The sequence below is a fragment of the Rutilus rutilus genome (genome assembly GCF_951802725.1).
Source record: "Rutilus rutilus genome assembly, chromosome: 16".
Lineage (NCBI taxonomy): Eukaryota > Metazoa > Chordata > Actinopteri > Cypriniformes > Leuciscidae > Rutilus > Rutilus rutilus.
Genome location: NC_140224.1, coordinates 18,605,723 through 18,847,801, shown reverse-complemented (window position 1 = coordinate 18,847,801; position 242,079 = coordinate 18,605,723). Strand labels below are relative to the sequence as shown.

At 38.8% G+C, this 242,079-nt stretch overlaps 6 protein-coding genes and 1 long non-coding RNA gene across 16 annotated transcripts; 3 read left to right on the top strand and 4 right to left on the bottom strand.

Annotated features, from left to right (window-relative positions):
• Positions 1-11,685: 11,685 nt before the first annotated feature.
• On the top strand, positions 11,686-13,232 carry LOC311306266 (uncharacterized protein; the record flags this gene model as incomplete). The annotated part of the gene is made up of 2 exons (XM_084434587.1): positions 11,686-11,972; positions 12,335-13,232. The coding sequence occupies 2 exons, from the start codon at positions 11,686-11,688 to the stop codon at positions 13,230-13,232; spliced, it is 1,185 nt and encodes a 394-aa protein (XP_084290713.1).
• Positions 13,233-17,661: 4,429 nt separating this feature from the next.
• Positions 17,662-21,037, bottom strand: LOC311306704. Of its 3 annotated transcripts, XR_014630209.1 has the most exons (8): positions 20,934-21,037; positions 20,577-20,726; positions 19,332-19,435; positions 19,006-19,113; positions 18,414-18,718; positions 18,126-18,319; positions 17,882-18,046; positions 17,662-17,788 (listed from the first exon to the last, which is right to left on the bottom strand). It is a non-coding gene; the product is annotated as an uncharacterized lncRNA (long non-coding RNA). The 3 variants fall into 3 exon arrangements; XR_014630210.1 differs by lacking the exon at positions 20,577-20,726; XR_014630211.1 differs by lacking the exons at positions 20,577-20,726; positions 20,934-21,037 and adding an exon at positions 19,902-20,374.
• A 6,500-nt stretch (positions 21,038-27,537) lies between these two features.
• Positions 27,538-160,265, bottom strand: lrp2b (low density lipoprotein receptor-related protein 2b; the record flags this gene model as incomplete). Its single annotated transcript, XM_084434586.1, has 79 exons — positions 27,538-27,823; positions 29,013-29,075; positions 30,322-30,435; positions 31,268-31,399; positions 32,145-32,214; positions 33,086-33,233; positions 33,362-33,426; positions 33,532-33,619; positions 33,832-33,951; positions 34,140-34,322; positions 36,906-37,126; positions 37,375-37,503; positions 39,481-39,646; positions 40,028-40,171; positions 40,246-40,371; positions 40,517-40,648; positions 40,738-40,866; positions 41,693-41,815; positions 42,016-42,153; positions 42,252-42,368; positions 42,701-42,817; positions 42,912-43,031; positions 43,586-43,714; positions 43,812-44,057; positions 112,247-112,443; positions 112,567-112,744; positions 112,830-113,053; positions 113,313-113,483; positions 113,569-113,721; positions 113,817-114,333; positions 115,298-115,593; positions 115,693-115,894; positions 115,979-116,110; positions 116,190-116,309; positions 116,456-116,581; positions 117,958-118,200; positions 118,273-118,476; positions 118,987-119,276; positions 119,376-119,534; positions 120,448-120,613; positions 120,708-121,628; positions 121,734-121,922; positions 122,454-122,690; positions 123,028-123,241; positions 123,337-123,514; positions 123,602-123,711; positions 124,230-124,373; positions 124,541-124,707; positions 124,805-124,933; positions 125,026-125,203; positions 125,320-125,548; positions 127,891-128,075; positions 128,205-128,413; positions 128,740-128,988; positions 129,093-129,470; positions 130,012-130,128; positions 131,959-132,081; positions 132,274-132,513; positions 132,599-132,877; positions 134,702-134,839; positions 134,988-135,118; positions 135,282-135,407; positions 135,564-135,759; positions 136,099-136,308; positions 136,434-136,574; positions 136,661-136,863; positions 137,717-137,923; positions 138,022-138,245; positions 138,341-138,510; positions 138,858-138,986; positions 139,699-139,815; positions 155,864-156,007; positions 156,127-156,243; positions 156,540-156,653; positions 156,761-156,871; positions 158,207-158,323; positions 158,419-158,541; positions 158,684-158,794; positions 160,199-160,265. 79 exons carry the CDS (start codon positions 160,263-160,265, stop codon positions 27,782-27,784), a joined length of 13,812 nt encoding a protein of 4,603 aa, XP_084290712.1. The 3' UTR covers positions 27,538-27,781.
• On the top strand, positions 145,299-153,737 carry LOC311306551 (uncharacterized protein). The gene is made up of 13 exons (XM_084435033.1): positions 145,299-145,339; positions 148,586-148,712; positions 148,892-149,084; positions 151,474-151,608; positions 151,687-151,770; positions 151,849-151,937; positions 152,023-152,125; positions 152,208-152,344; positions 152,430-152,490; positions 152,559-152,777; positions 152,873-153,039; positions 153,130-153,227; positions 153,312-153,737. Exons 2-11 carry the CDS (start codon positions 148,588-148,590, stop codon positions 152,966-152,968), a joined length of 1,242 nt encoding a protein of 413 aa, XP_084291159.1. The 5' UTR covers positions 145,299-145,339; positions 148,586-148,587; the 3' UTR covers positions 152,969-153,039; positions 153,130-153,227; positions 153,312-153,737.
• A 3,346-nt stretch (positions 160,266-163,611) lies between the features above and the next one.
• On the bottom strand, positions 163,612-174,305 carry muc13b (mucin 13b, cell surface associated). 2 transcript variants are annotated; one of them, XM_084435013.1, is made up of 13 exons: positions 174,083-174,305; positions 171,756-171,971; positions 170,689-170,802; positions 166,698-166,814; positions 166,329-166,435; positions 166,100-166,158; positions 165,733-165,860; positions 165,477-165,608; positions 165,342-165,384; positions 164,895-164,932; positions 164,697-164,784; positions 164,360-164,555; positions 163,612-164,261 (listed from the first exon to the last, which is right to left on the bottom strand). In XM_084435013.1, exons 1-13 carry the CDS (start codon positions 174,144-174,146, stop codon positions 164,121-164,123), a joined length of 1,443 nt encoding a protein of 480 aa, XP_084291139.1. In that variant the 5' UTR covers positions 174,147-174,305; the 3' UTR covers positions 163,612-164,120. The 2 variants fall into 2 exon arrangements, with proteins under 2 accessions (XP_084291139.1, XP_084291140.1); XM_084435014.1 differs by lacking the exon at positions 166,698-166,814 and having other exon boundaries at positions 163,696-164,261; positions 174,083-174,279.
• Positions 174,306-179,743: 5,438 nt separating this feature from the next.
• Positions 179,744-189,304, bottom strand: znf281b (zinc finger protein 281b). Of its 2 annotated transcripts, none has more exons than XM_084434785.1 (7): positions 189,174-189,304; positions 186,804-187,216; positions 186,580-186,696; positions 184,174-184,297; positions 183,948-184,031; positions 183,740-183,858; positions 179,744-182,325 (listed from the first exon to the last, which is right to left on the bottom strand). In XM_084434785.1, exons 2-7 carry the CDS (start codon positions 187,173-187,175, stop codon positions 180,622-180,624), a joined length of 2,520 nt encoding a protein of 839 aa, XP_084290911.1. In that variant the 5' UTR covers positions 187,176-187,216; positions 189,174-189,304; the 3' UTR covers positions 179,744-180,621. The 2 variants fall into 2 exon arrangements, with proteins under 2 accessions (XP_084290911.1, XP_084290912.1); XM_084434786.1 differs by having other exon boundaries at positions 179,961-182,325; positions 186,580-186,693.
• Positions 189,305-192,952: 3,648 nt separating this feature from the next.
• Positions 192,953-218,547, top strand: kcnj19b (potassium inwardly rectifying channel subfamily J member 19b; the record flags this gene model as incomplete). 6 transcript variants are annotated; one of them, XR_014630180.1, is made up of 3 exons in its annotated part: positions 192,953-194,403; positions 200,041-200,242; positions 200,697-202,430. XR_014630180.1 is itself a non-coding variant. In XM_084435028.1 (3 exons), the coding sequence occupies exons 1-3, from the start codon at positions 193,738-193,740 to the stop codon at positions 217,924-217,926; spliced, it is 1,521 nt and encodes a 506-aa protein (XP_084291154.1). In that variant the 5' UTR covers positions 192,953-193,737. The 6 variants fall into 6 exon arrangements, 5 of the variants coding, with proteins under 5 accessions (XP_084291154.1, XP_084291155.1, XP_084291156.1 ...); XM_084435028.1 differs by lacking the exons at positions 200,041-200,242; positions 200,697-202,430 and adding exons at positions 216,235-216,451; positions 217,289-218,547; XM_084435032.1 differs by lacking the exons at positions 192,953-194,403; positions 200,041-200,242; positions 200,697-202,430 and adding exons at positions 212,525-215,338; positions 216,235-216,451; positions 217,289-218,547.
• Positions 218,548-242,079: the final 23,532 nt, after the last annotated feature.

Sequence of the window (242,079 nt, the reverse complement as noted above, 5' to 3'; positions counted from 1 at the left end):
CGTTGCCTTGGATTAATCTTCATCGTGTTTTCCTGGATTGTGCTGAAAATGAAGTTCCTGTACAAAGGCCCAAAACGAAGACCAGCAGCATCGGGTACAGACTTGACGCACCCACAGTATGACGAGTGGATAATGCCTTTTCTAAGTCTACACTGAAGAAGGCGAAGGAGCAGTCTACCCTTCCGTCGCCATCAGTCCGTGTCTATTTTTGTATGGAATTGATAGAGACGTCAGACGACAGACCGGCGGCGACGTCACGGCGACGTCACAGTAGTAACGTATACCTTACGGCGACGTGGCGACGGCGTACGTGAGAAATGTATAAAAAATCATAATGTCTGAACCAGGCACGTCGCCTAATAAGACGCCTGATACACACGTCGTCCCTCAGTACGTCGCCTAATAAGACGCCTGATACACACGTCGTCCCTCAGTACGTCGCCTAATAAGACGCCTGATACACACGTCGTCCCAATATAATAATGTTATTTTACCCATGTTGATAATGAAAAGTGAATAGCTTGAGTAAGATTGGATTTGCAATAGGCTATATCGGGAGACATGATTTTGATGACTTAATAAGTTTTGTTTTGCAGGAAGCCTTTCTTTAAAGTGAATTTTGTTTAATTGTATCTTAATTTTAAGCAATTTGTCATCAACCAATTGCATGGATTTAATCAAAAAGAAGCGAATATTCCATAAACAGGCTCTAACTTGTTGGTCTTTCTACAGCAGTGTTTCAATAAATGGTCTATCTTTTCTAGACAGAAAAGTTAACAAAGTAGGCTAATAAAAAATCTTTTATGTGCAAAATCTATCCCTGCCTCCAGATACAAATGGTCCCCCTTGTATGAAAATATTAATTGGAATAGAGCATGGAGTAACCCACATACATTTTTAATCACAAACAAAGTAAAAGAAATATCATTTAAAATTCTTTACCATTATTACCCCTGTAACAAGATTATCTCTAAATTTATCCCGTAGACGAAAAATGCAGCTTTTGCTTTATGGAAACGGAAACGTTAGACCATTTATTCTATAGTTGTTCACATAGCTCTTCTCTGTGGAATGATATACAATGTTTCATTAATGGACAACTTGCTCAAACATAGGCTACATTTATCTAATTTTGATCTGACTCAAACTTCTCTGTACAATATAGTCAACTTAATAATTTTGCTTGGAAAATTCTTTATTCATAAATCGAAGTTTATGAAAAACTACGGTGACGCATTGCTGCCACATACATATTATTTTTTCCACTCAATTATGTCGTAATAACGAGCTCTTATGTCGTTTTAAAGACATCTTTTTCTCGTAATAACGAGATCTTATGTCGTAAAACGACATTTTTTCTTGGCCTTATAAGGACATGTGTAGTCATGTACAAAATACCTTTATCCACATAAAATTGATAGCCAATCATGTCTTTATCATACGTTCAAAAAGATGAAGAAATAGCACAGCAGCCCCCAACGGACATTCATGTTAAAAGATCAAATTCTGTACACACCTTATTAATAGGAGATGAGCCCAGAATACGAACATTGTGTTTAATTGCATATTAGGCTAAGCGTTTTCCTCCCATAGAAAACCCTTATAATAAAGAAAAAACTTAATGTGGCTTAATAGGCTAGGCTACTTCAGTGATAAAGATCAAATGCTGTACACACCTTATTAATAAACCATACTATCCTACAGAAAAGCAGATGAGCCCAGAATATGAACGCAATGCATTTAATTATACGTTAAGCGTTTTCCGATAGAAACCCTTTATTATAAAGAAAATAAAGGTGGCTCTTAACGTGTCTTTCTATGGGAGGATGGCATTGCGGTGCACAGCAAATCCTTTAAATCAAATGGTATTCAATGCAAAACAAAAATCAAAAATAAAAGTAGCCAATAAAATAAACAAATTATTGTGGCATTAATTTGCCCACAAACAATATTTATTTTAAAGACTAAACGAATTTGTTTAAAGAAAAACACCAGCGTTGGGCGTTTATCTGTATAGGCGTTTCAGCCGTCCTTTTCAAACTGGCGCAAGAAAATGCAACAGAATTTGATTTGTTAAACATGAAGAGGACTTATCAGTCTGGCATGGCCGCTCGCTCTAACGTTAACCTAGATAAATGTTCGCTATTATTAAGCGCATATCCGAGTGTTTGTGCGGAGTGTGGAGCGCGCACTGCATGACATGGACGCGCCGGTGCCATCACTCGCATTTTCCAATCAACAGTGGAAACAACTTAAAATACTCCATCATTTCTGGTCATACAGAAAAGAATAATACATTAGTCGCAACTACTTTTATTAGTGTAAGCTCTCAACAACAAGAAAACGTTGTGCTTTTGTAAAATAAAAGAAAACGAACAGGGCGCGCTTTCATGATCTCTGTGAATTGGAGCGCGCCTCAAAAATGAACTGAAAAACAGTGTATAGACAAGCCTCACAGACTGAGAAATATAACTATATAAAGTTTATAAATAAAAAAATGTCCACCAACGAAAAAAAATCCAATCGAAAGCAAATACGGTAGGCTATCTGATTATGTAGCTTAATCCTGTCCATATGAAAGGCGCATCTCTAGAGGCTAAATTACAGCGGAGATGTAGATATGTTTGCAGGCAGCCTACACTGATTTAGAAAAGACTATTTCATTAATAAACAATTAAAATGCTTCATTATTTTTTTCAGACACATTTATTATATCATTAGCCTACTTTTGCCGGTGCTTTGCGGCAAGTTTTATGCATGCGCTTGAGCGCGGAATATGCTATAGCCATATATACACCCAGTGACCCAGGGTTGAATATAAAAGTGCGATTAGTCCTAATTGCTTAAATGAATGACTACTAGTCTAGAAAAATCCTTTAGTCTATGGCAACTCTAATCAATAGCCTACATTTAATATTTGACATTATTTAATTAGTAATTAGTATCCAGCTCTTTACATTAAATTAGTTGAGTTAGCATAATTAGTTAATGAACAAATAAAATAATACAATAAAGTTTAAATTAAGATACCGGTAACCATATATTTCTATATTTGCTTATTCCACCACACAAAGGACTGTTTATAAGGTGACACTCCGTTATAGGCTACATGTGAAGATTGTATATGGCTGTATCTTGAAGATTTTTGTATTGTATCTTCTGTTATAAAGATGAAGATTGACATTTCGTTAATTAAACAAAATAAGAACACAATGTTGTAAAAAATAAACAACTTATAGGCTATGTTCTGTTAGATGTGTTTTGACTACTTTTTGTTTAATTATATCTCTAGGTAATGAAGATATAGCCTATTAACAAAAATAAATCTTAGGCTATATATAATATATTATATAAAAAAGGGCCTCATTGATTCATTTTGCCTGATTGGGGGCTGCTACTATTTGCTTAAGCTTTTTGAACGTAGAAGTGTGATAAAGGCGCGATAGGCTGTCAATTTTATGTGGATAAAGGCATATTTTGTACATGACTACACATGTCCTTATAAAGGCAAAAAAAAAAAAAAAAAAAAAGATGTCGTTTTAACGATCTCGTTATTACGAGAAAAATTATATGTCGTTTTAACGACATAAGATCACGTTATTACGAGAAAATATGTCGTTTTAACGACATAAGATCTCGTTATTACGAGAAAAGATGACGTTAAAACGACATAAGATCTCGTTATTACGACATAACTGAGGGGGGGGGGGGGGGGGGAATAATATGTATGTGGCAGTAATGCGTCACCGTAGGACTGCTCTTGATGTAAAGTGTAACAATTATCGTCAGCCCTCTTGCGCCCTCTGTTGGCATTTGTACATAATATACATATGTTTATTGTTTATATATTTCTTCATGTATTTTAATAGTGTTGTTAAATAAAATAAAATAATTAATTAATTTTAATAGCCTACTTTATTTGAACCAATTATATTGCCTCATTTGTAATATGTATTTAAGTCATACTAAAGGCTATTGTTCACTTCAGATCGATCTTTATGACCAAAAAATATATAAATAAAATAGTCGACACTTACAGCCCTAGTTTTGAACATTTGAACATGAACCTACATTGTTTTGCATTTTGTGACTAAAAGACTATTTCCCTGTCTTATATTTTTTCATTGTTGATTTCTTGAAAATAATAGGCTATTAAAATACTTTCTTGTCACCTTCTCCTGTAAACAATATTGTGAGTTTCATTTTGTGTATTCGCCCATTATGGTCAACTGTGTAAATTAAAATTATTACCACCTTCAAAAGTAAAAACTCAGAATGACACATTCCAGAATATTATGTTTATAGATTACAATTAATGAATTTATCTGTTCAACTTTAAAGTTGTTGTTAATAATTGTGCAAAAAGTTGTGACTTTGATGGTGTATAATTTGCATAGTCCTCATATCCAGTAGAAAGTGAGTGAATTATTTAAAAAAAAAAAATACTATGTTCGTAAACCATTCAGAGATGACATTAATGACATACACAACTTTGTATACAATACAAAATGTGTATCAATGATATTTTCAATGTCATCAGAACACAAGAAAAGAATGATTGATTAGAAAGATAACAAAGGAAAGATAAGAAAAGCTAGGGGGAAAAATAGATATTATTTTATTGTGATGCGATGTTGGAGTCACACGTTGGTGTCACACGTCTGTGGTGCGACGTGCTGTGGTGCGACGTTGGAGTCACACGTTGGTGTCACGCGTCTGTGGTGCGGCGTACCCCTTCTGTCACGTAAAAGTACACGACTGTCGACTTCGGTAAGTTATCCGTGGCATTATGCACCCGCCATACCCACAGTAGGCTACATGCACAAGCCCACAACACACACACACAATTAATCGAACTTTTTCCTGGACTGTCGGAGAGTATAAAAAGAGGGTGAATCGAAACTAAGTTGTGAATTCATCAGTTGATGGGTTGCTTGGACATAGACTTTCCTTTACCTCTTATATTGTGACTGTCTGAGAAAGTTCATAAAATTTGCCAGTGTCAACATCATTGCCCTTTCGTGCAAATCATGTGTTTTCCAAAATGTGCAAAAATGTATATTTCTTTATAGTTTATACTGATCGTTTTTTTTTTTTTTTCATAGAAGTGTGTTACTGTCACAACAGTGATGTTGGAATGTTTTTTGCTTTGTGTGGAATTTAATTGGGGTTGGATTCCTAAAATAAATGGTTAAACGAATCTGTTGGTTTCTACAAGTTTGATTTGAGTTTCCCTTTTTCAATATCTTCATATGTAGCTGGTGGGTTGTGAGAATTTATTTATTGCCAGGATTACATGCCTGGCTGGCGCCCGAACAAACCAAATTAAATATAAAAGTAAACATAAATGTTTATTAATGGGCCACCATCGCTACAGTACAGTAACATTACATTTACTCAGATACTTGGTACAGGTACACCACTGCTCATAACTTTTCAATAGCATGTGCTCACATGGACAAAAGGATACAATAGCAACAAAAACAAACATTTAGCATGTTCTTCCTGACATGGGAAGTCAAGAGGATTATTTGTTAGACTCATGGGGATCTGGGTCGTAACTTTCTTTCTCAATCTTTTTATTAGATCATATCTGGCATCTAGATATGGATAACAGCAAAGCCATTTTTGTAAGAAATGTTCAGCGAGGACAATTTGCTAATTTGATTAAAAGTGACAGTACAGGCTTTTACATTGTTAATTTTTATAGTTCTGTTTAATGCTGTTCTTTTGAACTTTCTATTCATCAATTAATCCTGAAAAAAGATGCATCACTGTTTACACAAGTATTATAAAGTACAACTGTTTTCAACATGGATAATAACGAGATATTTCTTGACCACCAATTCAACGTACAGTATGGAATTTTTCACCGCTAGGGGTCGCTAACCTCTTACAATAACAAAGGCGTAGTTTGATGACGCAACATTTGCTAAGAATTATGGATCTTGTCGTCAATGTCAAGCCGACCGATCTAATAATGTTTATGGATGAGTGAACAGTGTTGGGTAAGTTACTTTAAAAAAGTAATTAGTTATAGTTACCAGTTAATTCTCACAAAAAGTAACTGCGTTAGTAACTGAATTACATCATTACAAAAGTAACTAATTACCAGGGAAAGTAACTATTGCATTACTTAAAAAAAAAAAAAAAAAAAAGTTTAAATATAAGAAATTTCTTGGATACCCCCAATATGAAATGTTAAATGAATGAAATGGACACTAAATATAACATCTTATTATTATAAAACATTGTACACTAATCTACACTAGTTTAATGTTGCTGTGGGACAATGTGAGAGACACCTATTAACTTAAATATTAAAATAGTATCATTATTATAGTGGAACAACAAAACACAATAGATGGTTTAAAACGTTTAATATTTATTGCACAGACCACAACTGGCCAACAAATAAGTCTAAAAATAAATTATGCTTAAGAAATGTACCAAGAATAAATAAACAGAAATAAAAAATATACATACACATACACTAGTGCATATAATTAAAATGATAAAACTCACACACCTTTACAACTGGTAGACGTATAGCCTACTTGAAGTATTTTCTTCCTCACAACAGTAAGTTTAACACATAGTGCTCTCAATATAATACTGAACAATGTACCAACATAAATAATAATAATAAAATATTGAATCTTTTGGGGGTTTATTTTTATAACCTACAGAGAACGTCATCATCAGAGGTTATTTTAGCCAAATTCTAGTCGTGTTTCCCGCACGTGTTCACAACCGGTCAAACAAAGATGTTTTCTTTGAACGTTCCCTGCAGGTTATTTTGGAGTTTTATTTTATAACCATGTTATATAAACTAATTAAAACATTGCATATGATACCAATATGCTACAGAGATTATTATAATGCTGAAATGTGTAATTTATTTATAAATAAAGTATTTATGCTCGGACACATTCGGTCTCTCTCGCGCACTGTCGAGCGTGTTCTCGGACTCTCTCGCGCACTGTCGAGCGCGCTCGCGGCGTTCGCCTCGCTTTTGTCCAGTCCGGCGCCTCATAAACACACACACCAGAGAAAACACTTTGCAGCTCCTATGGCTGAGAGAGAGCCTACTCGGATGAAAAACTGCTTCAGTGAGTTAAATTATAGTAACGCCGCATTTTATTGACAGTAACGGTAACGGCGTTGTAACGGAGGAAACAGTAATTAGTTTGATTACTCTGAAATAAAGTTAGTAATTTATAATGCCGTTATTCCCATCACTGTGAGTGAATACATCGATGTTTTTTATCATGCTTGTGATATGAAGCAGGTCGGGATTGCTAAGAGACAGCTATCAGCTCCACGTCCACACGCGACGCGAGTCCCGCGGATATAAAAGGAATAAGGACATGTCATTCTACCGAACTACACGCAAGTGCAGAATTACAACTCACAGGTCAGTTTATTAGACAAATTTAACTTTTGAGGTAACGCAGCGCTGTTTCACTTGGTCTAACATTACACTAGCACACTAAACTGCATTTGAATGTGTTAAAATATGTGTTAGTTTGTCTGTATGAGACTAGCAGTAAGCTAGATCAACATTAGAATAACATACAGATCATATTCTAACATTTTATCATTGTTGAACTATATAACATTGATTAGTTTTATGTAAATGTGCTCACCTGTTTAATAAAGTAGGCATGCAGGAGCGGTCGAAGTCTCGGACGTGGAGCTCTCGTTTACTATGGGAGCTCTAAGATAGGCATCTCGAAAACACCGCGCTGATATTGATTCTCGTTTTAGTTCTCCTTTTTTATCCAAAGTCTGCTTGCCATTAGTAATGGTCCATAATGTTTGAACGAAACAACAACAGCGTGCAAATAGTAGCTTGCGAGATCCCGAAGCGCAGATGTTTCGAAAAACTGATCCGAAGCGTGAATCAAAACACCCATGTCACGTGACTATGGTCAAACGAAGCCTCGAAGTGAAACACTAAAGGCTTGTTCGACTTGAACCGGCGCTGCACAGACCGATCGGTGAATGACATCAAAGTACCGCGAGAGCGAATAGAAAGTAGATGGCTCCTATATGCTTTTGAATTGCTCTCGCGGTACTTTGATGTCATAAACCGATCGGTCTGTGCAGCGCCGGTGTGGTGAAGTATACGGTAACTCTGAAGTGATGGGTCCGGGTTGAGGACCCAAGCAATCCGATTGGTTCAAAGCACGTTTTATGGGTAATCGCTTTAGTGCCTGCCCAGCTAACACAGTTACGTTGTGAAGACGTAACCGGACCGGACCATATTCGTCGTAGCGACATACCACATAACGTTCCAGCGACGTAACTTTGTGATTCCCATAATCGTCGTGGCGACGTTATAGTGGTACGTCGCAAGAACGTGATGAGGACGTCTCAATGACCAAACTGGCATGTTGCGAGGACGTAACATCATAGGACCATATTCGTCGTAGCGACGTACCACATAACGTTCCAGCAACGTAACTTTGTGATTCCTATAATCGTCGTGGCGACGTTATAACTGCACGTCGCTAGAACGTGACGAGTACGTCTCGATGACCAAACTGGCATGTTACGAGGACGTTTCCTCAAAGGACCACATTAGTCACAGCGACGTGCCAAATAATGTTCCAGCGACGTAACTTTGTGATTCCTGTATTCGTCGTGGCGACGTTATAGTGGTACGTCGCTGGAACGTGGCTGGTACTTCCTAACGACCAAAATACAACGTCCACATTTATTTTTAATATACTTCTCACCTTTAGTCCTGGGAATTAAGATGTGCTTGATCCATAATCTCGAAATCCACATAGAACTTATAAACTCAAACATTTCATTCTCTGCTGTAAAACCTTATAAATTCTAATAGGGAATTGTGTACTATCGTTTCCAGTTAATACATTTAGGGATCAATACATATATGTAATGGAAACAAATACAAACCCCTATTAAATTCTAAATAGAAAATGGCCCAAAAAACACACTGTATTCATTTATAATCAGAATTTATTCAGTGCTACTTTGTACAATTGCTAAGCCAATACATTTTGAACATTAACGATTTTTAACCATGTAAAGTGTTAACAAGTTATGAGTGCAGAAATGTAACATCAATTAATTAATCAAAAAACATAATCAATGAATAATGTAACCAACTATTAAAACGTATTCTTTTTATTGAAAAAAGTGTTGTATCATCAGGGGTGTAGTTAAATAATAATCAATACTCTTATTGATACTACTCTTTATAATTTGGTGGAAAAACAATAAAGACCTAAAAAAAAAAAAAAGATTCAGCAGTTTCTTTATTATTAATTTTATTTGCAGAAATAGGTTAAATTGTTTCCTGAGTGTCCTGTGAGGCTCCTGCTACAAATGTCTGGTGGTAATGTGCTTCATTGCTTCACTACCAGTAGCTAAACCTGAACAATGCGAATATTACCAAAGATCTATAGAGAGATCTTCTCTGAAGCTAACAAATAAAAAAAATATTGTTAGTAAAGAGTAAAGATATGTAAAAAATTTAAATAATTCTCTCCAGTATTATTTCACCCACCCAAATATACATCAAGAGTTTTTTGTTCAAGAAAATGAGCATGATGACTTTCTCAGAGAGAATCTGAGACCTCTCATTCCTGACTGTGTCCCAGCTCGGCCAGCTGTGGTAAACGCTCCTTCAGACAGTGTTGAGGAGGCAGAGGGAGATGATGGAGAGCTGTGGGAGAAGAGGAAGAGTGTCTTTCTTACCCCACCAGCAGAGGGCAGGGTCTTCTGAGGCACGGATAGGAGGAGGGTCTCGCTCTATATATTCACTGGAAGCTGAAAAATAAATTGTACCATGCTATTGTAGTCAGGTTTATACACTCTAAAAACTGCTGGGTTGTGTTAACCCAACTTTGGGTCAAATATGGACTAACCCAACGTTGGGTTAAAAAATGCACTTTAAAAATGGACAAATTGCATTTTGGACAAAATCAAAAATGGACAAAAATGCAATTTAAAAATGGACAAATTGCATTGGTTACATTAAAAATGTAAACCAACGGCTGGGTTTGTCCATTTTTAAATTGAATTTTTAACCCAACGTTGGGTTAGTCCATATTTGACCCAACATTGGGTTAACACAACCCAGCATTTTTTAGAGTGTAGCTTTTTGTTAGAAAGGTATAAGAAAATTGTCTAACTTACGTGTTCCTCCTCCTCCTCCTCCTCTTCCTTATCCCGGGCTGCACTGTCACCTCATCGTCCTTCTAGGCAGCTAAAACAGAGGAGAACTTTATTAATGTTGCTAATCTACAGCTTTTAATGCTTTTGAAAGTCATTTATGCTCACCAAGGCTGCATTTATTTGAGCGAAAATACAGTAAAAACTGTAATATTGTGACCTTTTATTACAATTTAAATAACTGTTTTCTATTATGTTAAAATGTAATTTATTCCTTGTGATCAAAGCTACATTTTCAGCATAATTGTGTGAATATATAGTGAAGATCAGTCTTCAATGTCACATGATCCTTCAGAAATCATTCTAATATGATGATTTGATGCTCAAAAAAACATTTATATTACATTCTAACATTTCTAATACTATCCAGAGCTCTGATACTATCCAGTCAAGTAAGTGACGTCATCGATTAACAGCAAATACATTTATCAGTTGGTTAAATTAATTAGCCAACTTCCAATCACCCATTCAACTGCCAGCAAATCCTTTACAAAACTAACAAAAAATCTCACCTACACATAAAGATGTGATTAAAAGCCCAAACTTTTATAAACAAGAGCTTAGGTTAGCCTGACAGTTAACGTTAGCGCTAACAGTAACAGTTAACGTTACCTCTTCAGAACACGGTTGAGATGCTAACGGAGTTTTTCGAAGACACTAAACTATTTCTATGAAGTAACGTAAAATTTTCAATAGATGTGTGTCAATAACACGTAAGAAAAATGTCAGGAACAGTAGTGTTTATTATTTGTGTGATTTTAGATTAAACTCACCTGAAAGTAGTGAAAACAACAGCGAGAGATGGATTTCTGCTTTTTGTCAGTTGCAGTGGTCCTGCGCCGTTTCCATGGCAACCGCTCCAGTGTTTGAAAGCGACTCGCATGTTCAACGCGCACGCCCATATCACTGTACGTTCACACCGCCGCCGGCGAGAGCGGTAAAATTCGCTCTCGCCGCCCTGCCACCGACGCCGGAGAAAGAGTCGGGGACGCTCTGACGCTCTGACGCCGATTAGAATGCGTGTTTTTTTTAAACTTTAATTAAAGGGGCCGCAAATCAAATACGAACTGAACATAAATCAGTATATTTTGTGCAGAGTGGCCTCACGTGGGGTTAAGTTAACCTAATGAAATCTTTTAAATGTGAAAGTAACAAAATGACAGATGGAAAGACCTTAACAATTATAGTTATTTTGCTAACGAAAATAAAATAAAATAATAAATCCGTTTGTGTGTTCTGGCTTTTGTGTTCATGAGTCTAATTTCAACATTAAGATAATGTTTAATAGACTTGGTATTTAATTAACATTGATTTGTGTGCAATCTACATTACAATAACTGTCCTGGTTGCTGCAATTGGTCAATATCATTATTATTTTGAGCAAATGATTACATTCCCGCTGAAAAAAGTTCTAGCGCGAAAATGTTGCCTATAAATAGTGTTGCGCGGCTTTTTTCTAATCAAACTGACAACACTATGGATGAGCAAGTTATTGCATTTGGTGTGGCATTGCTCTACCTGCGGAGAAGACGTCGGAGATCAGTGTGGGTGCATGATATTCTCCAAGCCCGTCAGCAGCTTGGAGAATATCACCGGCTGGTGCAGGAGCTGCGGTTGGACGACGGTAGATTCCAGCAATATTTCAGACTGGACAGGGTCCAGTTTGACAACCTGCTGTCAAAAGTTGGGCCGCGAATTGGAAGGCAAGATACTAACTATCGGCGTGCTATTAATGCGGCTGAGCGCCTCGCAATCTGTCTACGGTGAGTTCGAGATTTTTGTTCTTTATGGTTTAATTTGTTTCTTTATATTTTGTAAGTGGGTTGGATATTGGATATTATTTTCATTGGTTCTTAAATGCTATTTTCCAGTTGTGGACAAAGTAATATTTAGATCCTTTACTTATTAATAATAATAATTAATTATTATTATTTACTTAATAAAGTAAAAAGTAAATAAGTTATACCACACTGTAAAAATTCTCTGATACACGTTAAAGTCCTGCGTTAAAAATTATATTAATTAAAAATAAGTAAATGTATTTAGCTTCTTTTCACCACATATTTTTTTTGTTTGTTTGATCATTTTGCCTAAGTAATTATTATTATTATTTTTATTATTTCAGATTCTTGGCCACTGGAGACTCCTACCGCACAATAGCTTTTAGCTATCGTGTGGGAGTGAGCACCGTGGCAGGTATTGTTGGAGAGGTCGCAAGGGCAATATGGGATGCTTTGGTGCAGGAGGTCATGCCAGTCCCCACCACTGAGGACTGGCAAAGCATCGCCAATGACTTCCTCCGTCGGTGGAACTTTCCAAACTGCCTTGGGTCCATCGATGGGAAACATGTTGTAGTCAGGGCCCCTGACAACTCAGGGTCGCTGTTCTTTAATTATAAGGGGACCTACTCTGTTGTTCTCCTGGCAGTGGTGGACGCACACTACTGCTTCCGGGTAGTGGATGTTGGCAGCTACGGGAGGACAAGCGATGGTGGTGTGCTGGCTAACTCCACCTTCGGCCAGGCACTGCGAGATGGGACCCTTGGCCTGCCACAAGATGCTCTGCTGCCAGGTGCAGATCATTTGGGGCCACAGCCACATGTTTTTGTGGCTGATGAGGCCTTTCCCCTCCGCCGGGACCTCATGCGGCCTTTCCCAGGACACAATCTCTCCGGCAGGCAAAGGGTATTCAACTACAGGCTGTCACGGGCAAGGCTGATAGTGGAGAATACCTTTGGCATTCTCACAGCCCAGTGGCGGATGTACAGGCGAGTTATTGCGATCAGCCCTGCCAATGTGGATGCCTGTGTGAAGGCTACATGTGTCCTGCACAACTTCCTGAGGAGGTCCACTAACATCACCAGGACACCCATACCATCTGCTGGAGACAGAGAAGCTGCTGGCCTACAGGAGGTCAGCCGAGTGGGCAGCAATAATGCCACACGGGAGTCCATCCGTGTGCGGGAGAAATTCATGGCCTATTTCTCCACAGAGGGAGCTGTCCCCTGGCAACCTGTGGCATAAGCCATGCCTTTAAACGGCTCTTTTAAGAGCCACCAATTAAAAACAAATTTAAGTTCATATTCATGGTGTCTAAATTTTTTTTAAAAAAACACATTTTAGTTCATATTCATGGTGTTTCGATATTTTAAAAACACATCTCGGTTCATAAACATGGTTTCTCCATATTTTAAAAACATTTTAGTTCATATTAATAGACTGAGCAACACTTATGGAAGTGTACTTTTAATCTCACCTGGGTTCCCTACACATTTTCAATATATGGTAGAATATGAAAGATTTGTAATAATATAAAACACACATAACCAGAAATCTTGACAATATTTTATTGCCTTTTTTACTAATAACGTATATATAAAAAAGAGATAAACATGAATAACTTAAAGTTTTAAACACTGTTAGAACTAATACTTTCCTACAATAGAACTAATACTTTCATACAATACTTTCATACAATACTTTCATACAATACTTTCATACAATACTTTCATACAGAACTGTTTTGTACTTTACAAGAACTAATACTTTCATACAATACTTTCATACAGAACAGTTTTGTACTTTTGAACTAATACTTTCAGAACACTGAACACTTTTTTTAACACTGTTAGAACAAGGGAGAAAGCACAAGGTGCAGCTGACAAGACTGCGAGGGAAATAAGCTTACAATCACCCCTCACAGACTTGTCAGCTGCCCCCCGTTGCTCTCACCCCAGTGTTCTTCAACTTCAGCCTCCAGACATCTAGCCTCATACACAAGCCTGTGTATTTTAAACTTCAGGTCCTGTCTGGTCCTCACAGACAGCGACCTGAAGTCTTCCACGAGGCTTTGAAAAAAAAGGCTGTCACTGTCCTCGTTGGTGCTCGCTCTTCTACTAACAGCTTCCAAAGCTGTTAGCATGCGCTCATCGAAGTTGGAGCTGTGGTGTGGTCTCTTTCTCCTCAGTGAGGAGGGCTGAAGGCTGGGCTGGCCCTGGCTTCCACCTGCCTGTCCCTGGCTTCCACCTGCCTGTCCCTGAAGGTTGGCCTGGCTCTGGCTTCCACCTTCCTGTCCCTGGCTTATACCTGCCTGGCTCTGGCTTCCACCTGCCTGTCCAAGAAGGCTGGACTGGCTCTGGCTTTCATCTAGCTGTCCCTGAATGCTGGACTCACACTGATGACTGTGTGTGCCCGTCTCCTCTACCTGACTGTGCCCGGCCATGGCATATTCTCTTTCCTCTGGGGTCAGGTTTTCCCCAACCCCCCCTACCATATTACTGCACGTTAACCTATCTTCTAGGAATGGGTTGAGGAAGCCCATGACCCCACTGTAGCGCCATGACCGGACACTGCTTGCACCTGCTCCACTCCTATTCCTATCTGCCTCCTTCCTCTTCTCCTTTCTGAAGGTGTCTCTAAGAGACTTCCATCTTTTCCTGCACTCATCCGCTAGTAAAAAGACAATATGAAACTTTATTAAATATGTGACTGATGACATTTTTTATTTATTCAATATGTGACTGTAATGACATTTATCATTATTTTCTCCAGCTAAACAATTTGTAGATAAATACCACAAGGGGAACAGGTATATTACACTTTTGTTTTTCCTTGCAGAATTATTTTTAATTAAAAAAAAAGGCAGAAGTGACTGCTTTCATTTTAAAATATGTAAGAAATATGTTGTACTTCAAAATTAGATAACTAACAGCTGATAATTACATCTAATGAAATTTGGCGGGATAAAGTAGGCTATGTTAGGCTATTGTACAGCATCAGTAAATTGCCATATCACAGTTGCACATTTAATTATGTAGAGACAAAAACTGATCTTGCAAAAATCGTAAAATTAACTTTACTGACTGATTTGCATAAACAACTGTTTTGCGTGATATGGCGCTAAAGTTATCATGCAATTCCCGCTTTTTTATAGAAAATATATAACGTTAATGCCCATCAGCAACTTACCAGAAACACCAACAATTTCAGACACCTTGTTCCATGCGTCGTTCTTTTTATTAATGTCCCTGTATGTAAACAGGGACAAGTCGTACAATAACGGGAAACCCGCAACAGAAATGATTAATTTTTCCTCCATTTTGCTTAGGAACTAATGTGGTCGGAACCAATGTTTACAGGAATGTGTTCTCTTGTATCCTCTCAGGCGGAGGACTTCTACATTCCGATTGGTTGCCGCTGGTTGCCGCCGAACCGCGTCATAGCTTATTACCAGAGAATGTCTAATATGGCGAGAAGTTTCACTCTCACTACACTTCCGGCTTCTGAACTGGTTGCAGTTCCACTCTGATTCCATATGAGGGCGCTCATAGGACGAGTGCAGAATGAATGGAGGTCAATGGCGGTATACCCCTCAAAATCCACTTTTCTCAGGATATAATTTTTTGTCTAGTAATTTGAATGTTGTATTCGAAAGGAGATGCAAAGAAATTACACATTGCTGGGTGTTAGATTTTTTAGAGTCACTTATTTGCTTTAAAAAAGTCTTTCAAAATGTCAATGACGTCAGAATGCTGACGTCATTAGCAGAATGCTAGCGTGTTATGGGCAACAACAACTCAACCTGTAAGAAATCAAAACGACATAAGTACTCATTCATTCAACTTTCGACCTAAAACCCATGTTGAACTTGCAAAATCTACAATCACATCTGAGATTTCTCAACGGCAATCGGGTGAAAGAGACTAATTTAGCCGTCTAGCCCCATTGACTCCCATTCATTTTGCACTCATGGCGAGCGCCCCCAGTGGAACTCTGGTGGTACTACAACCAAAATTCGGTACAATAGGGCTTAATAGGGAGTGGACAGGCTCTCCGTAGACGGGCTCTGTTATTACCATAAAGTTGACTTGATTTCAACTCTTCTCGCCGCTCTCGCCGTTCAAGACGCGCCGCGCCGCCCTCGCCGCAGCTCGCCGCCGGCTCTCATTGAAAATGAATGGCTTCCGGCCACTTTGACGCTCTCGCCGCCGGCGGTGTGAACGCACAGTCAGCCAAGCAGCATTTACATAAATAAACATCTAACACATTAGGCTACATTAATAAAAATCTCATTAATTTAAAACTCATTTTGAAGCTCGACCCGCTCATATGTGCAAAATGCCGCCACTCCACGTGAAGTGTCACTTTTATTTAAGATTTTGTATTGTTGTTTTTACTAACACTCAACCTCCTTAATAATAATTAAAAAAATACATATAATATTTATATATATATATATATATATATATATATATATATATATAACGTTGTATAACTACTACGATTACTTAATGCAATTTTCTGGAAAGTTATCTGCGGACCAGATGGGAAAAAATGGAACTTTACCACGACGTCCTCACAACGTTCTCCATGGGATAAACTAGCGACGTCTTTTGAGGACGTGCCCACAACGTTTCTGGAACGTTAGCCAAGATTCTAAAAAATGGAACTTTACCACGACGTCCTCACAACGTTCTCCATGGGATAAACTAGCGACGTCTTTTGAGGACGTGTCCACAACGTTTCTGGAACGTTAGCCAAGATTCTAAAAAATGGAACTTTACCACGACGTCCTCACAACGTTCTCCATGGGATAAACTAGCGACGTCTTTTGAGGACGTGCCCACAACGTTTCTGGAACGTTAGCCAAGATTCTAAAAAATGGAACTTTACCACGACGTCCTCACAACGTTGTCATAAAGTAATGTCACGCTGACCAAATGACGACTAACTGACGACGTCGTCACAACGTACTGTGTTAGCTGGGTGGTTACAAATCATACAAAATCACTTTATTATTGAAGACTTTTGTACTACGTTATAACGAGTCATTAATGTATTTAATGTATTTTAAATTAAACGTTTCATATACTAGTATTTAACCGAAGCTATAGATTGTGAAATTAAACATTTCTCGTTGTTAGTGTGTTTTTTAGTTAGCTTAGATAGTAGCATAGCATATAGCTAACGTTATCCGATGATCGTGCTATGAGCTTTACCTGAGCTTATACTGCACTGAAACTGCCTTACCGTATTCACAGCAATTCGTAGTGTAATTATAATTGTGTCATTATTTTTTATCGCAATAATCAGTGCAATATGTTACAGGTACACTTCTATTTATTAAAAGAGACATAAAATAATGTTTATTTGTGTATATTACTATTTTTCGTATTAACAGTTTAGACATTTAAATAAATTACAAAATGCTAGCTATGTTTTGTGGGTATAAATATTAATTGGTTGTCAAAACTTGATCAAAGAACAGTATAATAAAATTATAGAATCACAAATCTTAATGTAATCAAACTACTTAATTCATATACTAATCTTTTATTTTAAAGAAATACCATTTTTAAGTATGTATAGGCCACAGCAACCCCTTTTCCGGTAATGTCTTCAACCACAAAAGGGCCTGTCCAGTTCCCCTCTAAACGTCCACCTTTGTGTCCCTCTTTTATTTTGTTTGCTTTGAGTACCTCCTCTCCTTCGTGGATGTGAAATGATTTCACATTTTTTCTTTTCCGGGACTCGTACTCCGCCTTTTGCTTCCCCTGTGCTTTTTCAATGTGACCCCGCACCTTATGAAAATAATGTATAATAAACAGATTTAATAGAATACCTTAAATAATGTGAATTATTGCTTAATTATAGTTCATACTACAGACAATTACCTTTGCCTGTACTGCTGTCACCTCTACTATCCTTGTGGGCATTACAATATTCGGATCCTCTCCTACAAAGCAATCTGTCTCAGATACTACCTTTGTGTTTAGAAGCTCTGGCGTGATTGGGTGCCGGTGAAACATCAAAAAGAATGGTGTATACTTTGTAGAGCCCTAAAAAAAGTGTTTCAACAAATTACATTTACATAATCAATTGCATATAATCATTTCTTTTTAAAGCAGTTCCAATCACCTGCTTTGAGGTGTTGATGGCATGCACCATATCCTCCAGTTTTTCGTCCCAGTCATTCTGCATGTCATTGCAGTACTTTGACAATGACCTCTTTATAGTCTGATTTGTCCTCTCATCCTGTCCATTTGACTGAGGTGGTAAGCTGACGTGACACACTGCTTCACACCCAATTCCTTAAATATGTCCGCATTTAGCTGTTATCAAAAAGGTATCAAAGACATGGTAGATTCTTATAACATATAACCCAAACATTTTATAATAAAATCTTCTTAACTAAATAATAATAACCTGGTTCACAAACTCCCTCCCCTGGTCTGTGATTATTCTTTCAACCAGTCCATATGCATTAAATGCTTGTAAGACCCCTGTAGCCACCTCAACTGCGGTCTTACACTTCAGGGATTTGGCGAAAACCCATTTGGTGAAGAGGTCAGTCATTGTGAGGACATAAATGTTCCCCTGAGGACTGGTTGGAAATGGTCCCATCAAATCCATTCCTATTACATTCCAGGCTTTAGTGACCTTGATAGGGTGCAACACTGGAGCCACTGTTTTAATAGTATCATTACGCTGACACTGTGGACATTGGGCATCTAAAAAAAAAATGTTAGGTTTTTGTAGGATTTTGAGGACACGACTTAACACCATTAAGTATTTAATAGAATATGATCTTGTGGCCTCAATATAATATGTCGTGGCCTCTACATAACGTACCAATGAGTTAATTATTTACACTTGAGTGGCTGTATGAAACTATCTTGTGGTTCGGGAATTTGAGTCTACAATTATCTTACCCACTTCGTGACGTCCGGAAAGATGCCTTGTCGATAGTATGCGCTTGCAATCTTATTGCATGTCCTTGTTCTCCCCTGATGCCCACCTGTAGCTGGGCTGTCATGGCAGTCCCGAAGGACTCGTTCCTTCTGTTGCTCATCCATGACAACTAGACGGTTTGATCCGTCTGCAGTCTTGTAATAAAGATGTCCACCTGTGTTAGAGACATAAAGAGGTAATGTGAGGGAACGCAACACACAGTAAATCACGTTATTTATTGAAGAAAATATTACGTAAAATTAGTTGTTTTATCATAAGCAAACGTAGCGGATACTGTAAATTACATAATACATAACACATTAAAAGGCAATTATATTTTTTCTACTTCCCCTGCACAATGAACTTCTTAGCAGAACGCCTGACAATTCTCACCAGTACTTCTCGGGTAAGACGAGTTGTGTCTTGTCTCTACCACAGGAACTTTTGGTGACTCGGTACAGAAGTTGACTCTTTATCTTTAACTTGTCTCCCTGCCGCTGTAACAGAGCAATGGTAGCATCAGAACTTTTTTTTTCATCACTTTAAGGGCTTTTAAGACAAACTCATTAAGAAGTTTTCTCTCATTTACAACTCTTCTCAATTATAACTCATTTACAAGCAAAGTAATACATTACAAGTAACATGCATTACATAATCAGATCACTTTTTGATGTTATGAGTAAATAAATGCAATAAAATCACATACATTATGTAAGCACGTTACATTCTAATAATACAAATACATTTATTTACATGAATGTCACTGCAGATTAAGTATTTTCAAAAACACTATTCACAGTATAAGTATGAATTGTAGCTGAAATATAGCCATTGATGCATGAGGTCCACTACAGTGGACAGATAATTAATCAGATTTTTCTCCCAATCTAAAATCAAAACTTGGAAATTTTAACTGTGATATGACTCATTAGATATTGTTTGATGCTGCAAATCTTTTTTTACCTACAAGAGTCTCCTAGGAAAGAAGGAATGGTTGAATATTCCGGAGCAACTTGGCATTTCTGACTGACCATTGACCATCTTGGTTTGGAGGGGAAAAAAATCGAAACACAACGGCTTGCCACTTGGTTGCAATGTATAGGATGATGCACCCGGGTCCAATAAAGAGGCTGATGTGCAACTATGCCATCAAAACCCGTGCAAATTTAAGCAAATGTTTTTTTAATAGCTGTCCACTGTAGTGACCACTATTCATGAAAGGGTTAATCCATATAAAACAGCGCTTAATCTTGCAAAGTATGTTTTGGTGCTACTGCTATCATTACGTTAGTAATTCATTAAGTTAACTATAAAGTGTCGCTATGTTGTAGATTGTTTTCATAGTTATGTGTGAACTTGTGTGTATGTGTGGTTGCATTAGTTGCAGCCTATAATTTCAGTTTTATTGATCAATAATAGCCATTATAAAAGCAGCCTAAAAGGTATAATAAGCTATACAAGTCAAGAAATAAATTAAGTAAAACGATTCAGTCAAACATAAGTCAGCAGGCTACAACGTTAAAGATAAATAGCCTAAATAATTTAACGTTATATAAAATTATGAAACTAAAACTTTGCCCTCAGCCAAAACGATTTGCCAGGGAACAAATTATAGATTAATGATATCAAAGATCGTACACGATCGATACACAAGACCAGCGGCAGACTTCAGCATCTCTAGCCGAGGTATGGTTGTTCCAAGCGGGATACATGAGCGCTGAGCACCCGGTGATCCCTTCGATCTCACATCTCCGAAAACGTCAGATCAAATTTTTAAATAGGCGCTATCTGTATAAACAAACAACATATTTGAGATTGAAACAACTACATTATCGACTGAAAAACTCTTAAAACTACATTTCGTGACACATTAACAGTAGTATTTTTAAATTTCGCGGTCTTTCTCCTGCTATTGACGCCAACTTGAGATTTTAAATATTAGCTATAGAATATACACAATTTACATATACAATATACAATTTAATTTAATCTTACCTTGCATATAGCAGCGGGATTTAGCATTCTACATAAAGCTACCACATAATAACACTAAAACAGCTCACGTTAGCTACAAGTTATCGCGAGAACAGATTTAGATCAGGCATACTAGTGGCATACTAATGGGGTCCTACGCCCGGACCCATCACTTCAGAGTTACCGTATACTTCACCACACCTGTGCAAGTCGAACAAGCCTTAAAGGAGTCATAATGTTGTGTTACCTTGGATACCCAATGCTCTATTATAGTCTTTCAGGCACTTCTAAAAAAGAAAAGTGGAAAAAAAATCAACACAGAGCCCCTCAGACCCTTATTTCTAAAGGCATTATTGTCTCGCGAGATCTGATGCGATGTTTTGGCTGTCGTGGACGGTCATTATAATAATGCAAATGAGGGGCGCGTTGATTGGTCGTAGAAAAAATACACCATTTCCAGATACATTCTTACAGAAGCCCCACTAACTGAAAGCTATTTTCAAACTGCATGTTTTGCATGAGTTTGGCTAATAATGTTTAGTGGTATATTGTTTTCATACTTGCATTTAAACAGTTTTAGCCACTGAGCATGGACTCCTGTACCGTCACTACTGTAGCTGCTAGTGTAAAACAAAGTGGAAAGATGTGGCTAGCATTCGTAGAGTCCATTCCCCGTGTTTACCTCGAAGGTAACGTTACATACAATAGCCGCATTAGCAGTTAGCTGCTATTTGTTAACCACAGTAGAGCAATAAAAACACAGTCTTACCTTTTCAATTTCTGGCAAGTCCCTGATGGTTGGGATGGCACCTTTTCCCAAACGGAGCTTCGAGGCCAAGTTCGCCTGATATTGCCCCAAATTTGTAAATGATTCCGGTGTAAAATGTTTAGCGCACACACCTAACGATACGCCACTTGAAAGAGTTGTTGGGACAGCGTCATTAAAAATGAATTTCCTCCACTGTTCCCTGATAGTTTCGTCCGTTTTTGGTAGATAAAACACATTTGCATGTTGTTTGTGGCAGTCAACCACAGAGCATCTCAGGTGTGCACTCGGTTTCTCCATCTTTCTCGAGTCGACTAAACTGAATCTGAGGGGGAGAGGGGGAGAGGGGCGGGCTTCCCGCGGCATAGGTTTGCGGTGTCCATATTTGGTATATCCTCCCCCGTCTTGACGTCAAGAGGGGGAAGAAATCAAAATCTCGTTTTTTTCGTGCGCGTGCACGTGGCCTTTTTTACAAACCCTGAGGTAAACAAACGCTTCACTTTTAAATATCGGCTTCCCGGCCAGTGTACAATCATTATGCAATCATAACATACATTGATTCTTGTGGAAAAGTGAAATTTCTACATTATGACTCCTTTAAGTGTTTCATCAGGTGTGGTCCGCCGAATCAGCGTTTGATTGACACGGTCGGGAACAGACCACACAATCGCACATCTGTATAAAAGTGAAATCAACGCATACTGACCTCGTGGGTTTTTGTGAGAGGAGTTTGATTTTGAGATAGCGGATTTTTGGTGATATAGTGACATAGTGCGATTTGATTATTTATAGGCTATTTAGGCTTACATTACACAACACATTGACTGATAGGCTAGAGACAGACAGAGTATACAGTGATACATTAATAGATACATAGATATAAATATATATAGACAGCTAGATTAATAGATAGATAGCCTACATATATAGATAGATTATAGATACATATATAAATACATAGATAGATTATAAATACATATATAGATACATAGATTATAGATAGATTATATCTAGGTACATATCTAGATACATATCTAGATATCTAGGTACATATCTAGATACATATCTAGATCATAGACTAGATTATAGATACATATCTAGATACATAGATAGATGTAGGCCTACATCTGTACACGTACATCTGTGGTGTGGGAGCATTTCCGTTTGGAAACCCCAAATAAAGTGAGATGTGTGTATTGTGATATTGTGTCAACATCAGACCCATCATCATCATCACCAGCACCATCAACATCAACACCAGTAGAGACACAGGACAGTTTATGGGAACTTTTTGATACTCGTATCCATCAAACCCAGATTATACACAATGCCACAGCTGATGTCACAGTGGAAGTGAAAAAATACATCAACGATGCGTATTTGCTGAACTCATGATCCCCTAACTTACTGGAAAGAGAGAGCAGTAATCTTTCCTCATTTGTATGTATAGCTAAAAAAATATCTTTGCATGCCAGCAACAAGTGTCCCTTGTGAGAGGATTTTTTCAAAGGCTGGAGAAATTATCTGTAAAAAAAGAAGTAGGCTAAGTCCTTCCACAGCAGAGAAATTCATATTTTTGAATAAAAATCTCTAAAAAAGTGAGACATTGTGGCTTGATTTCTTTTATTAATATTCATTTTGCAGGACCAAAATAACCTTATGCACAGTTACCCCTTTTCCACCAAGGCAGAGCTGGTGCTGGTTCGGAGCCAGAGCCTAGTTTCAAATCGGTTCTTTGTTTTTCCACCGCCAAAGCACCAGCTCCGAACCAGAAAAACTGGTTCTTAAGTAGCACCAAATCATTGCAGGGTCTAGAACAGAGCCAAGAAAGAACCGCTTTCGTCAGAGGCTGAGGGCGGGGTTACCGTGGCCAACAAGACTGAAGGGAAACTTGTGACCGCCATTTTTAAATAGCAGCTAGTCGCGCTAATAGCAGCTCGATTATAATATCCGTCTATGTAAGTTACGGCGAGCTGCACGAACGCGTTGGATTCGCCGTGTTTGGATGCCGATTTATTTTCGCAAACCCATGAGCATCCATAGTAACGCAACGTCTATTATTGTTGATGCCTTGTTCGAGATGCATCGGAGCAGCGTGGACCGATCAGAGCTGCGGGAGTGTTTGGAGATCATACGACTCCTTGTGCTTTTTGATCGCTTTCGCAGTGCTTTGATTTCATGTGCTGGTCGTTCTGCGAGAAGCCGATGCATCTCGAACAAGTCTGGTGTGTTTGTGTTTGGCGCTGCCGGACTAGCGTTGCTGGGCAACATGATACGTATGCAGTGACGTAATATATAGCTCTGTTGTGGCTCTCTGGCCGGTGGAAACGCAAACCGGTTCTTAGTAAGCTCGTCAGTCGAACCAACTCCGAACTGGCAATAGCTCTAGCTCTGAACCAGCACCCGGTTCTTGTTGGTGGAAAAGGGGTAAGTGAGGAGCCTATAGGTTACAAGCTTCACATATTAGAAAAATACAATAATAAAAAAAAAACAATTTTTTTTTAATGGCTCGTCAAGGTTGTTTCAGATCAACACCTGCAAGTGACCACTAGGTGTCACCGTTGAGACGGGTGTCGGATTGATTCGAAGCCTCGAAACAATATGGCCCATTTGGTTCAACTGTTTCATTGCTTCACGAAGCCTCGATCTGCCCACCACTAGCAAATAGACATTGCGAACTACACAGTTGTCCACGTCAGTCGCCTTGGTTACTATCAGAGGGCTCTGGTTGCTATGGCAGTACGAGCGGAAACCAGGTGTTACGGATCAACTGGGGATCATGTTAACTGGGGAACGCGCGTGCACGCAGATAGTTTTACCTGGATTTCCAGCAGATGTTAGACGGCTACAGATTCGTCGCAGCCATTTTTCACGGATCCATGATTAAAAACGTATGTTTCACCAGTTGTATACACACTGGTATGCATAATAAAGCGATTTGTTTTTGAAGTGTGTATTCCTGCGTATTTGACGCAATTTCAAATAAGTTTAACATACTTAAGTGTCAAGCTCAGAAACCACGCCTATGTTAACATGGGGCATTCGGTTTCATTGGATGAACAGACTTGTCAGTGCACTTCAGAAGACGTGTAAGAATCTTCTTAACATTAGTGTATCATATTTTCTGTAGTGTGTTGTCATGAGTTCTAATCACAAATAACAACAGACAGTAGATAAATTAAAGTAGCTAGGCTACCTAAAAGAAACATAAATTTCAAAGTCATTTACATTTTTTTCAAGTTGCATTTATTGATCTGCATATAGCCTAATTTTATAATGGATCTATTATTTTTTATTTAAAAACACTTATCAGCTTATTTTACTCTGCTGATTATATTAAGATCTCTTTTCTGTACAACCAGCTCTGACGCCTCTGTATCCTTTTCCCTGGACATAAAGCAGCTATGCTTATACACGTAGGGTCATGAAGTTAATTATCTCATGACCTTGTAACATTTTCAACAGATTTATAAAATAAAAAAATAAAAACGAATTTTGACTCTTCTTTCAGAACAATTCTTTATAGCAAATATATAGTTAGCGCGTTGGTGCTTACAACGCCAAAGTCATGGGTTCGATTCCCAGGAAAAGCAAGAACTGATAAATGTGAAGGTGTACTTTGAAACGCGATGTAAGTCACTTTGGATAGAAGTGTCTGCCAAATGTATAAATGTACATTATGCTCAGGAGCATGAACTTGAATGTTGTGTATATGTCTTGTATTGGACATGTAGAAAACACTTTGTCTTTAGTGATTAAAGTCCACCTTAAAGGCAACCACAAATTGTATTACTGAAATAAGCAAAATATATGATATAGTGATAATGAATTATTACAAATATATACTGATAGTCTCTATGGCTAATATTCTTATAGGCCTACTGTCACCAACCTCTTAATCATTTGTCACCTCACACGAATAGCTTGACCCTCTCTAAAACAATAGGAAATGCTTTATTGTTTACTTTTTTGCTGACCTCTTTAACAAAAGAAATATGACACAATCTTTTTATGTAATATAAATTTAAATTATGCCAGTTCTCTTCATTTGACTGGTACCATGAATCTCATTAACATATTCTCTTTACTTGTTATTCATCACATCATGTGCTTTCATTATTGTTGTCTGCTAACCATTAGGAACAGATTAAAAGGTCTATAAATGAAGTGTCATTGTTGTTAGGCCATATACTGCCACAGCAAATGGATGCAATTAAAGTTAGACAAATCAAAAACTTTGCAGGATAACCAATATCCCGATCGCTGCTCAAGAAAGGAGCGTGATTATATAAAGAGGAGATGTGAAAATTTCACAATGAAGGGTGATGATGTGTTAAATTGTTCTTAAAAAGATAATACAACTGTGACATTTATTTACTAATATAACATGATTACATTAGATGGAGAGCAGAATAGGTATGAAGGCCAAACTGGCCAATGGGTAAGACAAATGTATACATATACATTGCAAAACAAGTAACTGTTCTTCATTAACATGTAACTTAAGTCTATAGTTTGTTCTCCCTTCTTTAGATTGAATGTTCAGAATGTGGAAGGTGGGACTGTGTGGTCAGATCTTCCACTGTTGGCAAATACAGCTGTCCTGCATGCATGCACATTTGCCTATTTTTTTCCTTTTTTTTTTTTCTTTTTTACTTTAATACCTGTTAGCTAATGAATATGTTTGTTGAACATTCCCCTGAATAAATGCTGTGGGTAATTCACTGGATCCATAAACTATGGCTTCTCAATTTTCAACACTCTTTAGGAACATTTATGGAGTGTAAGCCTACTGTATGCTTTATGCTTTAACTCATTCCTCCTCAGTAACATTAAAATAAATAATAAATAAATGCTTGACATCCCTTTTACCACAGCAGTATTGCTGCTCAATTTAAATTAAGCCACAAATTGGCATCATAACAATAATCTGTGAATATATATGCACTGCAAAGACACAATGTCAATAGCATAATTTATTTAATGTACTAACAGTTGTCATCAGATATTCAATTTCATTGAAACGAGTAACAAAATAATGTGGGCGTGGTCTGTGTCGTGAAATTAATACACATTAAAACTTCCCTTAAATGCGTCTGAAACATTCAGCAGAGCAGCGACAGAGTAAACAACAGTGTCCTAATATGATACAAACATTTACCAATAACGTGGAAAGCTTTTAAATCTGCTCAGTGAAAGATTCGCTGTGACGAATCTGTCACCGTTCAACATCTGCTGGAAATCCAGGTAAAACTATCTGCGTGCACGCGCGCGTCCCCAGTTAACATGATCCCCAGTTGATCCGTAACACCAGGGACAACGCGGATATGACGCCATTGATGGCGACAAAACGGAAATAAAGAAACGGGACGTGTCTTCGAATTAAATTACCAATTTCTCCTGGTTTGAAAGTTGTTGAAAACAGTCGGGATAATGTAAGTACACAACTAAAAAATATATGTAACATAGATTTAGTGATTTTTGCTATTTTTAAAGCAAAAAAGTTACATATTGTGCCTTTCAGTATATTAGAATGATTTCTGAATGACACTAAAGACTGGAGTAATGGCATTGATCTTTGCTGTCAGGAATAAATGGCACTTTAAATTATATTCAAATATTTCACAATATCATTGTTTTTACAGTATTTTTGATCAAATAAATGCAGCCTTGGTGAGAATAAGAGACATATACATCTTACCAACCCCTAACTTTTGAATGGCACAGTGTAATTGCCAGGCACAATTAGATTTTTTTAATGATTATTTTTGGATTAAATTTAGGAGTAAATAAAAACTCACCCAAATCCATTTTGCAAGACATAATTACACTTTATTATTAAAGTGAGAACAAGCAGCATAACAATTGATCATACACACACTGAAAACTACATGAAACCATTCAAAGAGTATTTAAATTAAAGAGAATCACTGCACCAATTTACAGAAATCTGTAGTATACTTAAAAGAACAATCAACAAAACTATTCACAGTTTACGGCATGTTGATGGATGGATAGTACACCGCAGCATGATTTACCAGCCATACTTCTTAGCTGCTGAAGTGACTGAGAGCCGATCCTGTAAGATGATCTCAAATTGTCTTCAGATTGTAGATTCTCCCTGAATGTGTGTGTGTGTTGCATCCTGCCAAAACACAAGAAATTAGGTGCCTTTCTTCAAATTTAGACAATTTTGGTCAATTTGTCCTGCACATTTAGAAGAGGTAGTCTCCATTTATACTTGAATCACTATATATTATTATCTACCAAGCCATTAGGTGCCTTTCGTTTCTGCTGAGGTGGGGAAATTATGTCAAGGTAGATGAAGGGAATGATAAGTGAGTGGGAACTGAGCATAAAGAAAATTAATCTGCATTTACAGAAATCAGTCTCCTTGCAGGCCTCGATGGAGCAAATCAGAGCTAGATCTATGTCACAGCCATATTTTAAGCATCTGAGAGGCAGGCCAGGACCTTTCATTAGTCTATTTCAAATGACGTATTTTGAGCTAATTTGAGATGAGATAATGACAGTCCATGCCTCACTCGCTAAATGGTGCAGTATATTCACACTTAAATACAAGAATGAGAATGCTTTGACACCGGTTAAAATATGACCCAAAAGTATCATATTTAGATAAATAATTAATTAATTTACTAATATGTTTTTTAATTACATTTTTTGTAATACATATATATTTATACCATATACAAAATATATATGATATTACGATTATGTAATAATATCATATATGGTATAAATATAAAATATGTATTAATTACACAAAATTATATTTATTATTATATATTTAATACAATATTACAATTATAATAATTTTAATATAATATTCTAATATACAACATTTATACTATATATGCACATACATAATTTCAGATTATTAAATGCAATATGTCCTATTATGCTCTATTCAGGAAAGATAATTTCCTTTATGCCTACAGTGTGCCTAAGCACAGAATAGAAGATTGCCTCTCTCTCAATCACTCAGTCATTTCAAAAAGGAGACTTTCAAGGTCTTTCTCTTCCTTTATTTGCTGTCTTCACCAGTGAGGGAAATTCTTCTTCCCCAAGAGGCCTTGACATGCCTTCACAAGCTGTTAAAATGAGCCCCTCCCCACTGTTATAGCTTTCACTGTATTACAACGTTCAGCTTCCTGCTTTTAGCAGCATAAGGAGAGAGAAGATGTCAACAGGGCCGTGTGCCTCCATCAGTGAGCCAGAACCACATTACACCTAGTCATAGTATTTACCTCCAACCCGTACACATTCCCTCATTGAACACATTCAATCTTTAGCTCTCTTTACATTTATCTCACCATATACAAGGGGTTGTCGAACATATCCATATCCACCTCGTGCTGTAACTGTGAATTATTAGCCTGTGTAAAGGAGGAACAAGAAATAAAGACACAGCTTAAATGACAGACACGCTCAGAACTGACTGCAATAACAGTTTCGACCAAAACACAGATCTATCTGCGCTAGCATGCTGTGAGGTATGAAGGTCGCCTGTGGGTTTGTGCTGATTTTTATTGATGTCTCTCTAACTCCTCTGTGTCCTCTTCTCCCACATACTCTTTATCTTTCTTCCTGTCACATCTTCAGAATAACTCCTGGTGTGTGGGTGTGTTTAGGGCATTTTTTTTGCTACAGTGTTTGCACGGCAGCACTACATTGATATTCCTCAAACATTTTGGATAGAGTTTGTTTTAAACCCCAAGAATTCCCCCCCTTAACAAGGCTGAAACCAAATCTTCTTAAAACTTTTTCACCATTTATTTTTGGGGTGTAACGGTACACATATTTATACCAAAAATGTTTTATTGCTTATATTGATATACTTTGTATACAATTTTATTCCATATATCGGTATACTTTGATGTTGCAAACGCAACTTAAAAAGACACTGTCCTAAACATGAGACATGCTTTATATTAAGAGCTTCAAACTAACTCTAAACTAAAGTGGCTTGTCCGTTTGTCAGTTGTGTGTTTTTTAATACATTTGAGACCTTTTTTCCTTACATATTGCGGTTATATCTGTAAATGTTAGAAATTCAAGCATTTCCATTTTGCATAAAGGCTCATCCTTCACTCAATGAGTGCCGGAACGCGCATGCGTATTAATTCTGACTAAAATATGCATTTTTCTAAAATGTATTGCATCTAAAAGTGGAAGGACTTAAAATGTCTTCCACCATTTACAACAGCACCATAAACTGCAGTAAGAAGTGTGTATTGCAGCCATTAGACACAGTACCAACAGACAGTTTTTATTTTAAGACATAGTTTGTTGGAAAAGCCATAGGTTGTTTGGAAAAAAAATAAAGAATTTTGTTGTTTTGTTTTTATCGCTGCTGAACCGAAGTATGACTTTAAAACTGAGGTACATACCAAACAACCAGTTTGTGTACCATTACAACCCTAATTTATTTGCTGCCCTTGTAAAACCTGCTATTTCCTTCAGCAAAAAAAGTTTTCCACCATATTTAGGCTGGGGTGGTAGGGTTTACTCGAGCGAAATGAGTGCAGGAGCTCTGGATTCTCAAAGGTCAGAGTAAATCACACAACCAAACAAAGCTAGATCATTTCCATGCATCATGTGGTTACTGTGACCATGGCTAACCTTATCAGGCTCAGTGCTGACTGGTGTGGTATCTGCACTGACAGGTGTTGCAGCATCATTTGGCTGGGTCACAACGCTCATCTCAGCAGCATAGAGTGGGTTTTCAACACTCTCCTGAAACTCAGAATTAAAAAAGGAAAATGAGCCTAAAAAGCATCTGAATTATTCAATTCACAATTTCAGTCAACATTTGAGGGATAGTTCACCCGGAAGTCTGGGTGAAAAGGGGACAGTTAATAAAAAATATCTGTAAAAAAAAAGAAGAAGAGCCGTGTAAATGCTCCTTTTATATTCCACAAAACAAAATTAGTGTGAGTAAGTGTGCTCTGCCCTGCAGAGTTTGTCAAACCCTGATCAATACGGTGGTCTAGAGAGAGCTCAACGTGCTGCAACTGAAGAAAACACATGCAAATAGAAAAAATCTTAATCAGTTTGACAACACATGTGGTGTAAATACTCACAACACACCCAAATACAGAAACAAATTCTACAAATTCTCACAACGCACATACAATCATGATGTTAAAATAAACAAAAACCTCACCTTTCTGGTCATCAACAACACCGCTGACAAGTAGACATTGAACAATAAGAGGTCCCAGTCAGGTTTGTCACTTTTTGGGGTGCCCTTGAAATATTTCCGTGCTATTTGCAGTGCATTTCTGTATTTGGTAGTGGTATGAGTATTTGCAACACATACACATGTTGCCAAACTGATGACGTATTCTTAATTTGCTGGGTTTTTTTCTATTTAGATCTCTCTGCCACCATTGATCAAACTCACCTACATGTGATTTTCTAGTGATCCTGAAGACCTTGATTATAGCTTGCTCAGGTGTCTTTGATGAGGGTGGGAGCTAAACTCTGCAGGGCATTAGCCTTTGAGGAACCCTGCTCTAAATACAGATAGCATGCAGTAATCTGCTTTAGCCAGAAGAGGTCATACTTTGGCAGGCTCATTCATGACTGCAGTGGCTACAGCTTTAGGGGCAGCAGGAGAACCCTGTGTGTCATCACTGTATGCTGGGTTTTCAAAACTCCTTCCTGTTCCCTCCACTTCTACTGATGTGCTGGATTCCTGGTGACAAAGGCAAAAGTAGAGATATTAACAAAGCAAACAAACCTAGTATACTCAAACTAGCATAAACCCATTTGATTGTCAATTTTTATTTCCATTTTTTTATATTTCAATTATAGTTATCACAATATTTTTTTTTAATCTGTTTCAACCACAACATATAATACATGTAATATAAACCTAAAAATACACTACCGTTCAAAAGTTGGTAGGATTTTATGTTATTCAAATAAGTCTCCTAAACCAAGGCTGCATTTATTTGATAAAAAATATAGCAAAATACAGCAATATTCTGAAATACTATTGCAATTTAAAATAACTGTTTTCTATTTTAATATTATTTTAAAATAAATTTAAATATTTTTAATTATTAAAATTCTCAGCAGGCATACTGTATGCACATTTAGTGCTCAAAAATAATGTATTATTATTATCAAAGTTGAAAACAGTTGTGCTGCTTAATATTTCTGTGTAAACTGTGATCGACTTTTTTTTTTTCAGGAATCTTTGATGAATAGAAATCTCAAAATAATATAATTTATTTGAAGAAAAAAAAATTGTAACATTATAAATGTCTTTACTCTCACTTTTGATCAATTTAAAGCATCCTTGCTGAATAAAAGTATTAATAAAAAAAATCTTACTGACCCCAAACTTTTGAATGTTAGTGTATATACATATATACACATATAATAATAAACTATACATGCTTTGGATATGTTTAAAATACATGGTGAGTACAAACCTCTTTAGGAAAGTTACTGCTGTCATTTTCATTTTCCGGTTGGTTGTTAAAATGTTCAGAGTTACCACCCCTAATTATGTGAAGTAAAACCAAACCAAAGGTTTAATGTGTTAAATACTGCAACTTTATTTAACTGAATTAAGTTTGTATTAAGTGCCCCTATTATGCTATTTTAAAAGTTCCTAATTTTTACATGCATCCAAAGGTCAAAAAACACCTTTCTCATGATACATACATTGCACATCACCTCATTTCTCAAAGAGTCTGAAAAGGGTTCATTCAAAGATTTGGTCACTCTAAACCCCTCCTTTCCTCAAGACTATGCTTTGATTGGTCAGACGGCCCAGTCTGTTTTTGATTGGTCTACTGCTTACAGCGCATGAAAAAAACTAAACGCCTATTACCATACCAGAATTTCAGCTCTGGAGGCTTCCTCAGAGCTTGATACGCAGTAATACAAACAATAACGATACCATTGCTTTTTCCATATCAATTCCAGCGCAGTGTATTTCCTTATCATTTGGAAGTGCATGCAAAGTTAACTGTGTCTTCTCAACATGTTGTTAACACGAACCAAACTATTTAGGGCCTCGGGTACAACTACAGTGTTTGAGAGCGGGTCAAAGTAGACGTTGTTCACAGAGGACCAATGAAGACTATAGGCTGGCATTATGCAAATTTGTTATATTATTATTATTATGTAGGTAAGACTGGAATTGCTGACGGCTCATTCTGGCAGTTCAGGATCAATTCTTTCTTTTAAGAGACAATAACTTTATCAGTTTTGAACATTGATCTTTAACATTTTGCAGACCTTTTACATTCACAAACAGCTATATTACACACGTCATGAAAAGTAATATTCGAAAAAGAATAATAGGGGCACTTTAAATATGTAATATCTGCATTAATTATCTTTAGACACTTTTTTTCATCCTCACCAGAAGCTGGGCCTACTGAAGTTGGATACACTAATAGACAGATTAATGTTATGCAGCGTGTTCATTATTTTCTCCTTCTTTTTTGCAGAATATATCAAGCAACCCAGGAAAAGAGCCACAACAGCTGTAACTCCAAGAGCAATAGCAACTGTGGATGGACAGAGAGAGACAGAAAGGATGTGGGTCATTGTGGTTTGTTTGCATATAAGAGGACAGCTTGAATTGTTGTTGCACAATAACTTCAACGCTGATATCATGTACTGCCATAAATTTTACCTGAGGTTGTGACTACACCATAAATACTGGTCTCACATAAATCTCCTTTCCATTCAGAGGGGCAACTGTGTGGGGCAAATTAACAGTCAGGATTAGCCCATCCATAAGTTTATTAATCCCTGCTTTTATATCTATGAAAGATTTGTGTCATTATTAGATCACAAACTTACATGCAGAGCGCTTTATTGTCATCAAAATAACAGGTTCCGCCATTCTTGCACTGGCATGGAGGGGGCATGGTGGGTTCAGGCTCAACCCCTAACAAATCACACAAAAAAATAAAAACAATCGGATGTGAGGGAATGACATATTTAAAGTGAAGTGCCCTTTTATATACTTTATTATTACTGGAAACCAGAGACTGACGTCAGCACTGTTGGTTTCAACACAGTGTTCGGCTACAATGAGTTAATTTATGGTCACATCATTAAGGTGACTATAAAGACAGAGATAAAGAGTATAAAAGGCACCTGCGTCACAGTCAGTACTGCTGCCAGGGAAGAAGCTAGTGCCCTCTGGACAGGCGCAGGTGTAGCCTCCCGGCCGCAGCAGACACAGGTGACTGCATGTGCCCTTACAAGGGTTCTTCACTGTGGACGTGAGACAGTTTACACACATTCAACCCTCTCTATATCTATAACATCACTTTAAGTGACTTCCAACAAAATTACCATTATAACATATTTTATCAGCGCAATAAAAGTTAGCTAAAGTTTAACCACAGACTGGATTTATAAATAGATCATCATGCAAATCTCACTTTACTGAGGTTACTTACGGGTTATAGAGTTGTATTTCTGCTGCTGGTAGACATTGACCTGGGTGAGCCAAGGTCCCGCTATTAGGAGTCTGGTTTTAGTGCCTTTGCCAAACTTGTCCTGTCGGAACACTTCACCCTTCTCCTGTGTGCTCCAGTACACATGGTCCTCAAACACATTCACACTGAAAGGGTTTCTTACATCTGAGAGGAAAGAAACGTGGTAGGAGACATGAATGTCCCTTGTAAAAAAGAAGTACACAATAGCATACTTTTAAAAAGAGTACTTATTACAGAAATAATATACTTTAAATAATATACTCAACTGAAATTAATGTTTTCTGACACTTAATTGCATGTTAATTAATAAAAGTGCAATTAAATTAAAATATAGTTTGAAATTATATTAAAAGCAAATTTAGAGTTTTTTTTCCACCCACTTAAGTATATCATTATATGTAATTTCATAATTACTTCTATTGTCTTAAAGGGTAACTAACCCTAAACCCACTTTTTTTATTTAATGATCTGTAAGAATGAGGCTTTATTAGTGCTGTTCATTGATTCGAGTAACTTTTTTGACATTTGGGTATAAAGTGTTTTAATTTTACAATATATGGTGTAAAAACGTCTGAGTGCTGCCCTCTTAAGGTTGAACGGTGGCTACTGCAGTTTAATTTTCCTATTGGATGTTGCGGTGGCAAGTGACGTAAAAGGTGGCAGGTGACGTAAGCAGGTTCCAGCTCTACCACGCCCCTGGTACGAGCTCACCACGCCCTTGGTATGAGCTAGCGTAGATTTATCTGTGTACAGTGGTCAGGAGGGTACGTAGGTGTAGTGTTGCTGGTTGCAACCAAGGGGGCAGGGATTTGTATTATTTTGAAGCACCCCCGGACGCCGCCATTGGCTAACGGAACCCCACCTGCAGTTAGCATCCCATTGACTCCCATTCATTTTTGCGTCACTTTGACAGCGAATAACTTCACATCTGAGGCGTTTAAAGACTCCATTTGTCCATTATTTATTTCTAAAGAAACACGAAAATGTATAAAAGGCTCCATTACCTTGTAGCTTACGTTATGGCCCTGTAGAAGCAGTTTTTGTAAAAGTAGGCTAACGATTGCGTCACAGCCACGCGACTCTCTGTCGCACAGTAGGAAATTACCGTATGGACAGGAAGAGAAGCTCGCGGGCAATCGGGAGGACGTCGAGGCAAAATGACAAAGTAATTAATCAGAACACCTACAAAAAGTTTCTCCTGCTCCAAGATCATGGACAGCTCCTACTCACGCTCTCCGTCTCTGCGAGTTTCGGAAGGTAATGATTCAGATTGATCTTGGCACAGCCACTAGAAGACAGACGGTTTGCTCACGTCACATCTACGTCGTCGAGCTCAGTTTGAGTCTGCGCAGTACGCTGGACCCCCAGGAAGTAAAAGTTTCTAATGGGCTTCACTTTGTCTCCGTTGAATCCAATGGGGTCGCTGTGTCCATTTCTTTTACTGTCTATGGTTGCAACAGCACTGCTGGACTGCATAGCTTTCCAGCAGACTTGGAAAATAGGCGCCAGTGTTTGCATGCACTTGGCCTGGAAGACCGTGAGTGTGAAACCTGCATTTTCGCGGGATTGCTTCTCCAACGCAATAGAGGTGGAAATGGGCTTCTCCTCCACACAGCTCGCGCTGAAAAGCGACAGTGCAAAATGCTGCTGATTATGGACTCCACCACCGCAGCGGCGTCTTGATGTGAGTGATCATATATATATATTTTAATCACAATTTATGGTTAGGCTAAAGTTAATCCTCTGGGGTCGACAAACGCGTCGGCGCATTTTGCTGGATTTTTTCACATAGCGGCAAAATATGAATATGCCTATAGAGAGAGCGCGCTATTGACATAAACTCGATAAAACCAGAGAATGACGGGCTCTGATAAAACTCATCAGATGCACTTTACGTCGTCTTTCGACTCTGTGAGCAAACTCCATTTTAGAGTCTGACAGCAGGTCTCAGGTGCACGCCCCCCCCCCCCCCGCTCACGGTTCGTCCCCCCCCCCCCGCTCACGGTTCGTCCCCTCTATCTCCGCTGGGGTCTGCCCACTTTTCTAGCATTTTTCAAATATTGACAGTGGGTGGAGTCAGGCTCTGACCAGGGGTTTAGTTACCCTTTAAATGGTAAAAGTGTACTGCTGAATGTACTGACAGTCATTTATGGTTGTAAATAAACCATTAAACCATTTATGGTTGTAAATTAAAATGACATGAAATGTAAATTACAAATTACATGACATGTAAGTTTCAATAGAAATTACATTTATTTTAATATATTTATAATTACACATTTGTAATGATGAAAGTGCAGTTGATTACATTTAAAATATATTCACTTTAAATGTAAAATCGATTACAGCTAAAATTATTTTAGTGAAAGTACTTTAGTAAGTCAGTCAGCACATCAAAATAAGTGTAAAGCATGAAAAAAAATCATTAAAACAATCATTTAAAATGTACTTTTAATTTGACATCACAAAGTGCTCTTTTTAAAATTGTACTTAAGTGTGGTAAGAAACAGTTATGAAAGTGTACTCTCTTCAAGTACACTTGAGTGTCCTTGTATTTGAATAATATTATCTGCAAGTACAGTTTTTTAAAATGTACTTTTAAGATTTGAGGTATGCTACAAGTGCACATTTAAGACAATTAAGTGTACTTTTATTTCACAAGGAGTTTATTAATATCTAGCGGTTTCTACTCATGACAATTGATTGTTGAATCAGTCAAACCCTTACCTATGAAAACCGAAGTTTGTCTGTTCTGTCCATCTGGCAGGATGGACTCAATGCGACTCTCCTTTGCATCTGACCAATAGATTCTGTCACTGTTTGTGAAGTCGATAGACAGGCCTGTAGGCCAACCCAAAGCACTATCCACCAGAACCCTTCTCTGTTGACCATCCAACCAGGAGCCTTCGATACGGGCTGTGTTGCCATTGTCAATCCAGTAAAGCATGCTGCACCACAGCATGACAAAACAAAATTCAAACATTGGCATTTAAATGGCGAGCTTGAAGAAATAGTAGTTAAGTAGTTTTGGAGATTTAACAAGAATAAAATAAAGCAGAGAAAAAATAACAGCATGTGGACTTACATGAGGTTAACATGAATAACATGAGGGTGAGTAAATGATAACAGAATATTTTTACTGTGGGGGTTACTGTCCCTTTAAACAGACCACAAGCAAACAGGAGGCAAATCTCACCCCAAACGAGGGTTCACGGCCACAGAAGTGGGTTCTTCCAGGTCAGTCTTAATCAGATGCTTCCTGTAACGCCCATCCAACATGACCACCTCTAGACGTTTGAGCTGTGCATCAGCCCAATACAAATTCCTACAAGAATTTTAAAAGCTCATGAGCTGTTACAGACTGATTCATCAACTGGTGTTGCCCAAACTATTAGTTATTGTTCAATTTCATTCAGCTTCAGGGCAGAGTTTGAATATTTAGAATATTTTAACAAATATTATTGTAAAGAACATTTAAATTAATAATTTGATACAATGCACTTATTATGTATATAAATGTTTTTATATTGTACTTAAATTATTCTAATTATCTGTTATCAATTTGGCAATGTCACTTTGTAAAGAAAGAATATGCGCCTGCGCACATATGCATTCGCGCATGCCTATAGACTAAACACGTAATATGCATGTGCATGCCGTCACTGTTTTCACAGATGCACGTTTTTGAAGTTTACACGTAAATGATAACGGTATCATTTTCACAACTCGTTTTCAAAAACTTGCACTTTGAAACCTATTTCAACCTATTTGGCCTTATTAATTTTAAGGCCAGACAAGTAGTATGTTGAGGGTTGATTTGTAGGGAAGGACTACACGCCTGCGCACATATATTCAAACGCACATACCTATAGACTGAACTCGTAATACGCATGTGCACGCCATCGGCGTTCTCACTGGTTCGCGTTTTTGAAGTTTGCGCAGAAAGAACTTAAAGGGTTAGTTCACCCAAAAATGAAAGTTCTGTCAGTAATTACTCACCCTCATGTTGTTCCAACCGCGTAAGACCTTCGTTCATCTTCGGAACACAAATTAAGATATTTTTGATGAAATCTGAGCCATGTCTCACTCTTCCATAGGCTTCTATGTGACCGAAACTTGCTGGCCCAGAAAAGTTATTAAAGAGATCGATAATATAGTCCAAGTGACTCCAGTGGCTCAATCTTAAGTATATCAAGCGACGAGAATACTTTTTGTGCGCAAAAACAAACAAAAATAACGACTTTATTCCACTTTTCATTTCCTTCTCTCTGGGCCTCGTAGTGTTTTTGCGCTGCGCGTCTGTGTTGCACGTCATCACGCATCACACACATGACCGGCGTCGGCCAATAGTGAGCCTACGTGGTGACGTGTAACACAGACGCGCTGCGCAAAAACACTACGCGAACCAACTAGAGGTCCAGAGAGAAGGAAATGAATAGTGGAATAAAGTCGTTATTTTTGTTTGTTTTTGCGCACAAAAAGTATTCTCGTCGCTTGATATACTTAAGATTGAGCCACTGGAGTCACTTGGACTATATTAACGATCTCTTTAATAACTTTTCTGGGCCAGCAAGTTTCGGTCACATAGAAGCCTATGGAAGAGTGAGACATGGCTCAGATTTCATCAAAAATAGCTTAATTTGTGTTCCGAAGATGAACGAAGGTCTTACGCGGTTGGAACAACATGAGGGTGAGTAATTACTGACAGAATTTTAATTTTTGGGTGAACTAACCCTTTAAGAGTTTTCTGTTAAAACGGTGGTGTGTTAGCATTAGTTATTAAGTTAATAACTAATGATCGTTGCGACGGAAGTGAATCAATCCAACTAACTTTAGCTGGACAATAACTTTATTCTAGAGCTGCTATAAAGCCAAAACACTTTACTTTAATTTCCTATTATCAATGTAAAGCTGCTTTGGAACAATCTACATTGTTAAAAGTGCTATATAAATGAAGATGACTTGACTTGACTTCAAAGTTTGATCCTCAGGCCACCAGAACACCATTGTCATGTAAATGAATGGCCAGAACACATTAAAAGTGTTCTGTTTTCAGTTGTAAACGTAAGCGGCCCCTTAGTTAATAATTAGTGATTTTTACAACGGAAATCAATCAATCAAAAAACTTACTTAAACTGGACAATGATTTTTTTATAGAGCTGCTGTACAGCCAAAACAATCTTTGTTGCATTAATTTCCTATTATCACTGTAAAGCTGCTTTAAAACAATCTGTATTATAAAAAGTGCTATATAACTGAAGGTGACTTGACTTGACCGTAAAATGTAATGTGAGTGCTTTACCTGCCGACCCAGTCTACTGCAATTCCATAAGGCTTGGTGATGTACTTTATGTCCAGGTCGATGGCAGCAGCAATGTTATTATTATGATCATCCACAGCTGGCAGATAAGCTCTTTTAATAGCACCAGGCACTGCACCACTCCCTTCTACTGTAAAGTACACCATACCTAAAATACACAAGAGAGCCACTAACCATTAATGCATTATTGTATCTCTGAAAGTAATAAAATATGATTAGAAAGATAAAGATAAATAAATAATGATAAAGGAAGCCCAATTGAAAGCCCATTTCCGCCACAAAGGAACTTTGGTAACATACTTTGGTAAACCATAATAAATTATGACCTAAAAAGTAAAAAAAAAAAAGTCTTTTTATATCATAATTATGACAATTTCGAAATTTCGACGTGTCATAATTATAACTTTTTGTCTCATTATGAATTATCAAAGCATTATTGTTTTTCTTATGCGGCGGAAATGGGCTAGAGAATACACCATGGGCGTAGTGTAATTTTTGAGGGGCTGAAGCACTCGAATTGAGTACATACTAAGTTTGGTGTTGTTGTGGTCCCAGTCGTAGTCCAGCGCCACAATGCGCTCCTCTTCCTGCAAGAAGTCATGGTACTCCTCTGTCTGGAGGTTGTAGCGACGGATGCGGATGTTCTCCGGAAGCAGGAGCAGCGGTTCAGGGCCTAAGAAGGAGAAGCTTTAAGATTCTACACATGCTTAGAAATTCCTGTCTTGTTCCTTCCGATTTCTGTCCTACCTTCAGCCTCACACTGATTGCCAGTGCCCACTTTCCTGTAGCCCTGGACACACTCACAGTCATAGCTTCCTTTAGTGTTCTTGCAGGCCTGCGGGCACGTGCCATACTCTAAACACTCGTCTATATCTGCAGGGAGCAAGAGACACAGACTTAAAGTCAAATGAGGCACTTAAAAACAGCAAGGCAAGTGTGGCAGCATACACAGGTAAAACTTTCTATTTACTGACTCTGATATTCATTTCGAAAAGTTAGTATGTGTTTTTGTGTGTACCATTGCAGCGGAAGGTGTTATCCGGATCTACGGCATAGCCGCTTCTACAAGAGCAGATGAAGCCAGTGCCGTTCAGGTTTGTACACTCATGCTGGCATAACTTCTCATCACAGTTGCGGTCATGGCCAAAATCTAAAAAGAGTCACTCGTCATCAATTACCTAATCTTACAAAGTTCCATTATAAGTTACTGATCATATATGGTGATATTTGTTGACTTACTGCAGCCCAGTTCATCAGTAAGGTCTCCACAGTTGTCGTTGTGGTCACACACGTAAGGCAGAGCCACACAGTGGCCATTGGTGCATTTAAACTCATTGGGCGTGCAGGGTGCGAGAGTGGGTTCCTGACCTAATTGAAAAACACAATTCTTACCCTCATCACTGATCGTTTTCTTAATCAGTTTTTTTTCTTAATCACAAATTTGTTTTGTTTTCCAGTAAAAATATACTTATACTTCAGGAGCCAAATAAACTACCTAATATAAAGTTTATTTTATTAAAAATGTGGTAACATTTGTAAACATTAGTTAACTACATTGTCTAACATGAACTAACAATTAAAAATGTAATAACAACATATACTAATATATTATTCAAATCAAAAGCTGTACTTGTGGCCCAGAGTTGAAATGAACTAACAATGATCATTTGTATTTTTATTAAATAATGTTAACTAATATTAATAAATATTGTAACAAATGTATTGCTAGCTCTTAGTTAATGTTAGTTCATGCATTAACTAACGTTAACTAGTTACTAAAACGTCTCTTTATTGGCAAATTGTATTTTATCTTGTTGAGAAAAAAAATAAACATTTAGGTTTATGCTTAAAACAAGGGACAAAAAGACAGCAGAGTAGTGAAAAAAATAAACTTTATTCTAGATATTATTTAATATACTATCTCACATAATAATAATAATAATTAATAATAATAATAATAAATGCTTCTTGAGCACCAAATCAGCCTACTAGAATGATTTCTAAAGGATCATGTGGCACTGAAGACTGGAGTAATGGCTGCTGAAAATTCAGCTTTGCCATCACAGGAATAATACAAAATTATATTTGTATATTTATATTCTATGAATAGAAAACAGTTATTATGTGTATAAATATTTGTGGAAAAAAGAGTTTGACTTAAGTTGTATTGAAAAGATATGGGTGAATCTCTTACAGTGGTCCTCCTTTTCGTCACTGCCATCCCCACAGTCGTCTTTTTTGTTGCACATGAGACCACTATAAACGCAGTATCCATTGTCACACCGAAACTTGGCAGGCATTTCACATGTAATGTTCCCTGATCACAAAACAATTGTGACAGTAAGACAGAGTTATCATATTCCTGCTGAAATAACCATCTTAAGCCAACATGAATTTCCAGGTTTAAGTTGTAAGACCTAAGGGCTGGTAATGTACCATAAAGAGACAAATGTATAACTGTAATGGTAAAAGTTATCTGTAAAAATAGTATAATTTCAGTTTCCTATAATGTCTTACAGCAGAGACTGAGTTGCTCATCTGAGCGGTCTCCACAGTCGTTGAAGCCGTCACACACCCATTGCTGGTTCACACACAGCTTGTTGTTGCACTGGAACTGGTGTGATGGACACCAGCGTCCTCCAGGATATCGAGTTGCTGTTGGGAAAACAAAAAGTACATAACTATTTCAATATTTCCAATATATGGAATAAGAAGACTTAAAGGTCCATATATTTCTAGCCCAGCATACTCACGGCAGGTGGACTCATCAGAGAAGTCCAGGCAGTCGGCATAACCATCACATTTCAGAGCTTCTGGGATGCAGTGTCCAGATCTACACTGGAATGTCCCAGGACGACAGGTCCGCAGCTCTATGAAGAAAAAAAATACTTTCCCATAAATCCCACTGTAATCTAAAAAAGATGTGAAGGGGAATGTATCTTAGCATTTTGTAAGCAAATTTTCTTTATATGAAGTATTTACTTATTTCATATTTCAGAGCGAAACTTTATATTCAATAAGAAGAAGAAAAATGGCAAGAGGGACTTCATGTTATCTATCAAGAATTGTTTGGATCATGAAAAGTGGTCTGGACATGTGGTTGGAGGGGAGGGGCTGAAAAATGGGTGCCAGTTTCGACAGTCAATAAAGAGATAAGAGCTAAGAGAGTAAAGTGGGTTAATTTTTTTTTACTTCAACTTACCACAGTCCCGCTCGTCAGAATTGTCCCCACAGTCATTGTCATGGTCACAAACCCAAGATCCTGGAATGCACTGCTGGTTGTCACAGCGATACTCACTCTCAGAGCAAGGTCTGGGTTCTGTGAGCACATAAATAAAAACTGTGAGCTACAAAGACAACGTTAAGGTGACCTACATGTGTAGAAGTAAATGGATGGCCAATGCATTACTCACCACAATTTCTCTCATCAGATCCATCTCCGCAGTCATTGTTCCCATCACAGCGCCAGCGAATTGGCACACAGCGGTGATTATCACAGCGGAAATCTCCCACAGGGTCACAGGTCAGCTCATCTGCATGAAGCAAAATGTGGCAGTTAATTTTCATTAATTTCATATAATTTTTTTTATTATAATCCCTTTTATGTAATTCATCAAAATAAATATTGTTTATTTGTTGAATCATGATAAAGGAACTTTGACAAAAGAGTACAGGCTCTGATATTAGCCTGTTTGGTTATTGTTTATATTTCAAATCTGATATTTAAGATCTTATGCAAAAATCATATATATTAATAATGAGGCATTTATATAGCGCTTTACTAAGAACTACTGTACACCCAAAGTGCTTTATAATCATATCAGGGGGTCTACACACCAGCTATGTGGAGAGGAGAGAGAGCCGGTTGAAAAAGCAAGGAGATTATTATTAGGAGGCCATGATTGATAAAGGCCAATAGAGAGAATTTGGCCTGGACACCGGGGTTACAGGATGTGAAGAGAGTTTCAACCAGTATAACAAAAAGTGTTTATAAAACAAATAGCCTACCCTACCTTTAAAAGAATATGTTTTTGTTTTGAGCCAGCCTGTCTCATGAAAATATTTTAAATCATTATATGGGACTTACGGCAGCCCTGCTCATCACTGTTGTCTATACAGTCATTGGCACCATCACACACAGCCCACAGAGGTATACAGCGATAGTTTGTCTTGCAGGAAAACTCAGTGTCTGCATCACACTTGTGATCAGGACCCACTACAAAAAGAGATGCAATGTCAAATAGACAAAATGTCAAAGGTCAGTTAACACCAAGCTGTTAAAGAAAAGCCAATTTTCCCAAAGGGACACTCACTGCACTCATCATACGGCTCATCTGAGTTATCTCCGCAGTCATTCTGTGCATCACACACGTAGCTTGGTGGTATGCAGCGTCCGTTTTTGCATGGAAACTGTCCAGGTTTGCAGGTCTTCTCTGTACAACTGTCGGCTTCCTCATCGCTACCATCTGCACAGTCCTGCATGCCATCACAGTGCCAGGATATTGGGATACAGTGCTTATTTTTACACTGGAACTGGTTCTCGGAGCAACGGTGGTCACCTGGGTTACAAAGAGGATTTAAAAAAAAAAAAAAATCAACTGGGATGTCAAACATGAATGTAAAAATTATAAACAGGAATCAGCTATGCAGTTCAATTCCCAGATACAATAGTCAACCAAAAACTGCTCTTTTGAGACCAACAATAAGAAAACTTAATTTTATTGTTCTATTATAACAATAGCCCCTTTCACACATGCAGTCTTTACTAGTAAATTACTGGTAAATTACCATTTAGAGATCGTACTTGAATCAGGATCATTGCACGGCTCCGTCCCCCTCTGTCTACCATTGCAGCTAAAACACTCATCCATGCCCTCATCACCTCCAGACTAGACTATTGCAACAGCATTCTTTACTGTCCACTCGGCTGCCCGCCTTCTCACCTCCACCCGCCACCGCGATCATATCATCCCTGTCCTCTACAACCTCCATTGGCTCCCAGTCAAACACAGGATCAACTTCAAAATACTTCTCCTCACATTCAAAGCACTTAATAACCTTGCCCCTCCATACCTCTCCGTCCTACTAACCCGCCACACTCACGCCGCCTCCTCAGGTCCGTTGGTGCTGACAAACTCAAGACCATCAGGACTAAGCGCCGGACCTGGGACGACAGAGCCTTCTCAGCTGCTGCACCAACCCTCTGGAACGCCCTCCCCGACCACATCAAACAGTCAAGCACCTTAACATCCTTCAAATAGGCCCTCAAAACTCACCTCTTTTAGCTTGCGTTTTCCTGTTAACAGACTTTCCCAGTTCTTCATCCCTTTCATCACCCCTGTCTTGCTTTGCCTATGCTTCTCCATGTATTTATGTGTTTTCATTTCTTGTGCTGGTTATGTAACCCTGTCTATATACCTTGTTTGTTTGTTTTATCGATGTAAACCAATAACTGTAAAGCATCTTTGAGTGTCTAGAAAAGTGCTATAAAAAATAAATGTATTATTAGGGGCCAAGCACCGAAGGTGCGTAGGCACCTATTGTATCCGTTCCCGTTCCTATTATTAGGGGCCAAGCACCGAAGGTGCGTAGGCACCTATTGTATCTGTTCCCGTTCTTATTAGGGGCCAAGCACCGAAGGTGCGTAGGCACCTATTGTATCTGTTCCCGTTCCTATTATTAGGGGCCAAGCACCGAAGGTGCGTAGGCACCTATTGTTTTCGTTCCCGTTCTTATTATTATTATTAGGGGCCAAGCACCGAAGGTGCGGAGGCACCTATTGTTTTTGTTCCGGTTCTTATTATTATTAGGGGCCAAGCACCGAAGGTGCGTAGGCACCTATTGTATCTGTTCCCGTTCTTATTAGGGGCCAAGCACCGAAGGTGCGTAGGCACCTATTGTATCTGTTCCCGTTCTTATTATTATTAGGGGCCAAGCACCGAAGGTGCGGAGGCACCTATTGTGTTTGTTCCGGTTCTTATTATTAGGGGCCAAGCACCGAAGGTGCAGAGGCACCTATTGTTTTTGTTCGCGTTCTTATTAGGGGCCAAGCACCGAAGGTGCGGAGGCACCTATTGTTTTTGTTCGCGTTCTTATTATTATTAGGGGCCAAGCACCGAAGGTGCGGAGGCACCTATTGTTTTCGTTCCCGTTCTTATTATTATTATTATTATTAGGGGCCAAGCACCGAAGGTGCGGAGGCACCTATTGTTTTCGTTCCCGTTCTTATTAGGGGCCAAGCACCGAAGGTGCGGAGGCACCTATTGTATCTGTTCCCGTTCTTATTATTCTTCTTCTTCCGCCATGGGAGTCTATGGCAGCCCATAGAACCGATTGCGGGAAAGTTGTTTTGGTTTGACATTCTGATAGAGGACAGTCCCAACATTAAGTACACCAATTTTTGTGTTTCTAAGTCATTCCCTCTAGCGCCACCACCTGTCCAAAGTTTCACTTTTACTTTGCTAATAACTTTTGAACCGTAGGGCCAATCAGCAAAATCCTTTTTTCCTCTGATTCCTGAGCTCATGACGATTCGATTGCACCCTATATCGTCATTTTCCGTCATAAAAACATGGCCGCCATTTTGAATTTTCCTAAAAAGGTACTTTTTCGAACTCGTCCTAGACGGTTTGTCCGATTTGCACGAAAATTGAATCGGATCATCTTCAGGCAGGGGTGACAAAAAGTTATTAAAATCTTGTTGATTCGTCAAACCGTTTTCGATAAACGCTCGAACAAATTTTACGTAGCGCTTGCAAAAACAGTCGTAAGGCCGTATCTCCGCAACGGTTTATCGTATTCAGACCAAACTTGGTACATGTACTCACAAGCATGACCTGAGGCTACATGCTGCGTTTCGGCACAGCGCCACCTACAGGTCCGGAGATATGAAAAATGGCTATTTTTGCTTATAACTTCTGAACAGTTTGTCCAAAAATCATAAAATTGGTCTTGATAGATTCAGGGCGTCATGCCGAGTCGACTGATATCCAATTTTGCCATGTCGGCCAATTTGACTGTCGGCCATTTTGAAATTTGTGCTAAAATGCTGTATTTTAACAACGCATGAACTGATTGTTACGAAACTTGGTATGGGTCATCAGCACGATGTCCTGAAGGAGTGTGAGAAGTTTCGAAACAGCGCCACCTAGTGGTGAATTATTTTTTTCAAATGCTTATAACTTTGGGTGTGATCGACTTATTTTCACGAAACTCATCTTTTTAGACTCCTGAATCGTTGCCGAGTCCTACGATACCAAACATGCTAGGTTTCGCCTTACGGTTTGTGTAGCGTTGTGATTTAGCGCTTAAAAAACATTTGGCTATATCTTTGAAACCGCTAGTCCGATCGAGACGAAACCACCGTCAGAAGTTTGGAAACATAGGTCGATAGCTATACGCCAATGCCCAAATGCGAAAATATTGATGTTTAGGGGTACTAATTTCCAATCAAAGTCATGTGTCAGTCATTTTTTTCGTGTTTTTTCATATAAATGTCTATAACTCCGAAGTGAATTGAGATATTTTCACCAAAATTGAGACACATATGTATGGGCTCACTCTGAGGACACGTAAAAAAAATTGTGGGACTGAGCCTCTTGGTGGCGCTATAATTGAACAAAACATGAAATTCCCATTGACTTCAATACAGTTTTGTGAAATAAAATGCTATACTAAACAAATGCATTGGTGTAATATTACGAAACTCAGATTGTGTCATCAGCACCATCCCCTGAAGGCAACCAAAATATTTCAAGACAGCGCCACCTAGTGGTCAAAAGTTATAACAAAATTTCCAAAAAGGCTAATAACTTTTGAATAAATCTGGCTATTGAAATGCCACGGGTCTTAATAGATTCCTTGGGTCAAGCCGAGAACATAGATACCAAGTTTTCCTTATTTGGCCAAACTTCCTGTCCGCCATCTTGATTTTCAGTCAAAACCTACTTTTTCGAACTCCTCCTAGACCGTTAGTCCGATTTTCACCAAAATCGAATAGTATCATCTCCAGACCGTGCCGACTAAAAGTTATGGATTTCGTGTCGATAGACGAAACCGTTTTCGTATAGCGCAGCAGCAAAGTTGAGGCATGATGCTAATAGCAATAATTAAGGCTTTATCTCTGCAATGCCTTGATATATTGACACCAATCTTTGTATGTGTCATTGTCACTTCACTCTGACCACATCACATCAGTTTTGTAACTGCGCCACCTATTGGTCGAAAGTGATAATCCATCAAATCATATTTTTAATTATTGTTTCTATGATTTTTCAGGCATTTTGCCTAAAATCCTCTTTAAATGTCTTTAATTGCTCATTGTTGCAGTTGGTCTGACACTTTCAGACATGTTGGCATGTCTTGTCGTCTTATTCTGCTTGGCCCCGGTAATGGCTGCTTGCAGCTATATTTATTAGGGGCCAAGCACCGAAGGTGCGGAGGCACCTATTGTGTTTGTTCCGGTTCTTATTATTAGGGGTTCAAGCATGAAATGCTGAAACCCTATTGTAATTGTAAGGATTCGTAAAACGCATCGTGCAGGACAAACCGTAAGGCCTAGAGACTTGAAACCTGGCCAGATGGTAGGCCTCAATTTGGGGACAACCTATCAGAGTATGACCCCGAATGGCCCATAGGTGGCGCTACAGCAACCAAAAGTTCAAAATCGCTCATAACTCTTAGACCGCTTGTCCCAGGATCAAGTGTCTTATATCGTTGGAATCCTTGGCTCAAGGCGGACAAAATGGCTATCTCCGATTTGGATGTAGGCAGGGGAAATTTTCTGCTATGTCGGATTTTGTCCAAAACCTACTTTTGCGAACTAGTCCCTGGTTTTTCGCCCGGTCGGAACCAAACCAGTCTAGGACAATTCTCTGGACTCTCTAGATCAATAATTATCGAAAAAAAGTTGAACTTTTGCATTTGGGTGGCTGTAACGGGGTCATTTAGAAAAGGGGCGTGGCAAAATACACTAAAAAGCCTATAAATCCCAAATGAAAACTCAGAACTTCACCAAAATTGATGAGCATATGTGTCAGAACATGGTGAGGAAGCATGCAGAGTTTCATGGAGATCGGACCACAGGTGGCGCTATAACTGGCAAAAAGCCTTCATTCTTATTAGGGGTTCAAGCATGAAATGCTGAAACCCTATTGTAATTGTAAGGATTCGTAAAACGCATCGTGCAGGACAAACCGTAAGGCCTAGAGACTTGAAACCTGGCCAGATGGTAGGCCTCAATTTGGGGACAACCTATCAGAGTATGACCCCGAATGGCCCATAGGTGGCGCTACAGCAACCAAAAGTTCAAAATCGCTCATAACTCTTAGACCGCTTGTCCCAGGATCAAGTGTCTTATATCGTTGGAATCCTTGGCTCAAGGCGGACAAAATGGCTATCTCCGATTTGGATGTAGGCAGGGGAAATTTTCTGCTATGTCGGATTTTGTCCAAAACCTACTTTTGCGAACTAGTCCCTGGTTTTTCGCCCGGTCGGAACCAAACCAGTCTAGGACAATTCTCTGGACTCTCTAGATCAATAATTATCGAAAAAAAGTTGAACTTTTGCATTTGGGTGGCTGTAACGGGGTCATTTAGAAAAGGGGCGTGGCAAAATACACTAAAAAGCCTATAAATCCCAAATGAAAACTCAGAACTTCACCAAAATTGATGAGCATATGTGTCAGAACATGGTGAGGAAGCATGCAGAGTTTCATGGAGATCGGACCACAGGTGGCGCTATAACTGGCAAAAAGCCTTCATTCTTATTAGGGGTTCAAGCATGAAATGCTGAAACCCTATTGTAATTGTAAGGATTCGTAAAACGCATCGTGCAGGACAAACCGTAAGGCCTAGAGACTTGAAACCTGGCCAGATGGTAGGCCTCAATTTGGGGACAACCTATCAGAGTATGACCCCGAATGGCCCATAGGTGGCGCTACAGCAACCAAAAGTTCAAAATCGCTCATAACTCTTAGACCGCTTGTCCCAGGATCAAGTGTCTTATATCGTTGGAATCCTTGGCTCAAGGCGGACAAAATGGCTATCTCCGATTTGGATGTAGGCAGGGGAAATTTTCTGCTATGTCGGATTTTGTCCAAAACCTACTTTTGCGAACTAGTCCCTGGTTTTTCGCCCGGTCGGAACCAAACCAGTCTAGGACAATTCTCTGGACTCTCTAGATCAATAATTATCGAAAAAAAGTTGAACTTTTGCATTTGGGTGGCTGTAACGGGGTCATTTAGAAAAGGGGCGTGGCAAAATACACTAAAAAGCCTATAAATCCCAAATGAAAACTCAGAACTTCACCAAAATTGATGAGCATATGTGTCAGAACATGGTGAGGAAGCATGCAGAGTTTCATGGAGATCGGACCACAGGTGGCGCTATAACTGGCAAAAAGCCTTCATTCTTATTAGGGGTTCAAGCATGAAATGCTGAAACCCTATTGTAATTGTAAGGATTCGTAAAACGCATCGTGCAGGACAAACCGTAAGGCCTAGAGACTTGAAACCTGGCCAGATGGTAGGCCTCAATTTGGGGACAACCTATCAGAGTATGACCCCGAATGGCCCATAGGTGGCGCTACAGCAACCAAAAGTTCAAAATCGCTCATAACTCTTAGACCGCTTGTCCCAGGATCAAGTGTCTTATATCGTTGGAATCCTTGGCTCAAGGCGGACAAAATGGCTATCTCCGATTTGGATGTAGGCAGGGGAAATTTTCTGCTATGTCGGATTTTGTCCAAAACCTACTTTTGCGAACTAGTCCCTGGTTTTTCGCCCGGTCGGAACCAAACCAGTCTAGGACAATTCTCTGGACTCTCTAGATCAATAATTATCGAAAAAAAGTTGAACTTTTGCATTTGGGTGGCTGTAACGGGGTCATTTAGAAAAGGGGCGTGGCAAAATACACTAAAAAGCCTATAAATCCCAAATGAAAACTCAGAACTTCACCAAAATTGATGAGCATATGTGTCAGAACATGGTGAGGAAGCATGCAGAGTTTCATGGAGATCGGACCACAGGTGGCGCTATAACTGGCAAAAAGCCTTCATTCTTATTAGGGGTTCAAGCATGAAATGCTGAAACCCTATTGTAATTGTAAGGATTCGTAAAACGCATCGTGCAGGACAAACCGTAAGGCCTAGAGACTTGAAACCTGGCCAGATGGTAGGCCTCAATTTGGGGACAACCTATCAGAGTATGACCCCGAATGGCCCATAGGTGGCGCTACAGCAACCAAAAGTTCAAAATCGCTCATAACTCTTAGACCGCTTGTCCCAGGATCAAGTGTCTTATATCGTTGGAATCCTTGGCTCAAGGCGGACAAAATGGCTATCTCCGATTTGGATGTAGGCAGGGGAAATTTTCTGCTATGTCGGATTTTGTCCAAAACCTACTTTTGCGAACTAGTCCCTGGTTTTTCGCCCGGTCGGAACCAAACCAGTCTAGGACAATTCTCTGGACTCTCTAGATCAATAATTATCGAAAAAAAGTTGAACTTTTGCATTTGGGTGGCTGTAACGGGGTCATTTAGAAAAGGGGCGTGGCAAAATACACTAAAAAGCCTATAAATCCCAAATGAAAACTCAGAACTTCACCAAAATTGATGAGCATATGTGTCAGAACATGGTGAGGAAGCATGCAGAGTTTCATGGAGATCGGACCACAGGTGGCGCTATAACTGGCAAAAAGCCTTCATTCTTATTAGGGGTTCAAGCATGAAATGCTGAAACCCTATTGTAATTGTAAGGATTCGTAAAACGCATCGTGCAGGACAAACCGTAAGGCCTAGAGACTTGAAACCTGGCCAGATGGTAGGCCTCAATTTGGGGACAACCTATCAGAGTATGACCCCGAATGGCCCATAGGTGGCGCTACAGCAACCAAAAGTTCAAAATCGCTCATAACTCTTAGACCGCTTGTCCCAGGATCAAGTGTCTTATATCGTTGGAATCCTTGGCTCAAGGCGGACAAAATGGCTATCTCCGATTTGGATGTAGGCAGGGGAAATTTTCTGCTATGTCGGATTTTGTCCAAAACCTACTTTTGCGAACTAGTCCCTGGTTTTTCGCCCGGTCGGAACCAAACCAGTCTAGGACAATTCTCTGGACTCTCTAGATCAATAATTATCGAAAAAAAGTTGAACTTTTGCATTTGGGTGGCTGTAACGGGGTCATTTAGAAAAGGGGCGTGGCAAAATACACTAAAAAGCCTATAAATCCCAAATGAAAACTCAGAACTTCACCAAAATTGATGAGCATATGTGTCAGAACATGGTGAGGAAGCATGCAGAGTTTCATGGAGATCGGACCACAGGTGGCGCTATAACTGGCAAAAAGCCTTCATTCTTATTAGGGGTTCAAGCATGAAATGCTGAAACCCTATTGTAATTGTAAGGATTCGTAAAACGCATCGTGCAGGACAAACCGTAAGGCCTAGAGACTTGAAACCTGGCCAGATGGTAGGCCTCAATTTGGGGACAACCTATCAGAGTATGACCCCGAATGGCCCATAGGTGGCGCTACAGCAACCAAAAGTTCAAAATCGCTCATAACTCTTAGACCGCTTGTCCCAGGATCAAGTGTCTTATATCGTTGGAATCCTTGGCTCAAGGCGGACAAAATGGCTATCTCCGATTTGGATGTAGGCAGGGGAAATTTTCTGCTATGTCGGATTTTGTCCAAAACCTACTTTTGCGAACTAGTCCCTGGTTTTTCGCCCGGTCGGAACCAAACCAGTCTAGGACAATTCTCTGGACTCTCTAGATCAATAATTATCGAAAAAAAGTTGAACTTTTGCATTTGGGTGGCTGTAACGGGGTCATTTAGAAAAGGGGCGTGGCAAAATACACTAAAAAGCCTATAAATCCCAAATGAAAACTCAGAACTTCACCAAAATTGATGAGCATATGTGTCAGAACATGGTGAGGAAGCATGCAGAGTTTCATGGAGATCGGACCACAGGTGGCGCTATAACTGGCAAAAAGCCTTCATTCTTATTAGGGGTTCAAGCATGAAATGCTGAAACCCTATTGTAATTGTAAGGATTCGTAAAACGCATCGTGCAGGACAAACCGTAAGGCCTAGAGACTTGAAACCTGGCCAGATGGTAGGCCTCAATTTGGGGACAACCTATCAGAGTATGACCCCGAATGGCCCATAGGTGGCGCTACAGCAACCAAAAGTTCAAAATCGCTCATAACTCTTAGACCGCTTGTCCCAGGATCAAGTGTCTTATATCGTTGGAATCCTTGGCTCAAGGCGGACAAAATGGCTATCTCCGATTTGGATGTAGGCAGGGGAAATTTTCTGCTATGTCGGATTTTGTCCAAAACCTACTTTTGCGAACTAGTCCCTGGTTTTTCGCCCGGTCGGAACCAAACCAGTCTAGGACAATTCTCTGGACTCTCTAGATCAATAATTATCGAAAAAAAGTTGAACTTTTGCATTTGGGTGGCTGTAACGGGGTCATTTAGAAAAGGGGCGTGGCAAAATACACTAAAAAGCCTATAAATCCCAAATGAAAACTCAGAACTTCACCAAAATTGATGAGCATATGTGTCAGAACATGGTGAGGAAGCATGCAGAGTTTCATGGAGATCGGACCACAGGTGGCGCTATAACTGGCAAAAAGCCTTCATTCTTATTAGGGGTTCAAGCATGAAATGCTGAAACCCTATTGTAATTGTAAGGATTCGTAAAACGCATCGTGCAGGACAAACCGTAAGGCCTAGAGACTTGAAACCTGGCCAGATGGTAGGCCTCAATTTGGGGACAACCTATCAGAGTATGACCCCGAATGGCCCATAGGTGGCGCTACAGCAACCAAAAGTTCAAAATCGCTCATAACTCTTAGACCGCTTGTCCCAGGATCAAGTGTCTTATATCGTTGGAATCCTTGGCTCAAGGCGGACAAAATGGCTATCTCCGATTTGGATGTAGGCAGGGGAAATTTTCTGCTATGTCGGATTTTGTCCAAAACCTACTTTTGCGAACTAGTCCCTGGTTTTTCGCCCGGTCGGAACCAAACCAGTCTAGGACAATTCTCTGGACTCTCTAGATCAATAATTATCGAAAAAAAGTTGAACTTTTGCATTTGGGTGGCTGTAACGGGGTCATTTAGAAAAGGGGCGTGGCAAAATACACTAAAAAGCCTATAAATCCCAAATGAAAACTCAGAACTTCACCAAAATTGATGAGCATATGTGTCAGAACATGGTGAGGAAGCATGCAGAGTTTCATGGAGATCGGACCACAGGTGGCGCTATAACTGGCAAAAAGCCTTCATTCTTATTAGGGGTTCAAGCATGAAATGCTGAAACCCTATTGTAATTGTAAGGATTCGTAAAACGCATCGTGCAGGACAAACCGTAAGGCCTAGAGACTTGAAACCTGGCCAGATGGTAGGCCTCAATTTGGGGACAACCTATCAGAGTATGACCCCGAATGGCCCATAGGTGGCGCTACAGCAACCAAAAGTTCAAAATCGCTCATAACTCTTAGACCGCTTGTCCCAGGATCAAGTGTCTTATATCGTTGGAATCCTTGGCTCAAGGCGGACAAAATGGCTATCTCCGATTTGGATGTAGGCAGGGGAAATTTTCTGCTATGTCGGATTTTGTCCAAAACCTACTTTTGCGAACTAGTCCCTGGTTTTTCGCCCGGTCGGAACCAAACCAGTCTAGGACAATTCTCTGGACTCTCTAGATCAATAATTATCGAAAAAAAGTTGAACTTTTGCATTTGGGTGGCTGTAACGGGGTCATTTAGAAAAGGGGCGTGGCAAAATACACTAAAAAGCCTATAAATCCCAAATGAAAACTCAGAACTTCACCAAAATTGATGAGCATATGTGTCAGAACATGGTGAGGAAGCATGCAGAGTTTCATGGAGATCGGACCACAGGTGGCGCTATAACTGGCAAAAAGCCTTCATTCTTATTAGGGGTTCAAGCATGAAATGCTGAAACCCTATTGTAATTGTAAGGATTCGTAAAACGCATCGTGCAGGACAAACCGTAAGGCCTAGAGACTTGAAACCTGGCCAGATGGTAGGCCTCAATTTGGGGACAACCTATCAGAGTATGACCCCGAATGGCCCATAGGTGGCGCTACAGCAACCAAAAGTTCAAAATCGCTCATAACTCTTAGACCGCTTGTCCCAGGATCAAGTGTCTTATATCGTTGGAATCCTTGGCTCAAGGCGGACAAAATGGCTATCTCCGATTTGGATGTAGGCAGGGGAAATTTTCTGCTATGTCGGATTTTGTCCAAAACCTACTTTTGCGAACTAGTCCCTGGTTTTTCGCCCGGTCGGAACCAAACCAGTCTAGGACAATTCTCTGGACTCTCTAGATCAATAATTATCGAAAAAAAGTTGAACTTTTGCATTTGGGTGGCTGTAACGGGGTCATTTAGAAAAGGGGCGTGGCAAAATACACTAAAAAGCCTATAAATCCCAAATGAAAACTCAGAACTTCACCAAAATTGATGAGCATATGTGTCAGAACATGGTGAGGAAGCATGCAGAGTTTCATGGAGATCGGACCACAGGTGGCGCTATAACTGGCAAAAAGCCTTCATTCTTATTAGGGGTTCAAGCATGAAATGCTGAAACCCTATTGTAATTGTAAGGATTCGTAAAACGCATCGTGCAGGACAAACCGTAAGGCCTAGAGACTTGAAACCTGGCCAGATGGTAGGCCTCAATTTGGGGACAACCTATCAGAGTATGACCCCGAATGGCCCATAGGTGGCGCTACAGCAACCAAAAGTTCAAAATCGCTCATAACTCTTAGACCGCTTGTCCCAGGATCAAGTGTCTTATATCGTTGGAATCCTTGGCTCAAGGCGGACAAAATGGCTATCTCCGATTTGGATGTAGGCAGGGGAAATTTTCTGCTATGTCGGATTTTGTCCAAAACCTACTTTTGCGAACTAGTCCCTGGTTTTTCGCCCGGTCGGAACCAAACCAGTCTAGGACAATTCTCTGGACTCTCTAGATCAATAATTATCGAAAAAAAGTTGAACTTTTGCATTTGGGTGGCTGTAACGGGGTCATTTAGAAAAGGGGCGTGGCAAAATACACTAAAAAGCCTATAAATCCCAAATGAAAACTCAGAACTTCACCAAAATTGATGAGCATATGTGTCAGAACATGGTGAGGAAGCATGCAGAGTTTCATGGAGATCGGACCACAGGTGGCGCTATAACTGGCAAAAAGCCTTCATTCTTATTAGGGGTTCAAGCATGAAATGCTGAAACCCTATTGTAATTGTAAGGATTCGTAAAACGCATCGTGCAGGACAAACCGTAAGGCCTAGAGACTTGAAACCTGGCCAGATGGTAGGCCTCAATTTGGGGACAACCTATCAGAGTATGACCCCGAATGGCCCATAGGTGGCGCTACAGCAACCAAAAGTTCAAAATCGCTCATAACTCTTAGACCGCTTGTCCCAGGATCAAGTGTCTTATATCGTTGGAATCCTTGGCTCAAGGCGGACAAAATGGCTATCTCCGATTTGCTCGCCGTTCAGGCGCCAATTTTGAGTAAATTGCATTTTTTTGAAAAACCTATTTTTGCTAACTTCTCCTAGGTTTTTAGCCCGATCGGAACCAAACCACTGCAAGAATATTCTCTGGAGTCTGACAATCAATAATCATCCAAAAAATTCAAAATTTCAATTAACGGTCGATAAGGGGAACCAAAATATTTGATGGCACCAGGGCCACTTTTACTGAAACGGTTATAAATTGTGAACGGAAAGAGATTTTTTTGCTGAACTTGGGATACATCTTCCTGAGCTCAATCTGAGATCACTTGAAAAAAATCGCAACAATTGGCCACTTGGTGGCACTATAAAATGGTTATAACTTGTGAACGGAAAGAGATATTTTCACAAAACTTGGGACACATGTTCATGAGCTCATTCTGAGGTCATGTGAAAAAAAATCATGACAATTGGCCACTTGGTGGCACTATAAAATGGTTATAACTTGTGAGCGGAAAGAGACATTTTCGCTAAACTTGGGACACATGTTCATAAGCTCAATCTGAGTTGACATGAAAAAAATCGTGACAATTGGCCACTTGGTGGCGCTATAACAGTGAAAAAAATCATAAAAATAGCTATAAGCGCACCCAACTGTTAGTCAACTGAAAATTGGCACGCAGTGTCTTTGTCCAGGGTGCCATGATAGTCTATGAGAACATTGGTGTATCTCAAAAAACTCAGTATACGTCATTGGCACAATGCCTTGAAGGAGCCTTAGAAGTTTCAAGCCAGTGTTTTTTCACAGGTGTGACCTCCTAAGTCTCCTGAATCCTTGCCGAGTCCAACAATACCAAACATGCCAGGTTTCACCTTATGGTTTTTGTAAGTGTCATTTAGAGCTTTAAAAATTTGTGTTTATCTTCAAAGCCGTTAGTCCGATCGAGACAACAACAAAAAAACAAAGGAAATTTGAAAACATAGGTAAATAGCTAAACAATAATGCCAAAATGTTAAAATTATGATAGGAACTGACAAAAAAATTAATTAAATCCAACCAATTTCACCCATGGATCATTTTGATGCTCTCACATGTTTGAAACGAACAATGATGGGTTGTGGTAAAATTTGTTTTGAATTGGGACTGGCGAATCCCCGTCCATACTGTCAATGACCATTCGCAAAGACCCGCCCACTTTAGTTACTATTGCTATGTCTGACAAGCGACGCCACTCTCACACCACACCAAGTTCTCACGCAGTGAAAAATACATGGAAATACATGCGGATCAGAGAGGAGACTGTGCGCTGTCAGACAAGTACTTTTGATATGAAACAAATGGCGCTTTTCCACTACACAGTACCAGCTCGCCTCGACTCGACTCGACTTTGTTTGGTTTTCCACTGTGTAAAAGTTGTACCTGTACCTGCTTCCAGGTACTTTTTTTCGTACCACCTCCGGCGAGGTTCTAAGCGAGTTGAGACGATACTAAAATGTGACGTGAAAACACGGCAGACTGCTGATTGGTCAGAGATAATCATCACTATTCACTGCGTCATCATTGCACACGCCAGACGGAGTATCCTGAATAAAAAACAGCAAAAACAAAAACATCCAAAAACAGCATACACTCGATTTCCTCCATTGTCCTGTGTGTGTGGCAGCGGATGTATCTCGCTTAGAAGATTAAGTCACGGCAGTTTCCTGTGGCGTCACTATGACGATCAGGTACTATTGTGGAGGTACTATCTGCAATGGAAAACGGAGCGAAAAGCGAGCCGAGTCGAGTCGAGTTGAGCTGGTACTGGTAATGGAAAAGCACCAAAAGTCTCACCTTTCAAATGTAGTCATTTTTTAGAGATATTTAAACAATAAAAACCGTTTTGTGACTCTTTAATGTGTCTGACAGATCGCTGTAGACTCGACCCATACACAAAAGAAATGTATTTGAAATATATTTTCTGAATATATTTTTGGAATATATGCAAATATTTGAAATTGGCCCAATAAATATATTTTAGTTAAATATATGTAAATATATTTAGAAATTTTAAAAGTCAACATTTTCACAAACAAACAACACATTTTCAATTTATTTTTTAGATAGACCACTTCAGCCATGGATGTGGGCATGGGAGAGCAGTGCTCAACTTCACCCACCCACATTATTCCTACTGGTCGGTGATCGAACCGGCAACCCTTCGATTATAAGCTCAAAGCCCTAACCAGTAGGCCACAGCTGCCCCTTTACTGACTTTATTGGCCTAAAATGACAATTTTATGTAGGAAACAACACACAGAATGCAGAGGGTTTTTTTTACCTATTTTTACAGAATTGAATACAGATATTTAATAGTGTGTGCATGCAGTGTTAGACACTGAGTTCTATCTATTGTTTAAGTGCACTTCACTGTTGGAGTATCATTGTTATACTTGCATCATAAATATTGTGCATATTTTCAATATTTAAATGACTTCAGGAAAGATGTCAATAAAACAACAATAAATCTAATAATTGCAGTTAGTTTTAGGTACGTGCCACCTAATATGGCCTAATATTCCTAGGAAAGCAACTATCTGTCATTTTACATTGCAGTCATTTAAAAGTAAGTACAGTATTTATTATAGCTGTGTGTCATAATACAGTAGTGAAATATGGTAGCCTACTGTTGTGTATTGGGGAAAAGGTAGAGGAATTACTATGATCAAAATACATTTTCGACCCTTCTTTAGCAAGCTAAACATTTTATGACCATATATTTTGTCATATATTTTACATTACATGTTATAAATGTAAATATATTTCACACTTAACATCATATATTTTTGTTATATTTCAGAATATATTTCAAAATGATAAATATAAGTGGACAACGTCAATGTATTTGGAATATATGCCACATATATTTTTGACACTTTAAAATATATTTACATTTATTTCTTTTGTGTATGGGGAGGCTCAGTTAAAGCTGCTCGTGAACCGATCATCTCTTCCTTCTAGTTAATTTATAGCATTAAAATAAACATGAATGAACATAAAAGGAATGTTGTTTTAAAGTGCTAAGACGTCAGCACACTTTGGTTTTCAAATTTAAATCCTCCAATGTTAATCTACTAACTCTCCTGACTGCTTTGTGGGACAAAATGGCGGATTATGATTAGTCAGATCGCCTGTCAATCAAACTCCCTGCGAAGGGTCAATTGAGAATGCCCGTGCGCACAATCCTGATCTAATCGACAACTTTGCAGTTGCACATAGGAAAGCCCGGAAAATCCCGCTATAATGTAAGAGAGCATCTTTTTTATGTATTTGGACCTAGGCCTAACAATGTGTTATGGTGCGCTGTCACCAGTGGGTTTTTTTGGGGGGTTTTTTTGGTGAGCGTAGGCTCCTCCTGATTTTGTTAATCATCTCATCTCTTATATGCTGTGTATGATCATATCCTGTCCTATTCATGGTAGACTACTCGCGGACATTGCGTCATCAAGGGGCCCGCCTTGATAATCCTACTTAAGGGCCCAGTGTTGGCTAGTTACGCCACTGAATATAATTGTCTAAACTCCTAATCAAAATTACATATTTACAACAAATTTGACACATATATATGGGCACACTTTGAGTACTACTAATAAAAGTGGTGGAGATCAGGCAAGACTATAAGAAAACTCAGGCAAAAGGTGCTATAACTGTAAAAACGCTTTAAAACCATATATTTCCTATGGTAAACTGCCTGTATTGGCTGTAAATTGACTTTTTCATCTATTACGGCAGTTGTTAAATGTTTGCTAAATAAAACGTAATGTCTTTTGATGCTTATGTGCTTCAAGGCCTTAAAGGCCTTAACTGCTTGAACCCCGATAAATGCTGCTTGCAGCTTTAATTATTATTATTATTATTATTATTATTTTCCCCTAAAACGCATCGTGCAGCCCAAACCGTAAGAGCTGGAACCTTGAAACTTGGCCAAATGGTAGTCCTCAATTTGGGGAGAACCTATCAAAGTATGACCCAGATTGGCCCATAGGTGGCGCTATAATGACCACATTTACTAAATTGCTCATAACTCCTAGACAGTTTGTCCTAGAATCTCAATTTTAGCATCACTGTGATCCCTGGCTCCAGACGGACAAAATGGCTATCTCCAAATTCCCCTACGAGCAAAAAAAAATTTATATGGGCAAATTTGTCCAAAACCTACTTTGGCCAACTAGTCCCTGGTTTTTGACCCAATCGGAACCAGACCAGTCTAGGACAATTCTCTGGACTCTCTAGATCAATAACTATTGAAAAAAAGTTGAACTTTTGCATTGGCCTGGCTGTAACAGGGTCATTTAGGAAAGGGGTGGGACATAAAAACACTCAAAAGCCTATACAACCTAAGGGAAAACCCCAAACTTCACAAAAATCGATGAGCAGATGTATCAGAACATGGTGAAGAAGCATGCCAAGTTTCGTGAAGATCGGACAATAGGTGGCGCTATAACTGTCCAAAACGTCTCTTCTTATTAGGGGTTCAAGCACGAAGTGCTGAAACCCTATTGTAATCGTCCTGATTTTTAGGGGTTCAAGCATGAAATGCTGAAACCCTATTGTAATTGTGCTGATTTTTAGGGGTTCAAGCACGAAGTGCTGAAACCCTATTGTAATTGTGCTGATTTTTATTAGGGGTTCAAGCACGAAGTGCTGAAACCCTATTGTAATTGTGCTGATTTTTATTATTAGGGGTTCAAGCATGAAATGCTGAAACCCTATTGTAATTGTAAGGATTCGTAAAACGCATCGTGCAGGACAAACCGTAAGGCCTAGAGACTTGAAACCTGGCCAGATGGTAGGCCTCAATTTGGGGACAACCTATCAGAGTATGACCCCGAATGGCCCATAGGTGGCGCTACAGCAACCAAAAGTTCAAAATCACTCATAACTCTTAGACCGCTTGTCCCAGGATCAAGTGTCTTATATCGTTGGAATCCTTGGCTCAAGGCGGACAAAATGGCTATCTCCGATTTGGATGTAGGCAGGGGAAATTTTCTGCTATGTCGGATTTTGTCCAAAACCTACTTTTGCGAACTAGTCCCTGGTTTTTCGCCCGATCGGAACCAAACCAGTCTAGGACAATTCTCTGGACTCTCTAGATCAATAATTATCGAAAAAAAGTTGAACTTTTGCATTTGGGTGGCTGTAACAGGGTCATTTAGAAAAGGGGCGTGGCAAAATACACTAAAAAGCCTATACATCCCAAATGAAAACTCAGAACTTCACCAAAATTGATGAGCATATGTGTCAGAACATGGTGAGGAAGCATGCAGAGTTTCATGGAGATCGGACCACAGGTGGCGCTATAACTGGCAAAAAGCCTTCATTCTTATTAGGGGTTCAAGCATGAAATGCTGAAACCCTATTGTAATTGTAAGGATTTGTAAAACGCATCGTGCAGGACAAACCGTAAGGCCTAGAGACTTGAAACCTGGCCAGATGGTAGGCCTCAATTTGGGGACAACCTATCAGAGTATGACCCCGAATGGCCCATAGGTGGCGCTACAGCAACCAAAAGTTCAAAATCACTCATAACTCTTAGACCGCTTGTCCCAGGATCAAGTGTCTTATATCGTTGGAATCCTTGGCTCAAGGCGGACAAAATGGCTATCTCCGATTTGGATGTAGGCAGGGGAAATTTTCTGCTATGTCGGATTTTGTCCAAAACCTACTTTTGCGAACTAGTCCCTGGTTTTTCGCCCGATCGGAACCAAACCAGTCTAGGACAATTCTCTGGACTCTCTAGATCAATAATTATCGAAAAAAAGTTGAACTTTTGCATTTGGGTGGCTGTAACAGGGTCATTTAGAAAAGGGGCGTGGCAAAATACACTAAAAAGCCTATACATCCCAAATGAAAACTCAGAACTTCACCAAAATTGATGAGCATATGTGTCAGAACATGGTGAGGAAGCATGCAGAGTTTCATGGAGATCGGACCACAGGTGGCGCTATAACTGGCAAAAAGCCTTCATTCTTATTAGGGGTTCAAGCATGAAATGCTGAAACCCTATTGTAATTGTAAGGATTCGTAAAACGCATCGTGCAGGACAAACCGTAAGGCCTAGAGACTTGAAACCTGGCCAGATGGTAGGCCTCAATTTGGGGACAACCTATCAGAGTATGACCCCGAATGGCCCATAGGTGGCGCTACAGCAACCAAAAGTTCAAAATCACTCATAACTCTTAGACCGCTTGTCCCAGGATCAAGTGTCTTATATCGTTGGAATCCTTGGCTCAAGGCGGACAAAATGGCTATCTCCGATTTGGATGTAGGCAGGGGAAATTTTCTGCTATGTCGGATTTTGTCCAAAACCTACTTTTGCGAACTAGTCCCTGGTTTTTCGCCCGATCGGAACCAAACCAGTCTAGGACAATTCTCTGGACTCTCTAGATCAATAATTATCGAAAAAAAGTTGAACTTTTGCATTTGGGTGGCTGTAACAGGGTCATTTAGAAAAGGGGCGTGGCAAAATACACTAAAAAGCCTATACATCCCAAATGAAAACTCAGAACTTCACCAAAATTGATGAGCATATGTGTCAGAACATGGTGAGGAAGCATGCAGAGTTTCATGGAGATCGGACCACAGGTGGCGCTATAACTGGCAAAAAGCCTTCATTCTTATTAGGGGTTCAAGCATGAAATGCTGAAACCCTATTGTAATTGTAAGGATTCGTAAAACGCATCGTGCAGGACAAACCGTAAGGCCTAGAGACTTGAAACCTGGCCAGATGGTAGGCCTCAATTTGGGGACAACCTATCAGAGTATGACCCCGAATGGCCCATAGGTGGCGCTACAGCAACCAAAAGTTCAAAATCACTCATAACTCTTAGACCGCTTGTCCCAGGATCAAGTGTCTTATATCGTTGGAATCCTTGGCTCAAGGCGGACAAAATGGCTATCTCCGATTTGGATGTAGGCAGGGGAAATTTTCTGCTATGTCGGATTTTGTCCAAAACCTACTTTTGCGAACTAGTCCCTGGTTTTTCGCCCGATCGGAACCAAACCAGTCTAGGACAATTCTCTGGACTCTCTAGATCAATAATTATCGAAAAAAAGTTGAACTTTTGCATTTGGGTGGCTGTAACAGGGTCATTTAGAAAAGGGGCGTGGCAAAATACACTAAAAAGCCTATACATCCCAAATGAAAACTCAGAACTTCACCAAAATTGATGAGCATATGTGTCAGAACATGGTGAGGAAGCATGCAGAGTTTCATGGAGATCGGACCACAGGTGGCGCTATAACTGGCAAAAAGCCTTCATTCTTATTAGGGGTTCAAGCATGAAATGCTGAAACCCTATTGTAATTGTAAGGATTCGTAAAACGCATCGTGCAGGACAAACCGTAAGGCCTAGAGACTTGAAACCTGGCCAGATGGTAGGCCTCAATTTGGGGACAACCTATCAGAGTATGACCCCGAATGGCCCATAGGTGGCGCTACAGCAACCAAAAGTTCAAAATCACTCATAACTCTTAGACCGCTTGTCCCAGGATCAAGTGTCTTATATCGTTGGAATCCTTGGCTCAAGGCGGACAAAATGGCTATCTCCGATTTGGATGTAGGCAGGGGAAATTTTCTGCTATGTCGGATTTTGTCCAAAACCTACTTTTGCGAACTAGTCCCTGGTTTTTCGCCCGATCGGAACCAAACCAGTCTAGGACAATTCTCTGGACTCTCTAGATCAATAATTATCGAAAAAAAGTTGAACTTTTGCATTTGGGTGGCTGTAACAGGGTCATTTAGAAAAGGGGCGTGGCAAAATACACTAAAAAGCCTATACATCCCAAATGAAAACTCAGAACTTCACCAAAATTGATGAGCATATGTGTCAGAACATGGTGAGGAAGCATGCAGAGTTTCATGGAGATCGGACCACAGGTGGCGCTATAACTGGCAAAAAGCCTTCATTCTTATTAGGGGTTCAAGCATGAAATGCTGAAACCCTATTGTAATTGTAAGGATTCGTAAAACGCATCGTGCAGGACAAACCGTAAGGCCTAGAGACTTGAAACCTGGCCAGATGGTAGGCCTCAATTTGGGGACAACCTATCAGAGTATGACCCCGAATGGCCCATAGGTGGCGCTACAGCAACCAAAAGTTCAAAATCACTCATAACTCTTAGACCGCTTGTCCCAGGATCAAGTGTCTTATATCGTTGGAATCCTTGGCTCAAGGCGGACAAAATGGCTATCTCCGATTTGGATGTAGGCAGGGGAAATTTTCTGCTATGTCGGATTTTGTCCAAAACCTACTTTTGCGAACTAGTCCCTGGTTTTTCGCCCGATCGGAACCAAACCAGTCTAGGACAATTCTCTGGACTCTCTAGATCAATAATTATCGAAAAAAAGTTGAACTTTTGCATTTGGGTGGCTGTAACAGGGTCATTTAGAAAAGGGGCGTGGCAAAATACACTAAAAAGCCTATACATCCCAAATGAAAACTCAGAACTTCACCAAAATTGATGAGCATATGTGTCAGAACATGGTGAGGAAGCATGCAGAGTTTCATGGAGATCGGACCACAGGTGGCGCTATAACTGGCAAAAAGCCTTCATTCTTATTAGGGGTTCAAGCATGAAATGCTGAAACCCTATTGTAATTGTAAGGATTCGTAAAACGCATCGTGCAGGACAAACCGTAAGGCCTAGAGACTTGAAACCTGGCCAGATGGTAGGCCTCAATTTGGGGACAACCTATCAGAGTATGACCCCGAATGGCCCATAGGTGGCGCTACAGCAACCAAAAGTTCAAAATCACTCATAACTCTTAGACCGCTTGTCCCAGGATCAAGTGTCTTATATCGTTGGAATCCTTGGCTCAAGGCGGACAAAATGGCTATCTCCGATTTGGATGTAGGCAGGGGAAATTTTCTGCTATGTCGGATTTTGTCCAAAACCTACTTTTGCGAACTAGTCCCTGGTTTTTCGCCCGATCGGAACCAAACCAGTCTAGGACAATTCTCTGGACTCTCTAGATCAATAATTATCGAAAAAAAGTTGAACTTTTGCATTTGGGTGGCTGTAACAGGGTCATTTAGAAAAGGGGCGTGGCAAAATACACTAAAAAGCCTATACATCCCAAATGAAAACTCAGAACTTCACCAAAATTGATGAGCATATGTGTCAGAACATGGTGAGGAAGCATGCAGAGTTTCATGGAGATCGGACCACAGGTGGCGCTATAACTGGCAAAAAGCCTTCATTCTTATTAGGGGTTCAAGCATGAAATGCTGAAACCCTATTGTAATTGTAAGGATTCGTAAAACGCATCGTGCAGGACAAACCGTAAGGCCTAGAGACTTGAAACCTGGCCAGATGGTAGGCCTCAATTTGGGGACAACCTATCAGAGTATGACCCCGAATGGCCCATAGGTGGCGCTACAGCAACCAAAAGTTCAAAATCACTCATAACTCTTAGACCGCTTGTCCCAGGATCAAGTGTCTTATATCGTTGGAATCCTTGGCTCAAGGCGGACAAAATGGCTATCTCCGATTTGGATGTAGGCAGGGGAAATTTTCTGCTATGTCGGATTTTGTCCAAAACCTACTTTTGCGAACTAGTCCCTGGTTTTTCGCCCGATCGGAACCAAACCAGTCTAGGACAATTCTCTGGACTCTCTAGATCAATAATTATCGAAAAAAAGTTGAACTTTTGCATTTGGGTGGCTGTAACAGGGTCATTTAGAAAAGGGGCGTGGCAAAATACACTAAAAAGCCTATACATCCCAAATGAAAACTCAGAACTTCACCAAAATTGATGAGCATATGTGTCAGAACATGGTGAGGAAGCATGCAGAGTTTCATGGAGATCGGACCACAGGTGGCGCTATAACTGGCAAAAAGCCTTCATTCTTATTAGGGGTTCAAGCATGAAATGCTGAAACCCTATTGTAATTGTAAGGATTCGTAAAACGCATCGTGCAGGACAAACCGTAAGGCCTAGAGACTTGAAACCTGGCCAGATGGTAGGCCTCAATTTGGGGACAACCTATCAGAGTATGACCCCGAATGGCCCATAGGTGGCGCTACAGCAACCAAAAGTTCAAAATCACTCATAACTCTTAGACCGCTTGTCCCAGGATCAAGTGTCTTATATCGTTGGAATCCTTGGCTCAAGGCGGACAAAATGGCTATCTCCGATTTGGATGTAGGCAGGGGAAATTTTCTGCTATGTCGGATTTTGTCCAAAACCTACTTTTGCGAACTAGTCCCTGGTTTTTCGCCCGATCGGAACCAAACCAGTCTAGGACAATTCTCTGGACTCTCTAGATCAATAATTATCGAAAAAAAGTTGAACTTTTGCATTTGGGTGGCTGTAACAGGGTCATTTAGAAAAGGGGCGTGGCAAAATACACTAAAAAGCCTATACATCCCAAATGAAAACTCAGAACTTCACCAAAATTGATGAGCATATGTGTCAGAACATGGTGAGGAAGCATGCAGAGTTTCATGGAGATCGGACCACAGGTGGCGCTATAACTGGCAAAAAGCCTTCATTCTTATTAGGGGTTCAAGCATGAAATGCTGAAACCCTATTGTAATTGTAAGGATTCGTAAAACGCATCGTGCAGGACAAACCGTAAGGCCTAGAGACTTGAAACCTGGCCAGATGGTAGGCCTCAATTTGGGGACAACCTATCAGAGTATGACCCCGAATGGCCCATAGGTGGCGCTACAGCAACCAAAAGTTCAAAATCACTCATAACTCTTAGACCGCTTGTCCCAGGATCAAGTGTCTTATATCGTTGGAATCCTTGGCTCAAGGCGGACAAAATGGCTATCTCCGATTTGGATGTAGGCAGGGGAAATTTTCTGCTATGTCGGATTTTGTCCAAAACCTACTTTTGCGAACTGGTCCCTGGTTTTTCGCCCGATCGGAACCAAACCAGTCTAGGACAATTCTCTGGACTCTCTAGATCAATAATTATCGAAAAAAAGTTGAACTTTTGCATTTGGGTGGCTGTAACAGGGTCATTTAGAAAAGGGGCGTGGCAAAATACACTAAAAAGCCTATACATCCCAAATGAAAACTCAGAACTTCACCAAAATTGATGAGCATATGTGTCAGAACATGGTGAGGAAGCATGCAGAGTTTCATGGAGATCGGACCACAGGTGGCGCTATAACTGGCAAAAAGCCTTCATTCTTATTAGGGGTTCAAGCATGAAATGCTGAAACCCTATTGTAATTGTAAGGATTCGTAAAACGCATCGTGCAGGACAAACCGTAAGGCCTAGAGACTTGAAACCTGGCCAGATGGTAGGCCTCAATTTGGGGACAACCTATCAGAGTATGACCCCGAATGGCCCATAGGTGGCGCTACAGCAACCAAAAGTTCAAAATCACTCATAACTCTTAGACCGCTTGTCCCAGGATCAAGTGTCTTATATCGTTGGAATCCTTGGCTCAAGGCGGACAAAATGGCTATCTCCGATTTGGATGTAGGCAGGGGAAATTTTCTGCTATGTCGGATTTTGTCCAAAACCTACTTTTGCGAACTAGTCCCTGGTTTTTCGCCCGATCGGAACCAAACCAGTCTAGGACAATTCTCTGGACTCTCTAGATCAATAATTATCGAAAAAAAGTTGAACTTTTGCATTTGGGTGGCTGTAACAGGGTCATTTAGAAAAGGGGCGTGGCAAAATACACTAAAAAGCCTATACATCCCAAATGAAAACTCAGAACTTCACCAAAATTGATGAGCATATGTGTCAGAACATGGTGAGGAAGCATGCAGAGTTTCATGGAGATCGGACCACAGGTGGCGCTATAACTGGCAAAAAGCCTTCATTCTTATTAGGGGTTCAAGCATGAAATGCTGAAACCCTATTGTAATTGTAAGGATTCGTAAAACGCATCGTGCAGGACAAACCGTAAGGCCTAGAGACTTGAAACCTGGCCAGATGGTAGGCCTCAATTTGGGGACAACCTATCAGAGTATGACCCCGAATGGCCCATAGGTGGCGCTACAGCAACCAAAAGTTCAAAATCACTCATAACTCTTAGACCGCTTGTCCCAGGATCAAGTGTCTTATATCGTTGGAATCCTTGGCTCAAGGCGGACAAAATGGCTATCTCCGATTTGGATGTAGGCAGGGGAAATTTTCTGCTATGTCGGATTTTGTCCAAAACCTACTTTTGCGAACTAGTCCCTGGTTTTTCGCCCGATCGGAACCAAACCAGTCTAGGACAATTCTCTGGACTCTCTAGATCAATAATTATCGAAAAAAAGTTGAACTTTTGCATTTGGGTGGCTGTAACAGGGTCATTTAGAAAAGGGGCGTGGCAAAATACACTAAAAAGCCTATACATCCCAAATGAAAACTCAGAACTTCACCAAAATTGATGAGCATATGTGTCAGAACATGGTGAGGAAGCATGCAGAGTTTCATGGAGATCGGACCACAGGTGGCGCTATAACTGGCAAAAAGCCTTCATTCTTATTAGGGGTTCAAGCATGAAATGCTGAAACCCTATTGTAATTGTAAGGATTCGTAAAACGCATCGTGCAGGACAAACCGTAAGGCCTAGAGACTTGAAACCTGGCCAGATGGTAGGCCTCAATTTGGGGACAACCTATCAGAGTATGACCCCGAATGGCCCATAGGTGGCGCTACAGCAACCAAAAGTTCAAAATCACTCATAACTCTTAGACCGCTTGTCCCAGGATCAAGTGTCTTATATCGTTGGAATCCTTGGCTCAAGGCGGACAAAATGGCTATCTCCGATTTGGATGTAGGCAGGGGAAATTTTCTGCTATGTCGGATTTTGTCCAAAACCTACTTTTGCGAACTAGTCCCTGGTTTTTCGCCCGATCGGAACCAAACCAGTCTAGGACAATTCTCTGGACTCTCTAGATCAATAATTATCGAAAAAAAGTTGAACTTTTGCATTTGGGTGGCTGTAACAGGGTCATTTAGAAAAGGGGCGTGGCAAAATACACTAAAAAGCCTATACATCCCAAATGAAAACTCAGAACTTCACCAAAATTGATGAGCATATGTGTCAGAACATGGTGAGGAAGCATGCAGAGTTTCATGGAGATCGGACCACAGGTGGCGCTATAACTGGCAAAAAGCCTTCATTCTTATTAGGGGTTCAAGCATGAAATGCTGAAACCCTATTGTAATTGTAAGGATTCGTAAAACGCATCGTGCAGGACAAACCGTAAGGCCTAGAGACTTGAAACCTGGCCAGATGGTAGGCCTCAATTTGGGGACAACCTATCAGAGTATGACCCCGAATGGCCCATAGGTGGCGCTACAGCAACCAAAAGTTCAAAATCACTCATAACTCTTAGACCGCTTGTCCCAGGATCAAGTGTCTTATATCGTTGGAATCCTTGGCTCAAGGCGGACAAAATGGCTATCTCCGATTTGGATGTAGGCAGGGGAAATTTTCTGCTATGTCGGATTTTGTCCAAAACCTACTTTTGCGAACTAGTCCCTGGTTTTTCGCCCGATCGGAACCAAACCAGTCTAGGACAATTCTCTGGACTCTCTAGATCAATAATTATCGGAAAAAAGTTGAACTTTTGCATTTGGGTGGCTGTAACAGGGTCATTTAGAAAAGGGGCGTGGCAAAATACACTAAAAAGCCTATACATCCCAAATGAAAACTCAGAACTTCACCAAAATTGATGAGCATATGTGTCAGAACATGGTGAGGAAGCATGCAGAGTTTCATGGAGATCGGACCACAGGTGGCGCTATAACTGGCAAAAAGCCTTCATTCTTATTAGGGGTTCAAGCATGAAATGCTGAAACCCTATTGTAATTGTAAGGATTCGTAAAACGCATCGTGCAGGACAAACCGTAAGGCCTAGAGACTTGAAACCTGGCCAGATGGTAGGCCTCAATTTGGGGACAACCTATCAGAGTATGACCCCGAATGGCCCATAGGTGGCGCTACAGCAACCAAAAGTTCAAAATCACTCATAACTCTTAGACCGCTTGTCCCAGGATCAAGTGTCTTATATCGTTGGAATCCTTGGCTCAAGGCGGACAAAATGGCTATCTCCGATTTGGATGTAGGCAGGGGAAATTTTCTGCTATGTCGGATTTTGTCCAAAACCTACTTTTGCGAACTAGTCCCTGGTTTTTCGCCCGATCGGAACCAAACCAGTCTAGGACAATTCTCTGGACTCTCTAGATCAATAATTATCGAAAAAAAGTTGAACTTTTGCATTTGGGTGGCTGTAACAGGGTCATTTAGAAAAGGGGCGTGGCAAAATACACTAAAAAGCCTATACATCCCAAATGAAAACTCAGAACTTCACCAAAATTGATGAGCATATGTGTCAGAACATGGTGAGGAAGCATGCAGAGTTTCATGGAGATCGGACCACAGGTGGCGCTATAACTGGCAAAAAGCCTTCATTCTTATTAGGGGTTCAAGCATGAAATGCTGAAACCCTATTGTAATTGTAAGGATTCGTAAAACGCATCGTGCAGGACAAACCGTAAGGCCTAGAGACTTGAAACCTGGCCAGATGGTAGGCCTCAATTTGGGGACAACCTATCAGAGTATGACCCCGAATGGCCCATAGGTGGCGCTACAGCAACCAAAAGTTCAAAATCACTCATAACTCTTAGACCGCTTGTCCCAGGATCAAGTGTCTTATATCGTTGGAATCCTTGGCTCAAGGCGGACAAAATGGCTATCTCCGATTTGCTCGCCCTTCAGGCGCCAATTTTGAGTAAATTGCATTTTTTTGAAAAACCTATTTTTGCTAACTTCTCCGAGGTTTTTAGCCCGATCGGAACCAAACCACTGCAAGAATATTCTCTGGAGTCTGACAATCAATAATCATCCAAAAAATTCAAAATTTCAATTAACGGTCGATAAGGGGAACCAAAATATTTGATGGCACCAGGGCCACTTTTACTGAAACGGTTATAAATTGTGAACGGAAAGAGATTTTTTTGCTGAACTTGGGATACATCTTCCTGAGCTCAATCTGAGATCACTTGAAAAAAATCGCAACAATTGGCCACTTGGTGGCACTATAAAATGGTTATAACTTGTGAACTGAAAGAGATATTTTCACAAAACTTGGGACACATGTTCATGAGCTCATTCTGAGGTCATGTGAAAAAAAATCATGACAATTGGCCACTTGGTGGCACTATAAAATGGTTATAACTTGTGAGCGGAAAGAGACATTTTCGCTAAACTTGGGACACATGTTCATAAGCTCAATCTGAGTTGACATGAAAAAAATCGTGACAATTGGCCACTTGGTGGCGCTATAACAGTGAAAAAAATCATAAAAATAGCTATAAGCGCACCCAACTGTTAGTCAACTGAAAATTGGCACGCAGTGTCTTTGTCCAGGGTGCCATGATAGTCTATGAGAACATTGGTGTATCTCAAAAAAACTCAGTATACGTCATTGGCACAATGCCTTGAAGGAGCCTTAGAAGTTTCAAGCCAGTGTTTTTTCACAGGTGTGACCTCCTAAGTCTCCTGAATCCTTGCCGAGTCCAACAATACCAAACATGCCAGGTTTCACCTTATGGTTTTTGTAAGTGTCATTTAGAGCTTTAAAAATTTGTGTTTATCTTCAAAGCCGTTAGTCCGATCGAGACAACAACAAAAAAACAAAGGAAATTTGAAAACATAGGTAAATAGCTAAACAATAATGCCAAAATGTTAAAATTATGATAGGAACTGACAAAAAAATTAATTAAATCCAACCAATTTCACCCATGGATCATTTTGATGCTCTCACATGTTTGAAACGAACAATGATGGGTTGTGGTAAAATTTGTTTTGAATTGGGACTGGCGAATCCCCGTCCATACTGTCAATGACCATTCGCAAAGACCCGCCCACTTTAGTTACTGTTGCTATGTCTGACAAGCGACGCCACTCTCACACCACACCAAGTTCTCACGCAGTGAAAAATACATGGAAATACATGCGGATCAGAGAGGAGACTGCGCGCTGTCAGACAAGTACTTATGAAACAAATGGCGCTTTTCCACTACACAGTACCAGCTCGCCTCGCCTCGACTCGACTTTGTTTGGTTTTCCACTGTGTAAAAGTTGTACCTGTACCTGCTTCCAGGTACTTTTTTTCGTACCACCTCCGGCGAGGTTCTAAGCGAGTTGAGACGATACTAAAATGTGACGTGAAAACACGGCAGACTGCTGATTGGTCAGAGATAATCATCACTATTCACTGCGTCATCATTGCACACGCCAGACGGAGTATCCTGAATAAAAAACAGCAAAAACAAAAACATCCAAAAACAGCATACACTCGATTTCCTCCATTGTCCTGTGTGTGTGGCAGCGGATGTATCTCGCTTAGAAGATTAAGTCACGGCAGTTTCCTGCGGCGTCACTATGACGATCAGGTACTATTGTGGAGGTACTATCTGCAATGGAAAACGGAGCGAAAAGCGAGCCGAGTCGAGTCGAGTTGAGCTGGTACTGGTAATGGAAAAGCACCAAAAGTCTCACCTTTCAAATGTAGTCATTTTTTAGAGACATTTAAACAATAAAAACCGTTTTGTGACTCTTTAATGTGTCTGACAGATCGCTGTAGACTCGACCCATACACAAAAGAAATGTATTTGAAATATATTTTCTGAATATATTTTTGGAATATATGCAAATATTTGAAATTGGCCCAATAAATATATTTTAGTTAAATATATGTAAATATATTTAGAAATTTTAAAAGTCAACATTTTCACAAACAAACAACACATTTTCAATTTATTTTTTAGATAGACCACTTCAGCCATGGATGTGGGCATGGGAGAGCAGTGCTCAACTTCACCCACCCACATTATTCCTACTGGTCGGTGATCGAACCGGCAACCCTTCGATTATAAGCCCAAAGCCCTAACCAGTAGGCCACAGCTGCCCCTTTACTGACTTTATTGGCCTAAAATGACAATTTTATGTAGGAAACAACACACAGAATGCAGAGGGTTTTTTTTACCTATTTTTACAGAATTGAATACAGATATTTAATAGTGTGTGCATGCAGTGTTAGACACTGAGTTCTATCTATTGTTTAAGTGCACTTCACTGTTGGAGTATCATTGTTATACTTGCATCATAAATATTGTGCATATTTTCAATATTTAAATGACTTCAGGAAAGATGTCAATAAAACAACAATAAATCTAATAATTGCAGTTAGTTTTAGGTACGTGCCACCTAATATGGCCTAATAGTCCTAGGAAAGCAACTATCTGTCATTTTACATTGCAGTCATTTAAAAGTAAGTACAGTATTTATTATAGCTGTGTGTCATAATACAGTAGTGAAATATGGTAGCCTACTGTTGTGTATTGGGGAAAAGGTAGAGGAATTACTATGATCAAAATACATTTTCGACCCTTCTTTAGCAAGCTAAACATTTTATGACCATATATTTTGTCATATATTTTACATTACATGTTATAAATGTAAATATATTTCACACTTAACATCATATATTTTTGTTATATTTCAGAATATATTTCAAAATGATAAATATAAGTGGACAACGTCAATGTATTTGGAATATATGCCACATATATTTTTGACACTTTAAAATATATTTACATTTATTTCTTTTGTGTATGGGGAGGCTCAGTTAAAGCTGCTCGTGAACCGATCATCTCTTCCTTCTAGTTAATTTATAGCATTAAAATAAACATGAATGAACATAAAAGGAATGTTGTTTTAAAGTGCTAAGACGTCAGCACACTTTGGTTTTCAAATTTAAATCCTCCAATGTTAATCTACTAACTCTCCTGACTGCTTTGTGGGACAAAATGGCGGATTATGATTAGTCAGATCGCCTGTCAATCAAACTCCCTGCGAAGGGTCAATTGAGAATGCCCGTGCGCACAATCCTGATCTAATCGACAACTTTGCAGTTGCACATAGGAAAGCCCGGAAAATCCCGCTATAATGTAAGAGAGCATCTTTTTTATGTATTTGGACCTAGGCCTAACAATGTGTTATGGTGCGCTGTCACCACTGGGTTTTTTTGGGGGGTTTTTTTGGTGAGCGTAGGCTCCTCCTGATTTTGTTAATCATCTCATCTTTTATATGCTGTGTATGATCATATCCTGTCCTATTCATGGTAGACTACTCGCGGACATTGCGTCATCAAGGGGCCCGCCTTGATAATCCTACTTAAGGGCCCAGTGTTGGCTAGTTACGCCACTGAATATAATTGTCTAAACTCCTAATCAAAATGACATATTTACAACAAATTTGACACATATATATATGCACACTTTGAGTACTACTAATAAAAGTGGTGGAGATCAGGCAAGACTATAAGAAGACTCAGGCAAAAGGTGCTATAACTGTAAAAACGCTTTAAAACCATATATTTCCTATGGTAAACTGCCTGTATTGGCTGTAAATTGACTTTTTCATCTATTACGGCAGTTGTTAAATGTTTGCTAAATAAAACGTAATGTCTTTTGATGCTTATGTGCTTCAAGGCCTTAAAGGCCTTAACTGCTTGAACCCCGATAAATGCTGCTTGCAGCTTTAATTATTATTATTATTATTCCGCCGTAAAACGCATCGTGCAGCCCAAACCGTAAGAGCTGGAACTTTGAAACTTTGACAGATGGTAGTACAAAAATCGAGGAAAGGTTCAGAGATTATGACCCCGATTGGCCCATAGGTGGCGCTATAGCAACCAAAAGCGCGAAACTGTTCATAACTCCTAGACCGTATGTCGTAGACTCAAGTGTCTTATATCATTTGAAAGCTGGATGCCTGACGAACAAAACGTATATCTCCGATTTCATTTCCGCCATGATAGATTTTCCGCCATTTTGAATTTTGTCAAAAACCTACTTTTGCGAACTAGTCCCTGGTTTTTTGCCCGATTGGAACCAAACCAGTGCAGAAATGTTCTCTGGAGTCTGAATATCAATAATTATCGAAAAAACGTGGAAATTTCGATTCACGGTCGCTAAGGGGCGCCAAAACGTACGTTGTGGGAGGGGCCTATTTTACTAAAATGGCTATAACTCCCGAAGTAAATGAGGTATCTTCACCAAACTTGGTACACATGTGTATGAGTTCAATCTGGGGTCACAGTAAAAAAATCGCGACGATTGGCCTCATGGTGGCGCTATAAAATGAAAAAAACATAAAACAGGCTATAACCACCTGACCGTTAGTCCGATTGACTTGAAAATTGGTATGCAGTGTCTTGGTCCAAGGTGCCATGTATGTGTATGAGGACATTGGCGTATCTCAAAAAACATGGCCGCCATCGGCCAATGAAGTTTGAGCACCTATTAGACAAGGTTAACGGAGGCCGATCGGAACGAAACTCAATGGGCATGTTCGGCTCATGGCCCTAGAGGTCTGTAAGAATTTTGAAAGAAATCGGCCACTAGTTGGCGCTAATGAGTTTTATGGCTCTGTAATCACGTGTTGTTACACTTATCATCACAAAATGCATATCATTTGATAGATCTGCTTATGCTGAACAACTTTGCCTCTAGAACCATTGCTGTCAATCAAACCGTTCATTAAATATTCGCGAACATGTTAAAAACCTACTTTTGCGAACTAGTCCCTGGTTTTTCGCCCGATCGGAACCAAACCAGTCTAGGACAATTCTTTGGACTCTCTAGATCAATAATTATCGAAAAAAAGTTGAACTTTTGCATTTGAATGGCTGTAATAGGGTCATTTATAAAATGGGCGTGGCAAAATACACTAAAAAGTCTATAAATCCTAAATAAAAACTCAGAACTTCACAAAAATTGGTGAGCATATGTGACATAACATCCTTAACAAGCATGCAACATTTCATGGAGATCGGACAATAGGTGGCGCTATAACTGTTAAAACGCTTTAAAATCATATATTATATGGTAAATTGCCCGTATTGGCTGTAAATGGTATTTTCATATAATCATATAATGTTCATATAATAATGTTCAAAACCAGTGCAGTGCAATTCTCTGGACTCTCTAGAACAATAATTATCAGAAAAAGTATAACTTCTTCATTTGGATGGCTATAATAGTGTCACTTCAATATGTAGCCTTGACCAAGTGTCTCCAAAAGCCTATATCTCTTTAATAAAAACAAGTCAGAACATGTGACTCTTAAGAAGTATGAAAAATTTCAGACAGATCGGACAAAATTTGCCTCTATAACAGTTAAAAATGTAAAAAAATATATAACATGGCATATTAAGCCAATAAGTGGTATTGTACTGCCCCCTGCTGTCATTTCATCATACTACTCCCTAATATTGCTATATAATTCATATTTAGACTTTATAAAATCATTATTTTAACATTTACAATCACATTTTGTCAAAACTCATCTATTGAAGTATTACTATTGACAATTGTGTCACATTAATGAATGGAATCCAGAAACGAAAGTAAAAACGGAGGCCGCCATTTAGGCCACGCCCCCCCAGTACAAATTCACTCATAACTCGAAAACGGAAAGTCGCTGCGCGTTCAAATTTTGATGGTAAGGACGTCTCCGGGCTCTTGATCGAAACGTATGGTCGCGGGCCTCGGGAGCGCCCCCCCCCCCCGCGGATCGTTAGTCCGCGGGACCCCGACTTTGAACGCCCGTAACTCCCGACCCAGACCACCCCGAACCTTGTGTGAGAGCTCGTTGGAAAGGGCGCGTCCTTGGCTAGCATCGATTCAAATGTGGTGTAATTTGCCCTGGGCATTCCAGAGATAAAAGCCCCAAAATAATATGCCTCATAACTCCCGGGCCCAATCGCCCAAAAACACTGCGATGGTCTCATTCAACAGGACTCCTCAAGCACTATCTATGCTCTGAGTTTCAGAATTTTTCGCCTTCTGGTTCCCGAGATATAAGTGAAAAACCAAATTCCCATTCATTCATTCAAACACTTCAACTGTAAGATGGAGACTGTAATTCCACTGTTGTCCACTAGAGGGAGCAGCAGGATTACGCATGATCTTTTAATTCGCTTTCAGTATTGGGAAATAAACAAATGCTTTAAGAAGCAATCTTTTTTTATTATGATGTTTTTTTTTTTATGATATTTGTATATATATATTTTTTTTTTTTTTTTATTATGATTATGAACGGTTTGATTGACATTAGTAATTCTTGAGTCAAAGTTATTCAGGATGAGGAGATGAAGATATTTTCACAATATCACATCCTAAAAACATTGAAAACATTTGTCTTTGTGTGTGTGGATGTGTTTGTGTCTGTGTGTGTGTCTGTGTGTGTAAGCATGCTTAATGGAAAGAACATGGAGAAACTGCTTTGTTTTACTGGTGGATAAAAAAGTCTTTCAAATGAAAGTGAGTCAATTAGTGGTCTTCTACTGCCCTCTGCAGGACATTCTACTTAATAAAATATTTTCATCTGTGCTTTTGCATTAAGTTTTGGACTATATAAAATTACTTGCATGAAAATCACCTATTATAACACAATCATGTTTTGTCAAAGTTTATCACTTCATTTGTACTGAGCTCTCAGTTTGAACAATTCTGCCTCTCAGTGATTAATTTGAAATCTGAAAATGGTGTTATACAGAGGAGATTTGCAATTATCATTTTGTTACCTATCTTTTATTTTAAATATCTACATCTACAACAAAATGTGTGTGCATGTGTGTGTTCAAGCATGGTTAGTGTATTAAGTATTATTGTTTAAGTATTATTGTTTTCATTTACATTTTAACCACCAGAAGAAGAACACTCATTGGTTCATTCTACCCACTAAAATATTATTATTATTTTTTTTTTACCATTTGAAATATTGTTTAAACTTAATAAAATCATTAAAATAACATTTCAAATCATATTTTGTCTGTTTATAAATCCCACAGACTCACATTGGCTGCAATACTAATGTTTTTGTAAAACACAGACCTGATAGTCTAAACTGTGTGTATTGTGCATATATTATTGATATTATTACTATTACAAATCATGTTATTGTAACTCATATCTTAATAGAATATTATTTGTAATTTTAATTCTTTATTTCTTAATTGTTTTTGTTTTTTATGATTACAGATATTATCACCAAAGATATCAACTACACCTTCACTTTTAGTATTGATAAGCTGCACACACAGCACAATCACACACTCACTAATGCATTCAAATAAATGTAATCTTACTGTGCTACTTTATTTGTACATGATTAGAATGAACAGAAATCTAAGAATATTTTTCTTCTTTTGTTAAAGCCATTTCAGACTGCAAGTAAGCATTACATTACTAATCATCTATTTTAAAGGTGCCATACAATTGAAAACTGTATTTATCTTGGCATAGTTGAATGATAAGAGTTCTGGACATGGAACTGACATACCGTGAGCCTCAAACACCATTGTTTTCTCCTTCATGTGTAAATCTCCTGTTTGCAAAAGACCGCTGAAAAATGAGTGAATCCCAGCATAACACTGACTGTGACGTTGGAGTCATATATGTCAGTGGTTAAATGCTTGCTAAATAAAACTTAATAACTTTTGATGCTTTTGTGCTTAAAGGTCTTAAAGACCTTAACTGCTTGAACCCCGATAAATGCTGCTTGCAGCTTTAATTATTATTATTATTATTATTAGGGGTTCAAGCACGAAGTGCTGAAACCCTATTGTAATTGTCCTGATTTTTATTATTATTATTTTTCCGCCATAAAACGCATCGTGCAGCCCAAACCGTAAGACCTAGAGACTTGAAACTTTGCCAGATGGTAGTACTATTGCTCGCTACTCAGATACACGGACTCAGCCCAATCGGCCCATAGGTGGCGCTATAGCAATCAAAAGCGCGAAACTGCTCAGAACTCCCAGACCGTAAGGCGTAGCTTCAAGTGTCTTATATCATTGAAATCCAGAGCTCCTGAAGAAAAAAACGTATATCTCCGATTTCATTTCCGCCATGATAGATTTTTCGCCATTTTGAATTTTGTCAAAAAACTACTTTTGCAAACTAGTCCCTGGTTTTTCGCCCGATCGGAACCAAACCAGTGCAGAATTGTTCTCTGGAGTCTGAAGATCAATAATTATTGAAAAAACGTTGAAATTTCGATTCATGGTACCTAGGGGGTGCAAAATTAACGTTGTGGGAGGAGCCTATTTTACTAAAATGGCTATAACTCAAGAAGTAATTAAGTAAACTTCACCAAACTTGGTACACATGTGTAAGAGGCCACTCTGAGGTCACAGTAAAAAAAAATTGCGTCAATTGGCCACATGGTGGCGCTATAAAAAAAAAAAAACGTATAGACACCTGACCGTTTTTCCGAATGACTTGAAATTTGGTATGCAGTGTCTTGGCCCAAGGGGCCATGTATGTGTAAATGGATATTGGCGTATCTCGAAAAACATGGCCGCCATTGGCCAATGAGGTTTGAGCACCGTTAACGAAGTCCGATCGGAGCGAAACTCGGTGGGCATGTTCGGCTCAAGCCCCTAGAGGTCTGTAACAATTTTGAAAGAAATCGGCCACTAGTTGGCGCTAACGAGTTTTAAGGCTCTGTAATCACGTGGTGTTACACTTATTGTCACAAAATGCATATCATTTGATAGATCTCCTCATGCTAAACAACTTTGCCTCAAGAACCATTGCTGTCAATCAAACCGTTCATTAAATATTCATGAATATGTTAAAAACCTACTTTTGCGAACTAGTCCCTGGTTTTTCGCCCGATCGGAACCAGACCAGTCTAGGACAATTCTCTGGACTCTCTAGATAAATAATTATCAAAAAAAAGTTGAACTTTTGCATTTGCCTGGCTGTAACAGGGTAATTTACAAAAGGGGCGTGGCAAAATACACTAAAATGCCTATAAATCATAAATGAAAACTCAGAACTTCACAAAAATTGGTGAGCATATATGACATAACATCATTAACAAGCATGCCAAATTTTATGGAGATCGGACCAAAGGTGGCGCTATAACTGTTAAAAAGCTTTAAAACCATATATTTCCCATGGTAAACTGCCTGTATTGGCTGTAAATGGTCTTTTCCGTCTATTATGTCAATTGTTAAATGCCTGCTAAATAAAACTTAATGTCTTTTGATGCTTGTGTGCTTAAAGGCCTTAAAGGCCTTAACTGCTTGAACCCCGATAAATGCTGCTTGCAGCTTTAATTATTATTATTATTATTATTATTATTCCGCCGTAAAACGCATCGTGCAGCCCAAACCGTAAGAGCTGGAACTTTGAAACTTTGACAGATGGTAGTACAAAAATCGAGGAAAGGTTCAGAGATTATGACCCCGATTGGCCCATAGGTGGCGCTATAACAACCAAAAGCGCGAAACTGCTCATAACTCCTAGACCGTATGTCGTAGACTCAAGTGTCTTATATCATTGGAAAGCTAGACGCCTGACGAACAAAACGTATATCTCCGATTTCATTTCCGCCATGATAGATTTTCCGCCATTTTGAATTTTGTCAAAAACCTACTTTTGCGAACTAGTCCCTGGTTTTTTGCCCGATTGGAACCAAACTAGTGCAGAAATGTTCTCTGGAGACTGAATATCAATAATTATCGAAAAAAAGTGGAAATTTCGATTCACGGTCGCTAAGGGGCGCCAAAACGTACGTTGTGGGAGGGGCCTATTTTACTAAAATGGCTATAACTCCCGATGTAAATGAGGTATCTTCACCAAGCTTGGTACACATGTGTATGAGTTTAATCTGGGGTCACAGTAAAAAAATCGCGACGATTGGCCTCATGGTGGCGCTATAAATTGAAAAAAACATAAAACAGGCTATAACCACCTGACCGTTAGTCCGATTGACTTGAAAATTGGTATGCAGTGTCTTGGTCCAAGGTGCCATGTATGTGTATGAGGACATTGGCGTATCTCAAAAAACATGGCCGCCATCGGCCAATGAAGTTTGAGCACCTATTAGACAAGGTTAACGGAGGCCGATCGGAACGAAACTCGATGAGCATGTTCGACTCATGGCCCTAAAGGTCTGTAAGAATTTTGAAAGAAATCGGCCACTAGTTGGCGCTAACGAGTTTTATGGCTCTGTAATCACGTGGTGTTACACTTATCGTCACAAAATGCATATCATTTGATAGATCTGCTCATCCTGAACAACTTTGCCTCTAGAACCATTGCTGTCAATTAAACCGTTCATTAAATATTCATGAATATGTTAAAAACCTACTTTTGCGAACTAGTCCCTGGTTTTTCGCCCGATCGGAACCACACCAGTCTAGGACAATTCTCTGGACTCTCTAGATCAATAATTATCAAAAAAAAGTTTAACTTTTGCATGAGTATGGCTGTAATAGGGTCATTTAGAAAAGGGGCGTGGTAAAATGCACTCAAAAGCCTATAAATCCTAAACGAAAACTCAGAACTTCACAAAAATTGATGAGCATATGTGTCATAACCTGCTAAAGAAGCATGGGAAATTTTATGGAGATCGGACCATAGTTGGCGCTATAACTGTTAAAACGCTTTAAAACCATATATTTCCTATGGTAAATTGCCTGTATTTGCTGTAAATGGTGTCTTCTATCATCATATAATGTTCATATCATAATGTTCAAAACCAGTGCAGCACAATTCTCTGAACTCTCTAGATCAATAATTATCAGAAAAAAAGTTTAACTTCTTCAAAAGGTGATTTTATATGAATATAATGACATATTAAGCCAATAAGTGGTATTTTACTGCCCCCTGCTGTCATTTCATCATACTACTCCCTAATATTGTTATAAAATTCATATTTAGACTTTATAAAATCATTATTTTAACATTTACAATCACATTTTGTCAAAACTCATCTATTGAGTATTACTATTGACAATTGTGTTACACTGAGATATGGAAATGGACGAAAGTAAATGAATGAAATGAAACGAAAGTATAACGGCATTTAAGCCACGCCCCCGAATACAAATTCATTCATAACTCGAAAACGGAAAGTCATTGCGCGCTCAAATTTTGATGGTGAGGACATCTCCGGGCTCTTGATCGAAACGTGTCGTCGCGGGCCTCGGGAGCGCGCCCCCCGCGCATCGCCAGTCCGCGGGACCCCCGATTTTGAACGACCATTACTCCCGACCCAGACCACCCCGAACATTGTGTGAGAGCTCGTTGGAAAGGTCCCGTCTTTGGCTAGCTTCGATTCAAATGTGGTGTTATTTGCCCTGGGCATTCCAGAGATAATAGCCCGAACAGATATGCCTTATAACAGCCATAACTCCCAGCCCCAATCGCCCAAAAACACCTTGATGGTCTCATTCAACAGGGCTCCTCAAGCACTATCTATGCTCTGAGTTTCAGAATTTTTCGCCTTTTGGTTCCTGAGATATAAGTAAAAAAACAAATTCCCATTCATTCATTCAAACACTTCAACTGTAAAATGTAAGCTATGATACCACTGTTGTCCACTAGAGGGAGCAGCAGGATTACGCATGATCTTTTAATTCGCTTTCAGTATTGGGAAATAAACAAATGCTTTAAGAAGCAATCTTTTTTATTATGATTTTTTTTTTTTATTATGATATTTGTATATATTTTATTTTTTTATTATGATTATGAACGGTTTGATTGACATTAGTGATTCTTGAGGCAAAGTTGTTCAAGATGAGGAGATGAAGATATTTTCACAATATCACATCCTAAAAACATTGAAAACATATTTGTCTTTGTGTGTGTGTGTGTGTGTGTGTGTGTGTGTGTGTGTGTGTGTGTGTGTGTGTGTGTGTGTGTGTGGATGTGTTTGTGTGTGTGTCTGTCTGTTTAAGCATGCTTAATGGAAAGAACATGGAGAAACTGCTTTGTTTTACTGGTGGATAAAAAAAGTCTTTCAAATGAAAGTGAGTCAATTAGTGGTCTTCTACTATGGAAGCAGGACATTCTACTTAATAAAATATTTTCATCTGTGCTTTTGCATAAGTTTTTGGACTATATAAAATTATTGCATGAAAATCACCTATTATAACACAGTCATGTTTTGTCAAAGTTTATCACTTCATTTTTACTGAGCTCTCAGTTTGAACAATTCTGCCTCTCAGTGATTAATTTGAAATCTGAAAATGGTGTTATACAGAGGAGATTTGCAATTATCATTTTGTTACCTATCTTTTATTTTAAATATCTACATCTACAACAAAATGTGTGTGCATGTGTGTGTTCAAGCATGGTTAGTGTATTAAGTATTATTGTTTAAGTATTATTGTTTTCATTTACATTTTAACCACCAGAAGAAGAACACTCATTGGTTCATTCTGCTCACTAAAATATTATTTTTCATTTTTTTTCCATTTGAAATATTGTTTAAACTTAATAAAATCATTAAAATAACATTTCAAATCATATTTTGTCTGTTTATAAATCCCACAGACTCACATTGGCTGCAATACTAATGTTTTTGTAAAACACAGACCTGATAGTCTAATCTGTGTGTATTGTGCATATATTATTGATATTATTACTATTGCAAATCATGTTATTATAACTCATATCTTAATAGAATATTATTTGTAATTTTAATTCTTTATTTCTTAATTGTTTTTTTATGATTACTACAGATATTATCACCAAAGATATCAACTACACCTTCACTTTTAGTATTGACATGCTGCACACACAGCACAATCACACACTCACTAATGCATTCAAATAAATGTAATCTTACTGTGCTACTTTATTTGTACATGATTAGAATGAACAGAAATCTAAGAATATTTTTCTTCTTTTGTTAAAGCCATTTCAGACTCCAAGTAAGCATTATATTACTAATCATCTATTTTAAAGGTGCCATACAATTGAAAACTGTATTTATCTTGGCATAGTTGAATGATAAGAGTTCTGGACATGGAACTGACATACCGTGAGCCTCAAACACCATTGTTTCCTCCTTCATGTGTAAATCTCCTGTTTGCAAAAGACCGCTGAAAAATGAGTGAATCCCACCATAACACCGACTGTGACGTTGGAGTCAGGATCATTAATATTTATACCCCCCAAATTTGCATTTCCCAGTCCATTTTCTAGGCCAGGCAGTGTTAATGTGGACCTGCACAGCCAAATCATCAGAAGATCTGCAGGTATTGTGAAGAAGCAAGCAAGGACAATAGTGAAAATGGCAGATCATGGATATAAATGTTATGTCTGAGGCTGTGCTGCGGATTTGAGAACTTTTCATTCCCTTCCCACAAAAGAGAACTGTCAACAGGCATGGTTGATGTTTACAACAGGATACCTCACCATTTTAATTCAAAGCTGTTAGTTTGCTCTTAACGGAGGCCGATCAGAACGAAACTCGGTGGGCATGTTCGACTCGTGGCCCTAGAGGTCTGTAAGAATTTTGAAAAATCAGCCACTAGTTGATGCTAACAGGTTTTACGGCTATGTAATCACGTGATGCATATCATTTGATAGATCTCCTCATACTGAACAACTTTGCCTCAAGAACTACTGCTGTCAATCAATTTGTTCATTAAATACTTGCGATTATGTTAAAAACCTACTTTTGCGAACTAGTCCTAGGTTTTTCGCCCGATCAGAAATATACCAGTGCAGTACAATTCTCTGGAAGCTCTAGATTATTAATTATATAAAAAACTTTAACTTTACCCATTGGGTAGCCATAACAGGATCATTTAGAAAATGGGTATGGCAAAAAACACTCAAAAGCCTGTAAATCCTAAACAAAAACTCACTAAACTGCCTTATGTGCTTAAAGACCCTAAATGCTTGAACCCCGCTAAATGCTGCTTGCAGCTTTAATTATTATTATTATTATTATTATTCTTCTTCCGACTGGGCGTCTATGGCAGCCCATAGAACCGATTGCGGGAAAGTTGTTTTGGTTTGACATTCTGATAGAGGACAGTCCCAACATTAAATACACCAATTTTTGTGTTTCTAAGTCATTCCCTCTAGCGCCACCACCTGTCCAAAGTTTCACTTTTATTTTGCTAATAACTTTTGAACCGTAAGGCCAATCAACAAAATTCTTTTTTCCTCTTATTTCTGAGCTCATGCCGATTCGATTGCACCCTATGATGTCATTTTCCGTCATATAAATATGGCCGCCATTTTTAATTTTCTGAAAAAGCTACTTTTTCGAACTCGTCCTAGACGGTTTGTCCGATTTGCACGAAAATTGAACCAGATCATCTTCAGGCAGTGTTGACCAAAAGTTATGGAATTCAAATTGATTCGTCAAACCGTTTTCGATAAACGCACGAATACATTTTACGTAGCTCTAGCAAAAACAGTCGTAAGGCTGTATCTCCGCAACGGTTTATCGTATTCAGACCAAACTTGGTACATGTCATCACAAGCATGACCTGAGGCTACATGCTGCGTTTCGGCGCAGCGCCACCTACTGGTCCGGAGATATGAAAAATGGCTATTTTTGCTTATAACTTCTGAACAGTTTGTCCAAAAATCATAAAATTGGTCTCGTTAGATTCAGGGCGACATGCCGAGTCGACTGATATCCAATTTTACCATATCGGCCATTTTGACTGTCGGCCATTTTGAATTATGTGCTAAAATGCTGTATTTTATGAACGCATGAACGGATTGTTACGAAACTTGGCATGGGTCATCAGCACGATGTCCTGAAGGAGTGTGAGAAGTTTCGAAACAGCGCCACCTAGTGGGGAATTTTTTTTTTCAAATGCTTATAACTTTGGGTGCGGTCGACTTATTTTCACGAGACTCATCTAATTAGACTCCTGAAACCTTGCCGAGTCCTACGATACCAAACATGCTAGGTTTCGCCTTACGGTTTGTGTAGCGTTGTGATTTAGCGCTTAAAAAACATTAGGCTATATCTTCGAAACCGCTTGTCCGATCGAGACGAAACCACCGTCAGAAGTTTGGAAACATAGGTCGATAGCTATATGCCAATGCCCAAATGCGAAAATATTGATGTTTAGGGGTAGTAAAATTCAAACAAAGTCATGTGTCAGTCATTTTTTACGTGTTTTTTCATATAAATGTTTATAACTCTAAAGCAAATTGAGATATTTTCACCAAAACTGACACACATATGTATGGGCTCACTCTGAGGACACGTAAAAAAAATTGTGGGACTGAGCCTCTTGGTGGCGCTATAATAGAACAAAACATGAAATTCCCATTGACTTCAATACAGTTTTGTGAGATAAAATGCTATTTTCATTCAAAACCTACTTTTTCGAACTCCTCCCACACCGTTTGTCCGATTTTCACCAAAATCGAATCGTATCATCCCCAGACTGTGCCGACTAAAAGTTATGGATTTCGTGTCAATTGACGAAACCGTTTTCGTATAGCGCAGCAGCAAATTTGAGGCATGATGCTAATAGCACTATTCAGGCTTTATCTCTGCAATGCCTTGACATATTGACACCAAACTTTGTATGTGTCATTGTCTCCTCACTCTGACCACATCACATCAGTTTTGTAACTGCGCCACCTATTTGTCGAAAGTGATAATCCATTAAATCATATTTTTAATTACTGTTTCTATGATTTTTCAGCCATTTCGTCTAAAATCCTCTTTAAATGTCTTTAATTGCTCATTGTTGCAGTTGGTCTGACACTTTCAGACATGTCGGCATGTCTTGTCGTCTTATTCTGCTTGGCCCCGGTAATTGCTGCTTGCAGCTATATTTATTATTATTATTATTCTTCCTTCTTCCGACTGGGAGTCTATGGCAGCCCATAGAACCGATCGCGGGAAAGTTGTAATGGTTTGACATTCTGATAGAGGACAGTCCCAACATTAAATACACCAATTTTGGTGTGTCTAAGTCATTCCCTCTAGCGCCACCAACTGTCCAAAGTTTCACTCATGTTTATGCTAATAACTTTTGAACCACAAGGGCTAGAAACAAAATTCTTTTTTCCTCTGATTTCTGAGCTCAGGGCGATTCGATTGCACCCTATGACGTCATTTTTCGTCATAATAATTTTTCCGCCATTTTGAATTTTCCGAAAAACCTACTTTTTCAAACTCCTCCTAGGCCGTTGCTCCAATTTCCACGAAAATTGAATCAGCTCATCTTCAGACCATGCCGACAAAAAGTTATGGAATTCGTGTTGATTCATCAAACCGTTCTCGAATACCGCGCAAACAAATTTTACGTAGCGCTTGCGAAAACAGACACAAGCCAGTATCTCCTCAACACTTTATCATATTAAGACCAAACTTGGTACATCTCATCACAAGCATGACCTGAGGCAACATGCTGCGTTTCGGCACAGTGCCACCTACTGGTCCGGAGATATGAAAAATGGCTATTTTTGCTTATAACTTCTGAATGGTTTGTCCAAAAATCATAAAAGTGGTCTCGTTAGATTCAGGGCATCATGCTGAGTCGACTGATATCCAATTTTCCCCGATCAGCCATTTTGGCTGTCGGCCATTTTGAATTATGTGCTAAAATGCTGTATTTTATGAACGCGTGAACGTATCGTTACAAAACTCGGAATGGATCATCAGCACGATGCCCTGAAGGAGCCTGAGAAGTTTCGAAACAGTGCCACCTAGTGGTGATTTTTTTTTCCCAAATGCTTCCAAATGCTTATAACTTTGGGTGTGGTCGACTTATTTTCACGAGACTCATCTCATTAGAGTCCTGAATCGTTGCCGAGTCCCACGATACCAAACATGCTAGGTTTTGCCTTACGGTTTGTGTAGCGTTGTGATTTAGCGCTTAAAAAACATTTGGCTATATCTTCGAAACCGCTAGTCCGATCGAGACGAAACCACCTTCAGAAGTTTGGAAACATAGGTCGATAGCTATACGCCAATGCCCAAATGCGAAAATATTGATGTTTAGGGGTAGTAAATTCCAATCAAAGTCATGTGTCAGTCATTTTTTACGTGTTTTTTCATATAAATGTCTATAACTCCGAAGTGAATTGAGATATTTTCACCAAAATCGACACACATATGTACGAGCTCACTCTGAGGACATGTAAAAAAAATGGTGGGACTCAGCCTCTTGGTAGCGCTATAATAGAACAAAACATGAAATTCCCATTGACTTCAATACAGTTTTGTGAAATAAAATGCTATACTAAACAAATGCATTGGTGTAATATTACGAAACTCAAAATGTGCCATCAGCACCATTCCCTGAAGGTACCCAAAATATTTCAAGACAGTGCCACCTAGTGGTCAAAAGTTATAACAACATTTCCATAAAGGCTAATAACTTTTGAATAAATCTGACTACTGAAATGTCACTGGTCTTAATAGATTCCTTGGGTCAAGCCGAGAACATAGATACCAAGTTTTCCTTATTTGGCCAAACTTCCTGTCCGCCATCTTGATTTTCATTCAAAACCTACTTTTTCGAACTCCTCCTAGACCGTTTGTCCGATTTTCACCAAAATCGAATCGTATCATCTCCAGACTGTGCTGACTAAAAGTTATGGATTTCGTGTCTATAGACGAAACCGTTTTCGTATAGCGTAGCAGCAAACTTGAGGCATGATGCTAAAAGCACTATTCAGGCTTTATCTCTGCAATGCCTTGACATATTGACACCAAACTTTGTATGTGTCATTGTCACTTCACTCTGACCACATCACATCACATTTGTAACTGCGCCACCTATTGGTCGAAAGTGATAATCCATTAAATCATATTTTGAATGACTTTTTATATGATTTTTCAGCCATTTCGCCTAAAATCCTCTTTAAATGTATTTAATTGCTCATTGTTGCAGATGGTCTGACACCTTCAGCCATGTTGGCATATCCTGTCATCTGCTTGCGCTTGGCCCCGATAATTGCTGCTTGCAGCTATATTTATTATTATTATTCTTCCTTCTTCCGACTGGGAGTCTATGGCAGCCCATAGAACCGATCGCGGGAAAGTTGTAATGGTTTGACATTCTGATAGAGGACAGTCCCAACATTAAATACACCAATTTTGGTGTGTCTAAGTCATTCCCTCTAGCGCCACCAACTGTCCAAAGTTTCACTCATGTTTATGCTAATAACTTTTGAACCACAAGGGCTAGAAACAAAATTCTTTTTTCCTCTGATTTCTGAGCTCAGGGCGATTCGATTGCACCCTATGACGTCATTTTTCGTCATAATAATTTTTCCGCCATTTTGAATTTTCCGAAAAACCTACTTTTTCAAACTCCTCCTAGGCCGTTGCTCCAATTTCCACGAAAATTGAATCAGATCATCTTCAGACCATGCCGACAAAAAGTTATGGAATTCGTGTTGATTCATCAAACCGTTCTCGAATACCGCGCAAACAAATTTTACGTAGCGCTTGCGAAAACAGACACAAGCCAGTATCTCCTCAACACTTTATCATATTAAGACCAAACTTGGTACATCTCATCACAAGCATGACCTGAGGCAACATGCTGCGTTTCGGCACAGTGCCACCTACTGGTCCGGAGATATGAAAAATGGCTATTTTTGCTTATAACTTCTGAATGGTTTGTCCAAAAATCATAAAAGTGGTCTCGTTAGATTCAGGGCATCATGCCGAGTCGACTGATATCCAATTTTCCCCGATCAGCCATTTTGGCTGTCGGCCATTTTGAATTATGTGCTAAAATGCTGTATTTTATGAACGCGTGAACGTATCGTTACAAAACTCGGAATGGATCATCAGCACGATGCCCTGAAGGAGCCTGAGAAGTTTCGAAACAGTGCCACCTAGTGGTGAATTTTTTTTCCCAAATGCTTCCAAATGCTTATAACTTTGGGTGTGGTCGACTTATTTTCACGAGACTCATCTCATTAGAGTCCTGAATCGTTGCCGAGTCCCACGATACCAAACATGCTAGGTTTTGCCTTACGGTTTGTGTAGCGTTGTGATTTAGCGCTTAAAAAACATTTGGCTATATCTTCGAAACCGCTAGTCCGATCGAGACGAAACCACCTTCAGAAGTTTGGAAACATAGGTCGATAGCTATATGCCAATGCCCAAATGCGAAAATATTGATGTTTAGGGGTAGTAAATTCCAATCAAAGTCATGTGTCAGTCATTTTTTACGTGTTTTTTCATATAAATGTCTATAACTCCGAAGCGAATTGATATATTTTCACCAAAATCGACACACATATGTACGAGCTCACTCTGAGGACATGTAAAAAAAATGGTGGGACTCAGCCTCTTGGTAGCGCTATAATAGAACAAAACATGAAATTCCCATTGACTTCAATACAGTTTTGTGAAATAAAATGCTATACTAAACAAATGCATTGGTGTAATATTACAAAACTCAAAATGTGCCATCAGCACCATTCCCTGAAGGTACCCAAAATATTTCAAGACAGTGCCACCTAGTGGTCAAAAGTTATAACAACATTTCCAAAAAGGCTAATAACTTTTGAATAAATCTGGCTACTGAAATGCCACTGGTCTTAATAGATTCCTTGGGTCAAGCCGAGAACATAGATACCAAGTTTTCCTTATTTGGCCAAACTTCCTGTCCGCCATCTTGATTTTCATTCAAAACCTACTTTTTCGAACTCCTCCTAGACCGTTTGTCCGATTTTCACCAAAATCGAATCGTATCATCTCCAGACTGTGCTGACTAAAAGTTATGGATTTCGTGTCTATAGACGAAACCGTTTTCGTATAGCGTAGCAGCAAACTTGAGGCATGATGCTAAAAGCACTATTCAGGCTTTATCTCTGCAATGCCTTGACATATTGACACCAAACTTTGTATGTGTCATTGTCACTTCACTCTGACCACATCACATCACATTTGTAACTGCGCCACCTATTGGTCGAAAGTGATAATCCATCAAATCATATTTTGAATGACTTTTTATATGATTTTTCAGCCATTTCGCCTAAAATCCTCTTTAAATGTATTTAATTGCTCATTGTTGCAGATGGTCTGACACCTTCAGCCATGTTGGCATATCCTGTCATCTGCTTGCGCTTGGCCCCGATAATTGCTGCTTGCAGCTATATTTATTATTAGGGGCCAAGCACCGAAGGTGCGGAGGCACCTATTGTGTTTGTTCCGGTTCTTATTATTATTATTCTTCTTCCGACTGGGCGTCTATGGCAGCCCATAGAACCGATTGCGGGAAAGTTGTTTTGGTTTGACATTCTGATAGAGGACAGTCCCAACATTAAATACACCAATTTTTGTGTTTCTAAGTCATTCCCTCTAGCGCCACCACCTGTCCAAAGTTTCACTTTTATTTTGCTAATAACTTTTGAACCGTAAGGCCAATCAACAAAATTCTTTTTTCCTCTTATTTCTGAGCTCATGCCGATTCGATTGCACCCTATGATGTCATTTTCCGTCATATAACTATGGCCGCCATTTTTAATTTTCTGAAAAAGCTACTTTTTCGAACTCGTCCTAGACGGTTTGTCCGATTTGCACGAAAATTGAACCAGATCATCTTCAGGCAGTGTTGACCAAAAGTTATGGAATTCAAATTGATTCGTCAAACCGTTTTCGATAAACGCACGAATACATTTTACGTAGCTCTAGCAAAAACAGTCGTAAGGCTGTATCTCCGCAACGGTTTATCGTATTCAGACCAAACTTGGTACATGTACTCACAAGCATGACCTGAGGCTACATGCTGCGTTTCGGCGCAGCGCCACCTACTGGTCCGGAGATATGAAAAATGGCTATTTTTGCTTATAACTTCTGAACAGTTTGTCCAAAAATCATAAAATTGGTATCGTTACATTCAGGGCAATATGCCGATTCGTATGATATCCAGTTTTACCATATCGGCCCTTTTGACTGTCGGCCATTTTGAATTTTGTGCTAAAATACTGTATTTTAAGAATGCATGAACGAATTGTTACGAAACTTGGTATGGGTCATCAGCACGTTGTCCTGAAGGAGCGTGAGAAGTTTCGAAACAGCGCCACCTAGTGGTGAATTTTTTTTTTCAAATGCTTATAACTTTGGGTGTGGTCAACTTATTTTCACGAGACTCTTCTAATTAGACTCCTGAAACCTTGCCGAGTCCTACGATACCAAACATGCTAGGTTTTGCCTTACGGTTTGTGTAGCGTTGTGATTTAGCGCTTAAAAAACATTTGGCTATATCTTCGAAACCGCTAGTCCGATCGAGACGAAACCACCGTCAGAAGTTTGGAAACATAGGTCGATAGCTATACGCCAATGCCCAAATGCGAAAATATTGATGTTTAGGGGTAGTAAATTCCAAACAAAGTCATGTGTCAGTCATTTTTTACGTGTTTTTTCATATAAATGCCTATAACTCTGAAGCAAATTGAGATTTTTTCACCAAAACTGACACACATATGTATGGGCTCACTCTGAGGACACGTAAAAAAAATTGTGAGACTGAGCCTCTTGGTGGCGCTATAATAGAACAAAACATAAAATTCCCATTGACTTCAATACAGTTTTGTGAAATAAAATGCTATTTTCATTAAAAACCTACTTTTTCGAACTCCTCCTACACCGTTTGTCCGATTTTCACCAAAATCGAATCATATCATCTCCAGACCGTGCCGACTGAAAGTTATGGATTTCGTGTCGATTGACGAAACCGTTTTCGTATAGCGCAGCAGCAAATTTGAGGCATGATGCTAAAAGCATTATTCAGGCTTTATGTCTGCAATGCCTTGACATATTGACACCAAACTTTGCATGTGTCATTGTCACTTCACTCTGACCACATCACATCAGTTTTGTAACTGCACCACCTATTGGTCGAAAGTGATAATCCATTACATCATATTTTTAATTATTGTTTCTATGATTTTTCAGCCATTTTGCCTAAAATCCTCTTTAAATGTCTTTAATTGCTCATTGTTGCAGTTGGTCTGACACTTTCAAACATGTCGAAATGTCTTGTCGTCTTATTCTGCTTGGCCCCGGTAATTGCTGCTTGCAGCTATATTTATTATTCTTCTTCTTCTTCTTCTTCTTCTTCCGCTCTTGGAGTCTATGGCAGCCCATAGAACCGATTGCGGGAAAGTTGTTTTGGTTTGACATTCTGATAGAGCACAGTCCCAACATTAAATACACCAATTTTGGTGTTTCTAAGTCATTCCCTCTAGCGCCACCACCTGTCCAAAGTTTCACTTTTATTTTGCTAATAACTTTTGAACTGTAAGGCCAATCAACAAAATTATTTTTTCCTCTGATTCCTGAGCTCATGCCGATTCGATTGCATCCTATGACTTCATTTTCTGTAATAAAAATATGGCCGCCATTTTGATTCATTCGAAAAATCTACTTTTTCGAACTCGTCCTAGACGGTTTGTCCGATTTGCACGAAAATTGAACCAGATCATCTTCAGGCAGTGCTGACCAAAAGTTATGGAATTCAAATTGATTCGTCAAACCGTTTTCAATAAACGCACGAACAAATTTTACGTAGCGCCTGCAAAAACAGTCGTAAGGCTGTATCTCTGCAACGGTTTATCGTATTCAGACCAAACTTGGTACATGTCATCACAAGCATGACCTGAGGCTACATGCTGCGTTTCGGCGCAGCGCCACCTACTGGTCCGGAGATATGAAAAATGGCTATTTTTGCTTATAACTTCTGAACAGTTTGTCCAAAAATCATAAAATTGGTCTCGTTAGATTCAGGGCGACATGCCGAGTCGACTGATATCCAATTTTACCATATCGGCCATTTTGACTGTCGGCCATTTTGAATTATGTGCTAAAATGCTGTATTTTATGAACGCATGAACGGATTGTTACGAAACTTGGCATGGGTCATCAGCACGATGTCCTGAAGGAGTGTGAGAAGTTTCGAAACAGCGCCACCTAGTGGGGAATTTTTTTTTTCAAATGCTTATAACTTTGGGTGCGGTCGACTTATTTTCACGAGACTCATCTAATTAGACTCCTGAAACCTTGCCGAGTCCTACGATACCAAACATGCTAGGTTTCGCCTTACGGTTTGTGTAGCGTTGTGATTTAGCGCTTAAAAAACATTAGGCTATATCTTCGAAACCGCTTGTCCGATCGAGACGAAACCACCGTCAGAAGTTTGGAAACATAGGTCGATAGCTACACGCCAATGCCCAAATGCGAAAATATTGATGTTTAGGGGTAGTAAAATTCAAACAAAGTCATGTGTCAGTCATTTTTTACGTGTTTTTTCATATAAATGTTTATAACTCTAAAGCAAATTGAGATATTTTCACCAAAACTGACACACATATGTATGGGCTCACTCTGAGGACACGTAAAAAAAATTGTGGGACTGAGCCTCTTGGTGGCGCTATAATAGAACAAAACATGAAATTCCCATTGACTTCAATACAGTTTTGTGAGATAAAATGCTATTTTCATTCAAAACCTACTTTTTCGAACTCCTCCCACACCGTTTGTCCGATTTTCACCAAAATCGAATCGTATCATCCCCAGACTGTGCCGACTAAAAGTTATGGATTTCGTGTCAATTGACGAAACCGTTTTCGTATAGCGCAGCAGCAAATTTGAGGCATGATGCTAATAGCACTATTCAGGCTTTATCTCTGCAATGCCTTGACATATTGACACCAAACTTTGTATGTGTCATTGTCTCCTCACTCTGACCACATCACATCAGTTTTGTAACTGCGCCACCTATTTGTCGAAAGTGATAATCCATTAAATCATATTTTTAATTACTGTTTCTATGATTTTTCAGCCATTTCGTCTAAAATCCTCTTTAAATGTCTTTAATTGCTCATTGTTGCAGTTGGTCTGACACTTTCAGACATGTCGGCATGTCTTGTCGTCTTATTCTGCTTGGCCCCGGTAATTGCTGCTTGCAGCTATATTTATTATTATTCTTCTTCCGCCATGGGAGTCTATGGCAGCCCATAGAACCGATTGCGGGAAAGTTATGAAATTTGGCACAATGATAGAGGACAGTCCAAAAAGTCACCATACCAAATTTGGTGTCTTAAAACCAATCCCTCTAGCGCCACCACCTGTCCAAAATTTCACTTTTATTTTGCTAATAACTTTTGAACCGTTTGGCCAATCAACAAAATTCTTTTTTCCTCTGATTCCCGAGCTCATGCCGATTCGATTGCACCCTATGACGTCATTTTCCGGCTTATAAATATGGCCGCCATTTTTAATGGGCTGAAAAAGCTACTTTTTCGAACTCGTCCTAGACGGTTTGTCCGATTTGCACGAAAATTGAACCAGATCATCTTCAGGCAGTGCTGACAAAAAGTTATGGAATTCAAATTGATTCGTCAAACCGTTTTCGAATAACGCTCGAACATATTTTACGTAGCGCTTGCGAAAACAGTCGTAGGGCTGTATCTCCGCAACGCTTTATCGGATTCAGACCAAAATTGGTACATGTCATCACAAGCATGACCTGAGGCTACATGCTGCGTTTCGGCGCAGCGCCACCTACTGGTCCGGAGATATGAAAAATGGCTATTTTTGCTTATAACTTCTGAACATTTTGTCCAAAAATCATAAAATTGGTCTCGTTAGATTCAGGGCAACATGCCGAGTCGACTGATATCAAATTTTACCATATCGGCCGTTTTGACTTTCGGCCATTTTGAATTTTGTGCTAAAATGCTGTATTTTAAGAACGCATGAACGGATTGTTACGAAACTCGGTATGGGTCATCAGCACGATGTTCTGAAGGAGCGTGAGAAGTTTTGAAACAGCGCCACCTAGTGGTGAATTTTATTTTTCAAATGCTTATAACTTTGGGTGTGGTCGACTTATTTTCACCAATCTCATCTCATTAGACTCCTGAATCCTTGCCGAGTCCAACGATACCAAATATGCTAGGTTTCGCCTTACGGTTTGTGTAGCGTTGTGATTTAGCCCTTAAAAAACATTAGGCGATATCTTCGAAACCGTTTGTCCGATCGAGACGAAACCACCGTCAGAAGTTTGGAATCATAGCTTGTTAACTAAACGTTAAAGCCCAAATGCGAAAATATTGATGTCTAGAGGTAGTAAATTCCAATTAAAGTCATGTGTCAGTCATTTTTTACGTGTTTTTTCATATAAATGTCTATAACTCCGAAGATAATTGAGATATTTTCACCAAAATCGACACACATATGTATGGGCTCACTCTGAGGACACATACAAAAAATGGTGGGACTGAGCCTCTTGGTGGCGCTATAATAGAACAAAACATGAAATTCCCATTGACTTCCATACAATTTTGTGAAATAAAATGCTATACTAAACAAATGCATTGGTTTAATATTACGAAACTCAGATTGTGTCATCAGCACCATCCCCTGAAGGTACCCAAAATATTTCGAGACAGCGCCACCTAGTGGTCAAAAGTTGTAACAAAATTTCCAAAAAGGCTAATAACTTTTGAATAAATCTGGCTATTGAAATGCTTAATAGATTCCTTGGGTCAAGCCGAGAACATAGATACCAAGTTTTCCTTATTTGGCCAAACTTCCTGTCCGCCATCTTGATTTTCAGTCAAAACCTACTTTTTCAAACTCCTCCTAGACCGTTTGTCCGATTTTCACCAAAATCTAATCGTATCATCTCCAGACCGTGCCGACTAAAAGTTATGGATTTCTTGTCGATAGACGAAACCATTTTCGTATAGCGCAGCAGCAAAGTTGAGGCATGATGCCAATAGCACTATTCAGGCTTTATCTCTGCAATGCCTTGACATATTGACAACAAACTTTGTATGTGACATTGTCACTTCACTCTGACCACATCAGTTTTGTAACTGCGCCACCTACTTGTCGAAAGTGATAATCAATTAAATTATATTTTTAATTACTGTTTCTATGATTTTTCAGCCGTTTCGTCTAAAATCCTCTTTAAATGTCTGTAATTGCTCATTGTTGCAGTTGATCTGACACCTTCAGCCATGTCTTGTCGTCTTATTCTGCTTGGCCCCGGTAATGGCTGCTTGCAGCTATATTTATTATTATTATTATTAGGGGCCAAGCACCGAAGGTGCGGAGGCACCTATTGTGTTTGTTCCGGTTCTTATTATTATTATTATTAGGGGCCAAGCACAGAATGTGCGTAGGCACCTATTGTATCTGTTGGCGTACCAAAAATAATTCTTCTTTTTCTTCCGCTCTGGGAGTCTATGGCAGCCCATAGAACCGCTTGCGGGAAAGTTATGAAATTTGGCACACTGATAGAGGGCAGACTGAACAGTCACCATAGCAAATTTGGAGTCTCCAACTCATTCCCTCTAGCGCCACCAGCTGTCCAAATTTGCACTCATGTTTATGCTAATAACTTTTGAACCACAAGGGCTAGAAACAAAATTCCCATTTCTTCTGATTCCCTAGCTCAAGACGATTCGATCGCACCCTATGACGTCATTTTCCGTCATGGAAATTTGTCCGCCATTTAGAATTTTTCGAAAAATCTACTTTTTCGAACTCCTCCTAGGCTGTTGCTCCGATTTTCACGAAAATTGAACCAGATCATCTACGGACCATGCCGACAAAAAGTTATGGAATTCAAGTTGATTCGCTTAGCAATTTTCGAAAAAACCCACAAACAAATTTTACGTAGCGCTTGCGAAAACAGACGTAAGGCTGTATCTCCGCAACGCTTTATTGGATTCAGACCAAACTTGGCACATGTCATCACAAGCATGACCTGAGGCTACATGCTGCGTTTCGGCGCAGCGCCACCTACTGGTCCGGAGATATGAAAAATGGCTATTTTTGCTTACAACTTCTGAATAGTTTGCCCAAAAATCATCAAATTGGTCTCGTTAGATTCAGGCCAACACGCTGAGTCGACTGATATCCAATTTTACCATATCGGCCATTTTGGCTGTCGGCCATTTTGAATTTTGTGCTAAAATGCTGTATTTTAAGAACGCATGAATGGATTGTTACGAAACATGGTGTGGCTCATCAGCACGATGCCCCGAAGGAGCGTGAGAAGTTTCGAAACAGCGCCACCTTGTGGTCAAAAGTTATAACAACATTTCCAAAAAGGCTAATAACCTTTGAATACATCTGCCTATTGAAATGCCACTGGTCTTAATAGATTCCCTGGGTCACGCTGAGAACATAGATACCAAGTTTGCCATATTTGGCCGAACTTCCTGTCCGCCATCTTGATTTTCAATCAAAACCTACTTTTTCGAACTCCTCCTAGACCGTTTGTCCTATTTTCACCAAAATCGAATCGTATCATCTCCACACTGTACCGACAAAAAGTTATGGAATTCGTGTTGATTCGTCAAACCGTTCTCGAATACCGCGCAAACAAATTTTACGTTGTGCCACAGCTACAGATTTAGTGCAAAAGTACTAGATCGCCCATAACTCCCAGACCATTTGTCCTAGACTCAAGTGTCTTACACCACTGTGATCCCTGACTCAAGGCGGACAAAATGGCTATCTCCGATTTTGATTTAGGCAGGGGGAATTTTTTGCTATGTCGAATTTTGTCCAAAACCTACCTTTGCGAACTAGTCCCTGGTTTTTCGCCCGATTGGAACCAAACCAGTCTAGGACAATTCTCTGGACTCTCTAGATCAATAATTATCGAAAAAAAGTTGAACTTTTGCATTTGGGTGGCTGTAACAGGGTCATTTAGAAAAGGGGCGTGGCAAAATACACTAAAAAGCCTATAAATCCCAATTGAAAACTCAGAACTTCACCAAAATTGATGAGCATATGTGTCAGAACATGGTGAGGAAGCATGCAGAGTTTGATGGAGATCGGACCATAGGTGGCGCTATAACTGGCAAAAAGCCTTCATTCTTATTAGGGGTTCAAGCATGAAATGCTGAAACCCTATTGTAATTGTAAGGATTTGTAAAACGCATCGTGCAGGCCAAACCGTAAGGCCTAGAGACGTGAAACCTGGCCAGATGGTAGGCCTCAATTTGGGGACAACCTATCAGAGTATGACCCCGAATGGCCCATAGGTGGCGCTACAGCAACCAAAAGTTCAAAATTGCTCATAACTCTTAGACCGTGTGTCCCAGGATCAAGTGTCTTATATCGTTGGAATCCTTGGCTCAAGGCGGACAGAATGGCTATCTCCGATTTTGATTTAGGCAGGGGAAATTTTTTGCTATGTCGAATTTTGTCCAAAACCTACCTTTGCGAACTAGTCCCTGGTTTTTCGCCCGATTGGAACCAAACCAGTCTAGGACAATTCTCTGGACTCTCTAGATCAATAATTGTCGAAAAAAAGTTGAACTTTTGCATTTGGGTGGCTGTAACAGGGTCATTTAGAAAAGGGGCGTGGCAAAATACACTAAAAAGCCTATAAATCCCAAATGAAAACTCAGAACATCACGAAAATCGCTGAGCATATGTGTCATGACATGGTGAACAAGCGTGCCGAGTTTCATGCAGATCGGACTATAGGTGGCGCTATAAATGGCAAAAAGGTTCCCTTATTATTAGGGGCCAAGCACAGAATGTGCGTAGGCACCTATTGTATCTGTTGGCGTACCAAAAATAATTCTTCTTTTTCTTCCGCTCTGGGAGTCTATGGCAGCCCATAGAACCGCTTGCGGGAAAGTTATGAAATTTGGCACACTGATAGAGGGCAGACTGAACAGTCACCATAGCAAATTTGGAGTCTCCAACTCATTCCCTCTAGCCCCACCAGCTGTCCAAATTTGCACTCATGTTTATGCTAATAACTTTTGAACCACAAGGGCTAGAAACAAAATTCCCATTTCTTCTGATTCCCTAGCTCAAGACGATTCGATCGCACCCTATGACGTCATTTTCCGTCATGGAAATTTGTCCGCCATTTAGAATTTTTCGAAAAATCTACTTTTTCGAACTCCTCCTAGGCCGTTGCTCCGATTTTCACGAAAATTGAACCAGATCATCTACGGACCATGCCGACAAAAAGTTATGGAATTCAAGTTGATTCGCTTAGCAATTTTCGAAAAAACCCACAAACAAATTTTACGTAGCGCTTGCGAAAACAGACGTAAGGCTGTATCTCCGCAACGCTTTATTGGATTCAGACCAAACTTGGCACATGTCATCACAAGCATGACCTGAGGCTACATGCTGCGTTTCGGCGCAGCGCCACCTACTGGTCCGGAGATATGAAAAATGGCTATTTTTGCTTACAACTTCTGAATAGTTTGCCCAAAAATCATCAAATTGGTCTCGTTAGATTCAGGCCAACACGCTGAGTCGACTGATATCCAATTTTACCATATCGGCCATTTTGGCTGTCGGCCATTTTGAATTTTGTGCTAAAATGCTGTATTTTAAGAATGCATGAATGGATTGTTACGAAACATGGTATGGCTCATCAGCACGATGCCCTGAAGGAGCGTGAGAAGTTTCGAAACAGCGCCACGTAGTGGTGAATTTTTTTCTTCAAATGCTTATAACTTTGGGTGTGATCGACTTATTTTCACGAAACTCATCTCTTTAGACTCCTGAATCCTTGCCGAGTCCAACGATACCAAACATGCTAGATTTCGCTTTATGGTTTGTGTAGCGTTGTTATTTAGCGCTTAAAAAACATTTGGCTATATCTTCGAAACCGCTAGTCCGATCGAGACGAAACCACCGTCAGAAGTTTGGAAACATAGGTCGATAGCTGAAAACCAATGCCCAAATGCGAAAATATTGATAGTAAGGGGTAGTAAAATTCAATCAAAGTCATGTGTCAGTCATTTTTTACGTGTTTTTTCATATAAATGTGTATAATTCCGAAGCGAATTGAGATATTTTCACCAAAATCGACACACATATGTATGGGCTCACTCTGAGGACACACAAAAAAAATGGTGGGACTCAGCCTTTTGGTGGCGCTATAAAAGAACAAAACATGAAATTCCCATTGACTTCAATACAGTTTTGTGAAATAAAATGCTATACTAAACAAATGCATTGGTGTAATATTACGAAACTCAGAATGTGCCATCAGCACCATCCCCTGAAAGTACTCAAAATATTTCGAGACAGCGTCACCTAGTGGTCAAAAGATATAACAAAATTTCCAAAACTGCTATTAACTTTTGAATACATTGGCCTATTGTAATGCAACTGGTCTTAATAGATTCCTTGGGTCAAGCTGAGAACAAAGATACCAAGTTTTCCTTATTTGGCCAAACTTCCTGTCCGCCATCTTGATTTTCATTCAAAACCTACTTTTTCGAACTCCTCCTAGACCGTTTGTCCGATTTTCACCAAAATCGAATCGTATCATCTCCAGACCGTGCCGACTCAAAGTTATGGATTTCGTGTCGATTGACAAAACCGTTTTCGTATACCGCAGCAGCAAAGTTTAGGCATGATGCCAAAAGGACTATTCAGGCTTTATCTCTGCAATGGCTTGACATATTAACACCAAACTTTGTTTGTCTCATTGTCACTTCACTCTGACCACATCACATCAGTTTTGTGACTGCGCCACCTATTGGTCAAAAGTGATAATCCATTAAATCATATTTTTAATTACTCTTTATATGATTTTTCAGCAATTTCACCTAAAATCTTCTTTAAATGTCTTTAATTGCTGATTGTTGCAGTTGATCTGACACTTTCAGCAATGTTGGCATGTCTTGTCGTCTTATTCTGCTTGGCCCCGGTAATGGCTGCTTGCAGCTATATTTATTATTATTCTTCTTCCGACTGGGCGTCTATGGCAGCCCATAGAACCGATTGCGGGAAAGTTGTTTTGGTTTGACATTCTGATAGAGGACAGTCCCAACATTAAATACACCAATTTTTGTGTTTCTAAGTCATTCCCTCTAGCGCCACCACCTGTCCAAAGTTTCACTTTTATTTTGCTAATAACTTTTGAACCGTAAGGCCAATCAACAAAATTCTTTTTTCCTGTTATTCCTGAGCTCATGCCGATTCGATTGCACCCTATGACGTCATTTTCCGGCTTAAAAATATGGCCGACATTTTGAATGTGCTGAAAAAGCTACTTTTTCGAACTCGTCCTAGACGGTTTGTCCGATTTGCACGAAAATTGAACCAGATCATCTTCAGGCAGTGCTGACAAAAAGTTATGGAATTCAAATTGATTCGTCAAACCGTTTTCAATAAGCGCACGAACAAATTTTACGTAGCGCTTGCGAAAACAGTCGTAGGGCTGTATCTCCGCAACGCTTTATCGGATTCAGACCAAACTTGGTACATGTCATCACAAGCATGACCTGAGGCAACATGCTGCGTTTCGGCGCAGCGCCACCTACTGGTCCGGAGATATGAAAAATGGCTATTTTTGCTTATAACTTCTGAACAGTTTGTCCAAAAATCATAAAATTGGTATCGTTACATTCAGGGCAATATGCCGATTCGTATGATATCCAGTTTTACCATATCGGCCCTTTTGACTGTCGGCCATTTTGAATTTTGTGCTAAAATACTGTATTTTAAGAATGCATGAACGAATTGTTACGAAACTTGGTATGGGTCATCAGCACGTTGTCCTGAAGGAGCGTGAGAAGTTTCGAAACAGCGCCACCTAGTGGTGAATTTTTTTTTTCAAATGCTTATAACTTTGGGTGTGGTCAACTTATTTTCACGAGACTCATCTAATTAGACTCCTGAAACCTTGCCGAGTCCTACGATACCAAACATGCTAGGTTTTGCCTTACGGTTTGTGTAGCGTTGTGATTTAGCGCTTAAAAAACATTTGGCTATATCTTCGAAACCGCTAGTCCGATCGAGACGAAACCACCGTCAGAAGTTTGGAAACATAGGTCGATAGCTAAACGCCAATGCCCAAATGCGAAAATATTGATGTTTAGGGGTAGTAAATTCCAAACAAAGTCATGTGTCAGTCATTTTTTACGTGTTTTTTCATATAAATGCCTATAACTCTGAAGCAAATTGAGATTTTTTCACCAAAACTGACACACATATGTATGGGCTCACTCTGAGGACACGTAAAAAAAATTGTGAGACTGAGCCTCTTGGTGGCGCTATAATAGAACAAAACATAAAATTCCCATTGACTTCAATACAGTTTTGTGAAATAAAATGCTATTTTCATTAAAAACCTACTTTTTCGAACTCCTCCTACACCGTTTGTCCGATTTTCACCAAAATCGAATCATATCATCTCCAGACCGTGCCGACTGAAAGTTATGGATTTCGTGTCGATTGACGAAACCGTTTTCGTATAGCGCAGCAGCAAATTTGAGGCATGATGCTAAAAGCATTATTCAGGCTTTATGTCTGCAATGCCTTGACATATTGACACCAAACTTTGCATGTGTCATTGTCACTTCACTCTGACCACATCACATCAGTTTTGTAACTGCACCACCTATTGGTCGAAAGTGATAATCCATTACATCATATTTTTAATTATTGTTTCTATGATTTTTCAGCCATTTTGCCTAAAATCCTCTTTAAATGTCTTTAATTGCTCATTGTTGCAGTTGGTCTGACACTTTCAAACATGTCGAAATGTCTTGTCGTCTTATTCTGCTTGGCCCCGGTAATTGCTGCTTGCAGCTATATTTATTATTATTCTTCTTCCGCCATGGGAGTCTATGGCAGCCCATAGAACCGATTGCGGGAAAGTTATGAAATTTGGCACAATGATAGAGGACAGTCCGAAAAGTCACCATACCAAATTTGGTGTCTTAAAACCAATCCCTCTAGCGCCACCACCTGTCCAAAATTTCACTTTTATTTTGCTAATAACTTTTGAACCGTTTGGCCAATCAACAAAATTCTTTTTTCCTCTGATTCCCGAGCTCATGCCGATTCGATTGCACCCTATGACGTCATTTTCCGGCTTATAAATATGGCCGCCAATTTTAATGGGCTGAAAAAGCTACTTTTTCGAACTCGTCCTAGACGGTTTGTCCAATTTGCACGAAAATTGAACCAGATCATCTTCAGGCAGTGCTGACAAAAAGTTATGGAATTCAAATTGATTCGTCAAACCGTTTTCGAATAACGCTCGAACACATTTTACGTAGCGCTTGCGAAAACAGTCGTAGGGCTGTATCTCCGCAACGCTTTATCGGATTCAGACCAAAATTGGTACATGTCATCACAAGCATGACCTGAGGCTACATGCTGCGTTTCGGCGCAGCGCCACCTACTGGTCCGGAGATATGAAAAATGGCTATTTTTGCTTATAACTTCTGAACATTTTGTCCAAAAATCATAAAATTGGTCTCGTTAGATTCAGGGCAACATGCCGAGTCGACTGATATAAAATTTTACCATATCGGCCATTTTGACTTTCGGCCATTTTGAATTTTGTGCTAAAATGCTGTATTTTAAGAACGCATGAACGGATTGTTACGAAACTCGGTATGGGTCATCAGCACGATGTTCTGAAGGAGCGTGAGAAGTTTCGAAACAGCGCCACCTAGTGGTGAATTTTATTTTTCAAATGCTTATAACTTTGGGTGTGGTCGACTTATTTTCACCAAACTCATCTCATTAGACTCCTGAATCCTTGCCGAGTCCAACGATACCAAATATGCTAGGTTTCGCCTTACGGTTTGTGTAGCGTTGTGATTTAGCACTTAAAAAACATTAGGCGATATCTTCGAAACCGTTTGTCCGATCGAGACGAAACCACCGTCAGAAGTTTGGAATCATAGCTTGTTAACTAAAAGTTAAACCCAAATGCGAAAATATTGATGTCTAGAGGTAGTAAATTCCAATTAAAGTCATGTGTCAGTCATTTTTTACGTGTTTTTTCATATAAATGTCTATAACTCCGAAGATAATTGAGATATTTTCACCAAAATCGACACACATATGTATGGGCTCACTCTGAGGACACATACAAAAAATGGTGGGACTGAGCCTCTTGGTGGCGCTATAATAGAACAAAACATGAAATTCCCATTGACTTCCATACAATTTTGTGAAATAAAATGCTATACTAAACAAATGCATTGGTTTAATATTACGAAACTCAGATTGTGTCATCAGCACCATCCCCTGAAGGTACCCAAAATATTTCGAGACAGCGCCACCTAGTGGTCAAAAGTTGTAACAAAATTTTCAAAAAGGCTAATCAATTTTGAATAAATCTGGCTATTGAAATGCTTAATAGATTCCTTGGGTCAAGCCGAGAACATAGATACCAAGTTTTCCTTATTTGGCCAAACTTCCTGTCCGCCATCTTGATTTTCAGTCAAAACCTACTTTTTCAAACTCCTCCTAGACCGTTTGTCCGATTTTCACCAAAATCTAATCGTATCATCTCCAGACTGTGCTGACTAAAAGTTATGGATTTCGTGTCGATAGACGAAACCATTTTCGGATAGCGCAGCAGCAAAGTTGAGGCATGATGCCAATAGCACCATTCAGGCTTTATCTCTGCAATGCCTTGACATATTGACAACAAACTTTGTATGTGACATTGTCACTTCACTCTGACCACATCAGTTTTGTAACTGCGGCACCTACTTGTCGAAAGTGATAATCAATTAAATTATATTTTTAATTACTGTTTCTATGATTTTTCAGCCATTTCGTCTAAAATCCTCTTTAAATGTCTGTAATTGCTCATTGTTGCAGTTGATCTGACACCTTCAGCCATGTCTTGTCGTCTTATTCTGCTTGGCCCCGGTAATGGCTGCTTGCAGCTATATTTATTATTATTATTATTATTCTTCTTCCGACTGGGCGTCTATGGCAGCCCATAGAACCGATTGCGGGAAAGTTGTTTTGGTTTGACATTCTGATAGAGGACAGTCCCAACATTAAATACACCAATTTTTGTGTTTCTAAGTCATTCCCTCTAGCGCCACCACCTGTCCAAAGTTTCACTTTTATTTTGCTAATAACTTTTGAACCGTAAGGCCAATCAACAAAATTCTTTTTTCCTGTTATTCCTGAGCTCATGCCGATTCGATTGCACCCTATGACGTCATTTTCCGGCTTAAAAATATGGCCGACATTTTGAATGTGCTGAAAAAGCTACTTTTTCGAACTCGTCCTAGACGGTTTGTCCGATTTGCACGAAAATTGAACCAGATCATCTTCAGGCAGTGCTGACAAAAAGTTATGGAATTCAAATTGATTCGTCAAACCGTTTTCAATAAGCGCACGAACAAATTTTACGTAGCGCTTGCGAAAACAGTCGTAGGGCTGTATCTCCGCAACGCTTTATCGGATTCAGACCAAACTTGGTACATGTCATCACAAGCATGACCTGAGGCAACATGCTGCGTTTCGGCACAGCGCCACCTACTGGTCCGGAGATATGAAAAATGGCTATTTTTGCTTATAACTTCTGAACAGTTTGTCCAAAAATCATAAAATTGGTATCGTTACATTCAGGGCAATATGCCGATTCGTATGATATCCAGTTTTACCATATCGGCCCTTTTGACTGTCGGCCATTTTGAATTTTGTGCTAAAATACTGTATTTTAAGAATGCATGAACGAATTGTTACGAAACTTGGTATGGGTCATCAGCACGTTGTCCTGAAGGAGCGTGAGAAGTTTCGAAACAGCGCCACCTAGTGGTGAATTTTTTTTTCAAATGCTTATAACTTTGGGTGTGGTCAACTTATTTTCACGAGACTCATCTAATTAGACTCCTGAAACCTTGCCGAGTCCTACGATACCAAACATGCTAGGTTTTGCCTTACGGTTTGTGTAGCGTTGTGATTTAGCGCTTAAAAAACATTTGGCTATATCTTCGAAACCGCTAGTCCGATCGAGACGAAACCACCGTCAGAAGTTTGGAAACATAGGTCGATAGCTATACGCCAATGCCCAAATGCGAAAATATTGATGTTTAGGGGTAGTAAATTCCAAACAAAGTCATGTGTCAGTCATTTTTTACGTGTTTTTTCATATAAATGCCTATAACTCTGAAGCAAATTGAGATTTTTTCACCAAAACTGACACACATATGTATGGGCTCACTCTGAGGACACGTAAAAAAAATTGTGAGACTGAGCCTCTTGGTGGCGCTATAATAGAACAAAACATAAAATTCCCATTGACTTCAATACAGTTTTGTGAAATAAAATGCTATTTTCATTAAAAACCTACTTTTTCGAACTCCTCCTACACCGTTTGTCCGATTTTCACCAAAATCGAATCATATCATCTCCAGACCGTGCCGACTGAAAGTTATGGATTTCGTGTCGATTGACGAAACCGTTTTCGTATAGCGCAGCAGCAAATTTGAGGCATGATGCTAAAAGCATTATTCAGGCTTTATGTCTGCAATGCCTTGACATATTGACACCAAACTTTGCATGTGTCATTGTCACTTCACTCTGACCACATCACATCAGTTTTGTAACTGCACCACCTATTGGTCGAAAGTGATAATCCATTACATCATATTTTTAATTATTGTTTCTATGATTTTTCAGCCATTTTGCCTAAAATCCTCTTTAAATGTCTTTAATTGCTCATTGTTGCAGTTGGTCTGACACTTTCAAACATGTCGAAATGTCTTGTCGTCTTATTCTGCTTGGCCCCGGTAATTGCTGCTTGCAGCTATATTTATTCTTCCGTTTCTTCCGACTGGGCGTCTATGGCAGCCCATAGAACCGATTGCGGGAAAGTTGTTTTGATTTGACATTCTGATAGAGGACAGTCCCAACATTAAATACACCAATTTTGGTGTTTCTAAGTCATTCCCTCTAGCGCCACCACCTGTCCAAAATTTCACTTTTATTTTGCTAATAACTTTTGAACAGTAAGGCCAATCAACAAAATTCTTTTTTCCTCTGATTCCTGAGCTCTTGTCGATTCGAGTGCACCCTATGATGTCATTTTCCGGCATATAAATATGGCCGCCATTTTGAATGACCTGAAAAAGCTACTTTTTCGAACTCGTCCTAGACGGTTTGTCCGATTTGCACGAAAATTGAACCAGATCATCTTCAGGTAGTGCTGATAAAAAGTTATGGAATTCAAATTGATTCGTCAAACCGTTTTCGAATAACGCTCGAACAAATTTTACGTAGCGCTTGCGAAAACAGTCGTAGGGCTGTATCTCCGCAACGCTTTATCGGATTCAGACCAAAATTGGTACATGTCATCACAAGCATGAACTGAGGCTACATGCTGTGTTTCGGCGCAGCGCCACCTACTGGTCCAGAGATATGAAAAATGGCTATTTTTGCTTATAACTTCTGAACAGTTTGTCCAAAAATCATAAAATTGGTCTTGTTAGATTCAGGGTAACATGCCGAGTCGACTGATATCCAATTTTACCATTTCGGCCATTTTGACTGTCGGCCATTTTGAATTATGTGCTAAAATGCTGTATTTTAAGAACGCATGAACGAATTGTTACGAAACTTGGTATGGGTCATCAGCACGATGTCCTGAAGAAGCGTGAGAAGTTTCGAAACAGCGCCACCTAGTGGTGACATTTTTTTTCCAAATGCTTATAACTTTGGTTGTGATCGACTTATTTTCACGAAACTCATCTCATTAGACTCCTGAATCATTGCCGAGTCCCAAGATACCAAACATGCTAGGTTTCGCCTTATGGTTTGTGTAGCATTGTGATTTAGCGCTTAAAAAACATTTGGCTATATCTTTGAAACCGCTTGTCCGATCGAGACGAAACCACCTTCAGAAGTTTGGAAACATAGGTCGATAGCTATACGCCAATGCCCAAATGCGAAAATATTGATGTTTAGGGGTAGTAAATTCCAAACAAAGTCATGTGTCAGTCATTTTTTACGTGTTTTTTCATATAAATGTCTATAACTCCGAAGCGAATTGAGATATTTTCACCAAAATTGACACAAATATGCATGGGCTCACTCTGAGGACACATTAAAAAAATGGTGTGACTGAGCCTCTTGGTGGCGCTATAACAGAACAAAACATGAAATTCCCATTGACTTCAATACAGTTTTGTGAAATAAAATGCTATACTAAACAAATGCATTGGTGTAATATTACGAAACTCAGAATGTGCCATCAGCTCCATCCCCTAAAGGTACCCAAAATATTTCGAGACAGCGCCACCTAGTGGTCAAAAGTTATAACAAAATTTCCAAAAAGGCTAATAACTTTTGAATAAATCTGGCTATTGAAATACCACTGGTCTTAATAGATTCCCTGGGTCAAGCTGAGAACATAGATACCAAGTTTTCCTTATTTGGCCAAACTTCCTGTCCGCCATCTTGATTTTCATTCAAAACCTACTTTTTCGAACTCCTCCTAGACTGTTTGTCCGATTTTCACCAAAATCGAATCGTATCATCTCCAGACTGTGCCGACTAAAAGTTATGGATTTCGTGTCGATAGACGAAACCGTTTTCGTATAGCGCAGCAGCAAAGTTGAGGCATGATGCCAAAAGCACTATTCAGGCTTTATCTCTGCAATCCCTTGAAATATTGACACCAAACTTTGTATGTGTCATTGTCACTTCACTCTGACCACATCACATCAGTTTTGTAACTGCTCCACCTATTGGTCGAAAGTGATAATCCATTAAATCATATTCTGAATTACTTTTTATATGATTTTTCAGCCATTTCGCCTAAAATCCTCTCTAAATGTCTTTAATTGCTCATTGTTGCAGTTGGTCTGACACCTTCAGCCATGTTGGCATATCCTGTCATCTGCTTGCGCTTGGCCCCGATAATTGCTGCTTGCAGCTATATTTATTATTATTCTTCCTTCTTCCAACTGGGAGTCTATGGCAGCCCATAGAACCGAATGCGGGAAAGTTGTTTTGGTTTGACATTCTGATAGAGGACAGTCCCAACATTAAATACACCAATTTTGGTGTGTCTAAGTCATTCCCTCTAGCGCCACCACCTGTCCAAAGTTTCACTTTTATTTTGCTAATAACTTTTGAACCGTAAGGCCAATCAACAAAATTATTTTTCTCTCTGATTCCTGAGCTCATGCCAATTCGATTGCACCCTATGACATAATTTCTGTCATAACAATATGGCCGCCATTTTGAATTTATCTAAAAAGCTACTTTTTCGAACTCGTCCTAGACGGTTTGTCCGATTTGCACGAAAATTGAGCCAGATCATCTACAGACCATGCTGACAAAAAGTTATGGAATTCAAGTTGATTCGCTTAACAGTTTTCGATAAACCCACGAATACATTTTACGTAGCGCTTGCGAAAACAGATGTAAGGCCGTATCTCCGCAAAGCTTTATCGGATTCAGACCAAACTTGGTACATGTCATCACAAGCATGACCTGAGGCTACATGCTGTGTTTCGGCGCAGCGCCACCTACTGGTCCGGATATATGAAAAATGGCTATTTTTGCTTATAACTTCTGAACAGTTTGTCCAAAAATCATAAAATTGGTCTCGTTAGATTCAGGGTAACATGCCGAGTCGACTGATATCCAATATTACCATATCGGCCATTTTGACTGTCGGCCATTTTGAATTTTGTGCTAAAATGCTGTATTTTAAGAACGCATGAACAGATTGTTACGAAACTTGGTATGGGTCATCAGCACGATGTCTTGAAGGAGCCTGAGAAGTTTCGGAACAGCGCCACCTAGTGGTGAATTTTTTTTTTCAAATGCTTATAACTTTGGGTGTGGTCGACTTATTTTCACGAGACTCATCTAATTAGACTCCTGAAACCTTGCCGAGTCCTACGATACCAAACATGCTAGGTTTCGCCTTACGGTTTGTATAGCGTTGTGATTTAGCGCTTAAAAAACATTTGGCTATATCTTTGAAACCGCTAGTCCGATCGAGACAAAACCACCGTCAGAAGTTTGGAAACATAGGTCGATAGCTACACGCCACTGCCCAAATGCAAAAATATTGATGTTTAGGGGTAGTAAATTCCAATCAAAGTCATGTGTCAGTCATTTTTTACGTGTTTTTTCATATAAATGTCTATAACTCCGAAGCGAATTGAGATATCGTCACCAAAATTGACACACATATGTATGGGCTCACTCTGAGGACACATAAAAAAAATGGTGTGACTGAGCCTCTTGGTGGCGCTATAACAGAACAAAACATGAAATTCCCATTGACTTCAATACAGTTTTGTGAAATAAAATGCTATACTAAACAAATGCATTGGTGTAATATTACGAAACTCAGAATGTGCCATCAGCACCATCCCCTGAAAGTACCCAAAATATTTCGAGACAGCGCCACCTATTGGTCAAAAGTTATAACAAAATTTAGAAAACTGATAATAACTTTTGAATAAATTGGCTTATTGTAATACAACTGGTCTTAATAGATTCCTTGGGTCAAACCGAGAACATAGATACCAAATTTACCTTATTTGGCCGAACTTCCTGTCCGCCATCTTGATTTTCATTCAAAACCTACTTTTTCGAACTCCTCCTAGACCGTTTGTCCGATTTTCACCAAAATCGAATCGTATCATCTCCAGACCGTGCCGACTAAAAGTTATGGATTTCGTGTCGATTGACGAAACTGTTTTCGTATACCGCAGCAGCAAAGTTGAGGCATGATGCCAAAAGGACTATTCAGGCTTTATCTCTGCAATGCCTTGACATATTGACACCAAACATTGTATGTCTTATTGTCACTTCACTCTGACCACATCACATCAGTTTTTTGACTGCGCCACCTATTGGTCAAAAGTGATAATCCATTAAATCATATTTTTAATTACTGTTTATATGATTTTTCAGGCATTTCGCCTAAAATCTTCTTTAAATGTCTTTAATTGTTGATTGTTGCAGTTGATCTGACACTTTCAGCAATGTTGGCATGTCTTGTCGTCTTATTCTGCTTGGCCCCGGTAATTGCTGCTTGCAGCTATATTTATTATTATTTCTAGTATTAATTACCATTATAATGCTTTGTGTGCACAAATAATATGATTACCTGTATGAGGGCAGGGAGTACTGATGCAATCATAATGCTCTATTGGAGCTATTTACATTAAGCTCAGCTGCTTTTAATTGTTTTTCTATGTAGACATGCTCCACGCACGTTGTGCTGTGTCTTGCGTTCGAGACCCTGCCTTCTTTTCCATTCATAAGCACTGCGGGCTCTGTAGTTACTTTTAAGTACTATAGTAATTGCAGTACTATAGTAACTGTTATGCATCTCATGTTTTTAAGAGCAAAACTGTGTTCCTTGTGATCTTTCGCTTACGCCATCCTGATGTTTACTGAAAAACTAAAGCGCTTCTCATCTACGTGGATAAAGAAAATGGTGCAGCATTTAAAGGTTATTTCGGATGATTGACCTCACAGAGTTTACTGGTATTTTTGTCCTTATGTGTGAATGGTATCTCACCGGTAAAAAGATGTGTGTGAACTGCACATTTGTGTATTTACCGGACCAAATCAATCTGGTTATTTGTATGGAAATTTATCAGGTTTAATGTGTGAAAGGGGCTAATGCGGACACAGCCATGGTTAAGATAAACTAGAATATAAGAGTTGCATACTGCAGAGTGCAGCATCTTCATCAGATCCATCAAGGCAATCATTGTGGCCATCACACAGGAAAAACGGATAGGTGCAGTTCCCATCCTGGCACTGGAACCGTCCAATTGGGCAGTAACGTGGAGGACATGTTTGAGGCTCATCGGAGCCGTCCCCACAGTCTGACTGACCATCACACTTCCACCATATGGGAATGCACCTGGAGACAAAAGGCAGACAGAAAAAAAAGTGAGAGAGGAAGAGCACAAGATCATCAGATTATCATCCTGTGTGCTGAAAAATCTGCATTAAAGTATCACCATTAGAGAACAGATTCACTTACCTCTCATTGTCTCCACAACGGAATTGAGTGCTGGAGCAGTCAGCCACACACTGGATCTTAAAGCCAACAGCCAGACCAATGAAGTGATCCGGACACTCACATCTGGCCGTTGTACCGCCCGGGCCAATCAGACACAGGTGACTACAGGTCAGGTGATGGTCATTGCAGGGATTGTCACCTAAGAAAATTTTAATAAAACTTTCAAAAAACCATCATGCAATTAAAGTGAATGGTGAAATGAATTATACTGTATATTGTCTTACCGCGTGGCTGTCTGTAAGGGTGATAGACGTGAATGTCATTAGGGCGGTGTGTGTTGTTGCCCATTACTACACGGTTAGCGCCAGTGTACTTGTGGGCTCTCTCTATGGTGTGGGTGTTCCAGTCAGTCCAGTACACCAAATCCTCAAACAGGGTCAGAGCGTAAGCATGGGGCATGGAACCTGTTATAACTCTATGTCTGTTTTGTCCATCCATATCGGCATAACTGTAGGAAAATAGACATTAGAAAGGTAGTTTTTAGTGATGCACAATATATTGGCTTGTCAGTGCATCCCTAATACTTTTGTTATTGTGTTTCAAAATACATCTGAGCGTGTGGTGAATGTTACTAAAACAACTTAAAATAAGTATTTTGCATGAAAATGACCAAAATCATAATATTGTAAGTGTTACATGAAGCAGGGCTATCTATTACTGCCTGGAGATCAGATTTGGTTTGGATACATTACAGGACAACAACTTACTCAAGGAAATTTAGATGAGCATCAGCAAAAAAGATTTTGTTGTTGGTGTAGTCGATGGTCAGGGCATGAGGCCACACAAGCTTGGTAGTGATGATAGCTGATGTGTTGGTTCCATCCATGCCAGCCCTGCCAATGAAAGCCGTCCGCCCCCAGTCTGTCCAATATAGCCATCTGACCAGGAACAGAAAAGGGAATGTTTACACACATAAAAATAGCAGATGTTCAACTAAACAAATAAAATAAATATTTAACTCACCCATATTTAGGGTTAACAGCGACAGCCCGAGGACTGGCAAAGCAGTACGTAGAGTTGGCATCAACACAACCCTTCAGGAGTTTTTTCCGGTAACGGCCATCAAGTTCAGAGACATGAATGGCTCCAATAGTCCCATCTGCCCAGTACAGCTTTCTGCAAGGAAAAATGCACCCATGGATTAACCTTGCCCAGTTGTTTTTAGAATATACTTCAAGTAAATGAGTGAATCAAGCTGCTCATTAACCTACCGGCCCACCCAGTCCACAGCCAGGCCTTCTGCTCCATCCAGGTCATTCTGCAATATGACCTCCCTTCCTGTCCCGTCTAAATACATCCTCTCAATGTGCAATGTCCCAACATCCACCCAGTATAAACGCTTCTCAATGGTATCAAAGTCTAGAGCCACAACGTTTGACAGGCCCTGCAGCACCACTGACAAGGAAGAACCATCCGCTGTCAGGTTACGGATGTAGTAGCGGTTGCTGTAGAGGAGGTACGGTGCGATTCCACTGTTCTGACGGCAGGTGCGTCCATCAGGCTCCCGCAGGTATCCCGGAGCACATTTGCAGTAGAAGGAGCCCACAGCATTCTCGCACACCTGACTGCACACTCCCGGTATTTCCTTGCACTCGTCTATGTCCTCGCAGGCCTTGCCGTCTGGCATGAGTTTGTAGCCGTCCCTGCAGGAACAGTAGTAACCCGTCAGTGTGTCTGTGCAGTTCTGAGCACACTGGTGAATGGCTGGGTTACTGCACTCATTTATGCCTGTGGAGGGACAGAAAGGCACATCATTACCTAATTCATCCAGTTAATTAGATTCATTGTAATTGTAAATGTGCTATTTACAAATTAATTGTAATTAATTTGTTTGTATATTTGCAATGACAATATGATCTGTATGTGCATGTGGGGGCGGAGCTTAAATCAGAAATGTGTCAGAACTAAATAAAAGTCTAGTCAACTGTTCTTTTTTACTTTCTATTCATTAAAGAATCCTGTAAAACGTGTATCATGGTTTCCACAAAAATATTAATCAGCACAACTGCTTTCAACATTGATAATCATAAATGTTTCCTGAGCACCAAAGTAATGGTGCTGAAAATTCAGCTTTTTCCATCACAGGAATAAATTACAATTTAAAATGTATTAAAATAAAAAACAGTTATTTTAAATTATAATAATATTTAAATTTTAATGTTTGACTGTGTGTAAAAAAATCTTTCCGACCACAGTTTTTTGAAAGGTATTGTATTTAAGTATATATATACACATTTCAATCATGACAACTCTCAAAATAGTTTTAGCATGTTATTGAATATGGCAATGTTAATGTAATTGGCTGCTGATGTTAATTATTGCTGCTGCTGCAGTGCAAATTTGGACTTGTTACTGCCAATAGATACACAGACACGCTGTTGTGAGCATGTAAGATATGCTGCTGCATAAATAGACATACTGTACATAAATACCATAGCAGATCTAGGCAGGTGGAGCTGGGGGAGTTGGAGGGTTTTCACATTTTAGACATATTGGCTTTAAAGACTCATCATTGCAATGTAATTTTAGATATACTCATTAACATTTTGCTTTAACCTTGTGTTTGTTGAATAATCAGTCAAACAAATTTTTTCTACTATTCAATAGAATTCATTATTCATAAATAATTTATTTGCTGTTTCAGGCACATCACTAAAATGAGCCTTTTCCCAAACACGAAGTGGTGTCTTACCGCAGCCCTTCTCATCACTGTTGTCAGAGCAGTCCCTCTGCTGGTTGCAGACATTGTGGATGTCGATGCACTCCCCAGAATTGCAGATGAATTGGCCAGGTGCACAGGTGGGTTCTGGGCTCCTGCACAAGCCCTCAAGTTCATCAGAGCCATCCTGGCAGTCTGTATAACCATCACATGCATACGTTGATGGGATACACACTCCATTCTGGCAGGTGAACTCCCGGCTGGAGCAAGTGCCATACACGCAGCCGATCTCATCACTGCTGTCCCCACAGTCATTCACACGGTCACAGCTGAGGAGTTTTACACACACAGTATATATTTTATAAATATTTTGAGTAGCATTTGATTTGATGTGCATTGTTGGGTATTGCCGGAGAGTAAAAACTCACTGGAAGGGCACCAGAATGCAGCGACCATTGGCGCAAGCAAACTCGTTCATGTGGCATGTGCGGTTGGGGCAGTTGTACAGCTCATCTGCAGCATCTGCACAGTCCTTCTCACCATCGCACACATAACTCAATGGAATACAGCGAGGAGAGCCTTGGTACCAAGTGGGGCATGTGAAATCACTCGGGTTGCAAGTCCTTGATCCTGAGATTCCAAATTCAAGTCAGACTAGCAAGTTACAAGTGCACTGACTTGCTGGTTTATTAAATCTTGAATGACAGGCCTTACCGCACTGTAGTTCCTGTGCCTCATCACTGTTGTCTCCACAGTCGTTGTTGCCATCACATACCCACTTTTCCAGAATGCAGTTTCCATTCACACAGCTGAACTGCTGAGGGTTACATGTATAAACCTGATCCTCTGTGTAAAGAGACAAAGAGAGTATTAGATAGTAATTCCAGGCTCTGCTTTGCAGACAGAAGAGGGATTCGACATGTACCGCAGGTGGGTGGCTCATCTGTGTCGTCCACACAATCTGGGATGCGGTCACACACCCATGACTGGGGAATACACTTCCCGTTATCACAGCGGAACTCGTCTGCAGAGCAGGTCCGGTCAGCTGTTGACCACAAGCGGTACAGGACATGACTTTGAGGACATGCAAGAGTATTTTTTATATTAAAGGGACATTTCACTCAAACATAAAACTTCTGTCATGAAGGGCATCTGCAGGCAACATCTAAAAGTTGAGACCCTGTAACTCACCACAGAAGAGTGGATTTTCATCACTGTTGTCCCCACAGTTGTTAAAACCATCACATAGGCTACTCGAAGAAATGCAGATGTTGGTGGTGTCACATTTTACTAAGCCAGGTGCACAGGTTCTGTCAGCTAATAAATCAAATAAATATGATTGTTCTTTGTTACCAGAAATTGCACACTTCACATTTAATATCATACCAGTTAAAGAGTAGCACGTGCAGGACTTAACATCAACAATTGTTTTAATTCAAAAGGGAAGAAAGGCAGACAACTATATGCAAATCTAGATGTTGGTGTCAATGACCCAGGGCCCTATCTTGCACCCAGCGCAATTGACTTTGTACACCGACGCATGTATCATTCCTATTTTGCATCCGCGCAAAGCGGACTTTTCCCTCCACAGATGCACGTCGGTTTACTAAAAAATACACTTGCGCTCCCCGGGGCGGTTCAGCGCAAAGAGGAGGCGTGTTCCGGCGCAAACGTTCCCTCATGGTATTTTACAGGTTTAGAAAACAATTGCGCCACTGACCGAAAAAAAACAGTTTAAAGTCAGTGGCGCGTTGCGCATGTTATTCATATGCTATTTTAAGGGCGCATGCTTGGCCTTAATCAATGTAGCGTGTGCACAACGCGCATACACTTTGATTCTCTCATCTACACACAGACGCAGCAGTTTTTGCAAATCATACATTATTACGATAGATAGATAGATAGATAGATAGATAGATAGATATTTTATTATAAAAGCATACATCTAGCTTACACATTTACCCAAATTATCATACGCCTGTTTAACCGAAGTTAATTTGGGTGTGTTTCTCCATCCCCAACGTCCCTGACGAGAACGTCGGTCTCCTCGGCCTTGAACCACTCCTGTCGTGCGCCTGGCAAATCCGCCGTTATAATAGGAATCCGCTTTAGAACAAGCGCGCCTGCTCTTAAAGGGAATGTGAGATGTCGCTCTGATTGGTTTATTTCACGTTACGCCCAAACCACACCTATGAATAATGAAGCTACTTCAGACCAACCCCTTTTAGATTTGCGCCAGGCGCAAGAGTCATTTATCCCGCCGGGAAAATAGCAACAGCGCCAAGACCCGCCCACAAAGTTACTTGCGCTTTGCGCTTTGACACTTGCGTTTCAGATCGTTAAAATAGGGCCCCCAGTGTTATTATTGTTAACTCAAACTAAATCTGCAACTATTAAAAATCATTTTCACAAAAAAATTACATAAATATTAGATGGCAAGTTTAAACTTGAAAAACGTAAATAAAATGAGTTTAGGTTGAATTTACTAAAATTACTAAAACTAAAATAAAAATAAATTAAAGCTAAAAAGACAAAAAAACTATGACAATTTTTTTTTACAAAAGCACATAACGGAATTACTAAAAATTAAAAATTAAAATTAAAACTGAAAATATAAAAATAAAACCTAATTCATAATATTAATAGATACTATAACAGTATATAAAAAAATACAAAAATAACAGCACACTCACGGCAGTTAACTTCATCCGTGGTGCCGTTGTCTCGGCAGTCATTGAATCCATCACACACAAAAGCCGCACTGATGCAGCGACCGTTAGCACAGGTGAACTCTGTGGTAGGGTTACAGGTTGGGAAGGGACAGCCATGCTCGTCACTGTTATCTCCACAGTCATTTGTGTAGTCGCACACATAGTACAGAGGCACACAGCCTCCATTATCACAGGTGAATTCCGTAGGTGAGCAGGTGTGGAAAGCTGTAGAATGTATAAAGAAAAAAATTTGACAAAAATAAAAAATATATGTATTTTTTTGCTACGGTCACTTACCACACACTCTCTCAAGCTCATCTGAGCCATCCAAGCAGTCTCTGTAGCCATTACACTTCCAGCGCTGGAACAAACAGCTTCCGTCCAGACAGGTGAACTGATCCGCATGGCACCGCTGCCCATTGTCGGGGATGCAGTCTTTCCCATCATTGGCCAGATACCAGTTACCAGTGCTGGGACACTGACACTCTGGACCAGATGGACCTGAGAAAGTGATAAACGAGAGACATGAGATGTATAAGCTTCTCAAAAAAGAGAAAAAAGAAAAATAAACAAACACACTAGAATTTGGGTCCAAAAGTCTGTGAGTACATTAAAATAGAACATGTTGCAATCATATATAGGTATTGTCTGACTGTATGAACAAAAATTAATGTCACAAATTTTCTTATTTGATTAGTGACATCTGAAAATTCATTTTCAGTTATAACATTTCATTGTTTCATTTTTTTTTTTAAATCCTAATCCTCTCTTTTATTTTCCAGGTTTCTATTTTAAGTTCTAATTTAATTTACATTAATAGAAACTATTTCCAGGTTTCTATTTTAAGTTCTAATTTAACTACTAATTTAATTTACATTAATTTAAAGGTTGCAATTTAAGTCTCTTTTGACGCCCACTGCATGTATGTTCAACAGTTTCTTGGAAGCCTTACAGATCGATGTGCACTGATTGGCTATAACATGCACACTTGGCATGGGACACCAGACCGACCTGGGACACAAACATGGCTGCATCCTCCGTTGAACAGCTGGCAAGGACTCAAGCAGTTCTCCTGCCTACTGGCCGAGAAGACGTGGATGTCATTGGGTCTATATTGGAGATCAGTGGCAATTATAGTCAGGCCAGAACCGTCGTCCTTGTTGGCGCGGTACACAATCCTTGTGTTCCAGTCAGTCCAGTAGATATCCTGTTGGAACACTGTAACAGCAAACGGGTACTGTGTCTGACTAAGAATGACCTCCCTGTTTTCTCCAGTCAAAGAGGCACGCTCAATCTTATCCCTGTGAGTGAGAGAGTGAAACAGTTTTATCAGTTGAATGTTTCTCATCTGTCTGTACTAAATATTATGTAAAATGACTAGTAGGTGAGTATAAACTCACAGTGTTGCATCAGCCCAGTACAGTAGTCGTTCCTCGTAATCCAAAGATAGAGCATTAGGCTGAGAAAGACTTGTGTTTACAATAGGGACCCGGAAGTTTCCACCAAGTGTGGCACGTTCAATTTTAGCAGGGGATCCCCAGTCAGTCCAGTACAGGTATCTGCGTGACGAAAATCAGTTTTCATTGAGGAATTTTAGATTTTTTAAAACTAATCTGGCTGGAACTATCTGAACCAGTCTTTTAACCCTGGGGGCTTTCACACTTGTCATTTTGAAAGGGGGTTAACACTGCGTTGTGGTTCCAAATGTTTAAGGTACAAACAACCAATTACATACTGAACTCATTAAATATTCATAAATATTCATGGACTGTTTTTCATTTCAGCATTTAAGGGCAAAATCTAAATTGTCAAAGTCATGGAAACCACAACATTTGAAGTAAAAAATGGGTTATTCCTACAGTTAAAGTACAAAATGTCTATTCAGGACAAGCTGGATCATATAAACCATATATTTAACCATATAACCATAAACCGAATATATAAACCAAATTAATGTGCAAGAGTGAGATGAGGAATTATAAAATTACAAATACAAATAAAACTGTCAACAAGTTTACAAATGTACAGTGTGAAACCATGAAAATTGAGTACAGGATTAAAGGCCAAAGTGTACTTTTTTACGTGTACACTAGGGTATGTGCACAGTGCATGTGACCTAAATTTCATCATCAGCCATGCACATGCCCGATACTCTCTATGCTGAAATCATACATGCAGAAGGTGACCAACACTACACTGGCCCGTTGTTTCACAGTTGAAAAATAAAGGAATGAGATGTAGCAACAATAACCTGGATATGGCAATAACAATAGATGCCTGTGATGATGAAAGCATGTGAGAGGCAATTAAGAGATACCTGAAACAAATTCATTGGTCATACCTTCTGAAGAGAAATAGCGAAGACACTGGCAAGAATGAGATGCATAATATGCTAAGCGTTTGCGTCAAAACTAAAGTATATTTTGGTTTAGATGACAATTTTAAATGTGAAAAGCCCTAAAGTGTTTTTACCCATAGCAAGGATCCACCACGATAGCTCTGGGGCGGTCGCCATGTGCGATGAAGGAGCGATTTTGGCCATCTATTCCCATAGACTGCACACTCCGATTGTAATAATCTGTAAAATAAAGACGCTTGTGGATCCAATCGTAGGCCAGACCTTCAGGATCATCCAGATCTAACAGATGAGAAGAAAGCAGAGAGCTCTTTAACATTGTTATTGGCTGGTTTCTGCTTATTCATTCTGAGAATGTTAAAGCATCAGACTGTACCACTGGCTATGGTGATCGGTGGGCTAGTGCTGCTGGTGGTTGTGATGTATCCTATTTTACTCCTGCCTAAACCCACATACTGGGTGAAGAACACTCTCTTGTCTTGGAAGTCAAACTCTGTGGCTAAAACACCGTATCCCAGGTTAAAGGTAGGAAATGGTGCGCTGTGGTCCTCTGGGTCCAGCCTCATGCTGTTCACGGTGTAATCCGTGGTGAAGATCAGGTACTCATCCAGGCCAAAGCCACACGAGACTCCATTGCTGAGCAAAGAGCCATGGGCACAGCCACATTTGGGCTGCTGCTGCTCAGGCATTGCAAAACAAAACTGTTGGCAGCGCCCATTGTCCTCATGGCATGGGTTGAAGCCCACCAGGTTGGCAGAAGTGGGCTGAACATGCAAGTCAAACACTCCAACATCTGTCAGATCCTCAATGCCATCTCGGATCACCTCAGGTGTGTCTGTATTCCCAGGAAGCTTGCTAGCCTGAAAGAGTTTGCCCAGCTTGCGATCGATCCACAGCATGTACTCACCAAAGATGGCGACACTGTATGGCGCTGGGTAGCGACTACCGTAGCGTACAATCTGCCGCTGAGAACCATCAGCCGCCATGCGAGATATCATATCCAGAGTATCGTCAACCCAGTACAGGAAGTCATTGGTGTAGTCGATCGTAAGGCCTCGTGGGGATGACAGGCTCTCAGAGGCAAGAACTGTCCGATTGGTACCATCCAAAAGCGCGCTCTCGATCTTAGGTGTCTGGCCAGCGTCAGTCCAGAAGAGGAGACGCAATTTGGGGCTGACGGCAAGATCTACGGGACGATCCACTGAACTCTTCAGCAGGATCAGTTGAACGCTTGTGTTCAGACGTAACACCTCAATGTATGTCTGAGAGGTGAATGCATTAGTGAAGTACAAGTTTCCTGACATAAAAAAAAAAAACAAGGATCAGCCCGATATATACAAACAAACACATAAAGCTATTTTCACAGTATACATGGTGTCACTTCATTTTCACAGTAATTTACCTGCGATCCAATCTACTGCCAAACCCTGAATCCTTCCAGTGCCCAACTGACTGATGACAGTAGAATAGCGTGAGCCATCTGTCTTAGTCCTGTAAATGCCTCTGTAGGATGAGTAGGTGCTGTTATCAGTCCAGTACAGGAACCCAGATGCGATGTGCATGTCCAGCTTGTCAATAATTGAGTAAGTACCTACAGAATAAAAGCACATTATATTTTGTAGTAAACAACACTACATCATAGGACTAACCTGTGGTGTAATTTGTATTAATATTTAAATATGAATTATTATTATATATTATTTATTCCATTTATTATTATTTATACAATACATTTTTTCAAAATATTTTTTTCTCTCAAACTTGAAATTTCTTTCAGTAAGCTTTAAGTATGTTTTTACAGTAAGACATAACAACCAAACTTTGTGAATAGTTTTATGAAAAAAGTTTATTTAGAAAGTTTTTCATTGCCACTCTCTGCCTATAGATATCTAGTATAAGTATAGATATCTTATAGAAAAATCTATTTTATAATTGTTAAAAAAAAAAAGTTAAATTGTTAAAAATCTATTTTAATAATTGTTATTTTATTTTTTTAATATTTTTTAACGAATAGATATTACCATTAACATTGCCATTAACCATTCAGTTATGTTGCCAGGGTTTTCAAAACTTCCTCTCTAACGAGAATCAAACTGCTTAGCATATTGTAACCAATACTCACCTGCTCCTACAGGAACCATGGCCTCAGAGTGGTCAGAGCTGTTGATGTGGAATCCTCTAATAAATTTGGAAGAGGACACTATAGCATAAGAGTCATACTGCTCGCATTGAGACCCATCCTGAGATGGGATAAAACCTGTGGTGCAGGCGCATGTCTTCTGTTCATTAGGTTTAGGCAGACACAGGTGGGGACAGCCTCCGTTGTTTGTACCGCAAGCATTGGTAGTGCCAGCAGAGTCTGGATATAATGGATTGTGGGTGAACAGAATATAATCAATGATTTTAAAAAAAGGAAAAAAATCCAGAGGATTACACTTTTGGCTGGTCTTATACTGCATTTTTAAATGTATTATTTTGTTTTTGAAAAGAATACTTGTTTCTCATTGGTTGATACTGGGATTTAGATGTTAAATATCTTTTAATAAATGCTAGACTGAATATTGGACCACTGCCCAATATTGCTACTTTCAATTATCTTGTATCACTCCGGGGTCGCTCTTTTTTCATACCAACAAAAGTTATTGTATTACTATCCTTTACTTCAAATAAAGAGCAAATTGCATTGCTTCACTCACTGTCTCTGGCATGCACTTTCAGTGCTCGCACCCCTGCCATGCCGCTCCTCATCACCACCATGTCTGCTCCTGTGCTCTTTTCAACTCTCTCAATGACCTCATAGTCAAGGTCAGTGTAGTAGAGGTAATTTTGGTAGACAGTGATGCCCCAGGGATGAGACAGGCCACTCACGGTAGTCACCCTGCTCGCACCATCCATGGTTCCACACTCAATCTGCCGATCACAGAGAAATACCAAAACCAGGAATATAATGCAAATGCATAATTAATTATTTCTGCATGTGGATTCATGAGCAAGTAATGTCTCACCATCCCAGTTTGAGGAACACCCCAGTAGATCTTCCTGGCCTCTATGTCAGCAGCGATGAACTCAACGTTGCCCAAGTTACCAGTGTAGAGGTTTCTGAGGTTCCCACCATCCATGTCTGCACTTGCCACCTTTGGTGGAACTCCACTGTCTGAACCTCTGTCTGTCCAGAACATTGTCCTGCATGGGTGAGAGGATGATGACAGTACATTAATAACTAAAGAATAAGTACAGGACAAATGTCTACTAGTCACAAAAAGTGTTTACCCCCTGGCCGGATCAAGAGCTATTCCTATTGGCTCTCCAGCTCCTTCTGGTTTCCCTGTGTTTGTGATGATAGTCTTCCTGTAATGTTGAGATCCATCAACCCTGATTACCTTTTGGGGCAAAAAAAAAACATTATAATAATAATAATACATAAAATAATTAAATAAATTACAAATTAAGGTCACACTTTATATTAGGTGTCCTTAACTACTATGTACTTACATAAAAAATAAGTACAATTAAGTTATTGTGTTGATGTTTTATTGCAAAACACTTGTGCTGCTATTGAGATGGAATATGGGTAAGGTTAGGACAGGTTTGGTGGTATGGGTAGGTTTAAGGGTCGGTTAAGGTGTTAATGGAAAGGTCAACAGAGAAATTATAGATGTAACTACAGAGATTAATTACAGCTGTAATTACATGCAGGTATTAAAAAAATATATAAATACATTGTAAAAATGTGTATGTACACAATATGTGCATTGTATCAAATTATTAATTAAAATGTTAGTACATAGTAGTTATAGACACCTAATATAAAGTGGGACACAATTTAATTCAATAAATTGATATGTATGATATAATATGCTGATGTGTGTCACTGATCTTAAGAAAATATGATGTTCACCTCAATGGCCTTAACGGAGGGATTAGTGTAGTACATGATTCGTGTAATCCAATCAAAGGCAAGACCAGAGGGGGAACCAATAATAGCAGCTGGTGCAAACTGAGTTCGATTTGCTCCATCTGTCTTGCTTCTATAAATTGAACCCTAGGGGAAAAATTCAACCTTAGTTTCAAGATAAACATTACGTCTTTTTTTTTCTTTTTTTTTTATAAATATTTCTATTTCAAAATATTGTTTAATAGTTAAAGTGTCAGTAATGTTATGAGTTAATTCCAAAACAATGTTATGGAATAGTCAAGATATTGACTGACAGTGCCTTGCACCCAGTAGACAAACTGCTCTTGGTCATCAAAATCAATATCTCGGCCCTGTGCGATGCCTGAAATTGGTGCCATGGCATTGTTGGACGTGTCATTGGGGTTGAGAGGGATTCCCATAATCACTGTATCTCTGACGACCATCAAGAATGGTGTGTCATCTAGGAAAAATAAGTATTACAGCATAATTAAGTCAAGTAAAAGGCCATAAGACCTCAAGAACTCAAATGGCACACAGTAATTTGGAAAGACTCTGACCTTTAGTACAAGTACGACCATCGCTGGCAAGGGTCCAGCCAGACTGGCAGTCACACATGTAGTATCGGGGTCTTAAGGTCGATAGAAGACACAGCTGACTGCATGGATGGTTCTCACAGGGGTTGAGTGCTGTATGGGAGCCAAAAGACTATGTTAGTCAAGTGAAAGAAAGAAAAAACAGCTAGATATCCTTTCATAAATAACCTGAATGAAAACCTAACCTAAAGGCTGCTTGACGGGGTGATCCATGACGATACCCATGCACTGGTACACACTGCTCAGAAGGGTGGTGATGTTTCCTCCATGAAATTTGTTAGTCCTCATGATTTGACTTGTGTAGCGATCACTCCAGTAGATGTTGTCTTCGAAGATGGTTATGCCATGTGGTTGCTGAAGAACCTGTAGATACAGAGATGTGTGATGAGTGAAAAATACGACACCAGATAAACTCAGACTGTGCCCTTATACTTCATGTAAAACATAGATGGATTTTGACCAGGCACTTTAACTCCTACCATGTCACTTGCAAAGACCTGATGCCTGTTTTTGCCGTCATAGTCACAGTAGTCAATATATTTCAGGTAGGCGTCAACGAAGTATAGTCTTCTAGTTGTGTAATCCAGGGTGAGTCCATTGGGCCAGTATACCTTGCTAGTCACAATTGCTCTTCTTCCGAGTCCATCCATACTAGCCTGTTCTATGCGAGGGTTCTGACCCCAATCTGACCAGAACATTAGATTGGTACTGAGAAGAAAACAGAAGGAATTATGATTTTATAAAAAAAGACTCCACTTTAAGTGATCTTAAAAGGACAGTTTACAAACAAATGAAAATTCTGTCATCATTTACTAATCCTCATGTCATTTCAAACCCATAATACTTTTGTTCATCTTCAAAACACAAATGAAGATATTATAAATAAAACCTGAGAAATTTCTGTCCCTCTATCGAAAGTTCATTCTTGACTCTTAAAAAAGTCCATAACGAGATCGTAAAGTAATCGTAATCCATATGAATCAAGCAGTTTACATGAAGAGACACAATCACTTTTTATGATAAACAGATTTAATTTAGGATTGTATTCACATACAAACATTGATTAAAGGGGACCTATTATGCAAAATTCACTTTTACATGGTGTTTGAACATAAATGTGTGTCAGCAGTATGTACACAACCACACTATAAATGTTAAAAATCCACCCACTCCTCTTTTTTAATACCCATAAGTCAAAAGCAGTGTCTCAGAACAAGACATTTGCAGATTCTAGCAATGTGGTGTCACATTGCCCAAGACTGCTGACGGACTCTGCTCTATTATGAATGAATGAATGAATGAATAAATGAATGAGGCACTTATATAGCGATTTTTATATGTACTACTGTACACCCAAAGCACTTTACAATCATATCAGGGATTCTCTCCTCAACCACCACCAGTGTGCAGCATCCACTTGGATGATGCGACGGCAGGCACAGTACAATGGCGCCAGTGTGCTCACTACACACCAGCTATAGGTGGAGAGGAGAGAGAGTGATAGAGCCAATTCAGTGGATGGGGATTATTAGGAGGCCATGATTGGCAAGGGCCAATGGGTGGAATGTGGCCAGGACACCGGGGTTACACCCCTACTCTTCACGAGAAGTGCCATGGGATTTTTAATGACCTCAGGTCAGTCAGACCTCAGTCAGGACCTCGGTTTTACGTCTCATCCAAAGGACGGTGCTCTTTGACATTATAGTGTCCCCATCACTGACTGGGGCGTTAGGACCCACACAGACCACAGAGTGAGCACCCCCTGCTGGCCTCACTAACACCTCTTCCAGCAGCAACCTGGTTTTCTCAGGAGGTCTCCCATCCAGGTACTAACCAGGCTCAGCCCTGCTTAGCTTCAGTGGGCAACCAGTCTTGGGCTACAGGGTGATATGGCTACTAATATGTCTATTAGCATAGACCTCGCCTCTAAATGAGCTGTACACAGTCCACCATGTTTATCTCCACGCCAGAGCATTTAACAGCAGCATTCAAGTAAGAAATGTATTCTTATTAAAGCTACTAAAGTAATTCAATCAAGAGCAGTTATTTTCTTGAGTGAATGAGCATTTTTTCTTTTGTTGTTTGATTCGTATTAACAACATATTTAGCAGTAGGTACTGTATTTTATGCTGCTTTCAATTTAATACACAGATCTAATATACACATGCACTTTCTTTTCCTGCGGTTTACGTTCACAGACATAACCGACTGTGTTTATGTGAACTTTGTGTGTTTTTTACATAGCCTTGCGTGTATTTGACAGTTTAAGTGCAATAAGATGTGAAAGAAAACTAGTTTCACACTAACGGGACGCGCTGTCTGACATCCAGCTTTCTGTGCACATGCTGTGCACATGCACTCAGAAAACCATTTATCAGAAGTTTAGACTGATATAGCTTAAAAAAACGCAAGCAGATAATAAACTTTCATGATGATAAAGAACTACAATGTCACGTGAGATTAACCGCAATAGAGATGATAATCAAAACCAAACAGATGTTTTAGTTTTTGGCAGAGTATGTGAGGCACAAGCTGTAAAGGCTCCGCCCTCTTCTGGAAAGCAGGGTGGCGAGCAGCAGCTCATTTGCATTTAAAGATACATGCAAAAAAACAGCATGTTTTTCCTTTGACTCAAAAATGGGCATGGTATAATAAATAATCTGTGGGGTATTTTGAGCTGAAACTTGAGCTGAAAAAAAAAAACACATTCTGGGGACACCCGAGACGTATATTACATCTTGTAAAAAGGGGCATAATAGGTCCCCTTTAACACAAATACATAGAGCACATCAAATATGGTTAACGGAATATCAAACGTGCTTGCCTAACATGAGAAAACTGAAGAGATTTGTTCTCGTGGGTCATGCAAGCACGTTGGAGCTTCCACAAGGACCAATGAGGTTTGTTCTCCTGCATCAAGCAATTTCTGTTTAAAAAATGTTTGGTTTGGAATGACATGGTGAGTAAATGATGCCAGAATTTTCCTTTTCAAGAGTCTCTCAAAATTCATTAAATAGCAACAAATTAGTAACTATGTCCAATATGCATACTGGCTGCGGGGGTCTAGAGCCAGTCCACGAGGGCTGGTGACATTCTTGGTAATCAGAATCTTCCGGAAGCGGCCATCCAGAGTGGCTACTTCAATGTTTTCCATGACGTAGTCGGTCCAGTAAATGTTTCTACCAACCCAATCCACTGCTATACTCTCAGGCACCATCAGGCCTGATGAGAACACCTAATATATCGACATCACCAAATTAATTAATCCTGAACTGTAATTGATTAACACAGATCCAATATATCCATACAATGAAATTCATAAGCCCTATAAGACAACAAATCTTTATTTCTTCTTAGTACTTACCTGTTTTTTGTCTGTGCCATTCTGGAATGAACTATAGATCATTTTCTCAGATGAATCACCCCAGTAGACTCTTTTATTGACATTATCAAAGTCTACAGCAACGATGCTCACGCCGCTGACTACGGGATTGACAAGGGGTGGTCTGAAGTAGATGCGGTTAGCGACAATCTGACTGCGCTTGGCCACCAGAAGTAAGGCATCACCTGGGGCTAGAGCAGATTACACATTTCCCACAGATTTCAGGTTTTACTATTATTATATTACTGTACAAACAATTTTTTAAACTACTTCACAAGAAATGTTTTGGATTTGGTGTTAGTTGGAGCAGTGTGAACTAGCCTTAAAGGGTTAGTTCACCCAAAAATGAAAATTTTGTCATTAATGAGTGAGTAATTAATGACAGAAATTTTATTTTGGGGTAAACTAACCCTTTAAAACCATTGAGTTCTTATCCATTTGACTAGAAATGCAATTCAGCTACATAAAGTCTTAGTTCAATCATGTTTGATGTATAAACGATCGAGATGTTACTTACAGATGGCTTTGCATGTACGTCCATCTGGCTCCAGCTGGTAGCCATCTTGGCAGTAGCATCGGAAGGAGCCGCGCTCATTGAAGCAGGTTTGACTGCAGAATCCAGGGATCAGACACTCATTTATGTCATCGCAGGTCTTTGAGTCGTTCAGCAGCTGGAATCCTGGGTCACAGGTACACTGAGCTCCAAATGGACCCTGAATACAACCATGACTGCAGCCCCCGTTATTTACCTGACAGTCATTTTCATCTAATAAGACCAATAATGAGAAAGAAAGAGACAGTCTGAGAAGTTCATCAACAACATATAGCAACATGTAACACCTGCTTTACTCGAGCAGCAGCAGAACTCACTGCAGAGGGGAGACTCGTCAGCTCCATTTGGGCAGTCTCTCTGGCCATCACACACCTGAGCCTCTGTGATGCACACCTGGTCTGTGGGACACAACCATTGACCTGATGGGCAGCTGAATGGTGGAGTGGGACAATTTGTTTCATCGCTCATATCCCTGCAATCATTTTCCCCATCACAAATCCAGCTCTGAGGCACACAGTTTCCATTAGCACATTGGAACTGTACAGAACTACAGGTACGGGGCGGGCAGCCATTGTGCTCATCAGAGCCATCCTCACAGTCTGGATGACCATCACATTCCCACACTTTCGGAATGCAAAATCCGTCGACCTGGCACTGGAACTCATCGTCATGGCACAGACCTGGCCCACGTGTGGCTGCACATAAAACACCAGCTATTAGTCATCACTAGCATTATTTTACACTGCTAGATACACATTTTGTAGCTTATATCCATATAAAGATGATGATGACACATATAGCACAATCCCATGTTTCTGTTATGAAAACTATTAGATATGTTAGATAAATTATTTTCAACAACAATTAAACATCAATTACAATAAATAAATATTTCTATACTTTATATGACAGAAATCAAGGTTTAAAATGTATTTAGATATTTGTGAAATTTGTAAACCTTGTGGAAAATTAATAGAGATTAAAATACTGGTTGACAAAAAAAATTATTATGAAAGAATTCCTTTCCATAAAAGACCTTTTATGTTGTGCCTTATATCAATTAAATTAAATATGTAAAAACTGATTCACTTCCAAGAACATCAGTCTAATGTGGGTTTTTTTTTCACAGACATGGATTCACAGTTAACAGCAAAAAAATCTTAAAATAACCAAATTTATGTCATATGATCCCCTAAAACCAAGCTGAAAGAGGACTTCTAAACACATATAACTTACGACAGCTGCTCTCATCTGAGTGATCCCTGCAGTCATAAACCCCATCACAGCGGTAGCTCTGACTCACACACTGATCTCCACTGGCACATGCAAACTCGAACGTCGAACAGGAGTACACTACCCAAAACACAAAACATCCATGTCATCCATGTTATTTAAAGTCACGATGAAACAGAACTAGTTACAGATCTTTTCTTTCGTATTGTGATGTACATCCGGGGGGACTTGGTTCTATGAATTGATTGTTGATTGGATTTTGAGATACGGTCATTGCTCTAAAAAGGCACAAGCTTGCAGGGGCGGGGGTTTAAGTGGATTATGACTTTTATTAAATATTACAAGGTGAAAAACTTTTTTAAAAATGAAACATACGCACGGATGAATTGTTCACAATAGAAAATAGATTTCCATTTCATGCCGACTTTAAGTGGATCCTTTGAGTGACCTTAAAAAAAGTGGTTCAACGTATCACAAAACTCACGGTGCGGATAATGATACATTTTTTCAGATCAGCAAGAAAAAAATATATTTGGGGTGGGGGGGGGGGGGGTGACTTTGCTTTCCATTTATTACTTAAAGGACACTTTAAGTACTCCGATACCACAGCAAAAACTACTTAACTAATAAAGTTCAAACATTTTAATAGGCAAGTGAACAGTTAGAAATAAAGTAAGGTCTAAATGTAGTATTTATTTCAGGTACAGAAATGTAATAATTAAATGTTCACTGTAGAAATTTAATGTAGATTGTGTTTTGTTGTTTGATTTACATTAATGAACTAGACAATGGCAGAAATGTATACTGCTGTCACTTTAAGACCTAATGAATCCAATATAATGATACACATTCAATATCTTTCTCAACTGTTTATGTTTACTTAAGACATAACCAAAGGTGTTTATGAGAATGATTGCTGAGATGGGTATTTTGACATAATTTTGTGTGTATTTGTCCATCCAAGTGCAAGGAGGAATCAAGGAGGAAAGAGGAATCAATTCTGAGAACTGAATTTGGAACTGAAACATGCCTCTCTGTGTGTGCATGCGCTTTGGGTCTGTGCTGCTGTGCGCACAGATAACAGCGTACGAGTACTGCATTAAATTCTTTTTTGCCTCTTCTAGCACTGGAATGGTTTAAAATCTATTGAATGTGTAAACTAGCAAGACAAAAAGCGTACGAATTATAAAATTTCACTCTATGGTAGTTAAACTTGCAATTAATCCACGAATTACATTCATGCCGAACCGTGGGGCCTGGTCTGTATGGATCACGGATAAACAATGATCCGTTTAACCCCCTACTTGGAGAGACACCCCAGGTGAATAGGGTCAAACTTTTCTTTTTTTTATATCACCATGCTTCACCAGTTGATTGATTACATTAATAATTGCAAAAAAAAAATGTATTACAAGTTTTCTGAAATTTTGTGTTTAAATATGCAAATGAGGCATTATCTAAATGTACTAATTTGCAATACATTTCTAGAACAAAAATCTGAACATTGGATAAAGTCAGGTTCAAAATTCTTGTTACATTTTTTTATATATTAGAGTCAAAGGTTTTACAGAGGGGATTTTGGATATCTCTATTTATCACATAAATAAATTTTCGCCATTTTTTTAAGAATAAAATGTTGTATAAAATCAGGAAACTTATATATGAACAAACCCCTCTGTAAAAACCGTCAGAATATAGATAAGACTAAAACTGTAAAGTAAGTTTGGTGTATGTAATGTAGATTTCTGGCTCAATGTAGGAGAAAAAACTCATTTTGAGAAAACGGCCTTTAAAGATATATACTGTAATTGAAATCTACAGACGCAAATAGATAAAGTGCTCTAAAAGACACAGTTAAAAGTGTATTTTGGATGTTTTCTGTCCACTAGTTTAAAAAAACACTCTTTTTGCCTGTAGTGACTCGCCTTAAAAATCAAATCACTGTCTTACCGCAGTCCTTCTCATCAGAGCCATCCAAACAGTCCTGGTCTCCATCACAGACATATGAGTTATAGATACAGCGGTGATCTGGACACAGAAAGAAGCCAGGCTGGCAGGTGGTGATAGTGGAATCTGGAAGAGGACAGAGGAGAATGACAGTGGTTATAATTAACTTAATGTATTGCTGTGTCAAATTAGTGTACATGGGCAGTGCTAGGGCTTTTCAGAGTGTATTTTTTTTATCAAAATGTCTTTGACAATAAACATTTATGCATATTCACTGACCCTACATTCACCCCTACATTGAAATTCTTCAATACTCACTGCACTGTCTCTCATCAGAACCATCGCCACAGTCGTTGAAAGCATCGCACACCCACGCTTTTGGGATGCAGTTTCCATTGGTGCAAGCGAATAGGTTGGATGGGCAGGTGGTTGGACCACGTGTGGGGCAGTTATCTTCGTCGGTACCATCACCACAATCATCATGTCCATCACAGCGCCATCTAGCAGGGATGCAGTGCTTGTTCCCACAGGTGAAGGCATATGGAGAGCAGGTTGTACCTGATTAAAAAGGTGAAATGAGATGTTCATAGACATGTCTAGGTCTTCAGGTGGTGCTCAAGCACACTCACATGTTCATACACACCTGGATCTGTGCAGTTGGCTTCATCTGTTTTGTCGACGCAGTCGTTCACACCATCACAACGGTAAGAATTTGGCACACATCGGCCCCCGTCACAGGGAAAAGCATAGCCTCCACAGTTATCATCTGGTGGGGGCACAGAGTCATCCTTCACACAGTCTCTCTGGTTGTCCTGCAGCTTCATGCCGTAGGGACATCTACACACACGGCTGGACGCAGGCGTAGGGAAACAGAAGTGGCTGCAGCGGCCGTTTGGAATCAGATTGCATCTGCTTTTGAATACTGTACACAGCAATGAGATTACAGTAGTTGATTATCACTTACTTTGCATGTGACAAATAATACTTTACATCTAACAAGTACAAGGATATTTTTTTTTGTCCAATCTATTTGTTTATTTTAAAAAACATGAATACACCTCTTCTATGATGGGAATGCATTTAAGTTCCGAATAAAAAACAAATTATAAATTTTCTTGGGGTGAAATTTTTTAAAATGTCAGGGTGGCCGAACATCCAGAGCCAGATTTATGCATAGGCATTCTAGGCACGTGCCTATGCTCGCATGTCCACGGGGGCCCAATTACAGTGAGGAAAAATTGTTTTCGTTTTTTTTTTATTATTATTATTATTATTATTATTATTATTTCACTCTAATGGTAAAACAATGTAAGACAATTAATTTCTAAATTAACAAAATTTTAAATATCGGGCAGAAACCTCGCATCTCCATATTTTGTCACTAAGGGTCACATTTTACGTCTGTCTGTAGGTTTTGTGACTTGTGACTAAATCTTGTATCTCTATTGGGTCCTCAAACTGTCAGTCAAACCTCATAACTACACCCGACTCTATCGTGAATGAAGTGCCACACGCAGTTTGGACCATCTCTGCATATTTGCAGCAGCAAGAAAAAAAAAAAAAAAAACCTGGTTGCTAGAATAAGTACAACGTTTTCTTTACTCAAGTAACTCTCTCTTTCTCTTTTTCTCTCTCTCTCTCTCTCTCTCTTTCTCTTTCTCTCTCTCTCTCTCTCTCTCTTTCTCTTTTTCTCTCTCTCTCTCTCTCTCTCTCTCTCTATATATATATATTTAGGGCTGTGAAAAGATTAATCGCGATTAATCGCATCCAAAATAAAAGTTTGTGTTTACATAATATATGTGTGTGTACTGTGTATAATTATTTTGTATGTATAAATACACACACTTGCATGTATATATTTAAGAAAAATGTGTTATTTATATATAAAATATTTATATTTATATATAATATAAATTATATATAAATATATACAGTATATACATGCAAATATTTCTTAAATAAATACATGCGTGTGTGTGTATTTATATATACAAAATAATTATACACAGTACACACACATATATTATGTAAACACAAACTTTTATTTTGGATGCGATTAATCGCGATGAATCTTTTCACAGCCCTAATATACGTATATATATATATATATATGTATATAATTTGTTTTTGTTTTTTTGTTTTTTTTACAAGTAAACCCTGGTCTTGTATATAGTTATTTGTACTTGCAATAAATAAATAAATAAATAATCACACAAAAAAAATAAACTCCATTTGAGTTTGATTTTGGTGGAATGTTAATAATATAATGGCACATGCAAGTGTCTGACCATATAAAGCCTCAATATCAATAATATCAACTGTGACAACACAGTGTTTAATTATTTTTGAAAATATATATAATAATAATTTCCTGAAAAGTAGTGGTTTTGGACATTTGAGGTTTACGCCAGACAGCGATGATATACTGTATGTATATAAGCTACCGGTTGTAAGGGTATTGGGGGGGACCCAAAAACTTATTTTGCCTGTCACAATATGAAGTGAACTCAGCACTGCAGACATCATAATGAAGAAAAAATACTTAATTAAAAGAATGATATTATGGAAAAAAGTACTTTTTTTTTTTTTCTCTTGATCTACTTTATTTCATGTTTGCTTTTATTATTCATTGACCCAAAGTCATCATCATCACATGTCTAAATTGTGCAGAAAAATGGATGAAATTCGAGTGAATTGCATAAACAGACAACAGTTTATTAAGCAAGAGCTTATCTGTGTCACTCACAGTCCTGGAGATCAGCTGAATAGGCCTTAACATTCATTATGCCTGAGATGCCCTTTCGGAGAACTATATTTTCCCCACCATCCCTCTTCCTCATTCGGAAAACAGAATTCGTCCTCCAGTCTGACACAAACAAATGATCTAACAAATGGAGGAGACAGATCAGTCAGTGACAAGTGGAACAAATCTAAAAAAAATGCTGGATAACAGTCTTTGTAGTTTAAAATCATCTCAACATCAACATCACAATGTGGCTTTGAGATGACTAAAGAAACACAGAAGTGACAACCTGTGTGTATCGTAAGTGAGAAAGGGTGAGTAATTTGTCCAATGCTGGAGAAGGCCTGTCGGTCAAGCCCATCAATGCTCACATGCTCAATCCGGTCCAGCTGCGCATCAACCCAGTATAGCCTATCCATCCTGTGGAGCACAACAAACATCTAAGACAGCCTTTAGCCCTCTTTTTTAATTGTCCAAACTGATCTTTGTGTCGGAATGAAATATGAATGGAAAGTGAATAAACCTATCTCATTTACAAACTATTTCAGAAATCAAATGGTTTATTTTAAGAGGACTTCCTTACAGGTAGTCCACAGCAAGTCCGTTAGGCCAGCCAAGTGTTGTGTTAATTAGAGGAACAGCATTGCTTCCATCTGTGTATGCTCTGGTGATCACAGCTGGACGATACCAATCCGACCAGAAGAGGTATCTAAAAATCGCAAAATAGAACTTTATTTGGATTATTACGATTATGTAATCTTATATGTAATTAAGTTATTCTGTATTTACACTACATTATAAAGATGTTTTATTTAGCAGAAAATGGTATTCTGAATTATGTATTCTTGCCCATGATGTCTCATACCCTGCACTGGGGTGCACAGCAATCCCCCGGGGGTATTTCAAGTTTTTAACAACAATGTCCCGTCTTGATCCATCTGTTACTTTAAAAGCTGAGACGGTGCGATAGGTGCTGGATATCCAGAAGAGGATCTTAGAGGTCCAGTCATATGCCATTGACTCCACAGAGCCCACTCTGTAACCTGTCAGGATCTCATGATCTGAGAAATAACCACAAAATAATGTTTATATTTTATTAAAATGGAAATGGAAATGGTGAAAATCCATTTTATAATTTTATATATGAATAAAAATAAATAATTTCATTAATTATTTTTTTATCAATATTTAAAATTAATTAAAAAAGTAATATATACTACATTTATGGAATTCTTTTTTTCCATGTTTTATTTATAATATCAGATTAATTTTAACATTGCTGTTTGGATTTAATCAAAGATGTTACTTCGCATAAAAAAAGTTTGAAAATCACTGAACAGTTTAGTATCCAATTGTTAAAAAACAACAACAAAAAAGCTGCGTGTTTTTCGGTGACTCACTGGTGCCATTGATGGGTGATTTGTAAATGAGCTGCCGCATTCTGTCATTGTAGAACACTGTCTCCAATGAGCCATCATACTCCACTCCAGAACCAGAGAAGGTTTCGGCCATGCCAGCGAGCGGCAGGGTGACATCCTCCTGAGAAGACACGTTAAGAGGAATCCCCCTGACCGCTTGTGCAGTAGCCACCAGTAAATAATCTTTAATCTCTGAAAGAGACAGACATGTTTGTTTCAGAGGATCTGGTGCAGTTGAACTAAAAATAAAGCCTGTGAACAAACAAAACAAACAGTGAGGTTCATGATTTGCAGGGCAGGCTCTGTCTGTCACTCACTAAAGCAAGTGTGGCGGTCATCCTGGAGGTCGTATCCTAGGCGACACTTGCAGCGGTAACCCAGTCCATCGTTGTCAGTGCGGTGACTCAGAAGACAGATTTGCTGACACCCGCCATTGTGTCTGCCACATGGGTTTATCACTGCAGTCAGAAAAGGCCAATTATGATGTATACTTAGCATTGGCCTATTTTATAGTTTGTATTATAAACATTCAACTTTGTCTTACCGAAGGGTTGAAGAGCTGGATGGGAAACCACAATTTGTCCAGGCCTGTTAGTAGAGCGGTAGAGAAAAGTCGGGTCACTGCCATTGAAGCGGTTGGTTCGAATCACACCCATCTTGACCCAGTCAGTGAAAAAGGCATGGTTCTCGAATACTGAAATCCCGAAAGGATGGGGGACCTGATGACCTCCATTCAGCACTGTTTTCCTGGAGGCACATTTGAGAGCACAAATATAAACATAAATTTAGCAATCAGTAAAAAAAAAAAAAAAAAAAAAAAGCACCATATCGGTGGTTCTCAACCCTTTTGTCTACAAAGACCCCCATTGTCGACAACAATGTTTAAAAGGCCCCATGACAGTCAATTTTTCGTAATTTACTCAATAAGGATTTTAAAAATCCTTGAATGATCCTATGATCGATTGATAAAATGTCCATAAGCACAAAAAATCTTCCTAAATGCATCCAACTTTATAAAGCGCATTTCATTTTAAATTCGAGCGCAATGTGAACAAGCACATCATCTCCACCTACAGAATGCCCACAAATAGGCCTACCACTTTATGGTTCAGAAGAAGTATCTCATCATCATGGTCATATGTATCCACCTTATTTTTTACTGACCTGATTGTCTATTTGTCTTTACATTTTAATAAACAATGTTGGATTATTCTAATTACTGGTATATAATGAGCACAAAAAGTTTGTACGCATGCTCTTCAGTTGGCGTACGCATAAGAACATCTTCAAATCAGTTTTTTTTTCTGTAAATCCCAATTTGTTCCTCACTTTTGACATAGGATAAAATCCACTGAATTTGACCAAATCCCATCAAAGTGTGTTTTATAAATATATAAAACTATTTTTGAGGAGATGCAATAAAATAAGAAATATCCTGATTTGTAAATTGTTTTGCCTTATTTTAAATAATTTTAGGTCATATTTAGGATATTGGATATTTGCTAAGGCCTCCTAGTGGGCTCTGGCCACCTGGTTGAGAACCACTCATTTACATGGTCCTAAAAGGTTTAAAATAGCGAGTTGCGGAGTATAATAATACCTGTCCAAGCCACTATATGTGACGGTCTCTACCAGGTTAAAATGGCTGTCTGTCCAGTAAACTCTCTTGGTAACCAAATCCAAGGTGATTCCAGTAGGGGAACCCAGTCTGGTCTTAACCAACTCAAACCGGTTACTACCATCCATGAAGGCCCGCTCCAATTTTACATTATCTGTGTTATAGCCAGTGTCTGTGAAGAACATGTATCTGTAGGAGACAGGATAGAGCAATCAGACAAGAAGGTAGATGAGTTAAAGTTTCCTTTACAACACACTGAATCAAATCCACACACAAACTGTACTTACCCCACAGTTGGGTCCAGAGCAAGCCCGTGAGGAGTCACCAAGTTTTCTGCGATCAGCGTGACACGGTTTCCCCCATCATAATCACATGCTTCAATTCTCTCCACACGTTCCTCAACCAGGTAGAGCTTGAAGTTGATCCAGTCCACAGCCACATTCTGGGCATTATGCACTGCTTCAGATAGCACCTCCGTCTTATCACTACCATCAAAATTTATGGAGTAAACCTGAAAGAAAATGTGTTGTTGTTTTTTGTGAACATAACTGTATTCACATTTACAGTAGGCTACATTGTAATTTCACACTATAAACCATGAAACACCTTCTGAGAATTGGTATCTGTCCAGAAGATCCTTTGAGTGAGCCAGTTGTAACCAACACCCACAGCGTAACCTTTACCATCTGATTGGACTAGAAGTCTGATAAACCGCCCATGTATATCTGCCATCTTGATATCACGCCCATCTGTGAAGATCAGCTGTGGTAAACCCCCTGTGAGGACCAAGAAGACAAGAGACATTACAACGTACTATCGAAAATGTAGATACAATTCTAAAATGCTGTGCGCAGCCTAAAAAGTGAAATAACTTTTGACTATAATACTATAACATTTGAATATATGAATATACCATTTCTATTTTTATCTGCATTATATTACTAAATTACATATTTATTGGATTCCTTGTACTGTGGGAAGGGCTGCTGTGATCCTGTATTCAAATTTCAAACTCAAACAGTTACATTAGAATTAAATTTAGAAATACCATTCATTAAGGCAAGCATTATGTTTGACACATTTTAGCATGTTAAAAGCATTTTCAGGTCTATTTTCCACTCACTTGAAATATTGGCCTTGCAGACATGACCCTGCTCCAGGAAATATCCATCAGCACAGCTGCAATGATGTGTGCCTGGGCGATCCTCACAGAAATGATCACAGATACCCCAAATTTTACAGTCATCATAGTCTGAGGATGAACCACATACATGGGTCAATGACGTGATTCATTTCTTTTGTCCAGATTTATTAAGTTAATCATAAATGCATTCATACATACGATGACTTGAATACATTTTACATTTCTGAATTAAAAGTAATTTTGATATTTTTGTTGGGATTAAAGTCATGTCTAGGTGGTGGAAAAGTCCAGAGATTGTATATAATTTCACTTTTAAAAAAGCAGTAAATCTGTCTAAAAATATGATTAATATTTTAACTTTTGTCCGTCAAATCAAAGTGCTGCAAAACCAAGCTGCAGAAATTATATTTTTGCCATTTTATTGTCATGTGACAAGAAGCCATTTTGTTGTCGTGTAAAATGAAAACTATAATACCTAAAATTCTTTCTTTTTTTAAAAACAACGATTATGTATTCTCACATGCATTTGAGTTGTAAGGTGTAACATTGTATTATTTTAACACCACTAAATATCTATCAAAAATGTACGAAAGCAATCTGAATACAAAAATTACATTTCTGAGAACTTGACACTTGCATTTTGAACTAGATTCTCCTTTTCATAATCTTAAAGTGCTAATCCAATAAATTAAGGGTTATTCTGAAAAACTGGATTGTATAAACTCACAGAGATTATTCTGTCTAGTATAATGTGGTATTATCCAGATTTAGATAGAAATATTATCTGTAATCAGATAATAAAGGGGTCTCATGCACTGACCCACACAGGTGCGGCTGTCATTGGCCACAGTGAAGCCATCGGGACAGTAGCAGGCTCCACCCTGCGGGCTGGGATGACAGCGGTACTCACAGCTCAGAGCAGAACACTGGTTTAAACCTACAGGACAGAGAGTGTTATCAGAGGTTGTTAGTTACTGTAAGTATCTGGGGCAGCTGAGTGATCACAGCCTGTCTGTCACATGCATAACATATGAAACACACATCAAAGAACATCTGGTCATCATGAGTATTATAATAAAATGTGACTTTAACCCAGACACATGTGACTGAAGTAAAAACTCAATACACATAAATACTCAATAAAATACTCTAAATTGTCCTGTAATCAGGGATCCCCCATCTCATACACCACTGAAAGATATTTATGTTATGACCTGTGTACATATGATCAGGAAAATAAAGTAAAATAATGATAATGTTATAATTAACTTGCTTTATCCATTAAATGTATTTTTTTTTAAAGTACTAAGAAGTGGAAGAAATGCCGCCTCAACGAAGTGATCCATGCCATGGTTTGGCGATGATCTATTGGATTTTACCTCTATTCGTATTTCCAACACACAACAATTAAATAGGTAATACAAACTTCGATGCACTTCAGTTATTTGTGAAGCGGTTTTCTGAAACTTATGCATGGCATAATTGGCTTAATTTGGCTGTTGGAATAATGTAAGTGTTTTATATTGGTCGCAAAATGCGCATCTTTAATGTTTTTCTAAAAAAATCTATATTTTTATCTAAGACGTGAACACCTAATTCTGAGTATCAGAATTTTTAAGTAGGCTAGTCCTATTTACTTCAAATATACTTTACTCTTTCCATTAACTGAATTTCCTGGCTATCCATGTTTTCACTGTTATACACGGTAGGGGGCGCTATTACGCATCTTCTGAAAGAGTACCGAATCCCCGGATCAAAACACAGGTGAAGAAAAGCAGAAAAAAGTGATAGAGGATTTCCCATAGACAGTAGCCTATATAAACCATAGATATAAACCTTATGCAGATGTAAAACCCCCAAGCGTGCCGCACAAGCCCTGAAAAGTGAAGCCAAAACGTCTCGATCGCCCCCCGGTGACTGGTCCTATGGCGGGTACTCCGTGCCAAAATCAAACATCCGAACGACCGACCGACCGATCGAACGTCTATCCGAACGTCTATCCGAACGTCTTGAACTTTCAAACGGGTGACCCACGTGACGACCTGACGTGACGTCAGCGTCTTCGAATTTGCAGCTTTTTAACCATACAAGTATACAAGCTGATGTGTAAAGGCTATAAATGGACATGATAGGCACTAAATATGCCTACAGATGTTATACCTAAAATAATACTCAACCATTTCCTGCACTTCCCTGAATAAGCCTACTAAGTGATGAACTGACCAAGTTGCCACCTGTAGGCTATATCATGACTTTCTGTGTATTTCATGACTCTAATGTTTCAAACACCAGACTCACCTATTGTAACTGTATAGGCTACAGTGGTATGCTTTTAATTAATGTTGTTGTATTTTTCCTTTTTTATTTTTTTATTTGTCAAACTGATTGTTTTACAAGTAAGAGTTAAAAGTTATAAGATAAAGGCTTTTTAATTTCAAAGTCTTCAATGCCATGGACCATGTTGTCATTAGTTGGCCATTGACTTTTCATGGTAATAACACATTGAGAAAGACACAGTTAAGATTATCCAATATAATATATTGCCTATAGGCTACTCTGTTCATTTTTACCATGATTTCATCTTCATTCTGAAATTTACTTTGCTGACTCTGCTGACTCTTGGGCTACAAGAGTTTTTGTATTGTTTTGTGAGGTGAATAAAATTTGTCATTTGTTAATAAGTGTTATGTTATGCTGAGAATAAGGGTTTCTGTTTTGGGGGTCACCTGTGAATGAATTGTAGAGCACCTCCTAGTGGTCCAATTACAGGATATTTCAGGGGGAAAGATCTACAATATTAATTATTGTTACTGAAAATGTTATAACATAAACAATAAAAAATACTTTTCTAACAAATGTGACAAGTTGAAAAAACTGTCATATTAAGAACCTTTTTTGTTGATACTTCAGGATTTAGCATTAAGCTTTGTATTATTAGAAAACCTGTAGACCTCCCTCATGTCCCCCTGAGACGAGAGACTTCATGAAATTAAGTCTGGGTTACATTACACTCTTAAGGGTATCATAAAGTAGACATATAGGCCGGCTTTGTATTTGAAATGCCAATATGTCTGATAAAAGGTAAGCATATTTTATGTAGCCTATATAATTCATTTCCTATTATTTTTATATTTAGGTAAAGCAGATGGGATACTGATTGCAGTTTTTGCTGCATTTGAATACGCTACAGCGTATTTCTATTCAATAAGATCTATTCCCGATTTAATGGGAGATGGAGAAAAATGATGTGGAATATCGTGTTTTTCCAAAATAACCATTTAAGCATGTCAGGTTTGTCAATAATATTTAGCCTTAATTTAACTTTATTTAACTTTAATAATACTACACCATACATAACTTTCTAAATCACTTTCTAAATCAGTCATTGATTGCAGTAATCAAATGTAGACTCTTAGAGGATACAATCGAAGAATAAGAAGTTAAACTAAGGTATATATAAAAAAACGTGTTACAACCACTGATCTATATAATGACTGGATAGCTCATGACGTTCTAAACTGCCACTAGGCAGTGAAGCCACCGGAAGTGTTCGAGCGGCCATCTTACGATTCCCTACCAGCAGAGGGATCCAACGCCCGTTATACAGAGATTGGTAGCTCCGACGGCACTTTTAAGATGACCCGATGTGCAGCATACAAGTGCAAGACGACGTTCACAAAGGGATGTAGAACAACTGCCCACAGGTTGTAATTCAAGCCCTATAAGTAGTAATTTATATGCAAAATTGTCGCTATGCCTGTGTTGTTTTCTCCGAGGCAAGAGCTGCTGCTTCTTCAAAAATCAACGATAAAACAGTCAACAGTAGCCTATAAGAAACCTCAGAGCAGCAATAATCACAATTAAGTGTCCAATAGCGACACCATTTGACAGCTTCAAAAGAGCTTCGTGCAGAGTCCGTTTACCGTTACATTAACCCATACAATTTGTATTAAGCATTTCCTGAACATGTAACTTGCTAATCAAACACTTTATATGAACAAACTACTAATCTATAAAACACAAATCGGTCTTCCGACCTTTTAATATTGTGTCAGTTGATGTTGATATGCGCGAGGGAGAGAGAGCAATTCAGCGCTCGGGTTGTTTGAAGGCGCTGAGAGTGCGCGCGCGCGGCCGGGGCTCTCTCTGCACTGATCTAAATAATTCGTTGTTACGACGACTTGTTCCCTCGTTTTAATAAATCGTGGACACGTTTAACTAATTCCCTCCCTCATTTTGATTTAACGAATTACAACGTGGCCACAATATAATAAAACGAGGGAACAAATTAGTATTGTGCTGAGGTATTATTAATTCGTACGTGGCTACGAAACAATATTCACATGAATATTCACCAATTCAAAAAAATATAGGTCTTTAGCATTCACTATTTAATTAATAGTATCAAACTGTTTTTCTTACCTGTGAAGATAGCTTTTCAGTGAAGGCCGACTAGTGTTCTCGTACAGCTTTTAATTCCTTTTGCAAAGAAATTGCCGTTTTTTAATAAGCAGGAAAAATTTCCGACTTTAAACAAATACCCATTTAAATGCTAAGAGTGTTTGCATTGTAAAAATGTGCAGGGAGACTTTAGATTTAAAAACGGTGTCTCGTTAGGCAATGTTTTTTCAGTCAAATCATAAAATTTCCTATTGATTCAATAGAACGCATGAGCTCACTAGGGAATACCAATATGGCGGCGCGGTGGCTTCACTGTTCATGACGTCATGAGCTATCCAGTCATTCTATATAGATCAGTGGTTACAACGTGTCTTCACACGCACGTTGGGAAGACGATCAGTTACTCGCGCTTCCGACCGGTCGCCATGGGAACGCGTTAACAACACGTAAGCACATGTAGGAACGTGTTACATATGATTTTATTTAAATCATCATTACATTTTTTTGGGCTCATTGTTTATAAGTTGCAGACATGAAAATCAAAGAACCTTAATTACAAAATAAGATATATTCAGCTGATCTTGTCTAAATGTAATATTATAACTATTATACATATGTTTTTAATAAACCTTTCCACTTTAACATTTATGATGATTATTTGTAAAAGATTATGATAATTTAGTAAGTGTTGAGATCTCTAAGTTCTTGAAACAAAAAATCATGCTTGATTAGATTTACTTTTTATTGGGCCTACTTTATTTGTTTGATATTATGTATAAAAAATAATGCATGTTTTTAATCTATAGGACAGTTTTCCTGAATTGCTAAAATACATTTCTTGGAACCATCACCCACTTTCTCAAAAATTTAAATACAAAACCAAATCTTCAAACTACATTCAGAGACCATCTGATGCTTTTCAAAATAAAGAAATTTACTCAAAACCATTTTATCTGTGCTCAAAATCAAACAATGCTTTCAGATCATACACAGCTCAATATCATAAACACTGCAGAGCATTCATTAGATCATTCAGTCCAAATATATAAATCTAATATGAAAACCTTCTGGATCAAAAAGTAAAAAATAAAATAATCGACTTTTGAGTGTTTTTAAGGACAGTGGGAACTTTGTACATTGGGCAATAAAATTAACAATAAAAACTAGTTAAAATGATTATATGGTCAAGACTATTGAATGTCTTTAGCTTATAGGCAGTATTTCTGCTCTTTGAAAGTAAAACACATAGCCGCACAAGCACAGAATTCAGGAAAGTTGTTTTTGGGGTACAATATTTATATGTATTGCCTATCATGTCCATTTATAGCCTTTACACATCAGCTTGTAAACTTGTATGGTTAAAAAGCTGCAAATTTCAAGACGCTGACGTCACGTCAGGTCGTCACATGGGTCACCCGTTTGAAAGTTCAAGACGTTCGGATAGACTTTCGATCGGTCGGTCGGTCGTTCGGATGTTTGATTTTGGCACGGAGTACCCGCCATAGGTCCTAGTATAGGTCATACACCCCGCCTCCCCGTGTTATTCAACGGGACGTGAGAGACCAACTAAACAATTAAATTACACTTCAAATATCTTTTTTCCAAATGTGGTTTATTTCATTTGCTGTCGTTTCTATCACGCTGATGTAAGTTCAAGTGTCTGTTTCAAAAATAAGTTGTTTTTTAGTTAGTTACGTGATGCGGTGGTGTTACGTCATGATTGACAGCTGTGATTGACAGGTTCTCTGAGCGAAGTAGTCACTGAAGCACCAACGGCATTTTTTTCGGGATCTTCGGAGGACTGAGTAAATATTGACTTTATTTTAACAAGCCTCTTGTAGTACTGCAATACATTTTTTAAAAAGTGCACTCAGGGAGAGTGCATTCTGCGAGAGCGAGGGCAGAGCCAGACATTCTCTGACAGAGCGTTGATTTTGCGGCTTTACTTCCTGCTCACTACTGCGCAGGTCTGGTCCTGAGATCGCTACTGCGCAGACTCAAGTTCCAAGATGTCAGCGCCATATCGGGACCTTACAGTCTATATGATCGGCACACCTGTGGTGAATAATACGGTTACTCGGTGTGAATCGTCCGGGCGTAGGACCCCATTAGTATGCCAGTAGTATGCCTGATCTAAATCTGTTCTCGCGATAACTTGTAGCTAACGTGAGCTGTTTTAGTGTTATTAGGCTTGTTTGAGATGAGCAAAATCTGCGCAGAATCGATCACCGGTGATCACCGCGAGATGCATGCCGGTTAGAAATGTGTCCGAGTGCGGTCCGCCTTGCTCTGATGTTATGCTGACGTATGTCAAAAATCTCTCGCGAGCGCACGTGTCGGATTCTGCAGTCGAGCGCAGTTGCTCTCCACCGACTGCGCTGATAATAAAGCATGATGGGAAACGACTTGCTGACGACACAGCTTAATGCTCATTGGTTTAAACAACTGTGATGTATTGTTGTCTTTTAAAATGTTTGATTTTAAAACTCTAATATCATGTTTTATGTGTATAGCCTATGTTATGTGTGAATATTCCCAAACTATCTGACAGTGCGATCTCTTTGGGTTATGCAATTTAATTTTTTATAAAAAAAATAAAAAAATAAAAACACATATGTCTGTATTAAAGAAAAAAATATTGAAAAACATGTATTTGGAATGGAATTAAATAACAAGTACTTTGGGTGTCTTGTTCATTTTATTTATTTTCATATCAAGCAACAGAACTTAAATTCCATCCAGTTTATTGGCAACACGAGCGTGAATCCCGTGAATCCCGCGATATCCATCTTTGATCTCACAGGTGTCAGATCCACTGCGTGAAGAGAGAACTGTCCGGCTTGCCTGCTCTTTTTTCACTCCTCCTCTCACTGCAGCCGCCTACTCTCGTCTACATTTCAGGCGAGGCAAGGCGCATCTCAAACAAGCCTATTATGTGGTAGCTTCATGTAGAATGCTAAATCCCGCTGCTATATGCAAGGTAAGATTAAATTAAATGTTATATTGTATATGTAAATTGTGTATATTCTATAGCTAATATTTAAAACCTCAAGTTGCGTCAATAGCAGGAGAAAGACCGCGAAATTTAAAAATACTACTGTTAATGTGTCACGAAATGTAGTTTTAAGAGTTGTTAAGAGTAGTGTAGTTGTTTCAATCTCAAATATGTTGTTTGTTTATACAGATAGTGCCTATTTAAAAATTTGATCTGACGGTTTCGGAGATGTGAGATCCAAGGGATCACCGGGTGCTCAGCGCTCATGTATCCCGCCTGGAACAGCCTTACCTCGGCTAGGTCTTCTGACGTCTGCTTAATGAATTACTAACGTAATGATAGCAGTAGCACCAAAACGTAGCCTACTTTGCAAGATTAAGCGCTGTTTTATATGGATTAACCCTTTCATGCATAGTGGTCACTACAGTGGACAGCTATTAAAAAAGCATTTTCTTAAATGTACATGGGTTTTGATGGCATAGTTGCACATCAGCCTCTTCATTGGACCCTGGTGCATCATCCTATACATTGCAACCAAGTGGCAAGCCGTTGTGTTTCGATTTTTTTCCCCTAAACCAAGATGGTCAATGGTCAGTCAGAAATGCCAAGTTGCTCCGGAATATCCAACCATTCCTTCTTTCCTATTAGACTCTTGTAGATAAAAAAATATTGCAGCATCAAGCAATATCTAATGAGTCATATCACAGTTACATTTTCCAAGTTTTGATTTTAGATTGGGAGAAAAATCTGATTAATCATCTGTCCACTGTAGTGGACCTCATGCATCAATGGCTATATTTCAGCTACAGTTCATACTTATACTGTGAATATTGTTTTTGAAAATACTTAATCTGCAGTAACATTTATGTAAATAAATGTATTTGTATTATTAGAATGTAACGTGCTTACATAATGTATGTGACTTGTATTGCATTCATTTTATTTTTCAAATAACAATGGGAACAGAGAAAATTACTCACTGCTCCTAACTAAAGAACTTTTGTAGCTTTAATAAGGATTCATTTATATCTAATTTATAAATTATGCAATGCAGAGTGTTTTACGCTTTATTCAATTTATTTTTATTTCCCATATTTATCAATACATCAGTAGCTGTATTAGTATCAGTGATACTGGCCTTCATAAAAAAATATGTCATTAAACAAGTATTTAAAATATAATGTCTTTATTTAGTTATTTTATGTTTTTCTACATTAATCTGGAGATTAAATGTGAAATGATTAAATGATAAAATATAGTAAAACCGTATAGAGACTTGGGTAACACTTCATAATAACGTTCAGTTGTAGGCCATTAATAAGTGGTTAGTTAATGATGAACTAATCATTTACATAACATGCATAAACATGCAAAATAACATTTTATGTATTTTTTGTAAATTCCGGTACAAGTGATTAGTAAATGATTAACTAATTATTTATGAAACATGACTATGCATTCATAAATGATTAATAAGTGATATACTAACATTTTATGTATGTTTTGTACATTTTTTCGTTTCAAGTCATTTACAATTGATTAGTTAATGATTAACTAATCATATACAAAATATGACTATGCGTCTCATAAATGTTCATTATGTTAATTTTTTTTGTATGTTTTGCTCACATCAGGTGCAGTGGTTAAAGATTCATGTGTTTCAGAGAAGACAGCTGTCTATACCCTCACCAGTCAGCACTTACACTGCAGTGCACACTACACTACACACGACACTACAGTGTTCAACACCTGTTATAGATGTGTAAACGCATGAATAAATAATTTACAACACTTTTTGCATCCCCTAATCTAAAGTGTAAACTATTTATTACTTGTAAATGTGTTACACTTACCTGTTACAAATGATCTGTATGTGTATTCAAGGCATTTACAACACTTTCTGCACCCTCTAATTGCTACATATATACAAAAAAATAACATTATTTATTAAACATGTATGAAACACATATTCATGTTTTATAAAAGATTAGTTAATCATTTACTAATCACTTGTAAATGACGTGTAACGGAATTTACAAAACATAGGCTACATAAAATGTTAGTATATCATTTGCTAATCATTTATGAATGTTCTGTAAATGATTAGTTCATCATTAACTAACCACTTATAAATGACTTACAACTGAACGTTATTATACAGTGTTACTGAAACTTGAGTGTTTATGATTGCGATCAATCGCAATTAATCAGAACAAAAGTGTAATTAATCTAGTTAATTTTTTAGATCGATTGACTGCACAATTAATACGTTTAATCAACCTAATATCATTACTTTTGTTTTGCATTAAAGTTATGTTACAGTTTGCGTTGCATGCTGAGGTGAAGGAGTACCTGGAGCGTGGAGTTTACCAAGGGAACGGCGACACCGGACGCAAGAGAATTGTCAGGCGTTCTGCTAAGAAGTTCATTGTGCAGGGGAAGTAGAAAAAATATCATTGCCTTTTAATGTGTTATGTATTATGTGATTTACAGTATCCGCTACGTTTGCTTATGATAAAACAACTAATTTTACATAATATTTTCTTCAATAAATAACATGATTTATATACTGTGTGTTGCGTTCCCTCACATTACCTCTTTATGTCTCTAACACAGGTGGACATGTTTATTACAAAACTGCAGACGGATCGAACCGTCTAGTTGTCATGGATGAGAAACAGAAGGAACAAGTCCTTCGGGACTGCCATGACAGCCCAGCTACAGGTGGGCATCAGGGGAGAACAAGGACATGCAATAAGATTGCAAGTGCATACTATCGACAAGGCATCTTTCCGGACGTCACGAAGTGGGTAAGATAATTGTAGACTCAAATTCCCGAACCACAAGATAGTTTCATACAGCCACTCAAGTGTAAATAATTAACTTATTGGTATGTTATGTAGAGGCCACGACATATTATTTTGAGGCCACAAGATCATATTATAATAAATACTTAATGGTGTTAAGTCGTGTCCTCAAGATCCTATGTTGAGTTTGAGACCCCTGATGTAGTTGTACAAAGTAATGTGTTTCTGTTGTTTGTAATGTTACAAACACCTACAAATTTCTTTTTAGATTGCCCAATGTCCACAGTGTCAGCGTAATGATACTATTAAAACAGTGGCCCCAGTGTTGCACCCTATCAAGAGCCGCTTTCCAACCGGAGGAACCTTTTCACAGTTCCTAGAACTATTCGCTAAAGTACCCGGATGTCGGCGTGTTCGCACCGCAGGAACTAGGAACGATTTTAGTTCTAGGAACTCCATTTGTAGGAACTAATTTAGGTCCTACTTCAGAGTAGGGTCTAAACCAGCACTATAGGAACTATCTGTGACGTTAGTGTACGCTGATTGACCGAACGCACGCGGAACACCAGCACCCGCCATTTTTAAAACAGCTATATGTAAACACACCAGGGACGTGCGGTCAGGGTAGGCAGGGTAGGCAGTGCCTCACCAAAGGAAATGTTGACATTACATTTATTAATTCCAAGAACTTTATTAATTCACCACATTATTAATTGCATTTATTTTATTCCAAATATTAATTTTTGTAACAAAAATTTTCAGGCATACACATATAATATACTCATTTTGCCATTGTTTGCTCCTAAAACCATTGTTTCATGCAGGAAATGCAAGGCCATGGCCATTGAGGCAGAGGTTAGCAGTGCCTCTTTGGTCCATAGAACGTAGTTTACGTAGGTTTGCGCATGCGCAGTCAGTTCTCATGCTGTCTTGAATTATCAACATTGAGGCAGAGACCGAGCTTGCTTCATGTCACGTGATCCACTCGCTCTCACTCAATCCGCGCTTCCCGATCTAGCGGCGCCTAGCGTTGGCTGTCAACAGGCCCGGGGTGGGTAATCGGTAGAATTCCCGGTGGGCCGCTTCACTTTTGGGCCGGTCGAGGATTTTCTTTTTTCACATTTGTCACGTTAGTTACATTAGGCTACACACGATCGGACGTTCCGCATTCTGACACCGCAGCGCGCAGCCTCTGCATGGGTTGTACCATGTGAGGGAGTTCTCCCCTCCCCTCCTATAGAGTTGGTTGGGTCCATAGCCCGTCTTTTCCAAAACGTTTTCTCAGGAGTAGGCTACCGCGGCACCGCCGGCGCCTACCGATAGCTGGGCCGGCCCTACCATAACGCGTCAGGGAGGATGGATGGGAGGAAGAGGCCAGGAGGTATGGAAGCTTGTTTCCGCCACAGAATAAAACATTTTAAAAGATAATTGCGACTTTTTATCTCACAATTGCGAGTTTACATCTCGCAATTCTATCATTATTTCTCAGAATTGCGTGAAATAAACTCGCAATTGCATGTTATAAAGTCAGAATTGCAAGATATAAAGTCAGAATTGTGTGAAATAAAGTCGCAATTGCTTCTTATAAAGTCTAAGTGAATTATTATTTAACCTTTACATTATTTGTTGAACCATGGCATTAATACTTGTAAACTACAATAGTGACTAGGCTGCTTGTCGGTTCGCTGACACCACGCCGCCTCCCTCTCTTAACGTTACTGTGTCCCGCACAAAACATTTGTTTGTTGTATAAGTCATAAGATAGATGTGTCCATTAATTTGATTATTAGATTTGATTGTGCATTAGCCTCACATATGACTGACTTTGCTGTATGCAGGCAGCGATGTGATGATGCCTGATATGAACTTGGGTTGCTACATTAACTGAATGAATATATAAACATATATGCCACATTGATAGGTCACAGCCTACCCATGACAAGATTTCACCGCACGTTACTGAAACACACAGATTATAGAATAAATGCTTTGTGGAATCTCCATATCTCAGCTCTGGAAGGCTCTAGAGCCTCCAATCATGCACTCCTGTCTGCGCCTCAGCACCCTCTATCCGAATCCAGAGTTTCAAGAAGATCAGATAAACTTTATTTTTCGACCCAAAAATATCTATAAGGGTATACATCTATAAACCTTATAGTTTTTTGGGGTCGAAAAATCAAGTTTCTCGGATATTCTCGAAACTGCGGATTCTGTTAGAGGGTGCTGAGACATAGACATGAATGCATGATTGGAGAAATTTTGGGACTCAAGCGAGCCCTCCATATGCGTCCAATGGCAGCTTATTTGTATGGTCGTTTGTACACGAACCTCCTATATGTATACTTCTTATATTATTCAACAACATTTTATTGAAATCTACTATTTCTTTTAGATTATTGACACAAGGATTGCACAGCTCTGTAAAGCACATGGTGGAACTGCTTTACAGGTGCACACGTTCGTGCTCTGGTGGCGATCCTTCACTATCAAGAAACATGTGGATGACAGTCACATTTATTGTCTGAAGGTAAATCAAAATCTATTAATTAAATTTCAGTGGCAGGGGACACATTTACTTACTTATTTACTTATAAATATTTTAAAGGACCTTGATGAGAATGACACAGTCCTTATTCCAAGAATTGTTGGTGGACAGAGCCCCGAAAAGGGAAATCACTTCATTTTGTGGGTATGTGTGGATTAAAAAATACATTTTTACTCAACAGTTGTTACTCTGGTTAAAGCGGTTTCTGTTTATGTTGTAAAGGTCTTGGATGGTTTGCTGAATCGTATTCGAGTTTACGACCCCAGTGGCAACTACAAGTCAATTTCTGCGATGGACCTGGCTATACTTTGGTATTATGTGCTTTGTAAATGTTAAAATTGTGATCTTTATTTATTTATGTACATTTATTAATTTCTTTTTTCTTTTGTACAAAAGCAATGCCTTCCGAAATACTTGGGACTTGGGAAAATGGACTGTTGAGTACCCAGAACAGTGGAGGCTGGCTGACTCTAACAACTGTGGGGTTTTGGTTTGTACAGTAAGTTAAATAAATGCTTTTATTTATTTATTTTATTTTATTTTTATCTACATTACTTTGACAACTGTATTTATTGCATTAGATGGCAGAAATGGAGGTGAGGGACAAATGGACCTCTATGAAAAACGAGGTGATACAGGGAGACGATCTGTGGCATCTGAGAAGATATCACGCGTCATCAATGGCAGCATATGCTGTTCAGCATATGACGTATAAAAGGTATGTGTAAAATGTGTGTCCTCATTCATATAAATCAACTTAAAAGTTTAATAAATCAAGTAGATCGATGATTTTGAAAATATAGGACAGTCGAGGAGGTGGAAAAAAAAGGAATTTGTTCTCTTGTCAGTGATACTGAAATTCAGGTACATATAAGACTTTACAAAATTTAAAATGGCTAGATATTGTTTGCTATACTAAATATTTTTTTCAGGAGTTGTTTCAAGGAATTGTGAAAGGCTCACTGAAACCCACGTGGAACAAATGGTGGCAAATGAAGACTGGGAAAATGGCAAAACCTAAGAGCTTTCATCCAGCCTTGTCAGCACATGTTGAGGAACTTCTGGGACACATCGACAACATTGTGTTTGAGCAAAAGAAGGACAAAAAGCTTGAACATATCGACCTTGTAATGTGTGAACTGATTCCTGAGGTAAGCATTGATGAGAAACTGATGGCTGATTTTTATATGTTTTGGTGAACTAACTCATTAAGTAATTATTTTTTTTTTAATCTTTTGTTGTACAGATCAGCCTTATAATACTGAGACGAACGGAAGGTTTCAGTCACTTTTGGGCTGATTTATCTTATCTTTTGGAGTGTGTCATTAAAATAGCCTTTTAATGTCACAACATCCCTGGTTCAACGAGCTAACTACGTTCTGCTGCGTTGCACCTTTGGGCTTGCATATCAAAGTAAAAAATTCTGATGTTCCATAGCACTAAAGACTTTGCAAGTGTACAGTTGCACATGACGTATTGCAGCATGTTTGTGTGTTTTTGCAGAGTTCCCTCAAGCCAGTCCATCCATGACCCCCAGGTTCAACGAGCTAACTACGTTCTGCTGCGTTGCACCTTTGGGCTTGCATATCAAAGTAAAAACAGTGAGTGATGTTCCATAGCACTAAAGACTTTGCAAGTGTACAGTTGCACATGACGTGTTGCAGCATGTTTGTGTGTTTTTGCAGAGTTCCCTCAAGTCAGTCCATGACACCTAGTCCAGCCTCCTCACCTACCAGGTCACAACCCAACCATCTAAAGGGGAACTTGACTGACTGCATCATCTAGGCCTTAGGATGGTTCCACAAAGAATTGACTGCACATACAACATGAATTTACTTCGTTCAAACCAAAGATTTGACTTTTCATACAGCAAAAGACACTGCATCAATTTGTGTCTCATTAGCTCTCAAAAAACTTTAACCTTACAGTTCATTAAATATTTTACACAGCTAACTCAACATTAATTGTTTTTAAATCTTCACAATGTATAGCCAGAGGACTATCACAAAAGTATTTAGAAAAGTAAAGACATAGCATGTCTGTTCAAAGCTTCTTTGTATTGTTGTGTATTTTAAAAAGCTCTATAAATGTCCTAAAACGATGTGCATTTTGCTTGTAGTTTTGTGTTAATAAAAATGTAATATATTACATCTAATAATTCAGTTGAATTCATTATGTATTGTATTGTGTAATTTAATTTAATTTTTATATAAGTTTTGGTTCTCTAATTTTATTACATTAAATGTTATTGTGTTGTATGATGTTCTGTATTAAGAATTAATTATGACATAAATCATATGCATTAGTACACAAATTACATGCTTGTAATAAAAAAAAGCATATTATGCCTATTGCTTAATAACAAATAACTGCGTCACAAAACATACTTATAAATGTTATTTCTTCAAAATAAAAGATTAGTATATGAATTAAGTAGTTTGATTACATTAAGATTTGTGATTCTATAATTTTATTATACTGTTCTTTGATCAAGTTTTGACAACCAATTAATATTTATACCCACAAAACATAGCTAGCATTTTGTGATTTATTTAAATGTCTAAACTGTTAATAAGAAAAACAGTAATATACACAAATAAACATCTTATGGCTCTTTTAATAAATAAAAGTGTACCTGTAACACATTGCGCTGATTATTGCGATAAAAAATAATGACATAATTATAATTGCATTACGAATGGCTGTGAATACGGTAAGGCAGTATCAGTGCAGTATAAGCTCACAGCACGATCATCGGATAACGTTAGCTGTATGCTATGCTACTATCTAGCTAACTAAAAAAACACACTAACAACGAGAAATGTTTAATTTCACAATCTAAAGCTTCGGTTAAATACTAGTATATGAAACGTATAATTTAAAATACATTAATGACTCGTTATAACGTAGTACAAACGTCTTCTATAATAAAATGATTTTGTATGATTTGTAACCAGGCACTAGAGCGATTACCCATAAACGGGCTTTGCGCCAATCAGATTGCTTGGGTCCTACGCCCGGACTATCTATTCACACCGGAGTAAGTTCTCACCAATGGAAGAGAGCGAAGGGGCGACGTCCATCTTTTTTTACAGTCTATGTGTAAAACAGTGCGATCATCAAACATTAAACAGCATTTAAACCAAAACTGTCTAACGTTATTGAATGAAATGACGAACAAAAGAACTGTGAAGCTTTGATGGACTCGATCTAACTTACAGCATGTGTTTTGATCATCACGATCTGGACGTAGTCTTTGATAAAAATGCGATTTTTTTTACTTTGCCTTTTTTTTATTATTAAACTTACCCACATTCAAGTGTTGATTAAAAAAGCATGCGTGAAACTATAATAAAATGTTTTTAAAATGCAAAGAGTTAAAGTAGGCTACAGTTAAAGGTATATTTCAAGTATAAAAAAAAACATCGTAGTATATAGTTTACTATTTATATATTATTTTTGCACTTTAAGTATGTGTTCACTTAAAGAAAACTTACAAGTATACTTGTGGTATAAAACTATTAAACTAGTAGTATTCACTTCAAAGTGTACTTTCATAAACTAAAAACTGTAGCCTACTACTAGTATACTTATAAGTTCACTAGTACAGATGCAGTACAAATGAGAAACGTAGTTGTGAACTAGTTGTGCACTTTAAGTTTACTTCTGTTACACTTTTAACATATACTTTTATTTACTAAAAAGTGTTCCAAGTATTGAAATAGTACACTTACAAGTATACTACTAGTACACTGATATTAGTATACTTACTATATTAACTATTATATTAAATTAAATATACTTATTATTATTAAAGGTGCTATAAGCGATCTCACGCGTTTTTTAGGCTAAAACATTTTTTTTCACATACCGCAAACATCTCCTCACTATCCGCTAGCTGCCTGTCCTCTGAACACACTGTAAAAACACACGGTCTCTGCAGACAGCCCACGCTCCACAAACTGCAGCAAAAACAAACTGAGCAACAAACAGAGCGACCCGCACCACGAAACATAACAAACTGTTCCAGCCAATAACCAACAAGAATGATGTGGGGGTGGGGTTCGGGGGTTAGTGCGCGGATGAGGAGGAGGGAGGGTCTAGCTAGCCTCCGTTTTGTTTGATAATAATTCAAACATCAACAAAAGGGTTACGCCAACTGAGATCGCTTATAGCACCTTTAATAATAATTGTGTAAAAACAAACAAATTTCATTTAATGTCTTTTAGGTATTTACCGCAGGTCAGATGTGCTGTAGTGTTGCTCTCATCTGTTCCACCAGGGCAGTCAGGGTGTTCGTCACACACTTTGTTTATGGGCACACACATCGAAGAGCCAGGACAGGGCCATTCACCAGGGTAACAGTCTCGGATACCTGGGTCTGAAGGTATGAAATCCTCAGCATTTAGGTTTAACTAATTAATCATATGTTTTTTACTATATAATAGATGTGATTGAATCTGTTGCATAATGACAGGAGAGAGGAGGTGTCAGTCTCACCACATCCATTTTCATCGCTAAAGTCTCCACAGTCGTTGATGCCATCACACACCCACTGCTGAGGCATACAGCGCCCATTACTGCAGGCGAACTCTGACCCAGCACAGGTCCGATACTCTGGCAAAGAAGACAACACAGCAGTGCTTTATGTGGCAGAAAAAAACTATAAGTTAGCTATGTACTATGGTACTTACATGGTAGTCAAAAGTACATGGAACTACCATGTCCAAAAATCAGGGTATTAGCACATACCAAAAACATTTTGGTACTTTTATTAATGACCTAATGTATATTTTGACTGATTACAATACATATTAAGAACCAAAAACCATCCGTATTCACTTCCTGATACATTAACTTTCTCTAATGCCAGTAGCTTTGGTAGAATAGGTGAGGTGTATTGTGGGACCCACCACAGTTTTGCTCATCACTGTTGTCGCCACAGTCATCCCAGTGATCACAGACGAAGGGCATCGGGATGCAGTATCCACTGGCACATTCAAACTGATGCGACTGACAACGCCGCGCTGTTTCAGGGAACAAAGACAAAGAATATGGAAGGATGGTCAAATGTTGAACATTCATCTGAACATGCTTTACTGGCATCTTTGATTGATAGTACACTCTCACTCACTGCAGTTGGACTCATCTGATCCATCTCGACAATCTAGTGTCCCATCACAGTGCTGAGTGTTGTTATAGCAAGCACCGTTGGCGCATGTCTTCTCTGTGCAGGTGGGGTAATCTGGATTCAACAAGAGGAAATGTGATGCATTTTATTGGCATTCCAAAACCTGATGATTTTTTTTTTCATTACCCACCACCAGCATACCATCTTAAAATGGTAACTGATTTATCTTGAGATTTAATGTGTATTGGACAATTAAAAGTGGTCATATGCCTTTTGTCTTGTAAAGATAACATTGCTAAAGACCTTTGTAACATTCATCAGAGGCCTGTTTGCAATAAATTTTAGTTTTTGAAGTTCATTCTGGATCAAATAATATCATTAACAAGTATATGTTATATATGTTAGATTATTTAAAAAAATATATATATATATATTGTCTATATATTGATCAGCAAGAGTCTGTACTGCTACTGAAGAATGGTAAATGGCAAATTTCTGTCATTGTACAGTAGAAAGAGATGTTCTTACTGCCACCATATTTATTTAAATGTTTTATAGGCCTAGGCTGCATTATTTTGTTTCCATGATGGAAGTGCTAAAATAAACATGCACATTTGTTACTAAACAGATGTTTGAGCCTCATTTCGTTTTTTTTATATTTGCATTTAATTTAATTTAGGACATATTGTGTTCAAAAGTTTACATACACCATGCAGAATCTGCAAAATGTTAATTACTTTAACAAAATAAGAGGGATCATTCAAAAAAAATGTATTTTATTTATTTAGTACTGTCCTGAATAAGATATTTTACATAAAGGATACTTACATATACTTTTTTACAACAAAAATGAACCATCACTGAACTGGACTTAAGCTGGACTATGACGCTATTTTCTTCTAGAAACAACTTTGTTGCATTATTTTCCTGTTATCACTGTAAAGCTGCTTTGAAACAATCTGTATTGTAAAATGTGCTATATAAATAAAGGTGACTTGACTTGACTTATATATAGTCCACAAGACAAAATGACCCTGTTCAAAAGTTATATGCATACCCTTGATTATTAAAACTGTGTGTCATTACCTCGATGAACCGCTGTTTTTTTGTTTTGTGATGGTTGTTTATGAGTCCCTTGTTTGTCCTGAGCAGTTAAACTGTCCAGTGTTCTTATGCATACAAGCATATACATATGAACAGGGTCATTTTTATAAATTCAGCTATAATTTTGTCTTGTGGACTATATTATGTAAACATATATTATATTATATATAGAATTGAGCATTTTTAATTAGCTTTTTTTGTATATAAATATTCTGAATGTGACAGATGACAGATTTTTCAAAATAACTATATAGCCTACTGATAAATAGGTGCCTGTTTAAAAAAAAAAAAAAAAAAAAAAAAAAAACTTTTTTTTATTTTTACAGTATAAAGAAACATTCTTACTGCAGTTGTTCTCATCCGAGTTGTCCACACAGTCTGATACATGGTCACATCTGTATTGTTTGGGAATGCACTGCCCTTCTCGACAAGTGAACTGGTTTGGGCTACATGTCTGACCACCTTAGAAAACAAACAGTAGGGTCATGTTAATACTCCCATTTTAATTGCTGAATTAACTGTATTATTTCAGTCATTTAAGGCACATGTAGACATACTGCAGGCTCTTTGCTCATCGGAGCCATCGGTGCAGTCCGGCTCTCCATCACATACAAACGCTTGAGGAATACACTCCCCTCCTGTCAGGCACTTGAACTCAACAGAGCTACAAGTTGATATAGCTGAAAATACAATGAGAAGATGTATGAAAATATTTCCTGTGCATAATAATAAAGTGCATTACATTTATGCATTTGGCAGATGCTTTGACATGACATGTCATGGGTCAATCCAACAAGTCAGTGTTCACCCAACGATACTCACGACAGTTCAGTTCATCAGAGTCGTCCGTGCAATCCTTTGTTCCATCACACCTCCAGTTTTGATTTATACATTGACCATTACTACACTGGAACTGACCGCTGGTGCACTGACCTGTTCAGAGAATTATGGGTTAATTTTCTATGACCAGCAATCTAATTTGACAAAACATCACTTGGCCCGTGTGCCAATTGGACATATGACAATCTACTATGTGTCCATATAGTCAAAAATTTAAATACATTTAAATAAATACAATTTTAAAAAGTGTTGTTGCTGGTTTAATAGTTGGGCGTCACTGCTCAGGTCCAACTTATTACAAATTAGCATAGATTTCTTGAGTCAGGAAAAATGCCAGACGCGAAACTACAGGTTGGTGTTAAATGAAATCTTAACGACCATGACCCTGACTTAAGTTTTTATGGCAATTTAGGATAAAAAAAAATTCACTTTTGCAACGAATAACTTTTCAATGAGTAACTCTGTTTATGGATTTAGGAGCTACTGTGTAGAACATCTGAACCTCATGCGATTGTCTTGTAAAATTTGCTATAGCCTAAGCCTACTCATTTTGTTGGTGGGGTTACAAACTAAAGTTGCAACGGTGCTAACTTTTTCAGTGGCCTAACAGTAGTATGATAATGTAGATCATCCAGTATAATACTGGATGCAGTATAATCCAGTTATACAGTATAATACTATAATACAGTAATACTTATATACTACGTACTTTATCCAACGAGAAGTGTTGTAGCGCGTACAAACGCTATATAGCTGTTTTTATTTTGGATAAAATATAATTATGCACTTACCTAAACTGTCTCACCTTTGTTGGCGTGGCAATTTAGATTTATTCTAGTGAATCGGTTCAGCCTAAACGTGCCCCCATACAGTCATTAGTGAATCGGTCCGTTCAAATGAGATTCCCAAAAATGATTCACCAATTTGAGCATCTGTTCTATGTACTATTTCGACTCGGATGCGGAATTTGTTTTTTTTTGTTTTTTTGTAAATTCACCGTTTCAAATGTGATACTGTCATCCTAATTATTCATTAATTCTTTTTTTAAATTTTTTTTACTTATTTTTTTATTTTTGGCCAACAATTAACTTTGAATTATAAATCCTATTGGATAGTTGGATATAGATCTAGATATAAATATATATATATATATATATATATATAAACATTGATCCCTTAAGCATTTAAATTAAGTTAGCTATACTTTTTGTTTGTAGAGTAGTTTTCCCTGAAATAATGTGGTTTCATCAGTTTAACTCAGGATGTTAATGTATCCCAGACAGCTAAATAGTTTCTGCCTAGAAAATAAGATATGTTATTACAGATTCTAGTGTTAAATATATTCTACAAAAGGATTACTGAAAAAAAAATCATCCAAACACACTCATATTTTCAAGTGCAAATACTGTACAGCAAATATATATATATTTTTTTTATACAGAATACAGCAATTATGAAAGCAAATATTTTAATATTTCAATATTGTATTAAACATACCTTGCACAATGGAGGGTCCATGGATTAAAAATACCACTGCTAAAACATAAAGACCTAATATGTCCATTATTGTTTTATTTGGTCAAAACTTTTGCAGAGTTGAGGATAGCAGGCCATAGAATGAGAAGAACTCTACACGTCTAGCTCCGTAACTGTCTCATCCATCCAAGGTGAGTTTGTCTCCAGACCACAAAGGTCCTTGATAAGCTTTTCTCTTAAAATAAGCAAAGACTGGATGAAGGAAACAAAGGTGCAGCCCTTTATGACCCTGACTCTGTATGACTTTAATCTAATATTAACTTTTTCCAGTTAAACATGTGAGCATCAGCAAAAAAATCTTCAATGTCATTTTTGTATAACAGGAGGATATACTGTCCTAACCAATAAAGGCATAAAAAAGGTCAAACAGTTAACTTAAAAAAATAAAAAAATTAAAAACATGTCATATCTTGTATTATTTGTCTATACTAATCCTCGTGGTTTGTGTTAGATTTTGTTGTTACTGTAAAATGCTTATTTAAACTTAAAGATAGCTGTAAGTTATTTTGGGCCACTTTTCCAGCACGTATTTTTCCACTATACTGTGTATATATTGCAGAGATATGTTTGTATAATATTTACTTCTTTGTCTATACAATTTGTATTTAATCTTGGGCAAAAAAAATTATAATGGAATTCTCAACTTATAAAATGAATATGTCCAAAATTAAGCTCGAAAGTCATTATATGAATTTCCTTTAATGGTTAAATGTCATTTTTCTTTGGGAGGTAAACACTTAAGCTTTTGGGATTCCTAAATTGATGATGTCACATATTGTGGCATCAGTTCACAACCATCTACGGGAAAAGCACATGCAAATCTAAAAAATAATGACAGAAATCTGAGATACATCTTGTTTGGGTATAAGTTACATAATTTATGATGTGAATTGTGCCAGAAAATAGAATGAAATTTATTTTTTCTTCTGTCCCACTTTCTCTGAGGCGTTTTTGCAAATATGACAGGGTGATGCTAAGTAAGTTATGAGATGAGTTTATCATTAACTTATATAGAATTAAAAATGACTAAATGGCAGTGCAGTGCGTAATATAGGCTAGTGTATTTACAAGTGACTTGTGAAGAGTATATTTACATTGATTGAAATGTATTCCAGAATCAAATAGCAAAAATTATGGCAGGAAGGAACATTTTTAATAGGAATGCTAGAAACAAGCAAAAGTTGTGGAAGCTTTTAGTGATCCTTGTATTTCTAGTTCCTATGTCTAATTCACATATTAATGTGCTTTGTAGAAATAGAGCAAAGTTTCATAGGAATATCTCATTATTATTTTTGTTTCCCTGTAAATCTAATATTTGAAGAGCTGTTAAAAGGGTGGACGATTATGATTTCACTTTTTTAACTTTAGTTAGTGTGTAATGTTGCTGTTTGAGCATAAACAACATCTGCAAAGTTACGACACTCAAAGTTCAAAGCAAAGGGAGATATTTTCTTTCACAGAAATCGCTTTTTAGGGACTACAACAAATGGCTGATAGGGACTACAATGCACTTCTTCACAGGTTAGTGACATCACTATCCCTAAAATTTACATAAACCTCGCCCCCGGGAACGCAATTTATAGATTGTCATGACAGTATGCTAATCAATAGAAGATAGTTGACTCCATATCAGCTACATAAATTCATCAACTAAGCATTCAGAAATGTCTTGTTGCACTCTACATGTTGTCACTTCTTCTTGAGTCTCTCCATCACTGTCAGACTCTGGTTTGAACATAAAAAGGCTAAACGTTTTTGAAATTTTCAGTGTCTGTGTGAGGTAATCGGAGCTGCTAACACTTGAAGCTCCGCCTTCTGTGTTCACCCTCAAAAAGTGACAATTTTAACATGCTATAAAAATATCTGTGGGGTATTTTGAGCTAAAACTTCACATACACACTGTTGTGTCAATTCATGGTTACGTCAATTCACTCCTCCGGTCAATTCATGGTTACAAGTTGTACTGAGCACTCCCAAACTGCAGGGGGCAACCATGCAACCAGAGTTGGTGGAACCAACTTCTAGGAAGTGCTCTTGGGACCATATTTACCTGCGCACCCACAGGGAGTGCATGGCATTTGAAATGTTTGGTAAGAGCTCTGTTGGCTCTCTCACCTGTTCCTGAAGAAAGATACTGTGACCACAGCTCCTGATCATCCAAAGACGTAACTGGTAGGATTGAATGTGTTGAGTTCATGCTTCTACAGTATATGACTTTTTGTGAATTGTGAGTATATGACTTGGTTGTAACGTGCAATTTAAATTAAATAGTGCAGACTGTATTATGTGAACGTAGAACTTGACAGAAGTAACGTTACTCTAAGCATGTGTATTGTTTAATTATTATATAAGTTTAATTATGGGATCATGTGTATTGTTTAATTATTATATTATATTATTATATAAGTTTAATTATGGGATTGGTATTTTAATTATTAACTATCCTAGGTTAATCTAAATTACTTTGTTTGGTTTGAGGATTCAGTACCATTTTTGTATTATTACTTTGAGAAAGTGTTATTGAGATTTATTTTGTAACTAATTCATGTTTTGTTTGTGTGTCTTAAAGGTTATCAACCTATTCTGTTTCATCCCAAATCTATCAAACCATCTTTAAGAAAATAAAAAATCATAAAGTGAACAGATTTGAGTTATCAGAGATAAAGCAGTTTTCAAGTTTGGGCAGAGCTGTGGTCAATCAGAAAACACACAAAACTTGACACACACTCTGGGGACAACAGAGACTTGTGAAAAGGGCATTATAGGACTTTAATGTCATAGAGAAAAAAATGGATGGAAAAAGAAGACACAAATACCTTTGAAAATTAATATTTTTTAAATCAAATGCTTTATTAATGTTATAAATATAAAAAATTATACCTTTTATTATATATATTATTTTTTTTAAAGTGAAAGTGACATGTGAAGGCCAAGTATAGTAACCCATACTGGAAATTTGTCCTCTGCATTTAACCCATCCAAGTTAGTGCACACATATTAGGAGCAGTGAGTAGTGAACACACACACACACTGCAAACCGTGGACAAAAACACCCGGAGCAGTGGGCATCCATTTTTGCTGTGGCACCCAGGGTGTGATTGGGAGTTAGGTGCCTTGCTCAAGGGCACCTCAGTCATTTCCTGCCGGTACTGAGAATCGAACCCGCAACCTTCAGGTTACCAGATTCTCTTACCATTAGGCCACCAACAAATATATATATATATATTTTAAATAATAATAAAATACATTGGCATATTCATGGCATAATACATCAAATCTTATAGTTACAGTTAGAACAGTTAATCATAATTTCTCTTTCTGAATAAATTGGGTGTATTACTGCTTGAATATCTCGATTTGTTTAGATTAATTTTGTATACCTGAGTTCCAGCCCAAGCATTAACAGCACTAAAACCAAATAAAACCACAAAATGTCAAAGACAAACATGAACATATCTGATTTAAAAGCATGGATATATTTTGAAAGAATGTTTTGTTGGAACCAACAACAACAATTTTTGTGAGATGGTAATTAAGAAAATGAAATGTAGAATAGGAGCTGCTGTAAAAGCTAAGGTCCCTGCAACACAGAAAAAAAACTTTTAAAGCAAAAGCTTAGATCAAGTGAAGCCCATGGGCTGAATTTCATTAGCTGCTAAAAGCATGGAATGTAAATACAAAGGATATCTGAATTATGTTCCTGTGGTTAAAGAAAGGGGTATATAAAAATTCAAAAACTGTTTGTAGTATTTGTATTTCATTTCATTAACCTTTGAATTTTAGTCAACACAGAAAAAAAGAAAAAAGAAAAAAAAAGAATTCAGTCCATATGAAGATGAAGGAAAATCCTCCAATTGCAGAGATTTGTCCTGATCAAGAGATGTTAATATCTGCGTGTTCTGTCATCATCTTGCCGAAAGTATGGGTTTTGGACACCATTTTCCACTCCTCTCCCACCGTGACCGGAGTACTCTGAGGGCACTTGTCCCCTATAGCTCACGTCCTCCTCGTAATCAGAGAAGTGCTATAAAAACACAAATAATGATTATAAACACTTGCAGATTATTATTAATAATAAAGGAGATTTTATCACTTAGATCAAACTGTTAGAAACGTTCTTACCTCTTTGCTCTCTGGGCGATCTCTGGCCACCAGTGCCTGATTGCTCCCACTATTGGTCATCTCCAGATTGTTAGACTTCCAGCTGGCATCAGGGTTGGCCCGAGGGATCCTGGGAACTGCTGTAGGTTTGTGTAATTCCGTATTGCCATAGTTTGAGCTAAAGTCTACCCTGGGTGAAGAGCTTTCCTTTTGATCCCTACAATCGTAAATGAACGTGTTGACAGACAAATGAACAAGGACAAATGAACACGAACACGAAACACAGACAAAAATGAACGTGTTGCACCTATAGAAAGTTCGCGTAAACAGACCCAGAAAATGTGTCCTTTACACTCACCTGCAGCTTACAACTATCAGGGTCACAATAAAGATGATCAGCAATGCACCCAATACAGTGGACACCACGACCACAACCAAAAGATATGCTGTAACGAGAATTTTCATTGCACAGAGATGCATAAATGTTCCTCAAAATAACTGAGCGTACCAGAGAAGATGCAGCTTGATTCTGATGATGGCGATTATGATTACTTACGATCATTGCAATTAAATCCAGAAAAGCCAAATGAGCACCTAAAATAAGCAAAACAGCTTTCAGTGATACTGTGCAACCACAACACCCATAATGACATATATTACATTACATTTATGTTTTGGCACTGTAAAATTTAAATACAAGCAGCTGTTTCTTTACGGAGCTATTTCTGTTTGATCTTAAAAATGACCTTTATCAGTGTAATCTCATGTATTCAGGTTGATTCAATCATAATTAATAATATTTGATTTGAATAAAACCAGTTACAGATCCATCACTTAAATTCAAAGGGCTTGAACATTTTCATGGGTGAGCCTAATGAGTATGTTATATTATAGAGGTCCTTAGTGGACCCTGGAAAAACTTTAATACAATTATTTATGAAATAATAATGAAATTTACATATAGAATCATGAAAATCTCTAATGAAATGATGCAAGTGCATACTTTTCACATTTGTTTTTCACTGCTTTTTCCCCATTCGGACAAGCTGTAAAAAGATGGGAGCACAATAGTAAAATTATCAGAACCAGTCTGAATGTTTCAAAGTTGTGCAAATAACAGTGAAACAAAAATACTTACATACGCAGGAATAGGGTGTGAATTGTGAGCTGATGTACTCTTCTTTGCAAGTACATGTTGCAGTACCAAGCCCTTCTTCAGTACAGATTGTGGTGGAGCCGTCACAAATGGCAAGCTTACACAGACTGTCCCCTGTGATTTGAGCAAATGAGTTATAGAAATTGACTAATGTATGCTTCATTCCTAATTTTTTAAATGGTTAAACGTTTCAATATTCTTGAAGGTAAACCAGTTAAAAGAAGCCGTAGAAACATACGATTGAATCCAACAGATTCGTTTATTTCGCTTTTCATTTCTGTCTCAATCAGTTTTTCAACGTCGTCAGATGTGGCATTGGATGACAAGTCATAGAAATTCTGCACAACTGCAATTATACTGCCAGGACTGAAAGAATGGGTACAATGAAATTATGATTTAAAAACACACATGCAACAAAACTTATTTTATATGAAATGTTTCCTGTGTGGGAAGCAAAATGCTGTTAAAAGTTTTAGATTTTATCTAGGGGTCAAATTAAAACCCTCTACTTTGAACAATGATTAAAAAACTAAAAGCTCAGCCTCAGTTAAATAACAATTATAAAAATGTTTAAAATAAAGGCTATTATAACAACTGGTACTCACCTTAGACTCAAAACGGTGGAATCAATGTAGCCGTTTCCATTTTTCAGAATGTTTCTGAGCTGTATTTTGGGTTAAAATTAGCTGTTACTTATTTACAACCATTTATTTGTATCACTCATCCTTTAAACAATAGGAAGAATGGAAAATCTTTAAGCTGACATGATGCTGCCATACAGTGTTGGTTAGGACTGAATCTCTCCTCAAATCAAAAGGAAATTCAGTCTCTTACCGCTTTCTCAATTTGATCTGCTTGCCCTCGAAACAGTTTAGATGTTTTGTCATTCATGTCTGGTTCAAATGTCTTGTTCAAAGATAAACGACCAGGGAACACCTTAGCTGCAATTGTTAAAAAAAAAAAGAGTATAGCATAAGTGAATATATTAATTGATAAATTGGTAAAAAAGCAAGGTATAATACTCAGTCGTGCCTGATGTTGTTGTGCTTGTATTGTTATATTCTCAGATCACAGGAAAGCAGATGATGGCAGTTTGATTCATAATTAAGCTTAATTTCTAAACAACAGGCTGATCGGTGGCTGTTTTATGCATATTTATGTGTTACACATCTGCATTTTTTGATGATTCAAAACTGAGCATACCTTGACTACACCCTGTTGTCAGATAAACCAGTCCAGGCCGGCAGATGCAAGCAAACGAGTCATTAAACCGTTTTTCACAGACACTGTATCCAACACAAGGACTTGATGCACAGGCATCTTAAACAAACAAACAAACAAACAAAAAAACATAATGCCATTTTTAACCTGCAGGAACTAGTAAATGATCTTCTCCATCAGAAGTTTAAAGATTATAGTAAATTATTTTCTGGAAATTATATAGTTATATTCTAAAATGACACTTCTCATTACATAAACTACAATGTACACTGCCTTAGTTAGACCTGATGACTGCAGACCAGGAGACTTGGTTGTATCTTCAGCATCACCCTCATGTCACCCTAGCTCGTAGAACCCTTGTTTTTACGTAACATAAAAGGAGAAATTCTGAAGTATTACACTGATTGCTCTTTTCCATGAAATTACAACAAACGGGACTGACGTTTTCAAGCTTTAAAAGAGGCTCAAAGCACCAGTATCATAAAAGTAGTCCATGTGGTATATTCCAAGTTTTACAAAGCTAAATGAACAGACCAGAAATTTAGGTTATTATTCACTGAAAATCTAGGCATCTGCCCTATAGTGTCACCTTGGCAAGTTCATTGTGTAGCAATGTCTTAAATGAATCAGTTGATCCAGTTAACAAATGATTGAGTAGTTCACAGCAGGCATATAGCAGTTTGAAAGCAGAGCGCTGACAAACTGCTCTACATCCCCTTGATCCATTTGAATTAGACACATAATTCCGTGTTAAACACTGGTATGATATAGAAACATTAAGGTTCTGTGCTGAAGCTAGCTGAAAACAGCCACCAAAATGACAAGGTAAATTGGAAGACTTTGTGCCATACACATAATTAAGCTTGTCAATCCAGAACCACCCTTATAATAATTTACATTGCAGTTACTATATCACTGTACAAATATGTTTTTTTTTTGCATATATATATATATATTATATATTAAATATATGGAATATACAGTGCGTGCAGAATTATTAGGCACGTTGATTTTCTGATCATATCTTTTTTCCAGGCACATTTTACCAATTCCAAACCACATTAATCGTAATAACTACTATTCATTTTGTGTTTAATCATTTATAAGTGATATATAATTGGTCATGAAAGCTGGAAATGAAAAACGCCTTATATTCAGGTGTGTATAATTATTAGGCACCTTTTCTTTTACAGATGAAATAAGCCAAAAAAAAGATTTAACTCGGGCTGAAAAGTCAAAAATTATTAAAACCCCATGAGAAGGATGCAATACTAATGCAATACTAGAAATTGCAGTTAAGGCATGACCATTGGAAAGTGAAATACTCATTGGGTCAGCAGGGTCAGACAAAAACAGGAGGAGAAGAAAAGACACATGTTAACTGCAAAATAATTAAGAATTAAGGTGAAGAATTAAGTGTGAAACCATCAGGAACCCTTAAGTCTCCAGCGCCACCATTTTCCAGAACTGCAACCTACCTGGAGTCTCCAGAAGTGCAAGTTGTCATGGTCTCAGAGACTTAGGTTAGGTAAAGAATCCTAAAAAATGACCCCCACTTAATAAGAATCACAAGCTGAAGTGTTGTGAAATACATGAAGACCACTTTTCATAAGCCAGTATCCCATTTTTTAATTACTTAGGTTTAATTATAATGAATTTTAATTTAGGTAAAATGTTAATTCAAAAAGTGCCTGATGAAAATTCAATATCAGTGTCTTACATACACTAAGAGTTAACTTGTAGAAATGTTATTGTTGTTAATAGCAGTAAATTTACGTTACTGCACTCTAGCTCAAAATGAATTTTACTGTCAAATGTGACAAAGAAATTCAATATTTTAATAACTGCATTTGCAATATTTTCAAAAGCCTAATATCTATTATTTTTTGTTTCTGTCCTATTTTATTTGTTAATTTATTTAAGGCCTTAACTCCAGCAAAACATTCATGGGGGAACCCATGGGCTGGATGGGCTGAATTTGTCCAGGGCCGAATTTTAGCCCCAGTCCAGCCCTGGTTCACAGATTGGTCTGATAGCTCTTGGGTTTAACTCTGACTTAAGGTCCCGATATACTTCTAGCGAAATTGAAGAACGAACTGATGTGACGTCATTTCGAGCAAAATGAGGCCAAAACGAACCTCATTTGGAGTTTGTTTTGGGAGTTTGAAACAGCTTGCCAAATTGAACTTTTCGGAACTTTCCACCTTCTTTCACATGGAAATCTTTTCTGGTTCATTTCTCCTGTAGAGTACTTCGAGGTCAGACGTCCGTGAGTGAAAACATGAACACACTAGAGAGCTGCTTTATAGTAAAAAATGAAGTTGTACTTCTGATGAAATGAGACGCTGACACTGTTTTTCATGTTTAATGGTAAAGCTGCTTGATTTTAAGCAATTTATTGTATAAAGTGCTATAATAATAAAAGAGACGTGACTTTACTAGAATGCCGAATTGCAAAGCTCGTCCAAACATATCCACGTTCCAATGATCAGACTACATCCTCTCCACACTGGTGCGGGTGATACAGCACAGCAGCGCGAGCGGTCTTTTTTCTCTCTCATTCTTTTCTTTTTGTTTTTGTTTTGACTGGCCATGCTTTCCCGGGCCTCCAACAGGATCGGGCTCGTGTGGAACCCTCCACCATGTCCCGAGCCCTCGATGATTGGTATCTCGGTGTGGCACGCGCTGGTTCTCAGCAACCCACCCCAGTGCCTTTCTTCCTGGAAGTGTACGAGGAGCTCTTGGGGACGTAGACGGCACCTTTTACTGCCAGAAACCGTTCCGGCGGCTCCTCCTCCCTCACCACCCTTGATGGCAGGGCGGCTAAGGGATACACGCGTATCCCGCCAGTGGAGTGGGCCGTTGCTATGCAGTTGTGCCCTAACTCCACTTGGCGTGGAGAACCGTGTCTCCCTTCCCGGGCCTGTAAGTACTCGTCGGATCTAACCGGCCAGGCTTACAAGGCCTATGGGGAAGCCGCCTCTGCCGTGCACGCCATGGCGTTGCTGCAGGTCCATCAGGATTGCTCGAGTCCAGCATCATGTGCTCGAGTCATCCTAGTGATGGAGGTTCGGGTTGAATAACTAGTTCTTCCAGTGTTTTATCATCGGACTCGCGCTCGGATTGATATGGTAAAATCAACGTCATTGTTTGTTACTGTCTTTAGTTTACGGTGTAGGAAGCCTCAGGACAGCAGACGTTGTTATGGCAATGGGCTTTTTTTTTTTTTACACGCTGTATGCAGTAAACCAATCACAACAGACTGAGCTGTCTGGCAAATCAGAGCAGAGTAGCTCGCGGAAAGGAGGGATTTAGAGAGTTTGATTCATCTCACAAGTCGTTTGAGAATCATTGAAAATGTGATGATGTGCAATGTATATTATGAGAAAATGAAACCTTTTTTTGACCTTTGATGCATGTAAACCTGTCGTAGGAGTCTCCAAAACAACATTAGGAAACTTTAAAATAGCATAATAGGGGCACTTTAAGAAATGTCTTACTGTTGCAGCTTGCAATGGCATTCGATGCTGAATCAAATTACTTTAGATGTGAAAAAAAGTTACAGTCAGTTTGTGGGTTCAGTAACAGTCTTTAAATGCATGCATCTTTAGCACGAATAACAGCACCATTTCAGTTGAAAAGTACTTACACTAGCAGTGGCATTACTAGACAGAGAAACATAATCACACACTAAATAATGATAAAGCGTTCAGATATTTTGTATTCTAGAAATAAGCCCAATGAAACACAATCTGTGACTGTCCAAATATATGAGCAACTAGAAAACACAAAGCCAAATTTGCTTATAATAAGCGGATGTGCAACTTTGAAAGAAAGTCATATGGATCCCTCTATGACACTTCTAGGATTTTTGTCCTTTTTGAAACTTAAAGGGATCACTTCTTATGATTAAAAGTTGCTATGTAGCCTTTGGGCCTGCTAGTGGGATTTTGGACTATGGAGGTGTGAGTACCTTGTGTTGTAGACATAGTAGTTGTGGGGGTAGCAGTTGTGATGGCAGGAGTATCATCTGTAGAATTGGATGTTGTGCCTGTGGTAAAAGTACCAATACTCGTCTCCGCAGGAGCTGTAGGGAAAGGTTTTATGTTAGGGGAGGTTGCTGAAAGACCACATTAAACTCCAACAGGGTGATCAGTCTTATATCACCCTGATGAAGTATGTTTAGTGATAATGACCAGATGACTGTAGGTACAATATCCCACATAATATACAGCTACTCATCAATAAATACATAGAAAATAAATATTGATTTGAGTTGAAATAATCATATACCTGTATTTTATTTTGCAGCTTTCGCTCAAACAAATAGTCAATTATAATGTACAAAACAACTGGCCTAGAACAAGAAGAAACACTACAACAATATTACAGTTATGTTAATACTGAAGTCCTCCAAAGTCATTTTCACTAGGCTTCATGCTGAAAGTCACATGAAAAAAAGGACAGTTCTCATCGCATCCGCTTGTCGCAGAAAGTATCAATGGCAGTATGAACTGATGGGGATATCTATGGACTTTTAAGGTAATCTGTAGCTAGTTATTGTTTTATTTAATTTCAATATCCAAATGTTAGTAAGAAAAAAAAGAAAAAAAACTTTTAGATATCAATCTGTATGCGATGGACATCGGTTATGCTCATCTTTAGTGGATTCTCTGAAGGCATCTTGAATAAAACAGCTCAAGATGTAACAAAGGATATACAGAAGACTTGGACTGAAAGCGATGCAACTTGTTTTACAGAATACGGAATTTTGTTCCACATAACCCGTATTGGTAACTGAGACGCAAGATGGCACCAGTTGCGTTTGTAAGTATAGCAAAAGAGATATATGCCGTTGCCATGAACGATGGTGAATATTAAGAAATATTCAAAAATATCAACCATCAACACAATAGTACAGAAAGACAGTAGGCCTACTTTCATTTTTGTGTGAACTATATCCTAAAAGGGGAACTATGGGGATTAAAAGTTACTATGTAGCCCTGCTGGTAGGGTTTCTGATTATGGATATGAGCGTACCTGCTGATGTGGTGGTTGGGATTGCAGCAGTTGTGCTGGTAGGAGCATTTGTGCTGGTAAGAGCTGTGCTGGAAGGAGCATTTGTGCTGGTAAGAGCTGTGCTGGAAGGAGCATTTGTGCTGGTAAGAGCTGTGCTGGTAGGAGCATTTGTGCTGGTAAGAGCTGTGCTGGTAGGAGCATTTGTGCTGGTAGGAGCATTTGTAGTGGCAGATGCGACTGGTGGAAGATTGAATATTATGGGAGGCAGCAGAAAGACCATGCATGTGCAAAGACAAAACAATATACCAGAACTACTGTCAAAAAAAGAAAGAAAACGTGTATATAGTCAAAAAGTATATGTACTGTAGAACAAGACACTGGAAGAAGAACATTACATACTTAAACCAGGAAACACAGTGAAAAACATTAGCATAATGCTCTTCTTCTCTCTACTCTTCAGTCACAGCTGGGAAAACTCCCACTGCCAAATCCACACACACAAAATATCAAACACTTCTTTGTTTTCCATAGTCCATTCTGCCTGATGAAACTATCACATGTTTTCCATTAAAAAAATACAAATAAAATAAAAAAATATATACAGTACTGTGCAAAAGTCTTAGGCATGTTAAAGGTTTCTTCAAGCATCTTGGAGACGTTCCCGCAGTTTTTCTGGATTTAGTTTGTCTCTGTTTTTTCGGTTTCTTCATGTAATCACAGACGGACTCGATGATGGTGAGATCAGATCATCCTGGCTGTTGTCAGATTCCTTGTGCATACAGAAATCTCACTGGATTATTACAATTAATGGCAAAATGTAAACTGCCTAACTTGGTATTAACATGCCTAAGACTTTTGCACAGTACTGTGTATATACAGTATATTTTTAATGATATTATGTGTATTTGACAGACATTACAGACCAGTGCTGGAATCTTAACAGTCAACACAAGTTACAACAGTGTCTCAAGAGGGAATACCATGAACCATGATCATGAGCTTCCCTTAAATGTGTAAATATGATTACATTTTAATTTTGTATCTATTAATAGGGAAAAAAGCATATTATTTTATCCATCCATATCATTTGGTGTGAGGGGGGATAAGCAGGCTGCTGTTAATGAGTCTTCAGCACAGCCCTTTCTGTTTATCCATAAAGACTAGTCTTTTTCATTATTTGTATTTTAGGTGAAATCCATCTTTGCTGTAGAATCTAGAAAATAGATTTCCTTGGATACAAAACCCCCAAAAGAAACAAATATATAATGGTTATTGAAGAAGTCAAATTGATAATCTGACTAGTTAGATATATATGCCTACCTCAGATATATATGCTGTTTTATTTATTGTATTGTAAACATTTATAAGGGTGGAAAAACATTATTATATATATTATGCTTGTAGTGAATGTGTAGTTTGGATTCTTTTTGATTGTTTTATTTGGGCAAAAGACATTCAACTAATTTGGAGCTCAAGGTTAACCTTGAGCTGGCACTTCCTTGATGGTAAATGGCAATGTGAACTTTGTTATCTTAATTCCTTATGAGGTCTGAGTAACTGCTGACATTTTATTGCTTTCAAAGTCCTGACCATTTTCTTATTGGCTTTTCAAAGATTATCTACTGAAATGACTAGATATGGTGTGACAAGACCCCCAACAACAAAAAAAAAACTTTACATACCACATCAACACCCTACCCCTCACTGATAACTTAGTTTAGTAAGGTTAGAAAAGTAAAGAATTACATTTTAAAACACACTGATCGAAAACTCTAATAAATGGTTTACCCAACTGCCCAGCCTATCTGCAGATAAATAACAGAAAATCCCAGTGTTGATTTAGGATTATTAATTACTTGCAATGACAAAAGTTTAAACTGTAATTCTATTACTATATTTGTAGATCACCTTTAAACAAAAACTTTCAAACAATCCACAACTGTGAATTATTTTTCTCAAAGTTGTCCGGTTATTAATAATTCCACTTAGATTAATATTTAACCTTAAATCTAAGATCAAAATCCTTGCACTGAAATGACAAATCTTCCATGTTAACACACATACAATAGTGAATTATTAAGTAATAAACTTAAGCCAAGAAGTCAAGGTAAAATTTACGTCCGATTCATAAATCATTAACAACAGGACAACATTTACAACAATAATCATCTTTTAAAACATGTGTAAACCAATTTGTAATCACGATTTAACAATCCAAAAATATAGATGTCCATAAAAAAAATTCTACATTAGCTTAAAGAAACTTTTATTCTTTTTTTTTAAACTAAATATGACATTCCTTTCAAATTTCTCTATTCCAATTTATTATAGGAAAGAAAAACACTCACCTTCTTGTGTAGACAGAGCAATCAGTAAGCCGGAGATCAGAAGTGTCTTGAGTTTTATATTCATTTTCAGATTTTAGTCCCAGCCACAGGCAGTGCAATAGCCTACGTATGATAAGAAATAGGACACCGTAAAGAATTAAGCAGATCTTCCTGTGACAGGTTGTCTGGTACTGCCCTCAGTTCAGTGATTAGAAGGTGTTGGGTAGCCCAGTTTAAACGCCGTGATCAAGGGGCAGCGATAAGATGAATAATGACGGTCGTTGACGTCGACGGGCAAAGCCACGCCTCCTGAAAGGGTAAGCAGTTACCCTTGTACCGCGAGAGCGACAAGAGAGCAGATGGCTCTCTATGCTTTTGAGTCCCTCTCGCGGTACTTTGATTTTGATGTCATACACTGATCGGTTTGCGCAGCCCAGCTTTAAATAGAACACACCTACTAAAGTTAGTTGACTGAAGATGTATAAATATTAATATTAAAATATATACTTAATTACATTTGCATGGTTTTTAAATAAAGCCCTGTTTAACACCTTTTATTAAAGGGTTTGTTCACCAAAAAATGAAAATTCTTTCATTATTTACTCACCCTCATGTCTGTCCAAACCCATAAGACCATTCATCTTCAGAACACAAATTAAGATATTTTTTGATAAATTCCGAGAGCTCTCTGACCCAGCCATTTAATTACAGACAAGAAGAAATGGTTGATTTAACTTGTTATTTTTGTTTGGGTTTTTTTGCGCTCAAAAAGTATTCTTGTCACTTCATAAAATTAAGGTTGAACCACAGTTGTCACATGGACTATTTTAACGATGCCATTACTACCTTTCTGGGCCTTGAAAGTGCCAAATAAATTGCTGTCTATGAGGGGTCAGAGAGCTATTTTACACCTGTATGTAGAGTCGTCCACTTGTGATCGGATCAATGAAAACGTTTTTTAATACCAGGTGTAAACAGGGCTTAAGCGTAAACAATACATTTTGATTATTGACACATACGAATTCTTTGGAAACAGTCCCTAAATTCCGAAGAGATATGCCTCAACGTAGACAAACTACAGTATATAATTAATTTCACTTTTCTTTACTTAACCAACTGCATCATTGCACTGATGACATGCAAACTTAGAACTTAAAACTTAAAAGTTACAACAACTTATTACTAGATCAGGCTTATGTCTGTAAGATATTTTTTAACCTAATGATTTATATACTCGATTAATTTTGGGACCTTTGACACCAAACTTTTGATAAGAAAATGAACAAAGGCTGATGCACAGTGAAATCTACCTATAAATATATATTAATGGTATAACCTTCTATTGAAAAAATATTGTGCCAATATTAGATACAGAATAATGAAGTGCATACACACAAAATAAGTACATAACACTTCCTGCAAAAACATCACTACTCAAATGCCATATGACAGTTTGTGACAAATGGTAGATCAGACTGAATCATAGTCATAGAAGATTAAAGTCCCATAATCAAGTGTTTGTAATTAAGTGTTTTATTAATCTAGAGCACCTAACGAACTTTGTCCCTCTTCTGAGATGTAATGTGCTAGTATCAGATCAGTCCAGCTAAATCACTATAAAAACTGTGACAGACAACTTCATATTTATTATTTAGCCTAACTTTTATATTACATTTTGGTAACGAGAGCTGAATCAGAGAGGCATTATAATGTTTTTAATGTAGTAACAGACTAAATATTGTTCGCTGTTGACGAAACCATTGGTCACATAATGAAAGGCTAAAAACATAATGAAATAGACTATTGTAAATTTTGACCAAAGTTCAAAGCATCATAACAGTGAAGTCTGACTTACTGGAAAATGAAATTGTCCTGTTGCTAAGTCACTGACTCACTTACCTGAAGTCCAACCCATTCTTTACCGATGGCAAATAAAGAACAAATTAAGTACAGCCATTATTCACCTGGTCTGTTTTGATTGAGATACATGGGCGACCTGGTTCAGACTATAATATACATTTGGTAGCTTCACAGAGGAAATGTACACACACACACAAAAAGAAAAATAATTATGTCCAATCAGTAAACTAAGTAAATTTCCGGTTCCCCACAGCATGAAATCTCCTTGTACAAGCTCATAAAACAAAGCCCTTTGTACTGTACTTTATGTTTGATAACTTTTTTCCACTAAGGATCATGAAAATATGAATAAAGTTTTATTTTTCTGTAGGTTTACCAGTATGGTCCTCTGTCCATTTTATACCAATAGTGTCATAACAGATACATTTACAAAAAAGATCTGACCCAAGTTGACCTAAACTGATATAAATGTCAAGTCAATTCACACACTCCCATCAATATTTATGGTCCCCAGTAAAGCCTTGCCCAGAAGACCTGATGTTTACTCATGTTAAAAATTCATCACATTTGACAACATCCAATAACAGGACATGGTTTTTCCCTGTCAGATAAATAAATTGTAAATCACTTGTTTTGGTCTGATACGCATACCTTTTTTGCTGCAACAAAAGAATTTGTGCCAAGGGGCCTTTATAAAAGACCTGCTATTTTGCTGCCTCCTAGTGGTACAGAACAGGTAAAGATTCAGTAAATATCCTTATGGCAAGGATGTTAAACAGTCTACCATGGTTTGTTGCATTGACAGCTACAGACGAAAATGTTTTGTTCTATATGTAGTATATTTTGGTAAACTCAAATATTTGTATTGTTATGCAACTGTATGTGAATTGCCATCGAAATTGAATTGAGTAAATGGTGTACATGAATTAAGAATAAAAGTTTGGCGAATGGTAACGCAACTATATTTTATACTATAATGTAGTATACAATAATGTAGTATACAATCTAATTCAAATTATTTGTTTTAATATTTAGATTTTAAGGAGAATTTAACTCTCCATAGCACTTCTAACAAGTTAATAATATATTTATTTTGTATAGCGCGTTTAAAAGTAGCTTTCTCAAAGCGCTTTACAGACAAGCATAACAGCAAAAGAATAACACAATGTAAATAAAAAATAAAATAAAAAAATAAACACAAAATTAAGATCATGTAAAAGCAATCCTAAAATAAAATGTTTTAAGAAGAGATTTAAAAGTCACTAATGTATTTGCTTCCCTGATGTCAGCCAGGAGAGAATTCCAGAGCTTAGGAGCATAGACAGAAAATGCTCGGTCACCCCACGTATGAAGCCGTGTCTTCGGAACAACCAAAAGACCACTCTGAGAGGAGCGCAGATTGCGACGTGGTGTGTAAGGGATTAATAAGTCAGTCAAATACTGAGGTGCCAGATTGTGCAGAGATTTATAGGCCAGCATAAGGATTTTAAAATCAATGCGGTACCTAACAGGTAGCCAGTGCAGGGACTCCAAGACCGGGGTTATATGGTCCCTGGCCCTGACCCCGACCCCAGACAGTACTCTAGCAGCTGAATTTTGAAGATATTGCAATTTATCCAATGATGATTTAGATACCCCAGCTAGAAGACCATTGCAGTAGTCAATGCGCGAAAAGACAAAAGAGTTTATCAACTTCTCAGCTACCGAAAAGGACAACATAGGACGAAGCCGGGCTATATTTCTGAGGTGATAAAATTATGTCTTAACTGTATTCTGGACAAAAGGCTCAAATGACAGTGTGGCGTCAAATATGACACCCAGATTTTTTTATTTGGTCTTAAACTCCAGTGCAACGCCATCAACAGACAGAGTAGGAGACCCAACCTTTCGCAGTTGATGTGGAGATCCGAGGAGCATAACTTCTGTTTTTGAGCCGTTTAGAGACAGAAAATTATTGGACATCCAAATCTTTATCTCAGCAATACAGTTAAAAAGATGCCCAACGTTCACTTGCTGACCCGGTCTAGTATGTATATAAATCTGTGTATCATCAGCATATAAGTGATAGTTAAGGTTGAGAGAATGTAGTAATTGACCAAGTGGATAGATGTACATACTAAAGAGTAGGGGACCCAAGACTGACCCTTGTGGAACACCCGTATGAACAGAACCAACTTTGGACCTATAACCACCCATAAAAACAAATTGACTGCGGTCAGTGAAATAGGACTTGAACCAGTCAAGAACAGTCTCTGAATGAAGTTGTCATCAGCTAATTATTATCCTAATTTCTTACCTTGATGTCATTTAATTTTTGGCCAACAGTGGTATAGAAAAATAGCTACATTAATATTCACTGTAGCACAAATATCTTTCTAATTAGCCTTATGCTTACACACCTTTTCCTCTATCTATAAGCTCAGTAAAAAAAAACCTGCACATTCTATTTTTCCACATTACTTAGAGCAGAGAAAACATCCCAGCATGAAAACACTCATTCCCATTTCCTGTCTTGACATCAGCTGCCCTGAAGTTACTTCACTAACCTTATCTGGACAAATATGATAAAAAGTTTTTTTTTTATAACAAAAAGTTTTTATTGGCTTACCTAATCATTTATAAAGTCATCTGACACGTACAGCCCTGTGACAAATGAGACTGAAGTCGGGGACATATATGCTACAAACATTTGGTGCAATAGTGATCAGAAGAAAGCCATAAAAACAACTTCATATCATGCATATCAGAAACAAAAAGAAAACAAAAACATTTTTAGTGTTTTTGTACATTATTGTAAACAAAGTCTCTCTAGAAATCATATCAGAAGAACACATGGCAAGTAACAAAAACAAGGGGGAAACAAGAGATTTCATGAAATTCTAGGGATTATTCTACAATGAAACACTGCTTGGCATCACCGCTTTAAAAAAAAAAAAAAAAAATACATTTGTATTCCAAGAAATCAGCTTTAACTGTAAACACAGGTGGCATTAAAGAATTATACACAATACAATATTTCCACTACATGAAACATGTCCCTGGTTTCTCATTTTTACAATGATATGAGGTATATTAAGGTCAATCCTATTCTTCACGCCACTCTTTTTTCCTTTTTTCATTTCATTCTATAAAAGCATGGAACGAGTTTGGAGTGCAGCATTCAGACTTTGTTCTTGATAGCATTGCACCCATGGCATTTCTCTGGGACAGGTTTACGTAAAAGGCAGGGAAACACGGCAAGACCACCGCCTCACGCGGGACACAGTCTTGCTGCATGGGCCAAAAACCAGGAAGACAAAGCAGCCCACCACTTTTTCAAAAGGACATCAAAAATTGCATTGGGAAGAAATCACCTCGTCTCAACATGAAGTCTTTTCCTAATTCACTGCTCATTTAAAAGCAAAAACACCACAGGTTTAGGTCCTTTACTTCCGATTCATTAGGTTCTTCTCCTCAAAATATTTAAAAGGGAAGCTTGCAATTGTATCAGGCAATAAATTCAAAACCACACTATAAGAGGTAGAACTCCAAATGATGCTGCTCAGCCCAAGTCAAATAGTCATGATACCTGAACACCTTCAGCACAAAAATGCTTCGGAGTAGCCCACAACTATAAAAAAGTGGCATTCATGTCCAATAACAGTGTTTTCAATTAAAGGAACAAAATATCACCTATACCCTCCAATGAATATTCAAAAATGCCCTTTGCCATAGCAAATATGCCATTCCCTCACCCACTTAAAAAAAAAAAAAAAAAAAAAAAAAATCACAGCTTTCTTCATCAAAAATAATAGTTTTATGTGTCCTGAATCTGAATTCTTGCTTTCAGTGGTTTATAAAAGTGCTTATTTGATTCCTTGAGAGATCAAAGTGATGTCAGCTGACAAAAAGTAAAGTTTAAAGAAGGGGATAAGAATCACTGCTCACCCTGAGACATTAGTTAAGCAAATTCCATGTAGCTACAAATAAATATCTACATACTCAAGAATATTTGTATCTGCCTACTTGACTACCAGTATGTTTTTTTTTTTTTTTTTTTACATGGCCCTTAGGGATGAAAGTGTTTTCACATTGATATTAGAAGTACCATAAACTTTATAAATGCACAAGAAGTGGAAAGGTCACCAGTGTCATTCCACTGAACACGCAGTTTCCCGATTGGCTTTGTCTTTTTCTTCAAGGAATTTCGAAAACAAAAAGCTTCACTGTCATTTAAAAAAAGTACACCTGTAAAAAAAAGGGCGCAAGCACACCCTGTTTAAAAAAAGTTACTGCTTTTTCCTGAGTAATACTTTAGATCATTGTAACAGACAATACATTTTTTTGCCATTGAATACTGGGCCACTCCCTGACATCTGTTATTATTGTAAATCATCTTCCATTATTAACTTAATCTTACAACTGGACTATGATTGCTAAGACATACAAGGTTTCTGAAAAAGTCCTTTGCTAGCCTCTAACATCGCTGGAAATTTCATTTAATTCTAGCCTTACATCCACTACACTAATAAAACAAAAAGACTAAAACACATTAAAAAACATGAAAAATTGCATCTGAGGTCTTGTAGACCTTCCCTGGTAACGTCTTCTATTGACATTTAATGGCAGTGTAATAATTAAAGTTTTACTCAGCGAGGAGAGGGACGCATTAGAGACAGTCCTCATCCCACATAACAGGGTCAGGTGAGCTCCCTTAACCTTTACCTGTAGCTTTGGCTTGTGGGGGTTTTGGATCCTGAGCTTATCGGCTCGTTGACATCTGCTAAGAGACTAGTATACCCTGAGAATTCAGTCCGCTGTATCCTGTGGTCGACCTCTGTGACGCCCACTCGCGGGTCGCCGCCGTAACCTAGTGGGGTTCGGCAACCAGACTTGAACTGAGAGCCGAAGGCTTGGGCGAAGTTCTCTATCTGGTAGGTGGAACGCATGTCCACTTCCTTAGACGGATCCAGGGCAGCGAGGTCAGGATAGACAGAGCCATTAGATGAGCCGCCAACGGTGCCGCTCCCGTTGTTGTTGCCACTGACCGAAGATCTGCCGTCCTTGGTCTGCTGGTCTTTCTGGCTGCCATTGGTCAGCTCCTGAGTTGCGAGAGTGTACGGTGGCGAATGCTGCTTCTCCAGCTGGTCGGTAAGCTCTTGAGATGGAGTAAGCTGCTGGTGAGGGACTGGCTCCAGACTGCTGAGATGAAAGGCCTGCTGGGAGGATGGTGAGGCATGGGAGGGTGACGGAGAACCTACCAGCATACCAAAATGGGACTTACTTAGGGAAGTTGAAGAGGAAGGTGCAAGAGGGGAGGAAACGGGCTGTCCAAATCCACAATCCAGTGGCGAGGTGGTGTAGATGTTCTTTTCTGGGAAGAGTACACTAACAGGGCTGCTGCTAGATGATAGGAGGTTTGGGAAGGGTCCAGACGGGCCCAAAATGAAACTGCTGCTATGGCTGGTTCTCTCCAGGGTCTGGAGCAAGAACTTGGAGTACTCGTTCATCACCCCACTCTTGTCTCCAGAGCCAGGAGATCCCTCATCCTGGCCCAGTTCAGAAGTGGTGGAGGCAGGCTGCAATTCAACATGGTGTGAATCTTGCAGATCAAATGTCACATCGTGGTGAGAGCCATCGGATTTGTGGCTGTAGTGGTCCAACAGGCTCTGCAGCACCTCATCTGGGATCCCTGATTTGTCATGCTTGTCAACGCTTACTAAAGGCGAGGTGTCAAGCAAGGCTAGTGTTGGTTCTCCTATGCCGCCTTGGATGACCGTCGGCTGCGGAAGGTGGACAGAGCTGAAGTCAGCTGCAGCACTGCTGTTTGCAGCATGCAGGTAGCGTCTTTTTTTCAAAAACTGCATTGCATCGTCGTAGTTGCTGCTGGTACCTCCTTGTTTGGGGCCTCCGGAGGTTTGGAGGAGGCTGAGACCATCCATACTTCCGGCTCCAGACAGGTCCATAGAGCCTTGCTTCTGCGCCAGCAGCTTCTGCTCATGGTTGACCTCCCCCATAGAAACCTGACCCTTATCCATTCCCTTGTGGCCACCTTTCTTAAAGACAAGCTTGGGTGTGCGTCCATGCTGGTGGTCCATGCTCGTCTCAGCCAGAGCCCCTGAAGAAGATGCCCCTGACCCACTGGGCATGTCCAAAGTGTAGTCATGTGGGCTGAGTCCTCGTGCCATCTGCACTCCTCCTCCCGCAACTGCTCCTTTCTTCCTTCGCCGCTCTCCTCCATCATTGCCACTTTTGGACTTGCCCCTCTTGCGTGGTGGGGCGCTGGTGTTTCCCTGAGTGAGTAAGTAGCTGCCTTGTCCCACGTCCTCGTCTCCAAGGTCCAACATCCCTGGGTCCAGACCTTTCTTTATGGCTTCTCCACAGGTTCTCTTGTGCTTCAGTAATCGATCCGTCCTTGAGAAATACTATGGAGCAAGAAAGAAAGGGTTCCTGATGCTCATTATTTTGTCCAAAACAATGAACTTATTCAAAAGTGCATAAAAAAAATTCAATTCATACATAAAATGACTTGAATACATATCTTCGATGATGAGCATATGTTAATTCACACTAGGGAGGGCGATAAAACGGTATCGGTATTTATCGACGGTACACCATTGTCGGTAACCGATCTTGATTAAGCGACACTATTACTATTACTACACAGTGCTAAGAGATCTAGTAAAGAAAGCATTTGAATTCGCCACTGAAGTAATAATCGCTGCAAGATCTAATGAGAAGCATTCAAATTTCTGCGTTATTAACGGATCGAACAGCGCTGACATGGAAACCTGGAGAAACATTGTGCCATGAATGAACTAGTTATAGGCTTTAAGTCCACAGATCAGCAATATTCACCATGGATTTAATGTAGTAACACTAACTGTAACTATGGAGGTTTGGCAGGAATAGTAAAATGCTTTCAAGTACGTCACACATCTTTTTCAGCACTTCAAAACTCAAATTATCATATATAAATGTTATTTATAATGTGATGGCCAAACCATTATTTGTTCAAAGATTATACCCATTTATAAAACTAAAAGATGTATGAAAAATCACACTTATTTAAAAATAATTTTATCATAAAACTTATCATAAAATGTGTTTGTTTTTTTTAAATCAAGGAAATTTCTCTGGCATTACTTTCTTTTTGCTGTATCAAAAACGTACCGAACCGTGAATTTTGTGAACCATTACACCCCTACTTATTACAGATGTTGATCTACCTCTAAGTTTGCCTTGATTGTTCTACATTTACACTTTTACATTTGAACTTAAAATGTTACAAAATATGTGCAGTTTCTTTAACACTTACTTTTTTTTTATCTGAATATAAGACAAAGAAGATATTTTTGTTTACATTTTATTTTTGAATGCTAAAACTAATATAATTTGTTGTTTGCCTTAATGTGGATACATAAAAAAATTCATACATAAAATGAGTTGAATACATATCTTCGATAATGAGCATATGTTAATTCACACTAGGGCTGGGCGATGCGACCACACAGTGGTTTAAATTCAAACTTTTAAACATTATATCGTGATCATTTTTTTTAGCTATATCGCACAGCCTTAATTCACACTTCTGAATTGAAATTCAAATAAGATTTTTCAGACCTGACTTGCAATTCTTGAAAATAAAACATTAAGTAGTTTGGCATAATCTTTGGCTTACCCTTTAATTTACCTATAGCGGAAAATGAATGGGAGGTTTGAACATTCCCAAGAAATAGCTTACTTATGCATTGAAGAATAAGGTGGCCTTTTTTTCCTTTCCTTTATTGTGAACATTATTATTTGTCAAGTTAAAAAGCATTTTCTGTTAGGACTTACCTGTAGACAGGTATCACATTTATATGGCTTTTCTCCACTGTGTGTTCTTTTGTGTCTCTCCATGTGGTATTTCTGAATAAAGCGCATGTTGCACTGATCACAGCTGAACGGTTTCTCCCCTGTTGAGCAAGAAAAAAAAATATATAATTCTCAGCACCATCATAATATTTGTTTTTGACAAGTATAAGACAAAAGTAGACTGACTCACCACTGTGGATTTTCTCATGCCGCTGCAGCAGATACTTCTGTATGAAGCTCATATTACACTGACTGCATCTGAAAGGCCTCTCACCTGTACAATAATAAAAAAAACAAATCTAAAAAAGAATTCCCATTAATGTTGTTCACCAAAATATCCCATGAACGCTGTTTGAGTCTGAATCTGAAAAGGGTAGTGAAATTGTGTGAATGAGCACATGAAGAGAATCACTCACCTGTGTGAATGAGCACATGTCTGCGCAGATGATAAGAACTGCGGAAGGCTGCATTGCAGTGCTCGCATATGTGCGGTTTAGAGTTGGGAGAGAGGGGCCCAGAATCCCCATCCAGCATGAGTGACTAAAACAGCAAGTAGACAAAAAGAAATTAAAACTTCTCAATGTATTAACTTTGTGTGTAATAAAATAAACTACATTTTTTCAGCCTTTTGTTATACATTCAATACACATCTTGATATTTATTCATTTGTTCTGAAATATTTATCTACCACGATTTTAATGACATTTAAATCACAGACACTATTAAAAAAAATCTCCACCTTGGCACCTGGGTTACGTTTGTACATGAAATAACATATACACATACCTATAATAAATATATTGTAAAAACTACCTAAATCACCACTTTATTTTTGAAAGGTCATGATATAGGTGCATTTGTTATGTTTTAAGTAAATGCTGAATTAAAAGTTGATAAATAAATTTACACTTCTTCAGTAGTCAATTTTCATTTTCATAATCATTTTGAATTTAGGCTTTTATTCACATATAAACGTTCATCAAATCACACATAATCAGTTGTGGTAAACGGAAGCTCAAGCACGTTCGTGCGAGAACCAATGAGGTTCATTCTCGTTTGTTATGCAGCACGTTTGAACTTCACAAAAGAGGTTTGTTCTCGCGCGTCAAGCAGGTTCAGTTGAGCTTCTTTTATGTTCGCTGATCAATGTTTATAATATATGAAATAAATCTCAAAGAAATGAGAGTGTAAAGCGGGAGTGTATAGGGTGGGAAGAGGGGAGACAACAACCAATAAAATACAATAAAATACCTGCAACACACTCATTATACAGACAAATGAATATTAAAATGTGTAGGAAAAAAAACAGCCTCATGACAACAAACTCACACAAATCTTTTCTTTAAAGACTACTAACAACTATCATGAACAAATCAAATATGTTTTGATAAATTATTCTTAGAAGTATCAACAAATCAGCATTATAGTAGAGCTACTGGTCTGAAAAATGAGGAAGAACATTTAAAAGGTCTAATATTTATCACCTTTACGAGCACTACAATCTCTGAACAAATTACACTAATCAGTTTAACAGAAAGAATAAAGGTATAGTTATGTTTTTGACCTTTCTTCAGAATACACAATGCTGGTTCATGTTTGGAGCATTACAGTAAATTAAATATGTCCATAATAAGTTAAACATGCTGGTCGGTCCGGAAATGAACTGTGATCCGCGCTGCAAGAGTTGTTAAACTCATCGCTTCGTTCCGTGCATAAACTGCTCTCATACATGCGCCGCATGTGTGGTTACATATTAAATATCGTTGCAGCCATATTTTCCATGTGGTAGTCAAACCCCAACTCTGACTGCATCATGGGGGAAATGCAAACAACACGTTTGTGTTACTTTACTGAGGAAACATACACTTATGACAAGTGTCTAAACGCAAAGCCAAAGAGGCAGAGGTAAACTAACAGCACATAATAATAGCCTACATACAGTTTTTATATCAACACATTTTGTTCTAATGTCACAAGTAATAATCTCAGGGTTTACTGGATTTTACACGATTCTTTTTGTAGTGTAGTATTGGTGGTGATGTACTAAAATAAACATTGTCACGTGTGGACCTTTCTTCTTCTCACTGTTGATTCCTGATGGTTAAGATTTGGCCCACATCCGGTACAAGTGGATTCCACATGGCCCAGATGTGGGCCGACACTATGTTGCTGCCTGGGCAATTACTTGAGTCGTCCCCACTGTCGTTTCACAGAATAGTACAATGGCGAGCACATCGAGTATAAACGCCTCGTCCGTTTGGGGAGGTGCGCGCGCAGTCTGCGGAGACTCGCACTGCGGAGCCAGGCGAAAGTATAATCAAGGCTTTATGTTCACTCTTACATCCAACCACAGAACACCGGGATTGCTTACGAGACATTTTTGTAGCTACAGCTGCTTGGAGCACAAAGAAAATGGCGGATAGAGTACAACGCGCTGACGGATGGACACTATGGTAATATAGTTCTGTCAGTCAGCGGCGGGGGCGGAGACTGAGCAGTATGATGTCACACTGCTCAGAGAATCAAAACAGCATGTCTAATGAAATTGCTTTGGTTGAAAGGGGATTAAAAAACTAATATGATAAGTATATATAAAATAATTAGTAATATGAGTGGGTGTATTTTTATTATTTTAGTGATGCCAACACACATTTATGTCCAAGTGGATTTAGCATAATAGGGAACCGTTAATAATAAACAATGACTGCTATCGTTGTTTTCATTGATGTGCAACCTGTTCATATCGGTTAACATGTCAAAATCAGTTTTAGAGTTTTGTGACCCTTTAAATGACACAGTGATTAATGAAAAGGCATACACACCTTTGCAGAGTCCCCTTGTTTCCTTCTGGCTTTGCCCTCTGATCCTTCTCCATTTGCTCTTCTTCCTCTTCTAGGTCCAGATTCTTTTGGGTCTTTCCCCAGTCTTCCAGAAAACTGCTAATGAAGCAAAGGAAAACAGCTTAAAATAAAAACCACATAGACGGTATAGTACAGTATGGAGTGCACCATGTATTGATAACTCCTCATTTATCATCTAGACATACGTTGGTAAGGCTTAGGTCATGCAAAAGTATATTCTGGTGGTTGCCAAGCGACATGTCCAGCATATCAGTGCTTTTTCCTCCTGATGTCCCGGTTCCCGTTGCATACATTGGGAGGCGGTAGTCCAACTCGCTGAGCTTCTCCTGTTTGATACCCATACTGTGGAGAAAGCCACCACCATGGTCAGGAGAGTCACGCTCCTTCTTCAGGATCATCTCCTGGGGAAGATCCACCATGGAGGTTTGTGAAGTCAGGCGTGTGAAGCTGGTCACTGGAGGTAAATGGCTGAACATGATCATGCTAGGGGGGAAGTTGGGGTCCATGCCTCCGTTCCGTAAAAACTCATTGCCTAGCTTGTCCTGGATAATACTCATGCTTGGGTCTTCCAAAGGGCAAAGTTCATTGATGAAATATGCTATGAAGACAAGAAAATATGAGATTGATTAGGACATCAACATAGTAGCTTAATGCATAAACTACCGAGTAGTATAAAGTTATTTATAGAAAAAAAAGTAAGTTTAGTAGTATTTAATATGCAATGCATTTTCTTAATTATTCCTGGTCCATAAATACAATTGATGTCAGATACTACATTGGCTGGTGATTCAGGGAATTGTGCACATTATGTGCATTACATACTGTCATGTGATTAGGCTAGGCCAATAGTAATTGTAATGCAGCTTTTTATGACAAAGCAAAATCAGATATAGTCTCTGCTGCTTTGGTTTGCTATACCACCAGAGACATCATATCTTTAAAATCAAGGTTATAATTTCTTTGCAGGTCATTGACAATTTAAGACCTCTTAAAGGTCAGAAAGACTCCAGAGCTTCTGACTGAAGCAGTTGAGATGAAAGCTAAAAAAAAAAAAACACCATTTAGTGTTTACCAATCAGTGACTTCAACTATCATTGTATCACTTAAAAAAACGTAATCTTTTTTAATCTTAGCAAGCGTTTTATATTGTATTTAATTTCTTTGTTGCAAAATTGACAGGGCTATTTATAATATGCATGGTCTAAATGTGAAAATGGGGTACATTTATAGAATCAGTCTCGTCAAGGCTGTCTAAAATGTAATAGTAAGGAAATGATGGAGATTACTCACAGTATTGTGATCATTTAAAAAAATAATAGCTTTAGTTTTGATTATTGGGTTAATAAAAGCACAAGTTCAAGGAAATAAATATAAACAACCCATGTGAAGATCCAAATCAGTCCTTTTTGATAATCTGTTAGCCTTAGCATCATTAGATTAGAGATACTTGCTTAAAAAGGACGACTATATATGAAACTCTGTATTCGGAAACACACAGGAAATTTTTCAATACATACTTAAAACTCCCTTAATATGAGATTTATCATCTTTTCAGAAAATAAAACACGATCCAAGTTCCGAGTCTGCAGGTTGTCGCAGCATTGTTCTCTATTGTGATCAGCTAACGTTAATGGATAGCTAACGTTACTTAATCTTATTGATATGGCCCAGTCTCTTAATACATGTGATATGATCAATTAAAGCAAGTTTAGATGCAGTGATGCTTTGGTTTCACATCGTTTATAAGTTTACTTACTACTTTTCAGAGCTAAACTGAGTCTAAATGTAATCTTTTATCAAATCCGGCTAATCTAGTCGTTCATCACAATTACCAAACACATCTCGGTCTAAATGACTCCATTAGCAGCTAACGGCTAACTAACGCGAACGAGTGAACCGTGAGAACTTCATATCACACGATTTTAAACAATCTCGTGTGTGTACATATACCTCTCCACTGGAATACACACGAAAGACAAAGCTTAAAAACACAACCAAAGTGAAGCGTTTTATTGAACTAAGTGATGAACGGGGCTAGCCAGCAATAGCATGCAGATGAAAGAGCTACTGCTAACAGCCCATCTTCACACCGCACGCTTTACTACGCTACCATTACAACAAACGAAACCTGATACACTGAGAATTGGGATCTTCCAGGGTACAATTTCTTTGATAATAACGTTAGAGTTGCAATTATGCCGCCTCTGTCGTTCTTGTCCTATAACGTAGCTACATGAGTGTGAAATATAATGACCATTCATCCATTCGTCACCATCACTAATTATAGCCACACAGTAACACAATCCGCAGAGAATATTCGGCGATAAATGCGATGTAAAGAGCACGCAGAGACTGGTATGCATACGCCTGCAAAGGTAGATCGAATTTTTATGCTTAAAGCGTATGCTAATCGCCACAGTATCTTGCAGCAGAAACAATGATGCTCGGCGCTGAAATGCATCTCTCGCTTGAGCGGCTGTGATTTCAGTCGTGCGCGATCCCTCATCTTTACAACCTCGGGCTCAAATAAATGGCACAAACGCAATCCCACTTACTTGTTCATGACCACGGCCGACTCGCAGCGTTCAAATTAATCCCGGCGCTCGATTCTTTGAGTTATTTTACAGCCAAAATATTGTTCTCTTGCAGCTGTTGGCCTCTTCCATGTTGTGCCGACGCTGGGAATTATGGGTTGAGGGGACGGGTCGTGAGAGGAGACAGACGGATACAGGCAGGACTAGTCAAGTAGGGGGCCACTATGCAAATTAAGATTGTGCCTGAGCATCTGCGACTTTGTCCTGCGTGTGAATTAGTTCTTTACATAATAGCTGCCACATTTTTTTTTATTTTTAGCCTGCCCTTTCCTCAAATCAGGCTATGTAAATGTGTATAATACAGATCTCTATCTATCTATCTATCTATCTATCTATCTATCTATCTATCTATCTATCTATCTATCTATCTATCTATCTATCTATCTATCTATCTATCATATATATATCTGATATGATCCTTCAGACTCAATTAGATTGAACTAATTTTAGTCATTCATTGTCTTATTGCTTGAACTGGCTTATATAAATCAATGTCATTGTGCCATTTGTTTAGTTAAACGTGCAAGGGCATCTATTGTTCAGATTTTAAAAAAATGTAAAAGGGACAAAATGTAATTTAATCATGCAGCAATCTTGTATGAACGAATTGGATTTAGCCTACTGAAAACAATAAGAAGTAAATGCAAATAAGCAATTCAGAATTATAGATATTTGTTTTGTTAAATATTTTTAATCAATATGTCAAACGTCATTGATGCCCATTGATGTGTTTTGTTAAACTCTCGATCTCTTCAGGCTTTGCTTTATTGGTTACTTTCTCTCTTAAAAAAATTATTGATGGTTAATTGTAAACTAACATACTCACACAAATGGACAATTGTAGGCTAATTTTACTGTTGTGAAAAACATTTTGGAGAGATGATAAATAAAAATTCCTTAATCAAACCATAAATTGTACAAAAACCCAAACATAAATGACCATTATAGTTTTAGATTTATTAAAAATAAAGTTATTTTAATTTAATAAGTTACTTCTATAAATACAGCTACTAGGCTACTAATAATTGTAGTCCAAAAGAACAAAATAACTTAAAGGGGAAAAACATATAGGGTTTTTGTTTGTTTTTTTTTTTTTTGTTTTTTTTTAGAGGTAGCTAATGGTGCATTTGCTGTAAATGAAGATTTATATAAATATATACATACATTTATATAAATCTTCATTTACAGCAAATGCACCATATTAGCTAGCCTATATCTCAAAAAAATTAAATAAAAAGCCTATCTGTTTTTCCCCTTTATATATATATTAAGTTATTTTGGTCTTTTGGATAGACTACAATTGAAAGTTTTGAGAAAAATAATTAATTCAGAAGTACAGGATAAGAACATGAAAGTGTTTGTATATTGTGTTTTGCAGTAACAAGCATAAATATAGCTGCGAGCAGCGATTGCGGGCCCAAGCCGGTGGCACCGCCACCCTGGTGCCTTTAGTTACACTAAAGCCACCGGGGTGGCGGTGTCACCGGCTTGGGCCCTCCATCGCTGCTCGCAGCTATATATATATATATATATATATATATATATATATATATATATATATATATATATGTATATATATATATGTATATATATATATATACACATTATATATATGTAACTATATATATATATATATATATATATATATATATATATATATATAGTGTGTGCGTCCACGGCGAGGAACGGGCAGAGAAGAGCGAACGTTTTTTAGTTCATTCCTACTTCCATAGGAATTCATTGAAAACGCTCGCTCTGCACCATTATCCATGTCAGTGCAGTCAAAAGCATTTTGAAAGTGACACACTTCCTGCTGCTAGTTGGTGGCGCTATAACTTTGACTCACAATAGTTACATCCATCTGATCGGCCTCTTACCACGAACACACTGCTGAAGTTTCATCAAGATCAGTTAATGTATGCAGAAGTTATATTACTTCGTGTTTCTCTTTTCTCGCCATAAATTCGTTTCCTCGCCATGGCCAAACCGTTCGAGATATCAAAAATCTGTTCGCAAGAATTCATCCTCAATGTCTTGACTTCATTCACACCGAGTTTGGTGGTGATCGGATGAATTCCCTAGGAGAAGTATTTCACATTCCATTGTATGCGTTTTCCAAACAACGTATAATAACCGACTTCCTGTTGGGCTTTTGTAAAACTTAGAGCACGAAAGGTCTACAGGTCTACATCTGCTGTGGGTCTACAACATTATACACATAAAGTTTGAAGCAAATCGGGTAAAAATAAGAGAGTGATTTCAAAGCATTTTGAAAGTGACAAACTTCCTGCAGCCAGTTGGTGGTGCTATAACTTTGACTCACAATAGTCACATCCATGTGATCGGCCTCTTACAACGAACACACTGCGGAAGTTTCATCAAGATTAGATAAGGTGCGTTCCATTCGACAGGGTCCATACGCAGTGTTCACTGCTCGCCTACTCCCTGAGCACGGTATATCAGTTGAAGTGGACTTCATTGACAATAACCGCTCATTTGAAACGCCCTGCAAACGTCATCAAAGAAAGTCAACGACGGGGTCCCGCAGATTATGATATAACATAAATATATATAGGACTACATTCATATTTTAATTTTTATTATTATATTATATTATATATTTACAATTATATTGCACTATTTTACAACTACCTAAAATAAAATCACTTTACTTCACAAACTAGCTAAGCTGGCTGCATTCACTGAGGTAAATTATAATCATCAAAAATAGTATATGTAATATTCACAACAATAACCGTTAAAAATACTGTCATTTAACAATGGCGAAATGTATGAATACTTACACACACGTTAGTTATGACCGTTCTGACTGGTGATGACGTGGTGCACGAAATGACAGTTGGGTGATCATCGCTCTCCACTTTCTGTGAAGTGATGTATCGATGTTCCCTTATTCCCTATGCCGTGCGCAGTGCCCTTCGAACTGAACATGTTCGCTCCCTTCGGATTGGAATCTCACTTAAGATGGCGGAATACCCTGTGAAGTGCACTTCGCAGTCCATTTACGGTCAAATGGAACGCACCTATAATGTATGCAGAAGTTATAACACACTTCCTGTGTCCCATTATTCGCCATAAATTCGCCACGGCCAAACCGTTCGAGATATCAAAAATCTGTTCGCAAGAATTCATCCTCAATGTCTTGACTTCATTCACACCGAGTTTGGTGGTGATCGGATGAATTCCCTAGGAGAAGTATTTCACATTCCATTGAATCGTTTTCCAAACAACGTATAATAACCGACTTCCTGTTGGGCTTTTGTAAAACTTAGAGCACGAAAATTGTTCGGCCCGATGAGATCTATATGTGTACTGAGTTTCATATTATTACATGCAAGCGTGTTTGATATATGGACCAAGATTTCGGACCCCATTCCAGGGGGCGCTGTCGAGCCCCCCTGCCACGCCCGGGTACCAGCTTCAGTCCGGCCCTGCTGGCCGCGGGTTCTGACCTGTGTGCAAAGTTTCAAGAGTTTTTGAGCATGTTAAGGGCCCCAAAAGTGGCAAAAAGGCAAAAAATAAAATAAAATAAAAAACAGTAATATTATGAAATATTATTACAATTTAAAATAATGGTTCTCTTTTTTAATATTTTTTTAAAATGTAATTTATTTTTGTGATGCAAAGCTGAATTTTCATCAGCAAGTACTCCAGTCTTTGGTGTCTTATGATCCTTCAGAAATCATGGCCCCAAAAGTGACAAAAAGGCAAAAAAAAAAAAAAAAATGAAAAAAAAAAAAATAATAACATCCTTACGGAAACAATATAGGGCCTTCGCCCTTTCAGGGCTTGGGCCCTAAAAATCCTTACGGAAACAATAGGGCCTTCGCCCTTTCAGGGCTTACGTATCTTTCAGAAATACAAACAACATTTACCCTAATCTTCTAGCCAATAGCTTTTCACAATTTTTCATGAATAGGCCTATTTTAATGTATATTTTGACATCGCTTAATTACCTCGAGTATTTGATAATTGGTAACTTTGGGTTTAAATTAGATTTTGATACACAGCTCTTCATTAGATGACCTTGAGCTGATGTTATGATATGTTCTCAGCAGATGGCACTATAATGCTAGTATTCCACAGCAGACAAAAGCGCGCTCGAGTCTCCCTCTCGAGAGATATACGACCCCTTTCTCCTCACTATACTACTGCTGCTCAGTGATTTGAACCCACACACACTGACACACAACGAACGAGCGCATTTGCCCTGCCTCCCTTTCTCAGCGTATAGGCAGAAGAAGCGCGCGTCAGTTCAGATTTAGTGCCGCAGTTCATCTACACTATACATCTCCACACTGAGAGAAGTTGCGGGAAAGACACGGGAGCACTTGCTCTGTTTTTGAGCTACTTTTTGCGCGTCCACACATTTTATTAATTTGAGGATATCAGTTAAATAATCTGAACTGAAAGGCTGCAAGTGAAGTTGTCGATCTGTGGAGCGATGAACGTGTGGAAGACACCCTTCTAGCGTGTTTATTCTAACTGTTGTGGATCGAGCATCATGTCTGCGATCAGACGAAAATTCGGCGAAGATTATCAAGTGGTGAACACAAACCGGACCATGTCCTTTTCTGCCCCGGCCAAAAGAAAGCGCCAACGGTTCGTGGAGAAAAACGGGCGCTGCAACGTCCAGCACGGTAACCTTGGGGGGGAGACCAGCAGGTACATCTCCGACCTCTTCACCACGCTCGTGGACCTCAAGTGGCGCTGGAACCTGCTCATTTTCCTCTTAACGTACACGGTCGCGTGGCTCATCATGGCATCTATGTGGTGGATCATCGCGTACATCCGTGGGGACCTCGGTCACGGCCACGACGACTCGTACACCCCGTGCGTCGCCAACGTTTACAACTTTCCCTCCGCTTTTCTGTTCTTCATCGAGACTGAGGCGACTATAGGCTACGGGTACAGATATATAACGGAGAAGTGCCCAGAGGGCATTATACTTTTCCTGTTCCAGTCGCTGCTGGGCTCGATCGTGGACGCGTTTCTCATCGGCTGTATGTTCATTAAGATGTCTCAGCCCAAGAAACGCGCAGAGACGCTCATGTTCAGCCAGGACGCGGTCATCTCACAACGGGACGGGAAGCTCTGCCTCATGTTTAGGGTCGGGAATCTCAGGAATAGCCACATGGTGTCGGCGCAGATCAGGTGCAAGCTCATCAAGGTAGGGCTTTCTGTGGCAAATGCCTACTGAAATATCATTAGAGCCCATGTGGATGGTGTGATATGTGTGTTTACGCACAGGTTTTAAGAGCACAAAGTCGCATCTCGCAACAATGCTGTAGGGAAAATATCCGGCAAGAAATTTAGTTACTGGCGTTCTGGTGAATGTAGCCTAGTTAACTGGTCCTCTCTGGGAAGAGCAATATTGGATGTTTTTAAGGTTCTCGTGACATGGGGAGGGAGCTCGCATCGATTTTAAGCAAAGCTCGTCATACTGTAAATTTGGCCATTGCTTGTTTGCACCCCTAATGTAATGCAATCCGATCTCAACCGTCTCTGATATGCATAGAAATCGTGTTTGCTCTCAGTGCAAAAAGCTGTGGCGTGCATAAATTAATTGGACATATTCCCTTTCTGATTATATGGATTACCACAGGAAGCCTTGCGGTAAGAGTGCTTTGGAGACAAAGCACATTTCCCTCTGCTGTCAGTCAGCTATTAGATCCTGGGTTTTAACGAGCAGATTGCAACACTGACATTTCAAGGGGTTGTAACAGTAACAGTAATTACTAAAAGTAGAATTTAAGTGTCTTAATGTTTTTGAAAGAAGTCTCTTTGATGCACAAGAGACATTTCTTATCATTATCAAAGTCTGACTGTCTACTTCTCCATCTTTTCCACAGCATAGGAGTAAAAGTCATCATCAAAATAATCTTTAAAAAGCCAACACAATGTTTTTGTCCACCTTTGCGAATAAATAAACTTCTCCAAAGATTGGTTCCTGTTCAGAACTTGACTGACAACATCAGAATGTTCCCTGGTCTGTATGCGTGTCCACAAACACAAATCATGTACTCAGTCCTTCAGAGGAGATCCCGGTTCCAACACTATATAAAACAGAGAGAGAGAGAGAGAGAGAGAGAGAGGCGAAAATTCCATATTAGTGTCAAATTATTTAACCTCCTTTTTTTAAACTTTTTTATTATTATTTTTACTATAACTTAAGAATATATATTTGTAAACATATTTTTGTCAATAGCATATTCAAACATTTCAGCTGAACTAAATTAAAATTTTGTCAGATTAAATTTTAATACTTACATATCCTACATTCTGTCTAAAAATGCTGAGATCCAGAGAGAAAGACTGAAATCGATGATTTAGCCCATTTCAGCTTGTCTTTAGTGAAGGAATACCTGTTTGAGACAAATACACCCTAAGACACATGCAATAAATCACTGTGTGATGATCATTCTCCTTCCTACAGTAGTTAACCCACCTGTGCACTGATATTAGACCTCCTGGTCAGGTGGGACTGCAATGGTAGAGAGTCTTCTGCCTAATAAAATATCAAAATAATAAACTTAAGTAGTTTAGAATACTAAATTTGGTATGAATGGTTTAGTGAGAGTTTTACTGCAGTGCTTACCTGGATATGTTTAATCTGGTGAGACTGAACATAGAAAATGGTCCATCTTCTGATTGGTTCATTTGCTGTGTAAATATAATGTTAGACATGATGCCAAGGTCACTTATTTGATATAAAGTTAGCCAATTTTATAGAGATTTTATAAGATATTGTATGCTACCTAGTCTGCACCAGTGGCTCCAAAGCACTTATCACATATTGCTAATCATTTCAGCAAACTTTGTCAAAATTTATCAAAAAAAGCTAGGCCTACCTCAGGAATTGCTAGAAGTCACTGGCGCGAATTGGCGCTTTGTTGCAGTTGCCTTTAAACACAGGTTACAAAAATTGCAGTAAATATTAAATTCCATTAAAAAAAAATATATATATATAATATGTTATAGTTTGCAAACTAATGCTAAAACTAGAAAGGTGGCCGCTAGCCATAAAACTTGTTAGCTAACATACAATGTTATTTTCTCATCAGTAGGCCAACATTAGATACAACCAACACAGAATTTCACATTAGTTAATTTAATGTTAATGTAAACTAAGCGTTGCTCGTTGGCGTATTTTAACTCGACAATTCAATAATCTAACAATGTCTGTAAAATGAAACGTTAGCGCAGTTTACCATGTCAACACAAACCTGTCAACACACACAGAAGCTGTGTCTGAAATCGCTCCCTATCCACTATATAGTGCACTATTTAGGGTGTCGGCCATTTTGTAGTGGTGTCCGAATTCTGAGTGAACGACATCATTCCCTACATTCGTTCACTACTTTTACCCACAATCCTCTCTGAATTCGAGTGTACATCCGATGTACACTTGCTGAGACACTAGGCGTTTCTCAATGTCAAGGAAGGATCCTCGGAAGCCAGAATTTCGAGGATGCTACGTCATCGACATCCGTCGAAGGACTGTTCCAATGTCGAGGATCCTCGGAATTTCCACCAAGGACTGAGTCCTTCGTTCGAAAAATATCCCATATACAGGAAAGGATGCATATGTGTAGCCTTCGCGCTCTCAAATCACCCACAATCCTATGCGCGCAGCTTTGCTATCTTGTTAAAAAAATTCAAAATGTTGGACGTTAACCGTCTATGACGTTAACGGAGTCGGAGCGTTAACGGATCAATATGCTTTCAAATGTAAATATATTTACGTTACCAAACATTTGTTTTAAAAAATAATTACATCCATTATGTTATGGGTCAAATTGACCCGCACTGTTCAAACACACTTCACAGTCAAATAATCAATATGATTAAAAAGGAGTTTATTGAATTAAAAACGATTATATTGCCTGAGTGAACAGAACTGCGTCCATAGCAACGCTCTGTTTTTCATTTTCACTGACGTAATGACGCACTGACGTGCACTTGCTAGCCTGTTCCATTTACGTGTTCTCCGAATGCTAAAGAGGAGCCTCGCCTCATAGATATCATATATAAACGCTAGATGTCTTATGGCGCAGTCACTTCCGGCATCATCGTTCGGCCATCTTGTGACAGTGCTCTGTGCATTAAGGTGAATGATCAGCACGCACACAAATCCTCTTATCTCGCTGAAATCTTGACGGATTTACAAACGGTTTGGTTTCTTACAATCGTTATTAACATGGCTATAATTCCGAATGCTTGAAAATGTATGTTATAATTTTTCATATGTATGCAGTGTATGTATGCAGTGTCATAACTACATCTCTGACGTTTATAACAAACCAAACCGTTTGAAAATCGGTAGAAAAATGAGCAAGTTATGGTTATTTAAAAGTACATGCACCATTGAAGTAGTAAGCGAGTACACTGTCGCAAGATGGCCGCCACGTGCGGACGTCGACCTCCATTGGCCAGCAGTGCGCACGAGACATCTAGGCTGCGTCCGAAATCGAATACTTCCCTACTATATAGTATGCGAAAAACAGTACGCGAGCAGAGTAGCAGGGTTATTATAGTTTTGCATTTTTCATTAGTTTTTATTTTTATTTCGTTTTGACTTTTTGTTTTCAAATTCAGTTTAGTTTTAATTAGTTTTTAAAGTGGGTTTGCTAGTTTAGTTTAGTTTTTATTTTTTGAAAATGCTTAGTTTTAGTTTAGTTTTTATTAGTTTTAGTGTTAGTTTTAGTCTTTTTTTGTAATTTGGGTTATTTGTCAGGGGCAAGATTCAAAAAGGTCAGAAAAAGTATTGTGTAATAATAACTCAACAAAAACATTTTGAAATTCCTTTACCTCTTACAAAATCCACACGCCGTACCAAAAATCTACACATCTTCTTTACAGAATTCACACCCTATACTAATACCACAGCTATACAATTTCACACCCTATGGCCTACTAAATTTACCCTATACAGTCAATAGCCTACTCATCTGGATTGAAGCAGCAGACATTCAGTGTAAAAGTAAAAAGTAAAAGTAGGCCTACACTTGTTTCAGACTGCTGTAAATATGCTGTTGTTTGTTAGCGCAACTGTGTTGAAATTAAGTTCTCTGTCTGAAATAAACTAAACTATTCAAATTATTCAAAAAATTACATAACATTAATATTTGAATCGCAGCTTATATAGTGTTTTGACATCGACAACCACAACCAAAAAGTGCATTTTACCTCAAACTTAAGACTAGTTAACTTCCTAAAGAAGGCGCAATCGCTTCTCGGGTCGACATCAACACACTGACAAAATTATATTCAGAATTTAAAATATTTTTATACCACTTTTTAATGTGTGATTGTGTAAAGGTGTTCACGAGATAGAGATACCAACCTTTCGCGAACTTGCTTTCAACGTCGAACGAACACTCGTTCTCATGGAGACGCGGTGCCCACGGAGGGGAGGGGCTGTGTGTGTGTGTGTGTGCGCGCGCATGTGAGTGACAGAGGGTGCTTCTCAATTCTTATTTGTGTATCCTCGTTTCCTCTCCTCGCTTCCTTTCCTCGCGTCTCAGCTCCGCCCCGTAGGATGCGAGGGAAGGCTGCAAGGAAAAGACGCGAGGACGGAGGGATCGAATGTAACTTTTTTTTATACATTGGAATCCTTGATCATTCGAGCGTCACTTCATCGCGTCATCAGCTGCGCTCAGAGGATCTGCCCTCAAATTTGTTTATTTAAGAAATTCATAATAAATAATAATAAAGAAAGATACCCTGTTGAAATATGTGAGGTGTGTGGTTTATATAAACTGCAAAAGTAAAGTATAAATCAAAATTATTGTGACCGATGTGAAGGGGGAGGAGAATTTATATGTACGTCACGTTTTAGTCGATAAAACTCTTCCGCATAGGATACACCTGTGTATCCTCGCTCATGACTCCTCTGGAAGCCTCCTCACTCCTCGCGGTGCAATTAGAGAATTGAGATGTCCTTCAAGATGGCTGAGCTCGATCGGTTTCCGGGTCATAGGATGGAGGACGGAGGAGCAGGGGGGCAGCGTTTCATATTATGTTGAAGCTTCCCCGGGCGCCGCCATTGGCTATCAGACCATCACCTGCTGTTAGCATCCCATTGACTCCCATTCATTTTGGCGTCACTTTGACAGCGAATAACTTTACATCTGAGGCGTTTAAAGACTCCATTTGTCCATTATTTATTTCTAAAGAAACACGAAAAATGTATAAAAGGCTCCATTACCTTGTATCTTACGTTATGGCCCCGTAGAAGCAGTTTTTGTAAAAATAGGCTAACGATTGCGTCATACCAACGCGACTCTCTGTCGCACAGTAGAGAGATTACCGTATGGACAGGAGGAGAAGCTCGCTCGCAATCGGGGGGACGTGGAGGCAAAATGGCAAAGTAATTAATCAGAATACTTAGCAAAAGTTTCTCCTGCTCCAGCTCATGGACACCTCCTACTCACACTCTCCGTCTCTGCAAGTTTCGGAAGGGAATGATTCAGATTTCGCTTGGCACAGCTACTAGAAGACAGACGGGTTGCTCACGTCACATCTACGTCGTCAAGCTCAGTGTGAGTCTGCGCAGTACGCTCGACCATCAGGAAGTTTGTGCTTCTAATTGACTTCACTTGCCTCCGTTGAATCCAATGGGGTCGCTGTGTCCAGTTTATATACTGTCTATGCGGAGGAGAGAGGAGACGAGGAGGGATATTGAGAAGCACCCAGAGAGACGGAGGAAAGGAAATGCAGCGTGTTTTAAATAGCGTTAAAAATGATAGACCTTGACAAAGACGAAAACTAAAGACATTTACTCTATAATTTTATTTTATTTTAGTTAGTTTTGCCAAACACACAACATCGAAATCATAGAATTCGAAAAACAGTAGGCGAGAAGTACCCGGATGACCTACTACATCCGGCGAGATTCTGAAGTGCGCATACGATGGACACTTTACTATCCCATGATGCCACGGGAGAGGAGTTGTCGTCGTTATATTTGAAAATGGCGGAAAACGGAGACGCGGCTGTTTTCAAGTGTAAGTACTTTACAACACACTTTTTGTTTATTTGTGGTTAAATTGTATTCGTTTAACATCATATAAGTAAACGATTGACTTGTTAAAAGTTTAAATAATGTAAATCGAGGGTACAAGTTTGTGAATTGGCTGCTAAATGACAATTTTATCATTATTATTATTACCGAACAGAACGAGCTAATGCCTGTCAGCTAAGTTAACGTTAGTTAACACTGTTTTATTTAAACAACGACGTTGTTTCTCAGTTAAATGAGAGGGTTACAAAACTTTTATCTTTTTATTTTACAACGATTTTATTTCTCCTTTACCAGTGTTGATGTAGTATGTGTTGGCTACGTAGCAAGCTACTGTTATCAAGTGTACCTCAACTTGTCCATGTAACATTCATATTAATTTAATAATATAGATTGACCATGGTTCATCACTAATGTTAAATTCTGTGTTGATTTTGCAGGGGGCTGATGACTACACCTGGAGTGTGGCTAATGAAAGGGAGGAAAGAAAAGAAAGAGCGACGAGAGAGAGGAAAGATTCCTTCAGCTTTTAGAAATAATTGCTAAAAAAAATATATAATAAAGAAAACAAATGTGACACACTCTCTTTCCATTTATTTGTTAGTAAGTTCATTTTGTAATGCTGTTTTAGCAAGTTTTATTACAAAACACTTCATTCCCAGGGATTTACAGTAGTTAGATTGTCAGTTGTAAAGTGTTTAATATGTGGCATGGAGTAATTAATATTTTTAAAGGGTGTTGTGTGTGCACTTATTTTGTGGCAGATTCCAGATGTTTTTTTTTTTTTTTGAAAAGCAAATTGCAGGTATATCTGAAAAATATGAGTGCCACACTGAAGAGAAATACCCACACACCCAGAGCCGGATTAACGCAAAGGCAAACTAGGCACGTGCCTAGGGCCCGATTGGCGGGATGGGGCCCAGACAGAGGGACAAAAAAAAAAAAAAAAAAAAAAATTAAATGTCCTATCTACAATTTATTTCAAAATGTAGCCTATTAATCAACTAAAAATAGTGACGATGTTTATCTTAACCATAGACTGTTACATTACGTCACATTAACGCCAGCCCATGACTGTATAGAGGCGCCAGCCAGTTTAGTCCGAGGGGACGTCAGAGGCGATCAGAGGCGGTCAACGAACGCATCCATCAGGTGCTGCGAGTGCGAAGCAAAAGCAGAAATAGGCACGCAAAGAAGCACAGCTCGTAATGCAGGTCATCGATTTTGGTGTGATTGCAATGTATTTTAAATATAAACTTGTGGGCTACTGTAGATCAGCGTCATTTCTGGAAAAATCATTCACCGCTTTGTGAGTTTAAAAGAGCGCGCGAGCGTCATTAACGTGCCCAGACGCGACGCTTTGAATTTGCGCGTACAATCAATGAATAACATCGCGTCCAGAGCTGACTAGTAAAAAAGCTACAAAAGTAAAAGACGTTTGTATTCAAAGTTAAAAAACCAATACACTGCAACATTTTTAAATGTTTCAAATAAAGGATCTCATATCTATGGGTCTATCTTCTATATTCTGATGCTGATGATTAGATAATACCCTGACATCATAGCCTATACGAATATTAGTTTAGATTTTTTTTCCTGCTCAGTAGCGATCGTGTCTTTCTCTTCCACTTGATTTGTGTATAGCATATTTAAGGTAGCAATGCAATACATAATAACATATTACTGATATTAATAATATGACAATATCTGCAGTCAATATTGATTAAATGGGAGGGAAAAATCCTGCCCATAACGCAGAAAAATTATAAAAGCACGTTCATGTTCATCTACTGAAGTGGTATTCTGGAACTGTGAATAAACTGAATAAAACAGCAAAATAACAACAAGAACAATAACATCTTCATTAAACAAAAAAGAGATTAGCTTAGATAAAGTTTGATAGGCTACCAGTAACAAGTCTGGACCCATTACTATTTTTAATGTTTTTGAAAGAAGTTTATTATTATGCTACAAGCCTGCATTTATTTGATCAAAAATACAGAAAAAAACAGGAATATTCAGCAAGGATGTGTTAAATTTATAAAAGTGATATTGAAGACTTTTTTAAAACAACTTTTTAATAATCAAAGAATCATGAAAAAAAGTATCACATGTTATAAAATAAATATTAAGCACCATTTCTAACATTTGATAATAAATCAGAATATATAAAGTTTTCTGAAGGATCACGTGACACTATCAGCTTTGCATCACAGAAATATATTTTAAAGCATAGCCTAGTAAAATAGAAAACCATTATTTTAAATTGTAATAATATTTCACTATAATATTTTTCTGTATTTTTGAACAAATAAATCCAGGCTTGATGAGCATAAGAGACTTCTTTCAAAAACATTACAAATAGTACTTTGTCCAAACTTATGTACTGTGTAAGTAAAAATATACTAAATTTAAAATTAAATGTTGTATAAATAAAAAGGTTAGGAATCATATTTGTTTCAAGTGTGTTTTATTGGGGGTGGGGGGGCCTCCAACATGAATTTTGCCTAGGGCCTCCAAATGTCTAGATCCGGCCCTGCACACACCCCAGACACCTTTAAAATGTATTTGCTTTATTTTTGTATATTATTTAACTTTTAAATGGATACAGAATACAAAAGTTTAAAACAAAATCACAAAACTTTGGCACAAAGTAGTATAATAGAGCTTAAAGCACCACCAAAAGCAAAAGTTTTAAAACTTTTTTTATTAAAGTGTCATCTTGATGGAAGAAAATGAACGTCAGCAGCTTCAGTAAGGTAACCTTCACAGGTTTCTAAAATATCTAAAGGGACTTTCTTACTAACAATCTCATTTGTTGGGCATCACTTTAAAATAATTTAAAATCTGTTTCTTTAAAAGCATGTGTACAAGATGAGAACTTTACACCTTGGGTAATTTTTGGAGTTCCACTTGTATTTTTCCTACCCAAATTTAAAGTAAATAATTTGTAAAAAATTAAGCTCAAATATGTGATATAGCTAGAACACCAGCACCTCAATGGCCTTTTTTTCCACCCATGGTCGCAATCAGTGACTGGATGGACTACCGTGAAAGTCGGAGGTCGGGGTGGAGGTCAGCTCCATCTTTAAAATATATATGAAGAATTGGCGCAGTAGGTTGTAGGGCTCACAATCTGTAAACGTGTTCATAGTTTATTTTAGAATACAATTTGAATCGACAAGACACTTGTTTTCAGTGTTGGATTATTTATAAATATAATATGTATGTATTATATGTATATGATCCATTTCTTATGTATGTGTGTGTGTGTATATATATACACACACATTACACACATATATATATATGAATACTTAAGATGTAAAAGCCTCTAAGTGCCATCTGGAATTTTCTTCTAGTTTGATTATTTTTATCAAGCTTGTATGTTTATGTTCAGTTATTTCACTTTAATGGCAATGAAAAGGACCTATTAATTGTCATTAAAGTGAAATTACTGAACCTAAATAATACAAGATTGATAAAAATGCTCATTTTAGAAGAATTTTTTTCTTTTACGTCTTAAGTCTTCATATATACACGTATGAATGAATGTGTGTGTGTGTGTATTGTATCTGACCTCAGTGTGTTACCATACAGTTCACTGTGTGTGTGTGTGTGTGTGTATATATATATATATACACACACCTCTGTCATTGTTCACAGGTGTGTGTGTGTGCGAGCAGCAACTGACCGACGACTCTGAATTGTGAGCACGAACGACGTAAAAACGCAGACGAAAGCGGAGAGAAGAACTAAAAACATTGCAGTCAGTGGAATGGGCTCTTTAAATTTTCGCGCTGATGTGACCGCGCATGTTACGTGACAATACCAACATGGCGCATGTAGTACGTCCGGACTCCATTCATACTACCCGTATTCATACTATATAGAACGTACTTTTTTAACGGTCGCGAAGTACGTTCTAATTTAAATGTAGTACCTACTCACAAAGTACGCGATTTCGGACGCAGCCCTAGCCTTTATATATGATATCTATGCCTCGCCTAGCCTCTGAAGGAAGTGACTTGGAAGGACCCTCCTGCCAAGGAAGTATCCTTGACAGTGGCTGCGTCCGAAATCGCGTACTATGCGAGTAGGTACTACATTTAAATTAGAACGTACTTCGCGACCGTTAAAAAAGTACGTTCTATATAGTATGAATACGGGTAGTATGAATGGAGTCCGGACGTACTACATGCGCCATGTTGGTATTGTCACGTAACATGCGCGGTCACATCAGCGCGAACATTTAAAGAGCCCATTCCACTGACTGCTCCAGACTAATGTTTTTAGTTCTTCTTTCCGCTTTCGTCTGCGTTTTTACGTCGTTCGTGCTCACAATTCAGAGGAGTCGTCGGTCAGCTGCTCGCAGATCACGCCTTTGTCGAGAGCTTTTGTGTAATTTCTCAAATAAGTTAAATATCATTTGGCCAATACATTTTACCTCAAAAAAAAAAAAAAAAAAAACACACACACAAACCTGTGAACAATGACAGATGTTGATTTTTGGTAAGGAAAAAGTAATTTATTTGCTTGTGATATTACCATCAATGAATAAACATGAATGAATCAATAGTATGCGTGTGTGTATCTCTGTTGATTCATTCATGGATGGCAATATCACAAGCAGTGTCTGCGTGTATCTGTATCTGTATATATTACACAGTGAACAGTAGGGTAACACACTGAGGTCAGATACAATACACACACATTCATATACATGTGTATCAAGACTTCAGATGTAAAATAAAAAAATATTCTAAAATGAGCATTATTATCAAGCTTGTATATTTAGGTTCAGTAATTTCACTTTAATGACAATTAATAGGTCCTTTTCATTGCCATTAAAGTGAAAAAAGTGAACATAATCCTACAAGCTTGAGAAAAATGATCAAACCAGAAGAAAATTTCAGATGGCACTTAAGAGGCTTTTACATCTTAAGTATTCATATGTGTGTGTGTGTGTGTGTGTGTGTATATGGAGCTGACCTCCACCCCGACTTTTACGGTAGTCCATCTAGTCAGTCAGATTGCGACCATGGGTGGAAAAAAAGGACATCGAGGTGCTGGTGTTCTAGCTACATATCACATATTTGAGCTTATTTATTTTTTTTACAAATTATTTACTTTAAATTTGGGTAGGAAAAATTCAAGTGGAAATCCAAAAATTACCCAAGGTGTAAAGTTCTCATCTTATACACATGCTTTTGAAGAAACAGATTTTGAATTATTTTAAAGTGATGCCCTACAAATGAGATTGTTAGTAAGAAAGTCCCTTTAGATCTTTTAGAAACCTGTGAAAGTTACCTTTCTGAAGCTGCTGACGTTCATTTTCTTCCCTCAAGATGACACTTTAATAAAAAAAGTTTTAAAACTTTTGCTTTTGGTGGTGCTTTAAGCTCTATTATACTACTTTGTGCCAAAGTTTTTGTGATTTTGTTTTAAGCTTTGTATTCTGTATCCATTTAAAAGTTAAATAATATACAAAAATAAAGCAGATATATTTTAAAGGTGTTTGGAGTGTGTGGGTATTTCTCTGTAGTGCTGCACTCATGTTTTTCAGATATACCTGCAATTTGCTTGTTTCAAAAACCATCTGGAATCTGCCACAAAATAAGTGCACACACAACACCCTTTAAAAATATGAATTACTCAATGTCACATATTAAACACTTTACAACTAACAATCTAACTACTGTAAATCCCTGGGAATTAAGTGTTTTGTAATAAAACTTGCTAAAACAGCATGACAAAATGAACTTACTAATAAATAAATGGAAGAGAGTGTGTAACATTTGATTTCTTTATTATACATTTTTTTTTAGCAATTATTTCTAAAAGCTGAAGGAATCTTTCCTCTCTCTCTGGCCTCCTTGTCTCTCCTCGCTCTTTCTTTTCTTTCCTCCCTTTCATTAGCCACTCTCCACTCTATAAGAAGAACACAGGTGTGTTCATCAGCCCCTGCAAAATCAACACAGAATTTAACATTAGTGATGAACGAACCATTGTCAATCTATATTATTATATTTATATTAATGTCACATGGACAAGTTGAGGTACACTTGATAACAGAAGCTTGCGTAGCCAACACACATAACGTTATCAACACTGGTAAAGGAGAAATAAAATCGTTGTAAAATAAAAAATAAAAGTTTTGTAACTATCTCATTAAAACTGAGAAACAACGTCGTTGTTTAAATAAAACAGTGTTAACTAATATAACGTTAACGTTAACCGACAGGCATTAGCTCGTTCTGTTCGGCAATAACAATGATAAAATTGTCATTTTTGCAGCCAATTCACAAAATTGTACCCTCGATTTACATTTAAACTTTTAACAAGTCAATCGTTTACTTATATGCTGTTAAACATACACAATTTAACCACAAAGAAACAAAAAGTGTTCTGTAAAGTACTTACACTTGAAAACAGCCGCGTCTCCGCTTTCCGCCATTTTCAAATATAACGACGACAACTCCTCTCCCGTGGCATCATGGGATAGTAAAGTGTCCATCGTATGCGCACTTCAGAATCTCGCCGGAAGTAGTAGGTCATCCGGGTACTTTTCGCCTACTGTTTTCTATGATTTCGGACATACTACTCTGCTCGCGTACTGTTTTTCGCATACTATATAGTAGGGAAGTATTCGATTTCGGACGCAGCCATTGAGAAACACCTACTATTTCCCACAATCCAACACGATAAGGCGATAGAGCGCGAATGAAAAATAAACAAAAATGTCACCATGGCAACCATAGACATCATATAGACAAAGAGTATAGAAGTAACTTCTATACTCTTTGATATAGATAGACGCCCTATCGACCGCTACTGCCTACTGGCGCGGTCGAGCCGTGGGGCCGCCATCTTAGACCGGTCACCCGCTCCACTCAGTGTAATCTGAATGGCAGGTGCAATGAGCTGTCAGCGCATTTAATTAATACCTCACTAAATACCGAACTGATTTTCACGCGGGGTTTTTTTGCTGCAAAGGTCATTCATGTAGATACAGGACACATGGTTCGGCGTATTTTAATATTCATAGTAGGCTTAACAGTAATATAATATTCAGATATAAGATATAAAGTGGCCAGACGTCCAAAATCAAAATATGTGATGTAGGATATAAGGTATTTTATAAATCACACACTATAAATATGATAAAGAAGCAGAAACAGATAGTTGCAGTAAAGTAAGATATTTTAATAAGTTGAGGAAACGTGTCGTGTGTGTATTACATTGCTTCCTGATATCACATGTCACATATACACACACACACACACACACACACACACACACACACACACACACACACACACATATACACATATATATAGGCTATATATAGGTTATTTGTGTAAAACAGTTATGTCCGGTCGAACAATGTATGAATTAACTTCAGATGATTGGATTGTGTTGGTAATCGGCACTTAAGTTACCTAACGCACTTCTCCCAGTGTCTAGAACGCAACTGAATGCCTTTTCAAGCGTCTCAATGCTTTTCTCAACCTTTTCAAGCGTCTGATGGCAACGGCGCACGCGAGATAGAAAACAATCATTTATAAGACCAGACGCCTGGTTATTTATTTATATATATACCGTTATATCTATATTTGAATAAACAAATGTGCTGTGTAGTGTTTTGTTCTCTTTTATTTTCACATATAAATGTAAAAAGTAAATAAATATGATAAGCAAGTGTTTTTATTATCTTTTTTTTTTATCAAATAACGCAATAAACGTGAAAAATAAATACATATCAAGGCCGGATTTACCATTGGGCTTGACTGGGCTCAAGCCCATGGGCCCCGCCCAATAGGGGGCCCCGCCCGTTTACGTTTGATTTTTTAAATAATATGTCAGTCATTTAATTTTTCATTTTAAAGTTTGTTGATTGGTCTAGCATTGTTACCTGGCCCTGCCCTGCAATGAAAAATAAATTTAATTAGCTAAATTAAATGTCAGTCATCTTGAGGTTTGCTGATTGGTTATTGGCAGTTACGTAGTGCCTCGTTTACTGTCTGCATTAGACAGTAGCCGCGTTTCCATTACCCTTCAAATTGCGCAAATTGAAACTGCGAATTGAAAATAAGCACAATGGAAACACGTCAATTTCGCAAAAAGTTTTACGCTCGCATGAGGTGGTTTTTCAGGCAATTCGAAAAAGGAATATTTCGCAAAACTGCAATGGAAACAGTTTTTGCGCATTTACAGTCACCTGAGTTTGAAGACACGGTGTGTTTGAGGTCCATGTATAGCTACGCAAATAATAATAATTTTATATTATTTAATTATAACATTTAATAGGCTATATTTAGAAGACGCTTTTATGCAAAAAAGGAACAAAGCTGAATGTGGAGCGCGCACTGCATGCATGGCACGGAGGCGCGAGCGCGAACACTTGCATTTTCCTATCAACAGTGGAAACAACTTAAAATACTCTATCATTTCTGGTCATACAGAAAATAATAATACATTATTCTCAACTACTTTTATTTGTGTAAACTCACAATAACAAGAAAACGTTGTGCTTTTGTAAAATAAAAGAAAACAATCAGACGCACTTTCATGATCTCCGTAAACTGGAGCGCGAGAACTGAAACAAAATATAGCCTATAGGCTAAAGCTTGAAATGTCCACTTTAAAACGAACAAATTCGAATCGAAAGCTAATACCTTCTGATTACTCCGCATGAAATGTGCATTTCTCTCTAAAAGCGCATCTGCTTAACAGCGGAGATGGAGATGTGATTTAGCCAAAGCAATAGTTTATTAATAATATTAATGGCTCTTCTCATTCAGCACTGCGGGAAAAACATCACTTCCAGGTTCTAATTTGGCCTTTGAAAACCAGTAAAATCGACATGTTTTCCATATTAATTTTTGAATATTTTAAATGTTTAATAAAGGGGCAAAAAGTCATAAACAAAAATCAGAAAATTCGTCGATATTTACTTTTTTGCGCTGCAGTTGGTGTAGCCAGTTCAAATTAAAATGTTGGTGTTCAACTTTGCGTTTTAAAAAAACAACAACCGTTAATTTTTCGTTTTTCAATTACGGGTTAAAAAAGGAAAAACGAATGGACACAAAACCCTGATTAAGTACATGGATCGTTTGGACAGAATACGAGACAGAGTTCTTTATTAAATTCATAAAAGAAACAATAATTAGCCTATAGGAATACTGGATTCTAAATCTCAAAGAAATGCCACAATCAAAACATAATGTTTTCCAGGTAAATAAGTGTTTTATTCTCATTCTGACCAAGACATTTGTGCATTGCAATAAACTTATGATCACTTTGAACTTTTGTAATCATTATTTATTTATTGGAAAAAAAAAATTCAAGCTTCAATCAGTGGTCATATAAATAAATTAGTACGTTTTTTTAACATGTAACACTGTCTATGGTACCAGTCACCTTTTGAAAGTAGCTTTGCACTTCAAATAACGATTGGATCGATTATATTGTTACGCCACCAGATGGCGACAAATGACTTTTAAAAAACATTTGTCATTGAATCGTTCATTCAGGAGATTCGTTCAAAAATGCTGATTCATCTATGAAACAAGTGTATTTGATTGAGGAATTGAATCATTCATTTCAAACCCAAGTTTTTTTTTTTTATATATAATTCAGATTAATTCAACATTTTTAATAGACTTCAGCAATTAACATAAATTGTTATTTTGTTTAGTTGTTTGTTCAGAATCGTGATCTCTATTTTTATTCTCAGTTTATCCAGAATTGTGTAGCTCTAATACATAGCTTGTGTATGTATCATTTTGTTCTATTTAAAGTAATGTATAGAAGGTAGGGCCCGAAAGTGACTCAAGCCCAGGGGCCCCCACCATCCTAAAGCCTGTTTTATACTTCTGCGTCGAACTGCCGCCGTAGCTACGTCGTAGGCTGTATGTAGCGCGCGTACCCTTCGGCGTACCCTGACGTGCACCTCTCCAAAAATGTAACAACGCGTCAATTCTACGCGGACACAAGCGCTGTGATTGGTCTGCCAGAACCCCTCCCTCGGGGTTTCATGCTCCCCAGGTGCGCGTCAACGCGGACAACGACACAGAAGTATAAATTAAAACCAACACGTTGCCTACGGCGTATAGGCTCCGGCGTATGTCCGACGCAGAAGTATAATGAGGCCTTAAGTCCTGCCCTGCATACAATTGTTACATACAATTCATACAGCCAAAAAAGGAATTATTAAAGATGGGTAGGTAATGTTTATGACGAAATTGTCCGAGCTCTCTGGCGCGTGATAATTATGTCAGCGTCCGAATTCGCTCACTCATTTTCGTTCACTAATTTGCTGATGTTGTGCACTGCACTCAACTGCCATTCGCTATGTAGGATTAGTGGATTAGTGAATGAGTGAACGAGTGAGCGGTTTCAGACACAGCTAGAATGTTTTTTACCTTGCTTGCTGGTCTCTCTCTCTGTGAAGTGAATTCCGTCACTACCCCGGGCCAGACACGAACGGCGCGATCCAAGACAGTTGAACCCAGTGATATTACACTGGATGCTCCGGCGCGACACGACTCATCCCAGACATTGTATAGGGATGCCGCGTTATATTTCTGACGTATGGTCGGTACTCCGAGTCTAAGCGCTCGCGCTATTTCTGACAAGAGACAAACAGGTTTGCATTTTGCATTAATGGTCCGGTCCAGTGGCGTAGCGTCAGGGCATGCAGGGTATGCACGTGCAAATGGGCCCGGGCCAATAGGGGGCCCGCCCATGAGGAGCTTTTAATTAAAACGAGGAAATTAATTTTAAATTCGTGGCCACAACAATAAATATATTTCATTATTTTTTGTATGCTTGTCATCTGTAGTAATTTCTTGTTTCTCCCTAATGTCTACTTTCTCCGACATTTAAGGTGTGCATTTTTTTTTTGCACCCCGCAGCTGACGTAGAAGAACTACGCTGTCATTTTTTATATGACGCACACTACATCGCCGCGCCAAATTAAAAAAAGAAAACACAGAGTGAGAGGTTACTATCGGCTAGCTAATTGAACAAAGGATGGACAAATACAAACATAAAAGTGGGGCATTAAAGAGAAAAAGGAGGGTGGAGAAGTTATAGTCGCGACACAAAAAGTACCCAAAATAGACCATTTTTTTGTGCAAACCTAGTGTAAATGACAACGATGTCGAAGGTCCCTGTTACTGTTGACATCGTGGATGAATTTGCCGAAAGAAAGGCCCGGTGAATGCAACTAAAATGAGTGAGTAGTTCTATGTTTTTACATTGTGGGCCGCCGTGCCAAGATCAGTAGGCCTAGTTTATTATTGACATTGGCAGTGCCTTGGTTGTTTTAGATTTGTTTTTGTTCCGTTCTGGTTGTGAAAAATTGTTGGGTAGAGTGTGTTTTTTATGGTATTGTTTAGTATGGTATTTTCTTGATACGCTACAGTGAACGTCTATATATGAACGTCTAGCCTATATCTATATCTTCGATGTACTTGTGGGCGGGGGGGCCCGTAAAATTTATTTTGCATTTGGGCCCGGGACTGACTTGCTACGCCACTGGTCCGGTCGCTTCAATGTGTCCAATATAGACAGTCTCTGGCTGTTATAGCGTTGTAGAAAAGTCTAACAGTGTATATCTTTGAAATGCAGCATAAAATGTCACGGTAACACTTTGTAAGGTCCAAGGTCACATTGCGTGAACACTGAAAGGGCAGAGATGTTCTTATGTTGCTTAAAAACACACACACACACACACACACACACACACACACACACACACACACACACACACACACACACACACACACACACACACACACACACACACACACACACACACTCACTCACTCACTCATCACACGTCTTAAGCAAATACTTAAAAAAAACAATTAAAGTTATGTCACTACCATCTTTTGCCATATATGTCATCCTTTAATTGTATTTGGAATTGATTTCAATATAAAACACATAATACAAAATAAAATAAATAAATAAACTGAAGAATCTGAATTTGGACTGCAAAATAAAACAAATCTGTAATGTAGGCCTATATTTCAGTTTTGTTTTTCAGTAAAAAAGAATATATCTTTAATTATTTTATCCTAAAATTAAATTGTTTATTTTGTTACCTTATTGGCAAATGTTGTGTCTTTCTATTTCAAAAAGACACAAAGTGAGGTGTATGCTTAAAATCATAAACAAGTCTTATTTTAACATAGTTTGACTTTTACTTTAAAACTTTACTTTACTTTTAAAAATCTGATTAAATATTATTTTTCACACCAGATAATCTCCATATGACAGATTTCACCAGCACTTCCTCAGTGAGAATGACATAAGAGTTAGTGAACATATGGGGACAGGGCAAAGAAAATATGAGCTCATGGAATTGTTACAAGGAAGACTGTAAGACACGGGACTGATCAGAGTAGAAGTGTAGAGGAGGGCTTTTGTGCTGTGTTCTTAAAGAAGAGCATGATTGACACATGGCTTTCACCACCCCACAGCAGGCGCAATGCAGTGAGCACAGGATGACGGATGGTTGACTTCATAAGCCTTCCTCTCTTCTGTTCCGCCCTTTGTCTGTAAATGTCCTATGCAGAATGCTAGGGGAAAAAAACAGCAGCCCATCTATTACTCTCAGAGTGACCTGCAGTGTAAGCACTCTGTCCTGCCTCTAAAATGTACAGTCTCTTTTGCTTTCTTTTACTGTTTTCTATGGCTAATGTCTGAGAAGATTAACTAGACAGGCTGTCTTAAGAGCACCTCAAGAAGATAATGATTTCTAATGACAACTTTATGGAAATTAAATTATGTTTTATTAACAAAGTTCGGGAGGAGCACGTTCAGATAATTAACAAGAGTGGAGAGCACTCAGCAATCAATGATAAGAGGTGTATATATTCAGCAGTCTCACCTCTCTCCACACTTCTAGTCCTAACCACTTACATACGGGGGGGGAGTACTCTGGGTTCGGGCCGAACTTCGAGCTCGGAGCCCTCCCCTCGGACAGAACGCCAAATACGCATTAAACTTTACTCTCTCTAATTGTAGGCTATGTAAGTGTGAACTCGTGAAACTATTTTCAAACAGTCATTGAAATTTGCAATTAAAGATCTCCCTCAGGTCAAAGAAGTTCATATGAGGTGCATGCAACACACAAAAACATCTCTTTCACTCATCTGTCTAAATTGGCAACTGCATGCTGTGCCCTGTGAGTTTTGATGTGTTTCTTTCTATGGATATTTGAAGGAAAATCCTGTGAACTTTTGTACGCGAAGACGATGGTGAAATCAAACTGTGAAATTCAGTTTGTGTGGTATTCTTCTAAAGTTAAACCTTTTCATCTTTTTTGGACAGAATATCTATCACAAAATTGAATTTGCAACCAAAAAAACAAACAAAAAAACATTAAAAGATCTTAAAAATGAAATGAACTTGTGTTTAACAGTTCGCTTAAAATAAGAATGTGTGTGTGGGTGTGGCCTGGTTAAACCCTACATTATGGGGATACAATTTCATGTCAAATGTAATCAAATTGACATTTTATTTTGTCCCCATGAGGAAAACAGCATGTAAATAAAAAAAAGTGATGTTTTTTTGAAAATGTAAAAATGCTGAAAGTTTTCTGTAATGGGTAGGTTAGGGGTAGGGTTAGTGTAAGGGGATATAATATACAGTTTGTACAGTATAAAAATCATTATGTCTATGGAAAGTCCCCATAAAACATGGAAAAAAACAACGTGTGTGTGTGTGCGCGCATGTGTGACATTGGCACTGCATCTATACTTGTGAAAGCTTGCACTCTTTTCCTGGGATTGGAGCTCTCAGTCTGTTCACCATCTGTGTCCTTCGGCACAGGCAGCCAACCCTGCTGACTTCACTGCCAATCTCTAATGTTAATATGGAAACACAAGGCTATGTGTAAAGGTAGATTAACAAACCGTGGTTGTTGACTGAAGATGCCCTTTAAAAGGTTTTGTTATGCATGTAGATATCTGTCCATATTAGAAATAAAGACCAGTGGTCCATTTCGTGTAATTTTGCACAGCTTTGTCTGCGAGTTGGTGTTGACATGTCACACTACAGGACACAGCAGTCACTGTTATATTATACTTAAACAAAAAATCTTTTAGATTAAACAGCACTGCAATATTTCGCATTCAGTTTTAAGACCTCATATTAACTGTGTCTACATGGAATATTTGTAGTCTTAAGATATTTAATTTAACATTTAATTTAAATAATTGTATTTAAACTTTAAAAGACATTTGCTGGCCAGATGGTCTCCTGACCAGGTGAAAAATATCCACAAGACCTCTGCCTGGCCAGGTTAAGAGACCAGCTAATATCAGCAAACCATCCTAGGCTGATTTAACAGATTTTTTTTTTACACAGGAATTAGTGATTCAGGTACCTGGATTGCAGATATCATACAGTCAAGTCACCTTTATTTATATAGCGCTTTTTACAATACAGATTGCATCAAAGCAGCTTCACAGTGATAACATGAAAATAATAAAACAAAGTTTGTTTCTAGAAGAAAATTGCTTCATCGTCCACCTCAAGTAAGGCAGATCAATAATATTGTTGAATATTAAATGTCCCCAACTAAGCAAGCCAAAAGCCAAGGCAACAGTGGCAAGGAACCAAAACTCCATCAGGTGACAGAATGGAGAAAAAAACCTTGGGAGAACCCAGGCTCAGTCGGGGGCCAGTTCTCCTCTGGCCAACGAGCGAACAGTGTATGATTATGATTCAGGCAGCATTACAGGTCAGAAGTCAGATTGGATCAGAACATTCAGATTATTTATCCAGTTCCATCTGGCTGGAGGTCGGAGTCATCATGCCGGTATGGGGACGAGTTTGTTGAGGATCATGAGGCCTTCACAGGGCTGATGAAGCTGGCACTTCAGGGATGCCGTCATGGATCGGTCCAGGTGCAGGTCCACCATCTGATCTGGATACGGCCGGGATCCGGCTGACTTCAGGAAAGAGGGGAGGGACTGGTTGACACTTCAGGACTGCGTTGTCATCGTGTCCAGGCACAGGTCCTTCATCAGATCTGGATACGGCCTGGATCCGGTGGACTGCGGTAAACCTCAGATAAACAGAGAGAATAATATTAGCGTAGGCGCCATCCTTCTTATGATGTAACAAGTACATCAGGATTTATGGGGAGTGTTCCCGGTTCCGGCTGACCTAAACTATGCAGCCTAACATTGAATTATATATATAATTCTATTAATTATAATAAGTCTATAAGTCTATAATGCGTTATGTGTATAACACATCTCTAGGCCAAAGAGATGTGTTTTTAGTATAGATTTGAACTGACAGAGTGTGTCTGCTTCCTGGACAATGTTAGGAAGATTGTTCCAAAGTTTTGGTGCTAAATAGGAAAAGAATCTACCGTCAGCAGTCAATTTTGATATTCTATGTATTGTCAACTGGCTGGAATTTTGAGATCGCAATAGACGTGAAGGACTATAATGCGTTAAGAGCTCGCTCAAGTACTGGGGAGCTAAACCATTTAGTGCTTTGTAAGTGATCAGCAATATTTTAAAATTTATACGATGTTTATACAGTCCCCGAAAAGTACACCAGATCATGGTAATTTACTACATCCTGCACAACCTAGCAAAGAGAATCAACCCGCAATATTTGGGCAATTGCATCATGCAAACTGTGTTTAGACTTTGTGCTGTTACCTGATTTGTATAATTCCTTCAATGAATCCAGGGCTACAAAAGCACAGGCAGCATGTGCAAATAAACATCACTATTAACGGGCACAATTAATTTTTAGTTCACCACTGAGCACCACAGGCTGGGATCTTTATCTGAAAAATCCTGAGTGAATGCCAATGAATGTGAAAAAGGTGAATGCCAAGATTAAATGTAATAGTACAAATGCTAGTACAGTATATGAAAGAGAAATTGTGAATGTGTCAATGTCCTAACCGCTTATCTCACCCTGTGTTTGCTTTAGTCTCGTCAAACCCCTGAGGGAGAGTTTCTTCCATTGGATCAGCGGGAATTGGATGTAGGATTTGGAACGGGTGCTGACCAACTCTTTCTTGTCTCACCCCTCACAATATGTCATGAGATCAATTCCAATAGCCCATTTTTCGACTTGTCTCAGCGTTCCCTCATGAACGAGCAGTTTGAGATTGTCGTCATCCTAGAAGGCATTGTGGAAACTACAGGTTAGTATCATACATTATCAGTATCATACATTCTCAAAAAAAAGTGTTCTGAGAAAGAAATACAATCTTACTTTCAGCTTGACCCTTTTAACTTGCCATGTTTACTCTGAGTAACAAGCCTATTTTACTTCACTTTGCAAGTGGATGTTGCATATAAGATGGGAATAAAATTATACAATACAATAGAAAGGCTTTTTCTTGGTCACACTACATAGTGGCATGGCATGGTACACCTTTTTTTTTTTGTTCTTTTTTTTTTTTTACAACAGTACGTTGGTAACTATCAAAAATCTGTTTATTCCTAAATCAAGACAAAGAAAACTGCCTTAGTGCCTTTTCATGAAATCTGAAAGTTTTTCAAATTCAAGTTTTCTCCGATTTTGACCTCAGAAACAACACAGACATGAGCACACCACATGCACACATAAAAAGCCCATGTCAGAATAGCAGTAAAAGAGTTTACATGCAGATTTAAATTGGGGTAAATGGGAAAAGTCTAAGTTGTACATTTAAAATACCATAATGTCAAGCCAATAATTTTCTGTCACTCTGTTCATAAGCATTCTGTCATTAGCAGAATAAGTCAGACAAAGCGGAAAAGTCTTTCAATTTCTTTCCATTGCCTCCAGCCACCATACCTCTAAATACAATAAAAAAATTAAAAATATTTTTTTTTGAATGAGGTCCATTTTATGCAAAAAATAAAATAAAAATCCAAACCTGAATCAAGCCTTTTTAAACATTGCTTTCAGGGTTCATGACCAATGGCTTGTTTTATATTCATCTATTCAGTTTATGTCTCTCCATTGTAATATGAATCCATGGCTTCCCTTTCAGGCATGACGTGCCAGGCACGAACATCTTACACAGAGGATGAGGTGCTGTGGGGTCACCGCTTCCTACCCGTCATGTCGCTGGAGGAGGGATTCTTCAGGGTGGACTACTCTCAGTTCCATAACACATTTGAGGTTACCACTCCTCCATATAGTGTGAAGGAGCAGGATGAGAAGTCCTCCTTGCCCTCCCCTGGTCCTGTTCTCTCCCCTACGTTGCTCGATGGTCGTAGTCGCAGAGAGCGCATCTTCTCCTTTGACGGGGTTCCTCTCACCGAAGAACCTGAGTCCAAATTACCAAGCAAGCCCCAGCGTACGACTTCCAAGAATGGAAAAGAGGTCCTCAAAACTGGAAGTGCGCAGCCGACAGAAAAGGCCTCCAGCACAGGTGACCTTCCCCTCAGTGTCCAGCGGCTCGGATCCCTGGTGGGTCAGGGGGAGGGGGAAAATCACCTCCAGCTCAAACCTTTTAAGATGGGTTCAGAGGCCCACACCCGGTCGGCAGGAGAGCTGGAGCATCACAGCCTTTTCCCAATCCCTGCTCCAGTCCCAGGCCCGAGCCTCAACTTGTTGCCTGCCTCCAGTGGACGACCAGAGGACAACCTCCCCCCTAAATTACGCAGAATGAATGCAGACCACTGAATGAGTCTTTATCTGTCACACAGAGATGAACAGTGAGTCCTAAGGTAGGGACACACCAAACCCTAGCGCTGATGCGTCGCCAAACTGAACAGCCAATCAGAGTTCTCTCTCTCACTGACAGCCCGGCGCTGATTCTACATGTTGAATCGGCCCAAAAAAAACAGACGGCGCCTTAACTACAGCCAATGGTGCAGAACACAACGAAAAAACTAAGTTGACCGAAGCTTAAAAACGGCCCGACGTTGCCCAATGGCCGACCGTCGGCTTGGTGTGTCCTTGGCTTTAGGAGGTAGACATAGAGATAATTCTCGAACTCATTCATTATTGAATAATATTTATTTAAATAAGGCCTACAGTATACTGTGATTCCTCTTCTCCATGCTTATGGAAGAGCTGCATCCATTTGGTCAACAATCAAACTCATTGCTTTGCCCTCAATAATATGAGTAATGTAGATATTCTGAATTCAATTTGAATTCAAAAAAGCTTCAGCTACTTTTAAATAATTATGCACCTTTATAGTATGAACACAAAATATCACATGTATTTATTTCTAAGTTATTTATCAAGAATTTTTTTAGAGCAATGTGTATTGATACAGTATGTACAGACTTTAAATGTTTAAGGCTTTTTGTCATTTCTGTCAGAAATATATATATATATATATATATATATATATATATATATATATATATATATACATATACTTTCAAAAGCATATTTATTGCCACCCATGTTAAAAGAAAATCTTGGTATGTGAATTATTTACATCCATCACCACTGAGGTTAAGAGAGAACTGAAATAACATTTTTAAATATTTCTCAAATCACATTTTAATAAATGCATTATTCATTTCTACAACAGAGTACAATAACTTTGAAAGCATTATTTTTGTATTCCTGACCGGCATCTACAAGTACGTTAATTATAGAGCCCAGACAGGCAAACCAAAGCATGAAACATTTAGCGTGTAATTGAACCTTTCAATCATGCTATTTGCATTAGGTCCCATCTATGTTTAGGGCCAGAGACCTGTGCATCCTCTACATCTAACACTAATTATCATCTCCTAGGAAACCTCATGATCTTTACCTCAGGCAGTGGGAGGAAGTCAAAGTAATTCAATTTGCCTCCAAGAAAGAATAACTGTGTACAGTTGGACCTGCCATAAACCTGCCATTACTCTTAATTAAATGAACAGAGGTCCTCTCAAATTGTTCATTACCCATGCAATTCATTTTTAAGGAAACAGCAGTGGCCAGAGAAGATATAGTATAGTACAGCGTATAGTACAGAGAATAGTACAGCGTATCCTGGGGGGTACGCATCAAGAGCATGCATTTAATCCCCATTAATGCAAACCATAAGCAAGAATTATATACATAAAACAAAACAAAAAAACAAGCAGACTAATGCAAAGATTTCCTAATTCAATCAGTGTCCTCATAAATCAGTATACTGTATCTGGCGGGAATGGAGATTGGCAAAACATATTTCAGCATTGGGAAATTTCCATATTTTGAAAGAAAATGGCTTCTTAATTCAACAAGTTTATTTCATAAACTCAATAACCGAGAGGTCTGGAGTAAATTCTTCAATTACCTGTCCAGGGCTGTGCAGCAGATGACCAGACAAAGTGCCTTTCCATCATGAAGGACTGTATCTGACCCTCGCTCTGATGGAAAGGTTATTTTCCTCCATTTGACTGGGTGCCAAGAGACTCGAAACATTGATCGATGGGCGCCATCACATCACTCTGGACAAATGTTACATCTGAATAATCTCTTCTCTAGAGATGAAGCCGCACAGAAGCATAGAAATGTGCTCAGAAAGGAACAGGGAAAATGGGAATCATGATCACAGAAGTCTGATATCCTGAGTCAGAGGAATAGCTTCAACTCAGCAGCTGGTATTGATGGTAAGAGTACATTTCTTTACAGTATCTTAATGCCTTTCAGAGAAAAATAGTGCATCTGAATTAAGGGACTTTTATGCTCTAGTTTCATGATGTCATCATGCACACCCCCATGTCGCTCCAAACCTCTTTCTTTTTTATCTGTGGAATATAAAATAAGATATTTTGAGAAAAATCTTTTATTTTTTTCATACATTGAAAGTCAATGGGCTCCCACTGTTCCCAACGTTCTTCAAAATATTTCATTTTCCTTAGAAGAAAGTCAGTCATACATACATACATACATTTTTGGTTTAACTATCCCTTTAAGTATGCAGGAATGTAATATTCTGAATATACTACATCTGATGATCTGCTATTTTTTTATGACCAGTATGTTCTTCGACCTATGATGTACTGACAACAACCACAAACAAAATTGACTTGGTTGAGAAAAAAGTACTGACTTCCTTAGTATCTGTAACACACTTTCAGATAGCCGACTGAATCACCATAAATGCTGAGTATTCAGACATCCTTCTCATTTGATGCATTGATTTTTTGCATCCTGCGTATCTGGGAAATATGAATATTCAAACAGCTCTTCTCTTAACTCATACTTAGATGTTATGAGGATGAGGTCTTATGAGGTCTAAAATTTGGCCTACGGATTCCTTCTTACATACAGTTTAAAACATATTTCTCAATGAACCTGGTCTTGAACAGTCCAGTTCTCATTTATAATGCAGGAACAGTGCTTTTCATTGCAGCATTATGTCCACAGTCATGCTCACTATGCGCTCTATAACATAATTCCAGATACTCATTAATACATAATGAGCTTAGTAAATTCTCTGTCAAACCCAAACCACAAACAAAAAACAAAAAAACAGTGCATTACCAGCTCAGCATGTGAATAAGCAATGATGAGGATATACCATAAGAGTGAAAGAAACTGCGAGTGGAGTATACTATCCATGTTTACCTGCACACTCTTTACACCCCTCAAAGCCTAACAGATGCTCAGTGGAAGCTGTCATAAACTCACTTTTTTCTTATTTCAATGCCAACTGCTTGAAGTACAATCCTTTGTTTTTATCTTTCAGTAGGCCTATCTATCAGTAATTTATGTAAACTGTGTTTGAAATTAATTCTCTGATGGCCCTTCAAGGTGGTTCAAAAAGTCTGCAGGTCTATGTCACATCGAGCTCCCTTCGGAAAAGGTATAGAAATAACCCTGAGCTGTCGCTGGCATATTTACGCTGCAGGCTTGGCCTTTGGAGTTCTGGAGAAAGTGCACACTCAGCTATGGCCTTGAATCTAAATCAATGAAAACTGCTATGCTTTGGGTTACAACTTCACTTTTGAGAATGTGCCGCACTATGAAGAAATCCAGCAAGACTGAAAACACTCCATTGCTTTCCATATGGTCAGGAGACAACCTGAGTCCTTTCCTTTGTTAATATGCTGATTTAATAAAAGACTTTAATCAAGTTTCGTGCATTTACATGAGGAAGAAATTAGTCATAAGATTCTGCTGAACTTTAATGACAGGCCCCACACTGAAAAAAAAAAAAAAAAAAAGAATTAAAGAGAAAACAATCATTAAACCATGTTTGTTGTCACATGTGCTTCATAAACTCAACAACCCATTGTTGTTTCATGAAAACACATCTGTCTGACAAATTACTTTTAGCTAGTTAAAGGGGAGCTAGTAGTTCACTCCAGTAAAGATTTATCAGGGTTCATTTGAAAGTCAATTTCAGCATATACACAACCTTCAATGACTATTGAACATTTTCACCATAATTGCACAGGAAAACAAATAGACCTGCATTTAATTTAATGCACACTAACAAACAATAATGTGGAATTTTGTCACATAAAACATGTTTAATTATCGGCTTTTCATGAATATTCAAACAGTAAAGATATTGTTGAAAAAAATTATGAAACGATGAAAATGAAAAAATAATAAAAATATGAGAAAGCAAAGATATATAGGGGAGGATGGGGGAAGATGTCCCCCTTAAGAACAATATGTATTTACTTTTAAATTGTAACATATTTAGATAGAAGTTTAGCATGTGCAGGATGATGATGCATCAGCCAATGTGTTATTATAGGAAATAAATATAAACATTTGCTAATTTAGTTGTTATAGAATAAAATGTCAAATATTAAAAGAGGGGTAAGTTAGACCCTACTTGTAAGAAGCCGCTCCTGGATAAACTTTTACAGAATGACTTTTGATATAATTCTTATTAAATTCAAATTTAAATGAATAAAAGTTTAGTTATTATAGGAAATAAATTGAGGCATTTGCTAATTAAATGTCAAATATTAAAAGAGGGGTAAGATGGCATATATATATATATATATATATATATATATATATATATATATGTATATATATATATATATATTATTATTATTAATGTAGCCTATATATATTCATATATTATATATTAATTTAAAATATGAAATAAACTATTGTATTTAAAATTTTATTTCGACAATTTAGTTGACAAAGCAGAATACCAGTAAAAGAGATTAATTTGAAAGGTAAAATTATTCTCTGACTTATATACAAGCATATGGGTATTTTCTTCTTTAATTGCCTTTTAAATTTGAATTAAAGATATATCATAATAGTAACATTATGAATGCAAATTATGATGAGAATGATTTCACTCAACTAACATAATAGGTATTGTAATATTCAAGTTTGAATAAAGACTTGTAATTCCATATATGTTAGGGAGTTCCTGAATACATGCTCTAGGGGGCAGTGGGTGAGGAGAGTGGTATGTGAAGCTGTGGGTTTGGGGGTTCGAGGAATAATAAAAGTGGAGACCCGCATGTGTAAAACTGATCTGAGACTCTGGTCATTTTTTCTAAATAATACATGGTGTCAGAGTGAATCGCGAAGATGGATGCTGCCGGAGTGCCTGCACCGCGAATGGATTGGGAGTCACAGAATCTTCCCGATGCATGGAGAAAGTTTAAACAGCACGCTGAACTGATGTTTTCGGGGCCGTTTCGCCGCAAGGAGGAGACGGAGAAATGCAGCTACCTGCTCTTATGGATTGGAGAGAAAGGCCGGGATATCTATAACACATGGACTCTCACTGAGGATGAAGCTAAGTTGCTCAAAACTTACTACGACAAATTTGAAGCTTACGTAGTACCAAAGGCGAACCCAATTTTTGCCAGATACAAGTTTAATGAAAAAATGCAGTGCGCCACGGAAACATTTGATCAGTTTGTCACTGAACTCAGACTGCTTGTTAAAGATTGTGGCTACACTAATCCAGATGAGATGGTGAGAGACCGTGTCGTTTTCGGCATACATTCCCCACATGTTCGGGAGAAATTACTCAATAAGAGTGCCGAACTAACATTAGAAAAAGCAATCGACATTGCCAGATCGCATGAGATTGCGCAGGCACAGATGAAAAGTATGGCCACCGGCAGCACAAATGCAGAGCATGCGCAACATGTGCACACTATAGGAAAGCATGCAAAAACGCGTCAGAGCTTTCAGAAAAACTCAAAAACAAACAATGTGCATATAGAACGCCTCCAAATATGTGGATACTGCGGGAAAGAACACAAAAGGAGAGAGACATGTCCAGCAAAGGGAAAGCAGTGTGCAAAATGTGGAAAGTGGAACCATTTCGCAAAGGTTTGCAAGTCAAAATCGAAATCTGTGCACTGTGTAAGTGAAAACAAACATGAAGCCGGATACCCAGACGTGAGTAGTGAATTCTTTATTGACTGTGTCACAAATGCAAACACATTTACTTCATCAGAGCAAGCTTTTGCTGAGATTGAAATAAGAGAATACGGTTTGCCGTTGAAATTCAAACTGGACACGGGTGCTCAGGTTAATGTAATACCTCAAAGAGATTTCAAAAAATTTGCACCAAAAATAAAGATGCAGCAAACTCACAAAAAGCTCACAGGATACGGTGGACAGCCATTGTCAGTTAAAGGCACCTGCCAACTGCACTGCAAATATAAAGAGAATGCCATGCCACTAGACTTTTTCATTGTGGACACCCAGTCACCACCCGTGCTTGGATTAAAAGCATGTTTGGACTTAGACATGATTAAGCTGGTGCTGTCTGTATCCTCCCCAGAGAAAGATTCTGAGTCGATTGTAGATGAATTTACTGATGTGTTTACAGGCATTGGTCTATTTCCTGGAGAATGCAACATTCAGCTGGACCCAACAGCCACGCCAGTCATTCACCCACCGAGGAGAGTTCCTTTCGCCCTGCGAGATCGGCTGAAAGAGGAGCTGGACTCCATGGAGGAGCAAAATATCATTGTGAAAGAGACAGAGCCGACAGATTGGGTAAATGCCCTGTGCGTGGTCGAAAAGCCCAAAACTGGTAAGCTGAGAGTCTGCCTGGATCCACGTGATCTTAATAAGGCTATAAAGCGTCCACACTATCCTATGCCTACGCTAGATGACATCACACCAAAGTTGTCAGGAGCCCGTTACTTCAGTGTAATGGATGCTAGATCCGGCTACTGGGCAATCAAGCTTTCTGAAAAAGCCTCGAAACTGACCACTTTCAATACGATATTCGGTAGATACCGATTCCGTCGCCTACCCTTTGGCATTGTCTCAGCCCAGGACATCTTTCAACAGAAAATAGATGAGATTTACGAAGGTCTGCCTGGAGTTGTGGCCATCGTGGACGATATCTTAGTCTACGGAAAAACAAAAGAGGAACATGACCATAATCTCAGGAGGATGCTGGAAAGGTCCAGAGAAAAAGGGGTACGCCTTAACCCTGAGAAAAGAACTGTTTGTGTCCCGGAAGTCAGCTACTTTGGCCACCGTCTTTCCAAAGATGGAATCAAACCGGACCCTCACAAGGTGGAGGCCGTAAAAGAGATGTCTCCACCTAAGAATCGTGCTGAATTAGAAACAATTCTGGGAATGGTCAATTATCTTTCAAAATTTGCACCAGACCTTTCAGACATAAACGCACCTCTGAGACAGCTACTGCGGCAGGACAATGAGTTCGTATGGGACAAGCAACATGACGCAGCGTTCCAAAGGATGAAAGACATCATTGCCAGGGAACCAGGACCTGTGTTGTCATTTTTCGACACAAGCAAAGACCTCACACTGCAAGTGGATGCCTCCAAATATGGATTAGGTGCAGTGTTGCTGCAGGAAGGTAAACCACTTGCATATGCCTCAAAGTCACTCACAGACTCAGAAATAAGATACGCTCAGATCGAGAAAGAGCTCCTGGCCATCCTCTGGGGTTGCAAAAGATTTCATCAATATGTTTATGGACGGCACGTAACAGTGGAGTCTGATCATAAACCCCTGGAATCGATCATCAGAAAGCCACTAGCTGCAGCACCACCAAGACTGCAAAGGATGATCTGGCAACTGCAAAAATACAATTTCACCATTGTACACATTCCTGGGAAAAATATTCCAGTGGCCGACACGCTGTCAAGGAAATCGTTGCCTTGCGCCGATCACAGCCTTAGTGAGGAGATGGATGTGCAAGTGCATACCGTACTCAGCGCTCTCCCTGTCAGTGATGCGAAGCTCAGCAATATTCAAGAACAAACTGAAAGAGATGTCCAAATGTCCACGCTAAAGAAAGTGATCAAAGAAGGATGGCCTGCTGAAAGAAAGCGTTGCCCTACAGCCATTCTAGAATACTGGAATCATAGGGACGAGTTATCTGAGATGGGCGGCATGGTCTTCAAGGGAGAAAAGATTGTAATTCCCATGCAGCTGAGAGAAGAGATGCTTAAACGCATTCATGCAGGCCACATGGGAATCGAGAAATCCAAACAACGCGCTAGGGACATTCTTTTCTGGCCAGGCATGTCCAAACAGATCGCCTGCATGGTCGAACAGTGCTCCATTTGTCTTGAGCGTCGTATGTCAAATGCAAAAGAGCCTCTCATTTCCCATCCTATACCAAACCGGCCATGGCAGATTGTCGGTACTGATTTACTCACTTGGAATAGTGACGACTACATCGTGGTGGTAGATTACTATAGCCGATACTTTGATTTGGAAAGGCTCAAGAGCACCACAGCTGCTGCAGTAATCCTGAAACTAAAAAAAGTATTTGCAACACATGGGATTCCTGAAAAGGTCATCTCAGACAATGGGCCTCAATTCAGCTCAAAAGAGTTTGAGAACTTTGCTCGGACATGGGACTTTGTGCATGTCACAAGTAGTCCGCATTACCCACAGAGCAATGGGCTAAGTGAGAAGGCAGTGCAGATTGCCAAATCACTAATGGACAAAGCAAAAGCGGACAAGAAAGACCCATATATCAGCCTGTTGGAGTACAGGAACACCCCAGTGGATGGTTTCAGATCACCTGCCCAACTATTGATGAGCAAAAGACTACGCTCCATTTTACCAACTACCAGCCAACAGTTGCAGCCTGTAACTGTCAGTGGAAATGATGTTCATGCAAGGCGTGAGCAAAAGCAACAACATCAAGCAAAGTACTACAACAGGTCAGCAAAACCAGTCACACCACTAAAGGCTGGGGACCAAGTCCGAATTCAGGAGTCGGGTAAATGGAAGCCTGCTGTAGTCATTAAACCTGCTGACACCTTCAGGTCTTATCATGTGAGTACTGCAGGAGGCCAAGTCTTCCGCAGGAATCGTCGTCACCTTCTGCCAGATAGAGCACAACCTACCACTGCCGAGCCTGGAATGTCTTCGTGCATTCAGCACACAGTGCCCATGGATCAACCTAAGCTGACAGACACAAAGAACACTGACTCTGTTGCTCCACGTTACGTTACCAGATCCGGACGTGAAGTGAAACCAAGAGTTGTCCTTGATCTATAACTGTAAAGGGTGTAGGCGGATCACTGACATAAAAAAAAATAATGATAATGATTTGTCATTATCGTTGATATAATTATGTTGTTTACTTTTCGTTCTTTATGCTGGTTGTGGCACTGATATGTTATATCTTAAAGAGTTGCACAGTTGCCACATCTTGTTCATTGACATAGTATGCCAAGCTCTCAAAGAAAGGGGATGTAATATTCAAGTTTGAATAAAGACTTGTAATTCCATATATGTTAGGGAGTTCCTGAATACATGCTCTAGGGGGCAGTGGGTGAGGAGAGTGGTATGTGAAGCTGTGGGTTTGGGGGTTCGAGGAATAATAAAAGTGGAGACCCGCATGTGTAAAACTGATCTGAGACTCTGGTCATTTTTTCTAAATAATACAGGTATCTTACCCCAAGGGTCTAATTTGATATTTTTACTTCAAAATAAAAACGAATCCCTAATTAACAAATAGACACAAAAAACGTTGATATTCAACATAATACAATGCCATAGATCTCTATTTTCCAGAGACACAAAATTAGATCAATCATCCTCAAAACTGATTTGACTGACTAAGTGTCAGAAACAATGATATTCATATTCAAACAAAACCAAACCCATCTTACCCCAACCTACCCAAACACAAAAACATCAAACCATTTTAGCCAACAAATTGTCACGAGTGGCTGTAGTAAAATAGCATACAAAGAAGAATGGCTCAAAAGGTAAAAGTCTTTCTTATAAATCCACAGATGAACACAGGAGAAGCTCAGGGGAAAACACAACCACATTACATAGACAACACAGAACACAGAACTGAGTAAATTGTGGGCCTAAATACACACGGAGATTGTTAAAGTAACACACAACACCTGGGTGACTCAATTAAAGACAATGAATGACTTTGCAAAGAGGGACTGTCAAACAGAAAACAATGAAGACTGAACCAAAACTCAAAAGTTAACTAGACAGCTGCATAACCCTGACACAAATATTGTAAACTGAATAAATATATTTACTTTTCCATTAAAATTGTCATCCTATATCTGACTCTTGTCTGAGTGTATGTGTGTATTTACCTAAACGTTTTATTTATTAATATAATAATTGTATGTGGTGGAAGATGAAGTTCACAAAAATATTTAAGAGGATTTTGAACTACATGTTGACAAATATACAAAACTGCTAGAGAAATGACACATTTGTGTATTTGGACTTGGACTTGAATCGAATTACTGATATACAGTTTGGCCCTTGTGACAAAGGTCTCCTATTTTATTGAAAGACTGAGTCAGTCACTGAATGTCTGATTGCTTGATACAGTGAAACAGGAAATAAGAATTTTGGGTGTGGGCTGAGTTTGTGTGCATTACAGGTTTGGTGAAGGATCCCTGTGATGATGCACTACAGTGAAGGGTTTCTGTGCCGAAGTCATTAAAACCCACTTTATCAGCCCTGTTATTATTCTTATCTGCTGTAGCAGCTTAATTAGCTTCCCTTGCCTAACACTTTCCTAAAACACAACAACCAGCTATTTTCCACACGCTCAATCAGGAACTGACATATTAATGACCCTAGTTTTCACCTTCGAAAGAGATAGTGTGTGTAAACAAACTAGATAATCTGGGGCCTGTTCTTCGTACGTTGCTTAAAACATCCGAGATCAAATGAGACATCCAAGATGAAATCATTGTGCTAATCATGATCTGGCTAACTCGGTTCTTCGAACACACTTGCCGGATATGATTAGTATAGCTGGATTGAGTCATCTGAGATAATTGCGCGTTCATGCGCTGGTTAAAAGGGGATATGTATCGATAGTAGAAACATTGATCAGCAACGCTGCTATTGGCTGCTCAGCGTGGGCGTGGGCAAAGAGTGCGCACAGTTTTTCTCCTTAGCAGAGCAAGAACTAATAGTCAAAGTTTATTCGGAATTTTAATGTTTAATTAAAACGCCAGGGAACACCTCAAAGTCTGCAAAAGCCAGGAAAGAGGGCTGGCAAAAAGTAGCAGACAATTTAAATCCGTTAGAAGTGGCCATGTTAGATGTTTTTATCACTTATTAGCCTAAATTTTTGTATTTTAATAATTGCATAATTACTTTGTTCATTGTAATGTCAGAGTCACCACACTAGAACATGGGAACAAATAAAAGTGAAGTACAAAAATATTCTACATAATGGTAATTTTTTGTTAAATAGTCTCTTTTAAAAGGCACTGTTAAATAAATGGTTGTCTGATTATAAAAGCAACCAAGAAAAAGGCTGAGAAAAGAAAAGAAAAGATCTTAGTAGCCTACACTGTAAAATAATTTTTGCTGCATTAAATTAAGGCCGTATAGTCATTTCAACTGTTAAATCTTGAGTGATGAATTGCTTTGACTTGTGAAAGTGAAAACTGATAAACTTATGTTAATGTAAAAATATTAACACTTGTATCTGTTCCCAAGAAAGTGGTGGCTGAAATATGTGCAGTAAGTGGACATTTTCTAACTTTCCAAAATAAATAAAGTATAAGACTTTGTAATGTCCATTTGTTTCCATTGCACCGGACAGTGAATAAACCCTCTCAGATAACTGTCATATGGAGGAACTAGCCTTCCTGCAAGTGCATAAATAACTTTACTTAATTTATACTTGTATGCTTTATGGCTGCAATATAAGTTGCGGGATTCCACATCTACAGAAAGGCCTACAGAAGAGTCTGCACAGACAGAGGAGACATAGGCCTACAGGTGGCCAGTGTATAGCCAACTTTTCCTTTTTATTTGTTGCATGAGGCATGTGTCTAATATCACTTGTTGCAGGCACTTGACCACTGGCTTTTCTTTACAAAGAACAACTGAAATAAAACTCAAGGAACTAAGCATATTTGTCTTTTATTAAACATTTAATGAAAAGTGTGTTTTTTTGGCAATGTTGTAATATGGCACATGCAACAATGTCACAGGCCCTGTCAGGTGTGCAACCCTCAGACTTTTCAGACACTGAAATCTTCCCTTTAGTTAGCCAAAGTTCATTTCATTGTGTGCCCTTGTCCTGGCTAGAGCTGCATTGTAACTGGTTTGGGTCAGGGAATGGGGTCATAAAACACCTGTCTGCAGGCAGGAACATGTCATAATCACCTATGAAAAAATGCAGTTCTGTTAGGATCAGCATAAGTGTATGTAATACAGTGAGCTTGATATTTAATTGTGGAACTTTTCTTACCACTTTCAAATAATGTGCATAAATGTGAATCTCTGAAAATGCTTAAGTCATGCACAGATCCTGGCCATTTTGCTTACACATTTGTGATATGGAAGATTTTAGTCAATTGCCTTTTTTTTTTTTTTGGATATAATATTACTAATCTGGAATATTAAGAATCACAATAGTAACTGGGCTGCACATTTACATTGTGAACCCTCTTTCTGTTCACATAATCCCCTTCATTGAGGCCTTGCAGTCTATAGCCTAGTCTACCAATCACGTTAGTGAAGCCTGAGTGACATATACTGTAATCGGCATGGTCATGATTGCATGATCTTCATAAAAAATTATGATAGCCAAAAAAAAAAAAAAAAAGGCTTTTAAAAAAAATGCTTTACAACATTGGGTCTCTTTAAGTAGCTTGGAAATGCCACAAAAAAAAACTAAAACTGTTTTTTAAACCTAAAAGCGCCAGGTAAAGTCCGAATGACACGACAGACAGCACTTTCCATCAAGTTCTCCGCATCTCCAATAGTGTAAAGGAAAGTAAATAATCGCAAAAAATTATCTTAGGGCAATGCAAACAGTTTGTGCTGTAGCCTAGTTAAAGCCCGACTCCGACAAGTCGAAAATAAATGTGCGTTTCCAACAAATTAATAATGTAAACGACAATCTCACGAGTCACGAGAAAAAATATATATCTCAGAAAGTGGACTATTGCGCTGCGCTGGACTTCCCGTATCAGCTCCGCTTATAAAGCCGCAGTCTAATCCTGATAACATGAAATAAGCCTGCTCCCGAGCAGGTTTAAGATTGCGCACCTGTTGCTATGACAGCAAGTCCAGGATGAGCGTCGAAGAACCAAACAATCCAAGATCATGCCAAATCCCCAACAATCAAATCCAGCTAACTGAGTTAGCGACGTACGAAGAACGGGCCCCAGTACTGGTTATTATGTTTACTCCATCACATGACATCAACATTTATTTTAATCTCTTGTACATTATATTAAAGGCCCACTGAAGTGCCTTGGAACGCGCAGCTTTGTATGATGCGTTGAGATAATTTCCACTGAAACAGGAAGCTAAGGCGGGACATATTGAAGCACCATGGACATATTGACAGCACTATGGAAGTGAATTCCACCATGGAAGCAGATGATACGTTGGATTCAAAAGTAGAGGTGTGAATAAATTCTAGCCATTTCAATCTTAACCAACGTACAAATAAAACTTGAGCGTTTGAGCAACCGAACACACATCTCCAATCCATATTGCTCCGTGACGTGTCAACAGTCGCTTTGGCCAGGTGGTATTTATAGATTCTAGAGAGCATTTTATTGGACAGAAGCTGTGATGAGAAGCTGAAGTCCGCAGTGATGTCATAAAAATCCGTGATCCATTTTAGCGGAAGTGAGAGACTAAGTTTTGAATGCTTGCATCTCTTAAATGGGAATTTTGTCATTGTTTTGGAACATACCAGCTTATTCATAACCTTAAGGCTAACATATTCATACTAAAAGCTAAAAAACATATCAGGTTACGACTGTAACCCTAGTTCTCTGAGAAGGGAACGAGACGCTGCGTTGATGACGCTTCTGCCAATAGCGGGCAGGTGACGTCACGACCAGGAAAGGATAAAAGCATATCCGGTCTGACAGGCGTTAGCTTCGATTTAGCCGAAGCAAGTCGATCACAGGGATGTAGGAAGTTTGGCAAAGTGACGAGGGAGTCCCCCTTATCGAGGGAACTCGCGCTGCGTCAATGGCGCTCTAGGAACGAGAATGCCCGAACGCTATACGAACAAGAATCTGTCGTGTGAATACTGCAGTTACAACATAGAACTTGAGACCCAGGGGCACCCATGTCCAAGTCATAAAACCTGACAAACGTGAGCGGCGAGGACCAGCCGCAAAGTTCTTGAAGGGAAACCCCCGAGATTAAGGCCTTGGAGGCCGCCATACTCCTCGTAGAATGGGCTCTAATGGCCAAAGGTGAAGGTTGGCCTGAAACTCATAGGCAAGAGAGATAGCCTTAACTATCCACTTGCTAACAGTCTGTTTGGATGCAGGAAGCTTTTTTCTAAGGTGACCCAAAACAGACTAACAGTTGATCAGACTTCCTCCACAGGGCTGCTCTGTGGACGTAAGTGTTGAGTGCTCAAACTGGACAGATGAGGTTCAGTTTTTCCTGGTCAATTTTTCTAGCGTCAGATAAACCTTCTAAAACCAGTGCCAGGTCCCAAGCTGGAACTCTGGTATGAACTGCAGGCCTCAGCCTCAGGGTACCACGAAGGAAACGTTTTATCAGAGGATCTCTCCCTACGGATAATCCACCCAAGGGGACATGGTAAGCTGTTATGGTCGCAACATACACCTTCAGTGTGGAAGGAGATAACCCTGACGAAAAGCGATCTTGAAGGAACTTTAGTATCGAACCTACAGAGCAATTAACTGGATCCCATTGTCGTAAACTACACCAAGAAGGAAACACTCTCCACTTCAGGGCATATAGTTTCCTCGTGGATGGAGCTCTGGAGTGAAGTATGGTCTCTACAACCTCAGTTGAGAGACCAGAATCTCTGGCTGCGTTCGAAATCGCATACTAACTGATTAGGTACTTATTTTCAGTAAGTACTTACTTAACAAGTGCTAAAAGAGTATGTACTATATAGCCTGATCTCGTTAAGTGAATGCGAACCAGACATCTGCCATGCTGACGTTATGTGACCTACGAAGCGTTATCACAAGCGCAACAACTTAAAAGAGTGACATGTTTAATTCATCTATCAGTAAATATCTTGATATTGATGAAACTTGCTCATTTTGTCTAGTTGAAGAAACAGCTGCCCATTTATTTTGTGAATACATTTAGGGTTGATTTAAGTTCTTATATAAACCCTACTAATGTGACCCACAGTTTTCTCCTTAACGATATTATTTTTTATTAAGAAAACCCAAAATCATCATCTCTTGAATATGTTGTTAAAGTGCCCCTATTATGCTATTTCAAAATTTCCTAATGTTGTTTTGGAGTCTCCTACAACAGGTTTACATGCATCAAAGGTCAAAGAACTGTTTAATTTTCTCATAAAATACATTTGCACATCACCACATTTTCAATGATTCTCAAACGACTCGTCAGATGAATCAATAGGCTTGTTTGAGATGCGCCTTGCCTCGCCTGAAATGTAGTCGAGAGTAGGCGGCTGCAGTGAGAGGAGGAGTGAAAAAAGAGCAGGCAAGCCGGACAGTTCTCTCTTCACGCAGTGGATCTGACACCTGTGAGATCAAAGATGGATATTGCGGGATTCACGGGATTCTCGCTCGTGTTGCCAATAAACTGGATGGAATTTAAGTTCTGTTGCTTCTATATGAAAATAAATAAAATGAACAAGACACCCAAAGTACTTGTTATTTAATTCCATTCCAAATACATGTTTATCAATATTTTTTTCTTTAATACAGACATATGTGTTTTTATTTTTTTTATTTTTTTTAATAAAAAATTAAATTGCATAACCCAAAGAGATCGCACTGTCAGATAGTTTGGGAATATTCACACATAACATAGGCTATACACATAAAACATGATATTAGAGTTTTAAAATCAAACATTTTAAAAGACAACAATACATCACAGTTGTTTAAACCAATGAGCATTAAGCTGTGTCGTCAGCAAGTCGTTTCCCATCATGCTTTTGATCAGCGCAGTCGGTGGAGAGCAACTGCGCTCGACTGCAGAATCCGACACGTGCGCCTTGCGCTCGCGAGAGATTTTTGACATACGTCAGCATGACATCAGAGCAAGGCCGACCGCACTCGGACACATTTCTAACTGACATGCATCTCGCGGTGATCACCGGTGATCGATTCTGCGCAGATTTTGCTCATCTCAAACAAACCAGAGAATGTCTAATAAGGCGAGAAGTTTCACTCTCAGTACACTTCCGGCTTCTGAAATGGTTGCAGTTCCACTTTGATTCCATATGAGGGCGCTCACAGGACGAGTGCAGAATGAATGGAGGTCTATGGCAGTACACCCATCAAAATCCACTTTTCTCAGGATATAATTTTTTGTCTAGTAATTTGAATATTGTATTCGAAAGGAAATGCAAAGAAATTACACATTGCTGGGTGTTAGATTTTTTAGAGTCACTTATTTGCTTTAAAAAGTCTTTTAAAGTGTCAATGACGTCATACACATCGTACGACCAGAGATACTGCTTTACGGCAATCCTTCAGTCACTTTGGTGCTTTCGCGCTCTGCAGTTTCTTTTCTCTCCAGGCATCGACAACACAGCTGACACAGGTAAATACACGTGCTAGACGAGTTATTGTTTTGTTTGTTTCTGGTCCCGCTTCGGATGCCACGATGCCATCAAGCGGTATCTCTGGTCGTAATCAGTCCTTCATAATCAGTCCTTCACTGACCAATCAGCGTTCATTAGCAGAATGCTAGCGCGTTATGGGCAACAACAACTCAACCTGTAAGAAATCGAAAGGACATAAGTACTCGTTCATTCAACTTTCGACCTATAACCCATGTTGAACTTGCAAAACCTAATATCGAATCTGAGATTTCTCAACGGCAATCGGGTGAAAGAGACAAATTTAGCCGTCTAGCCCCATAGACTCCCATTCCTTCTGCACTCATGGGCGATCGCCCCCAGTGGAACTCTGGTGGAACTACAACCAAAATTCGGTACAATAGGACTTAATAGGGAGTGGGCAGGCTCTCCGTAGACGGGCTCTGAACAAGCCTAATCTCTCTAAATCCCGCCTTTCTGTGAGCTACTCTGCTCTGATTTGCCAGACGGCTCAGTTTATTGTGATTGGTTTACCGTGTACAGCGCGTGTCGAAAACAAAAATGCCCATTGCCATAACTACGTCATCTCTGCTTGTCCTGAGACTTCCTACACCGTAAACTAAACACAGTAACGAACAATAGCTGTGTCCCAATGTGAAGACTGCATCCTCCGAAGTCCGTATTTGAAGGCCGATTGCGTCACAGCGGCGTGACTAAACGTCACAGCGCCGTGACGAAGGACGTCCCAATTCAAAGGCTGCACACTTCGGAGGTCGCATTTGAAGGCCGATTGCGTCACCGCGGCGCGATGAAGGCTGTCCCAATTCAATTCTGCATCCTCCGAAGTCCGTATTCGAAGGCCGGTTGCGTCATCGCTGCGCGACGAAGGCTAAAGCGACGCCAAATGCACCCTTCGTTTCCCCGTGAAAGGAAGGATACATAAATGGACACTTAGCGGACTATCTTACCCTATTCTACCCCATAAGTCATCGCGCGCTGGTGACGACAGCTTTTTTATTTTTTTATTTTTTTAATGATGGCCGAGAGTTCGGTGGCGGACGGCAAATTCACATTTAAATGTAAGTATTATGTTTTCATTTACTCAAATAGCTAAAGAGTTAAAAGCCACAAGTTTTTCTTTCTTATAAACTTCATCTTAACTCCTTCGTCACCATTGCGTGGCTTCATTTGTCAGGTGGTCTGAGGCAAAACTTGTGCTAATGTTAGTTTAATAATTGTTTCAGGGAGCAAGGAGCAGACAGACCAATTTATTAAATTGCAATTAAAAAAATAAATAAACTAAATAAATTAAATTAAAATGTATTGTAATATTTGCACTAGTCTGTCTAACTTGTGTAAATAAGAAATATCACTCACCCTATAAAGCCCACAAACATAATAAAAGCAGTAGATAAGGCAATGGGGTTTGACTTTTATGTGTTTTTGTAGTGCTGTCATGCAAGCTATGTCTACAAAGGTTTTAACCAAATTTGGGTTTTTGGACTTGATTAGAGAAGACATGGGACTGCAGAGGCAAGGAGAGCACAGGAGAGTAGGGAGAGAATGGACAGGCTGTTTTCTCTTCTTGAAAGAATGATTGAGAAATATATATATATATACAGTATATATTCTTGTTTAACTTTTTTTCACTTATATTTTTTAAAAGGAAAAAAAAAATTCTGTACATTTATTTATTTTTATGCAACTTTAAATGTGTAAATAAAAGAGAATTCATTGCTCTGGACATTGTTTATTTTTGTAATGACAGTCATCATTTCTACATGAAACAAATTCTTCTATACCTTTTTTCCCCCCAAATATTTACAACATACGTTAAACATCTCAAAATCAACATAAACATTTAAATTTACAGTACATCAAATAAAGAAAAAATGATGTAGACTTGTATTGAGCTGAGAAGGGAGACCCTGGTGTGCTGCTGGACCGGGATGGGCTCCACAATAGAGACCCTGGTAAGGCCTCCTGCTGGTGGGACATCATCTGGGATGGTCTCCAGAGTGTTTGACTGCATATTTTCACTATCCACTAAGTTGTCTACCAACAGGTTTGCAGGGCTGACTCATGGAACAAATATTGAGATACTTTATTACACTAAAGTACTTTTAATAACCACTAATACCACATTGGGGAAAAACTACTAGTCATATATTTCAAACCTTAGTTAAGCAAAATTATCTTGCATACTCTAATGTACTTAAGGCCTCAAGAGTAAAAGTAAAGGAATTCTGCAGGAAAAAAACCTTGTCAGGGTTTTTATGATGGTTCTGCTTTTATATTACTGCATATGTTGCATTTTACTTCTGAATATTTTCAAGGTTGATACATTTAAACTATATACTTTTGTGTAGTTTAATGTAAAACAATGCATCATATTGTAAAATAACAATTTTGTAGTGTTGCTGTCCTGTGTGGGAAAATTACTTCGAGTATTAACGAAGTATGTAGTACACGAAGTATGTACATATCACCACTGGTTATTTTGAAAATTAAAGTAACAAAATGTAGGCCTATTGTCACAATATTAACAAATTGTTGCTAACTACAGCTCCGTCCCATTTCAAAGGGCGCATCTGAAGCGCTCGGACCGGTCTAGCCTACGGAGGATTGTTCTTGTCGCCTAGCAACAGTGACTGACAGCTGCCGATGAAGAGCGGGAGTAACATTCGCACTGGACTTTTTATATTCAACTGGGTTTTATATTCAAATAGGGTTGAAAACCTGTGTAAATATATTTACCATGGTTTATTTATGTGCATAATAAAAATAATACACTAGCCTACAAAATCACATCAAGGTAAGATATAAATGAGCATTTGAATCGATCGGCTAAGCCGAAAGTACATGACCTGAAACATCCTCACCATGTCCTCCAGTAAAATATAAAACATAAAAATGACAATAGCCAATTCTGGCTCCATAGCTGTTTACTCAATTATATCAAATTAATTATCAGGATGGCAGCATACTCTCGCACCGTTGCTTGGCGCCTGGAGCGGTAATCGGGAACACCTGGTTGCGCAATTAGGAAATCCTACGAAGGCTACATGGTGCGTCGTTCGGAGGACGCATAGGCTGCATCATTTGAAGTCCGCGGCCTTCGAAGGATGCAGCCTTTACATTGAGACACAGCTAATGATGTCGATTTTACCATATCAATCCGAGCACGAGTCCGATGATGAAACACTTGAAGAACTATTCATTCAACCCGAACCTCCATCGCAAGGACAACTCGAGCAGGACGTTTCTCAGTGATACACTACTCAGTTTGAGATGTTGCAACTTTAATTCCTCACCATAAGCATTAACAAGTACATGTCTGTCACGGTGTGACAAATGAGGGCGGAACTAAAGTTCGCCGCAATTGTGTCCCCTCCGGTATAATAACAAGGAAACACTACCCCCCGTGTAAGTGTATATCTGTTGCCCTGCCAACCGGGATGAGGAAATTGACACCAGGTGTGGGAAATTAATTTAGAGCCATGACGAAGCCATGTGGGCATTGAGAAGGATATAAAAAGCCAGTGAAGAGAGACTGTGGTGTGGTTCTCTCCCGTGAGAAGTCGTTCTATTTGAGTGTTGCAGAGAGGAATTGCGGGGTGCAAAGGGAAGTGCTGCTGGAGGGGACTCGAGGAGTGTGGAAGAGTTGTGAAAACACACCGTTTGCCTGGAAGGGAGAGAGATAAGTAATCGACCATCGTATCTCGTACCTGCATGTTTCAACACTGAATTTGAGGTGGATTGGAGTGCTTTGATTGTGCTATCTAAATGTCACTGAGTGAATTATACTGATTCATGTTCGATCTCTTGCCCTCTTCCCCCGTGTTGGAACGGTGATGTGAATCTGTCTATGTCTGTGGAGGAAAACCCTGAAACATCTTCTTCCCAACATTGGAGCTCGTTGCTTGTGGCACGGAGACCCCTGGGTGAGTGCCGGCCTTATCTACACTTATTGAAGTGGATTGCAGTGCTTAAATTGACGTTTCCCCCCTCACGTTGCATGTTTGGAGTGAAATTGCCGTGTGTGTGTGGAAGATTTATTCTCTTTTGCCGTGCACTCCCCACGTGCCATGCTGGTCTACTGTCAGTAACTGGAGCTTAATAATGTCGATCGGCCCCATCTGTTGAGGACTAGAAGGAATAGCATCTGTGAGTCAAACTAACCTCTCTGTTTTGAAGTAGCGATTCTGACTGGCTTAGAAGAAGCTCTGTCCAGCCTGTTGACTTAAGTTCGCGACTTGCCTGTCAACCCACCTGTATGGTGAGAAGGTTTGCCCCCCCTTGCAACACGTGTGAGAACTGTACATTGCTGTTGAAGTTGATTCTGTTTGTCTTAGAGGAGTTCCGCTCAGCCCGCGACTTGAGCCTGCTACAACCCCAAGTCCATCTGCATGGTGTGAAGTTATCTGTCTCCTGCAACACACGTGAGAATTGTATATTGCTGTTGAAGTTGATTCTGTCTGTCTTAGAGAAGTTCTGCTCAGCCTGTGACTTTGAGTCTGCTACAACCCCAAGCCCATCTGCATGGTGTGAAGTTATCTGTCCCCTGCAACACGTGTGAGAACTGTATATTGCTGTTGAAGTTGATTCTGTTTGTCTTAGAGGAGTTCCGCTCAGCCCACGACTTGAGCCTGCTACAACCCCAAGTCCATCTGCATGGTGTGAAGTTATCTGCCCCCTGCAACACACGTGAGAATTGTATGCTGCTGTTGAAGTTGATTCTGTCTGTTCTAGAGGAGCTCCACTCAGCCTGCGACTTGAATCTGCTATAGCCCCAGGTCCATCTGCCTGGTGTGAAGTTATCTGTTCCCTGCAACACACGTAAGAACTGTATACTGTGGTGAAGTTGATTTTGTCTGTCTTAGAGCAGCTCTGCTCAGCTGTGACTTTGAGTCTGTTACAATCCCAAGTCCATCTGCATGGTGCGAAGTTGGCTGTCCCCCGCAACACACGTGAGAGTTGTATATTGCTGTTGAAGTTGATTCTGTCTGTCCAGGAGAAGCTCCGCTCGGCCTGCACCTTTGAGTCTGCTATAGCCCCCGGTCCAGCTGCATGGGGTGGAGTCACCTGTCCCCGGCAACACACGTGAGGCCTATATACTGCTGTTGAAGCTGACTCTGTCTGTTCTAACTGTCTGTCCTAGAGAAGCTCCGTTCAGCCGTTGACTCGAGTCTGCTGTAGCCCTAGAGTTCCCACTGTCTACTCACCTGTGGAAACTTACCTGTCCGTCGTAGGCCTCTGTGAACTTTGCATCAGTGTGGGAAGAGGATTAGCCCTGACTGTATATCCACCTGTAGAAACTTACCTGTCTGTCGTCGGTCCCTGTGAACCCTGCATCCGTGTGGGAAGAGGAAGGGCTCTGACTGTCTACTCACCTGTGGAAACTCACCTGTTTGTCGTCGGTCCCTGTGAATCCTGCATCAGTGTGGGAAGAGGAACAGCCCGACTGTCTACTCACCTGTGGAAACTCACCTGTCTGTCGTAGGTCCCTGCGGACCCCGCATCAGTGTGGGAAGAGGAACAGTCCCGACTGCATCCACACCCGTGGAAATCCATCGATCCATCTCAGGCCATTGCGAACCTTGTATCGGCGTGGGAGTGGGCCCCGGAGACTGCTGCATTGCCTCGATTCCGGGGAAGAAGAGGAAAGGAAGATTTTAGCTTAGGTTATTCAAATTACTTTTAACTTTAATAAAAAGAACTGTTATTCCCTTGAATTCTGTTTCCGTCTCATCTCTGACACGCTCCTCAGGGTGGTCCTGGTTCAGGGGTGGGCGCAGTCCGGCTTGGCCCATCCCGACCTGTGACATGTCCATCAACAAACCGATTCTTTTACTTGTTCTTATTTATTTCCCAAGTATTTTTCTAATTTATTGGGGTGAACATGTGGAAACTGTATCAATAACAGTGCATACATTAGCCTAGCTCTTGCTTGAATGACTGATGTAACATAAACGTTGGTAAAACAAATCTTGCTCCATGCTTAATCTTTCCTCAAGGTAGTGAGAATGACAGACAATCTGCATTAAAGCTGCATTCAGTAACTTCGGGATTTCTTCGCTGTATTCTCGCTTTTTGCTCGCAGGTTTCTCTTTAGAGCTCCCCCCACAGCTTCGGAATAGATATTTGACAACACTGTTGTAAAAACTCGTTGGCTATTCTCAGACACCAGAGGCTAGTAGATCAACGACATCAAAGCAGATGGGACATTCTTTAAAACGTCTTCTTCATTCGGGTTCGAACAGCGTGAGGGAGCGCAATAATGACAGCATTTTAGCAGATTTCTTTTGGCTGTAAAGCAATTGTTTACATCGCGAGACCTGATATCACGCGAGACTTCCTGACGCAGCGGGCGGCGGCCCGCCGGCTCAAAGTTGCAAGTGCGCATTTTCCGCTCAGGGGCACCAGGGGGGTGCGAAACGACCACCATTCAACCCGAAATAAGTAATATAACCATTCCAATGACTCCGAAGCTGTTCAGTTAAGGTAAAAAAAGTTACTTAGTTCACCTTTAATAGACACAGTTTTAGGTAATAGTGGCTCACAGCTGATTAGCATAAGTATTTCAGCAAGACAGTTATAATGTGAGTTAACCAGTTAGCAGGAGACCTACTAACGCATTCTCATCCTAGGGCGTCATATACTGACGCTTTTGACATTTCGTCTACATCGAACGCACATGGCACCTTTTAGCGTCAATATGACACGCACAGAGCTTTGTTCGGTTATGGGTAGGTTTAGGTCTGGGTTAGGGTTAGACCGCTAGGAGGCGCCTTCTGGCCCATATCTGCATCTCATATTGACGCTAAAGGGTGTCATGTGCGTTCAATGTAGACGAAATGTCAAAAGCGTCAGTATATGACGCCTTGGGATGAGAACGGGCTGGACCTACACAATATAAAACTAAAAACTACGTTTTTTGAGCACCATCTTTCAAGAGCAAGCGGTTTGAGAATCCTGCACTGAACTCCGAGATTTGACAAGAAGCCGTCAGTAAAATAAAGGGAACATAGCAAAAGTATAGAATTATACTGCTGTGGTATCATGGTAAAGATGAATTTTAACCACTGATTCTTCACATACTCGGGATTATTGGGTCAGATTTAAAACTAAAAGTCTAAAACTAAAAGTCTTAAACAAAAACTAAAAGTCTAAATTTGAAACTAAAAGTCTAAGTCGAAAACTAAAAGTCTAAGTCGAAAATGAATTTGGTATTTAGGATTGGGCATTTGGTATTTAGGATTGGGCATTTGGTATTTAGGATTGGGAATTTGGTATTTAGGATTGGGCATTTAATCATTTAGCCATTTAGGATTGGGGATTTAGGATTGGGAATTTGGGGATTTAGGATTGGGCATTTGAGGATTGAGGATTGAGGAGTGTATGCAAATAAGGAGGCGGGGCCCAAATACTGGAGGTTGGGTTTGAAATGGCTGGTGCGCAGAGGCACCTTATGGACAGCAGAGGGAGCTCCCAGTGCTAAGGAGCACACTGTAATGAAACCAAACAGAGCGAATGAGCAGGGCTGGAGCGAGTACTGTACTTTATAATGTAATAACTTCAACTTAATGACAGCGTTGTAACATTTATGTGGCCTCACACACAGTCACCAGTGAAAGGAGTGCTATCGGTCTGACGACGAGAATAACTATTATTATTATTATTAATAGTGAGTGCGCGCGCGCGGCCGGGGCTCAGATCTCTCTCTCTGCTCGTTTCTTATATATGCCCTGTCAAGCGCGCCCTTGTTAAACTGACATGCAAATGATAAACTTTCACTCTATGATGGTTAAACTGTGCAATTAATCCGATAATGATAGGAACCACCTGTTTAAGCAGAAGTTGTAATAGACAGCACACAGGTAACGTTATAGTAATAAAGAAGC

Coding starts and splice junctions, on each gene's coding strand:
- LOC311306551 (XM_084435033.1), top strand. CDS start 148,588: ATGTTACAGTTTGCGTTGCATGCTGAGGTGAAGGAGTACCTGGAGCGT. Junction 149,085..151,473: donor TTCCGGACGTCACGAAGTGG/GTAAGATAATTG, acceptor TATTTCTTTTAG/ATTATTGACACAAGGATTGC. Junction 151,771..151,848: donor GAAATCACTTCATTTTGTGG/GTATGTGTGGAT, acceptor TATGTTGTAAAG/GTCTTGGATGGTTTGCTGAA.
- muc13b (XM_084435013.1), bottom strand. CDS start 174,146: ATGAATATAAAACTCAAGACACTTCTGATCTCCGGCTTACTGATTGCT. Junction 171,972..174,082: donor TGCTCTGTCTACACAAGAAG/GTGAGTGTTTTT, acceptor ATCTTCCACCAG/TCGCATCTGCCACTACAAAT. Junction 165,609..165,732: donor CGAATCTGTTGGATTCAATC/GTATGTTTCTAC, acceptor CTCAAATCACAG/GGGACAGTCTGTGTAAGCTT.
- znf281b (XM_084434785.1), bottom strand. CDS start 187,175: ATGAGTATTATCCAGGACAAGCTAGGCAATGAGTTTTTACGGAACGGA. Junction 184,032..184,173: donor ACATGTGCTCATTCACACAG/GTGAGTGATTCT, acceptor ATTATTGTACAG/GTGAGAGGCCTTTCAGATGC. Junction 183,859..183,947: donor GCATGAGAAAATCCACAGTG/GTGAGTCAGTCT, acceptor CTTGCTCAACAG/GGGAGAAACCGTTCAGCTGT.